The following is a 252,881-nucleotide window of genomic DNA, read 5'->3' as shown; positions in this document are numbered from 1 at the left end:
ATAACCCTTATACTTGTTTAAATAGCCAAATTTGATAATTTACTATTGACTTGCGTGACTAAGTAGTAGCCAGTAGGTTATCGCCTGTTACCATCATTTGAGTAACACTTATAAAATAATTAATTTCAACTTTAATTCAATAATACCTTATTTCATACAAATTAAATTATTATGAAAAATTGTTATTCAATACCTAATAATTAAAAAAAAAAAAATGATTTTGATAATTTTTCATTATAAAACAGTGGGAAGTAGGTATTATTGATGATATATAATATATATTATCAAATATATTTTTAATAATACAATTTATTACAGAGAAATTACTTGCAAAAGAATCAATTAATAATGTACACGCGGAAAGCCTCTATTAATTAAAACATGGAAAATATTAAATAATTAATGAGAACGTAGTACTTATAATGTACATTGTACAATGTACATAGTACATGAATACTGTTTAGATACCTATATATTATAAGTACTTCCCGTTCGCTACGATTGCTTGTATATTTAGTTTATTGTATATAGGTTATATGTAGAGAGTCTATTGATTAAGGCTCTCTAAAATATAGGTAATTATAATGTATATTGCACTTACATATTCAATAATAGGATATAAACGTTTTCTCGATAAAAAGTTTTTAATAAAATAATTTGTATAAAACTTTGTTTTAGTTGATATTAAAATATATTTAACTAGTTTTAGAAAATGTTCAGTACATACATCGAACGATAGAACGTTATGAAATATATTATATAAATGATATAAACTATAATGTAATACGTTTAGGTATATTTTTATATTTTATATTTTATACAATACAACCTAATAACACTAAATGGTCTAAATATTATAAGATACTTTAGATATATCTACAACCTACATAATATAAGTAATAGTTATCTATACTCTTAAACAGTACAACCTTTTTCATCAAGAAGTATGTGATGTAAATTGTACCTATTTGATAAAAGGTATGATATAAGAAAAGTTTAATAATATAATAGTAGTATATAGTACACTATACTAAGATACTGCGTAGGTACTTATATCTGAAAATTATTATATTTAATAGGCTATATTATTCGAGATTAAATAAAAACGTACCCTAGTACAAATTTACCATATCATTGATTGATTTGACCGTAGATACCTTATTCGTACAATGTTAAATATATTTAAAAATTGAGGTTGACAATACAATTCAGCGTTGCACAGACCTATACTAACTTCAGTACACACATTTATTCTAAATAACCATGTATAAAAAACGATCATGATTCATGAGTAATGCGTTCGTGGCGTAGTACTATTTTATTTAAAATTTTTTTTTCAAATTGTAATAAGTGTGTACATATGCAACATGCAATAATAAAAATATTATAAAAAATTTGGTCGACAAATTTAACATTTTTCTATTAAATGAATAATTTATTATAACTTATTGGAATATTATTATGATTTTATGAATATATGATAAATAGTAGATAATTTAATTAAATATTATGATGTTAAATCTTCAATGTTGTGGGAGTAATACGAAAGGTGGAAGTAATGCGAAAGCAGTGGAAGTAATGCGAAAGCCGTGGAAGTAATGTGAAAGTTGTGGAAGTAATGCGAAAGCTGTGGAAGTAATGCGAAATCAGTCCCCGCTCCGGTTCTCGATACCACAAAAAAAAAATCTTCAATGTTAAATTAAAATTTTTATAATACTTCTATACTGTGCGGGAAACCAAGTTTTGAAAATGCAATGAGGTCAAAAAGGTTGTCATGTTTTTACTGTTTTTAGTACAATATATAAAACATTATATTATCCTTTGTGTCCAATTTGTCCGCGAATTGCGGTCGAAATAATATTGAAGGTAAAATTACCATCTTGATTGCGGTTCGTATTTGATTATTGATTATCCGATAATAAGCGCTCATCCAAATTGAAGCAGTTAGCCTGAAGCGTTATATATTTTAGTTTATGGCAAGATATTGTCATATTTACTTTAAAAATTCTTCTTTTGAAAATTGATAGTGAAAAAAGAGAAATCGCGTATTAAATAGTTTTAAATTCATAAAATATTGTCGTCTAATAACGAGAAAAATATCCTGGAGTTGCACTAATAAAAATTGTAATGAAAAACTATTTACTACCGGCGAAGAACATACGTGTTTTAAAAAACGATAATTAATGGTCTTACAAATCATAAACCAGATAGTATTCAAATATTAAATAGACAGAAGGTAAATAGTTCTAAAAAAAAAGAAAAACTGATAAATTATAATTGCGTAAAGGCCAAGAAAAATAATTCGTCTATAGAGAATAGACATAGAGAAAGTGTTAAAATTTTGAATATATTAATCGACAAAAAAATAATTCGCATAGGTATAAATAAACAAAAATATTTTTATTTATTTATATTATACTCTTAATATGATATATTAATTGTTATTTTTGAAATATGTAATAATACCAGATACCTATGTAATGCCAATAAAATAAATAAAATGTTACTATAGCAACTATAGAATTTTGTTTTTTTATCTATTTTATTCCCGACTGCAAATATAGGTATCAATCATTCTACCATATCAGTTATTCAAGTAATCAACAGGTATAATCATTGCAGCCCATTACTCATAATAATACTACAACTTTTTTATTTATGTAATGACTTTAATATGACATCTGGCACAATGGCCTTTACGATGATTTAAATTATTTTATAATTGCATATTTGTATTCAAACTATGAGTTAATAAATAACAGTAGATGAGTAGGATAATACATAGAATAATGATAAATAAATAAATAATTAAAATTATATGTTATAGTTTTCAGTTGTATCTATATGCGTATTTCTAAAGAAGGGGGCAAAAAAATAAAATAAAAACGAAAGTGAATTAATTTTAAGTTTGGTTTCGGGTAGCTAGACAAAATTATAGTTGGCTTCTTCAGTATACTATTTTGAGATGAGTTGTTAGATGTATTCACATTCACGAATGAAGGGGTCTTGTTAATGAGTATAATTTTGGTAGGTACTACTGTACTAGGTATATAATAATGTTTTTGTATTGTGAAAAAAGGTGACCCGTTTTTTTACAAAGAAAACAAATGACTGTGTCGTCGTCAATAATAAATATTTGATATGTAGTATTTTCGTAAGATACTACAAGTCATCATGTCTGTAGATAAGAGGAAGGGGTTGGGTGTTCAAACACCCCCGAAATTAAAGATAAAACAATTTTAAAATAAATATTGTGAATTAAACTTAATATGTATCTAGACCAAAACCCCCTCTGAAAATATTTCCCACCTATTAATGGCTATTATGCATAAGTCATCATGGTTTATGTTATATATTCATAGGCTGCTAGACACCCAGGTTTCTACGATAAAGTTTGTTATTTGTACTATGTACAAAAGTATCTAATGAGTAATGGAAATCCAGCCTTCAACGTGTAAATAGGAGATGCAATTAATTGTATTGCTACCTATTTTAAAATTATCTGATACTTCAGACCTTTAGAGATAATAGAAGTTAATTTTTAATTTCTGCAGTTGATTAAATTTTTGATAGAATAATGCACTATTGTGGTTTAATGGGTTTATTTATTTGCATGTAGCTGTTTTTTATTATCGACATATATATAATATATTAATATAAAGCCGTGTATTGATTAGATTGTCGACTGTTTATTGGTTTTTAAGAATGTACAAAATGTGTTGTTGGAAATCCATGAGGCAGATATTATTTTAAAGGCTTTTTTTACATTCTCAAGTACGATAATATATTGAATTCATTCAATAACGTCAATTGATTCATTATACCTACCTACATAAAAATTTTAAGTTCCCATGAATAATGTTTTTGAATTGTAACAAAACAATACTCTATATCTCTATGATTTATTGATTTCAACTCCATATGACTCATATTTTTTCGTTATTAAAACATTTAAAATCTTATAGACATATTATATAAGCAACTTAATACTTTTATTTATATATGTCTATGATTAAAATCAATTATTGTTTTATCAATAACTATTAATTTATTGTATCGGATTTACTAGATTTAGTTTAACTACATATAATATATAAGATATATACAATATACATGTATAAATAGTGTACTGTGTACCTATGCATAAGTTTTATTACCGAATAATTTGATAAACCTCGTATATTGCTGTCGCCTGTTACTTCTATGAGAACTCAGGAGATAAAAATGCAATTAGTAGCGAGGGCGATAAATATATGTTGAATAAATACACTCTTGATCAGTCTTTAGTACAAATTAATAATTTAGTATTTTTCTAGTTTTAGTTACTACTATAATATTAATAAAACTTAATACCTGTAGTTGATATACAAATTATGATATATTCTTATATGTATTCAAGTATGCCTATATATTATAATTTATGTAACGTAGGCGTCTAATACCCAGATAGTGAATTTTGTATTTTTTTTTCAATTAGTAGCCAGTTTGTTATAATTTGTAATCGTATAAAATCAGAATCACAAACTTTTACAAATTGGTTACTATAATTAAAAAAAAAAAAATTCCAAAATTTCACTTTCGAGATGTTATATTAAAAACCTAGGCCAGGCGTTGTTATTTTCTCAATCTCAATAATAAGAATATGACGAGAATATCAAGAACGTTTATTTCATATATTTATAGGTAGTATATTAACTATTAACTATATTATTATATTGTAAATAATTGTAATATTAATATTCACATCATATCAGTTTTCCCTTCGTAATACAAACTTTGTTCAAAAATAACTATAGAATATTATTTCATTAAAATGAATAACCTTTTTAAGTAAAGATGTATAATATATACTATATCCTCTTAGTCCTTAAGGATACCTTACCCCATGCGAGCTATCACCATCTGTATTAAATTTGGTATCGTTGTAGACGTTAGAGTGGGTATATAATGACATTTCTGAAGTATTCTTTTCATATGTTTATATAATATTATAGACTGTAATGCACGGCTAGTATATTATATCATATGTAGATTGGTACTTAAAAACTAAATTTACTGTAAAGATTAAGCTCCAGATATTTATATAATAAATTAATGTATTAATTTTAAACAAATATCGCTTCGTTAAAAATAGATACTTACCGTAGTTGTATTATAATAATTAATAATAAATTATAGTGCATTACCATTACATAATTTATTAATATCAACTGGCACATATATAATATTATAACAAATATAATAAATGTGTATACTTACATATTTTTTTTTACATTATAATTCGCATCTTAAAAATTCGAAATTTTTAAAAAAACAAATCACTTAAATAATCGCCATCGCCACGTAAATGTATATTTTTCTTTGTACTCCAATCTTCATATAGTTCATTCATCGTATACCATATAATATTATATTATAATATGGTATTGTATATTATAGTATATCGTATATCTATTGAAAATTAATAATTCAATTAAAAAAAATATTTAAAACCCTTAAATCCCTTAATAATGAATATTATAAAATATTATGACACCCCTCCACCATATAGTTGCACTACTACTAGCACGTATTATTAATATATATTATATTATCTATTTTAGTATAATAATAGTATTAATATATTGGTTGAACATAATTTCACGAAACTTAGTGTAAAGTATGTTGTTATTAAGCGTAACTTGTAAGTATATAATGTATGTTTAATGCAGACATGCAGTCATGGAAACGAGAAGTACAATATAAAAAATACGACTATAGTTTAATGTATATATAGTAATAATAAATCGTAATAAATATGTGAGTTGGGTCAAAGGTTATCAGAGGGTATTCAGGGTATTCTAAAATAATTGGACTTGCATTAAGGCTAAAATAAAACCAACAAAATGATAGACTATACCAGGTATAGTCTAGGTCCTAGTATGCCTATTTAGTTATAGGTACCAGGTATATCCAATATTGTATAATATACTATACCTATTATATAATATTTACTATTTAATTTACCACTGATGCACGATATAATTGCATATACTGAGAGTTACTTTTCGCTGAGATTTTTATTCATTGTTGATATTGTAAAGTATTTAAATATTCAATGTGTCTCAAAGAAATAAAGTAATGACCGGCTTAACAATATTATATGATACACAGTAGTAAATCTTAAATTATGAAAAACCCTTTCAAAGGGTGGGTCAACCCCTTCTATTCATGAGTAATTATTTACTTTTTTTTTAAAAAACAAAACCAAACCTATTTCTGCATATTTATAGCTATCTAAGACAACTAAAATTTAACAAACATACAACGCAAATTAACTAATCATACGATATTGATATTTGATACATCACAATTAATTATAGCCCATGGAATGAAAAAATATCTCATATAACCCTGTACATAAAGTGATAAATGATTCTAAGAATTCTAAGCAGAAGAGTATGATTCACAGAAATTATGGAAGATAATACGTAAACAAAACTTTTAAGTTATTCCAGGTATTATTCAGTAGAACAATATTATAAAACTAAAATATGTAGTAAACATGACGTAGTTGTAGTTATTTATAATTTTATGCCATTTACTTTTAAAAATATTCATTTTTGACAATTTATCTTTATTATTATAAATTTTAAAATATAATTTGTATATTTGTGGTTTAATCCTTCAATTGCATATGTTAGTTGGTAACATATTAAAAAAGCTTTAAAATAAAAACACATTTTGAAGATGTATCACCAAATATGTGGTAGGTTCAATTGTGTTTCAAAAAAGTTAAATTGCCAATACCTAATTCAAAAAATGAAAAAGTTAATCTCACCCCCTTTAAAGAAATTAATTTTAATAACTTAAGGTGTATTGTGTATAACGCATGTATACGCGCCACCTTCGGAGTGTCGCGTATGAACTTGATCAATGTAAACTAAAAACGCGCGCGTACGAAACGCGTCCATGTGAAATAGGCCTAAGTATTATAATATGATGCTGAACGATCACTGGCCCCTGGCCCCTGGGACACTGTAATATTAAGCGAGGCAATTGTATTAAGATTTCTAATATAATATAACTTATCCATGTGTAATTTCTAATTATTATTGAATAGTAATAACTTACAATTCAACAATAAATTGTATATAATGTATATACAAATATACAATAAACACGTTTACAAAAAAGTTGAAAATATTAAAATGTAGGTAAAAATTAAAAACAAACATTGTTCATATTTAGTAAATGTTATTAAAAAAAAAAAAAAATAGTAATAGTATAAAGTAAAATTAAATATAATAGAAATATTACAATTTTTAAATTGTATTATAAATGAAAGGTGGTCTGTTTGGTCTTTAGTAAAAAAGTGAAACTTCATTCTCAATCGATGTAATGTCGGAATTTCGAGGGTCGAAGAGTTAGTTATTTTTCAAAATTATAGGTTTTGAAATATTTGAATTTTATCTACATTTAATTTTAAGTCAATTAGTCAACTACTGTATTTCTACGTATATTTCGTTTGTCCATAATGGTATTAGAATAAAAAAAAACGAATAAGTTTCTAATACCACAGTTTATGTATTGATAAAAATTATAAAATTATATCAAATTCAAGAGTATTTAGTTTTGTAGGATGATCGGAAGCATATATTTTGAAAAGTATAGTTGAAGGAGGGTGTATTTCTTAAGGTAGGTACTACTGTACTAGGTACTCCAGTACCACTTATATTCGATGACTGCTATTAGTGACCCATTAACCGATAGCGTTTGGATATGCCGATCTGTAAGGTATGATTTTTATAAGGGGTTATCATTTCTAAAGTTTGTACAGTTGGTCTTAGTGTCATGGGTATTCTGCCAAAAGTCCAAGTAAAACTATAAGGTATCGGTGCAGCAATAAAAAATTAATTTTAAGGAACATGGAGACACCAAACACCATTATTAACAACTCTGCGTTCTGCAAACTTAATGAACGTGCTATATGTTTTACAATGTATTACCAAATTTAGGGGTGGAATTATTATATTCAAGAATATATATGAAGAAATTCGTTTATAATTGTTAATTGCTTGAGAAATATAGGCAAGAAACTTAAGAGGTTCTATAATGGGTATGTTGAGATATTTAGTGGTTTTTCAAATTATATCCAGCTTAAAAAGTTTTAGGCGTTTAAAAAGTAAAATTTAGGTATGTATCTATCTTTTTCTTTCTTTTTTTTTATCTTTTATGTATTGGGGCACATAAAATATAAATATCTTTATTTTTTTGTTTTTAATTTTAAAAATTAAAAATTTAGAGGTAGTACCTATTAAATTCAGTGATTATTTTATTATTTTTTGATTTATACACGATACACCTGTACCTAATTCTTTGTGGGTTACAAATACAATTTATTTAGAATTTAGATATTATAACCATCAGTCTAAACCTGTAGCCCCACACAAACGTTCTAAATAATCTAACGGATCGTTATATAACTATAATACTCAAATAGTCTTATTATAAGTTAATATCACATATAATTGACTTAAAAATTCAAAAATATTGTCCGAATTATACATGTACATTGTACCTATAATTGGCTTATTATTAAGACGTATACTATTACAATTTAGAAGTTATTATTTCGTAGGTACTTACCTAAATAGTTGTTGCTGTTGGTTGTTTATTATATCATCGTTGCAGGCATAAGCTGCTCGAACACTCGTTCCCTATAGATATAATAACTATAAAAACACGTAATACCTATTTCTCTTTGTAATTAAGTAATTTTCTGTAACATAATTGCTGCATTGACATAATTTCATATACCTAGGTAATATACGTTGATCGTTGGTATATGAGCTGTGGATTTAAAAATAAAAAAATTAATTTTTAAAATGTAAACAAATTTAAATTTCTACTTTTATTATTTTATTTATTGTTATTGTTACTTAATTATTAAAAAAATGTATTAACTATTTTTATATACGTGTAATGAAGGCACCTTAAGCCCTTTAACTATCTTTACTGTATCCACTCCATGATTATATCATGGATATGAAACTCATCATGATCATATTATATATAGATACTCCTAGGTATCTTAGATACTTTATGCCCACTATTGTTCGCGGACCGATTTTGGCTCATCAAGTTAATTAATGTTTTAAAAATAATGCATGTTTTCATTTTTTGTTAATCTGTGACTAAAATGTTAAAAAAAATTGACCCACGATGCCAAAATATAGTTCAGATTTGAAGTGGCATAAAAAAATGTTGGTGACCTGCCCTATAGGGTAGGTATACGTTTATAATTTCGAATAGACATTTAATGCTAAAACTAATATCATGATATTATTTGCTTATTTAGCAAATGGCAAATAGCACCTTTATATGAAAATCAAAAGTTTATTATTGCATATTTTTCAGTACTTTTACTGATTTAACATTTTTAAATCCCATCATATTCCGAATCTGCAAGTTGAAAATTGTAAATTTTAATATTTGTGACTTGATTTTATTAGTTACTAGTTAGTACTTTGGTACTTTTATTCTATTTTTGTGCTACACAATAAGTCGGTAAGTATAATAATACAATAGTACAGTACTACAGTAGGTACATAGGGGATAGGTACTACATTCTACTCTCTATCACTATTCACTTTAGTTAGTGATATCTAATATCTCATGTATGAATAACATTTTTGAAAATATATTCAGATTAATAATAATTAATCGTATGACTTATAAATTATAATAGCCATAAAATTTAACTTTCATCATTTGTGCTTTGGTATGAAATATTTAAATAATTTAATCAAAACGATAAAAATATATAATGTTATGAAATGTGAAGTATTTTAAAATATCTATGGTTGGCATGCACTGGGGAAATGCAGTGCATCATATTGTTAGGGTTATTTATTCACAGTGTGTATGATAACTGATAAAGATAATAATAATAAATAATAAGATGTTCTCTTAGGACGCTTTTGAAATGTTGTAAAAATGACTAATGTTAATTTTTTTAAATTATAATAAAATAATGTTAAAAAAATTATGTTTTAAATTTGTTAGACGTGAATTATTAACAAAAAATGACCCGACAATTTGAATCGAATGCATTTGTAGTTAATACTGTTAACAGGTCGATTAGCGCGAAAAATAATGCAACATTCTAACGTGTATTTACTTAAGTGTTTGTTTTTATAATTTTTTTTTTTATTTAATATTTACCTTATTCAATTATGCCATTTAAAAAATGGACCGTCTAATGGCTGAGCAACTTGCAATGATGAAAATACCATCGCCGAGCCAACGCTCGTATTACTCCATGAGGCGTCTGCCTCACGACCGTCACTGATAAAATCATGTTCATTCGTTTAGCATGCTGCCGTCTATTGAGACACCGAAAGTTGATCTATATTTCTTTATTCATTTCATTTCTTCTGTCTTTTGTGTATGTAGTTGTTCTGCCTCATGCAGTTAAGCTCCTCCAAAAACCTCCTAAAATTCAAGAAGTCTATCAGTATGTTATCCCTGAAGACAGTCCGACTGATCCAACAAACTCTCGTTGTACATTCTACGATTGTTTCAATATATACAGGTGTGGTCATGAGTTTAATGGGGATTTTAAAGTTTATGTTTATCCGATGGCCAGACACGTTGACCAGGATTTCATACCTATTGGGGGTAAAATGTCCAAAGAATATCATACCATACTGAGTGCAATAGTAGAAAGTCAGTACTATACTAAAAATCCAGAAGAAGCGTGTGTTTTTGTATCATCAATTGATACATTAAATCAAAACCGGTTTCGTGTGAAAGAAACATCACAAGCTCTTGCATTATTACCTCAGTGAGTTAGATTTATAATAACAATGGAATAACCATTTAAATAATTTGTTTATATTATTTAGTTGGAACGGTGGTCAGAACCATTTAATATTCAATATGGTACCAGGAACAGCACCAGACTATAAAACTGTTGTTGAATTGTCCATTGGTAAAGCCATGGTTGCTGGTGTAGGTTTTGATTCTTGGACATATAGATCATCTTTTGATATTTCAATAGCAATTTATAGTGACTTAGCAATTTCTTTAAGTAATGACTATACTTTTAAAAACAGGTAAACAATTAAATTAATTTTAATAAATATAATACATTATTAAGATTTTTAATACTTTTCAGGACAACATTTATCACCACAGTTCAAATAAACCTTCATAATGATTTCATTACTTCCTTGAAATCAATTGAGAAACAAAAATCAATGATTAGAGTTATAGAACCTTGCTCACCTAGTGGACAAAACAAAACAATAGTTTGCCATAAAAACAATACTTATAGTTATGCAGAAGTGTTCACTGTAAGTATTGTTAAGAAAAATATATTTTTTTGGATGAAAGGAAATATATTGACTTAATTATTATTTTATTTTTAAACTTTGTATTATTTAATTTAGGACAGTGTGTTCTGTTTGATACTGCCTGGTCCACGGTTAATGGATACGGTTTTAATTGATGCACTAGCTGCAGGATGTATACCAATAGTAGCTATTAATCACGTTGTATTACCATTTTTTGAAGTTATAGACTGGAAAAGGTTTGTACTTACTGTTGTATATTATTATTTTTTATAAAACTAAGTTTTCATTTCTCTTTGATAGAGCCGTAATTATGTGGAGTGAAACTGAATTAAATACTTTACTAGAAGTAGTTTCTGGTATTCCTTTGGACAGGCGGAAAGATATGTCAGCTCAAGGCCGTTGGCTATATAAGACATACTTATCATCATTGCAAATTATTACCATGACTACTCTTAAGATATTAAGCCAAAGACTACATCCACATAGTTCAGACTTTTATGAAAATTGGAATTTAAGACCAAATCCTGTATGTTGATATTAATAATTTAATAAATATCAGTAGATTTATCATGTTGAATTTATTCAGGTATCTGCTAGAAATCCATTATTCCTCCCATATATGTCAGATTCTTCAGGATTCACAGCAATAATATTATCTTATGATAGAATAGATAGTTTGTTTACACTAATAAATATGATTAGTAAGGCACCAAGTTTGCAAAAGATTATTGTTGTTTGGAATAATCAGTTAAAATCTCCACCACATTGTGAGTATTTGAAATTTCAACATATTTAAGTACAATGATTTAGTGATCTATAAAAATTAAACAACTCAATTAATAAAGTTTCAGAGTGGCCAAAAATTGATGTATCTCTAAAGATTGTACAAACAACAGCAAACAAATTATCAAATCGCTTTTTTCCATACAGAGAAATTGAAACAGAAGCAATTTTATCTCTTGACGATGATATACTTATGTTGACTTTAGATGAAATTGAATTTGGATTTCAGGTAAATTACTATTTAGAATTTCGTGTAAGATTGTTTAACGTTTGCTGCTTTTAGGTTTGGAAAGAATTTCCTGATCATATAGTAGGTTTTCCGTCTAGAACTCATGTATGGAATAACAAAACTAATACTTGGAAATATGAATCAGAATGGAAAAATGAATTGTCCATGGTATTGACTGGAGCAGCATTTTACCATAAAGTAAGAACATTGTTATTGATAAAAAAAGAAAGAAAATACATCATTTTAAATTGTATAAATGCATTTATAGTATTGGAATCAAGCTTACACCTATATTATGCCTAATAATATAAAAGAATGGGTTGATGATCATATGAACTGTGAAGACATTGCAATGAATTTTTTAGTTTCGAACACTACAAACAAAGCTCCAATTAAAGTAATATTTTTATACATAAATTATTTTTCCTTTTAATTTTAAGTATTCAACTTTCTTCTAGGTAACTCCTAAAAAAAAGTTTAAGTGTCCGCAATGTACAAACACCGAAATGTTATCAGCTGACCAAGGTCACATGGCTACTAGAACATCATGTGTGAACATGTTTGCCGCTATTTATGGTAGAATGCCGTTAAAGACTGTCGAGTATAGGATTGATCCCGTTTTGTACAGAAGTTTATTACCAAAAAAATTGAAGAGATATAACAATTTTGGAGAATTGTGATCATCATTGTGCTATATTTTTTTAAGACTTATGATCAAATTGTGTGACATTCATTATTTTAAGTTTCCTACGCTTTCTTTTTTTTCCCCCATCTGCATTTTAAAATCAATCTTTATTGTATTAAATGTTTATTATATATTTTATTTATATATTCAATTGATCAGCATAAGATATTATTTAAAATTAGTAATTTTAATGAGTTTAGCATTTATAGACTTATGTTACCATTAAGTTTTTATTTTACTCATTTTTTATTTAAAAGAAATACATAGCCTTACTTTACTCATTGGTTGTGTCATTGAAATAATTCACTTGTTATTTATTTGAACGTTTTTAGTTGTGTATATTTTTTTTACTTGATATCATTGTAAGTCCTGCCTCAATTAATCAGCCATCACTAGATTGTTTTCCTATTTTATACATGTTATTTAGATAATTAATTGTTTTTAATTTGTTTTTAAAGAACTGTTACTTTTAATAAGCATAAACATGTAATTATGTATGAATTAAACATAAATAACTTATGTAATAAATAATGTAATACAATAATTAAAATTGTTAATGCCATTCCATGTAAACTATCACGAACTTAAAAGAGTACTTGTACAGGTTTAAAATATTTATAATAAGGCTATTATTGTTTTAAAAATGTTTTTATTTGTGTTTAAGATTATATTGTTGAATAATTTGTAAACAAGACTAAATAATAGCCATAAGAAATACATTATAATATTATATTTTAGCAAAAAATGCAAGTTAACAATTGTTTAAAATTTATGCAATTGTTCTTTTTTTTTAGTGTTATTTAATTATTTACAACAGTTGAATTTCTTTTTTTTTTTTTTTTGTCAATTTTGTACAACAGTTATAAATTATTAATTTTCAATAAAAAATAAACTATAAATTAAATAATAGATTGATCAAACCAATCGTAATAATATCTGTGAAATGGTAATGAAGTCTAATATACTAAAAGTAGTATTGTTTTCACTTGTCTTTCATAACAATAATAATTTTAGTTGTACTATACAACTTAATGAAAGAGGTTTAATTCAAAAAACATATTTTAATTTAACAATTATATCTTTAATCAATTAGTTGCTTAATTGCATTTGGTAACTCTGATTACAACTCAAATAATCCAGTATCTACTATCTAACTATTGAACTATGTACAATATTTAAAATATTATAATTTCTTAACAATCTTATAATATAATATAAGTATCTAAACACAGATTATAAGTATACTATTGTTTTGTGCTCATGCTATAATCACATAATTTAAGTTGTGATAAGAATTAAGTTTTTTAATCAGTAGTGTCTTTACCTATAGGTACCTATCTACATACATATTATATATATTATATACAATGCATACCTATTGACCATTTCATAAGTACCTACTTCCGGTCTTGAGTTCCATAATTCTAGGATAAATTATTCACTACTTGCAGATAAAATCACTTAAAGATTATTTTAAATACAATAATTAATAATTCTGTAGAAACTAGAAACTACCTATACTGTGAAAATGTTGATTACTCGTCCTTTTCTTTGCCTCCTATTAATTAACTCGAGCACAAATTGTAAATCATTTTAGTTTAGGTATTAAAATTTAAAACGTTTTATTGCGTTTCCCGTAAGCAATAGGGTTTAGATATATTTTATTGTTTTTGAAATTTATAAGGTCATTATTTCTCAATTGAGTAGGACACTGGACAATTATAATGACTTATCTATTTACTATAACTAAATGTCTACATCTATATCAGACATCAGTAGGTAGGTTGAAAAATTAACTAATTTCTCTTATGGGCCTACATAGGTATACCTAATATTTTAACTATCATCAATTATAATTTATAATTTACAATTTTTTAGAGCATTATATTTTAAGGGTATATTTGGTTATTTTTAAGGCATAATTTGAAATTTCATGCATATTCATTTGTTGACATATAATTCTTTGCATCAATATTAATAAAAAAATGGTTAAATATTTTTTTTATTTATGTATCATGTAAAAATGATTTGGATTACAATCGTTAGGTATACAGTTTACTCTTTATTACATAATTTATACATATAACATTGATGACATCAATTATCCAAGTCAATTACTACCTTAAATTCTCACTGCTACATTTCATTTATTGACTATCCATTCTATTATTATACATACCATTATCATGATACGATTTGTCGCTCTATAAGTTACACGAATAGCATCCCGACGAGCCATTACAATTGCGTCGTATAAATCAGGGATGGGCAACTTTAAGTTATTAGAGGGCCAATGTTTAGTAAATTAAAATCTAGCGGACCAGAGCATAGAAAGAAAAAATAGGTCATTCAAAATATACATTTATTTTGTTAATAATGAACAAATAGGTAGTCATTCTCCCACGAGGTGTTAAAATGTCTATATTTTCATCATCAATTTTACGCTTTTACGCGGTAATTATTAAACACTACAAAAACACGAAAGTAATAATTTCAACGACAGCACGATACGAATGTACAAACAGCTATGGTTAAAAGCTACGTATAGCTTTTGTAACACGGTACACATACGTGTGTATATAGGTACGCTATATAATGACATTTAACGATGTTCAATACCAGACAACCAGAGGCATAGCCAGGATTTTTTTATGGGGAGGGCTAAACACTTTTAACTTGAGTTATTGAAAACCAAAAACAATAAAAAAAATTAATAAACACTTTTAATAATACTTTTGTCTTTTTTAACTCAAATATTCTATTATAAAACTAATAACAAGAAATATATTAGTCAAATTTGTAAGAAAATGTCCATACTTAAATTTAAATATTTCAAAACAATATAAAAAATAAAGCCAACGGGGGAGGCTATAGCCCCTTTAGCCCCCCCCCTTGGCACGCCACTGCAGACAACAACATTATTACATTGATAAGATAGACTATACATGTAGATTATAGAATATAGACGATAAACTTTAAAATTGTATGATGTAATTTAGAAGTGTATGACGGGCCAGATTGAAAAAGCTCGCAGGCCGCCATGCCAGTCGCCCACCCCGGGTATAAATAAAAAAGTAGGTTTAGCGTTCTATCTACTATTCAGAAAATAATATTATCAGCGGATATGTTACCTATATTATTATGGTATTGTGTATTTGTGTAACATATTAAACTCACAAGGAACATTCATCTACCACTTATCACCGGATGCGATACGTATATTTTTATGATTAAACATACTAAAACTTAAGACTAATCTGCGGTCGTAATCACAATAGGTACCTATGCACAATATCCATAACTTACGTCCTACCAGATACATCGTAGGCATATTATCCAATAATTGGATAATATAATAAATAGGTATAAAATAGCATAATACTGTAATATTATTCATTCTTAAATATTATGATTGTAGAAGAAACCACGAAGTATAAAACTAACTATTTTCTTGTATTGTATTAATATATATACACGCACGTCGAATATTTTGATAAAACAGTTTTCGATATTAACGCCTCTAAATAGTACATATATTTTTGTTTCTGTTATTATTCAGTGAAAAGAAGACGAGTACCTATATAATAATATCTGCAAAGATCAACAGCCCCGATTGCCGTATGGTTCGCCCTATAGTATCCCGCTGTTAGCTGCAGCTTATATATTAATATGTATTATGTAAAATGTAAAATGTACGCGTCACTGTTAAATTGTTATTCGTTCAGGAACAGATTATTTAAATCAAACTCGTATATTATAATATTGAATACATGCATATTTACATAATAGGCAGAATGTTGGTGGTTATTTTTAAAGCAAAAATACGTATTGCACGAATCAAGTACCTATCAACTTTGGTAGTTATGTTTATGTGTATATTTTAGTTTATAACAATATGAAATACATTATTCATTAAGTTGCCGCCGGAGCAATGACCCATGGGTATTTAATTATCTTGGGTAGTTACCCCAATTGCGTCGCAGCGGTTCTGACGTTATTCTCTCTCTAGTCTCTAATATGTATATATTATCTTCCTATACAACACTATAAGTCATAAGATGATTCTTATAAAATATAAAAACTTATCATCATAAAAATTATTTTTTTGAATCAATAACTTATAGTCATTACGATTTATGTAAAAAATATTTAGTTTTTTATAGTCACTATTGTAGCACATATTTTCAATTTCACGTTCCAAATAGATTCATGGTATAAAGAAATACTATACCTAATATAAATTAATCTATCTACATTCTACATACCTATTTAAAAAATGACATTGCGCATTATAGTAAAACTTATTATATACGTACACGTATATAATTAGTTCCTCGCTAATAATTTTTTTGAATTACCTATAACAAAATAAATAACATCATTAATTATTGTTTATATAGTAATGATACACATAATTTTTACATATACTTTAAGCATAAAATGTTGAAATGTTGAAAATAACACATGCTTTGGTATTTTTAATTTTTAGTATACGATTGTATCAACCATTTATGAGAATTTGTATTGAATTTTCATCCCTTCTTAGCAGTTAGCTATAAAAATTGAATATTTTGACCTTAAAATGATTTTTAAAATAAATATATTTTTAATATTTTTATATAACTAAAATAACAATTTTTAGTTTTTTAAATGAGCGATTATTATTACATTTATAAAAACAATACTAAAAATAATTTGTAAAAGAGAATAATGCAAAAAAGTTAAAATATTTTTAAAATAATATTATGTATAAAAAACAATAAAAACATTTGATCCAAACTTTTTCTTTTTTTTGTTTATTTTAAGTAGAAAAACTCGTAAGTAATTACTAATTATGTATTAAAATTTTCAAATCTTAGATATAAAAAGAAAAATGTTTGCAGATTTTTATGTTTTTGTTCATTTTCCAAATTCTATAACTTTATAAATACTTAGGTATATCGCGACCATATATTTTTGATAATTATTAACTGGTAAAAAAAAGCTTATGAAAAATCTTGTATTACATTTTTAAGTAACTTTAACTCAACAAAACTTCTTTTATTGACACTTATAAAAAAAAAATAAAAAATTTAAATATCTATTATTATTCGTTTTTTAACTAAGCCAAAAAAAAAATCAAAATCAATTTACTAAAATATAGGTTTGATCCAAAATTCTCTTATTTCTTTAATTTTTTGTTTATTTTTCCAATAGACTTATTATAATATAAGTCTATGATTTTTCCCGAATACTTAAAAAAAATTCTGTGAATTTTTAAATTTTAGTTCTCAAAAGTACTGCAAACCACATTTAATTTTTCACTCCATTCAGAATCTAAAATATATATTATCATGTCACTGGTTCAGCCATTGAACCGCAGTTTAAAATAATATTTTGTTAGTAAGTACAAAGTATATACCTATAAAATTACGTTTTATTGACATTGCCAAGGAAGGGGAAGAGTGATATTTTATGTCGAAGTTGCTGCGTTGAAAAATAAAACCGTTTGTACGTCATAATATACAATATACATATAACCTACCTATTAACATATATTATGCGTCATAGCATTGTCAAATAAAAAAATGATTAAAAACATCAACCCCTGTGTGGCTGTGTCTGCAGTGCATATTTTTAATTATTACAAATGCTTGACGCCAATCGACGGAACAGCATGACGGTTTACACAAAGCCACCCGGGACATGGAAGTTTTCTATTATCATATATACTGTATACACTATATTATAACAGTATGTATATTGACATATCGTATTATAAATATCTATTAGTCATTATAGGTGTATTAAACATATTTAGCATAATGTTTAAACTATAAGTGTATACCTACTAAAATGTATAATTATAGTTATAATTATAATTATTCGTGGTTACTGAACTATAGTTTTAAACGGTTACGCGCGTTGCTGTTTTTGGACCTAGCAGTAATATAGCTAAACAAAAACTTATTATTACAAAGCAGATAACTTATTGTTTACCTTTTATTATTTGCATTAGTTACTAATAGTGCGCCATGCGTGGGTTAAGCTTGCGTTGACGGATGAAAAAAAATATACATAAAACATATTATATTGTTATATACTTATAAGTTATAATTTATAAGTACATTATGTACACATACATAATATAACATAAGCCGGTACCTGATACCATATGGTATACAGTCGATTCTATTTAGCGCATGAATTGAAGAATCATGTACAAAAATAACAAAATATAAATATTTTCATTAATCTGCAGTACCTAGTTACTTGCAAAAGCGATGATGCACAATAATATACTACTGTATATATTTATATTACTCTATATAATATAGTCTATATCCTTTATTCATATATTATATGTATTTATATATATAGGTATATATATATTTTGCATTACATACCTACATCGTATAACTATATTATAAATTAATATATCACAACATTGTCACGTTGACATATTAATAGGAGCTGTAAAACAACAAAATAAAAAAGGCAATATAATTCACACATAGGTAGGTATATTATATATTATATTTACTTGTACGTGTTATATATCATCGTGTGATGAATTTGATGAATGACAATAATTTGTGTGAGTTCGTGCAGTCTGTCAAACGTCAATATTATTCGTTTTTGTTCTCTTGTTTAACACTCAGATGGTATATTATACGTACCTACATATATATAATATATTTACAACTATACACCGCTGTATTATAAACCCACCTTAAAACAACAAAAGTATTAAAGGTACGCACAGCACATAATAATGATATATCTATGTTTATAGTATGACGGTATGTATTTATAATGTATCATACACTATATTGTACAGCGGACACGAATATCGAGTTTCAATGTACATATACCAATAATATCTTTAGAAATTAGTAGTACCTAGTCACACTTATATTGCGCAATCGCGGTTTGTGAACGGGTGTACCTATATAATAATAATACATTATACATAATTAATTAATAATACTAATATCACGCATGCATCACGGTTCCAAAGTGAAGATAAAAATAATAAAAGTATATTATAATAATTATTATGTCATGTATTAAATGTCCGCCTCTTCATTTTTTATTTATACAATATAGGTACATAATTTATTTACTGACAATTTCCCGGATACAGGAGAACAGTTTGTTAAAATAAAATTATCTATATCATAGATATTAAATACTGACATTAATATTTTACCTATAGCTAGACGTAGTCACATCGATACATTATTATAATTTATAACTTTATATAAGTAAAAACTAGTAACAATAGGGAAACACCATATTGATATTATAGTATCATATAATATAGTGTAAATAGTATATTATATAATACATTAATGATTACAATTAAATGATTGAATAACACTATATTATATAATAACAGCTATATGACAGGTATCACAGGTACAGGGGCGTCATTAAAATTTTTTTTTTCGGTACGCGCATAAATATTGAGCAAGCCACTATTTATTTTTTTCTTGACATTTTTGTTATTATTAATATTATAGTAGTATAATAATAATTATTAACACAATTAAAATAAAGTAAAATGAAGTAATATAAGCAGTAAGCAGTGCAAAAGCTATAAATGTCTAAATTTAATACAAATTGAAACTTCAACAGTCAAATTAAATAAAAACAATTAACAATATAAAACAATACAATAGATATGCACAGAATAAATCAGTAAAATTTGTGGTTATTAGTAATAATCATACAGTGGTTGTTTTGTGATTATAAAGACGTGATTAATCAATCAATTATCAACAATCATAATATTTACTTATTAATTTATTATTTTAATATAATTTTTATTTTTTTTGTGATGTGGCGGAGCGGGCCATGTGCAATGTGCTTTGCGGGCCAAAAGTTACAATTTAGAATTTTAGGTAAGCAAATGTATACCCTGCGTACCGCAAATGACGCCCTCGAACAGGTATATAGTACGTTATTCCGAAAACAATAGGGAAGGATAAAATTTAGAGGGAAAAAGTATTCAAGATGTATTATGGGCGCAGGTGAGTAGAGGTCTGTTTCTTTCACTCACTGATTCATCTCCGACGTCGACGTAATAACATTATTAAACATGAGGTGGGTGTTAAGGGGGTCAACACTCCCTGAAAAGTTATAGCAAATTTTCTTATTTTATAACTTTTAACTTATAATCATTTATGATTTTTAAGTTTTTTTCCCATCAAAGTTTGTTTTTCTGTTTACGTAACAGATAAATATAATTATAATATGTACCCATAAATAATATGGATGCACTCGGCCGTAAAGATAACAGAAGCTGCCTGACATTTTATAAATATACATTATATATATACAAACATATATAGTTTAATAGTTGTAGTGTTATATAACTATACATAGAATATATGCATAAATATAATGAATTATAATTTATACAGAAAATTCGTTGTCACGTCGACATAATTGATTTAAACCGAACTTGACAGGAAGATTGTAGCTAGGTATAATCAAACTGAATAGGAAAATTTAAATTTGTTATTTTGTTGAAAAAAAAAAATATATATATATTTATATACGACGTGCCTGTATAATATATTCGGCTTCTGATCAATACATTTTCGACGGTTTCAGGGCCGTAGGGGTAAAAGGATTTAATGCGAAAATCAGAGGGAAATTGACGAGCCTTTTACAGCAACAAGCTGATTTGCATATACTAATTGCGATTTTTCAATCCCTGTTCTCTGTTATAAGTGTAGACCAATAGACCCATTAGACCCACCCTCAAGATATGGTTTTAATGGCATAATTATTATTCGTCCACAATTATTTTCTACTTTGATAATGACTATCAACATCTAACGACCGTACGACCGTATTAGGGAAACTGGAAAGCATAAAAACGAACGTTGAATACCTACTATTTACTAACAATATTGTTACATGCAGTTTAAATTAAAATGAGGTCGTCTATCATGATTATATGATTAGCTCAATCACTTCGTAATATATTTTCTTTGCTCAATAATAATTGTACGATATTTTAGAACTTCTGTTTTAAATATTACCTACATATAATTATGATTACTGATTTATATTCATTATTCAAAAGAAAACGTTATTTCTCATATTTATCCCTATAACATATTATATTTTTGTCATAATACGCGTGTCACCAATAAATATACGTAGGTGGTGTAAATGTATAGTAAATAGTAATTAAATTAAATGTATTTTGTCTGATTAAACATTAAAACGATAGGAATGATAGGATGCTACGAGATTTCAAATTCCGAGAGCGAACTTCTAGAGGTTCTGTATATAGATATAAACGCGCATAATAATATTATAATTACGTCTAAGGACCACAGCGACAGCAGGTTTGTGTGGGGCTATATAGGCAGGTACACATCTCAAGTACACAACTACACAAGTAGACATCTCACGGATGCGCAGGTCCTGTAAATTGTTGTAGCCTTGTCGCCTGTCGGTGACATTTTTCCAAGCAAATCCCACCCTCTCTGATCGTCACAAATACTTCGCATTTAACAGACCTTAACTCTAAACTGTGAACAATTCTCAATATCATCCTGTTAGTGCATGTCTCGAATGTTTTTCTTATAAAAGCGGCGGTGGAAGCGAGTGTAATAAGCTATTTCGGTTAAAATGTTGACCGGTACCCGCGATGGCGAGGAAAAATAACGACAATAATAATATAATAGGCGGCAGCACATTTTCGGGCCGTTCAAATCGGCGACACTGCGTTGCCGGCCGCCGCGACCCATAAGTCTCCGCCGGGCCAAGGGGTGGACGATCGGTGGAGAGCAACGACCACCCCGCTCTCCACCAACCCCTTGGTCGTTACACTAGCTGTGCCGCCGGAGAGTGAGTGAGTTTCAAAAATCGAATTGTTTACGAGTATCGCTGCCGCCGCTCACCAGTCACCGCTGTCAGTCGCCGCAGCAGCCAGCCAGAGCGCCCAGAGGGCCGGAGCCAGTTACCGTGCAACAGCAGCGCCACTCTTCGGGGGTTCATAGCAACGAAAAGTTTACTTGTTAAGTGCCCATAATAATAACGGAATAAAAAATTTATTTATTGTCATTCGTCGCACACACTCACACTCCGCGTACAAAATTCTGCCGCTTATGCGCGCTGTGTTTGGACCGTTGAAATGAAGCTGAAAAACATATCGGAAACTGTAAACAAGGACGAACTGTTTAAAAAGGTAAGTCGAAAGAAAAAAAAATCTCATCGGCTTTATTGCTCATGTAGTTATGTGTATGAGTCTAATTTACTCCTCCTCGCTCAACTACCCCTATCACGTTGTAATGCACCCTCTCGCTCTGTAACAGGTAGATAGACGCCTCAGCACAATTTCACTTATTATGGTTCAAAACTTTTAGACATCCTGGATATCTGCCTGCCTATCTGACCCATCATAATTCTTTAAATATGTTTTTATACTTATAAAAATAAATTAAATAAATTTGTTAGACTAATCCACTATTAATTTCTGTGTTATTCTGTTAATATAATCTACCTATCGCCATAAATGTTTCACAATAAAAATACCAAATTTATTAACACACATTATTTGTAACACATAGTTCGTGTATTAAGATGGAAGAGTAAAAGGGTAGTTATACCACAGTAACAGAATTACCACTGCTTAAAAATTGCTTATCTCATATGATATTATTTAATTAATAATAATTGTAATAATTTCTTACTAAAGCTTATTTTTGTTTTTTTTTTAATCTGATACATTATTTTGATGTATAGGTGTGGAACCTCTCTGCAGATCATTGTATGGATGTTGTATTAATGATGTTCTCACACGCAGAAGGTACAACACTACTTGGCACACACAAGCTTGAACAATTTATTGTGACTACTGAACTTTGTCGTTTCCCTTCGATGATGTTTAATCGTCCACCACTATACCGTCCTGCTCTAGACTGCACAGTCGCAAATGATTTTATTTCTACAGAATTTGAACGCTATATTGATTTGGTTGAGGACAATGTAAGTATATTAGTATATTTAGTAATTATTTTATAGTTTATTTGGCATCCTGTAAAAAATTGATTTGGTATGTTGTCAAATAAACTATCTAAAAAACTATAGTACTTAGTACTTACTATAATACAATGTGTTTTAGATTTATATATTAAACTCAGTAGACATAAAAATATCTTCAATGATTTTAAATAATACTGTGTGATCATAAATATTAGGTTGATATTTGAAAAGAAAAAATTTACTAATTGAAATTTATTTGATTTGAACTATAGAATAAAATTCTATATAGTTTTTCTTACTAAAACTATTCATTATTGTTGAAATAGGCTTATGAATTGTCAAGTGCTCCTAATAGTGAGGTACTTGTTATCATTGCGAACAATGAATGCCGCAAATTTATTTTTGCTTCTCCACGTTTACGTCCTTATATAATGTCCAAAGAATGCATCTCTGTCATCGAAAGATGCTTAGGCAAAGGCACTTTCTCTGCTGGTCAAGAATCTGATATGGATAAATAGCAATTAATATCTTTTGCATCACTACAAGTAAGCATTCTAATCACATACACACCCATTATTTATTCACGCTGTATTGTATAATAATGATATTTTTATTTCCATTACAGTTCTCAGTGCTGCTAAACGTCTCCTCGTGACATATGATAGTCTTCATGGAAAATCAGTCTAAAAGTACCTATCTTGATGCTTGTCTGTGCTATCTTTATAATAATAATACTAATAATAATAATTATATTAATAATTTTAATAATAATAATGATATAAATAATAATAATAATTATAAAAATAATAGTAATTGTAGTATTACAACAATATTTAATGTTTTTCATAAGCATAGCTTATAGTATTGGGTCCTTTTTAATAGTGGCAGAGTTAAAAGTTACCTGTTTTCCAAGACTTATTGTTTTGTGTTTTATATTTTATAATATTTACTTTTACTTCATTGATTTAATTTAATATCTATACATTATATAATTTTTTTTTTAAATTAAGTTAAATACAAGATAAAAAAATTACAGAAAATACATAAGTTGATATTAGATTTCTAAACACATTTTAATTAAGTATTGATTTAAAAGGCTGTATTTACCGTATTAGATCTCATTTTGTTATATATTTTTATTATTTTTTTTTTATTTTAACTATTTATATTACTGCAATTGGAAAACAATACCTAAATGCTTAGCAATTATGAAGATTTATCAATAATCTAGCATTTTTATATACACGAGTGAGACTGCGTAGTGATATAATTAGATTTATTTTTATTGTTTCTAATTTTTTTTTTTTTATTTTTTTTTTTTTTTTGTGTTTGGCTAATGATTTTAAATTTTATATGTTTAAGACCCACTGTAGTTTTTTTTTAGTACTCATTGAACTTTTTGTTTTGTGTTGATATTTTTCAATGTTTGTTTGACTTCAATAAATTAAAACTATTGTATACTTAAATTTGTGGTACATCTGATTTGTTTAATACACACTATTTGATTTAACTGTAATACTCATCAGATTACTTTTTTTTGTCATTTATTTTGATTTATAGGTTTTGTGTAAGTATCTAACAACAATTCAATACCTACCAATAAACTATTGATGTATTAATATACTCGGATCTAGATATGCCTATTGCTTGGTAAGTTGAATAGAGAAAATAATGGATATGTTAATATTTTAATGTCTATTATTGCTCATTCAGTGCTCATTAAAGTTAAATTTTTATAGTATAGTTGTAGAATGTAGACGATAAAGTAAACTATATCTGGCTTATAAAACACTAATGTTCAGTTGTCAGGACACAGGTATAAGGAAGTAACTAATAGCCATGTACATGACTGGCTTCTACACTTGTTGTGATCTTTCTATAAATACTAAAATATATATTACACAATGTTGGAATTAAAATAAATTTGAAAAGTAAATAATATAAATTATAAACGTTGATAATATCGTTCACTACCATCTATCATTCTATAATAACATTTATAGAATATATTACATAGCCATGTATTAAATTATACAAATTATACACACCACTTTAGAGCAGAGTATTAATTGATCTAATATTCAATATTAAGATAGTTTCAAGTATCATTTTTATCCTCATAGATAAATAATTTAGTTATGTAAGACTTTATCCTTAAGACAAAATTAAGAAAATTGTAGGACTTAAATTAGTTTGAAATCTGCTAAATTATTATAATAAAGAGGAGAAAGAGGGATAAAACTTTTATTTAAATACATTGAACAAATGTTAATTGCTTTGCTCCTCAGTATATTGTAACATTAGTTTCAAATAAAATTAAATTAAAAATTCCTTTTAATTTTTTCGTTTAATAATTATTCTAAATCACTAAAATATATCATGTACCTTTTTTATTTAAAAAATTAAAATTTTTAATTTAAATACTAACTACTTCTACAACTTGCATTAATTGTAGTATTTTATACACAATGTATAAAATAATAATAATATAATAATATTTAAATAATAATAAAATTAAACTGTTGACATAATATTCAAGTTAATAACCATGAAATCAGTTTTATAAATATTTTTTAATAAATAAATAATAAAATATGGGTATTATTAATGAAAATAAGATAAAAATAACATAAAAAATGTATATCAAGTATGCTGAGTAGGATTAAGCCATTAAGGGAGGGATCAGGGAGCCCTAGGCTTCCACAGAATGGGATTTTTTTTTGTATCCTAATATGATACAACAAAAATTATGATTTATATATTTTCATATCATTAATTATTAACAGTAGTATTCATATTCAATGATATTACAAATTAAAAACGCAATTGGATTACAAAACATATTTAACTACCCATAATGTCAAAAATTAATGAATGCTTAAATAAATTCATAAAAGATAGCATAAAAATATAAGTTTGACATTAAAAGTGGTACCTAATAATGGACTTGTTGAGTACCAATTGACAAATCATTTTAAATTTCGATTAGTAATTTTCAGTATGGACGGTAAGATATCGATATGACCAATTTAAATTTGGATTTAAGACACATAATTTAAATATTATTTATTAAATTGGTTCTTTATATTTTTATTTATTTTCTAATAGAAAATAATTTTTTTTCTTTTGAATAAAATACAGGCAGTGGCATAATTTCAGTTGTCAATAGAGGTGGATGGGGGGCAAAGGTTTTGCCCGGCTCGTATGGCCCAAATGAATAAAAAAAAACTGCTCGCAAATATTTACTTAGGTACATTTTTATCAAATTATCATTCCCAGTTCCCACTTCACTTATTTTATAATTTTTATATTTTTAAATACTGATTGTTGATTGTTGTATTAATTGTACATTAATCTAAAATTTAGGTATAGGTACGATATATTTACAATTTACAAATTAATATTATTTTGATTTGTGATATTTTTTTAAATTTTTTTTGCTTACTTACTGGTTCAAGTTTTGTCTGTTTAATGAACACATCAGAAATTGTTTTTGATTCTTGAGTGATTTCTAGTAATCTTTATTTTTTTAGTCACATCTCACACCGCCCATTTATTTTTTTATAAGACACATTTTTTCCACATTAAAATATTGTTGTGAACACAAGTCCGAAAAAAATAATTTTCCATGTAGGAAATTAACAAAATAGGTACATAGTAGTTTAAGAGTGTACAATGTTTATACACGATCATCGTAAGTTAACTGAAGAAGTGAAGTCCAAGATCAATGAAAATAGTAGTGCCAATCAGCTGTTGTTTTTAGAATTTGTATTCATTTTAGATTTTAGAAATAAAACTATACAACCATACAGGATTATGATATTTATATAAGTATTATTATTGTTTTTGTGCAAAAAACTTCTACAAAGCAAACGATGTATGTATATTGGGATGGTGTACCTGAAAAATGAATTTATTTTTATACCAAATAAAAATTATGCTTTACATATAAAAACGTATAACAGTTAATAATAATATACTACGATTTTTAATGTGTGTTTAACAAACAAAAACTTTGAATTTTAAATGAAATACATTTGGCGGCCGATGATAAAGTGCTATTGCGCGTTTATTCCATTTATGGATCAAGTGATATTTCTATTCCACGACATTGATAAAAAACGTTTATTTTGTAGAGATATAAACCGCTTTTTAGTTTTTTGCACTGTCGTCTTTACTATTGACTATTGAGGTATGGACGTCTGGTGACTTGCAATCAAGTGTTTAGTGTGTTCCACGTCTGTAGTATAAATAATTACATATCAATAATTTATGCCTTGTAGGCCTACTGAATACAACGACAATGGCCTTTTGGTATTTTGACAAGGATGAGCTGCACCGGACTGCCTCTGCTCAAGATGGCATACCGCATGAGAGAGAGTCCCGGTACCGTCAGGAAGGGGCAAGGTTCATCATAGACGCTGGTACGAAAATGGACTTGGGCTACAACACGATGGCCACTGGTGTTGTTTACTTTCATCGTTTTTACATGTATCATTCATTCAAAACATTTCCTAGATATGTGAGTAATGTTCAACTAAATCTACCAACCTTTCTATTTTATTTCAGGTATCTAAATACTAGATTAGAACTTAAAAATAATACAGATTATACATCACATTTATTGCTTGTTGATTTTAAATAGTATTTGTTTCCGTAACACTGTCTGTCTGTTTGTTACTACACAGATGATCAATGTAGTGCGTGCAACTCTCTTTGATAATATTTTCCACATAAATTGGTGCGATAGCAGCAAATTGTATACGATTGTATTTTGCTGCCACTGCAACACTGAGGATATGAATTATTATTTACACTATTATATTACAGTATCAATGAACAGTAAAATGTTTAAATTAGTTGACTAAAAGTATACAAATTAACACATTAAAGTACTTACAAGTATAATAGGTACCTATGAACTTTTAATATAGCTTTTGGAAACCACCGCTATGTGCTGCATTAGTATTCTAACCATTTGGTTTCCCATTACCTGTAGAATAGTTTTTTAGGTTATCGCTGATGTACTTGAATAACTACATAAATTGTTGATTTAACATAATATTTGATTGTTAATAAATACAGTCCAACATATTGCTTGCACTAATTTTTGTTATTAAATTATGAATTCTTGAGATAATATTAATTAAAAGGATGTATACCTACTAAAATGTGTTACAATCAATACTTTTTAGTATGTCTTCATTTTCAGTTTTAAAATTTTTTTTGCCATCTAGGGGTAATATTTATGTAATTATTGAGCTATATTATGTGAATTTAATGTAAGTACTATATTTTTTTCAGCTTACAGCTTGCTGTTGTCTTTTTCTTGCGGGTAAAGTAGAAGAAACGCCAAAGAAATGTAAAGACATAATAAAGTTGGCTAAAGCAATATTACCCGAGGAAAAATATGAAACTCTTGGATTAGACCCCAAGGTTAATTTGTGATTTAAATAAATATTGTACCACTTTAATGGTTGTCCATAAAATATTATTTAATATTTTAGGAAGAAGTAATGGTACTCGAACGTATATTGTTACAAACAATTAAATTTGATCTACAAGTTGATCATCCATATCAGTTTTTATTGAAGTATGCTAAATGTTTAAAAGGTATGTCATTAGTATTGCCTATTTTTTTCATTTATAGTATTTATATCATTTACATTTTTAATTTAACAGGCGATAAAACTAAACTAACTAAAATGGTTCAAATGGCTTGGACATTTGTGAATGATAGGTAAAAACTATTTATTTGACTTCAGGGATGGACTGGATATGGCATATATTTTTAATATAATAATAATTTGTAAATTGATTATAAAATAATTTAATGATATTTGCAATTGAGATTCTATATACAATATTTTTTCTAAACAGTAAAATTGAAAATAACAGTCTGTCTTTAATCTTAATCAGTTAATTAAATTTGTTTCTAAAGTAAGTATATTGTATATTACAGCTTATGTACAACACTTTGTCTTCAGTGGGAACCAGAGATTATAGCAGTTTCATTAATATATTTAGCATGTAAACTGAGTAAGTTTGAACTCAATGATTGGCAGGGTCGTACGCCAAATCATTTACGTTGGTGGGATATGTTTGTTCAAGGAATGAATATGGATTTGCTTGAAGGTTAGTTGTATTATATCACTAAAAATAAAAAAAAAATATAATTAGTTTTGTCAGAACACTCAGAACTATAATTAGAGTATACTAAATTCAACAGTAATTTTGAGTGTAATGTTTCTTAAAAGGATTAATGCATTTAAAAAATAATTATTGATGAATATGTCCCAGAGTTGACATTTTTTTTTATTAAACTATGTCTGTTTTAATTAGAATGAAAAATTGGCAGAATTTTATGCAATATAAAATAATTAATTAGAATAATAATCAGAATAGGTTATTGTACTTTATTTATGGTCATTTGTGCATTTATAGTGTATACTCCGTCCACCGAGAGAACTCTACTCTTTCACGCATACAAATTATTGATTTATACCCAAATGTCTCCCACTCTACCACCTAATCGCCATAAAATAGCGACGGTGTTGGTGCCATGTTTTAACCGCGGCCAGTGTTTTGAAGGATTTAGTGGTGGGAATGCGTGAGATGGGATAAATTTTGGTCACCGCCCAGAAATGTTCTCTCGGTGGCCCGAATATAGTTTCATTTTTTTGTTTTTAAGGTTAACATATTTTTCTTTAGTTTTATTTGATTTAAGTTTGAATGGTCTTAGTTTAGCTCACCAGTAGTTTAAATAACTTGTAAATAACTCTACTTTAGAAAAATATTATTGAACTATTACTTTTAAATAGAATATAATAAAGATTAAATACCTTTATTTTTAGACCAAACTACTATGGAATATTGTGGTCTGTCTTTGTTTGGAATTAGTGGTATTTATAAATACATAAAATGTATTCATTGAAAATAATATAAACATTTTATAAGATAACAATTAAGAACCTAGAGTCTTAAGACTGGTTTAGGGCATAGGCATAAACCCATAGTAGCAATAACTGCTCTTTTTAAAGATGTTGCATATTTATAAAAATTATTAATATAGGAACAGAATAGTTAAATGTTTCCTTTGTATAAAAATTTATCTGCATTAGTTTTGTATTGTCATCAGTTGGTTGTGATAACATTTTTTGCAGTATATTATAATAAATTATGTATAATTTATTAGTAAACTAGTAATTTTATATTTTTTAGACATTTGTCATCAAGTTCTTGATCTTTATTCAACTCCTGACAAAAATGCACCACCATCACCTCCATGTCAAGAAAAATTTATTGTTCCAAAGAAAGTTGTACCCCCTCAATCCATTTATCAGAAATTATTATTGCAAAAAATGGCTGCTAAATACAGTGAGTTTTTGTTCATGTACTTTTTTTATATGTGACCTCAATTATAGGCGGATATTTGGTCACATTAACAGTTTTGTCTTATCCATTTGCATAAATGCCTATTTTTAGATACCTAATGTTTGGTGTGGCTTAATTACATTTTTATGAGGAGGCTTAAGCCCCCACCAAGTCCCCTTCAATATCCGCTTATGTCTTCAATGTTTTTAGTGAAATATTTTAGATTTATAATGTTTGAGTGTTATTCATATCATTGTTTTTATTATAGTGCTTACACCTGAACAAGCGATGCAAGCAGCTATAACAAAAAATGTGAAATTGATAACTACGCCAAATACTTCTCCTGGCAAGCAATCATTACCCATGCCACCAGGAATTAAACCGTCAGTTTCGAATGTTCCGCAAAAACAGCCAAATGCTCAAAAACCATTTTTGCCACCACCTCCTACACCACCAAAATTGTTATTACAACAGCCTCCTATAAAACAACCACCCCCACTTCCATCAACAAGACCTCCACTCCCTACGATGCCACCACCACCACCTCCTCCATCACTGCCACCACCTCCACCAACACCTAATCAAATGTTAATGCCACAAGGTGTTACTCAATTGCCACCACCGCCCATGCAACCACCACCACCAATACCACCTTCTGGTTTCCCCCCCATGTACCCTTATCCTCCACTTCAAAATCCAGCTCAATCATTTGCAAACTCTATGTTTTCTCAGCCTCCCAATATGATATCTACAGTACCTGGGCAATATCGTCCACATGAACCGATGGGTTCTATTCAGTTCATTGGTGAATCTGTTCCTCCGAGACAGCCTTACGGTGAAAATTACAATCAAAGAGAAAACATGACACAGCAACCTCCACAGCCGTTCAGTGAATTTGATATGCAAGATTCATATGAAGAAAACAGACAAAAATATAATGACAATCGTGCATTCAATCGAGATGGTGCCTTTGTTGGTGGTACCTATGGTAATGGGTCTCAACATTTTGTAGATGGTGGTCCACATTACAGCAGTGAAAGTGGTCAACATTATGTTGACGGTGGAAGTCAACATTATTCAGATCCAGCTTATCTACAATATAAACGTGGTTTTAATGCCAGAACTAATCGACCACCACCTCCTCCACCACAATACCAAAACAGACAAGTTCGACATCATCCATATCAAAGACGATAGTGTTGCTCTTTTAAAAATGTATATGTACAGTTAAAGGTAATTTAGCACTTAACATAGACAAATATTTTTAAGATTTCAGATGTATTCTGTAACGCATGTGTTTTGATTATTGAAATTTAGGTATATTATACCTAATAATATATCTGTCAACTTTTCTTTCACTATTATAGGATACTTCTGTTTTAGTTAATGACTGAAATGTAAGTGACTTAATTCTACAATTATAAATTTTGTAAATAGGTTAAACTTACATAAATTTTTAATACAGTTACAACTGGTGTTTTTAAATTGTTTCTATTCTTATATATTTTTTATATATATTAAGTGTTAAGGTCATTCACCTGTATGATTAGAGAAATGTCTTTAATGAAGCTCACAAGTAAAAGATATTTGTGTTTATAGACAAAAAATTAATTATATTTTACATAATTAATAACAAAGTTGTTGGTGATAAAGTATGAATGTGTTGTAATAAATTATAATATTTAATACAGTTGAATATATTATATTGTATTGACGTTACGTATGTTTCATTGAATTTTGAGTATTAATTTTCTGGGCATGATGCTTGTGGATCTTGATAGCAATTTTTTTTTTAAATAAATTATTTCATATTAATTTTTGTCTATTAAGTGTTGGGGTACGAGTTTTTTCAATAGTTACGCAATTTTCATGTTCTATTTTGATCTAGATGTAAGTACTGTTCTTCGCAGTTCAACGCGTATATTGAATGACAACTTAGATTTAATCACAATTACCGTCAATACCGATATGAGTTAATTTCGTTGAATGGTTTGGAGTTTTTCGAATGATTTCCTTTCCTACTCAACAAATGAAGTAATGAAATTATTAATGAATAGTATTACTATTTTCCTTATTGGAGAGACACAAATGATGATATTCTATACATTTTTTTTTCATAATTTTTAATAAAAAAAAGCGGGTAAGTGGGTACCGCTCTGCTGTACATTAGGTGCCGTATGAATCATTATTATATATTATAGGAGTGTTAAATTTGAATCCAATGATAGGTGTCATTGTATACGAAAAACGATTCTTAACGAAGTTGATTTGTCAGCCTAGGATATCATTTCGATTAGTTGGTGAAAAAAGGTGGTTTATGTTTTAATGGCCTGAATACATTAGAATTTAAGTTCTTTTATAATTATTATAAGCTTAACTTACCTATGGAAAATCTCGTATTGAATTTTCAAGTCCTAGCTACTTATACAAACATTTTTATGAATTATACCTACCAAATAATTTGCAAATATTCATGGTTATTGTGCCCATGTATTCTTATAATTTTTTAATTAATATAAAAATAACTTATGAGGAACTTTGTATTAAATTGTCAATTATTTTGATTGGGCCAAAAAAATTTTATCGATACTTCAAAAAAATTTTTTCAGAAAATTGAAAATTTCAGTCGTTTATAAATAGCTCAAAAAAAGTCAAAGTATTTTGGAAATTAAATCATGTAAAGAAAATGCCAATATAAATAACTGGTAAAATTTTCAAGCATCTACGATTTATACTTTTTGAATAATTACAAATATTTAAAATCGCTTGAGGATAAATCGTTATCGTTACGCTATTTCGTAAAAATTTAAAATTCAAACGCACTTAAAATTATTCTAAAATGATGCTTCGAGTTTTCTCTATAGCTTCTTGGAGGAAAACTTATGGAAAACTTAGTGTTGTATTTTTAATCCTTAGTTATAAACACAACACAACAAATTTTATGATTTTTCAACTTCAAAATTAGTTGCAAATTTTCGCGATTTCGACAGATTTCGTAAAAATTTAAATTATAAACGCTTATAAAAAAAAATTGTGACTAACGATTTTTAATTTTTTTTAGCTATAATAAGAACAACTCGTAAGGAACCTTTTATTAAATTTTCAAGTTTTTTTGGTCATCCAAAATATTTTTATTGACACTTCAAAAAAAAAAAATCTCATAAAAATCGAAAATTTCAGTGGTCTATAAATAACTTAAAAAAGTCAAAAATTTTTGAAAATATAACTGTATATAGATAACACTAACATAAATAATATTTGGTGAAAATTTCAAGTATTTACAGTGATTAGTTTTTGAATTACAACCATATAAAAAAAATCGATTTGGTCGAAAACTGGATTTGCGTAAAAATTTTCGTTTTTCTGTCACTTTTTTTTTGTTTTTCTGGATTTTTATGAAAACTGTTGGAAAATTTTACTTTTTACCTATATAATGCACCAAAGATATTCAATTAGCCATCGGAAACCACACCCCCAAAGTTTGACATTGAAGCATTATTTCGACTAGTTACGCTGTACACAGATATAAAAACAATAAAAAAAACACACATTATTGTAAAATCAATACATTCATCACTTTGTTCAGAATCTAAAATATCAATAAGTACTAAGAAAATATTATATCATAATGAACGCGTTCGACGTTCGAATTTCGCGGGAAAAAGATTAGCCTTCTTCGAAGATCAGTTAAGTGGTTATTCAGTTGGCCACACCTAAGAAACATGATGACTGATAAGTGATAATCGTGATATCACCTTATCAGAAATTTATTATCGCCCGCCCGTTGACCGACGCTACATTGAGTGTAATTCAAAATTACCTTTTTCCAAATCTTTAATATTCCTATCTTAAAATTCGTAGTTTTGCTGTCGCATGTTTGTTGAAAATCTCGTGTACAATTAAAGCTTAAAAAGAAAATTTTATAATGTCGGGTAGTGAAAGTACGTCTTCTGGCGGTGTGTTTCTGGTCTCCGTCGTCGGTCAGATCGAAAAAGGCCACTTTTCGAACTACGACAACATGTATTGCAAATACGCATTCGTCTATGGACCTGATTGGGAAATCGTCACTGTAAGTTTTCCACATACTTCCCATTTCGAAGGCTGAATTTTTCGCTTCAATTGTTTTTTTGTATCTTATTCGTGTGTTTTGCCTTAAAACAGGGCGTTGAAGAAGGCATATCTCAAATCGCTCAAAAGAGCCAAGACGAAAGGCAACAGGTCGTATGGAATTTCCCGTTAGACGTTTCTTTCAAGAGTACCAATCCTCACGGGTGTACGTTTTTCGAGCAAGCGACTCCCAAATTTGTTCTATTTTTTTCTCTCTCATGGGCACCGTAAACCACACTCAACGTTTTAATGTAATTCACAACAGCACCCTACAAACTGCACTGGATTAAAATCCGACTGTTTAGAATGTAACTGAAGGCATTCATGCAAACACCAATTTCACCATCACTTGACACATCTAGTATGATGAGTTTTTACTGTTTAATAATATATTGAAATAGTTAACACTAAAAATTATGATGTATGTTAAAACGATATATTTGAATATTTGCTTTAGGATCAGTTATAAACAAAACTTGCGAATTATTTATTTTATGTATTTTATTTTTTTGGGCTTATCAATGTAGTGATAACTTTTCCCGTTTTTAGGGCCACAACTAATTGTTAGTGTTTATGGATTGGACACTTTTGGAAACGATGTTATAAGAGGGTATGGAGTATGTCACTTACCAGTAGTCAATGGACAATCTTCTGAGGAGTAAGTATTTGATTGGTTACTTGTAAACTTGCCTAATAGTTTACTTATATTTATACTGTCACTGTATTGTAGTATTATTTTAACATTTTACATGGATAATAACCATCATTATTTATAGGATGATTATGTTTGTACCTGAATCCAGTTCGACATTACAAAAACTGACTTCGTGGTTGACTGGTAAAAGACCAGAATATGTGGACGCTCGGTTATTAGCCAGGGGCGATGGCAGAGAAGGTATAAAATACTTATTGAGTTCTGCAATTGTCATCATTGGGTTTTCAAAAATATTCATTTAAATTTAAATATTTTCTTTCTTATCAACTTATTCAAACTGAAACATTTAATATTTAATACTACTTAATATTTTATTTTAGTGACTAGAGTCAGAAGTCAAGGATGTGTTTGGATACAATTCAATGTCGTGTTCAAAGACTTTCATCATTATGGCTTTGAGAATGATAACAACAGTTAAGCATCTGCTATAATTAATGACTGTGGAAAAAAGCTCCAATCACCGAAAAAAATTTCAACCAATCTTTTCATTTGTCTCATGGTATATTCATACAAGCACTCAAGTTGTAGCCTACCAAACAAATAATGCGACTGAAGCATACAATAGTTAGTGATTATTGGAAATTAAGATTTTTAAAAATTTTAATTTTTGTGATCAAAGCAATATTGTTTTTAAGTACTATCAGACCAAATCTTTGTATTTTTTTAATATCGTAGGTTATAATATAAAGTAAAAAGTGTGATTATTTATGTATTCATTTGTATACTACTATTTTTACAATGGTTAATTTACACTATAAATTATAATTACGTATAATATAAATTTATTACATTTATTAATTATTGAATTTTCCTAGAATTTTTTGTATTTTCATTGAATACACTTCAGTATTAAAAATGATAAAAACACTACCAAAACTTTTAAGACTACTTTATTATATGTTGTATTTGTATATTATAACATTTGTATGTAAATTATTTTATTTTAAGTTATGTTGTATGTTTACATATATGCTCACCACACACATTTATATGTGTAATACAATACACTCACTCATAATCAAAATGAATAATGTTATAAATAATGATTACATACATTTTGTTTTATAATTTATAATAAAAAATTCTTCACACATTGTTAATAAGTACAAAAGTAATAATTTTGGTTGGTAATAGTTATAAAAATTAATCAATAATTTACCTTAATAATAATAATAATAAAAATAATAAAAATAATAATAATAATTAAAAACTGCTGTATATAAAAAGAATAAATAAAGGTAGACAAAAACTACTTTTTTTCAATTAATTTTGGTGGATTATTCAAAGTTTGGAAGTTTAGGAATTGTAATTCCTAACAATCTAAAATAGTAGTATTCCTTATTACTAAACTGTTTAATGTTTGGTGTTCTATAAATGCGGTTCGTATGACTTGACCTTGCAGTATGCAGGTACGTACGTAAGTTTAAGGTAGCTAATTACATCTAATTTAATGGTTTGTTTATAATGTTATTTAAAGTTTAAAAATACCGCATTTATAAAACGTACAAATACGTTATCATATTGACTTACTATTAAGTATATATAATAATAAAAACATTAGGTGTTAAACTAGTTTAAAAAATTAAGGAACAGGTAGTTTGGTATACAGTTGTGTATTGGAAAAAAAATATATTGGCCCCCCCATAAAGGAATAATAATTGTACTTACAAGTAACCAAATTTAAGTACATGTATAATGTCAAAACAGTAGGTAATTACTGTTTTAACTTTTTAGTATAGTGTTTGGTTTCCTTTAACAAAATGTACAAATAACTTATTTACATAAAAAAAGGGGGGAATTGACTGGTTTTTTCGTACGCTAAATTAAAAAAAAATATATACCTATGTACAAACGGTTTTGTTAATGTCAATATTTTCTATTTTTTTTCTTTTTTGGTAAAATTTAACACGTTCCAGTAATTTAGACACAAAACACCCCAATAAATATTATAATATTTAAAATCCCGCGTCGACCCATCCCTTATCCCACCTCATCATAATGCACACCCCGTCCCCCGAACTACTACCAACTCCCCTCCCCCCAAAAATCATAATAATAAATTCAAAATGGGTTTAATTGGATTGCTGGGTGAGTAGGTTCAGCAGCTCTTCCTGGTCCATGTGTATCAGCGATTCCATGTCAATTCCCAGTTCGGACGATAGATTTGGTATATTCACCCCGAATGACTGCAGCAGCTCAATGAAGTCTACTTCTTCGCCTATACACAAAATACAAATGCAACGTACCGATTAGAATGATTAAAAAACGAATGGGCGTTAAGCTTAATTTTTTTTATATCCATGTCAAAACACAAATACCCATCAATGCAATTTGAATAAAGCTTTAAAGTATATACCTAAAGTTTGAGTTATATATTTAATTTAAATAAATCTGTACATCGGTTAAATGGCAGTGTATTATTACAATTATATTATACAAAAATGTTTTTTTAGTCGAATATTTGGAATTATTTTTATGACTAAATTCCGTCCAATAAAATAGCTAGTTGATATTAAATTTGCCTATTGTATCTATATAATATATTATTAGTAGTGTAAGCTGTATAGGTACTCTAGACTTGTAGTTTACGGGTTAAGTTTGCGAGAAGAGAAAGAAAATGTTTTAAAAAAATTTAAGATTGTTAAGTAGGTACTATTTTTTGTACGCAATTAGGTTATTTTTCGGTTAGAATTAGGTGTAGATTTGGGTTTATTGGAATACGAAACTCGGTTATATACGTCTATTTTTGATATACTAAGTTTTAGATATAAACTTGTTGTTGTTACAAAAACAATATAGCTTTAATCATTAAAATACTGATAAATTAAAGTTAAATAAAGTTAAATTGTCTTAAATCAACGGTTAAAACTATACTTACTCATTTAATAGTACTACTAAGTACTATAGTACTAGTTCCCAGAGTTAAAAATGTAACCCGTAAAACGTTATATCTCGAGTTAAATTATATCGTACTAAATGAGTGTAGGTAATATTTAGTATTAATTATAATAAAGTTAAAGAGTTACATAATGTTGTTAAATTATTTAGGCTTTGGTTTGAGCTTTTCTATTGTTGACGTATTTTATATCAGATGAATTTAATGATCCTACCTGTTGCCGGATTTTGAAGCTTTGGACACGAGTTGTTGCATTGTGGCCAAGTGCAGCTTTGTATGTGTTGGTGTCTGCAGCTACCGTGATTTTTGTGGTGACGTCTGCGCTTCCTATGAACCATTGCTACGCAGGTATAACAAATTATAGTATTAATATCACGTAAATTGTCGTCGTTACATATGTGATTGTGGTGGGTGCCTAACTAAAAAAAATTCATATCCTGAGATAAATAAATTTAAACATTTCACATGTTCATAACATGAAAAGTGTTGTACTCTTGTCAATTATTATTCTTGACAATTTCTTATACTAATGTATTGTATACGTCTTGTAGTATGCCAATGCCAGTAATAATAATATTTCGATGTTCACAAACTGTAAGTACCTACAACCTACTACCTACATCTCTCCTCCATTCATTTCACCCATTTAATTTTTATAACATTACATTATTGAATTGTAAAACGAATTTTTTTAATGTATTAGATAGGTATGTATTATCTACATTTTACGTTATTGTATAGATACTTTTATAAGTTGTATAATATATGTACCTCCAGATCGATGATCATTGCGGTGCATTTTATTCTGTTTCCTTTTGGTAGCATTATCTGCTGGCGTCTGCCTATCGATTTTCGTAGGTCTCCTGTTATGGCTTCCCGCACCGCCGTTGGGGTTGACGTTGCCGTTCGCACGGCCCGGTCTAGACTTGTTGCTGTAGTTATTGTTGTTATTGTTATTGTTGTTGTTGCCATTTCCGTTAATCTTTGCGAACCTCGTCTCGATCTGCCAACAGTGCAACGCCGTGGGTAGGGACACCGAGTCGATCTTGATGTTCTTCCAATATTTCTTCGTGAGCACCGTATGTGAAACACATGACGGGGCGAACACCGACCTGTGTACACGAGCACAATAGTAAATACGTACTTATATATAATATATAACAGCATAATATTATTATGTATATATGATGATCAGCCAGACGATTCAGCAGGTCCACAAGTCACAATGACATGACACACGTGGAAGTTCGTCAAGTTCGACGTGTACCGATTTGACCTTGATGTCTCGTCTGTGCGACACGTATAAGCTCCTTGCTCCGGGTAGTAGGTAAGAGCATACATTAAATATACTGTATGTTGTATATTTAATCCAGGGTGTAAGTATGTATGCGTAGGTAGAGAGCACTTACGTGACGTTTAGTAATGATTTCCGCAGTCCTTCGCCCATCTTGTGTATGTAATCCCATTGCTGCTTGGTGACTGGTGTGCCGACATCGTTTTTTAGCTGGAACTCATCGTACAGCCATTGAAATACGAACAACGGGACTGCAACAACACACCGAATGATTTTTCTTCGATTATTTTCATTATTACATAATTAATTTATAATGATTATCAATTATTAATAATACTAATACTGCAGTCTCGTATACCATATAATGGCGATCTGATAAAATACTCGGATAAAAAAAATAGTGTTAGAGTGATCGAAAAAAATATTAAAATGTCTAGTTACACTATGGAATACTCAAGTATAATAGCTTATAAATGTAACTTAGATAAAATTTAGTTGCATTAAAGATTTATAGAAATACTTTTAAAAAAGAAGAGAAGTCTTGCGAGGATTAAGTTTAGTAATGGTAAATATATGCCTACATATTATACGTATAAGTGTATCAAGCAAAATTTCTTGCTTGCAGTAGCGAAACTACTAAAGTATTCCTGCTGTTTATATTATAATATAATATAACTATGCAGATATAAATGTTATAAAATAGTTAAAAGATACTCACCCGATAATGTAGGATAAATTTTATAACCGATAAAACACTTGGATGGCTCGTTAATGTAGAGATTTCGACACCTGGATGGTATCTGACTGTGCCAGTAAGGGATGCCTAGTTTCACAGCTTCGATCGGTGATGTCGACGCACTTCCCTCGTCTTCAAAATCATACGGCCGTTGGTCTACGAACCAACCGGAGTCTGTAATACCGTGGACTGACATGCCACTGTATTGTCTCAACATCTTTTGAATGGGATCAAGATTCAACATGACTCCAACACCCCCAGCACTAAAAAACAATATTGTTAATAGATTTCGAATAAGAATATCCGTGTTTCCGTTTGGTTTAATTTATTAATATCTTTACTACGAGTACATGATCACACTATATAGTTTCGTAATACGAAGTTTATAAAAAGTATAGTGAGTACTTATAACCACAGCTTTGAAAGAAAATACTTTTTATTGTAACTTACATATTTATATGAAATATATCAGTGGCGCATTTAAGATGTTTAAAAGAAGGGACGGAATTGTACAAAATAGTAATAAAAATCTAATTTTATTATACATATATTTACAAATCATTGAATTGTAAAAATGTATATAATAAATTAAGACTAACGGTGGGAAGAGATCAATTATATTACCTATACTATATTATACTATATGATTATTTCCCATAAATATAAGATTGAAAGTCTGTATATTATAATGTTTATTTTTCGAGTCCAGACGAAATTGATGTAATCTCGAAATCATAACATTATTTCATGTACCTATAATATATTTAGTATTTATAGGTACTAAAGTGTTATATAAAAATTATAATGCTATAAAAAATCTATAAATGTAAAATACAGGTGTAATAAAAAATATTATTTATTAGAAAATAATTTACAGATAAAAAGTTAAAATTATGTTTTCCTTGTGAAAAACAACTTTAAAATAACACGTTAAAGTTATGCTGATTTATAGGTACCTACTATATAGATAATATTATAATATTATAATACCTGCTTCCAGAGAGTATGAGAGCATTGGCATTGGCCAAACCTATAGTTAATAGCTCTCTGATGACTTGCTTAATCACTATGGAACCCATAAAAGTGAATTTTGACCCGTGTTGTGGTTCTGCTCTCCGACCTGACCATATATCACTAGTACAATATGGTACGAAACTGAAATATAAAAATAAATTACATAGCGAAATTAGTTTTCTATTAAAATAATATACTACAAATTACTTTCGTAATAATATCGAAAATGACTACAATTTAGAATCTATAATATAAGACTACTTTCCAACATCTTCCCCTCATATTATGTCCAAAATATAAGATGTACTGATGTATTGCATACAGCTTAAACTGTTTGAAGTATAGAATTTTTTTAATAACTAAAGTTTTTCTCTCTTAATTATATCCTGTATAGTCGTATTGGTTTTAAAACTATTTAAAGTTAATAGATGTAAAAATTTAAATCAAATTAATAGATAATTAAAAATTAATTTTTAAGCAGGTATTGAAAATAAACATGATATTTATAAGGTTCAATGACTTTTATGTTCTACAATACATAGGTATGTCAATACATGGCTATATGTCTACAATACGAACTAATAATACTACATTAATCCTATATACACCTAAAAGTTACATTTTTACATATACCTACGCATAAATGTTACAGGTACTAAGACACATAACTATAGCTAATGCCTAATTTAAGTACTCACACGTGATTCGCTTGCCACCAGTAAGGATTTTCAACTGCATTATTGGATAATATTCCTCCAACTGGAAAGCAATAAAATAATTTTTTATTTAATAAAATTTTAATGAAATTCTTCGTAATTGCGGAACGTAATTTACCTGTTCGAGTTTCGGGCCATTCTTTTGATGACATGAGATATTCGGCTCGTGACCACCGTTCGTCACAACTCTGTTTGTCATAACAACACCAACCCTCTAATACAACAGAAAAATGATCATTTAAATATACAATAAAACGCGATCACTAAGATTATTTTTGTGTTTTGAATGACTTTAAACTAGGTATTTTAGTATTCATCTGGTTATTACCTTCAAGAAACACTATCCATGTTTTGCTATAGTTTGAATGGCGCACGTAAAATCTATGAAAATACAAAAATATTCGATTGTAATTTTATAAATAGATATTTATTTCTGCCCTAACCAATTCGTATGATTTTAAAACACCGTTTATAGACGTAATTATTAATACAATTAAATTCATTATATTCGAATCTAAAACCTCAAATGGTTGAATTACAGAAATAGGCATTTTACAAATAGTTATTTAGTGGATCATTAAATACAAAATATATACAAATATGTGTCAATTTTAAGATATTAATTAGTAATTTACCAAAATGTTCTCAGTTGTTATCTATACCAGTTACATCTGTGAGTTACGCGTATTTATGATATTTATTACACGTATAATACTACTATTATCAAGTCTGTTATCATAACTGTTTTAGTATTTACCCTGCTGGAGATCCGTCATTGCATGTCACGTCAGGGGATAACATGTACTTTTTCAAAAACTTTTGCTCTGCGCTCCGAGCTTCTACATAATTACTGGTGTCCTATATTATACACATATAAAATACATAGGTCAGACGAAAAGTTGCATTAATATGTTGATTTGCTTATTTTAAATAGATTTGGTTCAGAAATTCACCTGTACAATTCGATCAGCAGACACTCGATACGTCAACGACGAGTCATCTTGGGCGCCGATTGGTTCACAGGTTAAGAAAACGCCTGATATAACGAGTAATACCTGAAATCATAAAACATGTATAAACGTATAAATATATTGAGATGAATAATACTGCATAAGAGATATTTGTATATTATATATATTCTACTTCAAACGAGACGGCGTAATTTATGTGGATTTTGAAAACGTAAAATATCATAAATAGTATTCGTCTCCTGTTGATAGCGGTGTTGGGGGGAAGAGGTGACGCGCGATGAAAATTGTAACAAACGTGTAAAGAATATTATTTTACACTTACACATTATTTAAGTCATTATTTGCGCCACGTTATTTTAATATCTATAGGTAGGTGCGTATAAATAAATTGATCAAAAGTAAAGTTGTAGTGTGCAGTAATGCGCGTTCGCGTGATTTGTTTATCGTAAATTATTTTTCTCATACTCGACCGACGACGAGCGGTTATACATCGACACGGCACACTGCTGCAGCAGCATTGCGTGCGACGACAGCCAGAGGGGTAAACGATTCGTGAGGAATGCAAAGAATATATGGGTACCTCTATATGTGTATATGTATATAAAAAAAAAAACAGAACCATCGGATACAAACGGAACGGTCGCGTATCGGAAAAATTCGATTTATTTTTTGTCTTTCTTTTCGCGGTGCTGCGTATTTACCATTATACCGCGGTCATTGCGCGACAGGCGCCGGCAATACGACACAAATACCACTGCGGTATACCACGTGCCGACCCGTCACTGCATCGCGGTCGTGGTATATCGCGCCGATCGTTGGTCACGGGTACCCCCGGTTCGGTCGCCGGCTACAGTATACGTAAAGTATGTACATCCGAATCACGAATAAAACGAATATATTATTACAATAGGAATTCGGTTAAATAAATCTGTCAGGTCAGTAAAAATAGGAACATAAATCTGGAATCGTATACGAGATGGGAATTTTTTCAACAATCCTCTGGCGGCTGAAAGCGTTGCAACAAGTGGGTACGATGAATTCTACTTAAAATGTGATTTATTACAATATTATCATGTCGTACGCGTGCTATATTACACGAATGTGTTTGCAGTGTCGGCGACGTATAGTAACTATATAATAATATTATTATATATACAATATATTGTGTAGGAGTGGCGGTGACCCCGCGCGGGCGGCAAAACATCAGACGAAAACGCCGCGACCTCCGCGGGTCCGTGACGCGCCGCCGCCGTTAATTACAAGTTTAAACGAATTGTCGCCGTAGTCGTCGCGCGCGCTTATTCCCGACGCGGTTTCTGCACCGAGTACGCGTACTGCGATTTATACGCGTGCGCTCGACGTAATTCTCTGCAATGGCGCCCTAACTAACTCAAAATTATAATATTATATTACTGCTGCTGCAGCTCTATGTAAGTGCGATTCGAATGCCCCGAAATGACATCACTGACACGACGTATCCCGCGGGGCCCGAAGAAAAGGGGCAAAGGGGTCTTTTGAACTCGATTGTTCTCTGCACTTCATTGTTTCCGTTAGCACGCCGACGGTTTGGTAAATAGTAATATTCTTAACGTAAGTTGTCCAATGAGCCTTAAATTATTATCAAAACGTCGGATAACGTTGAATGAAATAAGTAAAATATTATATTATATAGGTAGGTATAATATTATACCGGTAAGATTTTTAAACACGTATTTGAACTTTGTAAATAACTACACATAAATCGCTTATTCATAGTGTATTAATTGAGTATCCCAACTAACCTTCAGACGTATAGGCGGCCTTCACCCTCGCAACCCAAAATCGAGTTTAGATTCGCCACGAGGTATATAGGTGCTCGCAATACCTGTATGCCGTATTATAAATTTATACATTATGATCGATATAATCTCGATGTTAAGAATAAGGGTACATTCACGGAGATCGAGAGAGTCGCGAAATGTATAATTAAGTACTAACTTTAATCGATTTTGAGAATAAAAGGTTTTGTGGGCATGATTACGAAATTCGTTTAATCGATCGGTCGACACTGGTCGCCTCAGAGCATCCCTTAGAAACGAATATAACGGAGCGGGGTCGGGGGCAGAGAGAGCACATTATTCGCAGACATTGATGCGACTTTGCAGTGTAGTCTGCAGCTGTACTTCGGGTGACCTATTCCCTCTCAATTCAAAAGCAAAAACTGCTCGCGCGTGCACTCGTCTTGTTTTGCTGCAAACGAATTTCGTGTTTTTTTTCTCCATCCGCTTTGGAATTTGTCGTCCTCGTTTCCCGTTACCGACGGTCACGCGAGTGCACGCGCGTAATTTGTCCGCCGGCGGCAGTGGCGGCGGTACGAGTGAAAACCTGCTCGCACAACATAATAATATAATAAACGCGCGCGCAATGTCACCGAATAGATCTCTGTCGGTGATCATTAACGTCGTATAATAATAAAAACGTATCTACCACCGTCGTGATATCAACCATGCACGCGTGCGCTCACTCGATTAAAAGACAAAAAAATAATAATAAAATAAAAACGGTCAGTTGTTGTTATTTTTTTCCATCAATGCCGTTCCACTTATGAAGAAACACATAATACGTTACGATACGTATTGCACTTTGCACGCGACTGCAGTGGTGTGGTGAACTTTATCAATTATTCGAACACCTCTCAGGGTGCTCATATTATACAATTACAATACAAACAAAGCCGCAGCTGACATTGCCAAGTGCCTACTGAATATTTATTATCATATAGATAGCCTTTTAAATTCCATACAATATTTTATTCTATATTATTTTGCCTTCATTTCTGTATTCGAAAGATCAAAATAAATATATAGAATAAAAATAATAATTAATAATACAGAATTGATATTTGATATCTCCTTCTTCTATGTCATTGGTACGCGACTAGAAAATTGTGATAGGTAGTATACAATTGTATATAATGTAAATTATTATATATATATATGTACTATACGTATATTATATTGGATGCAAGTGTATAATTTATTATATATTGTAACTGAACGCGTGCGTTGTTGTTGTTGTTGTTGTATAGTCATCCTTAACGTATAATAGAGCCACGAACTCTAAACCAAAATATAATAACTTATTATTATTATCATCATCGTCGTCGTCATTATTATTATCATCACCATCATCATCACCGACCGCATGTGCAACAGTGTTGTAATTATAATTCTTATGAGGATTTTCAACACGAGAATATAGTTATTCCCAAGGCTGTTTATTGCCTGCATAATATTTCTGTATAGACAAGTAATTTTTGTTAGAACATTTTTAAAAAAATAGGTCACTTGAGAATCCTAGTAGGTACTATCGTGTACGGAGTAAATGTATGCAAATCGTCAATACTTAAGTCTAAAAATAATAAATTATTTGTGTTGTCAATATTTGAATAAATAAAATGTATTGTATTTAAGAGGGCTTTTACGAGTTTTCATTTCAAAAACACACTACACTACTGCAGTATAATATAATTATAATTTATATTAAATATGAATGGTGGTTACTGGTTCTATAGTGTTTCTAAAATAAACTATTATATGATGATTAAGTTTTGTTTGCGAGGGTTCATATTTTAAGTATTTTAACAGTATTATTATCATGCATTTTATGTTTTTAGTAAAAAAATTCTTCGAAAAATGGCTTTAACACTAATCATAATAATACGTTTCTTTTACACAACACATAATAATATATATAATACTATACATACACTCGACGAGTACCTACACATTATATAGTATAAAATATTATATTCTTTGAAACTCGACACTAAATTTTTTTCTTTTTGAAATTCCATTATATCGTGTTGTTCTATTAACTTTTAATGTTAACCCGTTTCGAACCTTTTAGTTTTTTTTTTTATTGGGGTTGTTATTTCATAATATAGTGACCACTATAATTCCTAGAAGTGGCGTGGATTTTTTCTTGTAATCCACAAGCGGCGAAGAACTATACTGTAAACAACGCGCTGTGATTTATCGTATAGTACTGTGTACGACTGTCAAGTGTATACTTATTACTGTGTTATAATAATAGGTACCGCAAAACCGTTAAACAACAAAATAAAAAAGCACGACTCGTTTCGAAATTTCAAAAACAAAAATGTACAAAAACGCATAATTCTTAAGTCTTAAGTTACTTTAATCGCGGGTGCTGCGTGAACTCGACGGCGGCAGCCCTGCACGTGGAACCCAAAATCGTCATCGTATTACACTGTAGGTGTATACTATATATGTATAGCTATAATAGTACTATATATATGTAGCGTATATTATAGTAGCGGCTATACACACCGCCGCACACCGGCGGATACTTCAAAGGGTGTAATTTACAACCGATTCCGAACGAATTAGGTAGGAGCGAGAATACCACCGCAAGACTGCGGCGGCGGCGACGGCGACGACGACGATGATGAGAAGGTGGTGGTAGAGGTGGAACGAGCAGGAGGTAGAAGAAAACGAAGAGGAGAAAAAAACCATTCGATTTTTAAGCGCTCCCGGTACATTGTGTCGTGTTAAATTCAGTAGCAGACTCGGGAGATCGTAATTTAGCGGCTAATTGGGTACCAAACAGGACCGGCCGAGGTAACGCCCACCGTCGTGTACTACGCCGCCGCCGCCGTGCATATTATGCGTCTATATACTATATACAGGTATATAATATAATACATAATATACACTATACCACAACACACGTCTGCCGCGGCGGCCTATCCAAGTTACTACTATACACGTAAATAATAATAATAATAATAATAATCGAAACGTGTATAACGCTCGTTTTGCCGCCAAAGTCATTAAGCGCATTCATGGATATAACGTAGGTATAGAATAACAGGCTTGTGTCTGACGCGAGCTATTGCAGCTGTGGAAAAGAAAGAGAAAGAACAACGAAAAATAATATCTACGAAAAAAAACAATTTCGATGCGACTTGTTTGACACAGAACCGTCAACATTTTACAAAATAATAATGACGATAACAACGACTTCGTGTAAACTCGACAAATTACACGTGATTTAATTTACACATTGAATAAGCGTGCTCAATGAGTAAGCAGTGGCGTTAAGGATTTTGCTGCTCTGGATGGATATTTTTTTTAAGTTCCCTTCGTCCAGTTCTCATGTGGTTTATTGTATATTAAAAACAGTTATATTTACCTGTTTTATAATGCAACGCTTATGTAAAAATATTATCAAATTGATACTATATTTATAGAAAATTAAAAGTACCTATATCATAAACTCATAACTAGAGATAGGATGTTGATTATTATTTATTAGATTAGTAATAAACTAATCACTAAGTAATAATTAATATCACTTGTTACAACAGATACCCATCGCAATAATAATAATAAAATTATTTATTTGAACAAATTTTCTTTAAAATCTAAAATTTTAGAAAAATGCCCCACATTTTTCAAGAACAACTAAAAATGACTTATAATATGAATAAATAACTTAAAGATGTAAAAAATAATGTTAAAAAATACCTAAAAATGCAATACAAAATTTGTATATTCTGAATCATGAAGAGATTATGAAATTAGTTTTTAGCCAAGATAGTATTATAAAGGATCAAAGGAAAAAAATACAAAATTTATCAATATCCTATTTCTTCTCATAACATTGTATTAATATTAAATAATAATGTACCAAATCTTTAGAAAACTATTTTTATAACACTCCTTTTTATATTTTGCAGGGTTGGCTAAGAAAGTAAGAACTGTAAAAATCGTTTTACTGGTTTACTTTTATTTGCTACATAGTACATATCTGTATGTTATAATTCCATAAAATATGTAATATTTTGATTTGATAACGTGTCGCCTGCTAACATTTCAAACTCCCATCCTCTCTTAATTACGCAAGTTGCACGTATATGCGATAAATGAAAGACGGGTGTGTTCACATTATTATTATATATAATTACAATAGTAATGCGTTAAAGCTTGTCGTTGTGTTTTAAACAAGTGAAAACCATTATTTTAAATTGAGTACCTTCCTCTACAAATATGAATTTGTTTGAGAAATATTCGATTCTCTTTCGGCATACGGATTGTATAATACACGACCCAATTATTGTTAATAACCGTAGTAAATCGTCACGAATTGATACAAAAGAAATATATTATAATATACTAGGTACCTACGCGTGCACGTGCACACTATTGTAAAATCAAACGTATTATTATAATACCAGTTCAAGATTTTTTTTTTAAATTTTAGTTTCAACGTAAACAAGAATATTACAAAATTCCTCGCGTGCCTACAAATGTCCGTCAAAGAAACGCGCGTGGCCGAGCGTCCCGCAAAAAAATGTGGTTCAATAAATTTTATGGATCCACTGTATAATACATTGGACCGCAACGTTGTATTGTACTAGAGATTATGATTTTAGCCTTTTTTCTCCTATCCATCATCAGAAAGTCCTTTGACGCGTGTTTAATATTGTGCCCGCCGAAAGGTCGTAAAATGCGGGGAAAAAATGACCATCATGTACAAAGTAGTGTGTCGGCGTGTCACAGTTGAAAGCCGTTTTACCGTTTTATATTAACAATAAATATTATAATAAAATACAATAGCACTATGTGTATGAGCGTTATTCATTGTGTCCTAACAAGTAGTTAGTTTTCAATGTTTTTGGGTAAAAGTTATAAAATTTTTAAGATTTACCAAAGATTTGTCGATAATAAAGTTTGAAGAAGTAATAACATTGTGATAAATAGTGTCTATCAGATAAAAGTAAAGTGATTTGTAAACAAATATATCAATCTCTCACATTATTGTGTTTGTTTTATTGGTACGATGTTTATTTGGCGATGTATACCTTTTTTTTGCTAAATTTTAAATAAACATGAATTTTATGAATAATAGGTGAAATAATTTAATTGCAATTGAATCAGTTCGGAAAGAGTTAAAATAATATACTAATATACTATGATTTATATTATAATATAGGCACTTCAGTACACGTATGTGGTATGTCTGCAGTATATTTCGCACTCGCGGCAGAACATGAAAAAAAGAGAAATATAGATATGTTGTGTGTAAGTTATATTGTTACTTTTTCTTCTCAAGTGAAAAGCAAAGTAATAAAATTTTTTTTCTATATAGATACTCGCGTAAAACATATGACATAATAAACACAATTTTATACATATACGTGTGACGTGAAAACGGAAACTTCGAGTGCATAAAGTAATATCTTTATACATTTTTTACTCTTATTTAAATATTTTATTAGTTTCAACGCTTGCTGCAGTGTAAAAAAAAAATAATAAAAAATACATACCAATGAAAATATATTTGTATATCACCCGTTATTTTACTCCATCTCGATATTAATATTATTATACAAACAATAAACGTCGACGAGATTATTAAGGATATACTTGGGATGATAGGAACGGCATAAAAATATTCAACGATATATATTTTTGAGACTGTTCATTCGTTTTCAACGCTTAAAAATATGAACAGTAGTTGTTTGAAATTAGATAATATAGTGTGAATTTATTTGACCAAATTGTTGAAATAATACTTGTATAATGTAAGACTTGGAAAGTTTCTAAAATTTTTGAGGGTGTTATGACTAAATTTTAAAAATAATGAACGAATTAAGTTTGTCTTGATTATTCCTAAGCTTGAAGACCGTCCAAAAACTATGACAAATTATCCGATGCCTCGATGGCTACTCTTATATATATGTGTGTATATTGTATATTGTGTATATATATATATATAATTTATATTAGGGTGGCCACTGGTTTTTCGTCAAATAGGTGATTTTTTTTCACAAAATTTTCTTCAGTCTTACCCTCTAATTTGGTTCAAATATATATAAAAATTATGAGTACAAAATTTTATGTCAATCTGTTAAGTTTAACCCATGCCCCCTAGTCCTTATATATTATTTATTATAATTTATATATAATATATATATAAATAGTCTTGTATAGAGATAATGGTGGCAACGCAAAAAGTGTTGTACTTATTATTCAGTACACCCCGCAAGTTTCCACTGAGTTGAAATCCATTTTCTGCATTAGTATAGGTGAGTATATCATAGGTACCTATATATAATGGCAATCTAACTATTATTAAATATTCTTAGATAGCCCTGTCTACTCTCGGCCATGATCAAATTATTAATTACTATGTTAAAAATATGTAATCCGTAACAATATGTACATAGTGCTTCAAAAAAAAAAGTAAAAATAATATCGCGCACTGTACCTTTTATATAGCTATATATACAGGTGCATGATACTATATAGTACGCAATTACTATGTATGAATAATGTAAATGAAGAGCTTATGAGTCATAACTAATTATATTGTTTTGGAGTTTTAACTTTGTAGTATAAGACAAATTTTTAACAAAAAAATTGTACTAAATCAGCATAATTTTTTCTTGTGGCTATCAAGAGTACTGATCTTGCCATGTTTTTAAACCATTAAAGAACATAGCAATCAATTTTTTTGTTACACAGATATAAAATTCAATAATACTTCTAGAAAAATACGAACTATATTGCAATTACGATTTATGTGTAAATTCGTTTCAAATTGGAATTTGTTTGAGTAGACGTTATTATTATACAGGTATATCCTTATAGTAATATAGTATGTATTGTATACCTAGTTACTATATAATATTATATTATACTATATAGTGTATATACCATGTTAAACGAAAATTTTATTGATTTTATAAATAAAAATCTCGTTTGTAGAAATCAAATGTACTGTAGCCATATACTAATATATTAAATTGCACTTGTATGGGATATGTCATAAATCTTGATCTCGGGCGGCACTTCAGTTTCTTATGGCTATTATATTATACATTCACGCTTACTATATTATACATAAAATATTTATTACAAAATAATAGTACCTATATAATACTATACATATGGTCGTATATAGCCGTATAGGTATTAATATTATATACACTATACAGATCAAACATTCAAACGACAATAATAAATAATATGATGGTAGTCATATCTACTCCGAACGGTATATTATAATATAAGTGCAACGGATTTTTATTGTTTCGGACAACACTGGGTCGGCGCGTTTGGACGATTCGATGTGGTGCTGTAAGCGCGGGTGGTTTTCGCCATCGGGTTTTGTCACGGTCCGTGATCGCCGAGGACATCGGCGCCTCCCCGCTGCGCGATCACATTCAAGACGCCCGTGCGCGCATAGAGGATTCCAGATATGCTTTACAATATACATTATGAAGTTTACGGCGTGTCGAACGGACGATGCGGGGTTGCCAGGGATCGGGGACTGTTTAAATCGCTTTCGAGCATCGAGCCGATAATTTATTTACGCTTATCATTTCAAATGCGACATCGATAAATAAAAACGGAAATGGTTTAACATAGGTACCTGTTCTGAAAACATATATAAGATTCGAAATTTATTATAATATAGAAGTATTTTTCAAATAAAATCATAGTTTGTCAGTGTTAGTTGCTTCACCTCCAAAAACTCCTCTCGTTAGCAGACTCTATAATTTCTGTGCATGATACTACGTATGTCAATGTCACAATGCATGTATCGATAAATTAATATATTTTATTCGTAAAACTAATTAAGTGTCTACTATAAATACTAAATGTAGCAAAATAATATATTAATAATTAATATGTATATTATTCAGGGATTGAAATGTTTCGGAAAGGATTCCGTAAGTCATAACTCGTAAGTCCTCTCTTCTACTTATGTCTATGTGTAGCTTAAGTTATTACTTGAGTTTGATAAATGTATACTGACAAAAATAAAAATGGCGGGGTGAGAGAAAGTCACGTGGGTTTTAAGGAGACGCGGCTTTTAAGTCAGCTATATTCAACGTGACATTACAATTTTCAAGACAGATTTTGACTTAAATGTATATTTATAGTTTATACGCTTATAATATAGATCATCATATGGCGAGCATCGGATAAGAAGATAGTTTGAAAAGGCAAAGCCTATCTTCGAGACTATACTGTTTAAGATACGGCGCGGTTTACAGAGTAAATGGAAGATGAACGCGCGATGTACATTAATTCATTATTATTGTATATTAAATGACTTCACGGCCGTTCTGGCACTTGCGTGAACATTTGGACAAAATCATATTAAAGGGAAAATTCGGATATAGGTAATTGTTTTTAGTGCACCGCCGGCACTGCTGCGGCTCGCAACCGGAGAGAATGTCGATTTCACACTCTTCGTCGATCCTGCAGCAGTGTACGCACGTACAGATCTATACAAACGACATTGTACCCACGCACGCACGCAAAGACTGTTCTTACAGGAACGTATATAGGCACTATTACTATATACGATGTCGTATGCATACACCTCGAGCGTAACTTTATTTAAGCCTGTGTGTGTCATGCGACTATTGCGGTCTATGCACTGCACACCCTTTGTGTTCTTGCGGTACAAAACGCATATTAATTACCATCCCCTAACCTCGTGACATCAGACGCGCGGCGGGGTGGAAACTGCGGTTGGGTACGTCTCCGGCGCACGTATTTACGTCATCGCATCAAAGTATACCGCGACCGTGGCGGGCTCGGTGGTTTCCACCATCTCGATCTCCGCGTTACTCGCGTCATCGCGGCTGAATCGCAGGAGAGGGGTTTCACGGGACGTATATTCGAAATCAAACGTATAAAGGTGCATAATATATATGATATTATAATACCCGAGTATATAGTGACGCGACAAAGGCGTGGGCGTATCTGTGCACCGCGTGCAGGTATCAGGACGAGCGGTTATGACATATTATTATATTATGTAACACGAAACACACATCGCAGGTAGGTACACCACCACATAAAAGAGAGATGCTGTCCGCGGACACGTATTATGGTTCTGTCGTAGGTCCCGCGACAGTATTGTACATGCGTACCGTCGATAATATTGTAACGTGACGTCTGCGCCGCGGCACATTATAATATGCACGAGGCGTATAAACGGTTTGATATAACATTTTATTATATACCTATATATATTATACACGTGTATACCTACCTATATATATAAATATAATATATATAAATACAAAAGAATATAATGTGGGACGTGGGCATATTATACATTATATTATTATTATTATTATTATATGCGCTTACGGGAAGAAAATCTCCTTTTATATAATATTGTGCGTGTGGTGTGCAGTGCAGGGTGCGATGGGAAAAAGAGCTGAAAAAAAAAAACGGACGGCCCAGTGAAAGAGAGAGAAATATATTATAATGGTTAATATGATCGTCATATGTGTGTGTGTGTGTGTGTGTGTGTGCGTGTGTGTGTGCAATATAAAGAACAATAAATATACCAGCGAGCGCGCGCGCGTGTGTGTATACCGTTGGCGGCGGCGGCCGCCGGCTCCTTTCGGACGTGCAAAATCACAATTGGTTCGCCGCCTTTGAATGCGTGCCGCCTATGTAAACAAAATACGAACGCGCCCGCAGGGGTCGCCTCACGCCTTTGATGTTCTGCCGCCTGACAGCTGTGCCCTCCACGGTCCACACGCACGCTGCAAGTATATACGTATATATATATATATTATATTTATGTATATATATATATATGTACTCGGTGTTTGCGATGCGTATAAGTATATATGCACTATATATAACGCGCGCGCATACAAGTACGACGCTCGAGCGTACGCCGTGCGAGCGACCGTGTCGAGCATTATTTTTTTTTTGCAATATTATGAAGTATGCGTGATGAAAAACGCCCCCGCGGGGCCCGACGAGTGACGCGATCTACTGCTGGTAGTCGGAAACAGGAAATCCGGTTTTATACAGGTATTTATAATATTATGCGATTATTATACCCGGCAGGGACTCGTATAACGTAATAAACTATAATAACCATCCGTTTTGGTCTTGCCGCCGTCTTCTGCGCACCCACGGTGACGCTCTTAACTGCGACTACGCTCTGGGCTTTGCAAGTCCGCCGCGCAATAATTGAAATATTCGGTGGCCATTACTTTTTTCATCCCTTCGTTTATATTTTTCTAAAATTACGCATACTGCGCTGAAAGTTTACAATAGTCTTTATAAGATATATAGTTTTTACGAAAACAACACTGTAAAAATTTATAAAATCACGGTTTAAACGTATCTATATAGTATAGTCATTTTTTCCGGTGTCATTAGTCACATCTGTCATAGTATTATTTTTATTTAATTATTCGGCCGACTATACTTACACCATATATATGTAACACATGGTATTCGCGAATTCACAAACGTGAATTAAGGTCAAGTCTGTATTTGTATAAAATACCTACCTAATAAGTATAATATACATACCTATAGGTAAAAAAGATAATTAATAAAATCAACGTGACCAAACGGTTATAATAATTTCATAAATAAAAAATAAATACTCAAATAATATATAATAAAATATGTTTAAAAAAATGATGTAGGACGCAAAATGCATCTTCTTTTACATGCCCTCGCCCTAATTACGTTTATGAATACATAATATACACACCTGCAGCAAATAAATAATTGCAGGCCTGCTCTGCATAAAAAACACGCATAAACACACACACACACACGTACATATTATGTTATAACAGAGACACCGAGTACCTATCATTGCAGATATTCGAAAAATGTTTTATCGAGAATCGCACAATAAAAAAAAAACCACCACGGGAGGAGACCTGTTGATGTTTCAATGTCGAAATTTTCTCGATAAAATCGGTTGTGCGTGAATGTGTGTATTTGTGTATGCTATGATGGACTCGGATCAAACGCGAAATACTATACGTATACGAAATAATAATCCGTCGGAATGTGCGGCACACAGAATCTCGCGCGTTGTGCGGCATGACGTGTAACACGACGCCCGAGATTCGGCACGCGCAAAGTCGCGCGACCCTCGACGACCCGAAAACGATTATAATTATTATTATTGTTGTTAACGATCGCGGTCCTCCACGCACACGATATCGTGTCGATCGCGCGGGCGTTATTGATGTATAAAAGACACACACACACACACGCACACACACATACAAGCAGCATTCATACACATCGCCTCAGCGGACCGCGTCAAACGAATATTTTTGGGAAACCGTTTCGAGCCGAGAGCCCGTCAAAGCGGCCGCCGACAAAACCTTATTATAATATTATGTACGTGTATATTATGGTATATGTATTATATATTTTAACATATTTTATTGTACATAATGCATATTACCTACATCGTGATATTATTATATCATTATAATTTATATATATATATTTTAAACGCAGTCATCGGTGTAGCGAGCGCGTTACAAAGTGGTTTAGAACAGTGTGGCGGGAAGGGGGGTTGGATACGCAATATAATATAATAATAATATGTTAATAATTTAATATTCAACGATTTCACTTCGATGATAGCTGACTCCTGCTGCTCAAATCCCTACACCGCAGCAGTTCGCATTGTAAACTACCACGATAAGTAGTAACTCACCGTGAAGGAGGGTGTGGTGTTAGTGGAATCCTTGAAGAAAATTCCAAGGACCCGTATATATGGCGGCGTGGGGATGAAATACTGACAGAAAAAATGAGGTATGAAACCATATACTGAACTTATATCGTACAACACAAAATGTATATATTAGCAACGATCAAATAATAATAATATAATACGTGCAATACGTGATCAACGTCTGGTGCGAGTATGAGAATTTCGAAAAGGCAATTTTTAGACCACGCATAATTCTGCAGTCGTCGGACGTTTTTGTAATACTTCAATCGCACGCACTGCAGTCTGTAGTACATCATAATTATCATTATTACTTATGTATAATATACATTATACGATACACACTATAATACGAGTACGTACCCCTTTATAATTTAACACGCGGAATCGAAATATCATATTATGCGTTTTATATAGTATTATGTATAGGTATACCTATAGATATAGATTATAATGCATATGCCGACTGCTGTAGTTATAAGAATAATAACAATAATAGTATAATAATATATATATTATATATATATATATATATAACGAGAGAAGTATATACTTTAGTCTATAGCGGTCGCCGACAAGGCGGAAAAGAAAAAAACCTCTATAGACAAAAAGCCCTGTACACTCGCACGCATCAGCCGGTTCGTTTATACCGTCGCCGCCGCCTAGCAATACACACTTTCCGTTTCTCTCGGAGATTCGTATCGGCTCGGACGTACGGACGACGGTCATCAATCAGAATAAATAAATAATAATAATAAAAAAAAAAACAGTCTAGGTAAGGAATTTTAACATTATTATTATTACTGGTAAAGTATTACCCGTATATACCTACGCTATAAGAGTTGTATTAATTTATTCTGTGGTTGTATATGTTATAATAATGTATTATAACAGTACACTACGACTCCTTCATCATCCAAATTCGTGGCTGTAATTCTACAAGTTCTTCTTTACCAATATATTTATCATTGTATTACGTTATACTTTAAACTCACGACGGTATCATTTACGCGTATTATGCTACACTATTATTGTAATATATTATTGTACAAACTATATAGGTTGCGATCGACATTATTTATATATAATATGTTTTTTTAAAGCGCCGTTTTACTATGAAATAATAAAAAATTATCAATCATTAAAAATATTGTGAGAAAAATTCCTTTTCGTAGGTAATTAGAGACCAGTAGGAGCTCAAGTCGCGTAAAGTACATTGTTTACTGACACGTATCTATCTACAAATATTTACACGAACATTCGTTTTGTTTAGTTGAGTGGCTACTGCGACGACGGCGCGGTTCAAAAACTGATTTTTATGAGTTAGTTTATTGAACGTACATACTAATTGGTACATAAAGCAGAAAACATTTTTTTTACCATCCTTTTTGTCATTTCCGAATCATATATACACTTAAAAATAATATAATTATGTATTTATTATATTGTCTAGTGCATGATATCTTTTCGGGGGAAGTCCTCAGACCTTAGTAATAAATCCGGTACATTAATCATGTACTGGTAAATCCATATTTTTTATACATCGTCCAAATATATAATTTATTTTCAAACGGTTTTCAAAGCACAAATAGCGCAAAAAAAAATATAGGTAATACACTTTGAACGCATTCCTAAAACGATTTTGGTACAACAAAGTACAAACCATAAATCGAATAATAATACTTTATTAAATGAAATGATATTATAATTGGCCATTTGACTTGTGAGTGCGTATATACTATATATTATAATAGTCTATGCGTGTAGCCTTTATACTAGATATACATATATTTTATTATACACTACAAGAATAATGAGCGCGCGCGCGCGCTGGATCCGAACGCGTAATATATAATATTATTAATTATCGTTCTGTTTACCTACTATTTATTACTGAGCGTGTTATTTACAACATGTTTATGTATTGTCTATAATATTTATATATTTCTTTGATCTTTTACCTCGTGACGATCGCAATGGTTAATGTAACCTATCTACTGACACTTTAAATAGTTTTTAATAAAACTATATTATATAGGTAGGTACAACATTGATAGGATGATTGCTGTACTGTTTTATTTACGGTTAAAAAAAAAAAACGTCCGATATGTAATATATAATAATGACACGCGTGCAGTTGTATTCGCGTTGCTCGGCAAAAGGTGAAATTGTTTTTATGTAACAACAATAATATCAAATATTTTTTAACACGTTATGGGTATACGTTAAAATTCCGATAAACAAACAAAGTTGTTAAGAGATACGTTTCGAACGATATATTATAGCATAATTGTTATTAATTATTATAATATATTGTAATAGAGTCGCCGCTATAACGCATTAATACGAGAAGGTAGGTATAATATACCTATTATAAGTCTGCATATATATATGTGTGTGTATATAGGTATTAGGTATAATGTATATATATAAGCGTCCGCGGCTATGTTCCGACGACCGGCCACCGCGCCACCGTTTTCCGCCGAGTTCGTCGGACGAGATAAATAATAATAGTAACATTTCTTTTGTATTTTACCGACGCTGATAATTACTCCAATTATGAAAAATTCCCCCCCCCCAACCGTCGACCATCCCTCACGACTACAATATTATCTTGTACATATTTTATTCGATAACAATAATAGTATAATATGATAATAATAATAATTAATCATCGGCTGCGGCGGGCAACGTCTATTGTGAACAATATAATATTATATGAATTTGCTGCTAACATCCGCTCTACGATTCACTCATCCACCCTACTTCGTCATAATCATCGTGGTCGACACCCACCGCGCGCGCGCGCATATATTGTACTTTCTTCTCGTACTAATGAATGACGCGATATCATTTTCTCGTTCCCTCCGGAAGAAAAAATACTTGAAAAAAACCAACGATAAGACAAAAAGAAAAAAGCGACTTTCATCATATATACATTGCAGCAGAAAAATAAATAATAAGATATAGAAGAAAGAAAATCGTCTTTCATTGTGTTCCGATTTACTGATTAACACACACGCCTGACACACTGCACAGTGCACATGCATACAAAATGTTACATATCCGCGGCCGACGACGACAATCGTATAATATTGTTCAAATTGTTCACGCATAAATATATAGAGATTGGTAATTTTATGTGATGCATAATCATATCATCCTGCATAGACGTATAAGGATCTATGCGGATCACAAACAAACATACAGAGCATAGTTGGCGTGTAACTGATAACTGAGAAGTAATAATACATTATTATTGTATTATATTATGACGAAATAGAGATACGGCTGTGGATCCAAGGCCTCGTCTCTCGCTTCGGGTTATCAACCGTTAACATTATTGGAATTTAAAACGTAAACACATGTTGGGGTAGTGTTAGTATAGATTTTTTTTGAAGAATCATTCATCACATACTTAGCGAGAAATAAAATAATATTTTTATAATTCGACGTTGGCGTGTTTGTATTATTGTTTTGAACGTTTAATATTATTTCGACGATTTTGGGCCTCTTCCAGCGGAGAAAAAGGATCCACCATCGATTGACGCGATCTCGGAACCACCAAATATAGTCATGCGTGCGCGGCTTATATACTGCACAGTGTGACGATAATACCACCTGTATAGTATATAATATTATATAGGTACACGGAGAAAAGAGCGAGCGGTCGGCGACTATAGCAGCAGCAGCAGCCGGTCGACGAACAGAACAGCGGCGGCGATGTCGGTTCACATCAAACAAAATTTAGATCTCCCGCTAACCCCGCGGACGCAGAGGCTAATAGAGGACCCCCCGGACCCCACAACACGCCCCCGTCCGATGAACACACGCTGTCCGTCGTCTCATTACGCGTACATACACGCGCACAGGCAATACACAACTGACACACGAAAACCGAGGAAAACGCATCAGACACCGACGGACACGAATAAAATATACGTTTATGTATATTATGGTGTACAGAATATTGTATTTACCCATAGGCTTGAATATCGGGGGGCTATTTAGGATTTACCTAATTAAACTTAAGCTTCAATCTCCCCCATTTCCTTCAAATTTTAAGTATCATATGTGCGCTTAGTATCGCTTAGAGCTGATTACGTTTCATGTATAAAATGTACAACTGAATTACTCGATTATTCGCGGTGCAAATACAATATGATTATTGTAGACTTACAGCCTTTATAAAGCATTTAACGAGCACAGCATTTATTTAGGATCTGACGTAATAACGATGTATACATGTGCAAGCGAAATTACTGTACCAACGTATATTATACTCAGTAGGCATGTTTTATAACGCAAATCCGCAGTTTGTAAGTTTATCATAAAACTTTAGAGTTTTATTCAATGCATTGACATTGCTTCCAAGCCAACAAATCCAAAAAATGTTAAGGTTATCACTTATCAAGATGTATAGTCTTTATGCAATTTCTTAGTCGATAATTAAATAACGAGCAATGACTTATGAGAACTAGTTTTATTTTTGATTGGAAATGTTATATGAAAATTGTTTAATACATTTTATCATAACTCTTGAGAAAACCTATGGTGATTGAAATTTATACAACGACGAAATTAGCAAACGATTATTTGTGGGCCGTTTGATAATATTATTATGTTGGAACAAAATTGTATCACATCTGAAACAGGGTTTTCCATTTTGAGTACGACAGTTCTACATAAGTTTTCTCAGCACAGTTTTGTACATTTTATAATATTACGTTTTGGCAAAGGGAATTTTAGTATCGGATATTTTGATCAAATACCAGCAACATTATAATATACGTTATATTGCAGTTGAGATTTTAGTTTAGAAACCAAGTGCACAAATATTCAATTACATTATTGTTAAAAACAATATAAAACTTATGTAAACCAATGTAAAACTTATTCGGGTAAGTACTAAGTGCATTGTACACATAGGGTGAATAAAAACTACGGGAATACATATACCTACGTACAAAATTCGATCACTCCGATACACGTTTTCAAACTTTTTAAGAACAAAATAAGTACCTCAAAATTATACAACGTGTACGGACGATGCGATTTGAATTAAGTAAAACTCTTGTACATCGGCAATATTTTCGCAGTAAAATATCGAGTATCTATCTGTATTGTAGTTGGAAATCATAGGTTGTCGAAGTTTGCATACCTACGATTCGAGACGAATACGATTACGTTCGTAAATGAAAAATGACGATGACTGTGGAGTGCGTATTGAGAGTAATCATTATCACGTGTATAATAGGCTCGTCGAAACAAAAATATACGACGTCAGCTATCGATCTACGTTAGTGTTTTCCGAGTTGTGGTAACTTATCAATGTTATGCTATATGGACGGACGGACGGTGACGCGCGTACATATGGATTTTTGACTTTCTATACGCGGTTGTCGGATTATAATAATAATAATAATAATAATAATAGTAATAGTAATAATAATAACAATAATAATAATAATAATAATAACAACAATAAATAATAATAAGTAGTAAAAAGGAAGAAGAGCGGCGGCGTTTGTGTGGCGTTGGCGCGTCGGATATATCTGTTATCTTATATATGCGTGTGCGTGTATGTGTGTCGGTGGCGGCGCTTTTGATCCCGAGCGCGTTGCCTCTGGCCCGAAAACCGGTTGACAGTGTGTGTGTGTGTGTGTGTGTTGTGTTAGCGGGGCCGGTTGGATACTTATATACGTATATATATATATATACATATAATAAGTGTATTATACGACGGACGCGTATCTCCTCGGCCCCGGACATAATTTGTACCGTGACGCGCGGCCCGGCGGCGGCGGCGGCGGTTCACCGTAAAGATCTTTATATATATTATATAGATCTTAACTTATAAGTATATATATATAATATATAAACTTACGTATGTGTATGTGTGTGTATGTCTGTTATTATAATAATAATAATGTGTATACGAGCGTGCGGCTGTGCTGCTGGCGGGCGCGACAAGAGGATTGTCGTCAAAAGTGCCGTATCTCTACATGTGTATTAATAAATAGGTAGGTAGGTAGGAAGTATGTAGTCGCGGCTTTATTTACCGTCTTTAGTCGTCGATGTCTTGTAAACACACTGACTCGCCGCCGCCGTCGCCGTGTGTTGATTTCCATTGAAAAAGAGCCGCGAAAGAATTTTTGGAGGGAAACTAACGCGCTTTTAAATTCCGCGACGCTTGGCGACGGATGAACGAAACATAAAAAAACAGTACGAGCTGCAGGCGACGCGCGAGAGAACGAGTGCCCGCCGCACGCACTTCCGTCGGCCGGCCGGAACCGACGGCGCCCCGTCGCGGAGACGACGCCGCTGCCGACGCTTTGATAGTCGTATTATAATATAGTATGAAGCTTCTCCTTCGTCCTCCCACCTTATATCGTCCCGTCACTACGTCCACGGGATTTCTTTGAGACGCACCAATGTTATTTTTAAAAATATTACCACTCTACATACCTAATAATAATAATATTACACGTCTCGATTTACTAGCAGCATAATGTCAAATATACGTCATGATGTATAATTTATACCGAGTTATTGACGGTATAGTAGTAGTAATAATAATAAAATCATAAATATATTAGGCTTTGTATATTATAAGTATAAGTATGCCATACCGGCATCGACTTCCCTCTTCGTCTCGAATGATTTATACCCATATTATATATTTTGATATATTTATACGTAAAAGAACATACAATTTTTCATAACTACCTATACTACATTATAAAATATTTAAAATATTAGTATTTAAATCGCTGCGATCTAAATAATTAATGTTCGGTATAATCCCTTCTGACATAACATTAAGTAAATATTTATTATAATTTTACAAGTACAATTCAATATATTATAACTAAATGCATTCAAATTTTATAAAAGTTGTTAGAAAATAATGTTAAAATGATTAAATACTAAATAATTTAATACTATTAACTATTATGTGAAAAATTCTGATAATTTTTTTTGAATGAATTTTCTCACGGTTGTTTAGATTTTTGGGCAAAAATATTAAATAAATACTGTAGATAAAAATTGTATTGTATATTATCACATAACTTTATTGTTCTATATTATTATAAGTATATTAATTTGTGTAAATTTGTATTATTGATTAACTACTTAAATACTGTGTATTCTATATCAACCTAGCAACTTATAACTAAAATTAATGGAACTTTCGTCCACCAGTCAGTTCGTTTGTCACTCAGAGGATAAATATATTTTTTACATAGGAAAAATAATAATTTTATTAGTGGCATAATATTAAGTATTTATTTATACACCGACTATCAAAACTTTTATTTTTTTTTATAGTTATATAAATTATTAATAAATTCACATTAGATTTTATCTTTTTACGTAGGTATTACCGTATTTCTATGTCAATTATTATAACCAAAGATTATCCAATGACCAAAAAATACTTTCACAAATTAATAGTTGTCAAAACACAGGTACATATAAGTATATAACTACTATATTAGATACTATAGATATGTATTAATTTTTCTTAATGTATAAAGAAATTAAATAAATACAATTTTTAATAATTTTTTAGCCGACAATACTGACATTTTGTGCCATTACTTACACAACATAAAATATTAATATACCTACAGATAAAATTAACTATAAAAACATAATTATTAAGAATGCTATTAATTTTATTGTTAACATTTTAAAAATACGATAAAGAATAAACATATTTTGGTGTGATTGTCGGCTTTTTTTTCTCAAAATTTTAATTTAAAAATATATCATATTAAGTTTTTTAAAATAACTGTTATAATATCCTAATATACAAATAAAGAAAATAAATTAAATGAATAAATTGTATCTGCATGAAGCATTCATTGTTAGTATTGTTAATGTTCTTGAAAATTATTATTTAAAAATTTAAACAGACTAAAGTTGTGATAAAATGCTGACTAAATGAAAGATGAAGCCATCATACAAATAAAGTTTTAAAGAAAATATTGTTAAAAACTAATACTTATAGATTACCAATTATTTCATTTAATACCTACACTGATCTTAGGTTTGAATATCAAACCTCGAGCTCTATTTACTTTGCAATACTTTTTAATAATAAAAATAAAATCAACTTTTTAAATTAATAGATGATAAGAACTGAATTGAATTTACAATGTCTTAACTATATATTGTATATATATATATGTGTGTGTGTGTGTGTGTGTGTATAATTTAAATCATCTTTATAATTTGAATTTTCATAGAGGTATTATTATATCTTGTGGAAATGTATAAATATAATATAGGTAATATTATTAAGGGTTGCTTTTTGTTTCACCATGTCACAATAGGACAAGTTTATGTATGTAAAATGCTTATTATAATATTTTTGATCAAACTAGCTACTTACTTGTGTGATATCCATGTGTGGGCGATGGTTCTCATTTAAGCATCCGGAAAATTGGCACGTGCTCTTGGTGTGTCGTGATGTTCAGGCGTAGTTGAAAATCGGAAAAATCCAAGGAAAAAAATATAATAAAAATAACCCGTAAACGATGCACTATTATTATTGTAAAAAATTATATTAAGTTAAAGTTGACGACTGCAGCTATCAAAGTATACGCGTCGCAAATCGCCGAGTATAAATGTTTATAAATAAAAAAATATTAATGCAAGTAATAATAATAATAATATTATTATTATTGAGTATGCTTGCTGTCGTAAAAAAAGATACAAAGTAAAAAGAGTCGCGGTCGGTGTATTCAATTATAATATTATTCTAATAATAATGTAATATGACGGATGGACCGTGAATGCCAGCGGACCACTGGAACACGCGGACGTCTGGTTCGAACTGGTATACCGCGCGCGCGGTCATATGGGCGCGCGGAGTCTGTACACGAGACTTACCCCCTCCTCGGCACGGTCGTCGTCGTGTTGCGGCGGTGGCGGCAGCAAATCCCTCTATACATACATAATGTATTAAAATGATATTGCACGTGTAAGTTTATAATAATATAATAATGTTAAATAAATATATACACAACAATAGATCCGCCGGTTGGACGACGTTTTACTTTATCACCCTGCGTACCGATAGAATTCATCGTCGCATTAATATAAAACAAGAGCTAGGACGAGTATATGATACTTCAAAGAGTCCATTTAACACTTATCTAACACTTAATAGCTAAGCTCCCTGAGAAGAAATTTACTTTTAGGTACTTTAAAATTGTTCTATATGGCTTCATCGGAATCTATATATTATCGGATATTTTTATAGTTGGTTTATCCTGCACTATCCATACATAGATAAACATTTTTCCTTATCTCCATTATAATTATTAAAATTGAATTTTTTATAATCTATTCATTTTTAAGATGAATATTTAAACAAGTTTAACATAAAAAACTCAATCAACTAAAATATTTAAACTATTGTTAAAAAAGCTTATTTTATTGGAGGGTTTCAATGTCATCAAATTAAAATTGTCTATATTTTATGAATTAGGTAATGTTTTTTTTATTTTATTCTAACTTGAAGCAAAATTTAATAATTTTATTCTAATTTTAAACTATGTGTTATCTATATTAATTTGTTCTGTGTAAGATTTAAGTTAAGCACAAATAAAGTCTAAATTATTTTCCGGAAATAAATTTAAACTATAAAAATATTAATCGATAAACATGCTATAAATTTAAATATACTCATTTGATTATTTTATGTACTTAATCTTTCATTTTATGCTTTCAATAAATTTACTAATTATAGTATTATATACGTAATTGTATAAATGTGAATCATATTTGATTAATAGGTATATAATATTTAAGCATAATATTTATAACTTTATAAGTATTAAGTACTTTAAAACATTAGACATATTCTAGATTTTTGTTAGTGGCAATGCAATGTGAAAATTAGTAACGAAACCTAAATACTTCAAGTATCTTAAAAGGATTCAAAAATAACTAAAAATAGAATAGTTTTGAAGTTTAATTAAAATTTTTAATTAAAAAATTATAGTATTTGAGTAAAAATTTATAAGATTTTATTGATTAAATAATCTTTACAATTCTATAATTTTCCAATAAAATCGACAAAATAATAATTTTTTTTTTTTTTTGATTGATTTTGAGACAGACGGGTATAATGTGAAACGAATTTTGCATGCATGATTCTATCTATAAATCAAAAATAAATATTATTTTATTGTAATGTGATGATCGTTTGAAATTTAATATTTTCTTTTTCGTTAAAGAATATTAAATTATATGTTTATGTATATAATATTTGATCATCTGATATTTACATTTAAATGTCAAGTACCTATTGAATATTGAATACTGATTGTGATGACAATCTGATTATAGGCAATTTTATCAATTGTATATTTGTATCTACTATCTAGTATCTACTTTTAAAACAAAATTATATTTAATATATAAACTTACCACAGATATTTTAACTGTAATTTATAAAATAAATTGTCAATTTATCAAAAAATAAAAATAATATATTCAATATAGTTTTCATTAATAACATAAGATATCCCTTATATATTAGTGTATTGCGTAGCAATAATATTAAATGATATACGGTAACCGTATATTGTAGGTATATTGTATATTCAGTGCAATACACTAATATATAAGAGAAACGAGATTTCGAAACTAATCTGGGTTACTTATTTAATGTAACAAACACAGCATTTTCTACCTATACAATATAATTAAAATAATAATAAAAAAATATCGTTATTAAAACTTACATGTTTTTCCCCGTATATTACACATGACAATAAGTAGTACGTCGGAAATAGATTTACCACAAACAGCTTGTCAGCTTTATCATACATCGTAGCAAATAACTGTCCATTTGAATTTTTCTCTCTGTATAAGTGAACAATATTTTATAAACAATTTAATATTTATTTGTTTTATCTGCACAAATATTTGTTATACCGCGGTGAAAAAAATAAATTATTTTATATAAGTAGACATAATTGATAGTAATCGTTCATAATTAACTATTTTGATCACTAAATATAGTTTTAAATTAAATCGGGAGTTAGGGCAAATACAACATTTTCTAAAATAAAATAAAAATATAGGACATTTAAATAAAAATAGCCGATATATCGATATCGTACGTATACGACGACTAGTTGTGAATTAAATTCATCTGGCAGAACTTATGAAATATACAAAGATAAATAATTTAATGAAGTAGGTTCATAGTCAGTTATTATAATGTTAATAAAATATCACGCGTTATATGGTATTAATGAGCCAATTTCTAATCGGTTTATTATATCTTTCTAATATACTCGTACAAGTGGTCAGATTCGATTTATCACTGTAAACAAGCCAAATACGCTATTCGATTTACAAACAACACTATATTTATGAGCATTTAAAAGTAGCAGCGGCACGATACTTTATAGACGCAATTACACGATTGTCCGATTTCAAGTGCATTATAAACACATACATTTAGATACAATAATAATATAGTACATGAAATAAATATTGCTTATTGATTTTAGCACAAAACATTTACAGTGCAGTTTAAAGAGTGCCACTTGAATAGTTTTTTTCTGTTTACTTTTGAAACGGTGGTTTTTGTTAAAAAGGTTTGTGCTTTTAAAATGATCATATTGTTCATTTTAAATTATATTTGTTTATGACAACGGAACTTAAATCCTAAATAAGCACTTTGGTGGCATTAATTTATACACTGAATACTAAATATTTTTGTTTGGATTTAAATATAAAATCTAAAATGTATGAACAGTACATTTATATATTTACTATTTACATTTTATAAAAATAAATAAAATATATTTTTAATTTGATCGTCATGGGTTCATTGGTTCCTACAAGTTCTACACCATTTAATTTAACCACTCTGTACAAAAGTAATATGTGCACTCTGAAGCTCCTAGAAAAAACATTGGCCACATATATTCACACTTTTACACGCAGTATCCAAGTTTTTCACATCAGTTGTTATGCATTTCTATAAAATGTTCTGGTTATTTGTTGGTTTATATATTTTACTGTGTCCAGGAATTAAACTATTGTTACGAAATAAGTAAGTGTTCTATAATATATCTAAATAAAAAATAAAAAATATTTATACCAAAAAAATTACAAATTTTTCGAAAATGTATTGTTTTAAAATTATTATACTTTATTTGACCAATAAACAATATTAATAATATATTAATAATTTAATTTAATTTAAAAAACATAATTTTCATGATCTTTTACCTATAATTTGAACATTTTACAAAATACATTTACCACATTATTACATTATTCAAAAAAAAAAAAAAATAATATATATATATATATATATACTTAATGGTCTTAGTGTTATTATTAAGTGTGTTTAATTAAAAACATTAAATTATTTGTATCATTTTTAATTTATATAAATTGACTAATTAAGCAATACAAGGAATTGATTATGGAATAATTTTGAATTAATTTTATTATAACGGTCGTTATGATAGCAATTAGCAACTACAGGTTTTGCTTTACACATAAATTTGATGACATTTTTTTTTGTACAAATGTGTTAAGAATCTAATTTATAGATATAAATTATAATATGATACAAATTTAAAGTATGACATTAGTTCATGCCATGAGTATCATTTTTTTTTAAATATAAATAAGTAATTTTTTTACTAACATATTAATATTTTGTATTTTTATGGATACAAATAAAAATAATTGTTGACATTATAATAATTAATCAAATATTTTAAAGCCAGGTACTAATGAAAAACTAAAACTTACATAAATCAATATAGGTAAATGAAACCAATAAAAGTTGAAAAAATTCTCAATCAATTAAAAATACACCAATTACTTATAAGTAATAATGCAGTATGTACTCAATTATCCATATATCATACATGAAATGTTTTACTATAGTTTTTTTACGGAAGCCATTCACGTTTTTATTAAAAATATTTTAATTAAGTTTACGGAATAAATGAAATAAATGAAAAAATTGTATATCATTATAATTTATAATAATATATGATAATTATCATAATTGTTCCTTACAGCTAAATAATATCGTAAATATAGATTTTTAAAAACAATTTATAATTCTCGACTCTCGTAATCTTTACGAATTGTTACTGTGTTTTAGATCTTTGGAAATATATTATCAACTATTTCCCCAGTATATATAGAGGGCAGAGGTAATTGTATTATGTTACCTCGTCGTTATGATAAATATATATATATATGTATATACATTAATGTATTGCAATATAATATGTGCAAGTAATGCGGTATACCTACTCTGAGTATTATAGTAAAACGATGTGGACCTTAAAACCATTATCTTGATTAATATTATATTAGAGATATCGATACGTTGAAACATTGAAACGATAAAGGTACATGTTGTTATTGTAATATTATATTATTATATCTACCATGATTATACATATTACCTATGCATTTAGTGTGCACGTCAGCGACGGCCGATCGCAATAAATTATAATATATTTGTATATATTATACTAAAGTATGGAGTCCTTTATTATTGATACGTATATTGCTGCATCGGGATGGCCGTTTAATATAATAACTAGATATTTCTCCCATTCGTCAACTGCAGGAAACCGCACGTTCGAGAGATTAAACTCGTAAGTTTATTTATCTCCGGGAGTTGTGTACAAAAGACTGACAAAACTTAGCACTTTATTGTAGTATATGAATGAATAAAATATGTATAGTGTATACTCGCGTAGTACGTGATGACTGATGGCAGATTACATTTTGCGCGCTCGAGTTAGATAATACAATAACATGATGAATGCGTGACAGTTTTTAGTGTATAACGGGAAAAAGTATAGAATTTGGGGCCTATATAAATTTCACGGAAATAATATATCGAGATTATGGTTTGAGTTGGTATGAAATAAAAATAGCTCACTAAAGTATAAAAGGCTTGCCGCGTACACTATATAATATGATATATAAGCATACGGCTGTCAGTAAAATGCATTATATTTTGTTATAGGGTTTTTATCAAAGACTGGACACAAAAACCAATGTAGGCCTGTTTTTCAGAAAAAAAAAATAGGACAACAAAATTTTAGAGGGGTTGCCCTGTGGCCCTGGGTACGCCACTGCAGGATATAATATACTATAGTACTATACAATAATATATAGTTTCTATAATGTATCACATTGGACATTTATAAGTATATAATACAAGTGAGCGTCTATACGTATGATGCGCAGTGTATTATAATAGTGTTGACAATAAAGAACACAGTACTTTAGATTGATTCTGAAAGGTTCAACAAATGTATTAGTCTTAGATGATATGTTTTACTAATATTATTGTTTTTGTTTTTACTTTTTTTGTGTCTGAAAACTAGAAAGAAAAATGTTCCGATCTTCAACATCAAGTAGACAATTAAATGCGATTAGTATAACTATAGATTATAAGTAGAAATTCTTTAAAAAGTACTGTGAGAAATTTTAAATTATGAAAAAACGGAACTTTTTACTATAAATCACTCTAATTGCTAACCTAATTGTTTATTTTTATGATTTTTACTAAAAAGTAATAGCTGTAAAGCATTGAAATGTTCAGTAAATATTTATATATTATATTAACATTTTCTAGAATATAGATATGATCTAATTTAAAATATATATTGTTCTTATTTTGGTGATGTTTTAACTACTATGATAAAATTGTTGTTTGACAGCATAAAAGCTTGCCATTTTAATATAAGATTCCTTACACGTATTTTTACAGTAATTAAAAAATATCTAAAATATATAATTAAAATTTTCATTTAAAAATGTTTGAAACGAAATTCATTAAAATCGTGAATTTTTTATGTAGACTGATTAACCTAACTGTTGCCGCTTTACCATTTACAATGATCATCATTGAATTCAAATTTAGCATATTAACACAGTAACTTACTCAAGGACGACGTATAACCGACCACTACTAGACCGACTTCTTCGTTTTGTTTTGTTTTTATTTTTTTAAAAATATTTTAATAATTTATCGTTCAGTGTTATTGTCTGACTGTAATGCATTAGCTTTAAAAACATTTAATGGTACATATTTTTTAAACTAATATATTATTAACTATTTATAATAAATATAAACCAACATTTTGAATAGCTTAAACATCAGAATTAAAGTTCTTATTGAAATACGACTTGTAGATTTTATTATTATTGCGTTATTTATATTATCTACAAAAACTATAAAAATAAATCCAGTTAATGAAGTAGTGGTTAGTTTATTTTTGTACGATTTATTATTTATGTCTCATTATTATTACTTATTATAGTTACTATTAAAAAATTGAAAACCAAAATATATAGGTATTAAATAAAATAAATTATATTGTAATATAACTTATATCTGCTATTAATTAAACTTATTTAACAACTTATTCTAACACCTACATACATCATATATTATGTATATAGACGTATAGTATATATAAACATAACTATAATAAAAGTAAATAAAACTATAAGAAATATTTACCACCATCGTATACCTATACCATTCTAAAACGAGCATAATAATAGTACCAAAGCCAATAATTCAATTCACAGCTTATGTATGATTATGCGCTTATAGCAGAGCTTGTTGAGGTGTATATATTATGAGTTATACGTTTATATTATAATACGCGTCTTTAAAACGTGGTCATCTGTACAACATAATGTATTGGTAATTGAGAGTCGAGAAAAAAAATCATAATACCAAATCGCTGTGCGCGCGATGATGCAACGGCGCGGCGTAATGACAACCGTCCATATAAAATACACGTAATATTATTATTATTTTATATAGTCGCTTTCGCGGTAAAAGAATCGCCGTGCTTTTTCTCCGCGGCGCGACCTCCGTAACATATTATGTATACCGCGTATACACCATATTATTACAGTAATATTTATCGTTTTGTTTTGTCGTCATAAAGCGCACTGCGTTACGACGAAGGACAGGTGAATAAGACCGGCGTCGTTTCCCGCGCAGCACGCATAACATTCGAACCGGGTAGATGTATAATATAATACATACACCTATATATGATGAAAAAATCCGATACGCGCGGGGAAAAAAAAAACATCACACAGGGTCTAAATACAAAAGGTAAATCGAGAGGATGGTCTAAAGAATATTTTAAGATTATTACCTGTCCCGTATTCCACGTTTCTTTGTCGGCCCGTCCGCAGCATATGCCGTCTCGTCCCCGGCACTCACCGGTAGTTAATAAAATAAATAACCCGATGACGACACTAATCCCGCAGAGAGAAGCGGCCTTTCTGGAAATAGAAGAACAATTATACGATTACGATCTCTTGTAGTCGTTGCACGCGGATTATAATAATACATTAAATACCCCTTTTGAAAGGAAAAAACATAGACGCACACACACGCATTCATATACTATATATACATATCATATATATATATATATATATATAGGTACGTGTTATTATATATATAAATCATTGGTAAATGTGGTCGGTGGTCGACACGAAAACCGTCTCCTAATCAAATATATACATAGGTATGCTGATTGTCGAGCAGGTCTTCTACGGATGCTGTTAAATGATTTCACGTGGGCAACTTATTTTATAATAATACTTAATTACCACATTTGTGTACATTCAAAATGAATAAAACACACTCACATACACACATGTATACATATGACTGTATAAGGTTTTCACTTATCCTACTCATTTAGAGAAATTTCATAATACCTCTATGGAGTATGAAAATCGTAATAAATAAGAGGGTAAAACATTTTTCTCGAAGAAGTGTTTGAAACTTTGAACAGTACAAATATTGCATATACATACTATTTAATACTTAAATAATATATTATATAGATTATATGATAAACAGTTTTTTTCTCAAAATTCGATACAATTCGTTTAATACTTGCTCCTTAACTTTATAATTAATTAAAATATAAATGTCATCGTTAAGGTATCATTTTTGAATTACAATATACACTTACCTATATAATATAGTTCTATAGTATTATTGTTTAATATTTTTTTCGTGTTAGAGAATAAGTCTTAATAGAATGGCCGGTGTTATACATTATACAATTACATTTAATTTGTTAAGATAGATTAATTAATGGTTAATAATTACATACATTTTTTTGTACTGAAAAATGTATTCAGTTAGAAGTATTTTAAGAAGTGTTTTTTGTCGTATCTTTGTCAAGTCCTTTGTAGTGTATGTTGAATTATCGTGTACTTTTGTAGCAGTATTGCACATTCTGTGATTATCTTTATTTGTCTCTGGAACGCCACATTATTACTTCTTCATTCGTGCCCGTAATGGGCGAAATGTTTATGGCCTGTGTTTAGTTAATTTACTATTATTTCAACTTTTTGCTGTAAAATGATAATTGAAATTATTATTTTTCTAGTACATTCGATTTTTTATTAATTTATTGTTTATTATTATTATTATTAATATTTAGACGCAATGAAATTTATAGAGCTAAAAATCCGTCTCTAATTATTTTTCATTTTATTTTAATTATATGTCACAATACACCTGCTTATAATATGCCCATGCCCCGTAGGTCCGCTTATGAGTAGCAATTAAAAGAAACGAACAGAAATGTAATTACCCATTAAGAGGCCGTCACACTAGGAAAAAATCGACCGTAAAACATGGTTTTTTGATTCCAATAGTACTCAAGTCTCATTAGTCGTAGAAACATGATTTTTGTATCAAATTAAACGTGAGAAGTTGTACTAAAAACTGTTGGAACAAATTTTTGAAATTTGTTTTCAAACCGATTTTATTTATATTTGAAATTTGTTAAAATTTTGAAATTTTTAAAAAATTATATAAAATCAGCAAATTGAGATATCAAAATTCTGTTCCAACAGTTTTTAGTACAACTTCTCACGTTTAATTTGGTACCAAAATCATGTTTCTACGACTAATGAGACTTGAGTACTATTGGAATCAAAAAACCATGTTTGTTGTAAAAAAATTATGATTTTACGGCCGTCGTGTGCTGCTATCGAAACAACTGCGGCACTGTTCTAAAACTGTACTCATTCCCCCACACTTCGCGCATATGCAGCGGTACCTCACCTAGATCGAAACCGGTTATCTAGCCGCGCGCGTTTTATAAATACCCAGAGTATCGATAAGGAAAATAATAATATGGCCCATGAATATTATTTGAATTATTTCGATATAATAATTCAAATTCATATTCTAATAAACTAAACACATGTTGAAACCACAAAGTATCATAAAGTTGCCAAAACTCAGCTGAAAAATGTACGATCTCGACAATTTTTTTTTTCAAACTGTAGGAAATTTTTCAATATAATTAGTGGTTAGGTTTAAAATATGAAAATGTTTTAATTTAACTGAGTATAAGTGTATACAAAAGAAATATGTCGTTTACTCCTGAAAAAAATCATTGTTGATAACTTTTGCAGGGCTTTTTTAAAAGAATGCCGTGGAATTAAAATATAAATATTTTAATTTATTATAAATATTTTTATATTAAATACAGATTTTTGTAAACTAAACATAAATGCATACAGCAATTTAATGATTTTATTGAAATAGTTGAATCAAAAACTAATTGCTAGCATGTAGTACATAGTACCTACATAGTATATAATACCCTAAATAATATATAACTGTGTATAAACGTATTGAGATTACTATGTAAGTATTTATTGATATCCACATGATTACACTAATCATCAGTAGAAAATATGTGGTCAAAGTATTTTTCATATAAAACTAGAATTAATCTACTATAGTCTATGGGTGTTGTAGTATAAAATTTTTATACCTATTTAATATATGTAAACATTCGGTTATTATCAAGTAAAAAGGCGACAGTATGACATATATTGGTAGAAACTTTTGTTTGCTCTTACTAAATCTAAATAAATGTATATATGTATAATACGTCAATAATTAAAATTCTCAACACTAATGAATGATCACCAATTTGTTCAAGATAGTTTTAATATCTAATATATTATATTATAAATATTATATCTACTATCATTTCTCCATTAGATATAGTATAAAAGTAAGTACCTATTTGTGATAATTAAATTATTATTATTTTATTACTCGCATTATTCATTAGTATAACTAGTATAAGGTAATTATATAATTAAATATTATGATCAACGATAATAGTGCATATCAAAATGGGAAGACATCAAAATTATTGTCATTCTGTAAAACTGTCCACACCAGTAACAACTTACATTCTAATTGAATTTTTATTGTGGTTTAATTTTTTTTTATTTAACGTTAAAATGGATCAACTTAAAAAACGTACTCGTCAACCATCGAAAAAGTTATCAACTAAAAAGAAATTGAGTAATCGAGTGATGAATTTTCTAGGAATTCAAAACAAAACCAAGTAAGTAAAATATTAAATGATTAAAATATAAAATATGTATAAATAATAACGTAATATCAGTTATAACAATACATTGTTTTTAATTAAGTCCCAATCCAGAGGTCGTAGAATCTGTTGTGAAACCTTTTTTCTTGGGTGATGACAATCAACTACCATGCACATCAAGGGAAACAATTAGGTAAACTTTTGCTAAATTATATAGCTATTAAATTTGGTAAACTATAATAACTTAATATTTAAATAATATACGGAAAATGTATTACATAATCGCATGCAGCAGTATAAATATTTATATAATACAATATTTTTATATATTTTTTAAAGTCAAAATCCAGAGCTCGTAAAATCTGTTGAGGCACCTTTTTTCTTAGGTGCTGACAATCAACTACCATGCACATCAAGGGAAACAATTAGGTAAATTAAAAATGTTTAATAATTTAAATTAAAACTCTGATTATATAAATTTGAATGTATATGAGAACTCCAACGATTTTTGTATATATTATATCAATTTTTTTTAAAAAAAAATTAGAAAAATAAATGATCCGGAGGGTAATGCAAATAATTATTGGAATACTGAAGAAAATTTACATAACTTAACAGTGGACGAATCTATACTTAGTAATCAAGAAATTAAGTATGCATTTAAAATTTATATTTTGATTGAAGATGAGTCGTAATAAATTTAATTCTTTAACAGGCAATGTGATGTTGATGAAAGTTCGGGAAGACGAATAGTGGATATGCATTACGTTTTTAGTCAAATTAAAAAACAGTGTTCATAGAGGGTCATTTGGTTGTACATTTTTAAATATGACGTTTATTTCTGAGAAAAAACACGGGTTTAGATCATCATTTAAGTTTAAATGTGATGTTTGTAATATTGTTATGTTTATCGACTCAGAAAAGTTGAAACCTGAAGCTTATTTGCCAGTAAATTATTCCGCCGTTAATGGATCAATAGCAGCTGGAATTGGATTTACACAGTTGTCCGAATTGTGTGCGATAATCGATATACCTTGTATGTCTTCAACTACTTTTCTGAAAATTCAAGAGTTTATTTGCAAAAGAATTCACGAAGTTGCAGAGGAACAAATGAAAATTGCTGGTGAAGAAGAACGTCGTTTAGCAATAAAAGCTGGTACATTAGATGTTGATGGAACCCCTATGTGCACTGTAGTTGCGGATGGACAGTGGTCAAAGCGCAGTTACAAGACTAAATATGATGCATTATCTGGAGTGGTAAAATATATATATGCTATATTAGTATATTAGTTTTATAAAACTGTTTTGAATGACCTTATTTATAATTCTACTTTCTAGGCAACAATAATAGGTTATAGATCGAAAAAAATTTTGTTTGTGGGAATTAGAAACCGTTATTGTATAATTTGCCAAAGGGCCAAAAATAAAAAACTATCTCCACCTGACCATACTTGTTTTTTAAATTGGAAAAAGGGTGCAACAAGCATGGAAGCCGATGCCATTGCCGATGGATTTAAACAAAGTTTGGAAATGCATGGACTCAAAATAACAAACTAATAGGTTAGTGTATATAATATATCAGTAACAATATTAATATATCAATATCAATAATGACCCATTCGGCACGATTCCCAACGACTGGCTTTATCAGTAGTAATTATTATAATGACAACGACAAAATCGACAAATAATAAAGAATATATAATTTGTTTATGGGCCCCACACGAGCTTGCTCATAAACCATAACACACGATATGGGGCCCATTATACACACGATAATATTATAATATATTTATTAGGTATAATTTCTGTATTAAATAAAATAAAATATATATGGCTTATAATGATTTTAATGATACGATTTATAAAAGAAATAGGAATAATAAAATTAATGACAACTACAATATCAATTACATATAGTAATTATACCAACAGTAATATTTTAATTAAAGTGTCAATTATTATAAAAATGCAAGATAAATTAAATAATATTCGTATATATACATATATATATAGTTGCAGCAACCATAGTTGATAAAAATGTATAAATGATAATAAAATAAAAATAATTATCTTTACCAGGAGATGGAGATTCTAGCGTTTCAAAAAGGCTATCTGAAATCATGCCTTATGGACCTAGACTACTCGTAAAAAAAATAGAATGTCGTAATCATTTATTGCGAAATTATGGTACAAAATTAGCAGCTATGACAGCAAACACGAAGTATCCAATTTTGTTAAGAAAACATGTAAAAGCCAATGCATTACGTTTTAGATTTTCAATAACTAAGGCAATTGAATATCGTAATAGTTTACAAGGTCAATCAGATTACGAAAAAGAAGTTGGTAAGTTGAAAAAAATTTTTTTTATGAATTTTAATTTTTTAAACAACAAGACTTACAGACTTACTTGTACTACAGAGTATAGAATATAACTTGAATAATATATATTTTTTTATAACTATACTATAGGATTACGGAAAGATATAAGTAATAGTTTTCGTCACATTTTGGGTAGCCATGATCGATGTGAGCCATATTTTTGCAAGGGCACAATACCAAATGAAAAAAATATGATTTTAGAAGCTGAAAGATCGGGATTCTTAACTGATATATCTCAAATAATATCTCGTTTAGTCGTCAATGTTGATAGTTTACTTATGAATGTTGACAACAACGTGTGTGAACAATTCAATAGTGTAATTAATAAACATTTAGCGGGTAAACGAATAAATTACTCACAAAGAAATTCATACAATTCACGAGTTGAAGCTGCGGTTATATCATATAATTCAAGTGGACAATTTCTTCGTTTAATGCATAAAAATATACAAAATGATATAAGCCCAGGTATACCTACTTTGAAGTATTATTTTTTTTTTAGTATTTTTGATTTTTTTTTTTATATATACATATACTTCTAGGTATAATAGGAAAGAAATTCCTTACATCCAATAAAAAAAAAAGAAACCAATCTAAAAAACGTCTTTTTCCTACAAGTATACAGAAAAAGAGTAATGTTGGCCCGGATCAACATTATGGTTTAGCCGAACCATTACCCGAAGAAGATAATATTTCAAAAGAAGAGTTACAAAAAATAAAAGATGATTTTATCAATTCACTACGATTAGATAGAAACGGGCGCTTGGATATTGAAAAGAAAACTAGAGAACAAGCTAATTCTCAAATTTGGCATGCTGAACGAAGGAATAGACTTACAACATCAAATTTTGGCCGTGTTTGTAAACTACGACCAACTACGTCTTGTAAAATTTCTGTTTACGATATATTATATAGGACATTTTTTTCGAAGGCAACTGATTATGGTAAAGCCACCGAACCAGAAGCTATCGTCGCATTGGAAAATATTTTAAAATGCAAAATCCATCCGTGTGGGCTTATCATCGATGAACAATTTCCTTACCTAGCAACAACTCCAGGTAAAATGTATTACAGTTACTTATGATATGCATTAATAATTTCAAATAAAATAATAATAATAATAATAATAATTTTTTTTGTATATGAATACAGACGGTATTATCAATGACGATTTTTTAGTTGAAATTAAATGCCCGTTCGCAGTCAGAGATACGTTGACATTTTCGGAAGCGATAAACAGTAAAAAAGTAAGAGTATAATATATACTAACTATCTAATCCAGTGGTTTTCAAACTGGGTGCCGCGGTTATTCCATAAATTACAGATTGCATTGAATTGTGATATAAGAAAATAAATTAATAATTAATTCAAAACAATTTTGTTCATCTAAAAAAGGTCAGTGTGCCGTGAACATTATTTTAAGTTTACGGTGTACCTTGTGGCATGTATAATAAAAGTTTGAAAACCACTGATCTAATCAGTACCTATAACTGTTAAAATATTAAGTTTAGTGTAGGTAAAAATGTAAAAATGTTTTTATTCTATTTTACAACAAACATTTTTAGTTATTATTCTGTCGACTCGATGACAATGGAAAAATGCAGCTAAAAGTTGATCATAATTATTATTATCAAGTTCAGGGACAAATGCATATTTCCAAACGAAGATTTTGTTATTTCTTCGTTTATTCAAAAAATTGGACAGAAGTACAAATAATAAATTATGATGTTTGCTTTTGGAATACAAAAATGGTTGATAAATTAAAACTGTAAGTTTTTAAAAATTTTTAATTTTAATATCAAAGATAAGTTTACTCTTATACAACTTAGTAAGTTTGTTACTTTCTTTTAAGATTTTACATGGAATGTTTACTACCAGAAATAGTGAATCCTCAGTATGGAAAACGATTACAAATAGATGACATAAAAGATCCAGAACACATTTTGGAAAACATAAAAACAAAAAACAAAACTAAAATAAATTTGAAACTAAATTATAAATGATTTAATATTAGAACCCATGTTTATAGTATACATATTTCTATACATATATATATATATACCGTATCCAAATATTTTAATAAATTATTTATTACGAAATATGCATTGCTTAATTATTCACATTATATGCCTATACGTAGGTATTAATTAATTAATAACATATACATTATGCATCATCAGATATAATAAGTATAATACTATTAATACTATAATAGTTGAAGTTCAATCTGTGTAATTTAAGGTTATTATTTATTACAATTATAATTAATTTATAATTTCAGTCATTCAAACAATTATCTGAATTATCATAAAACATGATTATACGAGATCGTTAATTTGTAATATCATAAATTGGAACATTTATTATAATAACATTAATTGTAATTGCATTATCATACCTCAATTATCATGATACATTAACATTAAACAAGTCTAATCTAAAAATTAGAAAAAAATTAGCCTATATTATAGATATTTAAAAAAGCGATACAGTGTTCAGTCACAGTCTCGAGATCAGTTTCAGTTACAGTGTGTAAGTGTTTCCAGTCACCATCATTGCGAGACTCCAGACAAATTTTTATTTTCTAAATACAGTTTTTTTTAAAGTCAGTGTTCTTTTAAATTATATATAGTTTTGTATTTATACATATACATTATACATATCATCAACTCTCAGAACAAACGCTACATCATTTGTAAGTACCCATTTATAACTACTTAAAAATATACTTTTTTTAATTTTAAATTTTAGTTCATTGATAATCTTGTATACGATGAAAAATGATTCTGAACGGAGATAATTAGGTACCTATTAACTTTCGATTATTATATTTGGACGAGTCTTACAAACGGAATGATATTACGAAATTTCGACCAAATTTAAAAAATAATGATTCTCTTTTCGACCAAAACAAACATTTTTGTAAAATTATGGCAATTACCTATATAGATACTTTTAATACTTTTGCAAAATTATTAAAAGTATAAGTTGCATAAAATATTGTAAAATAAAATATAGAAAATTATTTAAAATTTAAGACTATCTATATCAACATTTTTTATATTAATATGTCACAATATGTATAATATTATTTAAAATAATAAAATAATAATAATATGTAATTTTGTCAAAAGATACAAGATACTATTATTGTAAATATTTGTAATGAATAGTACCAAGATATTTGAATTTAAGTTGCAGAACCTTTAAAACTTAAATATTATATGAAACAAATAGTGATAATTTTTATTGTGTGTGTATAATTAATATCGTTTTGTAAATAATTTCGTAAAGAATTGTATTTTTACGAATAATAATTCTATCCAGGTGCAATTGTAAGATAAATTAAAAACCCTAAAATTAAATTGTATACTATTTTTTAAATTTTTTATATAATATTGTATATATATTGTGGCATATTAACATAAAAATAATGTTAATATTTTACTATTCTTATATATTAAAAATGTTCTATATTTATTTTACAACATTTTATGCAACTTATAAAAAATTATTTAGCAGCAATTATTTTATTTTTTTACATATATTATATACATTTTTGATTTTGGTCAAAAACGGGTATGCCCCATTTTATGAGAAACCTTATTTTAAATTTTCAAATTTTAGGTATTAATTCTCAAATGAAAATACTAATGTAAACATCTGATACAAGTTTCAAGTTTTTACAATGAATTATTTTTGAATAAACATAAAAATCGTATATGCGTCGTACCTACCTACTTGTATTTTTATTATTTATTATTTACTATATTTTTTTTTACCGATCAGATTAAGGTTAGGTTAGATCAAATTAAAACCTAATAGAATAAGAATTTATGCAGTAAAACAAATTTTTTCAATGATAAAAATAGTTTTAATTGCTGTTATGAGTGCGTTAAATCGTATTTTTATACAAATTTTTCTTGTTTTTTAGAGCATTTAAATCCGTTCTCTTATTTTTTAAAGCACAATATTTAAATTAAGTGTTTAATTTAAATTGTACCTATATATAATATTTATATTTTATTTCATAATAGGTATTACAACCAGTCAACACTCAACATGAATATCAAAAAAGTTCTATTTGTTATTATTACAACCATACATTTCACTTTTGGATTCATTGCTTACGATTGCGGAGGTCCTAACCTAAATATAACTTCCTTTGACAGTCTAGAAGTAGACAACTGTGATCTTCCAATACCTTCGAAAACAGAACGGGTAACAAGAATACAACTATTGCAAAGGGTTGAAACATATCCAGTTAATTTCAAATCATGCCTGATCACTGTTGATTATTTAATAACAAGGTGTTCGGCGTTTGAAGACGCACAAGTTGTAGAGGGAGGGTATTTTTCCGACATAATAGAGTTAGGTAGTGCTAGATGTTCAGAGACTCACCAGAAACAATCTTTCACTTTTCAAACGGGAGGAGTAGTGACAGATTTAAAAATAAACGAAACGATATTTGTAACAAATATCATTGCCGGAACATTAGACAAGTATGGTAATTGTAAAGGCACAACTTTTAAATCAAGCAGAGGAGAGTGGGAAGATGTGGTCGTACAAGCTAAATTTAAAATATTGCTTTCAGAAGGTACGGCTATAGCAAATAGTAAAGATAATATCCTCATACTTCCAACAGGAACCAAAATGAAATTATCTGAAAATTATGGTTTTGATTCTTTTAAAGGAGAGACTATATGGACAAACAACCATTTCACTTGTGAAGTACAAGATTTCAATGTTTTATATGATGGTCCTGCATCGTTAATAATTTCAAATGCCATTAATGATTTTTCAAATAATATATATACCTATATTGTGGAAACGGATAAAATAGTATTTTCCCTAAAACAAATTAAAAAAAGTTTTGCATGCGGGATGCCAGTGATTCAAACTGAACACATACAGTTAGTCATACTTGTAGATACCGCATTTTTCAATCGATTTACGACAACAACAATTTCTCCGCAAAACACTGATTTGTTAGCCTACGTTAATACAAAATTTGTTTATGTTGAAAACTTCTTTAAATCTACGATAACATCATTGTATAATGACATAATTAAAAAACAGTGTGATCTCGAACGAAAAATATTACAACAAAAGCTTACACTAGCCTCTTCGAGCATTTCCGACTTTTCGTATCTTATGGGCGAAGGACCAGGTTTTACTGCAGTGAAAACAGGCGAAATAATATATTTAATAAAATGTAAAAAGGTAAATGTTGAAATATCGAGAAAAAATGTATGTTTTAATGAACTACCAGTTTTATATAACAACAAAACGTTTTTCATGGCCCCCAAAACGCACATATTGCAACAATTTGGAACTCAAATTGATTGTAATATACTACTTCCACCTGGCTTCAATTTGGACGGAGACTGGTTTGGTATTGTACCCAATATACAAGAAATAAAAAAACCACAAAAGCTCAAACCGGCTACAACCTGGACGTGGTCGTACAAAAGTCCAGAATCGCTTATGAATGCTGGTATATACACACAAGACACAATGAAAGCTTTTCAGCAACATATATTGTTTCCACAAGAAGTGAGTGCTGCTACAAATAATTTAATAAGACAATCTATGGGATATGATACGACTAACCAAGGTCTGCAATATAAATATCTTATTGACGAACAGACAATAAGCAACATGGTCGAAAATAAATTACATCAACTTTGGGGATGGTTTACAACTATTGGTACTTTTGTTTCGGGACTGATGGGGATATTTTTTATTGTAAAATTAATATTAACACTAGTGGATACGGGGATTAATATTACTATTTTATACAAAACCTTTGGGTGGAGTGCAAAACTGTTGGCAGGAATTTTTTCTAGTATTACCCATTATTTAATGTTAAAGACACACAAAAAAAATCAAAATTTTGATCAAGACTCGCTAGACACAAAACATGTTCGCTATTCAATTAAAAATAGCAAAAAAGTGTACCCGAGCTTGAGTCAAGATTCTGTTTAAACACTTTAAAGCCATACAGAAATAATGTATTTAATTTAATTTATTATTTATTTAGTATTAAAAGTATTGTTTTAAATTTGTATATTTTATTTAATTATTTAATGATAAAAAATTTTTAATTTCATATTAAATGTACATGAAAAATGCAATTATTACCTTTATGTTATATGTTTATAAATATAATACATTTGAAAAAAGGTTAAAGAAATATTTGTTTTTTACTATTTTGTATGGTAATTAAATATTAGATTATAAAATGATTAAATTATGTATTTTTAAGTGTGTTTAAGTAGGTACAGGTTATTATGCTCAATATTCTATTTTTCTTTGAATTACCAAAAAAATTTGTAAGTTGTAGCATGTTCACGAATAATGTATAATGTAAAATATACGCAATACATTTAAATATTACAAAACTAATATTTAGATATTTAGGTAATATTATTTAGGTTATTGCTATAAATTAGTTATTATTTACTTTATTATAAATATTTCATGAAGTAAATATCTAATAATGTATTATAAATACAAATCACATCGGTACCCGCGGGTATTAAAAATATTACAGCTGCATTTACCCATTTACGTGTATATTTACGCGCGATCCGTCTTAGACGAAGGTTCAAATAATAATAAACACCGCTCCCGAATAGGCATAATCCTCGGCTGGCCGCCGACTACCAGTAGTGGGCGTGGTTAAAACGTCGCGTGCTTGCGGATCACGAAAACACCTAACAGCGCGTTCTCTCGGACGTTGTATGCGTTTCACTTTTAGTGTGACGGCCTCTTAATATAGTGTAGAATAATTATTGTTATTATATTTGTTTTCGGTTAACTGACGTGCATTTTGTAATGTATAATAGTCAATTAAAAATTATTAATATTGTCATTATTTTTTTTTTCAAAGACCGTAAAAACAATTTTTTAACAATAAAAGTATACCTTTGATATTTATAACAGGCCCGAAAAATAATTAAAGCTATATAATATATTATTGGAGAATGTGCTTCATGACACAGTTTCATATAGTATATTATACCTTTTTTGGTTATTACAGTTTTTATGTGTACACCTTTAGAATGTAAATCTTATATTTATGACGGTATAACAAAAATTAATTGTGATTTCTTATCACCAAACGAAATTATGTGCTATAGGTAATAGGTAACATATACCTGTTATAAAAATATAACATTATCATATTTTTTTTATTTACCAGAATTTACCATAATACTTATAAAATACACATTTACAGTTAATAAAATCAAAAGATTTCTAAAGACATTTACAATTATTTAGTTGGAAAAATAGTATGCAGTTAATTTTTATTGTACATTTTTTAAGACTTTGGCGAACAAATATCTACAAAAATGCTATAAAATAAACCATACCATAAACGTATGGGGCGGCATATGAAGCAAATACTACACTTGGATATTTTAGAGAAGCGAGTTTCTTTATAACTTCGGTAGTCAATTATTAAAGGGATCGCTGTACATTTTAAGAGACAGTGGTTATTAACCATAAGAAGGGAATAAAAATAAGATTTTATAGCACTTAAAGACGTATAAATATGTATTATACTATTTTAAATAGCTAATAACTAATAGGTTTATATCCAATACAAATGAAAACAATATTTATGAAATGTAACTAAAAAGTGTTACCTGACACAGGAGGCTTTGTGTATAAAATATTGAAAATAGGTTGTTTCAAAATAGTTAATTAATTGCAGTAAAAAAAAAAATAAAAATATTGGAATAAATTTTTAAACGATAAAAATTTATTTGAATTATTTGATAATTAAAAGTTCATAAATAGATTAAAATTAAATTTAAAATATCTATAAACAGAACAAAAGCCAAGCGAAAATATTTTAAAATTAATATCATGTTGAATAATACTAATATAAATATTTGTGAAAAATTCAAGACATCGGAAATTCATTTTTAAATTACGTAAAACAAAAAACAAAATCAATTGTGTTAAAAGCTGGTTCGGAGTAAAATTATTCATTTTTATTTATTTATTTTCTTTGTTTTACCAAGTATGTACTGAGGAATTTTAAATTTTGATTACCTTAAGTACTAATTAGATCTGATTAACTACCAAAAGCCATTTTCAATGTTGAGGAATAAAGCATTTTTATACTATAGAAAATATCTTCAGACATCAAATAAAAACAATTAACAAAAAAAAAACATTGTAAAATCAATACATTTATTGCTCTGCTTAGAATCTAAAACTATGAAAAATAGGAATATTTATGAAAACCAGTGAAATTAACACATTATGTACATAAATATCGAGCGCATAACTATTAATCGCTCCACGTTATACAGTTATATTATTATTGCCATCTATACCCTACTAGACATTTGGATATCTTTACCTACTACTGGGATAATGATCAACACGCGGGTGTAACGATCGAAATTAATTTTAATATACAACCGACAAACGAAACGTTTTAAATTACAAAATATAATGCAATAATATGATTATGCATCCATTTATCATTTAAAGCACCGACGTCGCTATAAGAGCATAAAGATAATTTCAAAGTATACAAATACATCTGTAATTAATAATTAGTGAATGTTTAATTTAAAATGTCATAAAACAATGGTAATTGAAAGAAAACTGATAAAAAACAACTACAACAACAACAAAAAGCTGTTATTGGAATTATAATAAGCTTGATTTTTTTATTAAACTTAAGCTTCGATACTATAGTGTTATTATCTGTTGATTAATTTTATGAATTTTTTTTTTTACATAATTGTATAATGAAAAATAAATAATAAATAGGTTTAACTCAACTGTGCTTTATAAATTATAACAGAAAAAAAAATAACATCGATATTATTTATATTAAATCTATTTCTCTTTATTTTGGTTCTCTTATAATTGGAAATCAACATCTAAAAACAACTTTATTGTTATTATTGTTTTATTTGAATAAATTCGATACTTCTTAATTTTTCTATGTACGATAAGAAAATAGTTTTGTTATAAATATATTATTTATGTTTACATATTTTTATAAATAAATTTACGTTAGTTTAAAAATTGTAGGTATGTTGGTTACAGAATATATTATACGTAATACTTTATACAAGTTAAAATATTAAAACAAATTTCACTATAAAGAGATAATAACGGTATACTTGACATGAAACGAGTTTTTACAAAATCCAAAAAGCACGTGTTATTGTAATGAGTTTCTTTTTATATTAGAGAATTCTCTTTTATTCCTTCTCTTTTATATCCCTTAAAGTTATACAGCCGGATTACTCAAATAAATTGTAAGGTTTTCCAAAAGTCAAGTATAATTTCGAATGTTTTATAAAAAATAACGATATAATTATACAAAAATGCAAAGTTTTGTTTTATATAAATATTCCACTGCGTTGTTATAGATGGTTTGTCAGGATCAATAGTTTAATGAATGAACAGTGGATATTGAAAGTATAAAACAAAAACGGACATTAAAATGTTTAGTAACTCTCTTTGCTTTGCGTTAATCACCTAAGAACTTAATACTTTTATAACAACCCTATAAATTGAAAAACCCATGCACCTATAGAATTTTGATTTCAAGTTTACCTAATTTCCAAATCAATCATTAACAAAATATATTGGATATCCAGCGCTTATACCCCAACACTCGGTTAATCTATTTTGAAACTAAACATTAAAGGACGAAGGTACAATTATCGTTAACTGATGAAATATCAGTAATTGTTGTCTTACTGAGTCTCGCTTAAAATCGTTTGTCTAGTACGATAATTTATTATTGTTTTCAAATTTACTATCACAATACATCATTATATCATAAGCAGACATTTGGTTGAAGTTTCAGGAAAGCTATAATAATCCAATGTAAAGTGATCAGAAGGGGCTTCGCGCTACCCCCCGTTCCTACATAAAAGAATAACATATTACTAATACAAATATGAATAATGAATATCTTTAAGTTATAATAATGAAAAAAAAAACAAACACTAAATAACGTATATTATTAAAAAAAAAAATTAATACTTTATTTTATTTTAATAAGAAATACCTGTTTTATCTTAGAAGGAAAAAATAGTCCTTAATCAATCTTTTGCAGTAGACAGTTTTGTATTTGCATTAGATATGTATTGGTCACTAGTGGTTGTATTGACTATATAATTTTTAAAGTATTTTGGCCCCATTATTTTTCTTTTTGAACCTATATGATAGTAAGTATAATATTGAAATATTAATTTATTTTATCATCTATATCTATATCAAATATTTAATATTTACCTTAATATGAAATTTCTATCAATATGTTATGTTTATTCAAGAACAATGATATCGCATTCAAAAGTTCAAAAAAACCCATATATTATTTTACAATTTTCAAAAAAAATGAACAGATAATTATTAAAACAAATAATAGTAATATAAAAATTCATTCGAATAAAGTTATAGTTTTTTTTTTGGGGGGGGGGGGAGGGTCTATTGAAATATTTGTGGGGAATAAGCCCCCCAAGCCTTCTTTACCGATGTCCACTTATGCATTCTATATATTTGTAACACCAGGTCTCAGTATCTTGTCCGGATTTATTTATTATAAGTTATAACCAAAGTACCTATTTACGAATGCTCGATTTTACTAATTTACTCAAAACCCAAAATTTAAATATATGAGTATAAAGTAAAAAACATTGGAATTCATCCAATACCTCAAGGCTAAATATTAATGTTTTTGAAAAATAGTAAATAATCATCATAATACTATCTGTCTGTTCGAAGTGCCAAGAAAAAATCTTTGGTCATTATAAAAGGTCCGATTCAGATATTATTATGATGAATGAGCTTCGCATTTACCGACAGTCGAATATTCTGCTATAGAAAATCGAAATAATCGCCAATCGTGTCGAATTGAGAAGTACAGTAGGTATTATATTGTATTGATTTCTCCGAAAATAGAGATATATGTACCTACCTAATATATAGATGATATAATATGTACATATATAAATACTGAAAAACGTTTTGTAGTGCAATGAAGTATATCACATAGCTACATTATAACAACAATATGTTCCCAGTGATGTATTATAGTGCCTATATAGGACATTACGGGCTTTTGTACTTTTATTATAAAAATAGTCATATATATTTTAATATAGCTATTACTTAGCCAAAGGGACCATGTTATGACATACATTATGTGTGTATATTTTAAAATTCAAGAAAATGCTAAAAGTCTGAAGTTCTGTATCCGACACGTGTATGTTTAATTTTTAAATTGATTAAATGTTGTTGAACATATTTTTATCCTAGAAATTCCTAAACAATACAATTTTTTTAAATAAACAATTAACTTAGATTTAACAACACAGAATTAAGATTATAATATAATACGAGTATATAAAGTTTAGTTCAAACTAAATAAATGAAATGTACATAAACATAAGAGTATAAAAACACTTTTTTTCTACACAACCGTTAAGATTTGACAAAAAAATAAAAATAAAATTATATAGCCGACTTGTGACGCACACAATATGACATGATAATATAATATACTATATATATATATATATTATTATTATTATTTTGTTGTCATCGCACTCTATTCTGTCGGACTGCAGCAATCATTAATATCGTTCGAAAGAACTATGCGGAGAGAAAAACGGAGCGTTTTATACGTACAAGCGTGCGGTGGTGGCGGTAACGGCGGAGGGTTTAAGGTCTTTTGAAATTATCGTCTATTCCTACAGCCATTCGCTTTATCCGACCGTCTGCATAAACGGCGGGATTCGTCGCATTGCACCGCATGTCGCCGGGGGCCGCTGGGTGGTCTGAGAGACGGCGAGCCAGTACAAGGATATTTTTCCGAAAGGGAAGAATAAAAATAAATAAATATAAAATAAAATAAATACGTCAAGATACCATCGTTCCGTCTAGCGGGAGGTAGCCGCCGACGACGCCGATGGTATTTTTTTCTTCTGAAAAATGTGAAAACGTTACTATTATATAGTCATAACTCGAGCGAGCGCACGCCGCTCGTTCAAAGGACTGGGCCGTCGAGTATACTATAGGTACAGTTGGACGAGAGTAATCGGTTCTCGATTCCGACCAAGATGCGAGAGAGACAAATACAGGGAAAGAGGAGAGAAAATCCCACGTGTGAGAGACGCGTGTTTTTCGTAGTCGTTCCGGCGCAGCGTCCGACGTGCGAGCGTGTAACATAATAATATATGTATGTACACACACACACATACAATTTATACATAGAATCTAATACATCGAAAAAATCGCCCAAGCATAATAATATTATACACGTACGAGTACACACACACACACACACACACAAACACTATACGTAGAGGTAATGCACGACATGCGGTATCTATATATTATATCGATAAAACGTTTTCCGGCTCGACAAAAGGACGTGTCGGCGTTATTGATGGCATCGCATGTATAATATGTATATCATCATAGCGTCACTGCTCCGACGCGTATATAATATAATGTGTATTTATATATTATATATGGCATAATAAAATAACGTCCTATATATTATTGTCGCGTCCTTTGACGTGCGTTATATTATATTATCGTACACATATATCGCATTACCTACAACTGTGTGCCTATATACCCGCAACAATAATATCATGTGCCTTGTGCGTATATATAATATGTGTAGTTGTGTGTGCATTATAATGTATAGGTAACTATTCCGAACGGAATATTCTGTCCGCTTATAACGCAGCGTATATGCATGCGCGTAACAATGTTTTACGTACGATTGTCTATACGACGTATAGGGCGACCGACGAGGAGGAGCTGCGGGCAGGCATAAGTGCGCGAGAGGGCCAAGGAGTTGTGTTGCCGGCACAGGATTTTGTCCCTTTGATGTGAAATTTAGCGCAAATATTTGCTCAAATGTTGTTAAACATCGCCCTCCGACGACGGTGACACTCTTCCCTTTTCCTCAGTCTTTTGTATACGACCGCCGCCGTTTATTGTTGTCGTAACAAAATACCACCCACGTCACATAGATGACTTTTGCGTTATTATATTATTAGAAAGAAGAAAACGACATGACTGCAGAATATGCGCAATAATAATAATGAATATATACGATCCTTTTTCCGACGAATTTTTGGGGGGCGGCATTTTTTTGGTCTCCGATCAATTTTATTCGATAGACAATTTCCGCGAAAAAGACGTGCTCACCAAACGACCCGGCATAATAATAATAATAATAATAATAATAATAATAATAACAATAATAATAATAATAATAATAATAATGTCATATCAAAGCCGACGTTCGCACCGACAGAGGGGATGATTCTGTGCTGCAGGTTTTCGCAATTCGATTTTTATATAATATAATAAACGATTGAACCACGTGAGACGGTTTATATTACATAATAGGTACTACCTACGTACGACTGATATAATACGTATCGTTTATTATTGTGTATTATATTGTATATAATGCGCATTATTGTGACAATAAATCTGTAACAATGTTATAGTCGGTTTCGTTTGAAAGTCACCACTAACAACAGAAAAAATAAAATATTTTAAATAATAATATATACTACACTAACAATACGTTAACATTTGCGACTAGTTTATAGTTAATAGTTTTATACGGCGTTAGCCGAGGAAAGTGATTAGGTACAATATTAAATCAGCTGTACAGCCAAAACTTCTTGGTTCGAGTTTCGCGATGATCCCTCGGACCGAAAATGTTTGTTAATAACTTTTGTTTGTAATAAATAATAATTAAAAGAATTCCAATAAGTATTTTGTTAAAGGCACTCCACCCAAACAACATACAACATCTCATCATCTTCCTAAATATTTTAAAATTAAATAAATTATTTCAACCAATGTAATTTTAAATAATATTTGTATTTTGTAATTAAAAAAACTTATAGTTATAGATGCGAGACTAAAAAATTGTTTGTTTTTAATTATATTGTATTAAAAAAATTTGGTCACCCAACCGAACAAAATTTGAAAATTAAAAAATCACGTTCTTTATACAACACAATTGTTATTTTATGCTATCTATAATATTATTTCGATAAATTATAAAAAACGATGATGTGTATAAATACAATGAAATGCTGAATATACCATTAAGATTGCACTAAAATTGAGTTGAAAATGTACGTAGAATTGTATGATTAAGTATTATAAATAAAATTTGTTGTGCAGAAGAGTAATGCCGGATAATATGTATGATGAGCGTTAAAACATTGAGAATTTATTGCGTGCCTTTTTAGAACCTAAGATGTTTTGTTTAAATCAAACATTGAAACATCCATATTATATAATGTTATATTACACGGAGATAACGGAAATGAATAACAATTTATTATGATTGATTATTTTTTAGTTTGTGTTAATAGCGTAAAATAATATGAATTCCTTTAAGCGCCATTTTATTATGACGTAAAACAGTAAAACGCATATTCTTTTTACAAATCGTAATTTGGGCATTGTACTGGTTCAATGCATATTTAAAGTTTTTTAATAATATAACTGTATTATCAATTCAATGTTTAAAAAAAAAAATTCCATAAAAAATAACTACATATACGAGTACCTACATTTGAATGTTTTTTGTTATTAGAATTTAAATATTACGGTAAACTATAAATAATAAAATGATGTTGAAATAAATTTTATTTGACCATTAAATAAAATATACCACTCATTTAATATATAAACACGAGAAACTTAAATTAAATCATGAATTTATTCCACTATTATGTTTTTTTAATTAAATAATAGTTCGTGGGTATTGGGTATAAAAAAGTATTTACATTTTTCTCATTGTATTTTTTAAGTTATCACAATACAAAATGGTAAAGTATGTGGAAATTGTATTCATTATATTATGTTTAATATTAATTATATAATTTTCAATTTAGTTCTATTGAATATTTCAGAATTTATTTTTTAAACAGTCTTTATTTAATTTATTATTGTATATAAAATGTAAAATAATTGTTCTATTTTCATATTTTTTGTGTACACAATACATAGCTAAATCCTATGTATTAAATAATAAATAAATCTGGGTTATACGCATATTATATTTATAATATTTAAATATTAAGTTTATTCATTCTATTCCACGTCATCTCCTTCCACTTAGTTTCAAATATTTTGACTACTGCGTTAATATAATATTGGAAAAAACTTATTAAATTGGTATGTTCAAAATGCAAAAATGCAAGAATCATAAACAAAAGATAACGTTTATTTTCCACAAACATTCAATGTTGTACATACCTAGGTGAAAACGATATTTTTAATGTCAAATAGAGAAAAACCTAAATGTAATGTGCGATACGCGTATTATAAAATATATTCTAATGATCCATTTTATAGATAATATACTTAATTTAAAACGTAAGCATATTATTATTGAATAATAGCAGATATAGGCGATGTGTTTTGAAGGAAAAATAAAATAATACACAATAGATAACTATAATAATTATAGAACGTATGTATCATCGCGCGTACCACATAAACATACCAATATTACTGTGCCGTACTATGTTTAATAATATATTATGTGTAATGTGTACAGTGGATCAGGGACAATTATAACACCGCATACAACCACTGCTTTTATCACAAAACATGCACATCTTAGTACAGTCTGTTGGCACAGACGCCCGCGATAGCGATTACTTGCGTGTTAAGTATAATTCTACGCGTTTACGTGGAAAAAAAAAGTATACACAAGTGACTCCAAAGCTAGATAGTGTACGCGGTAACAATAAAATAAATTGCACGTCTCGACAACAACAAAAGAATACCACACTGTACCGTGTCGTGTCATCTATTTTTTTCCATTAAATAAAAAAATAAAATTTCGACGCGTTTGCCGTATTCGCATTCCGCACCCCACCTGGAGATTTCAATTCCAAGCGCGCGCGCGTTGGTAACAAATTCACATACACATACACACATTCACAAATCAAACGAGTGCACAAGTGAACCCTTATATTAATATATTATTTTATAATATTGTACGTCTGTAATATCGCTACTGAAAATAAATTTGAAATAACTCGGTGATGCATATAAAAACGGTCGCGTGACATTTACATGTTAGTTCGTTTTGGGCGAAGGTTATGGTCTTGTATAATGTTATTATTACATATTGACAGGATTTTTAAAATTTCAAATAAATTTTTGCCATCACCCGCTTCGTGCATCATGCTTTTTGTATATTATACAATAGGTAATGACGTAATGTTATAAGATTTTTTTCCTAAGACAATATTGGATATAATAAATAATAATATAGGTACGTCCTTGCATGAGTGAATTATAAATTATACAAATGTAGAATTTATCACTCTAAAAGTGATTTAGTGACAACACTCAATTTAAAGATTCCCGACTAAACAAAATAGTTATGTATAATAAATTATAATTATTATGTATTAGGCGCAATAGGTTATAGCAGTATATAACACTACACGTTATAGGTACTCGACATTGTCTGGCGCACGAGATTAAATTTCGCTAAATTCGAATTGGTGTTGTAATTATGTGGTGAATTATATTATAATAATAAGTATATATAAATATAGTGTGAACTTGCAGCTTGTCATAGAAATATAAAACGTTTCGATTTATTTTGTTAGATTTAATTTAACCACTAACCAGACCAGGTCAATAAGATTAAATTGTTTAAGAATAAATCAAAACACAAAGTAAAATATAAAATGTACAATAGACTTATCAAGGAACGAGCAATCGTTGTACATATCAGAATGGTTAAAGGGCCATATGTTTACTCAAACATTTCAACATCTCTTAAAGAATGGAGACCTAGTTACGTTTGAATGCACTACGCTCACGTTATTCATTGTTCATCAGTGCCTTTTCATTGCGTTATTTCAATAGTTTATTATTTATGAGCATTTAGCGTTAAGAGGGGCGTATTGGTACACTGAAAATTTGTTGGGTATATAATTAATTCTCTACTCTTGCTCTTATCTTAACTTTAAATGCTTATAAATAATAAACTATTGAAACAACACAATGAAAAGGCCCCGATAAATAATGCGTAACTCGTTCGGTTATCTATGTACAAATATTTTCAGAAAAATATTGTACCTACATCTAATATATTGATATACATTTATATTTAAATTGAGTATGAAATTGTAAAATATAATAAGTTGTAATTTAATAAAATATAATCCCTATCGAATTAGTTTAAATTTGAATATAGGTATTCCTATATATATATTTTTAATGGTTTTAATAATATAATTAGTAATTTATAATTATATGCATGTTTCAATTATCATACGTTATAAACTTATAAATATAGAGTATAGACTGTATAAAAAATATAAATAAATGATAATGATAATAATAATACTTTACTAAATTCTCAAACATCGTGGTTATGCATGTGTATTTCATATTTCAATATTTGTAATAACACATTTAAATACCATCGTTTTATAATTGAATACTAGATGAAATATTATTACGCATTCACTCGTATTGTAAAAACAAAACATACTCGAGATTGTTTTCAGATAATACATTATTATTTATTAAATATTTACAACGATCATATTTATCATTTTTATAATGTGTAGTAATATAAGTAGCTTTAAATATAACTATTCAGTTGAAATATTGCTTAAAAAAGTATCATTTTTTGATGATGATTTAATAATAATATTATGTATACGCGCATAGGTAGTTACAACGTTTTATAATAAAATTGATTTTTGTGGGAAATTAAAATTGTTTAACATTTATTAAATTAATTTATTTTTGTACTTTTGGTATCCAATTATTCGTATAATATAATTGAATATAGTGACATAAAGATAGATTGTTAGGTAATATTATAGTTATCGATACTTAAAAGATCTTTATAATAATTATTATGGATTTCTGCATAATGTAATTCGATTGTTAGGAGTGAATAACATTATTCAACAGCAATGTCAGTGCTGTTATCTAACCATTCGAAATAGGGCGCAAATTATTGAAGCCAATGAAGTAGAATACACAGGACTATATATTTTTAATTTGGAATCCGTTAATTTTCAATAACGTAACATTAATAAAAAAAACTAAATTAAACCTCTAATAAATGTACGCGCATTGATATCTAATGAAATTTATTTTTTAATTGACTTTAAAAAGTTTTCATTTCAAGAGGAGGTAAATAAAAGTTAGTGGTAGCCGATAGATAAGATTATTTTGTGGTAAATATAAAAAAATACAATTTGTTTCTCCAACAGAATATTTATTACAGCAAAATAAAAGTTCAATTACTCGAGTATACATAGATAGTAGTGAGGTATAATCAAATAAATTGTAATTCTCCATTAGCTATTTCATACACATTTACTATTTACAGTATATAATACGTATCAATATATTATAGATAGTGTTATATAATATATATATATGTATATAGTTTATTGTATACGTGATTCTTAAAATTATTTCTCGCTCGTGTGAAGTAAAAAGATAAAGTAATACCTATCTTAAGTACTATTTACGTATTTTGTAAATTGCGCAGCAATGGCCTTGTCCGATTCTCATGACTCATCGATGCGAAAATTGGCGATCATGACCATATCACACGCACCCCTCTCACAAGCCATTTTAAGTAATATTTCGAAATATTTTTACTTGTAAGTAAAAGAACAAAGTACCCACACTATCTTGAGCTATGATATATATTACATTATGTTGTGGTCAATTCGTAACTCAATATTGTTGTTATTTCTGTTTTATTTCCAAGAAGAGAGTAAACGCTGTTCTACGAATTTCCATCATCACGTAAAATATTACAATATTTAGCAACTATGATTGTCATACCGATCTGGCGATAATATATCAAGATAACAGTCATAATTTATTGCGTTTGTAATTATAGCACTAAACGGCGATCCGAGTGAGTTGTACCGTCGTAGAATCTCGTTACAAAATTAAATTTTCGTTTTAAGTCATAATTATCTATATGGTAATATATTTTATGTTGACCTATACAGATGTGGAATTTTGCGCGTACATGTAGATTTTGTACATTTTCGATTACTTAACTCTAGCTACGTTTCGTAAATCGCTGGGAATCCCCAGTGGACCAGTGAGCAGACTCACGACTAAACATCATTTAATATCGAATGATTAAAGTGGCCGGTTTTCGTATTATATTAATTGTCTATACTGATATTGGTGAATAATATATACACAGGTATTTTCCAAACCATCGTTTGTACCCGATGTATTGGTACTACTATACGGCGACTTTGAAACAATATGCACTCGATTGAAACTTTACGGTAAGTTATTTTCCCAAAAGTGAATTTCCACGTAAAATCCCGACCGATAGACAAGTACCCATTGTCTATTAACAATTACCGAAAATATTATTGTAATATAAGATAAACGAATATTAAAAATTCAAAGATCGCAATAATAACACTTCAATAGTCACGAACTATAATAGAATTATATTAATCTTACATAAACATATCTAGGTACCTAGATTATTAATATAATTAGAAGTGTCCAACGAAAAAATTGATAACACCATTTTGACAATTATTTAGGGCATTAAGTATTAAGTATTTGTTCATCATTGGTAATAGGGTAACATTTTGTATTGCTGCCGTTTTCGCCAAAAAAATTGTATATGATATAAATGAAGTTACGTTCTTAGATCTAATCTTAATTATTATTTATGACATGAAAAGTACTTACCCAATCATTGCTAGTGGCGTTGAAACTTCTGTGCAGAAATGAAGAAGACAATACGGTGTTTGGCTCAGAGGACTTGCAGTAAGCATGTTGAATTATTCTTGAAACCATGGCATTACCGAAAATTGCTATATTTCTACATGCGAAACGCGTTTTGAATTGTTTCTGACTGTATCAAATGTCGTTAGATATTAATTCCATCCTCCGTCGTATTTTAGTTGTACTTTACGTTCTGATGGGTGGTATAGTGCTCTATTGGTCATACATTTTATTAAGATCATGGTGTATAATGCTAAAGTCATGCCTAAACACAACGGAGTAAACTATTGTTATTTTAAAGTTGATAATTTGTTGAGAAAATTATGATTGAGTTCGAGTCTTATGGAATATTATTCATATTAACGGTTTTCAGAGATAAACTTAATAAAATGGTTCATTTAGAATTTACAAATTTTTTGTTTCGACTGGGTAAGAAATAAAAGTGATTTGCGTGATCGGAAAGAATGACGATGTTTTTTCGAGTGCTATAATATTACTCATATATATGTAGGTACTTGTAGTCTATAGGACTATAGGAGGCACTTACTGCGCCGTTCAAATAAAACATTTCAGGCTTGGCTGTAAACCTTTTATACGGAATACCGACAATATTGTAAGTCATGAATTGAAATAATAAACACTCAAAAACCAACAAGTGCTTAGTTTAAAATATGCATACAAAAATAGGTAAACCGTCTAAAAAGCAGCTAGTAGGTATATTAGTGAGATCAATTAAAAAGTAAAAAAAAAAAAATGCAAAGTTTAAAATAATAATTTTGCATTTTTATTATACAAACAATAGAATGTTTTAACGGTAGTCGATAAAATTATATTAGGTTTATATACCTAATACTAACATTACAATAATATAATATTGTTAGCAAACGAAATTGATATTTATATTTAAAAAATTCAATTACATTCTTCAAAAAAAAAAAAAAAAACGTAAACATTTAGAAGCTATAACATTTTAATAATTATTATCATACATATATACTAACCAAATACAAGTATTTTTAATTTTTTATATTATGACGGTTACCATCAACTATAACTCGCTTTTATGTTTTTTTTATACATAACACAAATGCCATATTTTCCTTTGAGTTTCCATATTATCTATTGTATCGTAATAAATTGTTTTAAAGTCCAACGTTTGTATAGTAATTTATTATTATTATTATTATATATATGTAAATATATATAATACTTATTTTGTTTTTACATTCATTTAATAAATAAATCCTACACAGACGCCACATCTCTACAACTATTATTGGGACCGTCTTTCGATTATCCTTAATGTATAACATGTATTTATATAATATAATATATATCACTGTAATATTATTTGGTATATTATTATTATTTTTGTTGAAAATAAATAACGCGTAGCTATATTCATTATTTAAATTTCGCTCAATAGTCTACAAAAAATTGTAATAATATTAAACATTAAACATACCTTTACAATATGTATAGTTATATATTTAATATATATAAAGGTATTTATTACGTATGCATAATCGTCATTTAAGTGTCTTGAAGTATGCGAGTATTTTTTTTATTTTTCATTTTTATCTATATATAATAATATTATTACCAATACTCAAAAATCAGATCAATAACGTACCTAAATTTTTTATATTGTTTCACAGATAAACATATAATAATAGTCATAATAATAATAATAATAATAATAATAATGTATAATATTATATTTAATATAATGGTAATACAAAACAAACGCATAATGTACAACGTACATTGTATAATATAACATCATATTATAATTATGTGGTTATGGTTGCTTCGAGTGATGGTGTTAGCAATGTAATCGGGGGAAAGAAAGGATGGAGGGGATGGAAATATTGCCCAAATTATTAGCCTACAATAATATGTCTAGTTTTAGGAAGACTGGATTATAGAGAATTATAATATTAATAGTTAAATCATTATTTTCTTCTATTTAAAAAAAACTAAGATTTACCTTTTTTTATATGTACGTTTCCCCTTGATTTTTTATTGTCTTTTTAATTTATGTATTCAATTAATAAAATGCTGTAGTTGTATTTATTAAATTATTCAAAAAACCAAAATATATTATTGTATTCAATACTCGGGATTTCAGATTAAAAGTACACTATGATAACGTATATGGGAGCTCTATACGAGTGAAATATTACTCAGATTTTCAACAAGTTACGTAAATATAAGACGACGGTATGTATTTTATTTTTCCAGACATGGGGTGTAATATAATAGAAATGAACGTATTTGCCTTTTGGCGTTTGATAAAATCTATGTAAATCAAGAAAAAAATCTGGTTAATATCCTAACGTTATTTGTACATATACACACACACATATATATATATTTAGTAAATACATATAAAATGTCTAATAATCGATCTTAAGTAAATAAATAGATACATATATGCATGTACATACATTTTATATAAAATATATTTTAAAACGATAAAAAAACAATAAGTGTCAACAGAACAATTTTTAACCAGTGTATTTTGAATACATATATATATTATTTTTTCATATCACATTTTTATTATTATTCTTTTTTTCCGGTAAGTAATTTATGGCTTGTCTGTTGCATCTCGTTCGGGTCCTGCGGGGCCAAATTTCCATCAATAACGATTTTTCTATCCCAGTGATGGTGTTGTCGAGTCGGAGAGTAGGAAAGGGTGGTGCGAGCGAATCGTGAAAAATTACTTACGCACAAGAAATTAAAACATTGACAGGCGGTTCTATTATAGCGGAAAATTGTTCGAGGTAATGTGCGCGTGTGTTTTAGTGCACAATGTTCACAGGCTTGGAAATTGCATTATGTCGGGGAAAAAAATAATGTTTTTTTAATCGTGTATAATGTGCCGTGTGGGAGTAAATATAATATGATAGGTATACGTAACGGTTAAGACGGGTTCATTTAGAATTTGTATGATACATAGAGTGATATTGTATTTTATGAAAACAAAATACGTAACGTAAAACTTAATGGTGGTAAATATTTTTGTGCCCTTGTTGAGATTACGAAAGCTGTATGAAAATCACGACGGACCCGAGACGAGACCCCCGAGAGCCACATTTGACGCCGTTCACATAAATATAAATATAATTATTATTATAATATAATATAATATATATGTACAGGGGAACGTAAAATTATCGTCACATTATTGTAGTGTAATAATCAATATATATATTCTTAAATTAAAACTAATGTTATTTTGCTTATATTATAATATAATATAATTTTATAATCTATAGAAAAACAAGTATGAAATGAGAAAATATTTTGGAAAAAAATATAACAGCTACAATTAGTGTAATAATAATAATAATAATATTATTATTATTATCATTATAATAAATAGATATAAATATATATATATGTATATATATATAAGCTAAAACGTATTGATCCCCAAACGAATTCTGTATGATTTGGTCGTATGTAATATTATATTCACTCATTCTCGATACAGTTACGCGGCGTTAATGTTATTTGACTAGACACTTCACAATATGGAAAAACGATTATTAGGGTTGATGTATAACAGAATTTACTCAGATTAAGAGAGATTTTTACTTGTTTCCTCAAACTCTATACGATCGTAATAAGTAATAAAACTTAAACTATAATATCGTGTTTGTATTTCGGAAGGCTAAAATATCGTGAAAACAGAAAACACATCATGATTTTCTTATTAGTATTAGATCAATTATTACTTTTACCTATAACGTATCTATATAAATACCGTTTGATTATAAAATATTAATATAACAATTTACACTACAATATAATATTAATAGCCCCTAGAAACAGTTTATTTCACCGTAGACTATATATATATATATATATATATAGTATCTTACTTTTAAGGCACAAATCGCTTCATAATAATCACAAACGGCCTGTCACACACACACATGGGATGGTAATTGTACACATACAATTTTCGTGTACCTAATCTACCTAATCTATAGTAGAGGTATATAATATGCTTTTATAAAAATTCATCCGACGGGTATTAAAATCTAAGTACCTTAGTTTTGACTTTCCTTACACGATTGCTATTAATTTAAAAACATAGTACAGTAAGAGCCGTGAATTATTATTTCTATATATTATATATAAAGAAACTATCAATTTTATATATTTATAACTTAAATACACCTTACTTATATGCTACAACCACAGCCCGTTTTTTATGATGATTTAATCATATTTTAAGAGTAATACAATATCAGTATGCAATCAAATGACTAATGAGTTTATATTATTATCCTTAAAATAATAATTACACTATATATATAATATATATATATATATATATATATATATATAATGTATAATAATATGTACTCACACTTATATATAGATATACATATATTATCAACGAGTGGTATCATTTTTCGGTTAAATTAAATGAATTAACTGGTTATGAACGACGATATATTGTTGTGTTCCTCGATATAGAACTATTATAGTAATGTCGGCAGAATAATATTATGTTTTCGTGGTCGGCTAAAATCGCAAATAATTTAATCGATGGATAGTATAATATAATATGCACAGATGTACATACCTATAAAGGTAATATATTAGAGTATGTTTAACCATATTAATATTAAACTACTAACGTCTAAAATTACATTTACTTCGATGGCAACGAGATAATATGAATTTTTAACAAAATAGTTTTTTTTATACTTTTAAAGCGAAATTTGTTAACATAGAAATTTTTTTTGAAAACAATAAATATAGTTTTTCGGTGTGTGGGTGACTTTTTTTTAATACGTTTGTGTATTTATGTGTAAGATAGAGATATATAGAGAGAAAAAAATAGAAAGAGAGAGAAAGGGTGGGGAGATAATATATATACTGAGGAAGATAGAGACAAAACGAAATCGACAGGTTTACAGTTGATACCATCGTTTGTCCTTGTTCTTCATCATCAACTCTCGGGCATTTGAGGAAAACTGTTCGGCTTCGTTCATCATTCTGGCGGTGCGATCCTCCAGGTTACTAAGCTTTTCGCCACGTTCTACAGCCAACTGATGGGCTCTCGATATCTCACTGGCTGCCGTGCTCGCTCGATTGCCTAATGCGTCCAGTTGGGCTGACGGACCGGGTACAAGTTTGGCCACGAGTTTTGGTGCTTTACCACTGGTAGATTCACCGACTGTTTGAAAACACACATGAAAAACACTCAATAAAATAATGAAAATAATAACGCTAAGTTATGATGGTGGTAATTTTATTTAAAAAGATAATAATCTTAAATAACTATGTTTATTATTTAACTATTGGTATAAATGAAACCATTATTGATGGGGCATGGCCCTTTTCCACCCAAAACGAAAAAGGTACGATTACCGTTTCCGTAAAAATGTAATTTACTGAAAATATAGCTTGGGAACCATGTACCTAATTATGTACAATTAAGTTATAATAATAAGTCATATAATAAAATTAAGTCTAAGAATTTAAAAAAAAATTCAAATTTTTATATTTAAATATTTCAAAACTTTATAATAAAAATAATAAGTCAAATAATACAACTATAAATTATAGGGTTTTTAAAAAAAAAAAAAATCATCACAGCTTTAAATTAGAGCTAAAAATTAAAATATAACGTAATTAAAAGAAACAGCTTTGACAAAAGTGTAGGTACCTATTAATTTTATTGGACTTTTTTTTTATAATTGCATCTTCATTGATTTCTAAACTTTTTTTGGCGGAGACGTCTTTTGGCAGAAATGGGAATCGTACCTTTCTCGTTTTTGGCTTAAAGGGCTGTGGCGGAAACGGCCAATATTATTTTGGCGGAAACGAGTATTATTTCTTTGAAGTATAAAAAGTTTGATAGTCATATTTTATTACTTTTGAATACAGTTCGGTATTTACATATTTTTTATTTTATAAAATGTATAGATACTATGCATTATCACTATTTAATTATTAGATAATGAAATAGCTTTCAAAACGTTTTTAGAAGTTTATTTTAATTTACTACTATTCTGATAAATGTATACCAAACCCCATAGTACCATGTCTCTTTTTTTTTGTTAAAATATATTTCATCAATATAATTTATTTTTCGATCGATTCGGGTTCAATTACTTTGAACGTTTACTATAGGTGTCTAGGTCGATTGTGAATTGGATTATCAACGAAAATGTCAAATCACCGACCATCGGAAAATTTCTCAGAGGGACCGGACGTCCATCTATACAGACATGTGTGTTATATAAATGTATGTATATATATATTACATACAGTTCAGGAAGATACTTCGTTTTCTCATTGAAAAATCGTGACGAGAAGCAAAATATAGGTATATAAAAAAAAATACGTTGATCGATATTGTTTAGTCCATAAATTCGAACCTTACGTTTTAACCCAGAAAACTGAAATAAAGAAACCACAGTGCATGATGTTACTGACGGTATAACAGTGATTGATGAAGACAAGAGAGCAAATAGGAAATAAAACCACTGCTGCGGAGAAATTTCTAAAAGTAATTGCTCGAAAGAATAAATGGATCGAAGACAAAGAGTACAAGATTTTACCAGCGACATGCACACTTGATACAAATCCGTCTCATTTAACTTATATCATTGCGATTTACAGATTCATATAATTATTCAACCATCGGTATTTCTGCAGGCAATGTTTTTACAATACACGGTTTATGATGTTCAGATTCTTCAGTAGGTATTATAACAATAATCTTTACTAACAAACTATGTATTTTATTATGTATACGGTGTACAAATTAAATGTAGTTAAAAATGTATGATCCAAATAGTAACAAATAACGTCTAAATTGTAGGACAAATAATCTCCGGATTCTAGACCAACCGCAAGACCTATATTATATACTTGAAATATATTGTAAATCATTAAATGATTATCAGATATTATTATTGTTATATGCGTTATGGTCGATATTGAATTTTAAAACAGTACTGAAACAGGTTTTATTGGTAAGTAAAAAATATACAGAGTGTAGACGTTAAGTTATCCATGAAATAATGTTATTAAACTACGGACAATAATTATACTTATATAAAGTATATATTATTACGCACAGAAAAATAATTAATCACAGTGAGTATGTAGAATCAAAAAAAAATTATGAAAACTGTAATAAAATATCAAACGTTTATCCACAGTAAATATCATATTATTATTATTTATAATATTCAATATTATCAATCAGAGTAAATTAAAATTAAATAAATTTAACAAATATTAAAAATATAGAATTTAAATATTTTACGTGGTGCAAATTAATAATATTAAGTAATATGAATATAGAATGAATTTATATTGTTAGCTTTTGAATTTTGGTAGTTGGTCAGCATGGAGTTAAAAAGTTAAAAGTTTAGGGGAGTGTATCCTTATTTTAATAAATGTAATTAATGGAAATGTTACATACACAGTTCTTCACGGTCGATGGATCTAGAGCCACCTCCAAAGAGTCCTATAAAGAAACTTTGCTTAGGTGGTTCAGGCATCTCGTGCGGTTGGAACAGCTCACCCATCATTTCCGGTAGACTTTGGCTAAAACACCGTTAAATATTGTGTTATGTTAAGGAAAAAACATCATCATAATAAATACGACTCACCAGAATTCGGTGGAAACAGAAAATCTCTGCACCTCAGACGGCGTGTTTAAAAACAATCCATGTCCCCGATTACTGAAGCAAAACGTCTTGGCAATTCTATAGAAATATACACACAAACATAAACGTTAACGACCATGTGTGATGTTAAAACGTAGTTGAAAAATAAATAAAAGAGGATTAAATAATAATAAAAAGTAACAATAATAATAATAATAAAAAAATAAAATTATAAAATAAAAAAATAATAACTCGGGACATATTCACACTCTATACATTTGCCAGTGTCCAATTATAACAACAACAATAATAATAAAAATAATAATTTTAATATTAAAATAATAAATATTGAAAAAAACTCTACAGACGCTATAGACTATAATAATATATTTGGTGAAAAATAACGAAAACCCTAATTTTTCGTTGTAGCCTTTGTACAAAATTACACTCGACACAATGACTAATACTGTGTAGTAATACACACACAACTGATTTTTTTTTTAACTGTACACAAGTATGATATTTATATGCGTTTAGCTTGTCAAATATAATATAATATAGTATATACAATTATATGTGTTAAGTCTTTTTACTATTCGGCGAGAACTAATAGGAGCGCCTTGATCCTGTTCCGTTGTTTTTGTACATATATATAATATATATATATTGTGCTCTTCTAAAATATAGGTTTGGTGTGCAAATGATAGAGGGTCTCCGTAATGTATCCAAAAACTCGTAAGAAATTTATAATTATAATTATTGCCGTTATTATAGACACCATTATTATTTTCAATATTGCTGTGTTGAATGACTTGTATACGAGTTTTTGGATTTCGAAGACGTGCACGATAATAGTTTGAAGATTAACGGGAATTGATAGTATATAACATAGGATATTAGATATAGCTAAGACGATTATAGATTTATGTTAAGGTGAGTGATTGGTAATGTATATATGATAGCCTAGTTTCATTTAGACTTTGGTCGCGATAGTTTCCTAAAAAAACAAAATCGGATAGCTTGTTGCAATATTTACAGTCGAGTGCTAGGTAGTTATACATAAAATATAATGTTGTAAGAGATAAACATGTTAGAGAAGTTCATGCAAAACAAAACAAAACAAAAAAATTAAATAAAAATATATGTTATATCAAAGCATTGGGTCAACGTGCTGCACGATTAGAATAATAATATTATTAACCAATGGTTCTTGTTAAATTATTTTTGTAAATTGTAGATAATTTATTCGTACGTTTCAACAGTCCGGCGACAATCCGTAACGGACATTGTCAAATATTTAATATTAGAAAATTCCGGAACCAGCGTTTTTCAATATAGAGTAAACTTCCGGGATTTCGAATATCTCGAAAAATCCATAGTCCAAGGTTGTCGCTTGGACTTTTGAAACGTATTGGAAGCAATATAAAGCTTCTGATGATAATTTGATTTCAGTTTAAAAATATAAAATAAAAATAGCGTGTATATATAAACAAATGGACTGAGATTCAATCAACAACACGAGAACAAATGCACGAAAACGATGGGAAAAGCCGAACACGGATGGGGTGAAGGGTCGTCAAAAAGCCGAGCGATACATAATGCAGCTGAATTTTATATAAATATATATACGTTCACTTGAAAACGAGCTATTGGATGGAATGGAGTTATTGGGTTAGGTATCCATGCCAAAGGAGATGGTATAGCTAAGTAGGTCAAGGGTAAATCTGAAGGTAAATTAAAACCAGAAAATATCTAAGTGCAAGTGTGTTACTGTACATTTGTGTCAGATCCGAGCCGTTAGAATTACTTGGGTGTATACTGTTACTGTATGTGTATATATAATGTTTGTACGTTATTGTAGCAATGTATCACACAGTATAAGTGTCTGTGATGGCTTGGTCAACAAAAAGGTTGTAATACCAAAATGTCTTTAAAGATTACACTATATATTATATTTATATATATATCGGTTTATTTTTATGTAACTTATATATCTTGTATATGTGTGCTGTCAAATACCTCCTTCAAATTATATTAGATTGTAGTGGTTTATTACATTAATGACACGAACACGGAATCATTTTTTTTTCATACATTTATTAAAGTGAACTGTGAACATTTTAATATTATTTCAAAACTTTGATGTTTGTAATAATACGGTTTGGGGTATAGGTATTACGTGGTATGAAAACTTTTTGGATAATATATACCTATATATCCACAAGTTATCATTAAATGATAAGCATCGTAACTTTATTCGTTGAATAAGGTTTCTATATAGCAAAATATATATTCAGGTTCAAAGTTCGAATTAAACTCGCAAGACAAACGAAATTCATGGGTATGTATTGTAAATATAACACCTATTAACTTATGAATAATCTAGAAGGTTTAGCAACTGTATTAAAAAAATAAAAACCTTGAATAAAGTTTAATAAAAAATAAAAATCAATGTAACACTGACGTAAAATTTACGGTCTACAAATTCCAGAGGATATTATAAATTTACAATGACTTCAATAATATTTTGTTTTAAAATCAAATTTAGTGAAAACAATAAATTTTGTTTTAAAAGTGTTGTATACAAGTATATACAATATACACATATATAGGTACTTGTCGCCGAGAATGTAATAACACTATTGATAAAATCAAAACTGCCGGATCACTGGAATAGAACAATTGAAATTTTAAAGTTGTGCGATGTAAAATAAAAGAGGCATTGAAGAGGGTGCTAACAATATATTTTATGAATGCATGCGCTGGCTATATATTTTATATATGATAAATAAATCGGGTTTAAGAAATATAATTATAGAGACATTTTTGTGGCATTAGAATTCGATTTGATTTTGTTTATTATAGTTGATCAAGTAAAGTGGTTTGTGGTAAAACTATCCATGAAAACAGAATATAAAAAATAAATTAACATACATAACAACATTTTATAAGAAATACAAGATAATTAATGTTGATATTGTTATTAAAAATATGTATGTACTTGGTGTTAAATTATTGTTAATTCATGCACTTTTACTAGTAAGAATGGTTTTATAATATTGTCGTCTAACAGCTCGTATCTATAATATATACACTGACATGTATAATATGTTTGTGTGTGTATGAGTGTGTGTGTTTATGTGTGTGTATGTGTGTGTGTGTGTTGTCATGTTGTATGGCGTTCCTAGTGTTCACGACTTACTGGTCAGTGTCTTCATTGACAAACATCTGTTGGCCCCATATGGATAACATTGGGTCAACTATGCCCTGTTTCTGGGTCTGAAAACTGGCCACAATACAAACCATAGAGATAATAAACACTAATAAACACAGTCCGAGACGACAAATAACCGAATGGTTAAATATATATATATTTTAATAATTCTATAGTTCACAGACAGTCGTGGTAAACTGCATACAATATGACCGTCTTAAAGAAATATTGACCATAATTATCTTTTATAAGTACTAAAAATGATCACATAATAACCATCACACTCATAGTTATTGAGTTTGATGTTGTGATAGTTGTTATATAATATCATAAAATATTATATACACGATAGCATGTGATATTAAAATTATAATAGGATATTTCTATAGATTATAATAAGTACAATAGGTTTTTAAAAAATAATAAATATTAGTAGGTAGGTAATCTGCAATTTTTTTTGATAAAAATATGAATATTTGATTTAACATGTTAATATGCTACATTTATAATAACAATATATTATTTTATATTGATACAGTTAGTTGTCAATCATATTATATATTATGTTAGTAAACTTGGAAGATATAATAATTAAATCGTTCAAAAATAGTAAATTATTTGGTAGAAAATATAAGACAATATTAAGAGGTTAAGAAAATTTAATAAAAATAAAAACACTTCACGTTTTATAACTATGGACGGTGTTATATAATATCACACATAATAATATTCTTATCTTTGTGATATATTTTCTTTAAATATTATAATATGATATTCGTTGAGAGTGAAACGAATAAGGTCATTTCGACGCGGTTGACTTGGCGTAATGCCATTCAACACCAAACGAAAAAAATACTACCCGGGTTGTAGTAATTTCTTAAGCATCGATTTTTTTTCTTGGCCGGTAAAAAGCAGGAAATTGAAACTACGCTTAATCTGTTTCCGAAAAAAATTTTTCAACGAGATGGCATTTTATTAATTTTGAAAAAATGATACACGGCCGTGTGTAAATGTATAATTACATTATCGTGATTAAAATGTATTAGGAAAATTGAAAATGCAGAGCGCGTTGTGAAAAAAATTGCCTTACAGGGCTAGAAATATAGATATACCGTTTAACATTTATAATATCATATATCTTATACCACGATCGGGCTTGGCTTTACGAATATAAAACACTATTCGATTTTACCCCACCTTAACAAATACTATCACGTTCGTGATAAAATATATTTATAAATCCAAACAAAAAATTTTACTCCCGTGCCACGTACATCCTTTAAGCCAGGCTCGACGACGATATATTATATTATATGTGTACGCGTTTTTTAATATACGATTTATATAGGTATGAGGGAGACTCGCGTCTCTTCATGAAATACATTGCAAATACAAAAATAGACACAGAAAGGGAAAGGAAAACCAATCAACGCCAAACGATAACGTCGCCGTTGTTCGTAGGTACCTACCTCAGATCGGACAGCGCCAGGAAGTCGACGTCCACCAGCACCTTGAGACTTGGCAGGCTATAGATGTTTATGTGGCCGTTGGATATGTAACATGCCAGGCATACGCTATCTGCAAACGACAATATATTTATCGAGTTAGGAAGGGTGCAAGCATATAATATTATATACATAAATATTAGATTAGGTATATTGAGATTATATGTGATAAGAGAGTTGAAATCAACAATCTACGATAGATGTTTGTGATTGCGCATGCTGTAAAATAATTTTCTGCCAGAAGATCAATTTATTGTTATAAATTTTAACTTATAATATAGATATATTTAACACTTTTAGTATTTTAGTATTTGTTTTCAATTATATTTTAACTGCCAGATGTTTGTCGATATTAGCAATACAAAACCGTGACTAGAAAAAAGAAAAATACTTTTAGGGAGAATTTGTAAACTAAAAATCATGCAATTGCGTAAACTTTAATATTGAAAACTTGAAATTGAATTCCACGCTTTTGGGAAGTTAACCCTCCCTTCGGAAATACGGTATTGCAATAATAATAATATATGTTATCAATATAATATATAGGTACCCATATTTACATTATACAGTTTTATATGTGAAAACAAAAAAAAATCCTTCAATCGTATCACCAGAAATGTGTATACGTATTCACAAGGCTGATATGATTTAGATGTACGTGAAATCACGTAGGTACCTACATAGATATATGACTGAACAAAAAATATGTATATTCATCTCAGAGCCGATGATAAATTCATAACGTTATCCATACATGTTTCAAATCTACATCGATCATTACGCAGTTCCGACTCCCTCTCTCTCTCTCTCTTTCGCTATATTTTTTTTTAAAATCACATAAACCATTTACAATATGCCGAAAACAGATAGAACTGGGGCGAGATTACCTTTCATGGATATGACTTCGGATTTGACCATGAAGTCGGCGTCGGGTATCACATGTTTGGAGACGCAGTTCTGTGACGGCAAGGCTACCACCCTGACTTGTTTCTCACTGACGATGGTAACGAACTGCCGGTCGCACGACACCTGTGACTGTTGCTGGAGCTGTGCGACACCCGCTCCGCCGACGCCGCCGGGATTGCTGGACACGCTTTCCGAGCTACCCGTTAGCGCCGGTGACATGCGGTTCAGTCCACTCGAGTTTTTAGTTGGCGTTTCTGCAACACGATCGGATTATTATTGTAATAATTATATCGTCATTATTGTTATGGCGAATCGCGAAAAAAAACCCGAAATGATCCTTATACGAACGAGTATATAGGTCGGGTTGGGTTGGGTCAAAGGATGATTCTATGATAACAAGACCAAGCTCCGCGGTCTGTTATTTGGTATGATATTAATATAATGAATGGTGTTTACTTTGTTTGTCTCGGCCTTCGTCTCGCCACGCTTCATACGCGTAGGGTATTAATGCACCGTTGCAGTCCAAGAACGACATGGTAAGCACTCCGCCTTTCAGTCTGAATATCGTACCTATGTAAAAATCGGCAAAAATAAAAACAGAAAAAAATAACCAATATTTCTCAGCAATGGTTTAAAAAAAAAAAAAAAAAGATTTACACATATTTTATTTATAGGTACATGTACGGTTAAGTATGGTTGGACGAAGTAATATAACCTGAAATAATGTAGGATTTATACCTGCATGGTTACATTGATGATCATGAGTACTAATCTGATCGAAAGTTTGAAATATGTATATACTGTACTCATGTAAGCTGTAAACATGGGTACATTTAGTGATTTATTTATTATAGAAACACTATTTACACTTAATTGTTGTTTTTTTTTTTTAATTCATCGTTTTTAAAATGAAATATATAACAAAATTATGAAAAAGTCTGATAATTTTACGAAGTTAACATTATATATTTTATTTGATAGACGAAGAAAATGAGTGTAGAGCATTAATTTTGAATGTGGTCTGGGGAAAATGAAAGATTTTTTCAGTATTTATATAGTTAAAGCAATCATTATAATATTTTATGCATAACTAGTAGTAGTATTATAACTAAGAATTCAGTGTTTTTCTAAGGGTGTGCCTTGAAAACTTGATAACTTAATTTTTTGAATAAGTCTGAAGCAAACCTAAAGATAGTACTATTTTAAATTGTGGATCTAAATTATTTGTTTTTGGCAAATAAATAACGTTTATCTAAAGTGTGCTGCGGCTTATAATAACAAATAATAGTGTGCTGCGATGGAAAATAGTTTGGAAACTACTACACTAGATAAAGAGATTAAAGAGAATATAAGTTTTATCGTTTTTTGATCGATATAATAAATTTAATTTAACTTAAACATCCGATCACATTAAAATATTTACAAAAACAGTCAATATAATCGTACACATATTATACTCATATTATTTTAAACGCGTTATAATATTTTTTAGAATTGTTAACTATTCATCGAAAATAATTTTTATTCCGATTATATGCTCTTTACGTGATTATTTCCACCATCGTGCTGCGCGTCTCAGAAATCGAGCTTTAGAGTGAAAAATTACTAAACTTTTCAATAGTCTACATGAAAAATTATGGCACCACGCCGTTTTTATTTTTAAATTGTGTTGTTATTTTTATTTATGCCGTTTTAAATGCGTACACCATTTGATAATATTACACTTTTGCGTTATGCGTTTTAAACCCATATTGTTCAATAAAATCTGCTAGCTTAGAGTTTATTGTTTAATTAAATATCGTGCGTCGTGAGAATATAACAAATGTACTCAATAATTGTTTTCATTTTATATTCTCATTTTACGATTTGTAATTAAGTATGCATTAAGGAAAACAAAAATGTCCTATAAAAATATAATTTATATTGTTTATATGTAAAAATTAAAGGCAATATTCACCATACCTACATTATTGCGGAATTATAGACCTCACTACTATAGTTTTTTGATTTAGTCGATGACACATTATTTTTGTTTTTAAAAAGCTCAAAGTATTTTAAATTCTGTGTAAGCATTCTTTGGTTCAGTGAACTTCAAATAATTTCAAAAAGGAAAGTTTTTAGAGTAATTAATTTTGTAATAACGTTTTAGGTATTTTAAACAAGTCTTAAGTTTTTTTTTACTCAAAATAAAGTAAGTCGTAAAGAAATGGAATGTTAAAGATTATAAATTATAATATTTTTTATATGTTGTATACAATACATTTCAGTTATCTGTGAATATAAAAACAGTGAGTTGAAGTTACCAATTAAACATAAATAAAATATGCGAAATCGTTTGAAATAGATTCAAAAGTATACTACGAATATTTAAAACGAATAAAATAAAAATCAATATTTAAATTGTACATCTGTTTGAACGGATCAACATAATATATACCTAAATTTAATACACTGGTTTATGTTTAGTATGTATTATGTATACATTTATATTTTCCAGTATTACGTCCTATTTGGATAAATGCAATAAATGGTATTTAAAGTCTCGAGTGCTGCTTGTAAATACGATCACAAAACAGTGCAAAAAACACTAGAACATTATTCGCGTCATTCGGAGCATTAAAAGTCGCTCGACAATTAAACGTATACGATGCTGTAATCAGATTACGGCTCTCATATATTTAGTGTTTTTTTCCGTTTTAATTTAATACGAAAATTATCTGGGACGAATCTAATGACCTACATATGGTGACGTTTCCGGAAATGAATATATATATATATATAATATAGATAAAAATAAAAATAAAAGATAGGAAAATACGATTCTGTTAACAGACAAGGAGCATTGATATTTTCAAAGTGAACTCGTTCTCATTGGTTGGAAAGAGAAAAAGAAAAAGAACTCACCACAAGGGGCGACGGTTACGGGTTGCGTGGTCCTGGCCTCTCCAGGAGGCGGTAGATTGATCATTATGGTGAGCACTGACCCCACGCTGGTGCCTATCCAGAGGGTCGGGAAGTTAGACGGATCTGAAACGAAAGCGTAAAATAAAACACGATAATTATACATAGATTTAACATATATAATATTTATAAATTAATCGAGGAACACTTTGAACGGAAACAAGAGGAAAAGTGACGTGGACTCATGCAGTGGTGGAAGTATTGTGGTGAAGGATATTATGAGAAGGCACTCTAAAAACTCATTAGGTAGATACCGGATTTCTTCGTGTACGAATCGCCGAACGTCAAACATTGTATAGACTCTGTGGTGATGTTGTCTAAGCTCGACATACTAGAACTTCGTGATCTAGAGAACGAGCTGTCCAATTTGTCTAGACAGGAAAAAACGACATACGTAAGTCAATCGAATAATAGACATGTGCAGTAATATATAATATTATGTGGTTAAATTATAAAAGCGATTGTATTATTATCATTATATGTATTATTTTTATAAGTGTTAACCATAACTATAATAGATAATAATATATTATAATAATGTCAGTTAGAAGAAAATTTGACTATTTATAGTAAAATTAGAATAATATAAGAATTATTACATTTAATTTTATACGTGCACCACAAAAAGCGTATTCATGCATAATAGTATAACTATATATTAAACGTAATATATATATAATATGTTATATATGTATACAGTATACTGTATATTATATTATACAGGTTGTTATTACGATATACAATTGATATAATATATGTACATTAATAAGACAGTAAAATAGGTAAAGCAATAGGTAAAAAACGTGCAAAAGTGCGCATGCCAAGCAATATGTGGTATTTACAACTTTCCGTTACTGAATGTTTTACATTTTTATTTACAGCGTTTGCGGCGGTTTTTAAGTATGTATTTACAATTTTTTTACGCAATCGAGTATATTATTAACATGTATATATTATAAACTTATAATATTGCTTTCACGCGAGTTGTGTGAAAAATAACAATTTGATAATAAAGATAATATTGTAATCGTTAAGTTTAATAGTTATTATTATATATATAAATATAATATGTATAATAGTAATATAGTAAATATATCAGTATGTGTGTTAAGAAAAAACGCGTAACGCAGCACACATGAGGGTATCAGCGTTATAATAATATAATAACAGTAATGTAACAATTTCTCGTAGTTATGTATAAGTTATGTTGGGGTGTGTATATGCAGAATGTGTATAACATAGGTATGTAAACAACGCGCGTGTCATCGGAGCTGGTTCGAAGAGCGCTGCCAAGAGTCACACATAATAGAGACACAACAAATTTGTGTTTTGGTAAGGCTCAAAAAACCATGAAGAATAGGTATAAGAAATACGATTAAAATTTTAAAAAAAAGACAAGACAAAAACACATAATCTAATATTAAGAGAAAGAGAGAGAGAGAGAGTGAGAGAGATAATTAGACACATAATTTACAGAGGATAAAGTGATTGAAAGATCAAAGGGGATAGAGAAAGGGTTATATATTACGTACATGTATTAAAGTATACAGTGATAGAGAGCGGTGGGTCACACGGGTGTGGCCAGACACAAGTCAAAGCAGACAGTTGTAATATAATAATATAACACAACGTGGAAGAGGCGATAGAGAGAGGTTTAACATATATAAAATGTACATATAGTCACATAACAAAGAATATAAATCACACACTAGTTTTGGTAGTCACACATCGCCGTTCGTATATGATGATGAATTTTTAATTTCTTATTTATTTTGAATACGATGACGGTTTGACACACGTTTATTATAATATATTATTATTATTATTATCAACATCATAATTATTTTCATAACAGAAGGTGCATTCTGTTTAAACTGGATGAAATAGGTCTATGTCGCGTGTGCTTTAAATTATTCAATTATTCACTTTTAGACGAAATTCACGTGTTGAAGTGAGTAGGGAAAGGGGTTTATAAAGTATTATAATCACATATTTTTATTTGGCCATGCGAATAGGGGTAAGATAAAACTACGTCAAGTATAAAGTTATATTATATGTATATAATATGTTATAGGCATGAGTCAAACGACACTACAGTATAATGTATAATAAAAATAATAAAAGAACGGATTTTATAGAAAATAATGATATTAGAATAAATAGTCATAGCACGTTTTAAAATGATTGATTTATAATAATAATGAAAAAATAAAAACGGTCGTTACAATATATTATGACGGTTGCGTTTCATGACTTCTATAAACTATATAACTTTATATGGTATCGATAAAATCATGCTATAAATTAATAATGATACACCCAATAATTCTGTAGGTATAGGTATATGTTAATATATAATATACTTAATGCTCCTTGGCGAAAGTTGTACATCGTTTGGTTAATGATACCTATCTATGTGAGGCTTGGGACTTCTATAGAACAGTCAAATAACCTTAATTAAATTTGCAAAATTTTTATAAGTAAAAGCGTTATAGACTTGTTGATGAGTAAATACATATGTATTTGTATATTCTCAGAATGGAATTAGATATTATCGATTTGGTTTGTTATAATAATTATTATTGATGTGTTAAAATGCATAATATTATCCACTGTATAGTGTATATACAGTCAACCGTCTAAATAATTGTATATACGAACGTTACAAAGTAAGTAATAATGTATAAATAGTATTCATGATCACGACTTGATGGCTAAGTTAAAAATTCGGCGTTTTCTTCGTCAATTAAAAATTAAAATTTAGTCACACAGAACATAATAGAACAATATATTCTATAGAAAAAAATTACACGCAATGTGCAAGTGTGCAACGATATGCATTTGTCACCGCCAAATTGTCCCGAGCCCCAAAGATATTACCATAATACCAACACATTAAACACATACATCGTTATATATCTATATATATACATATATATATTGTCATTTAAATAGGACAACAGTTGTTGGACGCCTGTGTACACACAAATGGGTCATTAAATCAAGTGATTTCGAACAGCCATCGTTAGTTGATATAATAATAATATACTCATACGGAATGATTTACCAACCATGTACACCCCCTATTTTCTTCTTTATTAATGTATAGTTATTCAAAATCTTATTTTTATTATTTTTATTATATATACCATTTTTTAAATTATTAATATTTCTTGTTCTGCTAAAGAAGTTTTCTTTGAGTTATAAACTTTTATTTTTTAAATGAAAACCCTACTATTCTTTTATTTAGCAGATAATTTTTTTTTAAATTTTGAGTTCATTAATTTTGTGTACTATAAGAATGATAAGTCTATGATAATGGGTTGAAATACATGTAGACTATAGTTAATTGAGAATGTTAGTAATTAGTATTAATCTATTCATATTTATAATTTGTGAAAATGGCATGGCATTATCTTTAATATATACATTATGATAACTAAGAAACCACTCATTCAAATTTTGATTTAGGCTCATCAAAATTATTATCTACTAAATAATTCATAGTAAAAAAGAGGAGTTCTCATTTAAAAAATAAAAGTTGGTAACATTAAGGACACTTCTCATGTCGAATAAAAAACCTTAGGAATTCGAAAAAATGTTTTTTAAGTATATTAATTTGAATAAATTAGTTATTAAAGAAAAAAAATGGTTTGTGAATCATTTTTTCGGAGAGTGCATATTTGCATATTATTATTATTATTATTATTGTTATATAATCGGAGACCGTACAGTGTGTGTTTGTGCTTAATCGTTATCCCGAAGTGTGTTGTAATATGGCGTATCCAACGCAATAACCGTAGCCGAACGATATCGTATGTGGAAAAAAAAAATCAATAGGATTCGAATTACGCGCATACACCATAACCATGTTATAACGATATTAAGTAGGTATAGAATAATATTAAGTCGTAATAAACTCTCCAACGAGTAAAATATGGAGCGTATTACTGTCATGAGATTATGGCTTATCACTTTTTTTCTCTTTTAAAACGTTCGTTAATTAATATATTAAATAATAGTTAAATAATATAACGACAATAATCGTAATGAAAAACGGGTATCCATGTGGAACTCCACGTAATGCGCAAAGGATATAAAGTATTGGTGATATCGAAATATGTGAAAGAATATACTATGTAATCATCGTTATAATATAGGGGTTCGACTACGGAAGTTCCAAGTGCTTGTTTATATTGACGAACTACCTACCCGACGGAAATTTTATTTGTTCTTAAGGATCATCGTTAAATAATTGATTGCTATAGGAAAACAAACGATCTATATTGTATACGTATAGTGATTTTAAGACCGCAATATTGTTATGTAGATATACAGTGTATACAATATACATAATAGGTACGGTATTTATAAGAATGTCGGGAAATGTTAAAATCAACTGTGATTATTAATGACCCATCGTGCAATAAAAATCTGACTAACATTAGTCGATTCAATATAGTGGTAAGATAGTAAGGTGATTTACTTATCACCATATTGACTCGAGAGAACTTTGTAGGTACATCCGTATACACATACACACAAATGTTAAGAAATTTTACCAAAATACTTATCATAATTACAATTAAAGAAAGTCGTTGGTTTTATGTTCGGCGGTTAAGATCATTTTAGCGAAATTATCATTACAAACGAATAACATAATTTCAAGGTTAAGCCTTAAAAAGATTATAGTTTGAGATAGAAAAAAAATATATTTATATATTATACATATATATATATATATTACACTACGCGGCATCCAAGTACCTATATTTAAACTATCATTCATTAAAAATTGTTATTTTTCATCCTTTAAAATCGACACGCTATAGGCAAATGTTGCACCCTAATAGTGGTGCCCTTATTAATAAAAATCTAATCGAATTTTCGTATATATTATTCTTTGTAATTATTATTGTCGGTCGAGGTTGACATTTAATAAAACCTCTCGAGTGAAAAATGCTGTATTCGCTGTGGCCGTATAAAATAAATGAAATTGTGTGAAACACTTAAATACCGATATACCTATGATACAACTGCAATAACGTTATAATAAAATAGTCGTTATCGTGCGAAATACGCGTGGATGGCATTCGAAAGTATATTATAATAATATGGCTGATACTCAAATAATTTTTATTTAATAGGTAGGTACCTATAGCATTTGAACCGAGACTGTACTTGGCGCGCGTCATGTGTATAATATAATATATAATATATATCTGATGATATCGTTTCGACGTCATCGTTTTAAACTATAATAATGGATGGGCGTAATAATTTGCGACCGAACGAGAGTGAAAAACGACGAAGGTTGGGCGCGGATGATATACGTATAATATTATATATATATATATATATATATATATATATATAACAGGGTACTTAAATGCGAACATGTATATTGTATGAAGTACAGTGGTGAAATGGGGGGATGGGTTTGGTGTATTATTGTGTATAATAATAATATGATATGCACGGTATAAATATATTATATATCAAAAGATAGTGTAATAATGTTTATGCTGATGATTTTATGGTGTGAATTCGGATGTAATAAATGTCTAAAATAAAAAAAAAGAAATGACAACATGTATAAATATATAGGTAATATAACGACTAATATATAAAAGAAAGGTGGATAGAAAAAAACGAAAAAACACAACAAAACACAAGAGTCAAACAACGTGTATGGGATTATGATATAGAACGGGAAAAATAATAATATTATAATAGAAAAGTACAATAATTAATTATGTAATAACTTGAAACAATACACAGCGGGATAAGAAAAATGTAATAATATAGGTATAAATGTTTAATAATATATAATATTTAAATGCAATATATATGGTATATTGGAAAAAATCTACTACACAAATCAGCGGTTCCCGAAGGCTGAATAGTGCCATAGTTACACACATACTACAATAACGTCATATGTAACGTTATTACATATTTGGTATATAATAAATATATATTATGAGTATTGTATATGGTAAACCTAAAAGTCCTAAACCTAATGTACAATAAGCTATATCGATAATGTTTATTATATTGCGTGCTTTAATATAGACAGACAGACAAACTGACAAACAAAGCACAGTGACGTTGTTACAATTAATACCTTATGTTATAATTGGTATATGGAGACTTACTAATCGCGATAACTGATTTGGGTTGCTGTAATAATAATATCGTGAATTACGAAATACCTAGTTACTGTATTTATTATTTATTATGTTTATTATAACATTGATGTTATGAATAAATAACAATATAATATAAATGTTAAATGTCAAGAAAAAAAGTGATTAATAACGAAACAAAATACAAAATAATGCAATGAATATAAACAAACCATATGTTTTTAGGATTATATCGAATGGAAAAATAAAAATAAATAAAATAATTATTAATTTTTTAGTCGAAACATTACATAGAGGACAGGGGTACAGCGAGATAAAAAGTAATAAAAGATACAAGAAAAAAATAAAATTAAACGTCAAAATCGAAGTTTTTAAGAGAGTTTTATATATTATAACATTAAGTTGTACATTATACACAATGTATTAATAGGGCTATGAATTAATTTTTTTATTATTTTAATAGATGAAATTAGGTTTGGTCAAAATTTATTTAGCAATAAGTGCCTAGTGGTTATATTTTGTTTAAGTATTTTTCTTCTTCATATTATTATTGTATAATATTTTCTTTGAATATTCTCATCCAAGCATAACGTCGACAACGATTATTTGTAATATAGATATCTGTTTTTATTTACTAACACACATTTTGGGGGGCTTAGAACATATTCGTCCATGTTAAATGTTTAACATTAGATTCGAATATTGAAAATTTTTTTAGTGCATTAAATTATTTAAATTCGTATAGGACTACAGACAATAAATAAATAATAGTATGTCTACTGTATTACAGACGGACAGACGGATGGACAGGCAAACGCAACCGTGTTTACTGTTTTGTTTATAATATGGTAGCAAGACACATACAATAGTGGTATACATACAAATAGACAGAGAGAAGGGACTGCGGTGTGTATGTATGAAGAAGAGAGAGAAAGTGGGTGGGGGGTAGGGGAGTGATAGTATCTCATACGACTTATAATATTATTATAATATTATATCGTCGTTAAAGATCATCAGATTACCGATGCTGTCCATGTATCATTACCAATTATTATTATTATTATTATTAGAGGCGATTTGTACTACCAAAACTGCAATACTGTCTGGTGGCGAGTAGGTTGTGGCGGTCGACAGCCGTGTACAGAGTGGTCCGCGTGTTGGCCACGGCCAGACCGTCGTCCGAGTAGGACACCGTACTCAGGCACTTCTGGAGTTTGTTGCGTTGGCCGCCTTGCGACCGGGACCGCCTGACCGGCTCCGTGGTCCGGCCGACGCCGCATCTAACACCGCCGCCGTAAAAGCCTCCGCCGCCGACGCCTACGACTCCTCCTGTTCCGACGACGCCGCCACCGCCGCCGATTCCTCCGCTGCCGCCGCCGCCGCCGCCGCCGCCGATTCCTCCTCCGCTGCCGCCTAGCCCGCCGCTACCGCCGTGCGCCGCCGATCCGAACGCGAAATGGCTCGATGACGACGACGCTTTGGCGACCAGAGTCGGCGACAGGCACATGCCGTTTATCTGAACCAACGACGTATTTATTCGTTCGCACGCGCACCCCACAATATGTACACTACGCAGAGAATGTCACGCACACGCATACGCTCACACACACGCACACGCAAACACCCTACTATAACAACAGACAAAGTGATTTCTCGGTCCGTTTTATTTTTTTTTTATTTATATCATTTCGAGAACGTGATATAACACCTACTTACCTACGTCGTGTAGGTGTTATATAGCGAAAAACGAACCTATATTTTTAAATGTCATGTCTCCTCCTCGATTGAGTCGTTTTGCAAGATCGAAATCGCGCAAAAATAAACTTTCGAAAAACATCAAAATTGACAGAGAAACCAAATGTCCACGTTAATAATATATAATAATATTGATCTTCTATAATAATATATTTATATACATATGCAGGGACTGTGGAAGACTTAACTAATGCTGGACCCTTGCACCCACCGTATAGTCGTGAGTATACTTGTATAATATATACTGATTATATACTTGACCGTTAAAAAATAATAAACTCGTAACACAGTTTTTGAAATATACATACAAATGAATCTAAGTAAAATTATATCTGAGTAAGAATGTTTGTAGATACAATATAGATATTTGTGATTCGCGCGTAATCGTAATGTAGTTATGTTTACTATAAAATGTTATTCAATTTTATTTGTTGGTAGTAACTGTATCAACTATCAAATGTATCAATATTATAGTGAAACTGTCGAAAACTTAAATATACACTAAGCTAATAGTTGGTTTAAGCTATATAGACAATGCCAACCATTTTGTTATCGTAATAGAGAGAAATTCTCAAAAAATAAAATAAAAAAATTAATAAACAAATAAAAATAAAAAACATACATCCTAATAACGCTAAAATCACTTAAAATATTTTTGGAGTGTGTTGAAAGCGGTATATACACAACTATAGTAGTATAATATATATACACAAGGATTAAGGCAACGAGTTCTTTTTTTTTATCTTTTATCCTAATGCGTTTCGGCTGATAGGACAGCCGCTGAAATGTATTTTTTTTAAAAGTTTTTCTCACTTGCTGTGGCGTAAAAATGTCAGATTTATGTACGCTTTTAACACGGCGATGACAGTTTCGCAAAACGACGATTTTTTATGTTTAGTAATGGCCCAAGGAATCCACCCGGTTCGCGGTCGAGGCGTATAATATAATATACATGATTACCAGAGAAAACAGTAGTGGAGAATTGTTTACGCACTTTACTCCGTGCTCTAAATAAATGTTTTGTAGTTTTTGTGCGCAATCTAGCGTATTCTAGTTAATTCTAAGCCGAATTTCCAGCAACATAGTTGTCTGTCGTGTCGTATTCAAAGTTTAGATTTGCTCAACTCTAGAAATCTCTTGGTTATCATAGTTTTTGTTATTGGTGATTAATAACATTATTGCAAAGACTAATCAGAATACGATAAAAAGGCATACGAAGTTGCTGTCGTCCCGACTTTGATCATTTTGCAGTACAGAAAACACACAATCTGCGAAATAGCTTGATGGGAAAAAAATATAATATAAACAATATCAATTCCGCCCTACCGCAGAGAGACGACGATAAGCTTAAACGATCATTGTTGGTGATAATAAAAAATACGCGACCAGCATAATACTTTAAAAGTATTGAATTTACTCCGTGATGATGTCTTTTAAATCTATTATCGCGTATAAATATGAGCCTTTGACCGATGACCCTCTCCTCCCAATAGTTTTGAATTGAAAATGTATATTATAATATTAAACGTAAGTATATGAAATATATTATACAGAACTATGTGCAGTACATTATAAAAAAGAGACCTTAGCGTATTCGTAGGATAAAATATCATATGCTCTATTTTGTGCGAAGAGTTTTTTTTTGCCGATGATCTTTTCTGTCGATTTTCCGACTCAATAATCTCGAAATTACTACTATACATTGCGAAACGTTAAAAAATCGTTGTAAATAAAAACAAAATTAAATCACTTATTAAATTTTTAAGGTTTTTGATTATTTATTTATTATACTTAAACAACCATTGTTCCTAAGAGAAATATTTTTCTGAAAACTTGGATTTAAAATTTATGACTTTTGTGAGATAAGTGCCATAGTTTGGATGTATGAATTCAAAAATATCTCTGCTGAAATTCAAAATATCTTGTAAAATTAAATTTTGTATTTATTCAAAAATCGATCGAAAAAATAAGAACACGGCAGTGAACTCATCGATATATATCACTGGTTGTCTATATTAACCGCCACAAGCGAATATAAACAATAAATAAATATACGCTAAGTTACAGTAAAAAGAAGTAATGAATGAGTGCACAGTGCACACGTTGTATTTCGTAATTTTATTTTTATTGATCTTTTCAAAATAGTATTGCGTGCTTACGGAATCCACAAAAACTGTTAGTCCCTTGATAATTTATTCATTATTATATTTACTTATACGTCTGTTTTCATTTTTGAATTGTTGCCCGAGGTTGTGTTCATATATACATTATACCTACCGTATTTCATATATATAATAAATATTATATTATGGATTTCAAAATGAAAAAAATGAGCTCGCACACATATGTTAAATGAAAAACAGATTTATACTGTAGTAATGCGTTACTTGTGCCTTGAGATGGGTTTTCCGTTTTACTCAAATAGTTTTAAGTGAAACATAATTTTTAACCCTTTAAACGATAGCGTGAAAAAGATAATAAAAACGTATAGTAACTGTAAATGACATCATGCATTATAGACGACGATAATAATCTAAAAACGAGAAATTAAATTTAAAATATGGTCAGACGAACCGAAAAATAGGTTAAGCTGTCGAAATGAAAATGTTAATACATTTTCATATTTACTTATAATATGTCTTATATAATAAAGCAATAGAAACATCTAGGTACATGTTTTATAATTATTTAACGAATTGATAGTATGTTTTAACAATATATTAAAAATAATAAATAATAAATTTATTGATATTTTTACAGTATCATTCGTAAAATACATATCATATTATAATATGCAGTTTTATAATTTTCAGTGAATTTTTATGATAGAAAGGAAGGTATATCTCCTTTAAAAAGTTATAAAATCCCAATATATATGATTAAACTTCTATCGAAAGTTAAATATTTTCAATTTTATTGGTACGGATAGTATTACTATTGGTTGTTGCATAATTAACTGTCAATTTATAATCATACTATTCATTCATTTTTTTAGCATTTTATAGAAGATTATAAAATTATTTTTATACTTTGGATCCACTCAAAAATATTGAAAAGTCGTGAATTTGAAATAGTGAAATTGTATGTAATTTGTATCGATATTACAGACAGACGTCAATCCACTCAAAAACGATATTTTGTAATTCATTGACTAACGATATTCGGAAAATATTATATTTGTGCGCGTTTTTGAGATACTTTTATTGATTTTATTCCCGTTAAAATGCATTTTGTTCGTTATCTTGTAAATTATATTAGTCCTGATTTATTAAAATACGCATAAAGTGCACACGCGTAGAGTTGTGTTAAAACTTTTCAGCTTTTATTATGAGTTTGGAAAAAATAAAATAGCAGTAACACAAAATGCATATATATTTATACAATTTGATATACACGAGAAATGGTCAGTATGGTATGTGGCACTATAACATAATAATATTATATCATATTTACCGCGTACCGAGAGGATGTTTTCAAAAGCGCATTAAAAATCCCACAATAACCAGTGCTGGACTGACGTCTTATTATGATATATACACTGAAAGCTCTTGCGCGTCCGGGGTCGTTATCGCCTACAACACTGATGAATATTTATACGCCGGTCATGCAGTGCGCGGTGTGTAATTTGATTTATGGGCCATCAAAAAATATGAATTTATATTTTAGTTTAGGTGTTTTTAATTAGTTTGTTCCTCCCCGAAGAATGCATTTGACCTAACAAGTTATGGACATTGCAGGCGAGACTCGACAACTCCGTAAAACGTATTATTGCCGTGTATACATATTATAGCATTATATAAAGTCGTACAATTATGGCCTTCTATGCGATTTTGTTGTTCGTTTTTATGTGTGTATATTCGCGCAGTATAATCCACTGTGATTTAAAAGTCTTCATCCGAATACGGATTTACATAACTCGGCAATATAACGGTTAGGTTAATTACAGGTAAATAATCTATAAAACACAATACCATTATAAAAATAAGATGATCAAGTTTTTTTGTTGCTGATAAACATATCTTTTGAAAGCGTTTTTTTAAAATGAAAAACAAACTAACAAACTATTTCGTCAATCAACTGTTGAAATACTGATTAAAAATAACGCAAGATGTATGCCGGGGGACTAGTATTGGGGGTCATATTGGACATTTATACAAATTTATTAATTTTAAGAAAATTTTTTACTTCTCTCTACACCTGTTATCTTTTTTTTTTTTTTTAATAAACACGAAATTTTTAGATTTGATGAAGACTTTTCAATCACTTTGTATAATATATTCTAGGCGTGATTAGCGAGAAAAACACGTTGAATGATTCAGCCGATACTTTTTCAGTGTTCCGGAGAAACGATAACATATAGATAATATAAACGTTTTATGTATAATAATACATATTATACAAAGACGGACCAAGTCACAAAAGTGTGTGCTCCGTATATATGTATATTTGGGTGTAGGTATAGTATATAGCGAATATGACGCGTGTTTGGCGCTGAGTAAAGAAAAATGTAAATATTTGTCTACGTTCGGTTTGGCGTGTTCCACGCGTGTTGTAGAAGTTAGAATTGTGTTACTTGATAAAGCTTATAAAAATAATATGCAACAACATGGCCGTTCAAATCGTAAATATAAAATACAATTTTAATATACGTTTGCTTGTAGAAGAAAAACGAACATATAATACATAAAGTGAATTATTAAAGTATAATATAGCTGTAATATTATAGTTGTATATATACACGCGTTATATACAAATGTTTACACTTATATGTGTAGATAATTTAAAATCATTAGTTTGTGTCACTTTTATTTCATCAGATGACCCAAACCAATATAATATTTAAATGTACCTGCCATATAACGTAAGTGTGTGCGTACGTAATAAAAAAAAAACTTATACTGTCATACCGAACTAAAAATATAATATATATACGTATGTATGTATAACCAAGCTAATATTATTATGTATAATACTATTGTATTACGTTTTGTACATTTTGGAAAGTTTAGGCCAACTTATAATAATCGTTACATTGAGCTTAGGCAAATTTGAAAACCAGCTTAGATATAGTAATAACAACGGTTATATAATATAGTATAGCACGTCGATACAGAATTTCTGAACTTAAGCAAATAATTTTACAGCATGGGCTCGTGTATTATATTGTTATGATGTGCCAAATTGTGTTCATGGCTTTTTACGTAATATGTTTACACGACGGGTATGAAGTGACATTCAGAAATTCGTGTACGTACACTATTATTGTATACATATATAAATAAATATATATTTACACTGTTGGCCAACCAACAAAATATTTAATATACTTTAAATAATAAAAAAAAAAACTTTCCATAACCCATGCGATTGATAAAAAAAATTGCCATTATTCGTAGATACGCATCAACGACAATCATTTTTTACAATAAATTGTTGTTAGTGGTTAAACTTTAAGGAAATTTTTTTTAGTGAACCAAACAAAACAGAAAAAAAATATAAATAAATGAAAAATAATAAAACGACATGAGGTTTAAAAGGTATATATACCAAGTCTATGGTCGGGGCAGCTCTCTCGCGTCTCATTAAATTCCTTGAAACATTTACAGAGCACAATAATGTTATTTACAATGAAAACTACGTATATAAATTAATGTATTTTTTATTTATATATTTATATATAATATATATATCTATATATATATATACATAAATATAAATATTATATATAAATATTAAAACGAATTTTTTAAAACAAACATGATTTGTTTTAGATAAGTAAATATATTCATTTTACTATCTAACTAATTTTGAACACATCACACAGTAAAATTTTAAATTTTAAAGAAAAGCGAACTGTTACCAATAAATAAATTTTTTTTTTCTAAAAAAAATTATAACAAAAAAAAAAATATATATAATTATATCAAACATGTATATAGTACTTCATAACAATCTATACCTGTACTAAAAATAAAAACACCCACAATCCGAGAAAATAAAACAAACACATTATATAATATACACACATATTCATGTACAATGTACATTGAACATATTGTTAATCTTTCTGTTTTAATAGATTGGTAAATACGAAACTTATCACTTTACGCACGATATGAAACACATTAACGTTATATATTATATAATAAAGTTTTGTTTATCAATATAGATACGTCAATGTCTGCTGTGGAAGCTGGATGGCATGTTATCTATTAAATTTAAGTTTGACGTTTATAAAGGAAATTAAAAAAAAAAAAAAAACAATAACCATAATAACAACAAATAAATAAAAGTGTAAAATACAAAATAATAATAATGATAATATAGTAAAAAATATTTATCTTATTTTACTAATAAATAAGCGCAACGTTTTAAATTAACTATTGTACAGGATAAAAATGTTCACTAACGACTTCTACTTACACTTTAATTTACTTTATTAAAATAAACAAAATGAGGAAGGAAATAATAATATTATGTTACTGAAAATTACATCACAAGCCATCTGATAACGCTAATTTATTATATATAATATTCTATAATTGATTTAATATATAATATATATACTGCAGGCCATTAATTTCAATTTAATTGTAATAATGTATCATATGTATTTGCAAAAAACAACAAATTGTTGGAAATTATATACTATAATATAAATTATGCAAAATAAAAATTTGATACTACTGGGTTTCCAACTGATTCAAATTATGATTCTATCGTCTACCATCAAGATTCCATATAATTAGGTACTAAATAGTAATATTTAATTTTATTATATTTTAATAATTGTTATCCAAATATGGAACATAACATCATCGTTACTATTTTAATATCGTGAAATACTAAATATAATAATATGGCTGTATTGTATGCTAAGTACATCTCGACATAAACTACACTATATTGGTGGTTTCTACTCATGATGAATTAGCACTATCCTTTGACGATAAAGAAAACTCGTTATTTTAAATTGAAAATTAATTATGTATATAAATGTATATGAGCCGTATAAGAACAAAACTTGAATTGACACGTTATACGTTGAGTGTGATAATGTTATAACGAAATATACCAACAAAATACATCGAAATGTATTAAAATTGATTACAAAGTTTGTTACAAATCTCTTCTTACGCTCATCCTCTTCACAATAACTCAACTCGACACAATATCATGTAGTATTTATTTTATGCGTCTTTAGGTATAATATTTTCAAATATTTTGTTCATTAGTGTGCATAGATTTATAATAATATTGTATTAAATAGTGTTAGTTAAATGATAATTATTACTGTACGATTAAAATATAAAGATTGTTACTTATATTATAAAGATGATTCCAATTTATGGTGATGGTTTATATATACTTATTGTAATATATTAAATTTAAAAAAAAAAAACATGCAGCACCCTGAAAAAATCCACCTGAGGGTCTGTGATGTATATAAATCAATATAATGAAACATGGATGAGATAATATTATGTGTACATTAACTCGATATTATTTATCATGTTGATTTTATAATATAATATTAAATATGTAGATGACTATATATTTGTAAACATAAAAGCGAATTGTGTGTTTTTATTTCGTTTGATAGATGATAGTGTGTGTAGTTACAGTTGCGTATAACACGCCGGACAATAGGTCATCTGAATTATGAACCTCAGTGGTTATAATGATTTTACCACAACTGAGCTTGTTTTGAAGACGATGATGATCACAATATGTCGATGTAAATTCATCGTAATCGTAGAATAGTGCAGACTCAGCAGCTGTGAATTCGTACGCTTAGGAAATAAGTTATCTGAGATTTAAAAGTTCAGATTAACTGGAGTGAACGGAAAGAGAAAGAGAAATAAGTAAGTATAGCTTTTTATGTGCGTATCTATTTGAAAAGGTTTATAAGATCACTCAGTTTTGGGTAAAAACCATTGATTTTCGCGTCACGTCGATCATAATACAGATGCGCTAGAATCAGCGCTCAAACGACAACAGCAACAACGACAACATCAAAATATCAAATTCAACAACAACAACAACAACAACAACAACGACACCATACCATCATACAATTATTATTATTATTATTATTACAGGGCTGTTGTCGGTTTCGTATATCAACACTTACTTAGTCGTTTAATGAGGTTGATGAACGCTTGATTGTTCGATCGGTTATTTCTCGGGTCCCTTTGGCTGTACTTGATGTTGGGCACGGACAAGAGTCGGGCGTCTCGCGACGACCCCGCGGTCAAGTTGCCCTGCTTGTCCAGTGACGTCCGTTTCCGGTGTTCTTTGGTCGACCGTGGGGGTTTAATGGGCTTGCCGTCGCGGTCGAACAGCTTGAGCTCCGTGGGCCTGGTGGCCGCGGCCGAAGCGGCCGACTGGTCGCCAGCCGTCGACTGGGCGCCACCACCGTCCGGCCGATGGTCTTGACCATCGGTTTCGGTTATGATTTGAGGTAGACCGGTGGTGGTAGTGGTGGTCGTGGTAGTCGCGGACACAGTGCCGACGTTCCCGACTTCGTCGGTTTCCGGTTGTTCACCACCACCGCTGCCGTAGAACGTGGACCCCTTGTTCTTGGCTGGCGTCGCGTTGAACGTGTTCTTCAGTCTCAGATCGACGCGACTTAGTTGTTTCTTCAGGCCCCGCCACGAGTGACTGGTCCGGCGGCCGTTCCCTTTGACCGGCGCCGGCGTAGCCGGTTCCGAAGATGCACTAACCGTCGCCTGCGGGGGCGGTTCTCCCGGTTCCGCCGGTTCCTCGGGTTCCGGTGCGGCGGCTGGTATTAGGACGAGCGCCTCTTCCGCCCTCTCGGTCGCGTCGTCCGGCCAATCCGAGTTGGCGGGGTTCGGTGATACCTGGGTCGAGTAAACGCCCACCGGGCTCAGGGCTAGTTTGCTGAGTTCTTCCAGTTCCTCGGCTTCGTCTTCGAGGCCCTTCAAATGTGGAAAGTTTTCAACTGCGTCCGACCGATCGCGTTATAGACGCGAATGATGGAAAACGACGTCGCGTGTCCATTATATTATACATCCCACCGTGTTTCATTTGGTCTAAGCGGATCGGGCGGGATGGTGGGCGGATGGGCGGAGGTCGATCGATTAAACCATATAACCCACTCCCGTCCGTCCACTCACACTAGCCGCCCGACCACCCGCCCCGCACACACACTCGCGAAGCCCGCCCGTCCAAACGTTCCTCATTTTCGTTTTCGCGAGTACTTGGATTTATCGGTAGAAAAAAATTTAGTGTCCCGCAATCGCAAATCGTATATTATATAATATTATTAATGTCGTGTATGGGTATTATTTCGTCAATATGCACATACGGTTCATAAGTATAGGGCGTGAAATACAACGGAATACTGGTATCCGTTAATGGTTCGAAATGTTAAGAAAAGCAAATTTAAAGTGCCTATAAATCAAAATTTAATTTGTAATTCGAACTAGTCACGAACACATTAAATACACAATATATCGTAAATATTTATTAGCTATTTTACGCCGTTATTTAATATTGTGTGTAGATAGTTAACGATTTTAAAGGCGTTTTTATGATTATTAGTTTAAATACTTTATTATAACACACATAGCTCGTAATGGTTACATGATTTAATTACTGGTCGATTAAATCCTTACTACGTAATTTTAATTCAAGTTTTTATAGCTGATTTTAGTGAACAGTGATATGTGTTATTTAGATTTAATCTGATTTAGCTATTCTTATTGTACACTATAAATATTTAAACTATATCATCACAAACTATTGAAGTGAAATATTTGATCTCTTTAATTTGTAAATGTAAAATAATTGTTCTCAAGTTTAAGGTTTTTCTCTCGATAGCACTTAACTATTTTTTATTTATACATTTTTATTACTATAATACCATTAAATTCAGTTATTGTAAATTTATTAAATTATATGTAAAGACTATAAGTGTATTTCTATTTATTTATCGAATTAAGAAATATTTTTATTTTTATAAAAAGAAGGTTTATATATTATAAATAATATAATGCAAAACTTTTTAGTTGAATATTGTCAATCAGTACAAAGCGTTTTATATCGTATCAAAACCATTCAATAAATGTTATTGATAAAATAAGATGTGTCTTAAAGCAGTTCAATGTAAGACTAAGAAAATGAGTAAAATAAACTTTATTTTTATTATTTTTATATTTTAATTAATTTGTGGAATCCGACGAATATAAGTGGATACTAAATGAGCATAATTTTGAGAAAATGTGTCACATAAAATTTAGTTAAAAAGTTTGAATAATTAATGTATTTTTTACACAAAAAGACAGATGAAAAAATATTGGTGGTTACAAAACTTTTAATATTAATTCAAGGGAACAGACTCGTGAAAAAAATTATTTCTGACATGAAACTCTGGAAAACATTACATTTAAGGATTCGCATAGGATAAAGAAGTTTTTTTTCATATAGAATATTTATTATAAACAAATTTTTTTATAATCACAGAGATTAAAACTTGGATAGAGCAGTTTGCATTATACGTGAGTAGAATTTTGAAATGCTAAAGTAATTTGAAAATGAAACATAAATGGAAATGCATTAGTACAAAATATTTTATTGCATATCGAGTTAAATGATGAGCCATTTAATATATTATAGTGTAAGAAATGGACGAAATATTAGTATAGGTGGAATAATTTATTACATATATATATATATTATGTATATATTATAATATATAAATAATAAATATGATATGAGCTAAAAGCTTTGTGTGTTTTAGATTTCACTGTAATTTCCATACAGTATATTATTTAGAATGTTTTTTTTTGCAGTAATCTTTATTGTGAACCTGTCACTTCTTAAGCAGATTATACCGAAACCCACGAGAAGAAAATTTCCTACTTGTTTTCCAGAAGCGGTGACTTTGTATTAAAACAAAATCGAATTAATCACAACTTGTTAGACGATAATGTTCTTATCGATATTCTTAACTCGTCTCGCATTACACTATAACCGCCCTTGTGCAAAATTAATTTTATGTAAAAATAAATAGTTCTATGCGGATAATCGAAAATGTTCAATCATGATTGACAGTTTTGACGTTAATGATGATGGATTAAGCAAAAACAAAATAATAATAATAATAAAATAAAAAAAAAGACTGTGTGTTGTGTTCATCATTATTATTATTATAAATCTACGATAATGTCCTACCTGTCAGTATACAGGGCGCAGGGGTCATCATACACAAATAATTGTTTATGTTATGTAAAAACCGTGTACTTCGTAAAGATAAAAATGTTTATATACGACAAAATATTTATAGGAATATTATATAATATAAATAACAGTTGTTCACGACTAGTTTACGCATTTTGACGACTAGGCACGCGTAGTACTATACGTAGTATTATTACTATCATCATGTATCACATAGTATTACATATGTTAGTGTTAAATATCTGTCGACACGTATTTAGGTTTACCCTGTATACACCTATATAGAAAACCTCGAACGCTCGAACGATATTTCGAAAACTTTATATAGCAATAATATAATATATTTTATGCATATATATATGTGTATACTGTATAGTGTGATATCGCGCAGGTATATAATGTTCACCTGTTAGAAAATTACGTCAAAGCTAGCGGACCTGAAACCTAGTCGGTAAAGTGTATTGTACATAAATTGATATAATAGGTATAACATTAGGAAGACATCTGATGTTTTCTTTAAGACGGAATTGCGTTCGAATCGAATGTCTTGAGTAAATATTATCTATAATTCATTTTCTTCGATACAGTGCGCTTTATTTTATTTGTTGTTGTTTGTGCAAGATGGTAAAATTGAATCGAAGCAAAAATATATTACCTGATCGATACTGGGAGACCGGCATCGTTCGCCGTCGCTGGTCTCGCTCAAAGCGGTTGTTCGTTTCGGCGACCTGGGAGCTCTTTGGTATGGATCCGCACTGCCGTACATATCGGCAGTGCTGATGTTTAGGAGAACACATTTTTGTATAAAGTCTACTATCACAATACCATTATCCAGACCGTAGGCGAGCCTGCAAAAAGCGATGACATAATATTATAGGTATAGGAACATAGAATAGTACGTATATCGTAAACCAGGCGATATCAAAGGATATTCAAGGAATTTTTCAATTATTATTTTTTCAAAGTTAAAGAACATAATATTTTACATTCTTCCAAGACTAGTAGTATTTGATCTTGTAATTTAAAAATTCCTTGTATTTCGTAAGATAATACCTGGTTTTACAAGATAGAAGAATCACCAAATTATGTCGAAAACGGGTAATTATAAAATGTTGGTGTATATTATTATATTTTTTACTTCGATATTATATAGAGTGATTATCCAAGAATGATTACCCTCCATTTTTTTTTTTATAATTTATTATAAATGTATTAAAAGGTCTATAACTGAAATTATTTAGATAATTTATATCGTTTAAGGAATTTCCTAAAGCAAAACAAACGTATTTTTTTTAATGCGAACCAATCTTTTTTGTATAAATCATTAAGTAGATGATTTTTTTCAAAATGTTGAGTGAAATAAAATTCAAACGAGTATAGTTCTTATAATACTATATATACCAGAAATATTAACCATTCAGGAAATTCCTAAAAAAGGGTTTTTTTTAAATATTTGGAAAATAAATGTTTAGTTAATTTTTTAGAATATTTCTGTACTTTATTAGGTAATATTATTGTCACCTACATCATTTTTATTGAAGTCACGCGAAGACTAGGGTAAATGTATGTATCGACTGTGTGTCTATGTATACTAGTGTATAACACTCAATAATGAGACTCAATATGCTATTATTATTAACTCAAAAATCACTCTTTGAAATTCGTACATAGATACACGAAAGTTGAAAATAAAACTTATTTGTTTCATAATTTACAGTAAATAAAAGAATAGGTTCTCATTTAAAATACAGGAATTTATATCACTACAGGATATCATGTATAAAAATCTAAATATTTATAAGTATAGCTTTTAAAGATATTTAACAGTTCTAAAAACCAGAATTTGAATTAATTCATTATTAAAGGAAAAATGGGGGGGGGGGGGTGGTGTATGTTTGGCAAATCACTCTATACATTATGTCTGCAGTTGCAGCGGTACACACAAAATGTTAGCAGTATGGCTATAGGGCGTATAAAGCTCTTTAGATTATTCACTCTACGACCCTATCCCGCCCAGCAGTACAAATCCAATGCGATTTATCGTATCTGCAGTGTATATTAACCACCGATATATAGTACATTTATAATTACATCGTGGCCATTATAAAATATAATATTATATGACCTAAATGTCAAAACGCCCAACCTCTGATCATTTTAAGTGGTGTCAGTCAAACGATATGATCGTATTATTTTTCCCATGGCGTTCATCACTGGTTAACTGAACATCACCCTATTCGGCCGAAAAAGATAAGCCAGAAAAATACACATAGAAATTTACATCAAATATTTTTTATGAATTACTTCTCTAAATGTATCTATAAAATAATAACAACTTATATTTAAATAAAAATAATAAAATAAATAAATAATACATAATTTTTAAATCAACAATATATAATTTATTGTAGGTAATTTTTACAAATGATTGTCAAAATGTGATAAATATATATTAGAATCGAATATTCATAAAAATAATTTAAGCTCTAAATAAAAAATAGTTAAATATCATAACTATGGGAAAGTACGAATAATTAATCTATGGTTTCTCGCCATAGCCAAATAAAGACTACGCGCTCTCTTATAGTTCGGGCAGTGCGATAACACTATAATAATATTATGTAGGGAGAAGTATATAATATAGATACTTACAGTCCGTACGATGAATTAATTGTGAGTGCGGTAATTTGACCAGGAGGTTCTCCGTTGATGGAAGGTGTCACGCACGCCAGGCATGCCTGGAAGCCGGGTGGTTTCTTCTGAGGCCCGGTCCGGACCCTGACCAGCGCAGTACTATCGTCGGACGCGCCCGGCGGTTTCGATGGCGCTTCTTCCGGCGAGCTCTCGGCGGCCTCGTCCAGACTCTCTGAGTATATAGGTATCTCGAGCGCCTGGAAAACACAACCACAACGATGGCGATATTATGCGATTGTGGTTAATAGTGTCATCAACAGAGGAGGCCTTTTGATGACAATATCTTTTCTAACGACGTAGACATCATCCTACTGTGACAATTTTAAAAGCAAAATCCACGGGTGGTTTAAAACAAATCTAAAAAAATATCGGTCTATTACATTCAAAAATCGTCCACCAATTGGTAAAATTCGTTTTGTTCGTTCCATAAGATCTCCTTCGGTTAAATAATACCAAAATAATATTTTTTGTTTAAAATATTAAATCTGTAGACGGATTACGAACGCGAGTTTTGTAATAATTTGTTATGCATCACACAAATCATGACGGTTAATGTTGGTGTATCGTAGCTCTTAATACATAAAATTATCATCATCAGAGCCTGAATTTGCATATATATTTTATGTTTTAATGGAACAGACTCGATATACATTCGATTTTAGTGCCGGAACTTTTTATGGCGTTTTTGGAGTTATTGATTTTGTTTTTAAAACATTTTTTTCCTTTCTCTGGTGATTAAAGAATATAAAAATAAAATTGAAACGTGATCTAGTTTTAAATATAAAAATTAATATTTTTTATATTATTACATCACGTAATAGCACTATATTTTTTTCACTCGAGTCTGAGTCCAATAATAATCGACCTGATTCTGCAATAAGACGGAATAGTTTTGACATTGTCTTAATCATCGGGTTATCGTACTATTCATCAATATTTAAATAACATACATAGAAACATAATTGTTGCAAATGCATTTATCGTTTTAAGATTATTTGTTGATTTTTTTATAGAGCATTCTGCAAATTCAGGCACTAATTATTATAGTTTATATTCTGTTAGCGTGCGAAAATGTCACGGTTTTACATGTTATTATGATTATTATTCACATCGCGGATCATGATATTACAGAGATCAATACAATACTCCAACTGATGGAAATCGGCATTCTATAGTCGACCAACGAACTGTGTCTGGGTCGTACGTGATTATTTATTACCAACACGTATTATTATAATAGTCGAGGGGAAAAAGTCAACGTTTGTTTGGGCTATATTAATATTTTATTTATCTCTTTCGGATCTGAGATAAAATTGCTTATGTTAAAATCCAATTGAATTTATAAAAAACTATGTATATAATATATTAGGTATTATTTTCACGGTGTTTGATAATTATTTTTTTTAAAAAGAAAGTAAAATGAGTATTATAGATTCATAAAACAATGGTTAAAAATTTAAATCCATGATTAAATAATTATTATGGTTGAATTAATGTAGTAATTATTATATCTGAATTTAAAAGCTGCTTTAAATTATATTAATAACATTTTAAATTAACTTAAATGGCAAGATAATATTAAGACTATTTTTTATTTTTTTTTAAGTTTTACAATCAATGAACGTTAAGTGTATGACAATTTAGTAATAATATAAAAAAAGAATTAATTATTTAATTATTATTTTGTTTTGTTAATCGATATATATATATATATTACATTGAATGATGCAAATATGCATTTTTAAATTAAAATTTGTAATTTGTAATTTATTGAATTGATTTTTATAGAAAAATCAATAAACAAAAAAAATTTGTAGAATGGAAAATTATTACTATACATTGAGTGATTTAATAAGCATGCTCATACCTTTTTTTTTTTAATAATGCAGTAACTGCATTTGCATTGCAGCTATTCAAAACCTGATTTTTGTCATTTTTAAAATAAAAGTAAAATATATATTATTTAGTAGATAATTATTTTGAAATATTGATTCGTCAAAATCAAAATTTAAAGGAGTATTTTTTTAATTAATCAATTGTGTTTGTAATTTTGTATTATAATGAGTTAAAATAAATAAATAAATACTAAGCTCAATATTATATATATTTTATACTTGTGAAAAAAAAAAATACGGACAAGAATAAACATTTTAATAACGAAGAAAGTAATCTTTTGAATTATGAATTAGGTAGATAACATTTTTAAAATAATTATATAATTAACAAAAAATGTATAGAAAAAATAAAAATTCGTTTTAAAAACAAAATATTCTATCAATACTTCTTAAGTACCAATACAAAATATTTCAAGAATTTGAGTATATGATATTTAAGTATATTTAAAAATTCTAAAAATCGGAATTTGAATAAAATAACTATTAAATAAAAAAAATGGGGGTAATCATACTTGGTAAATCACCCTGTATAACAATGTATTTTAACAAGGCTGTTTTATTATATTATAGAAAGTATAGTGTCTATTATCACTTTGGAAAAATAATTTGTTATAGATGTTTTTTTTTTAAGTTAACGAATATTTACGTCCTTATTACTTTTTATAATAACCATATTTGATTCATTCATAGAAATGAAATTATGTAAATAAAGTTTAATATGAATTCATCATTGATTTCATCATAATAAATGTTAATTAACGATACGTCAAGTGTTCAATAAAATAATTTATAGAATATTAAAAGTGTGGTAGTACCTACCTACTTCAAAGTTTTCCATTATTATTACAAAATTATGATTAACTATGTGTTTAATATTTTGTAAATAACACAATAAGATAGTATATAGACATTTAAAAAAAAAATTCTCATAATAACGTAATTAAGCCAAATGCTCTAGTAAAGTGTATGGTATATTATAAATATCTAACAATTATTCCTATAATATAAACTTTTAAAATAAAAATTATTCTTAGTATTGCCTACAAATAAATTAAGTTTTTTGAAATTAATTCAGGTAGTGAAACTAGGGTTTATTTAAATGCATTATTTCATGTATATTAAAAAGATAAAAAGATAAAAAGATTACTATTACTATTACTATCGAAACAATGCCAGTATTTTTTTCATTAGTAAAATACATATAATTTATTTAAATTAGAGTTTACTGATACAAAATGCATGTGTAATTGTTTACCTTGCTCTAAAATAAATATAATACGTCATTAAATTATACAAAGGTATTGTTAACATTTAATTTTAATTTTAATTAAAAATAACTAAAGCTGAATAATTATTAAATAACATTTAAATATAAGACGTTAAAGACGTGTAGTATCTATAATATGTTTTACTCGACTGGTTACTGTTTATGTTAGTTTATTCAATTTTAAGTAGTCTCTTTAACAAAATCAACTAGTATTCTGATGTAATATAATATAATATTATTTTAATGGATTATTTTTTAATATTAAGATCAATATAGTATTTTAATTAATAATGTTTACCAAGAAATTTTGAAATATAGGACTGTGTACAATTATTGTACTTCTTATATTCATAATATAATAATTTGTTCACGCATCAGAAATCTCTTGAAATGTTCAACAACTTACATAAAAAGTATCAATATGAACTATTTGAAGAGTCAAAGAATAAAATATGTTTTAGTAATGCATAGATACTGATTATGTATATATATAAATCATTATTCTCGACGCTTTTTGAGGTTATACTAAGCGATATATCTACCATACATAACAACGCGTATATAAACAATACACTACATAACAGAGTTATTGCACTTAAATCTGATATATAGCTTTATACAAATATCCGGTTCAGGTCTTTCCTTATTTGCATATAGTATATATTCTCTACCCTATTAGCTTTGTATACATTGTATATATTCTTCAAGCAAACATAATATATAATGTACACTCGCTATAGTTTAGTACTTCTGTGTTTAGCTGATGATCCGCAATACCGTACAGTATTTATGGTTTATATATTAAGATAGTAAATGAGTGATTAAAAAAGACTTAATAATTTTGTATACTTATAGAAGAACGATTAATAAGCACGATTCATATTTAAAAACGTTTTTGGTATCTAAATAATATTATAATGTAGGCCAGCCTAAGACCTAAGTATATTTTAGGTACTTAATAAGTAGGTAGGTATAACGTATGTATTATAAAACCGGGTTACTTCTGTATCGTATCGTATATTCATATTAGGATATGTATGTTATTATAAATTACTAAAATGGTGATGTTATATTACCGTGGTTTCAAACGTGGACTCAAGTTTGCGGAATTTGAATAGCACAACATACGACGAGATGCCCGCAACGGCTAATTTTCTGCTCTCCGGACAGAACGACAACAGTTGCACGGAAAATTGATCTTCGTCACCGCCTTCTGGTGACTTTGACCTTGCCTTTTCAAACACTTTGGCAGTTTTTAATTTGTATAGTACTTGTAGACTGCCGGCACTTGCGTCCCAAAATCGAACGCTACCGTCTGTGTGCCTGTAATGGTTCAATCGTAAACACATTAGCTGCTATTGGTATACGGTAAAAACTCAAATAATGTGAGTAATATTGATACAGAATATAGATATTATTATGATTTATACACTTAAGTCACGACGATAGATTTATGTTATAATGATGTATATGCATGAAATTATATCAGTTACAAAAGAAATTTGACATTTATTAATAAAAATCATCTTTAAATGCAATACCATAAGCAAACGGTTTAAAAGCTATTAAAAAGTGCTAATTCATTCGCGTCCACCAGCGACTTGGTAGAATAATAATTTAAAATGTATTTTAATTTGTCAATCTATTCCTCTCACGGATATTGTCACGAACTGTTGAACTTTCTACACAAACTTCTAAACATGATATTATTATTAATATTATTAAGTTTTATAATGTAATTTAAACATTTCGTGAATTTTGCTCTTTTCATTAAACACGGTCCACTTATTGCAAAATTTTTTTCACGGTACTAAGCAAAACCATTTTATTAGACATTCTTTAAATATTTGGGGAATCCGATAAGCTCATTTTGTTATTGAATCGTTCTAAAATAATCAAAACAGTAGCTGAAATAACCATGGATAATCGGATTACTTGGCCGTTTATTTTCGTGGGAAAAAATCGAGATATCATAAGTCTCAATTAATGTATTGCTTTATAACACCAAAAGATAAATAAAAATGTGTTTAATAAATAAATAATTAATATTATAATATTATAATATAATGATTTTTAGAGAATAACTAATGCTTAGATTGTTAATTTTCAGGATATTCGTGTTATAACAACTCTCTAATGTTGTATATTATAATCTAATAGTAAAGTCGGTGTGAAATCTATTTATACATTAATAATTATAAGAGTTATTTTTAAGTATTATACTCCGGCACAAAAATGAAATATATAATATGATAAAACGATGTAAAAACTATAATTTTTAAACTGTATAATATTATAAATGTATATATCCTTTGCAATAATGTCAATCGATATTGGCTCTTTAGATTTTTTGATTTTTATTTAGCTCTTTTAAAATACGAACGATTTCTCGGAGCTTTTTTTAATTTCTTTAGAGTTTAAAAAGACAACAATAGGTTAGTCTTTCTTCTATTGTTTTTTACGTACTTATATAAAATCGATAAAATTAATTAAATATTTTTTCCAACATTATTCAAGTATACGTTCGCAATATACATTTAATACGTACAAAAAAGTACAAAATGTTATATTAATAAAGACTAATGGTAAGTACAACGGTGGTAACATGTACAACAAACTTCAAATACTGTTGGCGAGCGAATTATACAAATGTAAGGGAATTTATCACTAAAATAAACAATATAGGTACCTATGCATTGTAATAACATTTTTATGCCTGGACTACTCACCCAGTGAGAATAATCTCGTTGTAGCTACAAGACGTCGGGCTCCACTCGCCGCCAGCAATAGGCCACTTATTTTCGCTGTAGCCGGTCCGTTTGGATGCGGATCTCGAACCAACTGAATAGAACGCTGGTATGAGGTCCGACGGACAATCAGCGATGTAATGGACGCACGAAACAGGAGACTCATGAATGTCCATCGGATGTGGGTTCTCGAAACACGGGTATCCCGAACTGAGAAGGTCGATCAGCACCAGGTCGTTTTGCATGAGCACTGCTACGGCATACGGTTCTTGGACGTCTAACATGACATAAACCGAAACGATTAATGATTAATAACTGATAAAGCCAAGGTAATGAGGTAAGTACACAGTTAAGGTAATACGTTTAAAGGTAAAGATGATGAAGCGGTTATCACGCGTAGGGATGATCATCCTTCATACACAAGGATATTTATAATAATCGAGACGGATTTTTGTCAGCAGCGTACAGTAGATACGATCGATAGGTGTTGCGATAAACTTAAATTGCGCTAATTTATAAATGGCTATTGGCTATTTATCAGATTAGAGTAAAGCTTGATTTCTACCTAAGATTTTCTTAAATGATTTTTTTTTCTTTATTATTATTTACTAATCTGTAAATTATGCATGTACTTGTTACTTATTTATTTAAATTGTTTGTTATAGTTTTTGATTATTATTAATAACAAATAAATGTACCACCTATTATATTATAGTATAAAATACAAATAAAGAATTTAAAATTGTATGTACTAGAATATATCTACTATACTAATTTTAATTTCAGTCAAAAATTGTATTAACCTATTGTATTGTTACCTATTGTAACAATTATTTATTATTTTTAAGTATTTTGATTTTGTATATTGTAATAGGTGGATACATATTTTAATTGCTTTAATTGTTTTTCAATAAATAACGAGCAGCAGGAACTCTTCAAATGGTATAATATATGGTAAAACCTATATTAATATACACTATACTTTAGTTGAAAACCTATATGATATACATATTGAACACAAAAATATTATCGTGTATACAACATATAATTTTACAAAAAAAGTGTTTACTAAGTATACAAAATCGCAAAATGATTTCAAATGTATTTTTTTAAGTATACTAATGCTATTTCAAGTACCTATATACACGGTATATTCCAATAATTTAATGGTAAGTACTGATGTTTACCAACTTGATAAGTAGAAATCAAACAGTATTTAAAATTTAAATCCTCTTATTCTACTAATGACAACATGAGGGTTTTTGGTGGTCATCTATTGTCTAAGGCTTAATGAGTTAACTTACGTGTTATAAGATGTTTTCCCCTAGGTGCCTTCAAATTATATATGATATTAATCCTTGATGTATAGTCATCATAGTGGTATAATAATATTCGTTATAATACGAAACTATTATAAAATCGTATTACTTGATTATTTATCCGTTATATTTTTTTTCTAGATTAAATAAATATATTTTCATAAATTATTTATTTTTAGTACTCATCTAAATCTGCATAGATTCCTCAATGCATTGTTTGTAAAAAACTTAAATTTTAAAATTAAGCGAAGTAATTTTTTCAAAATATACATAGTATTTTATATTATGAATTGAAGCATTTATAGTTTGAAGTTGGAAATAGATCTTTATAAGAAAGTAAAGCGGTATACGGCCATAAGAGAAATATTTTTTTTCTTCTGAAATTATCATTAGCGAAATAAAATGACAAAAATAATAACGTCACAACAAATACTGTGATGGTACTCAGAATTGGGGAACTGTGAGTGGATTTAAAGCTACAATTCAAAACACGCTTGCAGTCTTAAAATCAATTATCATGGCGGTGCGAGCAAGCACGTGTGACGTTTAAACGTTCTACGCATCTTATCTCGAACATCTGTAAACATATTTTATTAACGTCGCTTTAAAGAGACGGTCAGATAGTAGTATGATATGCATAATACATATTTCAGCTTTCAAAATTAACCTAACCGATATTTTCGTTAGCCAATTTATTAAACAGTGGTGTATCTGTATATATTTACTCGTTATAAGGGAGTATAGACAAATAAAAATTAATAAAAATACAGATTCGTAATTAATTATGGTGATTAAATAACTATCGTTAATTGAGAACTTATATAATAATGTAGAGTATTATACACTTCAAGGGTTCAATCGAATATCGCTACCTACCCCTTACCGATCCGTAAATAATACGCTACTGACATGCACGCGTTAGCTAAAGAAACGTTTGATTTTATTACATTTTTTATATAAATATAGGTACTAACCGCTGTTGTAAGGACTTTCGCACAGCGTAACGAAGTCGACGATGTTGTGGTCCATTTCAAGAACAGTAGTCGTTTTTCCGTGCATGATCGTTATGCTGGGCACACGGCCAGCAGTATCGGCGGTCAACCCTCCGGAAAATATCAAATACGATTCGCTGGCAATGACACATAACGGAAAATCGTGAGAATAATGTGATTTAAAAGCATAAGGGTAGCATTAAAAAAAATATTATATATGATAGTACATATATAAAATAGTATTAGAAAAAGAAACTGATGCACATCGGCAAAAAATTCAGTTAGTTAATTGATTATGAAATATTTTTAATTTTATCAAACTTACCCAGATTTTGATGATTTCCATTCAACTTTTTGAATTGGTTTGCACGATTCCGTTTTATTTTTTGCTAAAAATATATTAAATAAATATATAGATATATAAATTAAACAAGAAGATTATAAATGTTATTATTTTTTTAAATATTTATTTTTTTAATTTTTTTGTGGTGGGGAGAGATTAGTTAAAAATAATTTCATTTAATCTGGGAAAAAATAATTAGTAATTTAAGTTGATAGCTTAAGTTTAAGGTCCATTTCGAGTTCTTAACAATTAAACAGGTTAAAACGGCCATTAACTTTATTTTTATATGGCAAGTATATAAAAATAATTATAATTATCATTATCAAATGTTTGCTGACCGTAAAACATAAAAAAGAATCCAATGGTTACATAAAAAAGTTTATTATAAATTGAATTATAACAAATAATCTTTAAAAAAATAGATTAATAGACAAATATTTTACTAAAAAGAATATAGTTTTAAAATTAAAACGTAAGAGAATACTGCATAATGATTAGGTACTAATTCTACAAGTTATTTCTCAAAGAAACATTATCCAATATTATTATTTTTAGAATTTATTTATTTATTAATACAAAACGGTGCATTAATATTTTTGTGTTCAATAAATAATAAAAATAATTGAAACTCGTCAAATTTTGTTTTAATAAGTATGCATACGCATTGTTTAAAAATGACAAAACATTTTTATTAGATTGTCCGTTTCATTTTCGCTTTAATTTATGTATAAAAATCATGTACAAACAAATAAAATATTTTTGAATTGAAACAGAATAAATCGCAGTTTTTATTTTAAATGCATCAATAATATAATAAAATATATAATTTAATAATACATTATCGCTTAAGTCTTAATTATACTTTTTTTCATTTAAAAATAATTATTATATGTGCATATTAAAAATTAATATACATATAATTAACATAATATTTTAATCGATACCTATGTATAATAACAACATTTTATAAATATATACTTAAATGAATTATGAAAATGTTATCATGATATTGGAAATTTGGTAAAAAATAATTAGAATTTCATGTTTTGTTGTCTGTAGATTATAGAAATTCAAGTATTCATTAATATATTATTGTTTATGAAAATACATATATAGTTAACATTTTAACTACATTTTCTGCTTTAAATCAGATGATATTTAGGTATATATAGTAATTTTTTATAATGCAAATATTTCGTAAATTAATTGACCGGATGACAAATAAGTATTATCGATACCACACAAAATCGATTGAGCAATATCAATTAAGTATTAGGTAACCTAATTATTATCAGTAAAATAAATATTTACCGTGAGGATAAATTATATTTGCTGGTTTTGAAGATGGCTTGACATTCCACGTGGTTAGACTGCCATCATTGTGACTGCACGTAAACTGTTTACCTTCAAAATGCCAATCTATAGACTTGAGCGAGTCACCCCATTGCCAACGACATTCGGGTTTTTTTGTCTTCAGATCCCACAACACCATTAGACCAGTCTCGAAACCAATGAGTAACTATAAATAATTTTAAACAAATACATTAAATTATATTATTATATTATATAAATATTATATTATTCAAGTAATTGAATATTATTGCAGGGCCATAAAATTCTCATAAATGCAAACCTGAAGCGTGTTAGTCAAATAAAAATTAGCCTCTAACATAATAAAATAACGATATTATGTAATTTTTAATTAAAATATTAAAATATTAGTCGATATTTTTATAGTATATATTTTTTTACAGTTTTCTATGGGTAACAATCTATAGGACAGACTTGAAAGGGCTTAGATTTTCAAAATTCAGTCAAGTCCCTTCAAATCAAATTCTAATAAAATATAATTTTTTTCCTACTATTTTAAAATTAAATACAAAAAATATAATTATTAATAGTTTTAAAAAAAAATATTTAAGATTTTATTTTTGTGATTTAGTAATTCTGGTGATATAAACATTAGTGATAATAATATTGTTTACTGTAGAAAATGTGAGAAAATATAACCAGACAATGAAATATTTTATTACTAGTACCAACAACTCATGTCCAATAATATAGACTAAAAACCTAACCAACAAATTTGGACTACTTATGCTTAATTTTATAAAAAGAAATGCGACAATTAACTTAAGAAAATAACTTGGTTATGATATTGAATCCAAATTAATATATAAGATGTTAACTTCAAGAAAAAAACTTCAGGCAGATCATGATATTTTTAAAATGTATTTATGTTTATATATGTATATACAAAAAAAAAAATAATAATAATAACCTAATGTAGTTTGGAACCATATATATTTTACAACTTATTGAGTCATATTATTTTCTCGTTATTTCCATCAATCATCGTAAGTAAAATAGTTATTATAACAAATTGAATTTTCATACCTATTCCATAAGACTTTTTACCTGCCAAAGTAATTGACCAAATACATTTAGAAAAGCTCATGAGAAAAAAACGGGATAAAAAAAAAAAAAAAAACAAACAAATATTCTTTTCAACTTATTTTTAAAATCCGAGTTTTGAAATGCCACAGTGTATGTTTTTTTTCATATAAACAGCAAAATAAAATATAATAAGATATATTAACCTAAGATTGTCATTGATATTACAAATAACTTACTCATTATGAATTTTAATGTTAATAGTAGTAATAATTTGAATAAAGATAATCAACAAAGAACATTATACAATCAAATTCCTTAAAGTCAAAATTTTTGATAATTAGTTTGAATCTGTAGGTCATATTTATATTAAATAATATATATATACCATTATACCATCGTGTACGAATGAAATCATTGTGATTTAATACACAAGTTTTATTTTCCGTTCAGAATGAAAAGCGAATATGTTAAATAATGAGTTTTTTACTGTACACGTTAAAGTGGTAAACTCAGTGAACTTTGGTTGAATTGAATTAATTACCGTAGCTGAAGTAGGTATGACGTAAAATTAAAGAAAGAAAAACCCACTCAAAAACTATCCATGAAATTTCCATTCATATACGCAAAAACACACACGCATACACTTATATACATATTACATATACACAATTTAAAATATTTACAAAGGCCTTATAACGTACAAAAGATATTGTATACGGTTTTCAATATGAATCGATATACACACAGACTTAATGTTAAGGGCTCATGTTTTTCAACACCGACTTCTTGACAGTAATGTAATAATAATAATAATAATATATTAAAACTGCATATTTCGTTTATTTTTTGAAACCATATTATATTTGTTACAGTTACAAGGACTGAACCGAACCGAACCAAAAAGAATTAGATTTTAGATCCAGGGTTTTCTAATTTTGAAACCAAAATATTCTTTGATACTTTAATTTAATTGGTTTCAAAGTAGTTTTTATTTTTAATATTATATAGAGATGAAGTTCATGATATTATATTATATTTTATATTCAGGATAAAAATATTAAATATGATATAATTTTAATTAAGGATTAATTACAGTCATAACAGATACGACCTTTTTCTAATCTATTTAAAAAAAAACTATGAATCAGAACTAAAAATACCTCGAATTAACAATACAGCTGTGCTTATTTAATATAAAGTTTAACGGTTTAGCGATTAATGTAATCTATAACGAGTGTTCTATTTAACGCGATACACTCATTATTTTAAAAACTATTAATTGTTTTTTAATACATTTTTATCGCATAGTTTTAATTTGTTAAAAATAACGTTTTTCAAAAAATATATTTTTTACTATTTTTTTAACATTTTTATTCCTTGTTACAAAGTAAAATATTTAGAATTTTAATTATTTTGGAATATTTAGATTCATAAACATCCAATTTTGGATGAGAAGTTTACGAGTTAGTATATTTTAAGTATTTATAGGCGGAGTGGAGTGCGACAAAATATTGGTCCATTACCCTAAACTTTAAATACGTATAACACTACTTATAATAAGCCACTATAGTATTTAATGTAATTTTAATAAACTGAAATACCTTGAATAGTATGCTGCTTAAGGATTTAAAAATAAAATATGTATATTATTATTCAAAAGAGAAAAAATATTCTTTTTAATTAAATCAAATTATTTAATGAATACATTTTTTCAAAAACGTTGGTGATTTCTAAAATAATGAATGTTTTACTATAAAGTATAAGTTGATTAGCGTGTATATATAATACATATATGTTTCTTCTCACGTGTAATAGAATTGTTATTATATCCTATTGATTGATATTATCGTGTATATACTACAATATAGTCGTTTATAATTAAATCTCTACCCTTCAAATATATATATAATATACAAACTAACAATTGACAAGTGGTCAATAATCTGACTTGTGTCAATAATCAAAGATAAATAAATACTATACTCTGTATACATTGATATTTGTAGTATTTATTATATATGGATACGAAATAAGTTTTAGTACATTATATAAATGTTCGTGAATTTACCTTGCTGGAATCTGCAGGATTATCGCTCAGGTGCACGATGGGTCCTGGATGGGTGGGTCTGGTCCTAAAACAACAACAAAATAAATGTGATTTAGATTAAAATAACCTTGAACCGGTAATTGTGTGTGAGGTGAAGGGTAGCAAGAATAGCAAGAGACGGAGGAGAAAAAGAAATAGGAAGAAGAAGAGGCGACGGGAGAGGTAGTCAAGGAAGGGCGAGGTCGAAATTAATTTCAAACGTTCGGACTCTAGATCCGATGTTGTATACCAAAATTTATTGCCACTGCATTTAAATCCGGGACATATAATGGGATTATATGCGTATTCTGACGCTCATTTTCCAGTCCGCAAATACCTGGTTCAGGAGAGGGTCTAATACCGTAATATATAAATGAGCGACACGTTATTAACGACTGGAAAATAAATAATAAAATAAAAAATAAAAATAAAAACAATACACACACCTTCCCGCGTCACCGTTAATGAGGAATTTATATGGGGTATTGTATACATAGGCACTGTTCGTATATACATCATAATATATGACTTATAATATACTACACCCATGTAGGATCCCGGACGCTTGGGGATGGAAAAACGACGTTATTTCTACCACACCCTATTCATATATATATTATATATATTTACCTTCCCAGCTACCGGCAATCTCGAACGTTGCGGCCGTTTATTGAGATAAACCTTATGTATATACTTCTAAATATATTATTATTTAGGTAATAATTTATAATCCAACTTAAAAGCCCATTATTCGCATTATATGAACTATATACGTAATTATACGTTATACCTATTTGTAAAATAATATCATCGAACGATTGTAATCATTATATAGCCATATAATGTACAGTATACACTATACTATACACAGTAGATATTATATTAACTATGATGTAAATCTTTTGACTTTCTGATGATTTTATGAGAATTTTTTAATACAAGTACACAAAATTTGTAATATTTAAACTTTATATAGCGGTTTAACACGATAATCGGTTTTTCTTTTTATCAACTAAGATAACTAAAGCATATGTGCAATGTGCATACATTGTGGTTTCACTATGCAGTATTATATATTATTTTCCGACATATTTTATACGCTTTGCATAGTTTTTTTTACCATATTACATCATCTCGTTGCTTTAGAATGGTATTTATAAAAACTTTGTTGCGCGCATAAACTTTCGTCAAAGAAGAGTAAGTTGTTACTACCACTGTTATTGTCTATACCATTACTACCAAAAACTACTATATAGGTATTATTACTACGCAGCTTACAATTGTGGTATGCGAACGTTAAGAATTCGTTTAAAGCTCTCTCTCTATATATATATATATACTAGTGTTTGAAAAGTTTACGAGTAACAAAAACAACAGACCATTTTGTAGTTCATAAATCGTTTTTTTATTTATGTGTATGGTTAGTAAATCTATTGTCGGTTTTTGTAGCAAGGACTCGCATTAATAGTGATGGGACTACCGTGGATGCGGTCGAAGTGCAAACCTTATTCTGACAGCTTCGTAAAAGGGTGTGTTTAAGGAGGTCATATACTGTCAGTGATTATTTAAAACTGGCAACGCGAAAAAACAAATATTCGTTAACTTATAGACGCTTTTGCGCAGACGTTTATAAACGGTCTATACGCAGGTTCCGAGTGCAAAGAACAATACGATGTTCTATAATATATCACGTACATACAATGCGCGTTAATTCGAACGTTGTCACACGCCATTACTCGTTAGATACACGTATTTACGTCACTGTATTAAGGAAAACTGATACGACGAATAGTAATATACACATAATACACGTGATCCGAATAAATGATATACGGGACGCAATATTTAGAGTTATACTTTCTGAGGAGGACCGTTCAATAACACAGGGTTGGAAACGGTTGCCTGCCGCAGGCTATCTATGGATCGACGTGTTAGATCATAATAATATATTGATCCCCTATAATACATTAGATTTAGTCCATAGTCCATCGAATTGCTGTAATAATTCATTCTAATGTAAGTACGAGCTTCGTGATTTAGAGCTGTAAATGAACTGCTACAATTATAAGTGTGAGAAATAAACATACTCAAGTGATGCATACACATACAAAATACAAAACATTCTTTATAAAATTAGATAACAATATGGTAAATTACATGATATAATATTATGTCTGCAACAAATAGACATTTAAGAAAACCATGGTATTTTTACATGGACTCATTGTTATTATTTAATTTAATTTCTATTCCTATTGTTATTTAAAACAATTCTTAATACGTAGGAAATAGGAAAATTTAACAAAATCCCCATTGAACGTTCACCATCTATTATAAAGTACATGCCTACATCAAATCTGATTAGAGTATTTATTAATCAGTTCAAGAGTTGAGTGTAAATACAACGAGAAAAATGTTAAACGAAATTTATATTATACAGGTATAATAGGACAAGTATTATGCTTTTAAACGAGCACAAAGAAACGGTTGGTTCGTCCCGGATTAATTCTAGAGTATCACAACGTAATTGAATAAAAGGGAAACGTAGTTTTATTCGTTAAAAAACTCAAATTCTTTAACTCCGAATACATGTAATAAGCTTTTTAATTTTCAGAACTTTTTATAAAACATGTTTATTTCACAGTAATCACTAGTATTTAAGCCCTTTGGGTCTGCCAAAAACAATAATATGTTATTGTAATATAAGAATTTGAATCAATTATAGTATATTAATGCTAACATTTTTATTACAATTTTGACCTATCTAATATACTCGTATTGTATAGTGAGCTTCATATAATTAAAATTGTTCGCAAGGTGAAGGATGATATAACTATTCGAATTTTATGATAACAACAACTTTCCTAAGAAAGGAACATCAAGGGCGTTGGCCAAATTGCAGAATCTCTATCCTAAGAAGAGTAACAGGAGTATTTTATACGATGAAGTTTGAAGTATCGCATTTGGAGATAAAGTTAAGTACAGAGCACCTCCACGCGACAAAACTTTTGTACTGTTTCTATTTAATTTGTGTTTTACTTTAATAAATATCAGTTTTAATTTAATTGGTAGAAATCATACTATTAATTAAATATAATATATGAATTATGAACCACTAGTATTTTGCACGCTACATAAGTTTGAAATTAAATTCACTTCATAGTCATCCGGAATTTTTATTATAAAAAATGATTTGAGTTAGAAAATAATTTATATTTATATATATTTATTTAAGTTCGATAAAAAAAAAATGAAATATACAACGCTTGGTACCGATATAGTCAGCAGGTCATTTAAACCGTACAAGTTCGCGACACAATATTATTATTTTTATGGCGTAGGTATAATGGTGAAATGCTTCGTAAATAAATTGAAAACTAGCTGGTTTACCTACCTATAATAATAACAATAAAATATAATATTACGATATCGGTCATCGTTTGAATACCACCCACGGAGAATAAGGTTAGAAGGCGGGAAACGTGAAGACATGAAGTACAGTATTGTTGAGTACAATATATCTATAATGTAGACTTGGGCGGGTCTATCGCAAAGGAGGCATTACGCAAATACAAAATATTTTCGACTGACACTGCTTCTAAAAATCAGTAGGAATATCTACAAAACGCAGGATATGACCATATGAGTCTAATTATGTACATTTTTAACGCACGAAATTTTCAATCGAAATCTTATCACCCCAATTGATGACGTGTTGATGTGTTGCGATTAAACTGAGGTATAATTTTATTCGTCGATTTATAGTGAAATAAAAAATTACTCTGCACACGTATTTGCGGGTGGCAAACACGGGCGCTATATCGTAAGTTGTTTTCCTGAGGTAAACACGTGCTAGTCTCCGGTCGGCCACACAATTATTAAACTATTTATGTACATATACGAAATACCATCTAAAATACATACTTAACGTTAAACCGACGGCGGACCGTACTAAATGCGATTGATACTACTATAAGTGTGTAGTACAAGGCGATCCATTAAACGTAAAAACTCGTATATTCAGAAAACACTAAAGTTTTTGGAAAAAATTAGATTTTTTACTTTTTTGCTATTTTTTTAATATAATAATTTTTTATTTTTTTGAATGACCATATACATTTTTAATTTCATGTTCCAAAGAAATATTATGCTATTAAATAAAGAGTTAAAAATGTATGTTATAAAAAAAGTAGAAAAAATATATATTTTTAAAAAATGTTTTATAAAGACTTATAATAAGTAAAAAAATATATTTTCAAAAACGTCAATAGTTTTAGAAATAATATACATCTCACGTTAAATAAATCACTCGCTAATGTAGTTTTGATCATTAGAAACTGTTGAACACGACAAATATGTACTACACGTCTACACGTGTACAGACACTTCAAAGTTTACGTAACTACGTGTTTAATGACGAGCTATTGAGTTACCGCGAAACTGTTTGCGTATATAATTCATATAAATATTGTTAAATATTTACACAGCATATACTTACATGTATTATAATAATAGTATCATCTATCATTTGTTCATGATTTTACACGATGAATATTTATGAAGTTATAATGTCGCGAGACTGCATACTATTATTATTTATACGTCATGATAATAATGTACATAGATAGACTTTGATGAAGCCAAAACGAAAAAAAACAAAAAACGAGCGTATAGAAATGTCATGCACAATATGCATATCGAGTACAAACTTTTATTTAAAACATAGATAATAATAACAGTAAACAAACAATATTGCAGTATAATTTTGATTATGAGTTTCTTACTAAACGATTTAGGTGTTACGTTTGAATTGCACATGGTTGGACCATAAGCCATCACGGCAGACGTTTAAACAAGTAAAAATATGATAGCCCATTTGCTGTTTTAAATCGGTTATAAATTAAAAATAAAATCGAATAACGCTGCCGTTTACTATTATCAATCAGTTTTCCTTTTCAAAAGGAAGCCATATCGACCATATGTATATCTAATAATATACGACTATTCTGTTCTTCGTTATTTATTATTTATTATTAATAATAATAATTATTATTATTATTGTTATTTATTGACTTCAGTTCAGTTCTGAATTAGAATAGCAAAATGAATATTATTTATTATTTATTTTTTTTTGGGGGGGGGGGGGGGGAAATCATTCAGGAAAATTTAACTGAATAGAATACATAAGTTTTTTCAAATTTTAAATTAAGGCCTGTACTAATTTAATTTCTTTTTTTTTTCTTATTAAAATTTCTTAAAATTTCTTAAATTTATTAATTTTAACTTAGTTTAAGTATATATTTTTTTATCAATATACCTACCACATTTACGTAATATTATTCTTCATAAACATAAAACATTAGAAAATTGTGTCAAAAGATTATTATATTGGTGTTTTTTTAGTGAGAGAATAAAAATTAGTTATACTATTCTAAGTAATTAAACGATAAATTTATAATTTCTCTGATAATGTTAACATAACCTTTACATTTTTTCCTCATATAGTAGCACACTAGGAAATCACGATATTCAAATTATACATGAAAAAACATTAAACATTATTATTAGATTTTCATTAAGTAAGAGTTACATTTTGTTTTATGTTAAAACGTGTGAATATAATACCAATTTTAAATCCTCGTTTTACTGTTATCTTTTAAAGTGAAAAAGTATAGTTTTGATATTTTTAATTTAAAATGTTTAATATATAAAAGAACTAATTACCTAATTAACTTAAAAGAAGAAAGAAAAATATAATTAATTAACTAGCATTTTAACCACACTATAGAATGCAGTCATCTAGATAAAAATCAGTTGTTCAAATCTATAAAGTAAATATGTACCTTCATTGTACCTACTATAAAAATTTTAGAAGAATTAAAAATTCTATTTTGTGTATAAGATTTTTAATAGTTCCAATAGATGTACTAACAGTAACGATTTGAACTCGACTACGCAATATCAATTGATATCGTATTATAATACTCCTAATAATACTCTATAGTCAGTAATGATGGAATATCGAAATATTCCAATTTAAAACCGTGCATACTGCATATAAATGGCAAAATATAGTTCCTTATATAATCAAATAAATATCTGTTAATATATATTAATAACAAAAAAAGTTTGTATTAAATTGTGATAAGATCTTTCCATCCAATTATAGTTTTATAGAATCCACTTATTTTATCGCAAATACTGTGTAGATATTTTAAGCTTAAAAAGACGATACCGAATCTTATAAAATATTTCTACCATCGAAATTATACAACAACCTTTTACGACGATTTAGTATTTTCGGTTTGAGTGGTGACATCATAAAAACAATTATCATTTGGCGTACAAAGTTAACGAGTTTAAAAACGGAGCATAAATAGTCTTAACAATATGTAATAGTATCAAAGAGAAAAAAAATGAAAATTATTAATAATAATATACACTAATGACGATAACATAATATAATATTACAATGATATGAGTAAAAATAAACTGGTTTTAGTATGAAATTTCAGTAAAATTTTAAGAGCTTGTAAAAAGTACACTGCAATTGTAATTTTGCTAGTCATAAACTACATATTTGACGATAAAAACAACGATATGTATGAAGTATATCAGCGTTAAGTTTTTCCAAGTCGATAGATATAACTGCAGATTGAAAGAACAAAAATTATTAGAACAATAATATTAGTGTTATCATTGCTCATATGTAGAGCTAAAGAACTTAATTCCTATTTCTAACCAGATACCACTATATATTATATATTATACTACATACTATACATTAACCGGCTTGTTTTCGGGAAAAATTACACTGCAAATTTTGGTTAGAAAATTTAGGTTTTTCACCGATAAAAAAAAAAAAGTACAAGTATATTATAACACAACACTATAGTATTATAAACAGATTGTACATTTAATTATTTATAAGTTGTATCAACCAGAAATTTGTAAATAGGTAGAGTAAAAATTTAAATTTAGTTTTAACTTATTCATTGGCAATTCGAGTGTAGGTACTACATAACTATATACAAATTTAGCATTTTCATTTTTTTTTCTATATAATTTGGAATTTTTTATTTTTAATATACATATATAAACCTAAACATATTATACAGATGTACAAAAATATTTTATAAACTTTTAATTAAAACAAAATATTTAAAAACTAGTATAGAGTTATTAAATTTAAAATATTGTTTTTTATAGAGTTCACAGAAATAATTTATACAATTAATTCTACAATATATATATAATAATTATTATTCATTCATAGAAATCAGCACAGAAAAATAAATATTTATTACGAATTATGTTTACCTATGATTAAACAACATTTAATTAATTTTTATGAATTTTGTAAAAATAGGTCACTAATACAAAAATACCAACTAGTTATCTTATTGATTTTTTAATTAATTTAAAATATAACTTCAAAGATTTATAAGAAAGAAAAAATAATAATATATGTTTATCCAAATTATTGTTTATTATCATTATTTCTGTATTTATTTTATGTATCTGTTTTGTCATCGTATACACATATATGGCAAGTAAATGATAATAAAAAACCAAGAAGCACGAGGAAAACTTTGCATTTCTTACACAGCTAAGCATAGGTATCAAATTTTATGAGTTTCAATTATCCACTAAGTAACTTTATTTCACCTAGGTCTAAGATACCAATTCGAAAATATCACGTATCTTATAATGCACATACATGGAATCGTATCGAGTGCAATGAAATAAAGTTAATATTTCAGTTTAAATGTATAGTTGGTGAGAGGAGGAAGTCGAATGGTTGGTTAATGGTGTAGTTGTTTATAGTGTTGTTAGTTTTTAATAACACTATATCCAATAACTTTGTTATAGAACATAATAAATGTAGGATGTTGCAACTTATACTACTCTATTCTTGAATTATTAAAGGTTAGGTTAACATGTTTTGTACAGCATAATTACAACACCGATTCTTATTTTTGTGCTACACCAAAAGCCTGAAGAGTAAATACGGTATGTAAAACGTATTTTAGCGACCTATGTAATTTGTTTATCAAAGTCGTTGAAATATAACAGAGTACCTAAAGAATATAAAGCTTTCGATAACGAGAATATAAAGCTTCCAGTTATGTACAAAGAAATAACAGTTTTTAGAACCAAGTAAAAAGGTTTGATAGAAATATGGGGTATGAAAATAAAAATAAGATAAATATAAGAAAACTTTTAAAATGCCTGCATCTATTCGTTGAAAGAATAACAAAAAATGTTGAAATAGTGTACATATGAAAGAATATTAAATATACAAAACTTATCTAATACATTAAGTGTTAAAAATATAGTTTACCAAAAATAAAGTTTTAAATTTGTGGATGTACATAAATAAAGAACCTTATTCACACAGTAAATAAACGAAAATATTGCTTAATTTATTTATCTATTAACTTTGTTGGAACGTTTGATATATCTTATATTGACATAATATATTATGGTTTAAAAACGTGTAAATTAACAAATAAAAAAAAGAATTGAATATAAACTATGTTTTAAGGTTAGCAAAATAAAATATAAATTAAGTATATTAAACACCTAATATAGACTATAGTGTAAATAACTTATTATCATAAATCAACAATCAATTCAAAACAACTTATAACATAAATATTCTGCATAGAATTTTTGAAACAAACATAGAAAAACAGAAAACTATTAATTAATTAATTTTATTTTGTAAACCAATAAACATTAAAATAATAACTGTGTTCAGTATTTTAGTTAAAAATCATATGATTTTAATTTAAATTATTTCAAAAATGAATATAATAATATTATATGTTTTCAACTCGTAATAAGTAAATAAATAAAATAAAAAATTCCATACAAAAACAAATAAATTAAAATTCATATCAGTTTATTTAATTTGGCCACATAGGTAGAGCCATTATAGATTTTATTCATATTTGTTAACCCTAAATTTAATTACATCTATATTACTAATACATCTACATAAATATTATAGTGATTTCTAATACTTGTTTTAATATTACATTTATATCTAAAGTATAAATGTAATTGATAAATTTTAATACGTAGTTAACATTTCAATAACGAAATACTTCAGTAAACTTTGTTTATACATTTCTGAATATAACCTATCATTCTCATTTTCTAAAATAAATTTTACTCTAATATATCAAAATACATAAAAATTCAAGGACGTTTTAACGATTTACTAAGAATATTGGAATTAGTTTATAAACTAAATTTAACATTGCATAATAATTAACCACAGCAGCTTTACTAGTATCCGTAATATGTGACAATCTTTCAATTAATAGGTAGGGGCTATAATATGAAACGTTTAAAGCATTTACACTGGAAGTGTTTTTTGAAGCAAAAATAAAAAATAAGAGAAAGAATCGTTGTACAACCTTATAGCTTTTCCGCTGACACTCAGAATGTAAAATGTAATTTGTTAAGAGTGAAACATGAGTAGCTTCTAATATTTTTATGATTTTGAATTCAGAAAAAAATATAATCAGTTACAGTAGTTGAATGAAGTTTAAAAACATTTATAATTTGAACACCTTTCCCAAGAGAAATAGAACATAGCGAAAGATATACGGACAAAAAATTATTTTCGCAAATCAGTATATTGACTAATGAAAATATATTGACCATTCTCAAGGAAGGTTTATGACATTTTGACACTACTCATACGTAACTCTGGTTTGTAAATGTACTGAAGTATTTAGTTTGGATTCAATTTAAAATTCAGTTTTTATTGCTCAAAACTTGACACTTTTACATAGTATATGACTTTTTTGTGACCACATTGATGAACAAGAGCCAACGGTGGCCTAAAATTAATTTTAAGGTCTAAAATTGTACTATGCACATTTAACCAACACAGAGAATACAAAACCTAAATTCTGACGTAATACGAATACGGCATCAAAATCAGATTTAAATTTAATTTGGATCATAAACGTTGTTTACAAATCACAAAATAAATAATGAAATAGTATTTTATCTGCGATTGCTTACCGATATAAATCTATATCTATAAAAATAAATATTCCCTATTATATTCATTATGCTAGAGATAGAAAATGATTTATAATTTTTTTTTTCTTGTCAGAAATTCTGAAAATCTGTACCATAAGCGGGCAGGAGGGTAAAAACGCATTTAAACACAGTATTTTCTATTAATGTTTACGGAGCGGTTTCCTAACCTATTTAAAAGTATTAAATGTATACATATTTGTTTAAAAATTCCAAATCAATATATTATACAATAATATCTGTTTTTGTCTTGTTTTTAGAACTTTATATTTTGATTCCATACATTATATAAGTAAGCTTGTAAATATTATTTTGGTGCCCGTGATGAGTTTAGATGATTTTAATAATATTTAACATTATGAAACAAGTGTTTTATTATTATTATTGTTTAGTGTGATTATTTTAGTGCGTAAATGGGAATGTGTATCTGTAGGATATTATTCCTAAACATTTATATTTTTTGTGGGACTTTGATAGGTATTTGTATATATATTATATTTTAAAAGTTTTCATTTTTTAATAAAAAGTTAATGTGTACAAATTGGAGACCTTATTAACTTTGAAACACTATTTCGTATACTAATCAAACAGATTATTTATATGACTGTAAGTTATCATTGGAGGATAAAATTACTTTATTGTTTTCCTAGTTGGAAAAAAGGGTTGATAAGAGAAGTATGGTATAACATAGATAAAAAGAGCCATCGTTGCCAGTTGAGAAATACCAGTTGTATTGGATATCTACGTGGGAAATATATGGTTCAACACGGCCAATAAAAATGCATTATTTTAGATAAACTTTAATTAAACAAATAGGCAGAATTTTATTTTAAAAAAGACACCTTGGTACCACATATAGTAAAAATTTTAATGATATTTTCAGTTAATTTAAGATATTTTTAAAAATAGATTAGTAGAAAGGTTGTTGATCTGTATGATGCTAGGAGTTTGGGTTGTTTTTTATTTGTTTATAAGCATTTTTCCAATGATTAGAAAATAATTCAAGAAAAGAGGCGTTGAGTATATGAGTAGCATAAATAATTTTTACTAAAATTTTTTAAAAATTCTAGATGGGTGATAATGTGGTTATCAACAGTTTTTATTTAGTGGAGATTTTTTTTTATGTTAATGAACTCTGTTATGGATTTGGTAATTGTGTTTTATTATTATATTTGTTTATGGACTATCATAAATGCTAGGATTAAGAGTTTGAATCAGATGGTTAGATGGTTAAAGTACAAATATGGAGAATAAATACTATTTAAAATGGTTATTTAGGAGTATTAAGAATGAAGAGTTTCAAGCTAGCTGCAGTTGATTATATTGATGCGTCAAGTAAATTAATAGCTTCATCGATATTTTCAGGTGACTTAAGCCTAAGATATATCATTTTTGTACATTACACTTAGCCGAAGAGTAGCAAACTAAGAAGTAACTACCTATTAAACTATATATATATTAATAGATCATTCAAAAATTAAATGAAAACAATTTTTAAAATCACTTCAATGAAATTGATAAATAACGAGAATATTAAAGTTTTAACCTTTTGCATAGTTTTATTATAAGAGCATAATTAATTAGTTAATAAAACCTTAGTTAAATTTATGAATTGTATTAAGAACTAAAAATTTACTATAGTGTTATGTTTAAATGATTAAATCAAATCAAAGTATACTGAAGGGATTTTTTAGTAAATAGAGAAAAAACGTTTTATAGAATGAAAAACTATATACCAGATTTATCTTAAATAAAACGTGAAGTATCCTTTCATAAAAATAAATATATCTGTTCAGTTTAACACTCATATACATTAAAGTAATGAGTTAAGTAATATCAACACTGTCGTTACTATTATCAAAAGTAGCTAGAGTTCTAAACTCATCTTCGTCGTTTTTTAGGACAAGAACTGTTCGTATTCGTAATCTATATCGGTCATTTTATGTGAGACGAAAAATCGAAATCTATTAAATCCATTCACACAGTGCATGAAATAGTCATCTCTCCCAATGTTTTGTCGGCAATCGTAATGACAAACAAAGAACATAAACTGAAATGACGAAACCTCGACACAATAATAATAATAAAAAAAAAATAATACCGTTTTTTTTACTAAAATAGAGACGGTGAGCAATGTTGGAGGGTGTGTAAAAGAGAGAAAATAGGTAGTGAGAAAGAGAAAAGGACAAAAACTGTATGTCCATAAAGAAAACCTCTTTTTCAGGAAAAATATACTACTGAGGGGTAAAAAAAATAAATAAATGGAAGTCCATCCCCAAGCACAAAACAACCGTATGGTTTCTTTTTTCTTTTATATATTTTTTTATTTTTTTTTTCACATACATGACAGAATAAATAATGAAATCCATCCGTCCTGCTGTGTTATCAAACCATCATTTTTTACACAAGTTTGGAACGAAGAAAAAGTAAGAAACGTAGTTTCGAAGGAATGCAGCCTGCGGAGTACGAGTGATCATTGCAGATGGGAATGAGTAGTTGGGTGAAAGACAAATGGCATCATAAACATATTCACACTACGAATGACATCACAACGGTGTGCCCTATATGTAGGGTGAGCCTCCTACCCATAAGTATTTATAAATAATATGTTGCGAAAAATACACGGATGAGGTGTCAACACACTGGCAGTTTGCACACATACCATACTTGAGATAAAAATTTTCAACTTCAAGTTTTATTTATTTATTATTTTTATTATGATTATTACTTATAAGTAGGTAATACTATTGATGCTAATGATGGGATATATGTAAAATTAAACCTTTTAAATTGCTTTTAATTTTTAAAATACAGAAATGCTATACCAATCAGTATCTATTATACTTATTATCCAAGTACATAAAAAAAATTCTTGTTATACAAAAAATGTACGTGTCTGTGCTATTGTTTAACTAATTTAATTTCGAGAGTTAAATATAGCTATGAGCAACATCATAATGTTATACCAAACGTTCAAAAAGTTTAGAAACTAGATAACGGCATTACACGTATTATCGATACTGAATAATTGAATAAGTACAACATATGAATAAATTGTAACCATGTGTACATCAAACATTCACAGTAAATATAAATAATATTGCTAGTGAAATACAACTATACTTTTAAATTGGTCAATGTTATAGGTACTTTATCCAAGTAAAAACTATAACATATCATATTCACGGAAAGCGAACTGCGACAAAAGTATTTTAAAAAAACATTCCTGATTTTGACGAGTGTCTCGAAAATAATATAAAAATTAAATAATGTTAACAACTTAAAAATAAGCTTTTAACAGAACGGACAAAATTTTAAATAATAGTAGGTAGATTTAGTTATCTCTCAATAAACATTATTATCCTCGGGAACCGACTGAATCACAAGACTTATTCTTTAAAGATATATTTTATTATAATTTTATACTGTACAGTACATAGTATTATTACAAAATTAGTTAAAATTACAAGTAATTATTTTAATATAAAAATTATTTTTAATTAAATTTTAATAAAAAAAAAAAAAAATAATCTTTTCATTTCAGAAACATTGAAATGTAAAAAAAAAATTTTACTGTTTGAAGTTGTCGCGATATTCTATTATTGTCTCTAGACCGTCAAAACTAAAATGATAATTAAAATCATCAATGTGTATGTACATTGTACGTATATGTGTCTATTTATTTAGTTGAAAATTTTTTTAACTATGCTTGATAAAACTGTTAACCTAAAGGCAAATAATTTAATGATTTTAAAAAATGTGAAGAAAAAAACACATTTTTTGTCGTCAATTTTTGAAACATATGAAATATTATATAATATATATACTATAGATATTACCAGTCTTATCGTTTATCTATTTAAAATAGTTCAGCCATAATACTAGACCACATTTTATCAGTTAAAACAATCGTACGAGTGAATAAGAAAATAATCGATATCTACAAGTATATTGTTACAGAAATATAAATTTTGACCTTGTCTTTTTATCGAAATATATACGATTACAATTTTTTCTTAATATATACTTTCAAATAATATGAAATTGTATACATAATAGATGTAGATAAACAAATAAACAGATAATAATGATTTATAGAATGTGTGAACAGCTATTATATAATATTTGAATTATTATTATTATTGTTTGTTAACGTATTCGTTTCGATTTATTTGTCGGAAGACTTATTGCAACTGACTACATAATCAGAGAAATGGAAAAAAAATAAGAGTGAAGGACATATCTCATTGGCCTTTTTGTGGCAAAGACGGTCGATCGTTTCGGCCATATATATATACATATATACGGTCCTCTACTCGGGAGATAAAAAAACAACGGGCAATCCGGTCTCGCGGGATGACTCGGGACGAAATTAGGTTGCAAAAGTCATCTTGCCGGGGACAATAATGCACATAACGGCAGCTTCACAATAACACTTTTCCGGTGGTGCTGGTTATCTTTGAGATGATACATCTGTGCTCTAATGCAGAATAACTTCTGTATCGCGATTGTGAGAGATTTTATAGCGTCGTATACTCTAAATAATAATATTCGTTATTTCAATCTGACATATTCGTATCCCACTTCAAGTAGTAAGGTACTTGAGTCAACAACGTGCTAGTATTGTACAATTTTATGTAAAAAAATAAAAATAAAAACATAGTTTCGACCAAAATTATTAAAAATGAAGTTAAAATTGTTTTAATTGACTTTGTTTGTTTTTCTTGGCTCATTAATGGTTTTTAGTTTTTTTTAATAACCCAACTACATTTATTTTACACTATTGTTTGAAAAAATTATATTTGAATAACCCTGTAAAATCCTCGTTATAAACATAATGTTGGAATTTAAAATACCAAAATTAAAATATAAAATTCTTACAAGATATAATATATATTATATTCGGTCAAATTATTTAGCTTTTGTTCACGTTGTTCACAAGAGAAGGTATAAAGACCTAGAATTACATTCTTAGAATTCGTAGCCTAGAGTAAAACGTCTCCAAAAGATCAGTAAAAGGTACTCGTTTGTAATTCATTTTCAACAACAGACAACATAATTAAATTTCGAATAATAGGTATTGAAATTTAAATGGCATTATAAACAAAACTATTAGTCGTTCGGTTTCAACTGTTACTCTCTACAAAATACTTCATTTGAATCTATTTTTTTAAATTTTTTGTAAAATTTAATCATTAGATAAAAATATCTAATAATTATGCGTAAACCTATATAATATTCTATAATTTTACTTTTCATTATTTCTTCCTACCACACCATCGATACAACTACCAAACACGATAAGAAACAAGCTCAATGAAATATCTATAAATTATAGAAATTTAATTATACAAGTTAGTAAAAGCGTTGCCGTTGGGTTCGTGTATATATTCTCTGTATAATTAAATACATTTATAATATGTATATTGTATATTGTATATAGTTGTTGATAAGAGTGCTATCAAAATACTATCGTCGTGCCCACAAACACTAACTTGCATATTGTATATGATATAATGTTGTGTGTCTTAGAATGAGCTTAACGAGAGATAAATAGAAGAGAAGGGTAATATATTATATATTATGATCCAATAGGAAAATTATTAATTGGCTAACGCGATACGAACAATAATGAAGATTGATGTGGGAGTGACGTTACACGATGAAAAAATAATATAACTGATCCCGTCAACCGGAGATTTTTAAGGTGGTAACTGATGGACGCGCGTTGTACAGTGGAACTAGTGCAGGAGGGTGAGGACGCGGCAATGCACGGGAAATGGGTTTAATGAATTACGACTTTAATTATATGAACAATAATGCCCTTGCTATACTACTACTACCCCCAGAGTCGGAGAGAGACTTGAATAGTTTTGAAATAACTCGATTCCATGTACCAGTAACTATATATATATATATTACAATACGATGATAAATAACCCAGATAGCAGATTTTCTTGATAAGCCTCTTAATGCTTTTGACTTGACTATAGGATCATAATAATAATACATTAGAAGGAAAATTAATAGAAACAGGTTTATACTCGCACTTTGTTTGCAAACACAATCAATCGTGGAAAAAATACATTAATATTTTATTAATTATACAACAAATTCCTGACACACAGTGGCGTAGACATTATTTCTGAAAGGGGGCAGGATTAAAAATAGAAAACGACATAGCTAAATAAGAGGGGGAAATTAGAAAATCCCCCACCCTCTCAATCTCAAAACTTTTTACTTAAGTAGTAAAATATTTAACAAGAAGAAACAATAAATATAATTTTAATTGATTCAAAATTCACATCAAACACAATAAGATAGTTATAAGCTATATGAATTATAATAAAGTATGATTATAATAATCATTGTCGTCATCGACCAATTCGACCAAATAAACATTACTTGCTATAAATAAACCAAAATAAAATAATAATGAAATTCAGTTTTGACAAAATTGTTAAAATTCAATAGCTCAATCTATAATATAACAAAATATTACATTAAAGTTCATAGGGCATACTAAATATTCTAAGCAAAAACAAAAAATATTAATACCAATGGGAGGGATCTGACCCCCACGTCCCCCTTGTATACGCCACTGGTACTAAAATAGCTTTTTTAAAACAATTTAAATACTGTTTTTGTTTTGTTTTTGTGGGGGGGAGTATCAACCATTCCTAAAATAAATTCAATAATAATACGTACATTAGTAGGTAATTATTTTTTCAAAATAATATTTTAAGACCGGTAAAGAAAAAATCATATTAACCTTAGGAAATTCAATTTTCGTATGGCGGTACTGATGTAACTATATTAGTATTTAGGGAGGACAACAAATATTGAAATTAGAGTTACAAATCGTCAGAAATGAAATAACAGTTGATAGATATTGTTTAACTTATATATTTATTATTTACTGAGATGGTACTGGGGTAATGGAACTTAAATAATAAGTTCGAGCATGCTTGTATACTGCAGTATACGAAAAACATTTAATAATCCTACTGTGAAAAAAAAGTTTCTGTAATTTCTACACTATTGATTAGTAATTACCAATTTCAATACACAATAATCGAAATAGCTTTGTGAATATGGCTCCAAGTCTCACTGGTCATATTTATTATTATGTACTCATAATTTATTTATATATTCAACATAAAAACGGCTCAAGTCCCAGAATTACTGTCATATTATTATATTATGTCGTATGTAACATTGTAACATAAACTGTCGACTGCATCGCTAGGGAATAAGAATAAAGTATTAACTTTTACGATCAGGCTATACAAAAAAAAAACTGTAAACGGGTTTACGATTCAATGGTGAAATTATATAGAAACCTATTTTTAAAAAAAATACTTATCATTTAGAAAAATTGCTATTATCACGTATGTTTTTCTAGTCGATAACTCAACCATTTTTTTTTTTTAGTCTCGTCAAACACCGCTGGCCTCATTAAATCTTCTACATTTTAATACACTCACCGAAAAATATATAGTTCAATGCGTATTAAATTTCTCGTTTTTCAGTTATTATAGCCATCGACGTCGATATTACTTCGATCTAATATATTTTATCATATTCTATCCACACAAACATAGACACAAACATGCACACAAACCCAAATAAATATAGAATATTTAGTGACTATCGTACATTTCGCTATTCCATTGAATATGATGTGTACTACAGGTACGCGTTATGACAATATGTTTCGTAAGTCGTCAACATTTTATAGTGTTAACCACAAAAATAAAAAAAATAGCTACACTATTCTCTTTGCTATAAAATTGTAATAAACACTTACACACACCTCTATACTGCGAAATGTTAAAAAAAAAAATAATAAAATACTCGTTCTCCTCGTTGACAAACAATTTTAAAGTTGATATTTCTCCACACAAAAGACGCGAACAAAGAGGGAAATTCTTTAATAACCGTTCATCAAAATGTGCTTATTACAGTTCACTAGAGCGCTAACTAGAAACAACTACTAATTCCGTACATACCAAAGGTAACTTGCCATATCTACATATATATGTGTATCATTAAAATATCCTAACCTTACGTTATATATGCAAGGAGAACATGGCAAACTTTAATATCCAGATGCACACACATACACACATGTATATAATATGTATATAAATTATGTATGTGTATGTAGACAAAGTTTCAGCTTATACAGCAATAATACGTCTTTTGAGAGTCTACATGACACATCTTAGACAAGTAAATGCATATTCTCTTAACTGGCATGTGTGTACGTAGCAATATCAGTAACAGTAGAAAAGCTCTAATGGACATTTAAGTGTTGTACAGAAATTCAATGTTAAGCACAATTTATTGTATCACTGGTATATTTCGAGGGTATTTATTAAAAGTAGTAGTAGTAGTAGTAGTATGAAATAATATACGTATATATTTCATTGACAATATTGTTATTATTATTTATGATTATTTACAGAGTAATGTAGTAATGGATTGTAGTAATGGAAACACCGCCACTAGGTATCCAGCGGCGATCAGGGCGCCGTTACAAATATAAAAATTTACGTATCGCCGACAAGGTTTGAAGCTAACTACAGCAATGGTATTTTGGAATAATACTTCATATAAATATTGTTGTACTTACACTTCAATAGCTTTATTCCAGTTTATTATGTAACCAGAAAGGGTAAACGTCTCGACGTTGACGAAATGTACATTGCCCCTTTCCGAACCCACGTAGAGCCACTTGCTGCGAAGTGGAAGGTGTATAACTGTAATTCTAAAAAAAAAAAAAATAAGATCTTACATAGTGTATTTAGTATTTACATGAAATAACACAATTGGAATCGATTTTGACCGTATATAAATAAAATCACAATTTCGTATGTAATATATAGCGTTGTGTCCTTTATATATTATGTGGATATTTTATTATAACTTCTTGGACTGAATTTAGTTTATGATTTGATATACTGCAGTAATTACCATTTTGAAGACAAAATAAAAATACATTATTTTTATTGTGACCTATTTAGAAATGGAAATAGATGACAATAAGAACAATATACTTTATTGATATTTACATAATAAAGTTTAGTTTTATACTTCCAAAGTGGTATTTACCAATGAAACACTATATAAATAATCGTTGACTAGATTTTAGATTTCTAAAAATAGATTTCAATAAATTCAACTTATGTATAATAACTTTTTATAAAACTGTTTTTCAAGAACATACAATATCAATTAATTTAAACAGAGACATAATCATAAAATTAATTTAAAAATTTAATATGGCTAACGATTAATTGAAAAAATAAAAGTAGGTAGTACAAGAAGTAAATATTATGTATACTGTCATTGATTTATAGACAAAAAATGATGTAGTAAAATTAGTTTTTAGATCTTATAATGTATTCCTTACCTTTCTCTTTGAAATTTTAAACTGTGAACAACGTCAGCTCTTTTTTGTCTGAAATTCCATAGGTGTAAACTATCGTCAGCGGTTACCGTGATTAACGCTCCTTCGTTCATTAAAAACTCCACTTGAACAACGGCCGCTTCTAATTCGTGTCTAACCTGTGCATCGACTCCAGGCCTTCCAATTCTGAATAATATTCTCATTAAGGAAAATAGTAGGTGTGTTTAATAAGAACAATAGAAGTACAGCAAAAATATAATGATAACAATTAATATAGTAGCAGAATATATTTAAATAAATCAATGCTACATAATTATTCACGGTGAATTTCCAAAAAATATTCTAAGAATTAATTTTTAACTCCAAGCACAACATAATATTATATAAATAAAATGTTTGACAAATAAACAGTTCCGTTTTAATAAATTCCATTAGATTATTTATTGCTATAAAATAGCTAAATGGACAAAATTGTATAATACAACAAATACATGCATTTTGAATAATAAACTTTGGATGTCAAACGACTGAAGATGGAATATCTACCTGATTAATTCATACACGTTACCACGTGAATTTATAAATTCCCCGTTAGATGTATACAATAGTAAGTTGGTTAGAGTAGAATATTATAATAATCATGTCAAGCGCGATGAATAAACTAGACTAATAATTGTACAAATATTTTAAATCTACTTGCATCTTACGACAACTTATTGTCATAAATATTTCTTATAAATAATAAAATATAGAAGTATCATTGTTGTTAAATACATTAAACACGGAGAGTGCCGAGTGAGTAGGTATATAATGAATTCATGCACTCAAAGTATGCATTACATCGGTTTACGCGATTATTCAAAATATTATACGTACATTTTTTTTTTGTTCTAGCACTACAATATATGTGAAAGAACTTATATGCACATATATAGCATATTGTAAATTCTTCCGGTATTTTTCCATTAAAATAGTGAGCATCTAGTGTCGGAAACATTTAAATTCAAAGCGTTCGTTTTTTCGTTCGCACGCCACACACACTATATATATTGTACCTATATATATACAGTGGAATATAATATATGGACCACATCAGAGTGGCGTAGGAGGGAGAAAAAATATCAGCGATAAGTGTGTGTTTGCATGTGAGGGTAGCGAGGGTGTGGGTGGGACTGAGTATAATATTAAATAGAAACTTCTCAGCAAGCGTCTCTTCTAATGGATTCGCTTCTAAAAGAAATCGCTTCTCATCCCGTGGGCTACATAATATAGTGGCCATATTGCAGGTTGATATTACCGACGATGATAATATAATTGTAAATAGTATTGTAAAATACGCATCGTATCACAATATACTAAACGCGGTCAAGGAATCATCCGGCTGTCGAGTTACCATGATAATATAAATATCGTTATCATATTATAAATCTAACATGTGTATATATATTTATTATACGATATTATATATCGTGGCGTATACGCTATATAAATACATATAATATATTAATGTACCAGTCACACGTTCTATTAACACCACACGTCTTCTCTGCACTAAACAAATCATGTGCAATTGTATCCATGTAGGATTTCCTCATGAATTTTTTATATTTATTATTACATAGGTATTCGAACCGCACCCATAAATACCTAATTTCCTCACAAATTATGGTACAATCGACGACTCAGCGGCTACAGTGACCAGTGAAATATAACTACCACAAACACGTTTATCGATTCCGAAATCCGACGAATAGATACTGGGGAAAATTAAACTAGTAACGTGAAAATCTAAAAATCAACGTGTTTGTTATATCGGATACCTAGTTAATCATAGTCGACTAGATACTTAATTTTTATTCATGCATTATTAATCAATAATATATTTTGACTATATTTTGTTATTTGAATCATGTTTTGTGATGATAGCTTCGTTTTCACATCTATAATTGCAGCATTTAATATTACACGTGACTTGATTCACTTGCGCGATGGACTTTCCGGTTCAAGCAGAAACTAACTCCTAAAGTCATTGCGAGCGTGAACGATATCGGATACAGATGTGTATTTTTATATAATGTTCAGTACTTATGTCCTAGAGACTATATATACAGCAGCTGCGTTTCACCATTTCATTTTATACCGAATACCTACAACACTACAGCGGTTAATAAAACACTATAATAACGTCGTTAAAACGAATTACACGTGTACAGCACATACGTGGACTACACACTACGCTGCTGCTGTACACAACTGGGGAATTTACATGGGCTTATGTCATGACTGTGGGGTTTTTTAATTTTATTTTGGAATCCAGATTATATACTCTTTTGTTTGTTTAACGAGCAATAAATATTAGTGAGCTACTCGCTGCTCGATACCTATCCGACGCGATCTACCGCATACCACTGGACCAGGAATGGTCGAGATGATTTTCCATCATCATCGATCCCTAACCGTCTCTCCTGTTTAATAAATGCAGTTGGTTGGCAAAATATCACTATAACTGCTACCAAATATCATCATCTTACATAGTACAATGTTGAAATAATATCATATTATTATATAGCACGGTACAATGGTAATACATGTCGCATCTTTGGAGCATTGTGGTTCAATATTAAATTACACACAATCATCGATCCATTCGTCACATTTGACGTCTTGTTATTTAACATATATAGGTAATATGTTACGTGTCTATATTGGAATGTGGTTGACTTAATCGTGTTTATAACAAAGAGAAGATGAGGAAATACGTAAAACTCCAATAGATCCTATACATACGAAACCTACGATTTTAATTTTACAATTATACATAAAGGTAGTAGGTACTGTATATTATTATTGAGTTCACTACTGTTGACCTAATGTTGCCAAAGTGTAAAGCTTATGGCAAATGAAATAATTCTATACATTTTTACCAATAGAGTTATCACTAATAGTTTTCATAGTTAGGTATAAATATAATAGACCAAACGGTCTGTAGTGCAAAGTTATATTCTCACTGCTAGGTAAAAAAGAATAACATAGATATAAAAACATGTTACGATATTATACTAAAACCAGATGCATATGTCTAATCTAAATAATATGAAAATAGTCAACTGATTGTTTTCCATGTTAATTATAAACTTAAAACATACGACCTACTAACCATTTAATAACGTCCAAGTAACATTTACAAACCAAACAATATAATAAATAGGTACCTAAATTACAATAATATCATCATTCGATATAATTATAATAACTGTAATAGTTATAATAATGATGTATTTTTGTATTCATTTATATTAATCAATTGTAATATTTAATACAGCAATAGACATAACAACGTCGTCGAAGCGTAAAATTAATAATAAAAATAAAATAGCTTATATATGATTTTTTCCTACAAACGTCAATTTTATTTTTAGCTATTAATAATTTAAAATTATTACAAAGATAATACAATGTATTGTTGAATATACAACTTAGTTTTATAATAAATTTGGTACTTTAAGTATAACTATGTATATTAGAATTTTTTTATCTTTTTTATTCCGTTTATAGACCCATAAGGAATACATTGACGGATTAACATTTAAAAAGTATGTTTTTAAGTTACATTAAATTATTAATCCACTTAAATAAGCAACAATTACTACAAACTTTAAAATGATACTTAATTAAAAATTCATAAATTCAAAGTTGAATATATATATATATTTTTTTTAATACACTGATGAAAAACGATATTTTTTTAAATAAATAATTCTAAAGATTTAATTAATATAAAACTTAAATTCATAAAAAAGTTTTATAAATATTTGATAACTTAAAATATTTCAAATATAAAATATATATTTGCATATTTTGTATGATTCCAAAATAATAATTAAATAAGTCTACAACAATAATAAAATGCAATTAAATAGTTTGAATATATTTTGAAATATGCTTATAAGTAGTTCTGAAATGTTGACACAATCCGTTTTAATATTTACCGATATACAAAGATTGAGCAAGGAATTCCTAATAATAACTAGGGTACAAAAAAAAAATGGGTCAATGTCAAAATCATATCGTTATAATATCTCAGAAAATCTAAATTTTTATTTACATTTGCTTTGGTTGCTGTATTATAATAGCTGGTAATAAATTAATTCTTTATAGTCAATAAAAATAAAAACAAAACATTTTATTTTATTTTTGATTAACCCCTTCAAAATAACCATCATATCAGATTTTTTACCCTGTAATTTTATTATCGATATTAATATTCACGCTAGAAAACGCGTTAGTAAACAGTATACCTAAATATGATAATGAAACATGGCTTGTGATGATTAAATAATTACTTTAATTACTTATATCGACATTTGTAGAAAACATTAGAAGTACAATTTATATATTAACACACTTAAAAAATATTTGAAAGTAATTATTAATTTGTAATCAATTAACACTTAAAGGTATTTCAAAATTATGTATTTGATTAAAAAAATAAATATATTTATTGTAAGATTAAAGTAATTAAATCGGTAATTAATATTTAAAATAAATTTGAAATGTTAGAATTCACATTATGTTTTTATTACAATGTTGACAAATATTTCTAAGTGTTAATCTAAAAACTTTGTTTTGATTCACCTTGTTTTCTATTATGTTCGATTGTTCCTTTTGGGTGTATAAAATACTGTGTCTCTACACCACCTCTTTGTGGCATTTTTAAAAAACAAAAATATGCTTTAAAATTGATTTTAACTTTTAATTATTCAAATTTACAATAATTATAATTATTTAAATAAGAAAATTATTTAAATTATATTATAAAAAAATCTCAACCTATCTTTTGTTTATTATTAATTAATTTATATATTCAACAGTATTTTGTTAATCAAGTTAATCTAAAAGTTAAAAAAAATTTTTTTAAAAGTATTATCATAATTGTAATAACCAAGAAATATAAGTAGAAGTAGATAAGTATTATTCCAGATATAAATATAAATCAATTAGATAATTAAAACCAACAAACTTAAAAAAAAAACACAGAATGGAAAAAACAATAATCAAGAATATAGCCAATGATAAATTTTACTTTCAATGCCAAAATTAGATGTTTTAAATGTTTATTATTTTAAGTTTAACAATAATCAATTATAAATAATCTAATTAAGAATATATTTTAGAGAAAGAAAATAATAAAACGACTCAAATATAAACTCAACAAATATTAAATAATACTAATGTCAATATCATTGATTACAAATTAAATTCCTAATATAAATAAGATATAATGTTGATTTTCTTAATCGTTGACAAAAAAAAAGAAGAATTCGAGAAAAATATAAGCTACACAAACTTGACAATTTTATGGATTCTATTTTATAGTTTATATTTGTGAAAATGCAATGAAGTATAACTTATAATTAATATACCATCGTAAATTATTTACATTCAATATGTTTAAATTAGTAATTTATTAAAACGGACACTTGGATCAATATAAAACGTGATAATATCATACTATGCTAAACATAATATTTATGAATACATAATATAATACTACAATAAGTAGATTGTAGCAATATACGATAGTACCTATAGATGATTTATTTCATTTCTGTCAATAGCAAATAAAACGATGTATTGTTCAAAGACAACGATACTACTAGTAGGACGATATCGTTAAATAATACGTTTCATAAAACCAACAATGATATTAGTAACCATGATCAACGAAATTCTGTACGGTACCTAACGGGCATACGCATCGTAGGTTTTATGCACGCATGGCGAATAGAAATCTAAAACAAATGTAATATGCTTTATTGAAAAAGGAACCGTTAAATACGTGTATATATATTGTAAAGAACCAAAATAAAATACAAATAACAGAAAAATATTAATATCATAAGTGGTTAAGTATTAAAAATTAGAAACAGAATCAATTATTTTTTTTTTAATGAATACTAATTTATTTATCTTACAATTAAGTTAAAACAATTAATAAATGAAAATATTCTGAAACAGTAAGATCAGAAATAATAAATTAACTGTGCTAAGTTTAAATACATAATTTTGTTTTAGAATAAAATACATCCAAACTAACACTAAAAGAATTAATATTACACGAATGTACCAAAACAAATGGCTTCATAAAATAAATTAACTTTTTGTTCGATGTTTACCAAAGCTTAGGAATGTAAAAACTTTCACATTTCAAAATTTTTTTTTCAACCATATAACTTTTAAAACTATTTTAGCATGCTTTATAAACTGATTAAAAATATTACATTTATAATAATATTTAAGATATGTATAAATTAATTTCATACTTTAAAATTTGAGGCCATATTGAATGAAAAAGCAATTTTTTATTATAGAAAAAAAAAAGAGTTATAAATATATTATTTAAATTATTATAATATTTAAATTTTAGCTTAATATTTTTATTTTAGAGCATATATTTCTAACACTCATTTTATGACTTATGCAAAAACTCGGAAATAGCTCATTCTTTTTTCTTTATTTTTTTATTATTATTTTTATTTATTTTTTTTTTTTATGTATAAAAGGACGAAAAAAATTAAACTTGAAAACATGAATAGTCTGAATACTTTGAAATAAAAGTTTAGTACAGAAATAAGTGTTGTAGTCTATAAAAGAAATGTTCCAAAATAAATGAGAAAAAATAGTTTGTTAAAAATGGATAGACGGGATTTTTGTACTTGACTACAGTTTTGAGGGAATTAACTCTACAGGTTATATAAACACCTTGCCTACCAGAATTATTGATTTTCGTGAACAGTTTGACCTCAAACATATTACAGAAGTATTCTTAAAATAATTTCAGTAAAAATAAAACTTTTTTATATTTAATATATTAGTACCATAAATACTAAAATATATTAAATATGTACAATAGGCTTCATAATGATTCATCGAAAAATATGTAACTGTATTAGTAGTACTACTTGAAATAAATAGGATTTCATAAATATAAGAATCCAAAATAAAGTCCAACCTAGTAATTTTTTGTTATGCATAATCATCTTACACCAATTTTAAGCACAAAGATCAATTTTTCGATGGCTTAATATATTATTATACTTAAAAAATAGATTCAACACTTTACATTATTTAATAAAATATACTACCTATCAATTCTTTCGAAAAAAATTAAATACCCATGGATTTCATCATATAATGTAATGAATCTACGCAAATACTCAATAATGTTTGATATAATAAAAAAATGTTCCGTATATATATATTTCGAATAAAAAATAATATATTATAAAAGCTCTACTTCAAATCTAAAATGTAATATTTAGTTAAGTTTCCATGAAGATAAATATTACGTTTAAATATATGATACTTGGATTTGATTATTCTAATTCAGTTTTAAGACTTACTCTTTTTGAATACATAATTATATAATTTTTGTATTCAGCCTTATAGTGAAGGTAATTTAAACATTAACTTTTAAAAACTTTAAACTAATTTTCAATTAGAAAATTAATAAATTTGATAATAATATAGTTTAATACCTAGATTAACGTTACAATCGAATAATCATCATTCAGTTAATCGATCAAAACATTATAGTATATTGCACATCAATTAAAAAATATTCAAATAAATAATTGTATTATCTAGATACCACATTTTTGTCGTTAATCTTATGGTTAATTATTTAAACCTATTTCAAAGCAATGATATTTGACTAGTGTATTACATCATTGAAACTATACCAAAGGTAAACCCAGTCTTGATACTTTTGTCTAATTATAGAGAATGAAACTTGAATCCCTTTGACTAAATATCCTTTTGACAATGATGAAGAAAATACTTTTAGTAATGATGATGACGACCCATGTAGGTTGTTTCTGGTCATCAAAACATACATTAAATATATAAATATATATATAGCATTTTGAATGCTGTATAAAATACATTTTGCAGGTAAGTCTATATTATTTAACATACTTATTAACTAAATATTTATTTTATTCCCTTACAATACATTATTTTTGCCTATAAAATATAATAAAACTTTCTCAAACCTATTGTCTATAATTTACTTAAGTTTACTATAAAAATACAGACACATAAGATTTATAAAAAATAAATAATTTAATCTTCCATGATAAAGATTGTAAACAAATCTTTATATTAACTTCCATAATCCAAAGAAATACAACTGAATTAAGTTTCAAACTTACCATTGAAAATATGCAAATGGAATAAATTTAGTTATTATCTACTAAGTTTAGAATAATAGTTTATCAGAACAAAAAATATTTATTTAAAAGTAAATTATATTAATTTATTTTATAATTCAGAAAAATAAAAATAAATGTATAAATGTATTAAATTTTGACTTTAAATATATGAGAATTAATTAAACTGAAAACTATAAAATGCAATTTATTATATACATTTCTAAGTATACTTTTGTATTATCAATAAAAATAAATAAAAATATACTTTAAATGTTATCAGAGAATCACTTCCCATTAAATTAAATTTAAATAATATAAATTAATACAAGTAGAAAGTTATACAACTATATTTTGGCAATTATTTATAGACTTATCAATTTAAACGTAGATAAATAATTTAGCGATTATCATTAATAAGGCAGATTAAATCACGAATTTATTTTTAGAGAGTAGTATAAAATTCATATAAAATGATAAAATCAACATTGATGACAAAAGTAGGAAAAAAATAATGTGGGATAAATTGTTTATAATTCATACAATAGTAAAACTTAGCTTAGAGATAAAAATTACAAAATTCTTAATCAGATATTATGCGTATCATAAAATATAAATTATATATACCTAAATATAAAAATAAATCGAATTACTTAAAAACTGTTTAGAAAAATTATAATTCTTTGTAAAAGTATTTTTATTTTAAACACCACGGCATAATATATATTGAGTAATTTGGTAACAATAACTACCAAACCAAACATTTTAAATTATTCAAATAAAATTTACCAAAAATAGAAATATCAATATTACACATAACTTTACCACATATTATACAAAGTTTTGATTTATTAGAAAAAGATAAATAAAATATGAAATCAATGAAATGTTTGTTTTAATATTTAAAGATTTATTAAAAGGGTAAAACAACACAATATTCTAAGTTTGAATGATAAATACTAATTTCCAAGATTTCGAGACCACCTTTAAATGTAAAGAAAATCTGAAAAAAGCGTTATCTTTGAAAAATGATATTATCTTCATATATATGTTTTATAACATCAATGGTTCTTCAATTATATTAAAAACTTTAATTTTTATAAAGTTGAACGGATATAAACATATGTTTAAACGATAGCCATAAGAAACACTACCTATTATTTTTATTTAATAAATATACTTAACGAATAAATTTATACCACTATATGAAATCAAAAGAACTTTTATAAACTCTATTATTTTTATAATGTTTGACGAACTTAACAGTTATTAAATTGAATAATAAAAGTCTGTAACTATTCTTGTACAATATAATGCGTTTAATGACATTTATAAAACGTATATTATTTATATTAATAGGTATTAACTTTAATATAAATTAAATATATTTCATTAAATTTCAAACAATAATTCGTAATGTTTTACTATAATTAAAAAAAAAAAAATTGTAAACAGTCATAAATCAAAAATTAATTCATTCACATATTAATTATCAATCAGTTTGATATAAATTCGTTTATATTAATCATATTATGTTATGTATCTACGGGCTACGACATGAAAATACGAAAGTTCATGTGAATAAAAATATAATGTGTAACATATTTTAAAATAATTTAATAAAATACATTATAAAACAATGAAATTTTATACTATAAATCTATTAAAATATTTTAAATATTTGGTTAATAGTAAAATAATAATGAAAATAATAATAAAAGTTCCCTTCCAAGAATGTAGACCTACTAAGTACTAACTCCGAAATTGCTGAATGATGTATACCTACACATACGATCACCGAGATTGCCTATTCTATGCGCCGTCTAATACCAAAATTTAATAACAAAATCATTTTATACTCGTTAAATCATATCGTAATTCATTATTTTATTTTCACAAGCCACAGGACTTCATAACATCTTAAAAAAATATTATGTATCAAATCTATAAAATATTTTTAAGCACCTATAGTATAGTTTACACATTGGTCGAAAATTATTATAATTTACTTTGTTTACATTTCACTTATTGTTTTTGTTAGTATTTTTGTTATAATCAATGGTACTACTAACAAAACCCAATTTCAACTTTAAAATTAAAAAAAAAAATACATACATACTTTAATTAGTGTTAAGATAATTATAAATAATTACACAATATAAAAAACATGAATAATGCATATGCATACTCAATGTTCATATTATATGCAAGCTCTACGCGGGAAAATCTACAAAATAAAGATATCTTCAAAATATATAGTTTACTACATCAGTGATTAGATTATCCTTGACACTCGGCTAATTATACACTTCTCTCAAACTCTCTAACTCAATAAAATTGAACGTAGACCAGTTCTAATATTTTTCTCATTCAAAATGAACCACAATAGTATAATATTATAATGTTAATTTTTAGAAAAGTGATTAAAATTCTTTATCCAAAATGAAATCATACAATAAATTTAGAAGTAAACACAATACACACTCACTCACACGCATCCAAATGTATACGTATACATACATTCTTATTAATGAATATATATTATTGAACATTTTAGCGAATCATATATATCTACACTGTGAGTCTAAGGCCGTTATTATGTGTACTAATTACCTATTATATATAAGCTTTCTTACAGAATTATAATATATCTATTGAAATATTCGTACGTCATCGAAAAGCTACAGCAGGTGAACATATACTGTCATAAGTTCATGTATTAAATTAAACTTAATTTAGTGATGCCCGATCGGAGAGTTTGCAGAGGCTTATACAGTGTAGCATATTCATAGAAATATTCAATCATTATTATTAGGTTTAACCTATGTGTGTGCGATGGTGGAGTGGAGAGGTGTATAATTCATCCCTCATTAATATAACTCAATTAACACACAAGTACACAATGGGATCTATAATAAAGGGAGCTAAATATACGCAAATTCTGGCCATACATGGACGTCTAAAACCCATATAATATCAAATGTGTCCACACACAATAGTATTAAGCATTTATAATATATATGCAAAGACTATATTCTCGGTAACACTACCTTCTAAAATATGTTATATTATGCATAAACGTATTAAATAGTACTTATTGTGTAATGTATACATACAAGTAATAACTTGTAGAATTATCAATGTTTTTTTGAAATATGCCATTGAAGCTGAAACTTTTACTATTAAAGTGTGAACATATGTATTATGTGTCTATTATAAATATAATACGCTGCTGTTGCTCTTGCCAGAATACGAGAGAGACCATGGAATTCTAGGGAACCTAAGCTCTTCTATACAAAATGGAGACACTATGGAATATCGCCAAAGCTACGACTAACAACAACTTATTCGATTTAGGTGCACACGGTTGTGGTAAGTCGTAAGTGAAATTGAGGGACAGCAATATGAACTTAAAGCTATATTGTTTTAAAATACGTAAATACTAACTCTACTGAGAATAAAAGGGCTATGATCTTTATCTTTATTCTCAATATAAATCATATTATGTAGCAATTATTTATTTAACTATCATTTATTATTAAAATTATTCATATACTAGATAATCTTAGTTTCATTAATCATTTCCATTATAATAAATAAGCAATCAAAACCAAATTCTAAACTAACCAAAAATAAGTGTGTTAAGTTTTTTACTCACAAGTTTTATATTATAATAAATTACTAACAGAAAACAATACTAAGCCCGTTCGACTAATATTTCAAGATTGTCTGTTTTTTTTAAAAATGATCTATAAACTCAGAAAAACAATACTATAGTTCTGTTAATAGTGAAAAAAAAAATAAAAACGATTCTTTAAAAATGTAGGAATTATTTGAGTATAGGGTCAAAAAATTTCCCTAGAAATGTGCCATCAGAGACAATTATGTTAATTATTTACGAGGCTATATCAGTAAAAAAAACAAATTGGCTAGATAGTTTTCAAAACATTTTATCATAAATTGTTATCGATTACATCGTGTTAAAAACTAATAATCATTTTAAAGAATTATCTATAGATAGTGTTATGTGTTGTTATTCTCAATCAATAAGATGATAAATCATTCGAACTTTGGAATATATTTTACTGTTTAATAATTACTTATAAGTGAACTTAAAAATAAGAGAAAATGTTATAAAAACCACATTGTTAAAACTATTATAGAAAAATCGCAGCAATTAGTTAAATTTGATTCATTTTAAAACATAAAATTAATTGTTGTCTTAAATAGAAAAAAATAAGAAGTTCTCCAAATATATATTGTACTCCAGTTTAAACTGTTACATGTATGTTTTTACCGTTAAATCGTAATAAAGTATATCAGTTATATTAAATATATATCTCAAGTCATTTGTAATACACGTTATATTTTTTTTATTATTATTACTTTCACGTCAGAAAATCAAAATAATTTATTATTCATTGCTTATGAAATGTATACGACAAGTTTTATTTCATTAAAATTATAAATTTATCAGATGATAAAACACATTAATAAGTTACTAGCTCATTCAATATAAGAACAAATTTTGACTGAAAAAGTTTATAAAAGAAAAAATTACTAAAATCCTGTTACGAATACTAGTACACCACCAAACCCTATAATAAAGGGAAACTCTGATGACAATCTCTTAGAATTTATCTTCATCACGTTCAACCAATTCGAGCTGTCAACATGATCAACCCCTTCGCCACACCATTCTCTCATCCGTATATGATAGGAATGTCCGAAAATACGTAGGAAATGCACAAATTTATTCAACTGACAGTTTTGGGGGACCACCAACACTATTCAGGAACTCACGACAGTGTATAATAAATAATATGAAATAATGTTATCCATTAATGAGTGCGGGAAACTTCTGTCACGAGCAACACAATGAACTTCCAGAAACCGACGTTTTTGAGAAATGGTTTTCCACCGCGCTGGCGCAAAGAGGTGATAGCAATAACTCTGATACTGTTTAACTATTTACTGTTAATGTGGTTTCGTTGATTAATATAGTAGTCAAACTGAAAGAGTAATCTACAATTAATCATTTCAAGTTGAGATGTTTAATGGGTCCTACTTTGAATGTTAATAGTTAAAATATTTTGTGAGACATATTTTTTTTAATTTAAGAAATATTCATATCATACGGTTTAATAGGTAAAAAAATATTTTGATTATTAAATTAATTTTAAAATAAAAATGTACTTATAAAGATGAGTACTTTAAACTAAAATAATAACTTTATATTATTTATAAAAAAAAAAAATTAGAAAAATGTGCAAGCAATAAAACGATTGATAATATTTTTATAAATTTTAGTTAACTATCATAGTTAACAGCTGTAATTTATTTGAAAATAATTTCGATATTTCCAAACAAAAACGTAATACATCGTGAATTACATTTGACGAATAGTTTCTAAAAATATTGCTCAGTAAGTAATCCTTATTTTAATTTTCATGACAATAACTAAATGTTCTTTCTTGAGAAAAAGAAAGTGATAAATTAAACGATTTTTTGGAGCTACATGAGAAATTAAAAAAAGTTGTTATTTAAACAAAAGCCGATTTCAAGTTATTTTCTAGCGAAGGAAAAGCATTAATAAAACCGTAAATTTCTATGACAGGTAATTATACAGGAATACCAACAAATACGGTTGGAGTCCAGTTTTTCATTGAGAATACCTATATCTATTTTCATAGACTACTGTTTAAATATGGTACCAATGACATAATAATAACGGTAATAATAATAATAACGATTATAACCACAGGGCACAATTGGTAACCACATGTGTTATATCCGATACATGGACTTACACCTCAACGAATTCACCGCGAGCCGTTTATTTAGCAGAGGGACTACATTACACATTTTTCTGTTTTCCCCTCGAGTATTGATTTCTCTAGTTTCCATGTTTTAGGTCACAAGCCGGGCGGGGCGAGTGGATTTTTCGGCGGCCGAAGACAATGACGGAGAATCACGAGTGTATAATATGTATCTATACGTGCAACGTGTCTATATAAGTAATATGGCTATGTGTAAATAAAATTTTTTTTTAAATTTATAAAAAAAAATATTATGTTAAAACATGCATTTATTTTCATTACTGAGTATTCGTCTATTATATAGACGATTCAATAATATAGGGGAACAACTGATTCAATATCGACAGACCGCAATAATAGTAACATAAATCACTAATACACATACGGTATATAGTGTAATGTATTAGACAACAGGGGTATAGGAAATATACCTATTAACTGACAGTGGTTAAGTGACAGTCCAACCGACCTATCAGCGCGCGCGCGCACACATACACATACCGACTAGCAGAGTGACAGGTGCCCCACGTGTCCAACCCTAAGCCTATTTCCTGAAATTTAATGCACTAAAATGTGCAGTCACGGGTATGTTTCGGAAACGTGCCGATATGGAACCAATTGTTAGTAGGTATACGCAAGGATACTATTAATACTAAAAACGTAAGCTCAAAAATAGTAAAAACAATGTTATCATTATTTCAGACATAATATGCAGCGGGAAAAGCGGTGTACACTATTATGATTTAAAAGAAAAACAGAGGTATAACAGATATTATAACCATCACACTGAGAGACAATATATCGCGCCGCAGACACGTGATTGTCGAGTATTCCAGACGAGCGTCAAAAAAATAATATTTTCCCGGAAATGTTTACATTATCTCTATCCACGATCGCAACATCTCTTTATGTATTATCTGCAGTATCATTCCAGCATGACACTTGGTTTTCGGAAATGTAAGTAGGACGACAGGATTTCGTGACTAAATCAAATTTTCCGAAGTTCTTTACAACAACTCGACTTTTATTATTATTATCGTAAAACAATATATATTATATGCTAATGACTTGGGTGTTTACATTACCCGTGACTTTTTATGGAGTCTCCCTAAAAAACTATCAGAATGAGATGAAAACCAAAATTATTTGATTTGGCTCAAATTAAACCTTTAGAGCCATCTTAAAAATTCTAGTCCATTTCCAACATCCATTTCCAACATTAAAATTAACTTTGTGCAACAATTTGATTTCCATTAGTTTTTTTTTTTATGTATACTATAATACTATATCACATAATTTATGTTAAAGCCCGTAATGACGTTACTAAACAATAACTAATACGAATGCAGTGCGTTCAAAAATGGAAAATATACCCGAAATGATGAAAACATAACGACTGATAATAGTTTGAAGTGTGATATTATACATTTGAAATACTACAAAGTTGTATTGAATGTTTTTGAATGTTAAAATGCGACCATTCACTAGATGAATAATAGTGCGTGATAAATCATCGTGAAAATATTGTCAGAATTTTTGTATATATTGTGGCCTCTCCATGACAAATTATGAATGCATTATTTATTTATTTAAAACTTTTTTCAATTTATTTAATTTTAAAATATTGTTTTACTTGTACGTAAAATATAACATAGATATGTATTACTAACTTTATTGTGTAGTATATAATTTACGTATATAAAGAAATAGAAAATATACTAATGGATAAACAAAATAATTTAATACTATAAATTATGGCGGGTATACGCTATATAAAAGTACCTACTGTCTTTTATATAACACGCAACATAGAAAAACCCTAGCGATCCATATTTTCTTCATAAGTAAAGTGGGTGGATTAGGTTTGAATGAGAGTATTGAAGTTTTTATTTTAATAAAAAGTAGTTATCTTAATTTAAAACGGGCATAATATAAATTGTTTATATTTTATAGGTTATACACAATATGAGTATAATAATATTCTTCGATGGAGAAAATTCAGGAAAACTAATTTAAGAACCTAAAATATAAATTTTAACATCGACGCAAAATTGTAAATAATGAAAATATTATAATACAAATAATGTTTACACAAATAACCCAATAGCCGAGAAGTATTTCTTTAAATAATAGTAATCATAAAAAAAATACATAATAACTAATAATAAAGGTAAGAAAAAATATTATAACAAATACTAGACTGATTAATGTCGATTTTATATGCATAATAACCTGTAAATAATCTTTAATATTTTATCTCAAAACTTATACATGTGAAAAATAAATTATAGGTCTGTATATTTTGTGTCAGATAAACGATACTATTAATTATTAAGAACCTGGACAGATGATTGATTTTCAAAGAAAGGTTAATTCAATAGATACATTAAATCATCCGTTTGGATGGTTTCTCCACACCCATTGTGAAAATGTACAATAAATATCTATCCAATTAAAATCCGTCGTTTAAGAGGTAATATCATTTAATGAATAAATAAACAATTATAAAATAAAAATACTTAAATCTTAAAACTGTTATACAGTTTGTGTATTTTAGTTTCTTTGTTTGTGTAAAGGAAATAGTAAGCATATAATATTTAAACTAAAGTACACTAGTAAAATATTAAAATATTTTGGTTTTAAGTTTTAGTTAAAATATATATGTATACTGAAAACTATATACAATATACGATGTAAAAATAAATTTTAGAAGAATCCTCTAATGCCCAATCGTGTTACAATGCCGACACTAAAATATATAGGTAGGTACATCATAAAAAGTCACTACCATGAAGTTATGAACGTTGGATCAAATCTGTGACCTGAATTCCGTCTATTGTTTACTATTAAGGCTTAACAGAACAAAAGGGCCGTAAAAAATTCCTTGTACAACACTCCGGAGGCGATGTTATCCTTTCTTTTTCTCCTACGTTTTTTTCCCTTCTGTCGCAAGGTCCCTATCGCGTGTTGGTGTATCACTTGTAATAGGTTTTGTGAGTATGACAGTTTTTTGCGCATTTACCACATACTGACACTGATGAATGTACCTTTATCTTTTAATTTTTGTCTTACGCCTTTCCTTTATCTAATAACTTTAAGGAATACAATTTTTTTCGCTTTCTTTCGAGATTGAGATTTCATGTCCATTTTGATAATGGGCATGTCTCAAGAAATACAGCTTTAAAGTAAAGTTGTTAAATAAACTTTAGAAGGTAAGAACTTTTTCATATTAGCTAATATATGTATTTTTTTCATACATTATATGCATTTAAATTTAAACATTATATTATAAATATTAAAACGTATATAAAAAATTATCATTAAAAGAAATAAAAAAATTTCAATAAACATTAATATTTGAAAAATGTGAAAACCACATTATTATAAAATTAATAATACGTACATATTATATCAAAATTGAATTTTTTTTTTTTTTTGAATGAGTGGTTTCTCGTATTTTATTTAAAGAACTTCAATGAAAATTCAATCATTTTTCTTAATTAATGCATTTTATTAAAATTAAAATAAATATTTTTCTTAAAAATAAAATATGTACCTTTTTGGATAGAATAATGTTTATCCTAGATATTGAAATTTTTTTTTTTATGAATAAATTTATAACTTAAGTATCAGAATTTAAAAATGTACTATGAATCAAATAATATAAATGTATATATATAATTATTTTCTTAATTATCTAACAAATAAAAATCATAATCAATAAATCATTTTAACTGATAGCAAAAAAATATTTACAAATTTGTAAAAAGTCAAAATCTGTCAAATTAATACCCAATTTTATAAAGATTCAGTAACGTTAAATATGCAAAACTAAAATTTAAAAATACTTGTTTATATTTCGTATACCTATGTCCTATATATTATAAGATGCAAAAATTTGAATGTTTTTTTCTATTTGTTTAACATATTATATACCTAATATAAGGGGTTTTATTTAAATTTGATACAAAAAAATAATTTTGTCGGTAACGCATGACCTTTAATGATCTTATAACTCCTGTCCAGCAGTATTTGAAAAGTTTTGTGAACTCAGAACGACTAGGTGAATCATAATAATTAAACTCTACAGCGAGCACAACAACAATTACAACTTCAACTACTACTATACTTGATTCTCTCAGTCTTGAAATTTATAACATAACCCCCGGGTGTTTTGCCCAAGTATAATAATCCCGTAAATATAAGCTCTTTCTCACTTTCTACTTTAGAATATAGCCTATCATCTCTTGCAACTTGAATGCAACGTAAATAACACTCTACTTATTCTTAATACTATTTTAGACGTGAGAGATCAGTTTAATAAATCACGATCTTATTTCCACATTAACATCTAGTATGAATTTTATCAGAAAAAATCCTCTCAACGGTATTTTTTATAGTACATCTATACCAAATTATATTAAATTTGTTATGAATTATTTTTGTTTGTATATAAAAATAAGTTCTAATTTTACCAATCGTACGTTTTTCGTGAAACAAAATAAATAATATTATATGAAGTTAAATATGAATAAAAAAATATAAAAAAAAAAGATAGATAAGTGAGTACTACTCTGTGATACACAAATTGCTGAGTGGGTAGGTACATTTTATTATTTAATTCAAATATGATTTCATTATATTTTTCATTTTTATAAACTTAGTTTTTACGATTTTTTTAAGATAATTTGTTGATTTTAAGCTACGTGGTAATGGTATTCAAACACTGTCTCACACATCCTTTAAACCCCCCCCCCCGTATTTAAATTAAAATACACCTGTGAACTTCAGTCATTTCTGTATACATAGTAAGAGCACAGTATCCTAACAGGAACATTATGCAAATGTCGTTTACCTAAAAACTGAATACTTCTGAGATCGTTAAAGTGAACAAGTATGATTGCTGTATACGCATAATTTAATTCTAAATATGATAATAATAAACCATAATTAAAATACATAATACAGTAGAGAATATAAGTAAAAAAATAGTGTTATAAACAATAATCAAATTAAATTTATAAACATAGATAACTACCTAATGAATATTCATATTATCGCCGTATTCTTGCAGCATTTATAATTTATTAATTGTTAATTTAAACCTAAACTTCCCAATAAATATCTTACATGTATGCAATAAACTATAGTTTGAAATACACATAGATACTAAATATATTTATTATTTTTATTTTATATTTTTATATTTTCTTATGGGCTTAACAATATTATATTGAATATAATATAATATGATAATTAACAATATATTATAATGATATATTTAGTTTGAAAATAAACAAAAAAATTATTCATTCATTATATTCAATTAAATAATAAGTTATTATTTTTTTTAATATAGAACCATATGTGTTTTACTTTTAACTCTAAACATAAAGTGTCACGATACTTGATATCTTATTTTTTGAGTTTAATTTTAATTTCATAATCAACAGTTTCAAGTTTAGTACTCACATATTATGTTTATTATGGGACAAGGTAAATATTAAGGTATATTAAAGCCCTAAAAATCATAATATATAATCACTACATGTGATTTAAGTAACTACCAACTTGTGTTATTGTCATTGAAAAGAGATTTCCTAATAACTATAATATTTATATGAATATAGTATGTAAGTACCTATTAGCTGGTAAGCGGTCTAAGTCAGCTGCTCCCAAATTGTGCTCCGCAGTTGTTTCTCAAGGGCTCTTGTCGTTTTGCCATACACATTTAATATTTTAATTAATTTGAAGATGTCAATAAAAATGTTATAAATTACCGATACGTGTACAAACGATATTAAAATCCCGATGAGAAAGTATAACATAATTATCCAATGATTCCAATTTAAAAGCATGCCTATTTCTGAAGTTTGGGCTCATCTAAGAGAAGATCTTTGAATATTAAATTCAAAATCTAAATTGATTTTGTTGCCTATTAGTACTTTGCATCTTTATAAAACGGTTCTTTCGAGTAGATAACTAAAACCAAATATCACACAAAAGACGATATGCGTCTTCATTTGATTTCTATGACAATAGAAATTGACAAGCTTAGTCGCAAAAAGCAAGCGCATTATTCATATTAGACATGTTACGTTTTATTTTAATGTCAATAAGAATTATAAATAATATTTTCTCCCGTTCCTTTAATATAATTTTTTCATTTATTAATAAATATATTATTATTATTACTCTCGTATTCAGTTCCACTTCGTCTTATGTAAATAAAACAATATAAAATATTTCTTAGATCTCCACATAAAACTATTTCTTAAAAAAGGATCTATAGCTAAAAAATTGCAGGAACTAAGACCCTAAGTCTCTCATTTTTATCAAAATACTAATACATTTTCTTTGATTTTTTCTTATACTCTTATTATATATAGGTACAGAAAGTTAAATTTAAAAATAAACATGAAAATAAGTTGGATTCAGATTTAATTTCCGTTTTATACGTTAAAACCATACCGGAAATATTAATTCCATAATATTAATCATATAATTTTAAATAATATATTTTGTAAAATCAAAGATTAAAACTTGGTAATTAATAACGAGTTAAGTTTTCATCGTAAACTAAGTGAGAACAAATACGTTCCAAAAATAAGGAAATATAAGCTTAAAAAATTACATAATAATATATTTTACCAAAATAAATTTAAAATAATTAAAATAAATAATATTATAAACACAATAAACATGGAACATTAAATTATGAAACACAAAATGTTGTTTAAAAAACAACTCAACAATGCTAAGAATTGTAAAAATAAAATATTATGTTATAAATCATAATACAACAGTATTTAATTAAAAATCTTTTCGGAACTATATCTTAATCATACCATAACATATATTATTTGATCATATTTAATAATTGAAATTTCTATTTAATTGTATTAATTTACATAAGTATTTAAATTATTGTTTGCTTTAATAATTTAATAACTATATTCACTAGGTAATATTTTTGTTTTGTAATCGTATTATAGAATACAATGCATACTACTATATGTATTATGTAGCTATGTGGGTAATAACAATCTAATGTTAATATATTTTTCTGTTAAATGTATACTATAATACGAAATTGGACATTTCTTTGCACGAAAATTAAATTGTAAAAGATGAATAGAATCCATGATATAAATTTATGTGAAAATATACAAGGTAAAAAATAATCCTGCAATAGAGATTTTTCGATTCGTTTCTAGTATGAAAAAAAAAACAGAATACCGGTCTCTTGTCGATGACCTACAATGTACATGAGAATATTTATTATTTTGATTGTAAAATATTCCAAAGTCATCTCTCAGATTGAAAGAAACATTTTACACACGTATATAGACATCTCAATCACATAAAAAGCATATAAATAAAGATATCTGAATTCTCAGACAACCCTGTAATATACTCGAATATTCATGACACATAACCATGGTACAATAATAATACTATTTCTAGATATGATTCATATAAAAAAAATATATATAAATAATATTAACTCTATTTAATTTATCTACAATTTGATAAAAAAAAAAAAAACTATTATTTATTTATTAGTTACATGTTTTAACTAGTATGCAAGTTCACTAAAATGCATTTATAACTTAAAAAAATATTAACATTAAAATCATATAATTTTATTTGGTCCTATAAACCCTCGAAAGTTTTTGTTTTATATTTTTCTAAAAAATTTACATGTTGTTAGTTATACATTAAACTATTAAGTCATTCTACACAATTTATCTCTGTTATGTCTACAACGTACACTATACAGCAGCTGTATAGTATTCACTTTAGTCTATAGTTTTAATTCCATTAAAATATTGATTTGGTGTTCAAATATTCCAAGGGATTACTTATCTTAAAACCCCCAAATAACTTATCGTAATATTGATTATCAAGAATTAACAAAAAAAAACTCATTCGTGGAATTATTATTTTAATAAATTAAATATATCATATAATAACTTTAATAGTCGTAAATATAAATGTATGCTCAAATAAATAAGAATAATGTAAAGTTATATTTACAATAAAAAAAATAATAATCATTAAATTCAATATCAAAATGTTATTTAAAAATGTATATGATTCCAAATATTTTCGAATCAAAAATTTAAAGTCCCGTGGTGTTACAAAAAAAGAAAAATTTCTATGCAACAATGTACTTATAAGTTATAGGTCGATTTTAAAACTACTTTCCTTTATTTGTGAAAATATTTTTTCTATAATACATAATAATATTCTAACAAGAGAAGATTTATAACAGTAAAAAAGAATACCTTAATTCATATTTTTTTTAATGTACAATAATTTATTATATAACTTTTAATTGTATCCATTTGATTAATTTTTCTTTAGAAAGTTCGATAAAATTGTATTGGTCAAAACTAATGTACATAAGTCAAAATAACTAAAGTTTGGACAGAGATCATTGTGATCAATGAGATTAGCTTTAGAAAGTCTAACTAAAAACTTATACTATCCGGCCAATGCGTTTCCGTAATTTATAATTTTAAAGTACAACAGGAAATTAAAACTAAGTCTGGTTCGCTTATTATTTTTCACACGAAACATATGAATGTCTCAACTCAAAATGTTTACACTTTTTTTAAACTTGAATACATTTACAAACGAACAAATTCACAAAAAAATACTTCAATACCTCGTCAAAATATTATTAAGTTAAACACTTAAAAATAACATTTGGTAAAAAAAAAAAATCAAAAAGACGAAATTGTTTATAAATATTGACAGACTATGTATAGACTAACAAGTATGCAAGCATAAGTAAAATATTAAAAAGTCAATCCATTAAACGATAAAATACATATATACCCAGATTATTTTTATAATTATTAATACATTTAAGTAATGCTTTAAAAGTTTAATTAAATTATTCATGGTATTCATCATTAATGAAAAAATCGATATGTCTAGTAAAATATCAAAACATCAATCATCCATCGCAAAATAAACTTTAAAAAAATAATTATTAAAGTCTCAAATATAAAATATATTAAAACAATTAATCTACTAATAAATATTTTCAATTAACAAAATACTAATCATATAATTAGAATCCTACTGAAAATCCAGTTATAATAAAATAATTTTAAAATTATAACCTCAATATATTATAATTGTTTTATTTTGAAAAATAAATTCAAGAACATATTCTGGGCATGAACAAGTATATAATATATAACATAAAAATAATAAAATATTGAAACAATTTTGTTTTCAAATATTTTAAAATAACGTTTTATCAACAAAATCATTACATAATGTATAATTTAGGATATAAATGATACGCATAAAGACTTGCAAGTGATATGTGCTATACTAATGGTATCCAAATACATTTATCTTGTATTAAATGTAAAGAATTTGTCGTAATTTCACGTGACACGGGTTTTAGGGTGTAATCTACGCAGAAAAGCGCATTTAAATTTGATTTAAAATTCAGATAACTGTGAGCTATCTAAGAGTAAAGAGAAAAATATTCTGACATAATATATTCATTCTTATTTCACACGATAAAAACAACTTTACTGTCAGCTTAGCATATGTTGTATACAAATGAATAAATGACTGTTGCAATTCAACCAATGATGTTTTTTTCCAAAAAATTATGTTTCTTTATTTTTAATAAATATTTATATATTTTATTTTTATCAAAAAATCTTAGAAAGATCAAAACAATCGTTACCAAGTGTATAGTATCTATTATACGTCTGTTATATGTCTTATTAGTAAACTGCATTGTTAATAATTAAAATTATTATTGATTATAATTTCGCAATACGATTAAAATAATATTTAGATTTTTTAGTACAATTTATGTCATATCTATAAAAAACTTGGTTACTATTTTTTAAAATTTTAAAATTTTATTTCATATTAGATCTATTATGGAAATTTTCAATTTGATTTTGAAAAAAGGGATATCGTGCTTAAAATTAAGCGATGGTCAGAGTCAAATCAATAATCTATTTCCACTTATGCAATGTATGTGAATGTGCAAAATCGATCATTTTTTAGTTATAAAAAATGTATATATTTCATCGGAACAATAGATGAATATTATTAATGAATTTAACTGTCGATTTGACAACAAGCCAATTCTGTCCATTTATTCAATCATTCAATTATTCTTTTTGAGCTAAAAACTAACCATTAAACCTAAATTCAAATAGAACTTGTCAAAAATCAAATGACAAAGTGTTCAGTCGATAGATGAACATTTGATTAAATTTTAACAAAAAACGTCATTTTGGTACAACATACTGATTTCAAATAAAATATTTTATTTGTAATTTCTCCAATAAAGTTTTAAACGAAATGTTTTTAGCAAACTAAAGTAAATATCATTAATATTTTTGCATACTATATAATTTAATAAACATTACCTACCAAAAACTCAAAAAAATTTGTCATTTTTACTACTTAAAAATTAAAAATATTTGCTATGCTAATATTACCTAAAAATTAAAAATATAGCGCTATAATATACTAAATAATACATGAAAGTAATTTTTAAATATAATATATCGAATTATTAAATTTATAGTTACGCCGAAAGTACGACTAATTAGTCTAAAGCTAAACAAAATAGACAGCACAATCGACGGCCGTAAGACAGAGAGACTAGTATACACTTTTTTTGCTCCTCATATGTATATATAATATACATCCCTAATCAGACAAAAAAATATTGCAAAACTAATTATATAATGTTTGTAACAAGTTAAAACCAATATTACCACGAATAAATAATTAAATATGGCTATTTATTTTAAAATACCAAATTATTTTTGTTTATTGATCAACAATAATATTATGCAGATTATAAGTTATAACAGATTCAAAACATGTACACAAAATAAATAAGTTTTATTAATTATTATTAACCAAACCATTATATACAATTCCATACAATTCTCTACTGTTTTTTCGACATGTCCAATGTATATTTTTTAACTATATTTAACTTATATTTCTAAAACAAATGTTTTTAACATCACACAAGACATTTTAATTTAATAACTTTAAGATGTTTGCTAACTGTCAAACAAGTAAGTTTTGTTCCTCCTCGAACAAACTACATAAAAACAACTTTAGTCTTAAAATTAAACTTTCTGTATGATTTCAAATAAAACAATTTATTTTTGTTTGATAATAAATACATTTTTTAGGATTTCATGAATAAATATGTACAATAAGTAATATAATGTAAAGGGTTTAAATACTTCAAATATATAATTTGTTTAAATACATGAATAAACATTATCATATATTATATTTCGCATAATAATGTATACCTACAATGTTATTCAATTTTAATCAAAATATTTAGTAAAACTTATAATATTTTGAATGGATTGCAAGTATAATCATTTTATACCGATTATCCCGCCTGAATTTTTTAGTATGAACAAAATCCTTTCAATATATATAACATCTATTAAACAAAGGAAAATGAGAAATGGTTTTTGTTGTAAATTAAAGTGACATAGAAAAACAGAAGTACTCGTACGTATACGTATTGTACAAAATCGGCGCCGTCTAGTCCGATAGGATTTTTTTACGAAACAAATTGCCAAATACAAAGTTTTTTTCATCGTGGTATATATATTTTTCTCTGAAATGTGAAAGATGGGTATGTAAAGTAACTCAGATTAATAGCAGTTGGTTGTTACTTTTTACGTTTTACAACCCATGATAAAGAACCCGGTCGATCTGTTCTAAAGAGTGGTGTGGTATGGTTATTTGAATTGAGAGATTGGAAAAACCTTTGTTCATAAATCTTTGAATCCCGCACATGGCATGCTTATGTAATGTAACCTACATTAACTGTATAAAATATATACATATAATTATATAAATTTTAAAAAAAAACAGTATGAAGGTAATTATTGAGTTAATGATAAGGTTTATGATCAGAATGTGTTATGGATTTTATATATTGAATAAATGCGTAAATTATCTTACATATTTTAAAATTTATACTCTTAAGCATAATTATTAGCAAAAATATAATATATTGTACATGTATCATAGTAATATTATACATTTTTATTATAAAGGATATTTTTTTTTAATATACAATTATAAAAAATTTACCTATTCATACATATTTTTTATATTCTCAATTTTTTAATGGAAATATTGTATTAAAATTATTACCAATTAATATAAGTATTTCATGAATTATTATTTTGTTCTGAATTATATATGTATATAAACAAATCATTGTGATTCTATAGTTTTAAAGTTTTTCCATTTCCATCAACGTCTATGATTATAGTAAAGACAGACAATATATTTCCATAAAATACCATCAATCTAAATAATATGCTAATCTAAAAGCTAAACACTAATGAGAATATAACTACCAAACAATATTGTTCTGCATAAAGTAACACTTCGTTGCTATGCGAAATTTAAAAATCGTCGTAACCAGGCTGTCAAAAAAGCGTTTTCGGATGAGAAATCACATTAAGTTTATGCAAACGAATATTTGAACACAACTTGTTTTTCTAGAATTTAACCTCGAACCGATGAAATAACTTTTAATACACGATCTAAACTTTAGACCGAATATTGCTTTCATAGTTTATGAAAACGCGCACATCATTTTTACTCTGGTAACTACTCATCTCTTGTACATAATAAATATATAGCTGTTTTGTTAAGACTGGCGATTCCTTCCCTATTAAATATTTATCATCTACCCAAAGTCTGTAATTACTATTGCAGTACATCATGACCCAGTCATTCTACTGTATGATGCCCGTAAACAGGATCTAATGAAGAGAAAAGGGGCACACAGTTATAAATTATTTTCCTAATGCGACCTACCCTATAAAGATTCAATGATTAATGGACTTGGAAACATAAAAGTAGGCCTATCTATAACATATTAAAACAACCGACGGGATTCATTTTTCATTGGTATTAAATTTCGTTTCACCAAAACCGACGTTTATATTAAACGAGTAAATAAATAAAAAACATACTAGTAGGTATTAGATACACTTACCTTATTAGCTTGCATTTTTCTACAATATAAAATGAATATCACAGTCTAAATTATAAATATTTATTAAATTGTTCGTGTAAAGGATACATTCGTAAAGATCCATTTTTAGTACCAATGGCCAACAATCGTTGTATGGGGTCAAACGCAAGAGCAGTCGGCTGGTACGGAAAACCATGACGAAACGTCTGTAAGAATACAAAACAAAAAAATATACTCTAATTAATGTTTGTTTTTCCTTTATTAATACATATTTTTTTTTTTTTTGACAAAATATAATATTATTTTTTAATTTTATGTGCATGCAACATAAAATTAATGAATCAAGTTCGTTTACCTACTGAAAATAAACTATAAAACACTAAATTAACCTAACGCTTGGAAAATCAGTTTATTGCTATATTTGTCTGAAAAATGTCATGTCAGAGTATCAAACATTATATTTCATTGTTCAAGAACATGGATCAAATTGTAATATTATTTGTTTTACAAATTATAATATTTTAATATATTTCTTTAAGTAGCTACCCAATTTCGTTAATTTTTTTATTAAATTAGAAAATTACTTGGAAGATAATTAGTTTAAATTCAAGTTTTTCTATCTGTTTTTTTAGTTTTTTTTTTAATTTTAATAAATGATATAATACTATATAAATAACTTAAATTTTAAAAAGCAAGTATCTTCTAAAGTGCCCACTGCCCACATATTATAACATCATAACATAAAATTAATAAAAGCATAATACATTTTTAAATAACTATTAAAAACTTTTATAGATAAAATAAACTAACAGTAGTAAAGTGTAGATTCTTAATTCATAAAACCAATTATGAATACATTTAATTAAAAACTATATCATTATCATATAAATTATATTATTCTAAAAAATAAATTAGAAGATTTTTCAATTTACTAGCAAGTAACTGTGTAAGTATGTATAGGTACATACAAATTTATGTTTTTATATTTTTTATGGTAAGAACTATAGTAAAATATGTATTAAAATAATAACATACATGATACTTAGTTAATAAAAATAAAATATACAATAAATCATAACTACCGTAATTAAATGAGTCCTTAATAAACATGAGTTAGTATAAATGTATAACTAAACTATATGACTAGGTAATTAATATTTGTAGAAAAAGTTTAATACTAATGAATAATTTTTTAAATGTATTTATCACATATATATTATGATGTCGCAGTAGTAATATATATTATGATTACTAACAATTATTGACAGAATAAAATGGATTACCATGAACATTAGGCTCAATTCGGAGGTTGTTTGTACCTATATGAATATTTACATGTTTATTATACGAAAATTATTAATTTAATATCTATAAAATATAATTTATTTGTGTTCGATCAACAGGCTACAGCGTAGACGCGTATTATAACTCTTCATTCGTATTATTGTATATCAAACAAATTAAAAATGTCCATGTTTAATACCAAATTGTTAAGATGAACAGTATCTGCCATAATATGTACACAATACACATACATCAAACATTTGGAAAATAAATAAAATAGATTTTATAACTATATTATACATGAGGCGGCTGACCGGTTTAGGTTGGTGTAGGCAATATAATAAACAAGACACTTAAGTTACAAAGTCAATTTAAAATCCCGGTATTTACGGAAAATAAAAACGAACAATTCAAACACTTACACTACCCTACATAAGACTCTAAGCTGGAGTGTAAGAGATTCTTTGGCACTTGTCATATAATACCTTATCGCCAACGATATATTTACTATATATAGGCGAGTCGTCTATCGTAATTCCAATGGATTGGAGGGTGTAACTAAACATACACACCATGAAGCAATTAAGAGCCAAGTCCATTTTCTCCCACTAAGTTAACACTTTATATGTGTAGCTATCCATGCATATAACTATATTATACGTAATGTGCATATACATTGCACACGCATTAAGTATTATTACCATTTTTTAAATCGCATGTATACCGACCTTCATCAAGACGACGCGATAATATAATCCTATGGACGCAGTTTTTACGACCCATTAATAACTTTTCTGGAAAAACGCCGATACCGCGATAGTGAGAGTGCGGCGGGAACGACACCTAACCGTATTCGGAAAAGTGAGTCGGTCGCTTTATCAGCTTTTACGATAAATTGACATGAAAAGTGCACACAGTGCAATATTTATTATTATTGCTTGCGCAGTTTATTATACATTATCTATAGTTATACACAATATACACTATACATCCATACTATTATTAAGCGTCAAGATCATATTATATAAACTTTTAATAACTGCAAGAGTATTAAAAACTTTAAAATTCATTTTTTTTCCGAAATTGATTTTTGATTAATGAATGGTATACAATATAATGTATTATGAATACGTCACCAAGTACCATAAATAAATTATAAAATCATGTGAACATCAACACTTGATATACATAACACCTATTAGGCACGTACATTTTTAAACCATATTAACTATGCAAACTGTATTTATAATTTCTTAAGAAGTATGCAAATTCTTAAATACTATATAATTTATTAAACGAATGATGAATATAAAAATGAAAGATATTATTCTAAAAATTAGTTTGCATAAACGTTTTATGTTTTTACTTTAGAATGTACGCTGAAAATGACAAACGGTTTCTTTTATTCATGTATAAGTTATGTATGCAACATTTATATTTATGGTATGATCGATGACTATTTTGACCCAATGTTTAAAACGGTAAAAAGATGAAATGAAAAATATGATCACACTATAACGGTCCCGTGGCCAGATCTCAAACATACAAAAATAAATCGAAAAGCACACGGCCGAAGAGATACCACAAAATTACCCCTTCAGCTAGAGGGAAATATTATCATTGTAAAATCTAGTGATGAGAAAATATATTATATACACACTATTATATTATACGCTTTCTGTCATAAATCAGATTCAATTTAAAATCCTAGTCCGCCATGTGAACAATACTCAATACTCGATTAAATATTGACATAAAAAAAAGTACCTACCTACAATGAAAATCGATATAGTTTGTATTTAGGACAAAATTACTGTTACAATGTTATGTCAATTAGATAAATGTAATTTATAGATTAAAATAGCTGCAATACAACCTTATAAAATATGATGTATGATAAATAGTAATAAAATTTACTTCAAGAAAATTATCTAGTTTGTGTTTAATTAATAATATTTTGTGACGTATTATATACAACAAGTTTTTATTTAAAACTTATAAACATTTTTTTTTTGCATAATACTCTCATTTAATAACTATATATTTACATTTTTTATTCCTTCAACATAAAATATGAACTAATACAATCAATTATTGATACACATTTTTAAAATCACACTTAAAATACCACTTAATATAAAAATATTGTATTTTATGTATAAAATGCTACCTATTATACATGTAGTACTTATATAATATAGACTAAATAAATGTACAAAACATCCGTTAAGTATGTCAACTAGATAATTTAACGATACATTGAAATAAAACTTAGAAAATCTACCAGAAAAAAATGTATATTATAATCACTCTAACCCTATTTGCCCCATTTTATATAGGATGGTTTTATTTTTACGAACGCTAACAATCATTATAAGTTCAAAGATCAATATTTAAAGAGTTTTTCTCTATATTTCTAAAATTGTCCATCACATTTATCACAGCCTGTAAATTCTTTACTGATAAAAGTGACATTATGTGATGTGATGTTTTTCCGCGTCCTTTGCTATCAATCTTAGTAGGATACTGTAAAACGCCCTTTTAAAATAAATAAAAACTATAAGGTTCCTTTGCCTATTATCTTTTACTGTCGATGTGTAGATGTTTTTTAGAAACCATCATGTACGTCGATTGGTCATCAATAGAGCTATTTTTTTTTATAAAAAATATAAAGACAACCTTAAAAAATTTTAACATCATACGATATATTTACTATTATTTTTTAATAATCAAAACTAAAAAGGTTTGTAAAAAAACATTGTACACATTATGCATAGGTACAGCTTAAAACTTTGAACACTAATAATATATACATCGATCTATTCGATTAATTTGCTCGCCAATTGTTATGAGGGAAGAAATCATCAATAAAAACAAATAACTATAAGTACATTTTTAAAATACGACGGCTGTTTCATCAAACATTTGACATATAACTAAGATAATGAAACCTTAGCTGATCGAGACTCGAGAGCTCCTTTTCAATTGTTATAAATTATAATAAATTTATAATTGTGAGAACAAGGGTACCGAATCACCTTTTAAGTACGTTAAAAATTTCTAAACACAACATAATAAATAAAAAAGTGGGTGATTACAGCTATGACATTTCTGAGACCGGAAACCTTGGAACACTTTGTTCTACATTTGTATTTAACTATGGGTCATTAATTATTATTCACATTACTAAACTATAGGTAGGTATAATTAATAGCTGTATAATAAATAATAATATATAAAATGATATATCTATAATACTTATGATGTAAATATAGTCCCATTTGTATTTTATGTATTATTATTTATATGGGTATATACCCGGGTAGTATAAATAGCATTTGGAGACAAGTTTGCTGTACTTTAATTTTAAGCTTTTGGTAGCACACAAAAAATATTAAAATTTATCAATCAAAATCAATACGAAATCATGACCTACACTTCTCAAGAATTGCCTAATTATTGCATGATTGCCACTAATAATAAATTGATAAATAAATAATAAGACGTTTAAAAAAAAAATAATTTTACAACTTTCTTGTAAAAGAAATCAACAATTCATTTTAAATTAATTGTATGTTGATAAAAATATAAACTTTTACAATTTGTATATATTTTAAGTATCAATTATAATAATTAATGGTATCATTAATTATACTTGAAAGATTAATACATGTAAGCTATAAATAATTAACTATCACAAATACATTAGAAACAAAAGTTTTTAAAAGTTTTCGATTGTTTATGTTGAATAATATTATTTGTCCACCATTACCATGAAAAATTATTACATTCAATGCATTTTTAACTGTACAATAAAACTGAACACATCGATTATGAAAACTTTGAATGTATTCAAAGAAAATATACTATGTATATTGTATACAATGTATAATTTTATTAAAATATTTCGGTAAAAATAAAATATATAACTTATTTAAAATATTTTAATGGTTTTTCCAGAAATATTAAAATACAAATTTAAATTTACAAAAAATAACATTGTGAGTATTAGTATAATATAGTGTTAGATAAAATATATTTTGTATCGTAATTATTGTAAAATTTACCATAAAATCTTAAAAATACAATTAATATGTTATATTTTCTATTGTTTCCTTGTATTTTGTACAAAAAAACTAAAAAGTGTAATATATTTACTTTTACACTTAATTATTAAATTATCGTTTTCGTGTTAAATTTATTTTTCATTCACATTCAAATTCTTATATAAAATATTTCAAAATAAACAAAATTCTAAAAAGTATTTATTAATACGCACATTGTAAGTAATAGTTGCATAATACACTACGTAATGTTGTAAATTGTAATACAACATTTGAGATCTACAACTCTATACTTCTCAATACCTTCTATCATTTAGATGTATTGATTTCGGATCCAATTCCTACTGAAAGTAGAAAACGTCTGTCAGAAATTATAGGTCAGTCGGGTTTCATTTCAAAATGAATTTTCACTCGTATCTATTTTCACTTTTATTTTCATCATTGTTTTTATTATTATTTATTTATTTAATTATTTTTCAAACGACAGCAATATCATTTTCGAGCGAACGATGACGTTCATTTTTATGACACGTGCAACCGTTCAGAGAATTATCTCACACAGCGCATATTTTTAATAAAAATTTGTTCAAGGTTTTTTATATTGTATAAATTGATTTAATTTATGAAATAATATTCAACACTAATAAAACAACAATATATGTAATATGTATATATAATATACTATATAATGAGAACTGAGAACTGCTGTCATATGTTACAAGATATGAAAAAATTCATCATTCATCTACCACTTTGTAATATAATAATATAATGTACTGCTAGGACACGTCACAGAGAAATCAAAATGTTGTTCACTCGATACAAAGATGAATATTCAATATATTATTAAATTACAAGTTATAACATACAATACAATATATTAACAAAAAGTCGATAATTATTATTGAATTCGTAGTTCACGTTTTGTTCAAAGTATACACTAAAACACAACAAGAAAAACAACTTTTAAATAAAAAAAAAAAAACAGTAGGTGAAATCTTGGAATATGGATGCTAAACTTAGACCAAAAACTGATATTTGTATACGTATTATGTAAGCACACGTTATTCACAATCGGAGAGGTCTGTCAAGTGCATTCGATACATCGCAAGAGAAGGTTGACGATAACAATCTTCTCGACAAAAAAACGTTAATTTGGGTGTCGTTGAGATTTGAGTAACGATTTCGAATTTTTTATTACGAATAATTAACTTATCAATTACTTACTATAGCACTATACTTTACTAATTAATCGGATAATGGTGTCTAAATCTATAGTTTAAATAGTCTAAAATCAAATTTGAAATTCGCAGTTTATAAATAATCTAATAATAAACACTAGGTATATATAGTAAACCAAGTTTCTCCGATCTGAATATATTTTTTTCATATAAGTACTCCTACAAATATAAATAATAACTATAAAAAAAGAATATTGCTCTCTAATACACAAAAGATGCAAACAATTATTACTAATCTGAAATTAAAAATAAATAACAAAAAAATAATATTCTATGTATCTGAAATCTAACTTAACATTATTTTAACGTTATTTATTTAATTATTATACATTAATCGCTAAATAATATCAAAATTTATATATTTAATACCTGTTATATAACTATAATGAATCATTTTAAAAATTGGTTCACCAGAAACATAATTAATGAGGTGTCGGATATTATATGAGACTTGTAGATCTTGTTTGCTTTTTACCCATTTAAAACACCCTAATTTTAGATTCCGAAAGGAGTGATGAATGTGTTGATTTTACAATAATGTGTGTTTTTTTTCTGCCGTGTACACCATTTAAAACTTCAAGGATGGTTTCCAGTGGCAAATTGAATATCCTATTGGTGCATTATAGAGGTCAAAAATAAGAAATCTCCACCAGTTTTCAAAAAATCTTTTTGTATACTTTTAATTCAAAAACGAATCATTGTAAATACTTGAAAGTTTTACCAAGTGTTTATATTAGCGTTATCTATAGACGGTTAAATTATCAAAATATTTTAAAGTATTTTAATTTTTTTTTAAATATCGATTAAAAAATGTAATACAAGTTTTCTTATAAGTTGTTCTTATTTGAGTTTAAAAAAAAATTAAAAATCGTTTATCACAATTTTTTTATAAGCATTTAAAATTCAAATTTTTACAAAATATGTCAAAAACGCGAAAATTTGCAAGTAATTTTGTAGTTGAAAATTCATAAAAATGTTAGTATTTATATCTAAGATTAAATTTTTCAACATAAAATTTTCCAAAGTAAAAGTAAAATTAAAAGTTTTCCTTTTAATAACTATAAAAAAAACTCAAACGTCATTAAAGGAAAAAATGTAAGAGTTATAAATTTTAAATTTTTACGAGATCGCATATAGCCATAACGATTTTAAGTATTTATTACTATTCAAAAAGTATAAGTCGTAGATACTTGAAAATTTCACAAATTATTTAGATTGGCATTTTCTTTACTTTGTTTACTTTTTTTTTTTTTATATATAAATATTGATACAATTTTTTCGGCTAAGTCAAAATACTTGAAAAAGTATACAAAGTTCCTCATGAAATAACCTTAAAATTATTTTAAAATTATAAGAGTACATAAACACAATTTTTTTTTATTAGTTCAAGTATTGACAACAATTCATCAAAATCATGAATATTTGCAAATTACTTTGTAGTTAAAAATGTATAAACAATTTTGTATAAGTAGCTAACAATTCAAATTTTAATACAAGATTATCCAAAATTTGACTAACAGAAATAATAAAAAAAAGTTGAGCGTTGGTCAATTAAAACATGTTTATCTAAAGTTTATATTTTTACGAAATCAAATATTCACGTGTAAAATAATGATTATTTATAATCAAATAATTTAAAATTTTTGTTATAGTTAAAAATTACTAGTCGAAGAAACATGAAACATATACTAGTTGTTTAAATTGCCATTTTCTGTACATGATTTAATTTTGAGGTATTCAGGTAATTAAAACTTAAACCACATTTTTCAGCACCTAGAGGAAAATGTATATCCTAAGTTGACAAATCATCTCCGAACAAAATCATTTTTCGTATGCAATGACACCTATCATTGAGTTCAAATTTAACATGCCCATTACAGAGACCTAGTGTATATCCGAGGTCCACTCGATACCTACTGCACAACAGAGCGTTACCCACTTGACCACCTTTTTTTTATATATGATCGGGGGGTGAATAAAGAAAGATCTACCCAGGGCACTCAAGTATAGCATTCTAAAATAAACCTTTTTTTAATGAGCATATAATATATTATTTCATACCAACGACAGTCTGAGTGAGTGCTTGAGGTACGAAACCAAAAATCCATTGGTAGATCGATGATAGATGAAAATATACTATTATACCCCAGAAAAAGATAAAAAAGAAACTTGTACGTGGCAATAATAGAACGAGGATAAACGTAACTATACTTGAAATTAATGTACAATTATACATTACACTGAATATAATATGGTTTGCTTCATAAATCATGCTCACTCTCCCCCTCCCCCAATTTTTCCAAATAATGTATTTATTTAAATTTTGATTAATGGAATTTTTTATTACTAGTTCTTAATTTTAAAGACTATATTCTAAATTATTTAAATTTTTTATTCCATTATAGGGGTAACCTAAGACAACTTTTCTTATTATAAAGTGTTGAAACAGATATATTATTTAAAAAATAATTGTAATAATAATTACTCAAGTCGTATTGAAATCGGAATAGCGGCATATATTCCATGTATTATCATACACCCATATTTTAGTAGTAGTAGTAGTTATCATTTGAAAAAAGGAAGTTTGTATCGCCACAAAAAATATTATAAAATCTTAATATTTAAAAAATAGTTCTAAAATATTATGCTTACATAAAAATTCAAATGATCAGTATTTGAATAAATTCATTATTAAAGGAAAAAAATGGGGAAAGCGGTTTTTGTTTATGTACTTGTATTTATATATAAACGTACATACAGAAACAGAAGACATGAACGATTGTGCCACAACGTCGCACATCCACGTGGCGCTGCAGTTAGTGGAAGTCGTCGCGAAAAGCTGTGTCATCATCGTAATAGGCTTTGTGAGGGTGGAGGAGGATTTATCTACGAACGGGCAGAATACGCACGGAGTCATGGCAGTATTTCCCTGTATGATAGTTGGGCAAAAACCATTGTTAAATATACAGAGCGGTTGTTTTTACAAGTTATCCCCGGTGTGTACTTCCGAATTGGAAAAACTCGACGGATCCGCCCTGTATGTGTACACACGTATACCTATTGGCTGTTTATATTGTCGAAGTTGTAGGTATACTATTCCGACCGAATGGCACCGGTTCCGCGGGACAACAATCACTGACCATTTATTTGTTCTATAATGTTATATCTACCTATATAATATACACACAGTACAACGAACACCACTCGGGAGCAGTATCAACGACGACGAGTAATCCCAAACAACTTTGGTATAGCCGGTACAGAACATTTATTTCCCTATGGAAACGTTAACCTTCGATTTTATAAAAATGTAATTTTTATTAAACCGTCGCGACACGGGATGGACACGATAAAATGCACAATACTTTTACAATACCTACATTATAATCTAACAAATATCATATTATAATTGTGTAAAATTGGGCACTACGATCGATTTCCATTAGTACTACTAAACAAGAACAGATTTTAAAATAAAAATGTTAATACCTCAAAGGTCAAAATATTCGAAATAATGAGTATTTCTCGAGTATAAATAACATATTTTTTGATTTATTAATCTGATAATAATATAGATATTGATATACAATATAAATATTAATGTATTGTTATTTATTGTATAATATTATCAATATATAGGACTAAGTACATTCAATCTTTTGATTTATGATATAGTTTCATATTACTCTATCAACCCAAAGTCTCGGGATCACCGATTGTTTACTAAAATTAATTTTCATAGAAATACTACCACAGTACCCCTTTTTGATATAATTTAAAGGCGTTTTCAAAACCAAGATTTCTTTTTGATTTATTATTCTTGCTTTTGTGCACTTTGTTTTCTGTGGCCATTAAGTTATGCATAACACTCACTGGTTATAATAAACGTATAAACTTTGTCACTCTTCGCATAGTCTTTATATTCAGTCAGTATATTCTCCCCTATTCCACTCACTTTACTCAGTTGAGGAGATAGTAAAATTGATGGATAAGCCAACGCCTATTTTATGCACGTTGTGTAATGTGTATACAAGTTAAGTCCTAAAAGTTGGATCATCTAAAAAAACAAGATAATATATTATGTAGGTACATGCAAAATTGTTTCGAAAAGCGAGAAGACATAAACGTTATTTTGTTTTAAGAAAAATGTCCCTTAAATGTTTTAAGTGAATGTGAAATGGATTCTATCGGGCTACAGTATGAATAATTGAAATAAAACGTATAATATTTGTATACTTAAACATTATACATAATTTGCCCTAAAAAATATTATAAAATAATTATCTTTATTATTGACTGTGGAACGTTTTCTTTTTAATAAAATAATAACCTTATTTATAAATTATCAAATTGTATGAAACAAAAATTATATGGCATTTTTTAAAGTAATTTTTGCGCTAAAATACATTTATTAAGGGTATTTTTGTCTATTTTTTAAAGCATATTATTTATATGGTTTTAAGAACATTTAAGGGGATAAGGTTTCTAATTTTCTATAATATACTATGCATTGATAAAATATATTATATTCCCGTCGTGTATGTATGTTCTTTCGACAGGACTTTTCATGATTACCATTGTTGACTCAAAAAAATATATTATAGAAAAATATATCTAAAAGTATCATTAATTTTATTTAATTTTTAAAACTACTGGGAAAATTGAAAAATAAATTCTTTTGAAGTCAATCTGTGTTCGATTTGTAATTATTTATAGAACTGCATAAAACATTTTTAATAATTTATCAACTGTTTAACAAATGCAAAATAAAAAGTTTTCCAAAAGAAAATTGTAAAAATACACATATCATGATAAAACCATTGTCTCCCTCGTTGATCCGCACTGCAGAATCTAAAAGCACACATCATAATAAACCCAATAGTTCCCTCGTACCGATCAGAATTCATAATATAGTGTCAAAAATAATGTGAATATTATGGATTTCGGGTGGGGCTTTCGTTATAACACCTATGACCTCAATATAAATGTAGGATCTGTACTGAATGTATAGGTTCTATTAACTAGATAGCGATAGTATTTAATAAATATTTTATTATTAGAATATATGATTATTAAAATATATTTAACCACTCATTAATAAATAATACATATTTAATATTTATATTATTAACTATCTGGTAAATCAAATAAAATAATAATTTAAATGTAAAGTATACTATTTATGTAAAAAAAAAAAAATAAGCATTAAGAAAGCAGCAAGGTTTTTAAACAATAAATTATATCCATATTAAGTAAATTTTTAGAGTAATGTTAAAAATGTATGTTAAAAATAGTATTGCTTTTTTTAGTAGGCTTTTTTAAATTTATATATAAGTTTAAAGTTATTATGTCTTGTGGATTTTTATAGTGCTTTTTTGGGGGTTTATTTTTTAATTATAAATATTATTTCTGAAGGTGTTGTATAATTAGCAAGGAAAAAATCAGAAAAAGTTGGTTTATTAGCTTTTCTATTGTACAGAATTGCCATTGTCTTTTATATCAGTGAACGGTGAAGTATTATTGTATACTTATATTTTATTAATTTAACTTTTTATTCATCGGATATAGCAAGAGAATTATCTGTATTCCTTAATGGTGGTTTAGTTTGGCTGTGATTTAAATATGTTTTAGTAGATTACCATTACCATAATGAGTTATAGTTATTATTTATGACAAATTATAAATAAAATTGATATTTATTTTTAATAAACAAAAAATAATAATTCTTATTACACTTAACATATTACAAATTGTTTTGTCGTCTAAATTAAAATATATAATTTAATATAGAACTCATCATGGTAAAATATTAGTGTAAATAATAATAATAATGTTGTTTTATACATTTTTTTTTTTTTTTTGTATTTCGTCATTATACTTTTTTTATATGTTTATCAACAAATCTTTTGTTTAGTATTTACTATTGTCCTTTCACAGTATGCACACACGGATTCATATATTCACTCAATAAAAGAGAACTTTTATAAAGATTACGCGCTTTAAAAAAATGAAAAGGATTATGTTTGTGGTATAGCATATGAAAAGAATATATAAAATAATCATGCTTTTCGTTAACAGACCAATGGTCTATTCTTATTTATAAATGTACAACAAACTTCAACTTATATAGGTATATAAATGATATTTCTTTTATTCGGTTCATGATTAAAACATTAAAAGAATTTACTTTTTCAAAACTAAATATATCTAGGTAAAAATAAATAATAAAAAACACACTCTAATAAAACATACATTTTTTAGTTATAAAACGCAATATGGTTTAATTTAAATTCTTATTGAAGAACAATATATGTAAGAAATCGTGTTCCCTCCTTGTATAGTTGTATGTGAAAAATACTAGAAGAAAAAGAATTTAAGCACGTGGCTATCGCTTGATTAGAATCCAGGATAAAAACCTATATTAAGTTGTTTGGGTTTTATCCAATAGCTTTTACGTTGAGATAAAAGAGACACGAATGGCTGGAATTCTGGACATGATCCAAAGAAGTTTATTACTAACGTCACTAAGTCCAAGACGATTTAACAGGTAGAACTAATAGAAAAATAAAATAACCTACTTTTTTATAAAAAAAAAATTGTATTTTCATTCATCCACTATTTATAATATTATTTTGCTACTCACGCCTATACATTGAAATTCCGTAAGCTGAATCTTATCCCAAGATAAAATCTGCGATAAAAGTAGCTGATTTTATTGTTTTTCCCATTTATGAAATAAATCATAAATTAAAAATGGTTTTTAAATAAATCAATACAATTTAAATTATAATAAATGACTAAGTTATCCTAAAAGTGATACAAATAAACAAACTTAAGGATATTTTAAATGTAGGATAATAATTTGTGTATTTTTACACAATAGGTTTTTATTTTTTGTATGAACACAGTATATAACCGTTGGAAGCAACAAGTCACTATTATCAACTACGTAGTAAAAACCAATTCAATAATATGTTAAATACTATCCAATATGTATATTGTACATTAATTCAACGAAGACATACTTTAACTCCTCTATGATATGTAGAAGTTTTTATTTTTATTTTTAATTTAAAATATTTAATTATATTTTCTAAATTTTTATACAATTTTAATGGAACAATCATCACTCAAAGCTTTAATAATTATTATTATACAATTTTAAGATGTACTAATATAACTACATCAAAATAAATTCTAAAATTTGTATAAATTATTATTATTTACCATCACAATGGTTTATTAAATTTAATTTTTACAAGTGCAATTTAACTTACAATATAATACTATAATATAGGTACGCATCATTTTGACCCAGACATGAGGGAGAACAGTTATTGCATTAATTCCCTTAACTTATAAGAACCTCTTTAAATTGAATATTCGTAATTATGATACTACAAAAAAAAAATTTTAAAACAATTAAATAATTTTTAAAATTTGATAAAATGATAAATTGTTAACAATATTTTTACAATAATTACAATACTGAACTAAGTGAATCACTAACATTTTTTTTTTATTGAGGATCAATTAATAGGATCGAAATATACACTAAAACGATGGGGAAAACGTGAGGGAATATCAAGAATTGAACAGATGAGTGTAGTCCTGTAGAGATGTTCGATTTTAAATAGAAATTATATTAGAGACATGTAATAATCCGTAATTTACATTATATTATTCTACATTATTACGTTAATATAATTTTAAAATATAAAATAATATTTTTAGTTTACTTTGAATTATTAATACAAAATAGTATTAAACTAACAGTTATTTTAAATCAATAATTAAATTGAGTATTTTATATAGAAATTATTAATGCTGATCGATTCTTAACATATATTGATGTTTTTCTTTTCAATTTTGACCGACATTTATAATTTTTAAACAGTAACTTATTATATTTTTGTTAACGTAACATCTTTACAGTAATAATCTGAATTTCCTTAGTTTGCTAAACATTTGAACGTCTAATGGATGATTGATTGGTTTTAATTTACAAGTGTGTCAAGTTATACCTAAGATATACCTATACTTTTAAGGGGAAATCGTATGATGGAATGATTGATAACATTAAACTATTGAGTTATATATTATAATATATTAATATTATAGTAGTTTTTAAACGTCTATTATGGTCATGATATAAATGAAATATTAAAATCTATTATACATCACAAATACGAACTATGGACAATATTTTTCATATATTATTTTGATAACATAATAATAGTTTAATACAACCAATACAATTTCTCAAACATATAAAAACAATAACTGTTATAGAAATTATTAGCTGTACATAATTATAACAATTAATTATTATTGTCATTCAAAATAATAGAAAAATATTAAAGTTAACTTACTAAATTTTATAAACATGATAAGCTGGACTATTTAATCTATTATTTATAACAGAATCATACATGTGCATTGCGCATAGATAACTCAATAACATGGCTAAATGCATACGAATTCTAATTTTTAAAGTATAAAAATAAAATAATGGCAAAAAAATTTTTTAAATAATTGTTCCATTTTTTTTATAAATGTAACTTAATATGTGTACGATTCTTTTGATAAAAAACTTAAATGAGCTTTTAAAAATAAAAGTTTTAATAACCACTATATAATGGAACAAATCAGTGCATTTTTATTATTAGTAGATACTGATATAAAAACTAATAGTATAAACCCACAATTCATCTATAAAAATGCAATATTATTAAATCGTAATTTATACAATTCTAGTCTCAGATTGAGACAAAAAAAAAATTAATTAATTAAATACAAAATATATTAAACTGAATAACACAAAACCTCTAATTATATTTAATTGATTTATTGATCATGTTATATAAACTATAATACATGTGTAAATTATGTGTATTATTATTTTCTGTAAAAATATTACAAATAATAGCTCACAAATATTAACTTCCAGCCATTTTCTATAATATACCAAAATTTCTTTTAAATGTAATTAATTAGGTAATTATAAACTTTTTCTATAAAAAACTTCGAACACTTTTAAGTAAGAATATTCAAAAATGTTCATGCGCTATTTTTTAAAATAAAACGAATTTTTTTATTTTTTCAGTAGCTTCTATTGTTAATAAATTTAAATAAAATCATTAGGAAACCATCAAAACATTTTAAAGAAATGATAATTTGCATGATATTAACTTTTCGCCTTACATATACAATTTATCAAATACAACAATGTAAAAGTTATTCAAAATTTAATATTACACAAATCATATTACGAGGAGATTGAAACAACAAAACTAGTCTATATACTTCTATAATCTGCAAACCTAGACATCGTATATCTTGCCTCACTTGTTATTACTTAAATTATAAATATTATTAAATTCTTTAATAAAATCAATTTCAAAATTATAAACACACTTCAATGTGTTGAAGTAACTATTTATATTTAAAACCTTAAATAAATATAACATTTAAATATTATGTTATTATCAACATAATGCATTTTGTGTTATTAAATAAATGATATATTATAAGGCTTAAGAAAGAAATATCTATTGAATAGATAAATTTAAAGAAATAGACTCGATTCTGAAGTAAAATAAGTAGTTGGTATAGAATATATATCAACTCATACATTACTTCTTGTAAAACTCTAAATAAATTATTCAACAGTAAATAGTATACATTTTTAACAACCATAGATAACATTAAGTTCTGATGTGAAAAAAAAATGTTAAATATAATCGACGTTTTAAAAGTGATAAAAAAATAAAAGTATTCAACTGTTGTTTTACCAGTTGAACTAGTTACATTGTTTTATAAGCTGATAAAAGTTGATATCATAAATAAATAACCTAGTTTCAGTGAATCGGTACGTTAACAGCATCGTAAACAATATGATATGTTTTAACAGAGTAGATAATAATATGTATTGTACATTTATATACATATAATATATATATATATAATTATTCATTTTTTTCGTTTTGAATTGTTGACGTGATTTTTTACCTAATTTTAAATTAATAACAACCTATAAATTTATAACTATCAATATATTTAAAAAAAAGTATATATTTATAATACTTAGGTACATTTTATGTGGCACAGAATAAAATTAAACATACACGACATTCTATTATATTTTTAGAAAATTAATACTAAAAAATTGTACTATCTAATAGCTGATTGCATTCAATTTAATATTACATACTTATAAAATTTAGTCAAAATGTTATTTTATTAAACACTATTTTATCGACTTCAGTTTTTACTTAATATATGATTAAGAGAACTAACAGAAAATATTTAAAAAAAGAGTGCTTATATATATTTCATATATAACATTCAATTTAAATTACCACTCGACCTCTACACTAAACGGGTCAATAGGATGCTGTATTATTTTATTCTAGTATATTATGTATACTGAAATTAATAAGATGAATAAATAATAATTTATTTTACTGTAATTACAAACTTAAATTCGAGTGTTAAATTAATATTCGTATGTTTGTAAATATATTATTTTTATACATAAGTTAGTAATAATTTATAAATTTAAAACTCGTAGTATTATAGGTAGTGTGTGTTTATATATGTAGAAAACCAATTTCCAATAAACAAAATAAACATCGAAATAAATGTAGTAGAACAACAATGCTATTATTGATTTTTTAACATTAAATAAAATAGTGACTATGTTATAAGTTTGATGAATTAAAAATAATCTACAATTAAAACATCCATCCTGGTTTTTTTAAATTAAATATATAATTCTTAACTTTTTATTTATTTTTAATAATAATATTTTTTCTTATTTTATTACATATTTTTATAATATTCGAGTTAATTCATAATATTTAATTACAGTTTTATTTATTGTAATTCAATCATGACTAATATGTACTTAATTACATTTATTTTTCCAATTCGGCTATCGTTTCAAATAAATAACAATTTCCTATAAACAATATTTTTTGCATTTGAAAATATATGAAATACGTATTATAATAGTTATAAATTATAATTATAATTATTGGTTTATTGTTTATGGAATATTTTCTATAATTCATAAATAACAGTAATATGATATTTATACGTTTTTGGATTAAACTTCTAGAACCGTATATTTGTTAAAAAAAAAACGAACCTCTACTTTAACTATGATTTAACAAAAAAATACTAGCATACTTTGAATTTAAAATATTGTTACGTATTTTATACAAATGGTATAGCTAATGCGAAAACACTATAGTCGGATTAAAAATCGACCAAGTTAGAGCAATTATGTTTTTGAATTTCTAAGATGTTTATACTATCTTACAAAACATGCATTTATTGCATAATTTAACCAATCTTTCGATTGGAACGCTAATTTTTTTTATAGCAATCTGTAAGTATCTTATTATTAGAGGAGCTTTTAGGGAAGATCAAAATTACAATTAACATAGGTAATATTTCTCAATTAATAATTACAAACAGAATAGAGCCTATTTTTATGCACCACCATGTAATTCAAACGTTGCTAGAAGTTGGCTAAACGATTACTTTCTGGGAAGATGGATGGGAACAAGAGGTCCAGTACTTTGACTATCAAGATCTAATGGATTTTTTTGTTATGAAGTTATTTGAAAAATCTTGTGTATCCATTGTGTCCATTACCTGATCTATAATTGAAATATTATATATATTATATATATATATATTTTAAAATACTATGATATAATTGAATAACATTTAATGTTATCTTACTTGAGATATTAAAAAATGTTAAAAATGTTTAAGTTTTCTGTGTTACAAATAATGAAGGTCACTTCGAACCTTTATATGAAAAAAAAATTAAATGAATTATTTTCGTTTTTAAGTAATAAGAAAATTTTTTTTAATTAACAATCAAAATAAAAAATATTATCTTAATTGTAATTTTAACCTTTCCTAATATTCGGTAACAACGTAATAGAAAATAGAAATTGCACCTATTACACGTACCTACAAATTATACCGACCATTTCTAAAGCATTTTTATATTATCTACCTACTTACTTTTGTATCTATGAAAAATTAGTAAAATAATATACTCAATATCTGTGTAATTTCGTACTATATAAGTATACTTATATTCGATTTATATAGTATATATACTTAATATACATACAAATATAATATACTATATAACTATTTTAGTATTTTTTTAATTAATAGGTGTATCGTTCAATAACTTGATAAGTATAAAAATGTATCTTATATATATATATATATGAAATAAAATGATACGAGTACAATATGTTATTCATTGGAGTAGGTACATATACGCATTGTGCAATCATCTCGGCGCACGTAGGTATAACGGAATTGAGTTATGTCGCCTGAGACACGCGGTTGGGTTGAACCCACTCTAAAACGTCTCACGGCAGTGAGAAAAATAAAATAAAAACAGAAATATTGCGGTTAACTTTAATCACCCGTCGGCAGCAGCTAACCGCTGGCGATGTTTTCCTAAAGTACGCGGTGACACAAGCGGAGACTTATGGAGAAGGATAAAAATACGACGAAAGGATGATGACGGACGACAAAATTTCTAATGCGATGAAGGGTATAGTGTAGCGGGTAGTAAGTTAGTAGGAAGAGTGAGAAAAAATACGAGAAAAATCCGTTGTTGGCCAAAACAGACGGCGTCGGCGACGATGTAATGAACCACACGCGTTTGTAGCTTCGGTCGACGCACATGCATACTTGACCAGACCCCGCGCACACCACTTCACAACGTCATGAATATAATGATTATTATTATTAATAATAATAGTAGTAGAATAGAAAGTAATAGTAGTAATAATAATAGTGATACTGATAAAAAATTATTTATTTTCTTTGAAAACTACTCAATTTTAGCTATACAATATACAGTATACACCTCTCATTGAAGACGCTGATAAAACAAAAACGTTTAGAGGTAGTTTCACAAACTTCATGTCATATACGTCTAGATTAAGTATTTGTGGTGATCGAAATTCTAAAGAAAATTAAGCATGTGTGAATAAAAAAAGGAAGTGTCAACTATTGAATTCCTACACTTCAACAGACAACCACCAAGTATAATATTATTATAGTATTATACTACAACACAACCACAAGTAAATCGATAATAAATTATTAGTAAATGGTTTTACAACTAAAACACCTATAACATAAATTCAAAACAAATGACATTTTTCAGAGTTTTTCATGATCTTTGATCAAAGTATATTATATATATTCATGAAATAGATAATGTCTAAACTCTAAAGTAACATAAATTTAGTTTTATTTTTTAGAGTAATATTAAGCATTTTATATAATATCACATTATATCTAAAAACAAGGCTTTGATGGTATACCATCAGTCCTCGAGAACATAATTTTCTTTCATCTTTATAAACGACGTATCAGGTCCAAAACTGGATTATCCGTCATTAATTTATACAGTGCATATAATGTATAATGAATAAATTAACTTTTTTACTATGCCACATATTTAAGAAACGGATATTGTAAATAAATATTCTGTTGATTTATAAAAATGCTAAGTCGTACGAAATCCTTACACATCACAGTAAATTATCATATTTACACATACCTATACTTGCTATCATGGCTACATGTTTGGAACAATCGAACCCAAATTATTCCAAATGTATACCTACCTAATATCATTGTAACACAGAGTACATTCGATATTATTGCACGATATAATAAACTTGGGTCCATAATACAATATGAGATACAAGAGGAACACGCGTAAAATGACATAATAGTATATTATATTACACGAAATAACCCATAAGTCATAATATTAATATTATGTAGTGTATAGTATATACTTATACACTCAATACAGCTATTGCATCACGAGCGCATTGTCGACGTATATCGCGGTGCAATTAACCGATGCGTATTAACCTTTTAGCCACCAACGCGTGCGCCAATTGATGTCCGATCTCGACCTCGACGACCTCGACCCCGTCAAACTGTCCCACTACTATTATACATCTAAACTATACTACTATACCTACTATATTATAGTATACATATATTACTAACACGTGTATACAAGTCCGACGAAAACGTAGTCTCTTACTTGACGATAAAGATTTACTATATTATGTATACTCAATTTATTAATATCACCATTATTATTATTACTATCTTTATTATATTTATATTATTATTATTGTTATTGATGCGTAAATCAACAAAGATGATAATATTCATCTACACCACTTCGTTTTAACAGTGCACACGCGTCAAGAGATATTACCAAATATGAAATATAGTTCCACCGCGAATATTATAATGATGAGATATTATTATTTGTTCATAAAAATGCAATTAAAAATAATTTTATTTTTTAAGATTAAATCGCACTCTACGGAATAATACCTATAGTATGAAAATAGATAAACTAAAACAATACATAGGTAATAAATATACAATGATATCTATCAATGGATTCAAATTGAACACATATAAAATATAATAGTGACCTACTGTACAGCAAAGCGTTACTTACATAACCGCCTTTTTTTTTATTATTAAATTTTCAAGTATCTATTTTGACTTAAAAAAAAACTAATATTTTAAATGCCTATATATAGTCTTAAAATAAGAGAAACATTTTAAAAATTAAATTATGTAAAAAAATATGCCAATAATTGGTGAAATTTTCAAGTATCTACGACCTATACTTTTTAAATAATAACAAATATTTACCTAAAATCGTTTGAGGATAAATAGTTAAATCTTTATAGTTACGCAATTTCGTAAAATTTTTAAATTTATAAATTTTAAAAGACGCCTAAACTATCATTTTTTCTAGCAATAACACTCGAGTTTGTTCTATAGCTATTTGAAGGAAAACCTATAGAAAACTTTATATTAAATTTTTAACCTTAAATATAAATACCAAACACTGTATGAATTTTCAAATACAAAATTTGAACTTAAAATGCATATCAAATAAATCGTAACTAACTATTTTCGATTTTTTCAAACCAAAATAAGAAACAACTTATAAGAAACTTAGTATTAAAATTTAATATTTTTTGGACATACAATTTTTATTTATCGGTGTTTCAAGAAAAAATATTTAGAAAAATCGAAAATTTCAGTTGTCTATAAATAGCTCAAAAAAAAATCCAGAATATTTTGAACATTTAACCGTGTGTATATAACAGTGATATAAATATTTGGTAAAAATTTCAAGTATTTATAGTGATTCGTTTTTGAGTTATGGCAATATAAAAAATTGATTCAAAAACTAGTTTTGCGTAAAAATTCCCGTTTTGCCGTCACTTTTTTGAAAACTACTGGAAAATTCTTACTTTTGACCTCTATAATGCACCAAGGATAGTCACTTTGTCATCGGAAACCACCCCTGAAGTTTTAAATTGAAACATTATTTCCACTAGTTATGGTATACACAAACACAACACAAAAAAAAACACATCATTAGAAAATCAATACATTCATCATTCCGTTCAGAAAGAATCATACTATACTATTAAAAATACATCTTACAATTGTTTTGTTTTAAATGCTCTTCCTTTTTAGAAAAGACGATTGTCAAAGTGAATAATTATTTTTTTATACTTAATAATGGTAAATACTTCTTTTATTCTAAGATTAAAAAAAAATAATCTTTAAATTCAAAAACCTTCCAAAATATTTTACTAAAACTCATAAATATTACATATTTTCTATTATTATATAAAACTGCCTCTATTTGTTTATGCCTATACAACAAATTGATTATGTTTAAAATATTAAAGTAAAATTATCACAATAAGGTGACTTAAAAATATTTTCAAGTGTTTGCTATTAAGTTAGCAAAATTTGTATTTTATACGTCATACTCTATAGTGTCTATACAATAAATTTTTATAAAATATTACGTCTCTAAAAAAAAAATAAGAAGTATCTAGCTATAATCATGCATAATAAACACAGATATGTCCCAATATTTATTAATATTATACATATTATTAATATACTTTAAATCTTTGAATATAGGTATACGATAATTTTCAACAATCATTTAGATGTTAATAATAAATCAAACATTTTTATATTAAAGTAGTAGTTATTAAAATATTTCTATTTACTCATTGTTTTCGATAAAATAAAATAAATGCTAGATTTAATATAATAAAAATAAAATTGTATATGAACAATATTAATTAAACTACCAAATTAATTAAAAATTACTTTTAAAGTTTTAACAACATATGCAGCGACAGGTTTTCTTTATACTTAGGGATATAATTTCAAGCTAATATTATTTTATAATTACATCAACGTACAAATTATAACAGTTTATAAATTTCTGTATTTATTTTATTTAAGAATTTCTTCATTCACATAGACCGTTAGTAATAATCATATATGAACTACCTACTATAGTGCGTGCCGATGTATATTATACACTCATACCTCTGGTCGTTAAAAAATAAATACATTTTTATATTATCATTTTATTTATATTTTATGATAAAATTGTAATACATTTATATTTTGACATAGTTTTTACTAACTATTAAAATGAAAATTTAGATTAAAATAGAAATGGCTCAATTGTTTAAGTAAATATGAGACCGTTTACTACCGTGGCCTATAACATAATTTCAAAAATGCTAATACCTACTCTTAACAGATATTAATAGGTATATTATAGTATGATTTTTTAGTTATGGTTTTCAAATAATAAATATGTTGTTTTTATTTAGAATTTTTTTTAGGTATTTTTTGTCTGTTTAATTTTAAATAAACTTCAAATCCTAAGAGTAAAAGTTTAGATTCTATCTTCATTATATAATCATAGAATTTTTCTATTTTTAAACATCTGTTTAAAAATATGTTGAAGCTTGGACATTTACGCTAGAACTCTATTCTAGTTTCACTTGTGAATTATGACTTATCACACAAATATAAGTAATTATACTACAATTCTAAAGTAAATAATTGAATAATGAAAAATATTAAATAATATATCAAATGCATAACATTATAGCTTTTTTCTTGCTTTATATTAATATTTGTTAGTATTATATTTCTGAGTTCTGAGTTTTCAGTTTTTCACATTGAATAGCCGATTAAACTTTATATTTAAGTAAATCATTATTCAAATAAGAATCCTCGAAAAAAACAAACCACATAAATTTTCCTTCACACACAATAGGAATAACTCCTATTTTTGTATGGAATGCAGAGTAGAAAATTATCGCAGATTATAAACGACTAGAAACTTTGTCAACCATGAATAGATTATAATATTATATTCAATATTAATTATGTACGATTTTAGCATACATAAAGATTCGTCGATACATCATTAATTTTTCCAACGCGCAAGCTTGTAATGCAACTCACACATTTCAAAAATGTATACTAAAATATTAAATCAAAACTGACAAACGCGCGCTATTTACAATATAGTTATTAAAATAAATGAAACTATCTAGTAACCATCGAATTTATTAGTACAGATACAAAAAAAAACAGATAGTAACCTACATCTAAAATTCTCTCGTATTTTATTGCACAACAGTTATATAACTCCAACTAAAAATATAAACAATATATATAAAATTAATTATACATATATACTACATAGGTATTTGTATAATGTGTATGCGTGTATGTGTGTGTGTGTGTGTGTGTGTGTGTGTGTGCTGTGTGGAAAAACAACTGTAATATTAAAGAGGTCAATCGAGCGGTACTGGAATTCCCTCTCGTTTTATCACCATTTTGAGGGGTGGAAAGGGTTATATGAGATGTTATTTCACTCTGTTTTTATACGCAGTGCATATTAATTGCTCTCAAACATGCACGTCATATTTTTAGAAATATGCAATAGAGGAAACTAAACACACATGGAGATAACATACTTTTTACCTTCTTTTTAAATTACCTAGATAGGTACTCATTATTATATTGGTAGATTTCATTTAGATTTTGTACTCACATTATTGATATTTCTATTTACAATTATTACTATATTTATCGTTCTCAATCATTTAATATTAACAGATGATAAAACAATACAAAAAAAAATAATAATATAAAAATCACAGCTTTAATCATAAATGTAACAAATTATAAAAAACTAAAAGAAACTTTGTATTATAAAATTATAGCAATTAGTTATCCCTCAATCATATACAATTACTACCTACACGTATTAATTACTACAAATTGGTACTTCGACACTAGTACTATAAATAATTCCTTCAAAAATTAAAATGAATCCAACGCTCTAGTCCCATTCTCCAGGTACTATTCATAAATTCATTAATCATCTATGATGACGAAATAACTGTCTGAATATTTCAATCATATTGTTACAGTTTAATGATATTATTTTTATTGCTATACAATTTAAAAAAAAAAATTTACTTTTAATATAAAAATTTAATTTAATATGCTTTTTCAGGAGCTCTTCCTTATTAAAAATTCAAGATTCAGATTCAACAAACTTTAATCTAAAAATAATGTAAACGATAGTACCTACACCACATAACCGTAATACATAATATATAATACACATCACAAAATATTCTCTCCCATAGATTAGTACCTACTACTCTTATTATTAAACTTATAAATTAGTTATAACTTATTATAATACCTATTAATAAACCATTTATTTTAATTAAAATAAAGTGCATTAAATTTTCATAACTTTTAAATGCCAAGGTCTCTTTTAAACTCTACCTCAAATTGTTAAATATCTATAATAATCATTGTTTGATACTTAATTTAAAATATATTTTATTAAATTCTCGATTATAACGTAATAATTAGAAATTTAATCAATTATTACCCAACTTAAGACATTAAATGCATGTTTCAGCCGTTTTAGGTTTTGTAAAAGTATTAAACAGAAAATGTATTTCAATAAAAAATATATTAATTACCTATAAAGAACAATTCAGAAATTGTCTGTAGCTTTCCACTATGGTTGAAAATATTTTGATAAGCGTAAATAAAGTACTTCAGATTTATTAAGTGATATAAATGAAAATCTTCAATAATGTAATTCTGCATTTCTTAACTACCTATATAATTTACTTATTATATTAAAATTGTATATATTTTTTTTAACTTATCATATATTTTAATGTAAAATGTATAAACTAATAGTCTTACACTAAAGAATAGCTAGGTCAGAAAAGTTAAAGACACAACTAAGGGAAGTTAATCCTCTAGGAAACTGGCAAAATAAATGGTATTATATACCCAGGATACAAAACTTAAGAAATAATATCCCAAAACGGTTATGAATAATTATACTTCTCAAAAATAAATTTAATTAATTATACTTTACAAAAATAAGATGCGCAATATAAAACTGACGTTTGAATAATTATATATTTGTATAACTATATAAATACAAAACAGAAATGGTTAAAAATAATGTTGTTTTTATATCATTATGTTAAGTTTTTTAGGGCGTGTTTTTCATTATAAATATATATATATATATGTGTGTGTGTGTGTGTGTGTGTGTGTGTGTGTGTGTGTGTGTGTGTGTGTGTGTGCAATTTTTTATTTAACATAAAATCGACATTCCAAGGCGATGTTTTTTAGATAGTACAATACCAGCAGGAAAAGAGAAAACCCTCTCCAGTTTACCTCCGGCGAATGCAAAAACGGACAATATATCAAAGTCCCAGCAGACTTTAATAGTGTTTTTGCAATAGGCTAACAGACGTTTTCAAACTAACACTTAAAATATGTTTATGAAAAATGCAATTGAAATAAACAAATTAAAACGGGCACTTATTTTGGATTTGGTTAACTGAAAACAACACACTTTGAATTTATTTAGGTACCTAGTAGATTTTTAACAACGACGATAGCTGTTTCCGAAAGTCTGTTCGTATACCTGTGACAATTACGTTGGCAATGGATAACAATCGGAGTTAAAATTATTGTACAACGTTATTATTACTATAATGCTATTTATTTTAACCTTCAAAATGGTATTTCATTTTCACATGAATTACTATGACAAATTTTTTCTATAAATTAATTTTCCTTTAAGACAATCAAGAACACCTAAATAGTTTTAAAACACTTTTACATTTCTTAGTATAATATAATGATTAAATTCAAATGGTTTAAAATAATAAATTCCAGTCACTCAGAATATAATATTTATCTTAGCCCGTAATTATTCCATACTTTTCAAATACACAAACTTAACCTGAATCAACCAAAATATTCAAATATTCAAAAAATTAAAGAACTATGAAATTTGAAAACCAAAAAATGTTATTTTAAAAACTACAAAATATGCTAACAAAGCAATTTGAATGAACAAAATAAAATAATCAGCATTCTATGTATGAAGGTCATTGATGAAATAATGAATATAAATATATAGTATAGGTACATTGCATCGTACAAAACACCTACAATAACACACAACTGTTTTTAATAAATAATACTACATCGACCAACTTTAATATTTGAATGAATATTAAATAATAGAAATTAAATCTTGGGTTCTTTTTTATGTTTAAATTATAATTAAATAAACATTTACTACTTATATCCCTCGTTATATTCTTACTGCCTAGTACCTGAATAGCTACATTACCAGTCTAAAACATTATTACTATCGTGGCGGTTATCAGCCATTACGTATCTAAGTATTATTTATTTATAAAATACAATTAATACATTTTAATATTGTATTACCAATATAATATCACTGTGATATATACTCATAATAAGTCGCATTCAAGTTTTTCTATAAATCAAAATTATTTTTATAACTAGCTTAACTCTTTTATTTTGTGCCAATATGTTGTTGAAATAAATTTTTTTTTAACAAATTCTTATATGTAACAGAATTTAATCGATTTTCTATTACGATGAATTTACAATTTACTTTCATATTATTTTGCTTGTATACATTAAAATGTTATCAAAGAACATTAGAGCTATGTTATAAGTAAACAATCAATGAATAAAACCAACGTATGCGTAAAGTACACGTACATCTACACAATTTACAGTATGACCAATAGGTTACACTTACGGTTTTTTAATAAAACAATTTATAACAAGTGGTAATTTTTTATAATTTTTCACTTGATAATATTTTATTCTAATTCTCAGACAACCACCAACTCAAGTCTATAAATTGACTTAATCAAAATGTTAATAATTTCAAAATCGATCTTTTTGAACCATACATTTTATAAAACCCAAAAATAAATAGTCTACTTGCGAGTTTTTAATTATAACAACATTAGGAATTAATAATCAATGCGTACCTACCAAGTCATATTGTCATGAATTCGCGTAAAGAACCTTAATAACGTATTATGTATTAAGTATTGCATTAATCTACGTTGTTGATAACCAATAAAATATGTTAGATGGAAAAAATAACTATTTAATTTGATGTAACTCGTTCTTTAAAACCACCATGTGCGACTAACCGCACGGACCAAACACAAAACACACCTATAAATTAACATATTTTATGTATGAAATTTTCCATCCGGCATCCACGATACGGAATGATAATAATACAACTGTGCCAATAATACATATTGAATTGCATGAATATAAAATGATTATCAATTCGATCAAAACAAAACATACCTACCTATTGCTTCAAAGTATCAGTCGTATAATTGATTAATTGTCAGAAAAATGGGAGGAATAAGGAGAAGTTGTGTGTATTTTACGTTTTAAAAAAAAAATTGATTTAATTGTTAGATCTTTGATCCCGAACTAATACAGACCACTGTAAAAGTGCTGTGGATCATCCCCTGTCGCAAAACCATTGCGTGTATACCTATTTACGGGACTACAGTAAAACAACGAAATTTGTGTTGAAAAATGTCTACAGGTATACGTTGCAGGTTGGCGTAAATTCACGTAGGTACACCCATACGTTTATTTTGTAAACCGATTGCTGCAGCAGTATGCCGTAATTGGGTACGCGAAAAAAAACCATTTATTAAAAACCAATTTATATAATGACGACGACGAGCGAACAGCGGTATGTACTGTATACCGTGTTTACACACTACAGCACGTTTGTCCATATTTTATCGTAAAAAGACGCGTAATTTCAACAAGCGCCGCGTCTACAGCAACACATTATTGCTGGTTCGTGTGACGAGCTGTAGTCGGCGGGCGGCGGCAGCGGCGGCGGCGGCGGCGGCGGAGGTCTGTTTGACTGACATCCATATGGTCGCACATGTTGAACCACTGCCGCGGCCGACGAATGCCGCCGCCGCCGCCGCCGCCGCCGCTGCCGTATTGTTATTGTATAGGTAGGCCACCGTCACCGCTTTGAATGCGGTCCGATAAGCGGGCGCGCGCGCGACCAACATCATCGCCGGTGAGTGGAACACACCGGATAGAGTAGGCCATTACATAATAATAATATTATTATTATTATTATTATTATTCTATACAGTGAACGAATATACGCGATTGTGGCCACGCGATAACCTCGCGTTTTCCCCCACCTTCGTGACAAGCTAGCGCCAACGATGCCAATCCGCGCGGGAATCGCTATACGTTACCCCGCCACTGTTTGAACGGTATCACTATACGGTCGTACTGCATCGGTCGGTGCAATGTTACGCGATAGGTACGCAATAATCCTTGTTTTTGTTGTTTTATCATTAATTATTAATATTTTATGCTACGAATATTTCAAGAATACGGGATATTTATAGATCGGTGGCGGTTACTGCCATGGATTCAACTCACCTTGGCCACTTGGAAGTATTCGGGCCGGAGCGTCTCGACGATATCCTGATCGGGTTTGATCTGGGGCGCCACCGAGGACCGTATACCGTCCAAAACGCCTTTGAACGTGAACTTCTTCATGTCGTCGCACGTCGTTTGACGATAGCAACAACAATAACAACGGACAACAACGACGATAACAGCAACACACGCGCGCACCGCCGTTCACCACACGATCATAATAATATGATTTTGTCTAAATTTCCTGGCACTGGGACAGCCGCGGTTGACCGGACCCGGTCGGTGCGCGACACGGGGGGAAAAAAACCACCGGCGAGTTCAGTTCGCCATAGGTACCGTCGTCACACGATTTCTACGACGTAAAAAATATGTTCGATAGTATGAGATATAATACGATACTGTTTTATTATGTATTATTATGCCTCGTCGAGTGTATTCTCAAAAACAAAAAAAAAAAAAAACCTGATACAATAATATCACCTATAATACAGGCACTAAATAATAATAATATTATTTCGAACGGAACGCGCCGCACACACGTCGGACGACGACTGACTGCAACGATCGTACTGTATAGACCGAGAAATACGAAATGTGTGTACCGCGTAGCCGAGCGAGTGCGCGCGGGCGCGTGTGTGCGTGTGATGTATATTATACAGTATGCGTGTACCTTCGCACGGCGCTACGTAGTGCACCGCAACGGCAACGACCGTGCCGTTTCCGCGTATACTGCACCGCCACCACACCGTCAGCAGCAGCACCACCACCGATGCCAGTAGTTATCTCGCACCGATGTGTGTGTGTGCGCGTGCAGTATTATCTCGTTATCTCGCGGCGGACAAAATGTAACGTGTCGCGCGCGTACGGTGATGGAACACGACGACGACGACGACGACGACGGCGACGACGCACGGGCCACGGGCAGACGCGGCTCAGCGTCGACCGCGTTCCACTCGGTACTGTGGACGCGCGTGCGCTGCCCCGTCTGTGCCCGATACTCCGCTCCGTGCGGGTGCGTGACGCCGCCGCGACGCCGACCGCCGGTGGGGGCGCCCTGCCGGTGGTGGCTGATAAAAGTTTACTATAATATACGCTACGGGCGCGCACCTCCCGCCGCCGCCGCCGCTTCGTGAGCGGTGTCCGCGCAAAGTTACGGCGGCGGCGGCGGTGGCGGCGTTGTCGGCGGTGGCGCCGGCGGGGGTGGTAGGAGGGGATTTGTACGCGCGTAAAGGTGTTCGGTGTCGGTGGTGGTGCGCGCGGCGGCGGGGGAAGCTTGCTGCTGCCGATCCCGGGCTGTCGCCAATCGTTAAACGGCGGCGGCAGCAACGGCAACGACGACGACGACGCCACCGGAGCCCCCCAAAGTAACTCGGGCATTTTACGTGTGTGCGCCCACTCCGCGCGTCGACACACACACACACGTGGATGCGTGCGCGCGTGCGCGCGCGTGGAGGGACACCGAAAAGTCTACTCTGACGCGGACCCTTTGCCGACGAGTGACTGGCGGCGCCTCTTTTTCGCGTGTGTCTGTATGACGCGCGTCCGCACTACCCTCATAATAATAATATATTGCAATATTATCATAAATTATACCCAGCATCAGTGATCTCCGGATTGTCATCTGCGTGTGTAATGTCATATCGTATACGACATTAATACGTGCGCAAATCGATTTTTCTTTTTTTTTTTTTTACCGTCCGAAAAAAACCATTATGCTATAAAATCCTGATAAGCAGACCATTATTAGTTTTCCGTTCCAAAAACCGTTCCGTAGTTTTGTAATGAAATTTGTTTGTATAATATTATATTATGTAAATATTATTGTAATTATTTACTACTTATCCTAACCATATCTATATACTCATCGACGTGGTTACGGCCTAGTTTACAGCAAAATTTGAAAGATGGTAAATTTAAAACCAAATCTAATAGTTTTTTTTTATTTTTGGTTTGGGTCTTGTGGAGAAAAGTGATATATATTAATGAAGGTTGAGTATGGTACTTGTGCTAAATCCGATCCCGGGTATAACTTAAGTCTAACTTAGATAGAAGCTAGACAAATGGGAGGAGAAGTCTTTGATCACTTAAAATGTATATTTTAAGTAAAATTTAACACTTGAATAAATTTGAGAAATTATTAGTAAAGACATTTTTAAACAACCTCTAATATACTGCGATCAATAATATTTTTATTTTTATATAGAAAATTTTGATAAAAATTTAGTCTGAATGAAAATTATGAAGAATATGAGAAAGACCAAGAATTCCGCAGGATTTATTGAAATTTTGTTGTGGTTTAGGGTTCTAGCTAGGTACTGTAACTTCAAATCCTATTTACATCCATACTGCATACTTCAAGATTTTAACGCGTAATCTATTCGACCATCTCCAGCATTTTATAATGATTTAAGGCCTAAATGATTATAATAATAAATTTTATTTGAACTGTAATGGTGTATTAAAATTATATAGATAATAATTATTATAATAAATTACCGTATAATTTAGCGTTACATATTGTTATTATTATATTATAAATAAATAACAATAAAAAATGGAAATTGAATGGAAATTTGTGACCAGAAAATATCTGAATTCAGAAAACTAATATTAATAACTATTTAAAGTAACTGTCGTAGTTTAATTTGGTGATATAGTGTATTGATTTTTTTTTTACGAAATAACCATGTGAGATTGTTAAGATTAAATTGCATTGTGTTTTATAAAACGAGATGATTCCACATTAGTATTATGCCATTACAGAAGACTAATAAGACTATACCTTATTGAGAGTATCCGAGTACCTAGCTTAAAATTACCAATTTTGAATCAAAATGAGATAGTTAAGATGACTATAGATGTATTTTATTAAGCTTAGGTATCACCTTAAATTACTAAATATAATACAAACTGGTTCTTTAATCAAACAACGCTTATTATTTTAAAAATATTTTTTTGCTTTAATTTTTTTACTGTTTTACTTTTTTTAATGATAACATATTACATAACAATATTTGTCATAGTATCTATAAAAATCGAAATGTGGACAATTAGTTTATGTGTTTACTGTTTATAAGTATTTAAAGTTAAGGATTAGTGGAGTAGAGCGGTAACGGGATCACCCCTCAAAATGTTAGTCAACTACTCCACTCATCTAAACTTTAAATACTCAAAAACTACTAATCCAAATTTCGATTTTTATGTATCGAAATAATCAAAACAATATTCTGGTTCAGAATATTAAATTAAAAATGTATATTCATTCAAAACAGTAAAAAACTTAAACAAATTATAACGATAAAAAATACGAGGAAATATAATTTTTCCAGCTGGAAATTATGTAAGAAAATTTTTTTTAAAACATTAATAGATCTTTAAAGAATAAGTGTTCATCGTTAAAAAAAAAACACTGTTTACATATTATAGTGGTTAACTAATGAATTATATAAATAGTGAAATATATAAATTCTATCTTCGAATAACCAAATTTTCGATGAAAATATTGCAATCCCAACATTCTACTTATTAGTAACTAAGAAAAACATATAGGTCACATTTCTTTAGTCAATTATAAATAGGTACAATAAGACAATCGCTAGGTCTAAAAACCCTAGACAAACTTCTAGAGGTTATACTATATTATAGTATGTACGATATAATATAGTGTATAGTGTATACTCTATAGATGAAATTTAGTATTATCTTAAATAGTGTATTGACATTTGTACATAGTACAATGTACATATCATTATATAAAATGAATTTATTAAAAAAAAAGGGAGAACATTTTAACACTTAAGTATATTTAATATTCAAATGCCACACATTAACGAGCATAGAGTACGTATCATTTAAAAGCTGATATATTATCAGTATTATCAATTAATGTTGGTTAAATTTAAAAATAAAATAGGAAGTTATAATTAGGATTTATAGAGAGTATTATAATTAACATAGAATTATTGTGAAGGTTCTATTGATCGAACGAAAATGACACAAGTAGGTACACAGTACATACGTATATATAGAAAAAGATAATATTATACTCAATTTCACAGTTGACATAGTAAAATATAAACATATGAATTTGAATAAGGAGAAAAAGCACTTGACAATTGAGAAGTATATTTACATGAGTCCTAATGATACTAGGGAAAATGAAGAGATACTCTTCGATAACTCACACATTTAACCAAAATATATAGAGAAAGATAATCGTATAAGTTTAAATAAAGAAAATACAGTACCTGAGGAATGGAATCATAAAAGCCAAAATCAGAAAAAAAAAGTTATTCCTATTTTGTTTTTAACCCATACCTACCTAACTACATGAAAGTTGTAAAATTTTAAATTACTGTTATGAACAATAAACTATTCTGTCAACAAAATCAAAATTTGTTTGTCAATACATATTACAAATACAAGAAACATTAAGAACTTTGAAAATTTTTTATGCTGGTGGATTTTTTGCTAGCGGTCAGCTTATAATAGGTTAGAATGTTAGATGATGACATAATGTATCAGATGGGATTATAGCACAATGAAATATCATTAATAACTTTCCAGTTTTATAAAAACTTTTATTTTTTAAATATACTGTACACGTCTATGTAAAAATGGGTCCTACCCGTAAAATAAATATAAATATATTTTCTTAATTATTACATTGCAAATTGCAATCATAAAAGTGAGTTACTTTAACACTAAATATAATTTAGTTTTGTATTATTATTTACTATGTTTTAGTATTTTGTGTTGAAATATATTTTAAATAAAAAAATGTTATAAAAGTGTTATGTCCGTAAATAAATACTCGTTTCATCTTTCTAACAGTTTCGCCTTGGAATGATAAATGTAAAATGTGATAACGTGCTATGTATGTGATTATCAAGTATAAATGTTTTTACTATTTTCATCCATAAGTACATGGCTATATTATATAGGCGCCAATTCTAGAACACAATAATGATACATCATATGCGTTAAAATTTATAGGATATAAGCGCCAATCTAATATTATATACCTATTATACCCAAACCCAATATGGCAATACATGACATAAGCGTAAAAGATTTAAAAATATATATACTATTTGCACCAATATTAATATTTTATATAAGTATTTCGAAATATTTAAAATTGTCAATAATCAATATAATACAATATAAAAAAAATAAATATAATTTTAATGAATTGGTTAATTTTTTTCTATCATTTAATATTTTTAAAACATAAAATTAATTGTGACACACGGTACCTAAGATTTTAGCGCTTATGTCTAAGCGAAATTTTACTAAATATGTCAAAATCGCGAAAATTTGGAAGTAATTTTGTAATTAAAAATCCATACCTAAGTTTTTAGTGTTTATATCTGAGATAAAAAAATTTAATACAAATTTTCCCATAAGTTTTTAAGAAATCGGGTAACGGTTACAGAAAACTGTATCGATTTATCTTCAAACGATTTTCAATATTTGTTATTATTCAAAAAGTATCAGTCGTAAATACTTGAAAATTACACCAGTTATTTAAATTAGCATTTTCTGTACATGGTTTCTTTGGGTATTGAGGTCATTAAAACATAAACTACCTTTTTTATCACCCTATTTAAAATATAATATATTTGATATATTATACCCTAGACAAACAAATCATCTCTATTTAGAATCGTTTTTCATACACATTAATGATACCTATCATTAGATTTAAACTTAACACTCCTATAATACAAAATAGTGATTCACACGACACCTAATGTACAGCAGAGCGGTACCACCGATACCCACTTGACCACGCTTTTTTCTAATGATAAATAAGAGGTATTTAAGTTCAATGTATATTATACGAGAATGTACATCGTATATAAGATATAACAAATAATTTAGGAAATTACTTTAATGAAGAAGAATATTAAACAGCAAAAGTATATTATGTTTGTATTATAGAAAGAAAAAAATATTTGAATCATATAATCATTGATTAAAATGTAAAAAAAATCGAAATAAGATTTCAACGAGTGAGAAAACACAATTCTTTTATTTTACAAAAAAAAAAATCAGTATGTTATATATTTCACTAACATATATAAATACGTTATAAGTATAGCGCGGATAACTATGCAACAGCATATTTACTTCATTTTTACTTTTTAAATTTTTTATCAATTATCTTGACGAATCATAAAAATTTGAATCCTATAGTGAATCTATTTATGTGCATATTTCTGCATATTTAAGGGTTATTGCATATATTTGCATAGTTTTACAAAATTTCAAACATATGATCTTATGCGATAAATAATGAATTTACATACATAAAAACATAAAAAAAGTAAAACTTACAAACGCACTATAAACCTTAGGGGAACATCGTAGTATTTTTCAAAACATAATATTAAGAAACCACTTCAAATTTAATGTGAAAGACCACAAAATGCTGTTTTTTTTGAAAAAATCTCATTATGAACAAAACTAAGCGAAGGAGTAAGTTTTCAAACTCGAAATTTCACATAAATGATCGGATGCAATGGATAATGAAAATACATACAGAAAAAGTAAAAATATCAAAATTATAATTAGACTCTAATACACCTCACAGCTTGTTTTCATTCAATTTTTTTTTTAATTAGATTTTTCACAATGTAGATAAACTGCCATCGATTTACAAACGCACTATACACCTTAAGAGACTGCCGCAGTATCGTATAGAACAGTAATAATATGGAATATCTCAGAAATGAATGTCAAAAACTACGAAATACTGTTTTTTTGAAAAAACCACATTATGTACATTACTTGGTGAAAGAATAGGATTTCGGACTCAAAATTCTATATTGATGATCGAATGTGTTGCCCAATTGATGTAAATGCATAAAAACGTAAAAAATGTAAAATTTATTTTTTTTTTTATAATGCCAAGTGCCACTTGTTGTCAATTTTTTTTTAAAAACTAGTTTTTCCTATTTTTCAAGGTGTAAAATTCATTCAATCATTTCACATATGCATTATACATATATTAAAGGAACGTCGCAGTATCGTTTGGAACAATAATAATTTGGAATATCTCAGAAATGAATGTCAAAAAATACGAAATACTGTTTTTTTGAAAAAAACACATTATGTACATTACTTGGTGAAAGAATAGGATTTCGGACTCAAAATTCTATATTGATGATCGAATGTGTTGCCCAATTGATGTAAATGCATAAAAACGTAAAAAATGTAAAATTTATTTTTTTTTTAATAATGCCAAGTGCCACTTGTTGTCAATTTTTTTTTAAAAACTAGTTTTTCCTATTTTCAAGGTGTAAAATTCATTCAATCATTTCGAAAATGCATTATACATATTAAAAAGACGGCGCAGTATTGTTTGGAACAATAATAATATGGAATATCTCAGAAATGAATGTCAAAAACTACGAAATACAGTTTTTTTGAAAAAACCACATTATGTACATTACTTGGTGAAAGAATAGGATTTCGGACTCAAAATTCTATATTGATGATCGAATGTGTTGCCCAATTGATGTAAATGCATAAAAACGTAAAACATGTAAAATTTATTTTTTTTTTATAATGCCAAGTGCCACTTGTTGTCAATTTTTTTTTAAAAACTAGTTTTTCCTATTTTCAAGGTGTAAAATTCATTCAATCATTTCACATATGCATTATACATATATTAAAGGAACGTCGCAGTATCGTTTGGAACAATAATAATTTGGAATATCTCAGAAATGAATGTCAAAAAATACGAAATACTGTTTTTTGAAAAAAACACATTATGTACATTACTTGGTGAAAGAATAGGATTTCGGACTCAAAATTCTATATTGATGATCGAATGTGTTGCCCAATTGATGTAAATGCATAAAAACGTAAAAAATGTAAAATTTATTTTTTTTTTAATAATGCCAAGTGCCACTTGTTGTCAATTTTTTTTTAAAAACTAGTTTTTCCTATTTTCAAGGTGTAAAATTCATTCAATCATTTCGAAAATGCATTATACATATTAAAAAGACGGCGCAGTATTGTTTGGAACAATAATAATATGGAATATCTCAGAAATGAATGTCAAAAACTACGAAATACAGTTTTTTTGAAAAAACCACATTATGTACATTACTTGGTGAAAGAATAGGATTTCGGACTCAAAATTCTATATTGATGATCGAATGTGTTGCCCAATTGATGTAAATGCATAAAAACGTAAAACATGTAAAATTTATTTTTTTTTTTATAATGCCAAGTGCCACTTGTTGTCAATTTTTTTTTAAAAACTAGTTTTTCCTATTTTTCAAGGTGTAAAATTCATTCAATCATTTCACATATGCATTATACATATTAAAGGAACGTCGCAGTATCGTTTGGAACAATAATAATTTGGAATATCTCAGAAATGAATGTCAAAAAATACGAAATACTGTTTTTTTGAAAAAACCACATAATGTACATTACTTGGTGAAAGAATAGGATTTCGGACTCAAAATTCTATATTGATGATCGAATGTGTTGCCCAATTGATGTAAATGCATAAAAACGTAAAAAATGTAAAATTTATTTTTTTTTTAATAATGCCAAGTGCCACTTGATGTCAATTTTTTTTTAAAAACTAGTTTTTCCTATTTTCAAGGTGTAAAATTCATTCAATCATTTCGAAAATGCATTATACATATTAAAAAGACGGCGCAGTATTGTTTGGAACAATAATAATATGGAATATCTCAGAAATGAATGTCAAAATCTACGAAATACTGTTTTTTTGAAAAAACCACATAATGTACATTACTTGGTGAAAGAATAGGATTTCGGACTCAAAATTCTATATTGATGATCGAATGTGTTGCCCAATTGATGTAAATGCATAAAAACGTAAAAAATGTAAAATTTAATTTTTTTTTAATAATGCCAAGTGCCACGTGTTTTCAATTTTTTTTAAAAACTAGTTTTTCCTATTTTTCAAGGTGTAAAATTCATTCAATCATTTCACATATGCATTATACATATAAAGGAACGTCGCAGTATCGTTTGGAACAATAATAATTTGGAATATCTCAGAAATGAATGTCAAAAAATACGAAATACTGTTTTTTTGAAAAAAACACATTATGTACATTACTTGGTGAAAGAATAGGATTTCGGACTCAAAATTCTATATTGATGATCGAATGTGTTGCCCAATTGATGTAAATGCATAAAAACGTAAAAAATGTAAAATTTATTTTTTTTTTAATAATGCCAAGTGCCACTTGTTGTCAATTTTTTTTAAAAACTAGTTTTTCCTATTTTCAAGGTGTAAAATTCATTCAATCATTTCGAAAATGCATTATACATATTAAAAAGACGGCGCAGTATTGTTTGGAACAATAATAATATGGAATATCTCAGAAATGAATGTCAAAAACTACGAAATACAGTTTTTTTGAAAAAACCACATTATGTACATTACTTGGTGAAAGAATAGGATTTCGGACTCAAAATTCTATATTGATGATCGAATGTGTTGCCCAATTGATGTAAATGCATAAAAACGTAAAACATGTAAAATTTATTTTTTTTTTTATATGCCAAGTGCCACTTGTTGTCAATTTTTTTTTAAAAACTAGTTTTTCCTATTTTTCAAGGTGTAAAATTCATTCAATCATTTCACATATGCATTATACATATTAAAGGAACGTCGCAGTATCGTTTGGAACAATAATAATTTGGAATATCTCAGAAATGAATGTCAAAAAATACGAAATACTGTTTTTTTGAAAAAAACACATTATGTACATTACTTGGTGAAAGAATAGGATTTCGGACTCAAAATTCTATATTGATGATCGAATGTGTTGCCCAATTGATGTAAATGCATAAAAACGTAAAAAATGTAAAATTTATTTTTTTTTTAATAATGCCAAGTGCCACTTGTTGTCAATTTTTTTTTAAAAACTAGTTTTTCCTATTTTCAAGGTGTAAAATTCATTCAATCATTTCGAAAATGCATTATACATATTAAAAAGACGGCGCAGTATTGTTTGGAACAATAATAATATGGAATATCTCAGAAATGAATGTCAAAAACTACGAAATACAGTTTTTTTGAAAAAACCACATTATGTACATTACTTGGTGAAAGAATAGGATTTCGGACTCAAAATTCTATATTGATGATCGAATGTGTTGCCCAATTGATGTAAATGCATAAAAACGTAAAACATGTAAAATTTTTTTTTTTTTTATAATGCCAAGTGCCACTTGTTGTCAATTTTTTTTTAAAAACTAGTTTTTCCTATTTTTCAAGGTGTAAAATTCATTCAATCATTTCACATATGCATTATACATATTAAAGGAACGTCGCAGTATCGTTTGGAACAATAATAATTTGGAATATCTCAGAAATGAATGTCAAAAAATACGAAATACTGTTTTTTTGAAAAAACCACATAATGTACATTACTTGGTGAAAGAATAGGATTTCGGACTCAAAATTCTATATTGATGATCGAATGTGTTGCCCAATTGATGTAAATGCATAAAAACGTAAAAAATGTAAAATTTATTTTTTTTTTAATAATGCCAAGTGCCACTTGATGTCAATTTTTTTTTAAAAACTAGTTTTTCCTATTTTCAAGGTGTAAAATTCATTCAATCATTTCGAAAATGCATTATACATATTAAAAAGACGGCGCAGTATTGTTTGGAACAATAATAATATGGAATATCTCAGAAATGAATGTCAAAATCTACGAAATACTGTTTTTTTGAAAAAACCACATAATGTACATTACTTGGTGAAAGAATAGGATTTCGGACTCAAAATTCTATATTGATGATCGAATGTGTTGCCCAATTGATGTAAATGCATAAAAACGTAAAAAATGTAAAATTTAATTTTTTTTTAATAATGCCAAGTGCCACGTGTTTTCAATTTTTTTTTAAAAACTAGTTTTTCCTATTTTTCAAGGTGTAAAATTCATTCAATCATTTCACATATGCATTATACATATTAAAGGAACGTCGCAGTATCGTTTGGAACAATAATAATTTGGAATATCTCAGAAATGAATGTCAAAAAATACGAAATACTGTTTTTTTGAAAAAAACACATTATGTACATTACTTGGTGAAAGAATAGGATTTCGGACTCAAAATTCTATATTGATGATCGAATGTGTTGCCCAATTGATGTAAATGCATAAAAACGTAAAACATGTAAAATTATTTTTTTTTTTATAATGCCAAGTGCCACTTGTTGTCAATTTTTTTTTAAAAACTAGTTTTTCCTATTTTTCAAGGTGTAAAATTCATTCAATCATTTCACATATGCATTATACATATTAAAGGAACGTCGCAGTATCGTTTGGAACAATAATAATTTGGAATATCTCAGAAATGAATGTCAAAAAATACGAAATACTGTTTTTTTGAAAAAACCACATAATGTACATTACTTGGTGAAAGAATAGGATTTCGGACTCAAAATTCTATATTGATGATCGAATGTGTTGCCCAATTGATGTAAATGCATAAAAACGTAAAAATGTAAAATTTATTTTTTTTTTAATAATGCCAAGTGCCACTTGATGTCAATTTTTTTTTAAAAACTAGTTTTTCCTATTTTCAAGGTGTAAAATTCATTCAATCATTTCGAAAATGCATTATACATATTAAAAAGACGGCGCAGTATGTTTGGAACAATAATAATATGGAATATCTCAGAAATGAATGTCAAAATCTACGAAATACTGTTTTTTTGAAAAAACCACATAATGTACATTACTTGGTGAAAGAATAGGATTTCGGACTCAAAATTCTATATTGATGATCGAATGTGTTGCCCAATTGATGTAAATGCATAAAAACGTAAAAAATGTAAAATTTATTTTTTTTTTAATAATGCCAAGTGCCACGTGTTTTCAATTTTTTTTTAAAAACTAGTTTTTCCTATTTTTCAAGGTGTAAAATTCATTCAATCATTTCACATATGCATTATACATATTAAAGGAACGTCGCAGTATCGTTTGGAACAATAATAATTTGGAATATCTCAGAAATGAATGTCAAAAAATACGAAATACTGTTTTTTTGAAAAAAACACATTATGTACATTACTTGGTGAAAGAATAGGATTTCGGACTCAAAATTCTATATTGATGATCGAATGTGTTGCCCAATTGATGTAAATGCATAAAAACGTAAAATGTAAAATTTATTTTTTTTTTTATAATGCCAAGTGCCACTTGTTGTCAATTTTTTTTTAAAAACTAGTTTTTCCTATTTTTCAAGGTGTAAAATTCATTCAATCATTTCACATATGCATTATACATATTAAAGGAACGTCGCAGTATCGTTTGGAACAATAATAATTTGGAATATCTCAGAAATGAATGTCAAAAAATACGAAATACTGTTTTTTTGAAAAAAACACATTATGTACATTACTTGGTGAAAGAATAGGATTTCGGACTCGAAATTCTATATTTATGATCAAATGTGTTGCCCAATTGATGTAAATGCATAAAAACGTAAAAAATGTAAAATTTATTTTTTTTTTAATAATGCCAAGTGCCACTTGTTGTCAATTTTTTTTTAAAAACTAGTTTTTCCTATTTTTCAAGGTGTAAAATTCATTCAATCATTTCACATATGCATTATACATATTAAAGGAACGTCGCAGTATCGTTTGGAACAATAATAATATGGAATATCTCAGAAATGAATGTCAAAAACTACGAAATGCTGTTTTTTTGAAAAAACCACATTATGTACATTACTTGGTGAAAGAATAGGATTTCGGACTCAAAATTCTATATTGATGATCGAATGTGTTGCCCAATTGATGTAAATGCATAAAAACGTAAAAAATGTAAAATTTATTTTTTTTTTAATAATGCCAAGTGCCACTTGATGTCAATTTTTTTTTAAAAACTAGTTTTTCCTATTTTCAAGGTGTAAAATTCATTCAATCATTTCGAAAATGCATTATACATATTAAAAAGACGGCGCAGTATTGTTTGGAACAATAATAATATGGAATATCTCAGAAATGAATGTCAAAATCTACGAAATACTGTTTTTTTGAAAAAACCACATAATGTACATTACTTGGTGAAAGAATAGGATTTCGGACTCAAAATTCTATATTGATGATCGAATGTGTTGCCCAATTGATGTAAATGCATAAAAACGTAAAAAATGTAAAATTTAATTTTTTTTTAATAATGCCAAGTGCCACGTGTTTTCAATTTTTTTTTAAAAACTAGTTTTTCCTATTTTTCAAGGTGTAAAATTCATTCAATCATTTCACATATGCATTATACATATTAAAGGAACGTCGCAGTATCGTTTGGAACAATAATAATTTGGAATATCTCAGAAATGAATGTCAAAAAATACGAAATACTGTTTTTTTGAAAAAAACACATTATGTACATTACTTGGTGAAAGAATAGGATTTCGGACTCAAAATTCTATATTGATGATCGAATGTGTTGCCCAATTGATGTAAATGCATAAAAACGTAAAAAATGTAAAATTTATTTTTTTTTTTATAATGCCAAGTGCCACTTGTTGTCAATTTTTTTTTAAAAACTAGTTTTTCCTATTTTTCAAGGTGTAAAATTCATTCAATCATTTCGAAAATGCATTATACATATTAAAAAGACGGCGCAGTATTGTTTGGAACAATAATATATGGAATATCTCAGAAATGAATGTCAAAAACTACGAAATACAGTTTTTTTGAAAAAACCACATTATGTACATTACTTGGTGAAAGAATAGGATTTCGGACTCAAAATTCTATATTGATGATCGAATGTGTTGCCCAATTGATGTAAATGCATAAAAACGTAAAACATGTAAAATTTATTTTTTTTTTTATAATGCCAAGTGCCACTTGTTGTCAATTTTTTTTTAAAAACTAGTTTTTCCTATTTTCAAGGTGTAAAATTCATTCAATCATTTCACATATGCATTATACATAGTAAAGGAACGTCGCAGTATCGTTTGGAACAATAATAATATGGAATATCTCAGAAATGAATGTCAAAAACTACGAAATGCTGTTTTTTTGAAAAAACCACATTATGTACATTACTTGGTGAAAGAATAGGATTTCGGACTCAAAATTCTATATTGATGATCGAATGTGTTGCCCAATTGATGTAAATGCATAAAAACGTAAAAAATGTAAAATTTATTTTTTTTTTAATAATGCCAAGTGCCACTTGTTGTCAATTTTTTTTTAAAAACTAGTTTTTCCTATTTTTCAAGGTGTAAAATTCATTCAATCATTTCACAAATGCATTATACATATTAAAGGAACGTCGCAGTATCGTTTGGAACAATAATAATATGGAATATCTCAGAAATGAATGTCAAAAACTACGAAATACTGTTTTTTTGAAAAAACCACATAATGTACATTACTTGGTGAAAGAATAGGATTTCGGACTCAAAATTCTATATTGATGATCGAATGTGTTGCCCAATTGATGTAAATGCATAAAAACGTAAAAAATGTAAAATTTATTTTTTTTTAATAATGCCAAGTGCCACTTGATGTCAATTTTTTTTTAAAAACTAGTTTTTCCTATTTTCAAGGTGTAAAATTCATTCAATCATTTCGAAAATGCATTATACATATTAAAAAGACGGCGCAGTATTGTTTGGAACAATAATAATATGGAATATCTCAGAAATGAATGTCAAAATCTACGAAATACTGTTTTTTTGAAAAAACCACATAATGTACATTACTTGGTGAAAGAATAGGATTTCGGACTCAAAATTCTATATTGATGATCGAATGTGTTGCCCAATTGATGTAAATGCATAAAAACGTAAAAAATGTAAAATTTATTTTTTTTTAATAATGCCAAGTGCCACGTGTTTTCAATTTTTTTTTAAAAACTAGTTTTTCCTATTTTCAAGGTGTAAAATTCATTCAATCATTTCACATATGCATTATACATATTAAAGGAACGTCGCAGTATCGTTTGGAACAATAATAATTTGGAATATCTCAGAAATGAATGTCAAAAAATACGAAATACTGTTTTTTTGAAAAAAACACATTATGTACATTACTTGGTGAAAGAATAGGATTTCGGACTCAAAATTCTATATTGATGATCGAATGTGTTGCCCAATTGATGTAAATGCATAAAAACGTAAAAATGTAAAATTTATTTTTTTTTTTATAATGCCAAGTGCCACTTGTTGTCAATTTTTTTTTAAAAACTAGTTTTTCCTATTTTTCAAGGTGTAAAATTCATTCAATCATTTCACATATGCATTATACATATTAAAGGAACGTCGCAGTATCGTTTGGAACAATAATAATTTGGAATATCTCAGAAATGAATGTCAAAAAATACGAAATACTGTTTTTTTGAAATAAACACATTATGTACATTACTTGGTGAAAGAATAGGATTTCGGACTCAAAATTCTATATTTATGATCAAATGTGTTGCCCAATTGATGTAAATGCATAAAAACGTAAAAAATGTAAAATTTATTTTTTTTTTAATAATGCCAAGTGCCACTTGTTGTCAATTTTTTTTTAAAAACTAGTTTTTCCTATTTTCAAGGTGTAAAATTCATTCAATCATTTCACATATGCATTATACATAGTAAAGGAACGTCGCAGTATCGTTTGGAACAATAATAATATGGAATATCTCAGAAATGAATGTCAAAAACTACGAAATGCTGTTTTTTTGAAAAAACCACATTATGTACATTACTTGGTGAAAGAATAGGATTTCGGACTCAAAATTCTATATTGATGATCGAATGTGTTGCCCAATTGATGTAAATGCATAAAAACGTAAAAAATGTAAAATTTATTTTTTTTAATAATGCCAAGTGCCACTTGTTGTCAATTTTTTTTTAAAAACTAGTTTTTCCTATTTTTCAAGGTGTAAAATTCATTCAATCATTTCACAAATGCATTATACATATTAAAGGAACGTCGCAGTATCGTTTGGAACAATAATAATATGGAATATCTCAGAAATGAATGTCAAAAACTACGAAATACTGTTTTTTTGAAAAAACCACATAATGTACATTACTTGGTGAAAGAATAGGATTTCGGACTCAAAATTCTATATTGATGATCGAATGTGTTGCCCAATTGATGTAAATGCATAAAAACGTAAAAAATGTAAAATTTATTTTTTTTTTAATAATGCCAAGTGCCACGTGTTTTCAATTTTTTTTTAAAAACTAGTTTTTCCTATTTTTCAAGGTGTAAAATTCATTCAATCATTTCACAAATGCATTATACATATTAAAGGAACGTCGCAGTATCGTTTGGAACAATAATAATATGGAATATCTCAGAAATGAATGTCAAAAACTACGAAATACTGTTTTTTTGAAAAAACCACATTATGTACATTACTTGGTGAAAGAATAGGATTTCGGACTCAAAATTCTATATTGATGATCGAATGTGTTGCCCAATTGATGTAAATGCATAAAAACGTAAAATGTAAAATTTATTTTTTTTTTTATAATGCCAAGTGCCACTTGTTGTCAATTTTTTTTTAAAAACTAGTTTTTCCTATTTTTCAAGGTGTAAAATTCATTCAATCATTTCACATATGCATTATACATATTAAAGGAACGTCGCAGTATCGTTTGGAACAATAATAATATGGAATATCTCAGAAATGAATGTCAAAAACTACGAAATACTGTTTTTTTGAAAAAACCACATTATGTACATTACTTGGTGAAAGAATAGGATTTCGGACTCAAAATTCTATATTGATGATCGAATGTGTTGCCCAATTGATGTAAATGCATAAAAACGTAAAAAATGTAAAATTTATTTTTTTTTTTATAATGCCAAGTGCCACTTGTTGTCAATTTTTTTTTAAAAACTAGTTTTTCCTATTTTTCAAGGTGTCAAATTCATTCAATCATTTCACATATGCATTATACATATTAAAGGAACGTCGCAGTATCGTTTGGAACAATAATAATTTGGAATATCTCAGAAATGAATGTCAAAAAATACGAAATACTGTTTTTTTGAAAAAACCACATAATGTACATTACTTGGTGAAAGAATAGGATTTCGGACTCAAAATTCTATATTGATGATCGAATGTGTTGCCCATATGATGTATATGCATAAAATCTTAAAAAATGTGAAATTTATTTTTTTATTAATCATGCCAAGTGCCACGTGTTTTCAATTTTTTTTTAAAAACTAGTTTTTCCTATTTTTCAAGGTGTAAAATTCATTCAATCATTTCACAAATGCATTATACATATTAAAGGAACGTCGCAGTATCGTTTGGAACAATAATAATTTGGAATATCTCAGAAATGAATGTCAAAAAATACGAAATACTGTTTTTTTGAAAAAAACACATTATGTACATTACTTGGTGAAAGAATAGGATTTCGGACTCAAAATTCTATATTTATGATCAAATGTGTTGCCCAATTGATGTAAATGCATAAAAACGTAAAAAATGTAAAATTTATTTTTTTTTTTAATAATGCCAAGTGCCACTTGTTGTCAATTTTTTTTAAAAACTAGTTTTTCCTATTTTTCAAGGTGTAAAATTCATTCAATCATTTCGAAAATACATTATACATATTAAAGGAACGTCGCAGTATTGTTTGGAACAATAATAATATGGAATATCTCAGAAATGAATGTCAAAATCTACGAAATACTGTTTTTTTGAAAAAAACACATTATGTACATTACTTGGTGAAAGAGTAAGTTTTCACATTCAAAATTTCACATATATGACCTACCGTGATCACTCATGAATTAAATGTAAATAGAAAAAAAAATTAAACAAAAATTCATGTACAAAAATGTATAATACGTCAAATTTATAATTCTTTTTGTACCCACGGCAACTTGTTGTCATTTTTTTCTAAAAAAAACCCAGTTTTACGTACTTTCCACGGTATCTTTTAGAACTATATTAATATGGAATATCTATGAATTTAATTTAAAAGGCCTTGAAATACCATAAGTATTATTTGCATATTTGTATGATTTTTACTGCATATTATATGGCATATTTTGATACATTTTAATTCATTAAAATTTGTGCTCTAATCATGAATAAGATTGAATACATAGTATATATTTTTTAAGATGATTTTAAAAAATATAATACATTGTGTTTACAAAAAATTATGTTTATTTTTCGTTTAATGAGTTTATAGTCTATGTTGTTTTTGTTAAAATTCAAATGTACATTGTACACACATTGTGATAATTATTCAGATAACAGATGATATAAATAATTTGTTTATATTCAACAGTTATTACTTATTATGAAAAATACTTATCACAGTTTTGTCGTTAAATGTTTTCTTCAATAAATGAACATGTATTTTATTATTATATTTTACCTATTTATACTTATTTTACCACTAATATTAATGATTATAATAAAAAAAAAATACTGTATTAATTTTTATTTTAACTGCATAAATATAGAATCAATAAATCAAATATTAAAAATATACACAATTTAGAAATCAAATCTAATTCTAAAGAAAAAATTTAGATGTGGTCTCTACATACTACATATAGATAGTAAAAAAATAACATTTATGCATTATGAACCATATAAAAATAATTTTACTTATTTAAATGTTATCACTGAAAATATTTAAATAACCCGTTTTTTAATTATATGTATCCGATATACATATTATAAGATTTTTAATTTTTCTTGAATATTATAACTTATACTTATACTCTCATTGTTTATTTGTAATAGCCAATAAGTTTTCAAGTTTTGATGTTTTTATGTATATCATCCCCCGTCTATGATTTGTTTTTAATTTATTTTAATTAGTCAACATAATATTATCCATTCAATGCCTACTCTACAGCAGAGCGGTAGTGTCAGTAGTGCTGTAGTACACATTTACCCAATTTTTAACTAAATTGATTTTCTCAGTAACTATTTTGAGATAGCCGACAATAATATATATTTTTCGTAGTGAACGATCAACAAATTATATAATATTATGATATTTAAATAGTTTTGTTTCTCAGAAACTCAGTAGTTACTAAAGCGAGTATAGTCTGCAGTTTGTTTACGTTTAACACGAAATGACGATAATTTACAATAATGCCAATATAATAATACTCTGTTTATAATCATTTATATTATATTGCAGTCACACGACTGTTTTACTAAAATTTCATTTAAATATTCCAAACCTATACTATATTTGTATACATATAACACATTTAAATTTTAAGCATAGGTAAAGCCAATACATCTTAAACATATTTTAAAGACTCATAAAATTAACTATATTATGCTAAATTAATGATATTTCTACAAGGAAATTGAATAATACAGGTAACTAATGAGCATCCTACCTTTAAACGCCGACTGCCGCATAATCATCAGAATTCTCGTTCAAGACACGTTTTCCAGAGTTAAATTTCACTGTAAAATACTGTATTATAATCCACGCACTTGCGGAAGGCGACGTAAACACGGTTTGATCAAAAGTGGTTATATATTGCCGGCGTATATAAGCGTACAACGGCTAAGCGGGCGAAGAAAAAACGAACGACATCGGCCATTAGCGTAAGTCCGGTGATCACTGACAAACGAAAAAAGTTGTGGTTAAAGTCAACTGCACGTCTCCTTTGTGTTTTATCCCGCGTTTTTATATGCCAGTTTTTATTCATCGAACCATACTTTTTATACCTTACATACCGAAGTTAAAAGCGGGATTCCAATATACACATTCGCGGATTTGTTCATAAAAATGATTTTCTTGATTAGTTGGCATCAATGGTACATATTTTGGTATACCAGAGTGGTTATACAGTTTTGCCACACGATTAATTACAAAATCGTGTTGAACTAAAACTGGATTCACAAATATGTCGTCTGTCGTAGTGTCGTGTTGTATCCAAAAGTTGAGATCGGCCCAATTTCGTTAAATTATAATTAATGAATAATGTTATACCATGATTACAACGGCCAATCGGAATACAATACAAAGAACACGCGAGCAAGTAAGTGGAAACCAGCCTTAACGTTTCATGATTTTTGCCTAACCAAATGTAATCGTGAAGTTGAAGTATTTCAAGTGTTTCGTCGTATGGCAGGTGCGTATATTTTGAAATTTATTAATGTGACCGTATAACTCCATAATGGATGTGTGAACTAATTCCCTCTCCAAGTTGTATTTAAGTATTACGTTAAAACATCCCCCTTTAAAAAATCGTGGTAACTATTACTCTTGTAGTAACTAAGTGTTTCATAATATTACGATTATGGATAATGATAAATATAAAAATTTTAAATGGTAAAAACTTGTCAGCTACACTGTATTGTATCGAGTTCCATTTATTTGATACGTTGGTAAAAAATGTTAGTTAACGCTTACAATTTTAGTATATCGGTTATATACACAACTGGACATGCTAGTAGACATTTAAAATTATATGGACTGCTTGACTTCACCTTGTGTAGTCGCATGACTACCACAATTACCAACGAACTACACAAACGCTTGGTAAATTGCGAATTTTTAGAATTACACTATAGAACTCATGATTACACAATTTTTGGTGTAATCCAGTGAGGTTCTGAATCCACGCTACCCGACCGGGTACCACGGTAAGCACCGCGGCGGAGACATCCGATGAGCATATTGAGCATATCGTGATATTTTCGGTCAGTCAGACTTATAAAATATCGTCATGATTATTTTTTCCACTATCCTATTTTTGAACACACCATTGTTGAATATTTAAGTTCATATTATGTAGTATTGTAGTATGATGTAGCCCCGGTGGCGTATTTTGCAAATGTAGGTGTACGCTCGTGCAGTACAATGAATTTTGTCAATTTCAATTTTTCATGAATAGCCTATCGTGTGCAATGTGCATAGCGTTTGCCTAAATTATATACCTATAATATAATATTGTGATCTTAAGAATGTACATTGTACATACATAATATATAACCACAAAATATTTCGATACAAATTTTCAATATTATTATTTTAATAGTATCATTGGGGGGCACGTACCTGTGTGTCTTGTGAAGTGGTAAAAGGTGTCTTGATTACCTGCAAGACCACTCGCCACACTTAGTTCCCTAGGATTACGTGCTACGCATTGTTCGTAAGAGTATTATGCATTAAGCCACCTATGTTATTCACAGATTTCTTGTAGGAATTACATTTAATAAATGAAATGAAAAATAAATGAATTGCATTACATTTAAATAATATACGCACTTATCCTGAACTATACTGTTACTTAAAAATTATAATTCATTGTATTTTTATTATATTTAAATTTTTAAATAAAAACCCATCTAGTCTTATGATAAAGATAAGTTCGATTATATTTTGGTTTAATGCTATATATGAGATTAGTAATATTTTCAATAAATAATAGGAGTGACTTGAAATAGAATAGAGCTCATCGTTTTCCGTTAGTGAAGAATTCGAGACGACTATAATTCATAACCTCCCCTTGAGTAAAAAATGAATCTGTGACTAGAAGAAAGCTTAATACATCAGATAGTAAAACTAAGTATCTAAGTCCTTGGATAAAGATGCATACAGGATATAACTCTGGATAAATATATAGTTCGACTTTTTTATTTTCCTAACTACGAGAGATGACGATAAATTTCACATTGTATATTATATACACATACGTATATTATATTACGATATTTAAGTCACATTAAAAATGATTCTAAATTAATTAAAGTTAAGTCAGGAATCTCGAATTTTGGATTACATTTGGTACAAAATGGTTACAACATTTTATAAAAATTGCAAAATCGAATAGATTATTTTGAAGGGTACGGGGGTGCTGGGGCGACTTTGCGAAGCGCATTTGATCCGTACTTTGACGGCGTTCTGACTGACATCAAAGCATGTTTGGTTATATGATCGTTGCGCCAGACGGACATATCACACAGGCACGCGCTTGAATAAGCCCGTACAACGCATTGCGTAAAAAACGATTTATCAATAGTTCATAAAAAATAAAATTACCAGCTGGTAGCTTTACAATAATATATATATATATATATATATGTGTGTGTGTGTGTGTGTATTCATAACATAATGTACTTTTGTAAACTAATTACAAAACGTGAAATTTATTATTTACGATTGTAATTCATATCTCCAAAATAATATAAACATAAAATATAGAGCCAACTGCCCGGGCAATAAAATGTAATCCCCATATACTGTGTAGCTATTATTTATTATTTGTAATACTCACGAATCGGATCACAAAGAAAGAAATGTGACGCGTAATATTATTTGGTCTAAACCTCGATCGAGTACATAATATTATAATTATTATATTAATCGGTCAAAACGCGTGTGTACAATCGATTTTACTACGACGGAGAACAGTGTTCTTCATAGATCGTATACAACTATAGCTCGTGAGTCGTATTATAAGTAATAATTATTACGGTCGCCCAATTTCGATGATTTGTCTGTAGGAATTCGCAAAACACGCGAACACGCGAAATCCCTTGACATCATTATAATGAGACTCTCTTGTTTTATGATGCGTTCGCCCAGAGACAACGGAGGAATATTTACGGCGGCGTCTCGACGATCTGCTTACGCGCGTCACCCGTCCGCATCCGTTCCCAGACAAACGGTATGCGCGCATCGCCGGCGCGTAATACGGGCGCTTCCTCCTCCGCGACCCTCCGACCGACCCGTCAACCGTCAACCAGACGTTATACGTTCGACCCGCGGCGGCCCGTCGCTCGCACCGCGGTGCACACACGCAACGGTGCGATGAGACGGACGACGACGCGAGACCGTTCGATCGGAAACGCATCGCTCCGCCGTTCAATCGTCCGCACCATCACCAGCCGTCACCGCTGCGAACAAGCGACGATGCAAAATAATACTAATATGATTGTTCCCGATATAATAATAATAATAATAATAATAATAATGATATGCGCGCAACACGACGTCGTTATATTATTATCGTATGATGGAACGCGAACACATCACTCACCAATCCTCATCATCACACCGCGCGTCATGAACTTTTAATACAATAGCTACCTATTTTTTCCCCGTTGAATATAGGATTGTTTTATGCGACAAAAACACAGACCTACATTCGTACTAAGTACTTCATGTATGAAGTATAAACTATTTTTTTTTTTATTTTAACCGTATAGGTGTATACATATAATATTATATACAAAAAACTTGTACATTATAAGTACAATAATATTATATATTATTATACATCGCGTTTGACCGTTCAACAGACACGAGCCCATATTATGAACAGGACTTTTAATCATTCTGCAGTTTAATTTGGTTTTAAAAAGGATTTAATCTTGTATAAGTACAAATTTAAAAAAAAAAAACGTGTAGTGTGGCTTATTGCTGTGAATTATGAAATAAAATTTTAAATCTGCTTCTTTTTTTTATAGTCTTGGAGGGGTGGACATATTTACTGATGGTATTTTATTATTATTGATAACAAACATATGTTTGATGAATAATTGTTTTTATCGTAGTCATGTTAAATAAAATACCCTGGAAAAAATCTTAAATACTTTAACTTCTATAAACTTAATAATATAATATTACCGATTACGAGTAATTACTAATATTAAGAATTCAGTACCTATTCGTTCTATTCTACTACAATACTTACTATTAATAAGGAAAACAATTGTTTTATTTAATATATTATTAGTACATCAATAATATTGCTATAGGTACATTGTATAGTATACCATCAACGGAGCTATTATTATTCCTATTATTATTAATCTATTATTCCTGTAGAGCTTCTTTTTTTCAAAAACCCAAACGATAGATATAAGATACTGGAAAACTATAATAAAAAATATTCAATAATTAATAGTACAGTCAGCAAGTTACTTCTACTTTTAGTAGCATCTATGTGTATTACCAAAGAAGTAAACATTATTATCTTAAATACTTAAGTCCACACCAATAGGCACATTTATCAATTATAATATAACATAATATTATTTTCGTTTATTTTGAGTCACTAAATTATACCAGTTGTCATTATATTACTAATCTTTATTTAATTTTCTTCAGTTACTAGAACGATTTAAAAATGTTAACGACTTCTAGGTATCAGTTTATATATATATATACTAAAAATATAGGTTTATTCTACACAAAAAATAACGCTAAAAAAGGTTAAGTACTTGTAGATGGAAAAAAATTAGTTAAGGGTGGCAAAAAAAATTACGACTTGCTAAAATTCTGTAAATCCACCTCTGGGTATACGTTATCCTATAATCGCTATTGTATTTATAAAAAATTCCATATTTAGATTTTATTTTTTAGTACTGGGTATACCAGCTACGCATATCATAAAAAATTGTAAATGAAAAAATTGCATATTAACACACATACCTACTATAATAGTTAAATTAAAATAATTGAAATTGCATTCGTAACGTGAAATTTATTTTATTTTATCTATAACTTACTATCTCACAAACTAAATAAATTTTATAATTTTGAATATAATGTGTACAATATACATTGTGTATTATATAACGGTAAAAGTACGAAAATTAGTGAAACCTAAGATTTACCGGTAAATTCTAGGTTTTACCGACTTCTGTCCGTAAAACTTAACTAGGTACCAATAAAATACATATGGTGACTCTTATTATAATGAGCATCTTATATTAATTCATATATTATAAATTATTCAAAACTAATATATTGTTAAGACACAGTTATACATATTTTATTATGCTTGAAAAATTCAAAAAGTTTTTCAATCTAGAAAAATTGGGATTTCGTAATAGTCAAATCATGTGACCAAGTTAGTAGTTACATATAGATTCTTCTAGATTATAACGATAAGCATTTTACTAGACACGTTGTATATTATTCATTTTCATCTTTTTCAATTGATAATTGTTCACTCTCTTGTCCTCTTGATTTTGAATTTTAATATGATTATTATGATAATAAATATAACTACAATCAACTGCATTGTTCAATAAAATACTGGTAGATACACACGCACTGTATACGATTTTTGTTTACAATCAGTGGCCATTTTGTCACTGTTTTATTTCACCTAATGTTTTTTTTAACTAATAAATTATGTTATTTAATTATACAAGAATTGTATTTATTAACAATATATATTATATAGTGTAAAATATTTATGTACAAAATACATACATAATAATAAACATTAAAAAAATATAAATAAAAACAATTCAAAATAAAATTACAAGTCAATTAATATTTAAATGTTTTTAAATTATGTAATTTATTAAATAATTTATAATAAACTAAACTAATTCAAATTTATACATGCTTATATAATTAGTAGTGTTGTATAAATATTACTATTGTCAAAATTGATCGAATTTGTTACTAGAAAAATAATAACTATTATTATCATTACCTATGAGTACCTAATTACTAATTACCTACATTTTTAGAAAAATGTAGATAATTTAGGTATATTAACTGCTATATTATATAATATCTACGTTTACACAAGTCAATATTCGATAACTGAATATTAATTTTAATAAATAATATAAAAATTATTAACAAAAATTATTTGGGAAATAAACACTAGATTTCAAAATGGGACAACAAAATGGTTTCAAAATGGTACGGCGGCAAAACAAGATACAACCCTATTTACATAGTTGAAAACACTGAACCATTAATAAAATATTTATAGGCCAATAACCATAGAATTTGTTTAATCCACCATTCGAACCTAAGTTATATGTCATTACAATCGCATACTAATATATTATACGCTTTTATTATCATTAAATTAAAATCACATTGCTTTAGCGGCTTTGAAAAATCTTAAATATGGCATCACTGCTATAAGGTCACTTATTTTTTAAAAATGTACATAGGAGCTACTTTTTAGTACCTAACTAGTCAATAAATTATCCGTTAAGCTGGAGAAATAACCTTATTTCTGTATTAATTATAGAGCTCATCAGACATAAAATTCAATGAAATGCTATTAGATTATCTCATTGCGTAATATGTATTTATTTTTTAAACTTATGACGATCAAATCTCTTTATTATTTTACTTATAACTATAATACATAAATTAAATATCTACCAATATGAAAAATATTAATAATCATTGTACTAACTTGTACAGTAAAAATAAAATATATATTAATAATATATTGTTTATACACAATGAAAAACCTATAATGTAAAACAAATTGATTTTTACGATACTTCAGAATTTTTAATATACAATATATATTATATATTTGGCAAGTATATTTGAATAAATATGAAAAATATGAAAATTATACTCTTAATAAAAATAAAAAAGTATATTGTTTAAAATAAAAAATTATTTTAAAATTATTCTAATGGTTTTTGGTGATTATGTGATTTATACCACCGTTATTTATCATAATCACAGTGTAATATTGTGTTCATGCATGGGCGTTCTCACAGGGGGAATATGATCATATGGAGGATAGATCCCCCCCAAGATTCTTTATTTTCTTACATATTAGTAATACACGTTTTGTCTACTTTTAGTAACCCTTACGGCTTATTATGTAATCATTTTTTTCATCCCCCTCCATTAAAATATCCTGAGAACGCATCTGTGTTCATGTGTATTGTGTACCTAATATTCTCTTAATGAACATAACATTACCAAACATTATATTTTATGTAAGACACTCATACTAGTAACATTTTAATGACTTTAAAAAACTAATTTATAATAATAAAATACTACATAATTAGGTAGATACACTGGTTAAATAGATCCATAAAATTACAGATAATGCAAATTTTATAGTGTTTAATTATCTTTTT

At 27.9% G+C, this 252,881-nt stretch overlaps 8 protein-coding genes across 15 annotated transcripts; 6 read left to right on the top strand and 2 right to left on the bottom strand.

Annotated features, from left to right (window-relative positions):
• Positions 1 to 9,959: 9,959 nt before the first annotated feature.
• LOC114131437 (exostosin-2) lies at positions 9,960 to 14,021 on the top strand. Its single transcript, XM_027996651.2, has 10 exons — positions 9,960 to 10,828; positions 10,890 to 11,099; positions 11,162 to 11,339; positions 11,436 to 11,575; positions 11,640 to 11,865; positions 11,926 to 12,106; positions 12,185 to 12,351; positions 12,406 to 12,549; positions 12,620 to 12,748; positions 12,810 to 14,021. The coding sequence occupies exons 1-10, from the start codon at positions 10,341 to 10,343 to the stop codon at positions 13,029 to 13,031; spliced, it is 2,085 nt and encodes a 694-aa protein (XP_027852452.1). The 5' UTR covers positions 9,960 to 10,340; the 3' UTR covers positions 13,032 to 14,021.
• Positions 14,022 to 22,793: 8,772 nt separating this feature from the next.
• LOC114131482 (uncharacterized) lies at positions 22,794 to 24,799 on the top strand. Its single transcript, XM_027996710.2, has 4 exons — positions 22,794 to 23,228; positions 23,786 to 24,028; positions 24,352 to 24,570; positions 24,651 to 24,799. The coding sequence occupies exons 1-3, from the start codon at positions 23,175 to 23,177 to the stop codon at positions 24,541 to 24,543; spliced, it is 489 nt and encodes a 162-aa protein (XP_027852511.1). The 5' UTR covers positions 22,794 to 23,174; the 3' UTR covers positions 24,544 to 24,570; positions 24,651 to 24,799.
• A 3,221-nt stretch (positions 24,800 to 28,020) lies between these two features.
• On the top strand, positions 28,021 to 32,884 carry LOC114131512 (cyclin-K). Of its 2 annotated transcripts, XM_027996747.2 has the most exons (8): positions 28,021 to 28,217; positions 28,309 to 28,547; positions 29,330 to 29,461; positions 29,533 to 29,638; positions 29,708 to 29,765; positions 29,988 to 30,160; positions 31,247 to 31,402; positions 31,668 to 32,884. In XM_027996747.2, the coding sequence occupies exons 2-8, from the start codon at positions 28,329 to 28,331 to the stop codon at positions 32,594 to 32,596; spliced, it is 1,773 nt and encodes a 590-aa protein (XP_027852548.1). In that variant the 5' UTR covers positions 28,021 to 28,217; positions 28,309 to 28,328; the 3' UTR covers positions 32,597 to 32,884. The 2 variants fall into 2 exon arrangements, with proteins under 2 accessions (XP_027852548.1, XP_050058742.1); XM_050202785.1 differs by having other exon boundaries at positions 28,021 to 28,547.
• Positions 32,885 to 34,650: 1,766 nt separating this feature from the next.
• Positions 34,651 to 37,027, top strand: LOC114131516 (B9 domain-containing protein 1-like). The gene is made up of 5 exons (XM_027996755.2): positions 34,651 to 35,468; positions 35,561 to 35,672; positions 36,056 to 36,164; positions 36,283 to 36,401; positions 36,542 to 37,027. The coding sequence occupies exons 1-5, from the start codon at positions 35,325 to 35,327 to the stop codon at positions 36,637 to 36,639; spliced, it is 582 nt and encodes a 193-aa protein (XP_027852556.1). The 5' UTR covers positions 34,651 to 35,324; the 3' UTR covers positions 36,640 to 37,027.
• A 71-nt stretch (positions 37,028 to 37,098) lies between these two features.
• On the bottom strand, positions 37,099 to 99,510 carry LOC114131522 (palmitoleoyl-protein carboxylesterase NOTUM). Of its 3 annotated transcripts, none has more exons than XM_050202782.1 (14): positions 98,991 to 99,510; positions 74,580 to 74,823; positions 73,602 to 73,731; positions 43,831 to 43,932; positions 43,635 to 43,735; positions 43,206 to 43,258; positions 42,996 to 43,091; positions 42,860 to 42,920; positions 42,138 to 42,302; positions 41,130 to 41,410; positions 40,527 to 40,662; positions 39,889 to 40,229; positions 39,332 to 39,457; positions 37,099 to 38,439 (listed from the first exon to the last, which is right to left on the bottom strand). In XM_050202782.1, exons 2-14 carry the CDS (start codon positions 74,702 to 74,704, stop codon positions 38,294 to 38,296), a joined length of 1,863 nt encoding a protein of 620 aa, XP_050058739.1. In that variant the 5' UTR covers positions 74,705 to 74,823; positions 98,991 to 99,510; the 3' UTR covers positions 37,099 to 38,293. The 3 variants fall into 3 exon arrangements, with proteins under 3 accessions (XP_050058739.1, XP_050058741.1, XP_050058740.1); XM_050202784.1 differs by lacking the exons at positions 74,580 to 74,823; positions 98,991 to 99,510 and adding exons at positions 65,798 to 66,351; positions 68,160 to 68,280 and having other exon boundaries at positions 73,602 to 73,732; XM_050202783.1 differs by lacking the exon at positions 74,580 to 74,823 and having other exon boundaries at positions 98,991 to 99,508.
• LOC126550728 (uncharacterized) lies at positions 76,428 to 81,318 on the top strand. The gene is given in 14 exon segments (XM_050202780.1): positions 76,428 to 76,850; positions 76,939 to 77,028; positions 77,175 to 77,264; positions 77,383 to 77,487; positions 77,551 to 77,617; positions 77,619 to 78,092; positions 78,174 to 78,378; positions 78,381 to 78,395; positions 78,918 to 79,181; positions 79,308 to 79,685; positions 79,760 to 80,275; positions 80,370 to 80,464; positions 80,783 to 80,985; positions 81,070 to 81,318. Coding segments are annotated over 14 exon segments (2,871 nt in total). The 5' UTR covers positions 76,428 to 76,632; the 3' UTR covers positions 81,221 to 81,318.
• Positions 81,601 to 85,245, top strand: LOC126550729 (uncharacterized). Its single transcript, XM_050202781.1, has 2 exons — positions 81,601 to 81,912; positions 83,255 to 85,245. The coding sequence occupies exon 2, from the start codon at positions 83,280 to 83,282 to the stop codon at positions 85,203 to 85,205; it is 1,926 nt and encodes a 641-aa protein (XP_050058738.1). The 5' UTR covers positions 81,601 to 81,912; positions 83,255 to 83,279; the 3' UTR covers positions 85,206 to 85,245.
• Positions 99,511 to 100,723: 1,213 nt separating the features above from the next.
• On the bottom strand, positions 100,724 to 226,986 carry LOC114131356 (syntaxin-binding protein 5). Of its 5 annotated transcripts, none has more exons than XM_027996551.2 (22): positions 226,021 to 226,986; positions 196,761 to 196,858; positions 169,594 to 169,776; positions 168,814 to 168,948; positions 150,096 to 150,159; positions 146,942 to 147,149; positions 145,613 to 145,676; positions 145,270 to 145,424; positions 142,959 to 143,253; positions 141,306 to 141,552; positions 137,026 to 137,264; positions 135,029 to 135,221; positions 131,303 to 132,110; positions 115,519 to 115,635; positions 115,208 to 115,330; positions 112,760 to 112,873; positions 112,285 to 112,557; positions 111,362 to 111,470; positions 109,881 to 109,964; positions 106,682 to 106,777; positions 106,492 to 106,616; positions 100,724 to 104,229 (listed from the first exon to the last, which is right to left on the bottom strand). In XM_027996551.2, the coding sequence occupies exons 1-22, from the start codon at positions 226,138 to 226,140 to the stop codon at positions 103,964 to 103,966; spliced, it is 4,116 nt and encodes a 1,371-aa protein (XP_027852352.2). In that variant the 5' UTR covers positions 226,141 to 226,986; the 3' UTR covers positions 100,724 to 103,963. The 5 variants fall into 5 exon arrangements, with proteins under 5 accessions (XP_027852352.2, XP_050058735.1, XP_027852367.1 ...); XM_050202778.1 differs by lacking the exon at positions 131,303 to 132,110 and adding an exon at positions 122,500 to 122,929; XM_027996566.2 differs by lacking the exon at positions 131,303 to 132,110 and adding an exon at positions 128,716 to 128,758 and having other exon boundaries at positions 226,021 to 226,985.
• Positions 226,987 to 252,881: the final 25,895 nt, after the last annotated feature.

Source organism: Aphis gossypii, chromosome 3 (assembly GCF_020184175.1).
Source record: "Aphis gossypii isolate Hap1 chromosome 3, ASM2018417v2, whole genome shotgun sequence".
Taxonomy (NCBI): domain Eukaryota; kingdom Metazoa; phylum Arthropoda; class Insecta; order Hemiptera; family Aphididae; genus Aphis; species Aphis gossypii.
Note: the sequence above shows the minus strand (reverse complement) of the source record. Positions and strands in the feature narration are given on the sequence as shown.

What these genes read in the sequence shown, in the direction of transcription:
- LOC114131356 (XM_027996551.2), bottom strand. Translation starts at nt 226,140, where the DNA reads ATGAAGAAGTTCACGTTCAAAGGCGTTTTGGACGGTATACGGTCCTCG. An exon ending in ATTAATTCATCGTACGGACT is followed by an intron (nt 135,222 to 137,025) that starts GTAAGTATCTAT and finishes CGCTTTTTGCAG; the next exon opens with GCTCGCCTACGGTCTGGATA. An exon ending in CGTAACCGTCGCCCCTTGTG is followed by an intron (nt 112,874 to 115,207) that starts GTGAGTTCTTTT and finishes ATTTTTACATAG; the next exon opens with GTACGATATTCAGACTGAAA.
- LOC114131512 (XM_027996747.2), top strand. Translation starts at nt 28,329, where the DNA reads ATGGCCTTTTGGTATTTTGACAAGGATGAGCTGCACCGGACTGCCTCT. An exon ending in TGGACATTTGTGAATGATAG is followed by an intron (nt 29,766 to 29,987) that starts GTAAAAACTATT and finishes TGTATATTACAG; the next exon opens with CTTATGTACAACACTTTGTC. An exon ending in AAAAATGGCTGCTAAATACA is followed by an intron (nt 31,403 to 31,667) that starts GTGAGTTTTTGT and finishes TTTTTATTATAG; the next exon opens with TGCTTACACCTGAACAAGCG.
- LOC126550729 (XM_050202781.1), top strand. Translation starts at nt 83,280, where the DNA reads ATGAATATCAAAAAAGTTCTATTTGTTATTATTACAACCATACATTTC.
- LOC114131522 (XM_050202782.1), bottom strand. Translation starts at nt 74,704, where the DNA reads ATGTGCAATACTGCTACAAAAGTACACGATAATTCAACATACACTACA. An exon ending in CTCATACTCTCTGGAAGCAG is followed by an intron (nt 41,411 to 42,137) that starts GTATTATAATAT and finishes ATTGTTTTTTAG; the next exon opens with TGCTGGGGGTGTTGGAGTCA. An exon ending in GCTTCAAAATCCGGCAACAG is followed by an intron (nt 38,440 to 39,331) that starts GTAGGATCATTA and finishes TTTTGTGTATAG; the next exon opens with GCGAAGAAGTAGACTTCATT.
- LOC114131437 (XM_027996651.2), top strand. Translation starts at nt 10,341, where the DNA reads ATGTTCATTCGTTTAGCATGCTGCCGTCTATTGAGACACCGAAAGTTG. An exon ending in GTTATGCAGAAGTGTTCACT is followed by an intron (nt 11,340 to 11,435) that starts GTAAGTATTGTT and finishes TATTTAATTTAG; the next exon opens with GACAGTGTGTTCTGTTTGAT. An exon ending in GAGCAGCATTTTACCATAAA is followed by an intron (nt 12,550 to 12,619) that starts GTAAGAACATTG and finishes ATGCATTTATAG; the next exon opens with TATTGGAATCAAGCTTACAC.
- LOC114131482 (XM_027996710.2), top strand. Translation starts at nt 23,175, where the DNA reads ATGAAGCTGAAAAACATATCGGAAACTGTAAACAAGGACGAACTGTTT. An exon ending in AGGACGAACTGTTTAAAAAG is followed by an intron (nt 23,229 to 23,785) that starts GTAAGTCGAAAG and finishes TTTGATGTATAG; the next exon opens with GTGTGGAACCTCTCTGCAGA. An exon ending in TTGATTTGGTTGAGGACAAT is followed by an intron (nt 24,029 to 24,351) that starts GTAAGTATATTA and finishes TTGTTGAAATAG; the next exon opens with GCTTATGAATTGTCAAGTGC.
- LOC114131516 (XM_027996755.2), top strand. Translation starts at nt 35,325, where the DNA reads ATGTCGGGTAGTGAAAGTACGTCTTCTGGCGGTGTGTTTCTGGTCTCC. An exon ending in GAGTACCAATCCTCACGGGT is followed by an intron (nt 35,673 to 36,055) that starts GTACGTTTTTCG and finishes TCCCGTTTTTAG; the next exon opens with GGCCACAACTAATTGTTAGT. An exon ending in AATGGACAATCTTCTGAGGA is followed by an intron (nt 36,165 to 36,282) that starts GTAAGTATTTGA and finishes CATTATTTATAG; the next exon opens with GATGATTATGTTTGTACCTG.